The sequence below is a fragment of the Schistocerca nitens genome, chromosome 1, assembly GCF_023898315.1.
Source record: "Schistocerca nitens isolate TAMUIC-IGC-003100 chromosome 1, iqSchNite1.1, whole genome shotgun sequence".
NCBI lineage: Eukaryota > Metazoa > Arthropoda > Insecta > Orthoptera > Acrididae > Schistocerca > Schistocerca nitens.
Genome location: NC_064614.1, coordinates 381,371,590 through 381,659,947, shown reverse-complemented (window position 1 = coordinate 381,659,947; position 288,358 = coordinate 381,371,590). Strand labels below are relative to the sequence as shown.

Here is a 288,358-nt window from a genome sequence, read left to right as displayed (position 1 = left end):
CAGTCTCGTATTGTTCGTGGAAAGAAAGATTGTCGGTATGCCTCTGTGTGGGCTTTAATCTCTTTCATTTTATCCTCATGGTCTCTTCGCAAGATATACGTAGGAGGGAGCAAGATACTGCTTGGCTCCTCGGTGAGGGTATGTTCTCGAAACTTCAACAAAAGCCCGTACCGACCTATTGAGCGTCTCTCTTGCAGAGTCTTCCCCTGGAGTTTATCTGTCATCTGCGTAACGCTTTCGCGATTACTAAACGATCTTGTAATGAAGGGCGCTGCTCTCCGTTGGATCTTCTCTGTCTCTTCTATCAACCCTATCTGTTACGGATCCTGAGTAGTATTTAAGCTGTTGGCGAACAAGTGTATTGTAACCTACCTCCTTTGTTTTCGGACTGCATTTGCATACGATTCTTCCAATGAATCTCAGTCTGGCACCTGCTTTACCGATGATTAATTTTTGTATGCTCATTCCATTTTAAATCACTCCTAATGCCTACTCCCAGATTATTTATGGGATTAGCTGCTTCCGGTTGCTGACCTGTTATATTGTAGCTAAATGATAAAGGATCTTTATTTCTATGTATTCGCAGCACATTACACTTATCTACATTGAGATTCAATTGCCATTCCCTGCACCATGCGTCAATTCGTTGCGATCCTCCTGCATTTCAATACAATTTTCCATTGTTACGACCTCTCGATATACTACAGAATCATCCGCAAAAAGCCTCTGTGAACTTCCGATGTTATTCACAAGGTCATTTTTATATATTCTGAATAGCAACGGTCCTACGACACTCTCCTGCTGCACACCTGAAATTACTCTTACTTCGGAAGACTTCTCTCCATTTAGAATGACATGTTGCGTTCTGTTATGTAGAAACTCTTCAATCCAACCACACAATTGGTCTGATAGTCCATTTGCTCTTACTTTGTTCATTAAACGATTGTGGGGAACTGTATCGAACGCCTTGCGGAAGTCAAGAAACACGGCATCTACTTGGGAACCCGTGTCTATGGCCCTCTACGTCTCGTGGACGAATAGAGCGAGCTGGGTTTCACACGATCGTCTTTTTCGAAACCCATGCTGATTCCTACAGAGTAGATTTCTAGTCTCCAGAAAAGTCATTATACTCGAACATAATACGTGTTCCAAAACTGTACAACTGACCGACGTTAGAGATATAGGTCTATAGTTCTGCAGATCTGTTCGACGTCCCTTCTTGCCTTCTTGAAAACGGGGATTACCTGTGCCCTTTTCCAATCTTTTGGAACGCTGCGCTCTTCTAGAGACCTACGGTACACCGCTACAGGGCGGAGGGTGGAGGGGGGGGGGGGGGGGCAAGTTCCTTCGCGTACCCTGTGTAAAATCGAACTGGTATCCCATCAGGTCCAGCGGCCTTTCCTCTTCTGAGCGATTTTAATTGTTTTTTTATCCCTCTGTCATCTATTTCGATATCTACAATTTGTCATATGTGCGACAATCTAGAGTAGGAACTACAGTGCAGTCTTCCTCTGTGAAACAGCTTTGTAGAAAGACATGTAGTATTTCGGCCTTTAGTCTGTCATCCTCTGTTTCAGTACCATTTTCGTCACAGAGTGTCTGGAGATTTTGTGCCACCTACTGCTTTGACGTAAGACCAAAATTGCTTAAGATTTTCTACCAAGTCAGTGCATAGAACTTTACTTTCGATTTCATTGAACGCCTCTTGCATAGCCCTCCTCACACTACATTTCGCTTCGTGTAATTTTTGTTTGTCTTCAAGGCTTTGGCTACGTTTATGTCTGCTGTGAAGTTCCCTTTGCTTCCACAGCAGTCTTCTGACTCGGTTGTTGCAGCACGTTGGCTCTTTTCCAACTCTTACGATCTTGTTTGGCACATACCCATCTAATGCATATTGTACGACGGTTTGAACTTTGTCCACTGTTCCTCAACACTATCTGTACTTGAGATAAAACTTTTTGTTGAGCAGTCAAGTACTCTGATATCTGCTTTTTGTCACTTTTGCTAAACAGAAAAATCTTATTACCTTTTTTAATATTTCTATTTACGGCTGAAATCACCGATGCTGTAACCGCTTTATGATCGCTGATTGCCTGTTCTGCGTTAACTACTTCAAATAGCTCGGGTCTGTTTGTCACCAGAAGGTTTAATATGTTATCGCCTCGAGTCGGTACTCTGTTTAAATGCTCAAGGTAGATAACGCACTTTAAAAAATTTATAAACATTTGAGTCTCCCAGTCTATATCTGGTAAATTAAAATCTCCATCCGAAACTACAACATGGTCGGGAAATTTACTCGGATCGTATTGAAAGTGCAGAAAATGTGGGAAAATGTGACATTGGAAGCAAGACTGCATAAGTAAGGGATATAATGGGAAAATACGGAGCACAAACAATAAGTCAATAAAAAGCAATGGGAACTACAAACTTGCTGAACGGTATTCCAAGTAGGTTCTGATGCTACAAAAACGTATGCAGGGGCAGTGTGCTGTTTTATTGTAACACACGATGGTAGTACATGGCGGGAAACATAGATTTTTTTTTTTTTTTAGACACAGTGACTCACGGGACTTTGGCGGGTCTGGATCTCTTGGCTTACCGGTAGGCAGTTAAACCCTTCTTATTATGAGTTATGTGGAACTCAGGAGCCATAGGTTCAGTGGGGTTTTCAGGTTGGAATAAAGTGATTTCTAAAAAATATGGAAGTCTTGCCCCTTATAGGTGAGAGGTACTGCATGGTCCTTGGGTTATATTTCCTCTTTATTAAACGTTTATCAACATTGCAAAGTATGTATTTGTAAACAACACAGGCACTGCAATATCAAACTTATCCATTGACACCAGGCAAGCAACTTTCAATTAAAATGTCTCCTCTGTACAGGAATACCCACAATGGATGGTATGAGAGCAGGTTGTAGACACATGATTGATTATGTTTGAAAGTTTGGGTCTAGTGATGAAGCGTGCTCGGATAGCCTAATGATAAGGCAACCACTCAGGTTAAGCAGCAAATCTTGGTTCGAGTCAAAATCTGGCACAAATTTTCATTGTTGTCATTCCATTATACAGCTGATTGTTGTCCATATTCACAACTGTGAAGTCATTTCATACATTTATTATAATGAGCCCCGTTTTTCTTTACTCCTTCTTATTACTTGTACAATATATAACAGTGAAGCTTAATGTCTGTAGCCACCTTCCAGTTTGTGGAAAAGATATAAGGCATGTTCAAAAATTTGTGTTCAAAGGCCATACAGTCCAGGATCAGTATGCCAGTCATCCAAAATTACCTTGAGCATTGAGACAATCATACCACTAATGTACCGTGTTGAAGATCCCGTTTGATAAAACACCATGCCTTGCTGCATGAAGAAGCCCATAACTGCCTGCTGCAACTCCTCGTCTGACAGGAATCAATGAAGCTTCAAGGCCTTCTTTTATGGGAATAAAGGCATGATACTCACATCTGTACATATCAGGATTGCAGGGCAGCTGCTCAAGTATTCCCACTTAAGATGGCATAACTTCTGCATTATAACATTTGTGTATGAGGATTTATCACGAAGTAGCAGCACCCCTTGGCACACCAGCATGTTGGTGCTGTTTGGAGCATTAGGCAATAAAGTCGTCATAGAAAATATTCTCACATTTACTGCATCCACATTGGAAACACGTGAATGCCTCAGTAATCCCTTGCCTACATGTTTGTGCTTATGTAGCTGTATCAGAGTTGCACTGAATTGCATGTGAACTGCAGCAGTGTGGTGTCTGTCTGTTGTGTGCATGTGCACATATGGAGGTCCATGTGAGGCTACAAAGAATGAGACCACTGTCTCTTCCTCAGTACAAATTCTGGCAGTCTTGTGGAAAATGGTTTGTGTGTGTGTTTTTGTGCTTACAAACCACGTAACATATTCTTGAATGTGGTAGTGTAGAATAAGATTATTATCCTCCTGAATTTCAGCTGTTTAATTTGATTCATTTTTGTTATTCTTTTATTGTATGCAAAACTTTAACAGTGGTCTTGCATCCCTAAAAAATAAGTTCTGTAGGTCTCATTGTAAGTGAACTGAAACAGCTTAAGCTTTCATCATTCCATGAGAAAGTTACAGTTAAGAAAATGTCAATCAAGACCAGGTACTCTAACACCTTTGCCATGCATAAGCAGCAACAATAAACATATTCGTAGCTTTCATTCTGAAAGGTACCTTGCACTGTTATGCTTTTGATTTCCATGTTATCTCTTGCGAGCTGATTATATAGTTTTACTGTCACTTTTAGGAACAGTAAGTATGAAAGTGCAACATAGCAAGGCAAACAGACTTTCAGTCAATAGGCGTTTAATAGACTGCATTTTTTATGGAAACTTTGGAACTCCCTTACATATGTATTGACTCCAATGGGCAAACACACACAGAATTAAGCAGAATGATTGTAAATGCAGTTGACACACACTTTATTATTGACAACAGACATACTTCTACAACAGAAATGCACGCACACACTAAAATTGTTCATAGTGAACCGAACAGGCCAGGGTGTAGATATTCCTCCCTGCAGGAGAGCTAAACTTATATCACTGAGAGTCTCATTTATATAACATTTTATGTCATCAATGATGAGGTCCCCATAAATGGACATAATGTAAAAGATTATTCAGAAAGTGTAGGGATATTTAGAGGATTAGAAAATTTTGTATGTAAGTTAGATTCAAATTTGAAGAAATTAATGCAGTTTTCAAAGGTCTTTAAAAGACCATTCAGAATGAGACTGCTTGCTATGGATGTGTCAGGAGGAGATAAGGGCGGAAATTATAAAAGCTTCCTTTGTAACTGTTATGGGTGAAATTTCGTAACACTCAAATGGTCCTTGTTCTGTACTATGTATTGGATGGACAAATATGTGAGCACTTTTGGGGATTTTTTATTCTAGAATATCAAACTGCAGATCACTGTCCACAGTCCACTGAAGCATATCCAATGATTGATGCAGAAAAACTTGAAACTGAACTACAAGTACTCTACTGTAGGTCTGATAGTGATGAATATATCACATTAATGAGTTCTGAAATTGATCTCAGAAAACAAGTTAGATGATGTTCTCAATGACCAACAATTCCCATAGATGCAACAGAGGCAGAATGCTGCTTGTTGACACTGGAAATAATAAGAACTTTTCTAAGAAGCCTTATGAATTCAGGAAGACTAAATCACTTGCAGTGCTTTCTATGGAGGAAAAAAATTCTTCACTTGTCATCTAGAGATTAAGGAGAAAGTTACTGCTCTTTTTGCATGAGCTAAAATAAGGTGAATGGGTAGTATTTGTAAATGAATAGATCAAGTTAGAACTACAACAGTTTGGGTTAAAATGAATAGAAATGCTTGATATGATTCTTTTATGATTTCACCAAGTTTCTGAATAACTCTTCATTTTATACAAATTTTTCTTCCTTCACACAATTTTAAAATGAAAGCTAAAAAATTTCTGGAGCACTACTGCCACCACCAAAAGTTTTAGCTATGATATGCCACTGATCTCTTGATGACATTTTCGTGATTTGAGATAATGATTATCTCTGTTCTTGGTTGCATAAGAAGCCAGAAGTATCATGTGTGCATAATTTGTATCTTTGTCACCCTGTTCGTTTTATCACTGCACTGGCACCATCAGAAGAACAATTTCTGTCAGTGCAGCTTAATGGCAACTTTGAAATTTTACTTATTCGTACACTGTCTCGCCTGCTACCAAGTTTCTATCTTAGATTTGTTCAAGTTTCAATCTAGTAATTATAGGCAATTTTTATTGTACAACAGTAATTATTGTAATTAGTAATTTTTATATCCATGGAGAGAGAGGCTGCCAAACTGTTTCTCAAATTTTTTTTTTTTTTTTTTTTTTTTTTTTTTTTTTTTCAGGGATTATTGTGATGGGACTGTCATTATTTCATTTGAACATAGTAATAGGTTTTCTTATTTATTGTTCTGGTAGTGAGGAAATGTTTTTTTTGACATTTCTATTTAATTTCAAGTTTTGATAAAATTTTTGAATCAATGCGCATCCCTCTGAGACAAATAATCTAGAATCATACCCTGAAGTAGAAAACTGCACCAATCGGGGAGGTCAACTGAATGATCAGTTGATCTAACTCTTCTGCAAAATGGAGGTAATGGCTAGGAAAATGACCAGCGTTAAATCGCATAGGTGAAATTTCAGAAACTCTAGTGGCTACATGCTCAACATAGAAATTTTAGAAAGACAAGGCTGTATGGTGTCAAAAAATTCAGAAAAGCTAGAGGCTCTCGTGTTAGAAATTTCATTGAATGAGATGCTATACTGATGGAAATCTCAACTGAAAATTCAGCATTAAAGTTAGCACAGGCAGGCTTACCAGAGGCCATATAGAAATTAACCAATGAAGTACCTGAAATAAAACAAGCACAAGCCAAGTACACTATTAGACACTGTTTTGTCAGCTCTCAGACAAAGTAAATAATTTTTCTGCCAATGATGCATGAACAGTTCAAAATGCAAAGGAAAAAGTTTTCAAACAAATTAGTAGCTCATATGTCTGAAAAGGACACACTAATAATTAAACAGTAGATGTGAAGATCCAAGCAGCAGTCTCCAAAATAATAAATGAGATTGCACCTGAATCAGATTGCTTAGTCAGGTAAAAATCGAAATATAAAATGTCACAAAAGACAGACAAAGATTTATCACTATGGCAAAATGTAAGTGAGCAGACAGAAAATTTAGAGGAGGAATTAATCAAATTAAAGGACACAGTGCATGATAATCAATCAGTTGCACATGGCCTGGAAGATATTTGCTTCCAAACCAATATCAAATAGGCCACAACGAGCATCATGCAGCTGCTGGCTCAGTTATTGCATGAATTGCCATATAAAATGGTGGCTGTGCCAATATTTACTTCCACATTACTTGAAGAGAATCTGATACAATATCACCAAAAGAACATTTTGCAGAGCATTGCCAGGTTTGTGGGCTGATGTTCAGAAAATAGGTTTTGTAAATGATTACACTTAAGGTTTTCTTGGCCAGATATTGATCTACAGGGATGCAGGAAAGACACTGCAAAGTGGTTTTCAACCCAGAACCATTTAATAACCATCTGAGTAGTCCAAGAAGATACAGAAAAAATTCATCAACAGAACTAGATATTGGAATGACCATATACCTCACTTTTTTGTTCTACAAATAGTTTAGGTAAAATTTTCATAACATATATGAAAGAGGTTAAAGTTCCTGAATCAAATATAGAGGAGAATTAAAACAATGCCCGATGACATTTGGATATGAAAACCAGTTGTGACCTTATGGAGTGCTGAGATGATGGTTGCAGAGTGGAATATTAACTAACTTGCTGTTTTATTGTCACAGGAATGACATTAGAAGTTAAATGTAAATTTCGTGTGACTTGGGCCTCCCGTCGGGTAGATCACTCACCGGGTGCAAGTCTTGTGATTTGATGCCACTTCGGTGACTTGCACATCAATGGGGATTAAATGATGATGATTAGGACAATGCAACACCCAGTCCCTGAGCGGAGAAAATCTCCAATCCAGCCGGGCATCGAACCCAGGCCCTTAGGATTGACATTCTGTCACGTTGACCACTGAGCTACTGGGGACGGACACATTAGAGGTGACCTTTGCTCTGATGTACGATGGTTGGAACTTTAATAGTGGCAACTATTTATTTACAGCTTGTACAAAATAGTACATGCTTCAAAGTTTTACTGACCTTCAAAGTAGTCACCAGCATTGTGTATAAATCATTGCCAGTAATGTGGAAGTCGTAGGATACTCTTAGCAGTGCCAGTTGTGTTGACAGTTTGAGTGGTGCGATCTATTGTCCGAAGAATTTGTAGCAGCTCTGAAATGAATGCCGTGAAGTGTTTCCTTTGGTTTAGAAATAGAGTTGAACTCACAAGGGTTAAGTCAGGGGAGTGCAGTAGGTGGTATAGCACTTAGCAGCCCCATCAGTCAAAAAAATCAGTAACAGCTTGCACTGTATGTGCTTGAGCATTGTCCTGCAAAATGATGGTCAGGTCCTGCAGAAAGTGTCTTCACTTCTGTCTCTAAGATGGTTGTAGGCTGTGTTCCAAAAATGAACAGCATATAACAGAAGTGATGACACTTTCTGCAGGACCTGACCATCATTTTGCAGGACAATGTCAGGCATGTACAGAGCAAGCTGTTACTGATTTGTTTGACAGATGGGGCTGCTAAGTGCTACACCACCTACTGCACTAACCTAAGCCCTCATGAGTTCAACTCAATTTCTAAACCAAAGGAAACACTTGATATCATTCGCTTCAGAACTGCTACAAATCCATTGGGCAATAGACTGTGCTGCTCGAACTGTCAACAAAATTGGCACTGCTAAGAGTATCCTACGACTTCCACATTACTGGCAATGGGCTATACACAATGCTGGTGACTATTTTGGAGACCAGTAAAACTTTGGAACATGTATCTATTCTGTATGAGCTGTAAATAAATAGTTGCTACTATTAAAGTTGCAACCCTCATACATCACTGTGAGAGGTGGCATGAGCCCCCTCTCATATTTCTATCTTACGATTTTCATCTCTAATTGCACGCGGTGAAAAGTTGCTATTCCTTCACACGCGGACTTCCCACGCAGCGTTTCTCGTCACCCAGGTGGTCCGGTGACAGGCGGGCTCTGCCGATCTAGAAAGGGTAAGCTGACGGGTGTGAGGGAGTCGAGTGAATGCTTTCCAGACGCCAACATTGTCAAAAGACACGCTCGGAGGGGCCTGAAGTAGTGGCTGGGCTAGAGGTTCCGTTACTTCGAAGAAACTTAGCGAAAACACTTTCTGGCGGGCTACCAGCGAGGTGTGGGAATGACTTGTGTTCCCAAGCAGCCTTGGCGCGCAAATTCCCGCGTTTTCTGCCGTATAGTAACTGTGATTGGCTTGCTCAGGGCATAGCTCCGTGACTAGCAAAAATCGGTGCAGAAATTGGCGCCAAGAATCTCCATTGGTGGAATGGTAGTGCTCCGGCAATAGAGTGGAATTTTCCGCCGGTTTTCGAGTTGCTGATTGGAACGTTTAACCACGGCCACTGTCGTGGGGCGGGAATGTTCTGTGTTCGGCCTGTACGGGTGCTCTAGGGCAGTCGGCTCTCGCCTTTCGGTCGAAGTAGGTTACAAGACTGAGCTCTCGCTGCGCGGGTCAGCCTGCCTTCCGTTGGCTGTCTAATATACTTTTATTTAATTGTAACTGTTTGACAAAGTTGCCGAAGTTTCGACTTCAACGTATCTTTCCGAGTACAGTTGGCAATTGAGCATTTTGTGTACAAGAGGCCTATGTTGTCTGTCTTGAGCAGTTTTGGCTAATGTTGACTGTATCGGAGTTACTGGGTGACTTCGCTTGTTAAAATCAATCACTGTATTGTCAGTGATTGTGTGGCGAACCTTCTTCATCTCCCTCAGAGGCACATTTGTATTGCTAGGAAGTCTTTAGTCTGGAACAACCAGGCCAGGATAATTTGTTTCGGGCTATACTCGCGACATTATCATCACCACGACGGGACGTCGAAGCAACCAGCCATCGCTTCCAGTACGCCAGATCATGTCCTTGCAGCTAAGAAGACAGCTTGGTAATGTACCTCCGCAGCACTGGCAAAGCAGGCATTTTTGCTAGGCGATAATCAGAGCTCAGCAGGGCGCCTGTTCGTCTTTTCTAACTTTGTTCTATCTTGGGTGTTCATTGTCTGAGTTCTCACTAATGTAGCAGCAATTAATGTTGGGTTAGCGGTGTGTCTCTGTTAAGATTTGAGTGGCAAGGAATTGGCTCCACATACCACTTCATCATAAACGTCACAATCTAGTTCAGGGACAACTTCACCTTCACAGCATTTGTTTGAGTATCCAATTTGAGCCAATTTGACGTATTGTAAATGTTTCATGTGTTTTTGTTTATTATTTTGTGTTTAGTCTTAATAAATCATATTGTTATTTTGGACAGAACTTTCATTCTGTTAATCGGTAGAGCAACCCTATCATTTCTCACTACGTTAATGAAACCTTCCTTTATTTAACTTATTTATCAAATTAAATTATTGCAGGTGCCAAACTCTTTTCTACTCCACTTGCAGGGTTGATTACAGTCAGTTCGCGTATCTTTTTAATCCATGTGCAGCAGCAAAAGTCGGAGTTAGAATGGGGGGGGGGGGGGGGGGGGGCTTAGAGCATCATTTACTTATGTAGATTCTAGAAGAATTTAGTGTTAAATACACTGCTAGCCCCGGCACCTCGCAACTGCAAAGGGAAACATTCTACTGCATCACAAGCAGTGGTTACTGCCTATGTAGGTAATCTTCTGGCCATAACAATGTGACATATGATCTGCTGTTAATGTAGTCTCCACTGACTTATTCAACAGATTATGTGAGAGTGTAAAACCAGTCAGTAACTGCAAGATTCTAGGAGCTGTAAGACTGACGCTTGTAATACAAAGTTACAGGCCCACCTGCCTATTAAGCTGAGAAATGTAGCTATTAGTTGTAGATTCCTAGTTTTTGATTCCTTGGTGGTGGAATGTGTATTAAGAATGAAGTGTCTCCAGGAAAAGGATGTGAGGATCAGGTTTTGTTCTTGGAAATGCTTTCTTTTAATTGACAGTGCTGAAGAATCTGTACATCTGCTAAAAACTGATGTTGGTCTAAGTACAATTTTACAAGATACAAAACTGAAGTTAATCAGCATGAGACTAAATATGCAAACACGCAGTAACCTGAGTTGACTGCAGTTCCTTTTATTAAAGAGCAGGTGGTAAATACAGAAGCTGAATCTACATACTTAAGAAATAGTCAGCAGTCTGATTTAACCAGTATTTTGTTAAAGAATTCCAATGTTTATGAATAGAGACCTGGTATAATCCAATGTTATGAATGTCACCCTAATTTCATTCCACACAAAACTTTGTCACAATCCCTACTCTGTTCTGTGGGCAAAAAGACCAGCCACCACCAAAGAGATTAAAAAATGCTAGAATGGAACATGTGCCGAAGGCGTATTGCATTAATAGCAATAGCAAAACTGGGAGTTAATGTTAAACTGGTTATGTACTCCAGACCCATTAATAAAATCGTTGTACCTGTCTGTATCTGACCAGAAAACATAAAGGAACAAATTCCAATGTTTCAAGGGGTCAAATTTCTAACAAGCACAGATCTTTGTGCTCCTGTTGGTAGATCCCTCTACCTGAGTAGCCATGGAAAATCCTGCTTTTATGTATGAGGTAGAAGCTATCAGTTTAAAATGCTGCCATTTGGCTTGCATGTTCAGAGGCGTTTATTACAGCATTCAACTCCATTCTAGGACCAGAGTTGCTTGGCTGTGAAATCCTCTTCTAATAAATAGATTACATGGCTAAATTAAATTACCCTATTTGATGTAATAGTTAACAACCTACAACATACTTCAACAAAATTAATTGCTGCTTGACAAATCAGAGAACTGTGAGTGGGTGCGTCCACTTCCAAACATCCCTAGGAATGAAATTTCTTGGGAAGAGAAATTAAAACAAGCAATGGTAGTGGTAACAGAAAAAAAAAACATTTTGACTGAAATTTATCAAGTATGCAATATTTTATTGTGGGAAATAGAGCACTAATCAGGAACAATCCTAAGTCCCCAGTAAAAGGAATAAGAAATGGCATTTCTTATACTTCGGTCCATTCAATATTGCCAGGATGCCACATACTGGAGTTTATTTACTTGTCTGTCCTGGAACTAAGAGAATTAAGGGACTGTATCTTCATACGATCTGAAAAGATGCTTCCATTAATGTTTTGTAGCTGCCTGTGTCTGTATATGTGTGGATGGATGTGTGTGTGTGGCTCAAATGGTTCAAATGGCTCTGAGCACTATGGGACTCAACTGCTGTGGTCATCAGTCCCCTAGAACTTAGAACTACTTAAACCTAACTAACCTAAGGACATCACACACATCCATGCCTGAGGCAGGATTCGAACCTGCGACCGTAGCAGTTGCACGGTTCCGGACTGCGCACCTAGAACCGCGAGACCACTGCGGCCGGCCGTGTGTGTGTGTGTGTGTGTGTGTGTGTGTGTGTGTGTGTGTGTGTGTGTGTATACCTGTCCCTTTTTCCCCTAAGGTAAGTCTTTCCGCTTCCGGGATTGGAATGACTCCTTACCCTCTCCCTGAAAACCCACATCCTTTCGTCTTTCCCTCTCCTTCCCTCTTTCCTGATGAAGCAACCATGGGTTGCAAAAGCTTGAAATTTGTGTGTGTGTTTGTGTGTTTTTTGTCTCTATCAACATACCAACGGTTTCATTTGGTAAGTTACAGCATCTTTGTTTTTAGAAATATGTCTGTATACAGTTAGACATACAGGGTGTTACAAAAAGGTACCGCCAAACTTTCAGGAAACATTCCTCACACACAAATAAAGAAAAGATGTTATGTGGACATGTGTCCAGAAACGCTTAATTTCCATGATAGAGCTCATTTTAGTTTCGTCAGTATGTACTGTACTTCCTCGATTCACCACCAGTTGGCCCAATTGAAGGAAGGTAATGTTGACTTCGGTGCTTGTGTTGACATGCGACTCATTGCTCTACAGTACTAGCATCAAGCACATCAGTACGTAGCATCGACAGGTTAGTGTTCATCACGAACGTGGTTTTGCAGTCAGTGCAATGTTAACAAATACGGAGTTGGCAGATGCCCATTTGATGTATGGATTAGCACGGGGCAATAGCCGTGGCGCGGTACATTTGTATCAAGACAGATTTCCAGAACGAAGGTGTCTCGACAGGAAGACGTTCGAAGCAATTGATCGGCGTCTTAGGGAGCACAGAACATTCCAGCTAGTGACTCGCGACTCGGGAAGACCTAGAACGATGAGGACACCTGCAATGGACGAGGCAATTCTTCGTGCAGTTGACGATAACCCTAATGTCAGCGTCAGATGAGTTGCTGCTGTACAAGGTAACGTTGACCACGTCACTGTATGGAGAGTGCTACGGGAGAACCAGTTGTTTCCGTACCATGTACAGCGTGTGCATGCACTATCAGCAGCTGATTGGCCTCCACGGGTACACTTCTGCGAATGGTTCATCCAACAATGTGTCAATCCTCATTTCAGTGCAAATGTTCTCTTTACGGATGAGGCTTCATTCCAACATGATCAAATTGTAAATTTTCACAATCAACACGTGTGGGCTGACGAGAATCCGCACGCAATTGTGCAATCACATCATCAACACAGATTTTCTGTGAACGTTTAGGCAGGCATTGTTCGTGATGTCTTGATTGGGACCCATGTTCTTCCACCTACACTCAACGGAGCACGTTATCATGATTTCATACGGGATACTCTATCTGTGCTGCTAGAACATGTGCCTTTACAAGTACGACACAACATGTGGTTCATGCACGATGGAGCTCCTGCACATTTCAGTCGAAGTGTTCGTACGCTTCTCAACAACAGATTCGGTGACCGATGGATTGTTAGAGGCGGGCCAATTCCATGGCCTCCATGCTCTCCTGACTTCAACCCTCTTGACTTTCATTTATGGGGGCATTTGAAAGCTCTTGTCTACGCAACCCCGGTACCAAATGTAGAGACTCTTCATGCTCGTATTGTGGATGGCTGTGATACAATACGCCATTCTCCAGGGCTCCATCAGCGCATCAGGGATTCCATGCGACGGAGGGTGGATGCATGTATCCTCATTAACAGAGGACATTTTGAACATTTCCTGTAACAAAGTGTTTGAAGTCATGCTGGTACATTCTGTTGCTGTGTGTTTCCATTCCATGATTAATGTGATTTGAAGAGAAGTAATAAAATAAGCTCTAACATGGAAAGTAAGCGTTTCTGGACACATGTCCATATAACACATTTTCTTTCTTTGTGTGTGTGAGGAATGTTTCCTGAAAGTTTGGCCGTACCTTTTTGTAACACCCTGTATACCTGGATTATGCTTATTGATTACCAAAGTGTGAATCTATGTAACTGAACATTTTACATGCAGTAGAAAGATATACCTATACATAAACTATTAGTAAACTACTTTCACTGATGTATGTTCACTGTACAAATTGTGTATACATGTAGACACAGAATGAAGAGAGAGAGAGAGTTTTAAAATTACCACTTTATTAATTACTACTTTTTACACAGTGTAGGGAGCCCAAGATGATTTATAGTGACTTGCAGTTAGTAAAGGCAGTCATGCTTTATAGTTATTTAGGGGATTTTTTTTATCTTCATATAATAATGACCATTGGTAATGAAGGGCATTTTTTGTACTGCACAACATCTTAAAGTAAGATGATAGTGTGAAAACAAGTATGACAATTTTAACTACAGTAGAAGAAGAGCCATTAGTATGCACTTGTGACTAGAGAATTATCTTTTGCATTTAATATGTTACAGCATTTTGAGCGCTACAAAAGATAGAGTTATTTTCTGTGTTATTAGCACATGAGTTGGTTGATATTATTTTTTTTGATTAAAAAGAAATTATCGGTATGATTATTTACATGTAAAGTAATGTAACATGTAACAGATGTTGCTCACGAACTAATGAAACAATGGAAAATACAGGATGGAATGTAACAATATTATGAAAAGGAAAGTTGCTACTCACCATATAGCAGAGATGCTGAGTCACAGATAGGCATCAACAAATGAATTATAGATAAGTCACAATTTTTTCTGAGTTATGAAAAGGAGGTTAATATAAGTTATGTGCATTCTTTGATTCACAGTTAGTCCAATGTTGAAGATAACACTGTCTCACTCAGTTTTAGATTTATTTGCAAGTTTTACTGAACCATTGTGAAAGTAGTTATTGTATGGGATTGGATGAGTAAAGGTAAAATTAGAGAACCAGATAGTTTGGTAATATGAGTAAATTAACTCTTTTAATAGTATGTATAGTCTGAGGTTGGACATGAATAGGGATGGTAGTCCTGAATGTTATATTGTGAGGATGGGATATAAATCTGTTTGATTTGTATCCAGAGACTGGCAATATAACATACAACCCATAGCTGGGTGTGTCACTTGTGATTGGAATGACTGTAGAGTGCAGTGGCTGAAAAATGAATTGTAGCTATGCATGATTAAAGCTATGAATAACACTTCCTCACAACAGATTTGATATTATAGATGACAGCTGCTATTATGTATGATGAGAGCAGAGCTGTTCATGGATATGAATCCCAATGTGTTGATGTGTCATGAAGAACCCACTTCAGCATCACATACACAAACACTAATAAATACCAGTTACTACTGGGCAGCTGCCACTGCGATGACAATCAAATTTCATAGGTAGTATCATTGGTGATGAACTGTGTGCATAATGCAACTTCATAATAAGCAATGTAAGTTTTTCATCACTGCAATTAACTGCAAAGACACTTTGTGAATACATTTGTAGTTGTTATGAGCAGTACTGAACTGATAGTAAATATTATGTGTGCTGCAAGTCATGAAATAAGTTAGTGAACTGCTTCAGCTGGCAGACAAAATCTGCTTGCCTTTGTTAAACAAGTTCAACTGCAGACCATTTTACATGAATCCTCAAGATTCTATGTTTTGTTAAGTTAAGATGGTTTACAGAAGGACAAGTACCTCTGCTTCAAGTTAAAAGAAAATGTGTATGGACAGCACACCACTCTCCTGTCCTCTGTTGATTTTTGCGAGCAGAGCTGCTTAGTCAAGTAGCTGCTCCATTGGCCTCACAAGGGCTGAGTGCAGCCCATTTGCCAACAGTGTTTCAGTGTTAAGCAAACCCAGACAGTCACCCTAGCCAAGCCAAACAGCACTGGCAGCAAGGCTGCCGGCCTCAGAAATATATTGCTGTTGTATATTTGTTGACATTTGTTATACAATAGTTAATATGTTCCTGCCATCTATGTTTGATGCCAATTATGTGAGCAGTACCTGTTACCATCCCAAAGATGCTAGACAAACCAAGCACGTTACATCTTTGGCTGGAGCTTCAATGCTACCTACTATCCGCGTTGCTACATGTTGTATAATCAAAGATTATTGAAATTTTTTTCAATAATATTTGATTATTCAACATTTAGCATGTTAGCACATCTAAATGCAACTATCTTTCAGCCTTCCACTTGAGACACATCAAAAGTAGTCAAAACAATTCAGAACAAGTGCTGTGTTCAGCTCACTATCATATGTATCACCTATCAAGAATATTATAATAAAAGATAAATCATACAAAAAGATGAATTATCTCATGAGGCTGAAGACTGCTCCTGTGGTTTTCCCTGGTCTCCTGCAAGAATTGACCAAAAGTTGGAGCAGCATAAAGAAAATTTTATTCCAGCGTAAAAGATATAATGCAACCTCACAAGGAGACTGACAATGAATGTATGCTGTAAATGAAGTGAAACGTAATGGAATTTTTCTAATTTAAACTTCACTTGTTTTGTGTCACTTTATCATGACTTATATTGATATTTTAATGCATAATTGCAAAATAACCACCTTGAATCCCAATATATTCCTATCTGTACCTTCTCATGTTAATCCTAAAGCAAAGAGATTGAAAGAAAAAAAGACATGAAGCTGTGAAAATAATGAGCCTTCTATAAAATTAAACTGTTGGTAAATAGAGAAGCAAACTGAGTCATAATTGCAGCAGTCACATTTAAATAGTAAATAGTGCCTGCCACCATTAGGGTCATTGTAATAACTAGTGAGTAAATTTTTGTGATTTGTGATATTACTCTCAGCTCTGTCATGTAAGAATTCAGAGGTATAATGTGCATGTAATTTGAATCTTTCTTGCCCTTCTTTCACTCACTGTGTTACAGGAGTATAGAAAAAGTTATGTCAAACAACTGAAAACCCAGGATGGAATGTAACAATTATCAGAAGGAAAGTTGCTACTCACCATATAGTGGAGATGCTGAGTCGCAGATAGGCAAAACAAAAAGACTCTCACAATTAAAACTTAACTTTCAGCCATTAAGGCCTTTGTCAACACTAGACTTACAAACGCATGTCCGTGCACACACACACATACACACACACACACACACACACACACACACACACACACTAACGTAAATGTAACTCACACTCATGACAGCAGTCTCAGGCAACTGAAACCACACTGTGAGCAGCAGCACCAGTGCATGATGGGAGTGGCGATTGGCTGGGGGCAACAAGGAGGCTGGGGTGCAGAGGGAGAGGGATATTAAGGGGTGGCGAAGAGTGAAGTGCTGCAGGTCAGATGGTGGGCAGGGGAGAAGTGGGGGGGGGGGGGGGGAGTAGTCAAAAAGGACAGTGACTAACAAGGGCTGAGGCCAGGAGGGTTACGGAAACATGGGATGTATTGCAGGGAAAGTTTCCACCTGCACAATTCAGAAAAGTTGATGTTGGTGGGGAGGATCTATATGGCACAGGCTCTGGAGCAGTCATTGAAATGAAGGACATCATGTTTGGCAGTGTGTTCAGCAACAGGGTGGTCCACTTGTTTCTTGGCCACAGTTTGTTGGTGGCTATTCATGTGGGCAGACAGCTTGTTGGTTGTTGGTTGACATGCCTACACAGAATAAAGCATAGTGGTTGCAGCTTAGATTGTAGACCACATGACTGGTTTCACAGGTAGCCCTTCCTTTGATGGGATAGATGATGTTAGTGACCAGACTGGAGTAGGTGTTGGATGGAGAATGAATGGGACAGGTCTTGCATCTAGGTCTATCACAGGGGTATGAGCCATGAGGTAAGGGATTGAGGTTGTGTAAGGATGGATGAGTGTAGGTTCAGTGGACAGTGGAATACCACTGTGGGAGGGGTGGGAAGTATAGTGGCCAGGACATACCTCATTACAGGGTATGAGAGATAATTAAAAGCCTGGCAGAGAATGTAATTCAGTTGCTCCAGCCCTGGGTGGTACTGCATTATGTGGCCGGATGGTGAGACTGGGAGGTGGTGGGTGACTGGAAAGATAAGGCATGGGAGATTTGTTTTTGTACAAGGTGTGGAGGATAACTGTGTACCAGCCACATTTTAATACTTGTGAGATGGAATTCTGAAGGGGCTGAAGCTGAAACAATATGTGATGTATCTTGATGATATTATTGTTTGGAAAATATATGAAGCAATATGTACAATGGTGACAGAACTTTTTAAAATGTTGCATTCAGCAAACCTGACCTAGAGCATAGAAAAATGTCTTTCACATTTAAGTGTACATACATTAGCCACAAGCCACTGCATGGTGGAGGGTACCTCGTATTGCTATTTGTCATTTCCTTTTCTGTTCCTATCTTATCTTCATGGATCTTATGTGAAATGTATGTTGGCAGCAGTAGAATTGTTCTGCAGTCAGCTTCAAATGTTGATTCTCTAAATTTTCTCAGTAGTGTTTTTCAGAAGGAACATCTCCTTCCCTCCAAGGATTCCCATTTCAGTTCACAAAGCATTTCTGTAATACTCGCATGCTGATCAAAACTACCAGCAACAAATCTAGCATCTCGCCTCTGAGTAGCTTTGATGGAAGTGAATTATTTGGGACATGTAATTAGTCAGAATGAAGTAAAAACAGATTGGAGATTAGAGTATACTGTACAAAGTTTCTCAACACCATAGATGAGCAAGGAATTACATTTGTTCTTGAGGCTAGTGAATTATTATAGGAAGCATGTAATGGGGTTTGCAGTTACAGCATGACCCCACACACACTTATTAAAAGAAGATGTAAAGTTTCAGTGGATTCCAGAGCATGTAACCATGTTTAATGTACTGCAAAAAAAAAAAAAAAAAAAAAAAAACTAGTAGTTTCAAAATACAAACTACATTTGATAGGTTCAAAGTTTTATCCCCATTGTCAATAATGGTTGTTCACAGTTCATACTAAATTTGAAAACATGAATTAAAGGAACACAAATTTTGCTTTTATCTTTAGTTAGTAAGTTACAGAACAGTGACACATCTTATTTAATCATCATTATTTATCCAAGTATAATTTCACAATGTTCTTGGAATTATCTTGGAAATACAATGCAAATCAGTAGCTCAAAATATACAACACACAGAATACATAAAATACTTAAGAGTATCTTGATACATGATTTTTTGTGAATGTAGTAAATCGGGATCATGCATTGAAATGTGACAGGGTGTTGTAGTTATCTCTTTTCATTACTAACCACTTCTCTGAACATTCTAAGGAACTTTTAACTGTGTAGAATGCATTATTTATGAAGAACATTTTAGCTGCCTTTTTAAAAAGGCATATTGTAGTAACTTTTGTCATTTCCTTGTTCTTTTTATTATACAGTGTTATTGCCAGATACAACATGTTTCAAGTTTTTTTATTTGTTTTCCCTGGGAAAATCTAAGTCCAAAACTGGCTCTTGTTCCATAATTACAGCTGAACCTCTCACTAAAATATTTGGAATGTTTTCCCTGATATGCGCAACAAATTGAAAGATGTACTCACTTGGTGCAGTAAGGATGCCCAGTTTTTTAAATTGCTCTTACAGTGATCCCAAATAATACTAATACTTCTTAATTATTATTCTTATGGCCCATTTCTATAGTTTAAAAGCTCTGTCCATGTCTTGTGCCTTTAATACCAAGAAAAGAATCCCATTGCTAAGAAATGAATGTATGTAAGCATAGTATGTCACCATAAGACATAGGCTGTTACAAACTGATTCCTAAAAGCATAACATGCTGATAACACTCTTTTTCCCCAACATCTTTGTGTGTTCATTCCACATTAGCTGACAATGAATGTGTATCCCTAAGAATTCTGTCCTATATAAATCTATAGATTTGTCATCTATGTTTAAAGTGACACAGTTGATTCCTCTCTTTAAGCTTAACTGCATACTGTTTGTTTTCTTTATGTTTAACATTTAGCTTATTACATATTGCCTGGTCATAAGCAGCATTGAAAGTTTCGTTTGCTTTCTCTAATAAGACTCCTGGTTTCTTTTTATCAGTAACTATTACACTGCTGCCACCAGTAAAGAGAACTTTTTCTCCATATCTTATAGTGTCTGGAAAATCATTGGTATAGTATATTAAGAACAGAATTGGACCCAATACACTATCCTGGGGAATACCTACATTTACATGTTTCTTGTATGAGTATTGTCTTACTAAAATTGTATTATCAGAGATGTGTGAACTATCTCCATCTTTTACACCCTGTTGCCAGGTAAGACTTGAACCACTCATTAACTATTCCTCTATTACCTAGTGCTTCTAGCTTGTCTAGTAGTATTTCATGCCCAACAGCATGAAAAGCCTTGGACAAGTCTAATAATATGTCTGTACCAAAATCATTCTTGTCAAGAGATTCAAGAACTGCTCTCTTGAATTCTGTAATTGCTGATATTATACTTTCCACTTAAGAAACCAAACTAGGCTTCATTAAAAAGGTTGTATTTATTCATATAACTTATTATTCTTTCTTTCATGATTGTTTCAGTTAGTTTTGAAAATGACAACAGTAGAGATGGTAGGCTATCTATGTATGCCTTCAGAACAGAGACACTAACCTCATCTATGCCTGCCGACTTCTAATTTTTCAGTTGTTGTATTGTCTTTCTGACTACAAGCTCTGCTGTGGGAAACATCATTATTTCACTTGTGTAAGTCATCATAGGTGCTATAAGTGTTTCAGGAAAATTTTGCTGCAGATTTTCTCACAATACCAGAGAAATAATTATTTACAAAATTTGCTAATTCCTGATCACTTTCTATTGTTTTACCTCATATTTGATTTGTTATTATTATACTCATGTTTCACTTTTCAAATTTCTTGTTTTATAACACTCCACACTATTATACTTTTATTTTTTGCATTATATATTATTTTGTCATTAAATAAAAGGGCTCAATATGTTTAGGAAGTTATTATTAATTTCACCCTCAATTTCTATGTTAATATTCATATCTCCACATATTATTATGTTACTTTTGGGAGATGAGATTCTTTCCAGGACTTCAGTTGATTTGTTAAGAAAGTGTCCACATTACCACTAGGTAAGTGGCATGTACAAACACACACAGAATGATTAAGTTCTTATAGATGTCTAGCCTTGTTAGCTCAACAGCTGCCAATTCAAAATGTTTTTCTACATTAATTGTGGTCAGATCTTCTCTAGCTTTAAAATATGTGACATCTCTGATATAAGTACACAATTCTCCAACCTTAGAGGTAGTTCTATAGAAGCAACTTTCACATTCTCTATACCAGTGCTCTGTAATGTATACTGTCATGCTTTTCATAGACTGTAATTCAACTTAAATTTGGTACTTTATTATCAATGAATTGCACATTTTGATGAATAATAGATAATTTTGAGCAAATTTTCATGGTGTTTCTACACATTCTATTTTCTACACACATGATGAAGAAATGTCTAAGCTGGTTGAGATACTTGAGAGGGAGCCTATTGTCATTGTTTATCCAAAGAACAAAAGGTCTCATCATTCTGGACATTAAAACAGCTACTTGACCAAGTGTGGCACCACACCCACCCCCTATAGTCTCAATAATCAACTCCACCAACCTCCCTTTCCTAGCCCTGTTGAGGTGCAGACCATGCGTAGGGTAACTCCATCTCACCCACACCCACGCCAGGGCAATGTGTACTCCATCAGCAGTTGTCAGCACCATCTCCACCTTGTTACACAGCAAGCTAGAACTATTCCATCTATTATGACTTCTTCCCCTCTTAATAAGCAATTCTCTTTTTATCTTTCCTTTTTTCTCGAATTTTGCAATATTTCCTAAGTATTATAGGTATGGGAGGCGTTCAAATATTTCAAAACATAAACTAAACTGTTTCCCAATTAGATTTATTATTGAAGGTAGTATTTTTGATGTGGTGATTCTAATGCAGCACTTTGTTTTACTGGTAAATCAGTTAATTAAGTTGTACCTAATTGAAAATTACGCCCCATTATGTGACAAGAAAAACCATGGGAGGTGAGACATATTTCTGAGCATAGTGATGGCAGTAATTACAAATTCTGCAATTCAACTTTCAAATGATGTATTTCAAAATCAGCGACAGTAATTAATTTTTGAGATAATTAATATGAAGTTCCAAAAATAGCTACAACTTCCATTCCAGATTTTGCCTATTTGCTTGATAAGTTCTCACTTTTGCCATTACATTTTTACAGAGCAGACTTTCAAGGACAAGATCACATACCTCATCAATTTATTATGTTATTAATTAAGATTTTTGCATAATCTACCATAATTTTCAATATGTCATTTGCATTCATAAGTTAGTTATTTCTAATATGGATACATAAAATGATTCCATAATTTTTTCTGAGTTCATAAACCTCTACTTTGCTCTCAAAATGACTTTTTATGAATACTTATAGGTTTATAGTCCATACAAAATCTAGCCTAGCCATTTTTGAAATGAATGCCTAATTGCCAAAAGAACAATTTGTTCATATGCAAGTCTTCAGATAGCTGAACATCATTCAAAGTTGTCAGTCTGCACCCAAACATGGCCAAGCTAATGAATATATAACACCAATGTTGACTCTGTTCTTGGTGTTTGCTCACACAATGGCTATGTGCACTTTGTCAATGAAAATACATATTAATTTTGAAGCCAAAAGGTCTATAGGTATTTTCTCAATTCACATTTCTTAATGTTTTAACTGAATTGTGTGATGGTTGTATGAAGGCCTGGACTATCATTAGAATGACCTATTCTTGAGAGTTATGATTTGAATTAAAAAGTGGACTTAGTGAATTATGACAGTGTACATTTACCTGATGGATTACTGAAAACAGCATTTACATTGTGATGTATATTGTAAATGAGTACAGCGTTTTATGCCTCACGCAAATATCTTGTTTAGTGACTTATTAGAACTGCCACTGATTATTGGACAGTACTCCATTAATTTGTATTCAGTAACTTTACAATTTATCTAAGTATTTTAGTCAGATTTGTTTGAGTGCCAGTTTCATGCATTAGTAACCTCATTAAGTTGAAAAACTGGTCATCTTAAAAACAATAAGCCCTTGTGGACAATAAATGCTTGAAAAAATGCAACCAAAATTGTGGTATTATGTATGTATTTGAGTAAACACTATTCCATAATCAAGATTTTCATCTTTACTACTGCATACTGATATGCTACCAAAGAGGCAATGGAGAACAGACTGTAAAAATCAGGTTGGTGTGTTTACTGTGGTGTCACAGCCAGACACCACACATCCTAGGTGGTAGCTTAAATCGGCCGCGGTCCTGTAGTACATGTCGGACCCGCGTGTCGCCACTGTGTGATCGCAAACCTAGCGCCACCACAAGGCAGGTCTCGAGAGACTGACTCGAACTCAGCCCAGTTGTACGGACGACAGAGCTAGCGACTAGACGTACGAAGCCTTTCTCTCTCATTAGCCGAGAGACAGAATAGCCTTCAGCTAAGTTAATGGCTACGAACTAGCAAGGCGCCATTAGCCTTACAGTGATTGTAATTAAAGTCTCCTTTGTGCGATGTACCACAATGAGTTATTAAAGATAAGTATTATACCAGCTACGTACTTTTCTTCATAGCATTAATTACGTATCCTGTTCCAGTACTTCACGCCCGTCTGCGTTAGTCTCGCGTGCCCTTTAAGCCACCTCTATCTACAAGGTGTTGGCCCAGCTGCCGACACATCACATGGCGACGAGGATGGGATGGCCGAAAGCCACTTCCCCTTGGCAACGCTTGCACATCGATTTTGCTGGTCCATTCTGGAATGCTCGTTGGTTGGTTGTGGTCGATGCTTTCAGTAATTTTCCTTTTGTTGTCCGGATGTCTTCCACGACGTCTTCTGCCACAATCCAAGCCTTGTCTGCTATCTTTTGCATTGAAGGTCTTCCGCAGACTATTGTTTCCGACAATGGCCCACAATTCATGTCCGCAGAATTTCAGTCCTTCTGCAAGGCCAATGGTATTCAACATCTGACGTCCGCGCCGTTTTCGCCTCAGTCAAACGGTGCCGCGGAACGATTGGTCCGGACTTTCAAGTCACAGATGTTGAAATTGAAAGAGTCGCATTCTTGGGAGGCCACATTATTGCTCTTTTTGTCCTCATATCGCTCTCAGCCCCGCGATGGTCGCTCGCCGGCTGAGTTGCTCCATGGTCGTTCTCATCGAACCTTGATGTCTTTGCTGCATCCGCCGCATCAGGTTCCTGTGCAGCGGCAGACTCCTGCTTTTGTTCCTGGCAACGTTGTCTTCTATCGCACCTATCGCGGTTCACGGCGTTGGCTCGCAGGGCGCATTCTTCGCTGCCTCGGCCGTGCGATGTATTTGGTTTTGGGGGCCTCTGGTGAGGTGCGTCGCCATCTCAATCAGCTGCGCCAGGTTGTACAGAAGCAAATAACCAGAGCCACTTCCTCATCCTCTCAAACCCAGAACCTCCCACAGAAGAACCACAAAAGTGCCCCACTTGTGACAGGATACTTTCCGGGACTGGATCAGATTCTGAATGTGGCTCTCCAGCAGGGATACGACTTCCTCAAATCCTGCCCTGAAATGAGATCCATCCTTCATGAAATCCTCCCCACTCCACCAAGAGTGTCTTTCCGCCATCCACCTAACCTTCGTAACCTCTTAGTTCATCCCTATGAAATCCCCAAACCACCTTCCCTACCCTCTGGCTCCTACCCTTGTAACCGCCCCCGGTGTAAAACCTGTCCCATGCACCCTCCCACCACCACCTACTCCAGTCCTGTAACCCGGAAGGTGTACACGATCAAAGGCAGAGCCACGTGTGAAAGCACCCACGTGATCTACCAACTGACCTGCCTATACTGTGATGCATTCTATGTGGGAATGACCAGCAACAAACTGTCCATTCGCATGAATGGACACAGGCAGACAGTGTTTGTTGGTAATGAGGATCACCCTGTGGCTAAACATGCCTTGGTGCACGGCCAGCACATCTTGGCACAGTGTTACACCGTCCGGGTTATCTGGATACTTCCCACCAACACCAACCTATCCGAACTCCGGAGATGGGAACTTGCTCTTCAATATATCCTCTCTTCCCGTTACCCACCAGGCCTCAATCTCCGCTAATTTCAAGTTGCCGCCACTCATACCTCGCATTCAACATCATCTTTGCCTCTTCACTTCTGCCTCGACTGACTTCTCTGCCCAAACTCTTTGTCTTTAAATATGTCTGCTTGTGAGATGTCTGCTTGTGTCTGTATATGTGTGGATGGATATGTGTGTGTGTGAGAGTGTATACCTGTCCTTTTTTCCCCCTAAGGTAAGTCTTTCCGCTCCCGGGATTGGAATGACTCCTTACCCTCCCCCTTAAAACCCACATCCTTTCGTCTTTCCCTCTCCTTCCCTCTTTCCTGATGAGGCAACAGTTTGTTGCGAAAGCTTGAATTTTGTGTGTATGTTTGTGTTCGTTTGTGTGTCTGTCGACCTGCCAGCACTTTCATTTGGTAAGTCACATCATCTTTGTTTTTAGATATATTTTTCCTACGTGGAATGTTTCCCTCTATTAAAATCATATATAAACATATACATGAGGTTCAAGTGTTTCAACAACACAGATTATATTATTCCCAATGACTGATTTAATGTGAAACTGAAGTTTATTGTATACTTTTATGCTTCAATAATGTACTCCTTTCTGGACCATGCTGAGATTTTTTATATCATTGTGAAGATCATGTTTATTCCTTGTATCATGATCATGATACTCACTGTTTGTTTTGTAAATTGTATCTTTATTGTGCACAAAGTGCATTAGTGAATAAATGTACTGAGATGGCATAGTGAGGATCCAAGCTGTTTGAGTAAATCTCTGCAAGAGCGTCTGGGGTGCACTCTAGCCTTAATTCTGATGACTCTTATCTGTAAAACAAAGACATTGTTTGCTAGTGACTGCTTACCCCAAAATATGACACCATATGTCAGAAGTGAATGGAAATATCCTAGGTATGCAGCTTTAATTGTTTCCAAGTCATAAACAGATGAAATTGAGTAAATGACAAATGCTGCTGAATTCAGTCTTTTACATAGGACGTTGATGTGAACTGATCAGTACAGATTGTTGCTTATGTGTAATATCAGGAATTTGGAAGACTCAACTCTCACTATTTCTTTATCTCCACCTTTTATTTCAACATTTTCCTGGTTTTTATTTGCAGTTTGAAACCAAACAAATTGAGTCTTGTTAAAATTGGGTGAACCAATCTCGAGCTTCTTTGAATAAGTGGCCGCAGTGTTACCTAGACTGCAATTGCGTGTTTTGTCAACCACAATGGTTGTGTCATCAGCAAACAGGGTGAAGTGTGCTTTTTGTGTCATACAGCATGGCAGATCATTGAAAAAGATGAGGAAGAGTAAGGAACAAAGCACCAAGCCCTGTGGCACTGCACATTTTACTGTGCCCCAGTCAGAGCAGGCAGGTGCCATTGCGGAATTGTTCAGTGCTACCTTTTGCCCTGTCATCTAGATATGACTGAAGCCACATCCTTACTTTACCATTTACTCCACAGTGTTCAGCCTTTGTAAGTAGAATTTTGTTATCTACACAGTCAAATGCTTTAGACAGATCACAGAAGAATCCGAATGATGACATTTTACTGTTCATGGATTCATGGAGTTGGGCTACAAATGAGAAAATGGTGTGTTCAGTTGAACTACCCTTTAGGAATCCAAAATAATTATTATGAAGGATTTTATTTTTATTAAGGTGATCCATGATTCTCTTGAACATTAGTTTCTCTAGGGTTTTAGAGAGACTTGTTAACAATGAAATTGGCTGGTAGCTGGAAACATCAACTTTATCAAAAAGCAGATTTCAGAGTACTTGACAGCTCAACACAAAAGTTTTATCTCAAGTACAGATAGTGTGGAGGGTCAGTGGACAACGTTCAAAACCATATACAATATGCATTAGATGAGTATGTGCAAAGCAAGATCATAATAGATGGAAAAGAGCCACCATGGTACAACAGAGTTATAAAACTGCTACGGAAGCAAAGGGAACTTCACAGAAAACATAAATATAGCCAAAGCCTTGCAGTCAAACAAAACTTACATGAAGAGAAATGTAGTGTGAGGAGGGCTATGCAAGAGGTGTTCAACAAATTCAAAAGTAAAGTTCTACGTACTGACTTGGCAGAAAATCCTAAGAAATTTTGGTCTTATGTCAAAGTGGTAGGTGGATCAAAACAAACTGTCCAGACACTCTGTGATAAAAGTGGTACTGAAACAAAGGATGACAGACTAAAGACCAAAATACTACATGTCTTTCTCCAAAGCTGTTTCACAGAGGAAGACTACACTGTAGTTCCTCCTCTAGATTGTCGCATGGATGACAAAATGGTAGATATTGAAATAGATGACAGAGGGATAGAAAAACAATTAAAATCACTCAAGAGAGGAAAGGTTAATGGGTCTGATGGGATACCAGTTCGATTTTACACAGAGTACACAAAGGAACTTGTTCCCCTTCTTGCAGCAGTGTACTGTAGGTCTCTAGAAGAGTGTAGCATACCAAAAGATTGGAAAGGCACAGGTCATCCACATTTTCAAGAAGGGACATCAAACAGATGTGCAGAACTAGAATCAGCATGGGTTTTGAAAAAGACGATTGTGTGAAACCCAGCTCGCACTATTCATCCACGAGACTCAGAGGGCCGCAGACTTGGGTTCCCAGGTAGATGCCGTGTTTCTTGACTTCTGCAAGGCATTTTATACAGTTCCCCACAATCGTTTAATGAACAAAGTAAGAGCATATGGACTATCAGACCAATTGTGTGATTGGATTGAAGAGTTTCTAGACAACAGAACATAGCATGTCATTCTCAATTGAGAGAAGTCTTCCGAAGTAAGAGTGATTCAGGTATGCTGCAGGGGAGTATCGTAGGACTGTTGCTATTCACAATATATATAAATGACCTTGTGGATAACATTGGAAGTTCACTGAGGCTTTTTGCAGATGATGCTGCAGTATATCAAGAAGTTGTAACAATGGAAAATTGTACTGAAATGCAGCAGGATCTGCAACAAATTGACGCATGGTGCAGGGAATGGCAATTGAATCTCAATGTAGACAAGTGTAATGTGCTGCGAATACACAGAAAGAAAGATCCTTTATCATTTAGCCACAATATATCAGGTCAGCAACTGGAAGCAGTTAATTCCATAAATTATCTGGGAGTAGGCATTAGGAGTGATTTGTAATGGAATGACCATATAAAATTAATCATCGGTAAAGCAGGTGCCAGACTGAGATTCATTGCAAGAATCCTAAGGAAATGCAGTCCGAAAACAAAGGAAGTAGGTTACAGTACACTTGTTCACCCACTGCTTGAATACTGCTCACCAGTGTGGGATCCGTACCAGATAGGGTTGATAGAAGAAATAGAGAAGATCCAATGGAGAGCAGTGTGCTTTGTTACAGGATCATTTAGTAATCGCAAGAGCATTACAGAGATGATAGATAGATTCCAGTGGAAGACTCTGCAAGAGAGATGCTCAGTAGCTCAGTACGGGCTTTTGTTGAAGTTTCGAAAACATGCCTTCACCGAGGAGTCAAGCAATATATTTCTCCCTCCTATGTATATCTCACGAAGAGACCATGAGGATAAAATCAGAGAGATTGGAGTCCACACAGAGGTATACTGACAATCTTTGTTTCCACGAACAATACGAGACTGGAATAAAAGAAAGAACCAATAAAGGTACTCAAGGTACCCTCTGCCACACACCGTCAGGTGGCTTTCGGAGTATGGATGTAGATGTAGATGTAGATCTGTGCTTTCCTATTCTTCCGAGTCAAGAAAAAGTCTGTTGTGAATTTCCTACTATTTCCTCATCTTGAGACTCCTCAGCCCCTCATCCTGACAGCTGGGACCTGCTGCTGGTAGAGAAAACAAAACTGTCAGACTGCATCCTCTTTCTGCTAGCCCTACTACCAACTGCCAATTTCCAACCATCTCCTTCTGCAGTGCCTTCCCTCATCACTACCAGCTCTGTCTTGCCTTGATTCATCTTTACTTGAAGGGTACACACTTTCCTTTCCTGCTCCTCTGTTAACTTACTGCTGCTGCATGTTTTGCAGTTCTGAGAGAGGGTCACATTGACCTTCCATGGGTCCTCCCCACTATATCCTCCCATCCCCAGTGACACCATTTAGTACAGCTCCTGTAATTTATTCCACTATTTACTTTCCTGCAACTCCCCCTTTTTGCAATCATGATCAAATATCTACAGAAAAGAAAAACACTTTAATATTTAAAACTTTAGCATACGCTAGTGGAGTGTTATAGGTCCATCACTTTTCACAGTATATATAAATATCATAGTAGATAAAATCAGTAGTTGCATGAGTCTGTTTGCATTGTACACAGAGAAATCACAACACTAGAAAATTGTAGTGAAATGCAGGAAGATCTGCTGGGAATAGATGCTTGGTGTAGGGGGTGCCAGTTGACTATCATCTTAAACAAATGCAACATTTGCATGTACATAGACAGATAGACCCATTATTATATGATTATACAATTTCAGAGAAATCTCTAGAAGCAGTTACTTCCTTAAAATATATAGTAGTATGTATGCATACAGAGCAATTTAAAGGGGAACAACCACATAAAACTAATTGCTGAAAAGGGAGCATGGACACGTTCAGAGTACCAGGTAGAAGGACTGGTGGCGTGCCTAAACATGTTTAGAGCACACAGGGACCGGTACAAAGGCATGCGCATTAACAGGTGCAGAGCAGTTACAGGGTTACTGTTCTGAGAGCCTATGTCCATGGGAGAGTCAACAAATGTATTGCTTCTTCCTGCAGATATCTCATGAAAATACAAAGAAGTTAAAATTTGAAAGAGCCAACCCCACATGGACATGGATTTGATTTGATCTGATGTGATTTGATTTGGGCAGGAAGACAAAACAGTGGTCTATGCCCACTATTACCCACATCAAAACTAAGTTCATTGTTGTGTTTCTCTCCCTGTGAATCTAGTACAACCAACCAATACTCCATGCCACAAAGTCTTCATTTAGGGGCTACTTCCTCTATAACCAACATGTGCAGGTGTTTCTTGAAGTTTCCGTGACCAGTCATTAGTTCTACCATGAATTTAATCTGTCTCTTGTTCAACCAATACTCCATACCACAAAGTCTTCACTTAGGGGCTACTTGCTCTATACCCAACATGTGCAGGTGTTCCTTGAAGTTTCCATGGCCAGTCATTAGTTCTACCATGAATTTAATCTTTCTTTTGTTCAAGTCCAGGATTACGGAACTTACTCAAAACATGGCTTTAGCACCATTAACTTGCCAGGTTTTTGTATCATAATCCAATATCCTACATGCTCCTCTTCCAGTTACATAGATTTGATTTTACTATCACCTCAGTGATAGATAGGACTGATTCTGGTCCAATAAATAAAGTCAGCACACTTGTCCTGGCCAACCTGTCAGCTTGTTCTTCTCCATTAATTCCTGAGTGAATGGTGACCCACAGTTGGTTTACCCTGTTGCTTTTCCCTGGTCTCACAAGGGCATCATTCTGCTAAAGTCTTTGAACTCATTGCAGTGCTGCTTGGCTGTCTTAATAAATGTAGATGCTACAATCCTTTTAGCAAGTTTGCAGATTCTCCTCTGCATATATATCTTCCCGGTGTACAGTGGCCAGCTTCTCTCAAGAGATTTCTCTCTCTAGTCTCCCTGCATACCCCAGTGCTAGCACCTATGTATGTTTGTGACCTGTCAGTAAACCATACTGTCTGCTGAATGGTGGCTTGGAGGCTTACCAGCAATCAGTCTTCCCTGTGAACCATTCACAACTAGAACAGGAAATGGGGAAAGTGACGGTGGCATACAAAGTATCCTCTGCCAAACACTGTGTTGGCTTGCAAGGTATTAGCTATTGATTTAGATGTAGAGCTAAAGAAATGTTATGAAATTCATTATGTTTATTTTACCATAAAAAGAATGTAACCTCTGACAACGTGTTAAATTCATTATTAGCATGACTTTAGTAACATCAGATATATGCAAGCAAAACTTAGACATAATTTGATGCAAGAGAAATCTGAAACAATGCAAGATATTTCCTAAATTAGGTCTGAAAATTATATACTGTGCATGTCCATGAAATATACTGGATTATTATATACTGTGCATGTCTGTGAAATACGCTGGACTACTTTACTATTACATTTGTATTGGCTACAATTTTACCATACAACATTTGTATTTACTGTTTTGTTAAAGATAGCGAACTTCCTCATTACAAAATAATGTAAAATCAATTTATTAAAAATTACTTGCAAATATGTTCTCTTGACCTGTCTAATATCGTATGTACAACCTTACAATTCTGTGATTTGTATTGACCGTTTTGTTTAAGGTAGATAATTTCCTTTCTACAAAATAATGTAAAAATCAATTTGTAAAAATTACTTGTAAATAGCTCTCTTGAGCTGTCCAATATCATATGTACAGCTGTACAATACTATGATTGCCTGGATCAATAAAAATACAATACAATACAAATCTAATGACAGATTCCAAATGACAAGAAAAAAGTCATGTCCCAGCTACCCCAAAAAGTTACTTACAAAAATATGCGCACATGTACACAGTTCTTATGAGTGTTGAGTTCAGTATGTAAACAAAAGTGAGAACTAGGAAATTACAGTATGAATTCAATGCACAGGCAAACCTACAGTTTAATAAGCACTAAATATAATTTGAAAGGTATTGAAATTATGAAACAGACAGAAAAGAACAAAAGTACAATAAAAATTTGACCAAAACTTATGTTTTCACAAGTGCTATAACAATGCTTGTCACTTGGCATCTTTAAACCTGTCAAATGTCCTCCTACAAGGCATTTCAATTGGATGAAAGACAGCAACACCCATCAGCTGTGTTGATTTTGCTGGCACACACACTAAAATACCACCATTTTGGCAATAAAACTAAGAAAGGCAGATAATAACCATGACCTCCACAAAAAAGTAGCTGGCTGCTGGATCTGTTGTTCTTTTAACCATAGTATGAAGATATTTGGAATGAATTCAAAAAATATAGGCATACACAGCCATACAGACTCAAATTTATCTACTCCATATTCATCCAGTAAAAGATTTGATATAAAAGCAGAGAGTCTCATTTTAAAAATGTCATGTAGGAACGGATCTGTCCAGCAACAGTGGTAGTCATTACTGCTGCTGTCATTCCCAAATTTGTGAATATATCTGTCACCTGCTGATAGCAACTTTATCACCTTTAGCAGAAGGCAAAAGCAGTTTAATCTGTGTTAAATACACATTGTCAATTAGAAAAAAATAAATCTTTCAGATTTTTCACTTCCAAATATTTCTTAGTTTTGGCAATCCATGAAACAATTTCCTCTTCAGTAACATTGCGTATTGATGGAGTCTTTGTTTCAGGAGTTCTTTGTGTAATCTCTGAGTGTCTTTCTTGTGGGCACTTCCTATTAGTTGACTTCTATTAATGAGGAATCCATTCTTTTAACTCTCCAAGATGTCTTACCTATGTGAGTTTCACATTATTCACTCAGTATACAGGTCTTTGAACTGGGTATTTTCCAGAACTTTTATACACCAGAGCTGATCTGGGAAGTGTTTCCATAGGTTTCATAAGGTCCGATGACCCTAGTAAATTTGGCCCACCCAAAGATAACAGTGATGCTATTGTGGAAGATACATTTGCATGATCCATTATGTCATTTACAGTTATGAATGAAATGGATGTGTTCTCTATTACTTCCTGCATTTTTGAGAAAGAGGAAGGCGAACTTTCCATGTTTTGTGTTTTGTGTGAATTTTCTATAAAAATTTTTAATGATTTTATAATAGCTTTTATAATGCTTTTGCCAGAAGATGTGTCCAATTCCTTTGGAATTTGAACATATTGCAGAAATTAACTAAATATTATGGTCTTTGGAATGCTTCCATTTGTACTGAATACAATTCACTATTTTGAATAGTGATGCTCATATATTTTTTGATAACGTGGTTATATAACCATATAAGAAATCTATACATTCCTGTTACGATTTATATAACTTAACAATTTTAATTAATAGAGTTATAATTTCTAGGTATGGTACTGAATCAGTTCTGCCAGTACCTTCAAGTTTTCTTTTCCTACCCCTTTTCTTTGGTGTTGAATTTGCACTGGTGTCTTCTTCTTCTTCTGCTTCAGTAACTTACAGACCTTACCTGGAGTTTTAGGAGGTTCTTGATCAATAACATCTTCTGTATCTGAATAATATGAAGATGAAACAGTATCTCTAATTTTATTGTTGGACATGGCTTTCGATCCAAATAATTGATTAATTTCTTTTTGATTTGGACGAAAATAATATATGTCTCCATTTCCTTCTTTTATTAACCAAAAACATATCAAAATTACACTTTGATATGCATCCTTTCTCCAAATGTTGCTTTTAAACATACATTACAAAAAGAGAATTCATCTCATTTGCAATATTGTTTCAGACATATTACTAACATCTGTACACCTGTACTAAATCTTTTGTAGATGATTTTAGAGGTATTTGTTTTGACTCTAATGCAATTTATAGCACTAATATATTGCCTGGCTCCTCTAAATATATTGCTAGTAATTTAAATGTACCCAAGCCAAAAATAAAGAGAAGAAAGGTACGAACCGTGATCATAGTAGATCATCTAGATCACCTACTTCAAGTGTAAAGGATGTTGAGGAATTAAGATAAAACAAGATATATTTGCACATTCTTTGAACAGTGCTGACGTCAGATACCATGCGGGGGGAGGGAGGGGGGTTGGGTTGCGGTTGAGGGTTGCTGTTGGGAAGTGTTGACCAGATAAATTTGTGTACTGGTTATCAAATTCTGGACTGCTTGAGTCACTTGCAAATTGGGATTATCCAGGTGTTTTCCAATATTACGTACATGATATATACAATTAAACAAAATCATTTATGTTATGGGAAACTTATACTGATTTGGTCATGACCATTTTATACAACATATATCAGGTATTATAGCCAAATACCACATAAAATGATCCTATCTTCTAAATTCTTTTAATTTCCAGTCAAGGGACCGTAGACAATTATTATCATTAGCATATGTATCATAAGTTGTTTGCCCTACAACTTGACAAATGCATGAATTAAAAATACATTTAGGCCATGTTAATTCAAAAGAAAATACATCAGGTCGACTTGTAGTTGTGTAGTACAATGGATTTATACTTCTTATGTCTTTTGTGCATTGAAAAGAAATATGTTTCAAACATTCTCTTATTTGTGTATCAGAAATAGTTCTTTGTAGTTCTTTGTCTGAATATGTAGTAATATCGTCAGATTCGTCTGAATCCCATTCTAACATTGCATGTGCATCTGATAGAGAGCGAAGTGAATCACTAGAATTGGTGTCTAAAGTTTCTACAGCTTCAATAGACAAGTCATGTGACATTTCTAAAAGTAAAATACAAAAATAAGTTAATCATATTAATAAATACCTGCTAGTACTTTTACATAACATATAGATTACTTGCTAGAAGACAGGGAGAGCAACTTACTCCATGATAGTGGTAAGAGATACTACACTTGTCTCATATTACCTTCCTTTTATACCCATATTTGTTTGGATATCCTTGACTGATCACTTGCCAACAGCAACCCACGAGACTCCCCCCCACCCCCCCACCCCACCCCCCCTCCCCCTGCAGTCTCTGCACATTTCTCACACATCGCTTCAATTCGAGACTTTTCAATATTCACTGGCAACTTCTCCTACTTACTTGTGCTTGTTGGGCCAATTTACATGGAGACTTCATTGGGCTCTAAATAATTCCTCAGTAAATATCTGCAGTAACTTCTGGTATGTGAACTGATGAAATTCTTTGTCATTGTATGTTTTTCACAGATCCATACATGTGCAAATTTTTGTACAGGCTCTGTATTGCTCTCTTTGCTGGTGGTCTGCTATCTGATACTTGCCCCCAAAAATTTTGTGGGTTTCATTCAGTGAACCCATTTTCACATATGCTTTCGATTCTTTCTTCATCAAGGAAGTCATTTTGCAGATTGTAAAGAGAAACATCCAACTTCACTGAAGAAATACACTGAAATACTGAGAGAAGAATGCTGACAATCAATTATTGCATAACACTGTCCATTGCTGTAACTCTGTTTCAGAAGTCAAAATACTTCATTCACATTCAAAGGGGGGGTGAACTACTTTTAGCTGCATCACCCTGTAGAATATTCCTAGAGTCACCATTTGAAACTGGTTCTTGAAACTCTGTTAGCAGACTCTCTTGGAATAGTGTCAGTCTATCTTCAGGAATCTCACAGTTCAGTTCTTTCAACATCTTCGTGTCACTCTCCCATGGGCCAAGCAAATCTGTGACTGTTCAAACAAATTTCTGGCTTGCAGCTGGTCGTCGTTCAATACTTCGCACGATATTTCAACTGGGCGCCTGCCAGTCATCTTCAGGTGAGCCATCGCAGACTGGCGATAAAGTTCTCCGCTCCGCAATATATAGTGTACTGTAACTATTCTGCGCATGCATCGAAAACTTGATAGTTGAACCAACACTGCCCGCCAGCAGCGCCCTCGCTGGTGGAATAGCGGAACTCAGTTGCCCTCTGCGTTGCTGTTTGCCACGGCCATCAACGCACTCTGTCGTCTTCGAATAATGGAGTCCCAGAAAGACGTTGCTGTAGACAAAATCATTGTTTTCTCATACTCCATTGAATGTCCAGTAGAAATACAATGTTCAGCAATAGCGGACTTGCTTGGCTGCAAAAGGCGGGTGTAACGTTGATGTTCAGTGCAGCGTTCTTTCACGGTGCGAGTGGTTTGACCTATGTAAGCCATACCACATTGGCACAGTATCTTGTAGATTCCAGCCTTTCGTAGTAACAGATTGTCCTTAACTGATCCCACAAGATGACTGGCAGGTGCCCAGTTGAAATATTGTGCGAAGTATTGAACGACGACCGGCTGCAAGCCCGAAATTTGTTTGAACAGTCAATTCGCCGGGAAAATTTTAAAATTCAAATCTGTGACTATTTGTGGTGCCCTTCTCTGTATACATTCAGTATTCCTTGTTAGTCCTGTATGGTATGGATTCCACACACTAAGGGAAATATTCTAAGATGAGTTACACAGGTTCTTTGTAAACCATCTCCTCTGTAGACTGGTGGAATTTGGTACACCTACATTGACAGTATTGTATTGAGATGTCACCACCAACAAACCAAGACCTTTTGTGACTATTGACTTTTGCCAACAGCCTCTTTACATAACTTGTCGCACCCTGGAATACAAGCCACTGCCAACATGGTGAAGTGAGCTTTTGTCTGTCCACACATAGACAAATATTGAAAGCAATATGTGAAATAATGTGTGGCCTGTCAATGGAATAAAGTTATCCAGCACGTTAGGTCACCTCTTGGCATATTTCTTCCTCCAAATCAGAGATTTGATCATATCCACCTAGACCTAGTTGGACCTCTTCCGCCATCGGAAGGCTACACCTACTGCCTTACAGCCGTCAATCATTTTACACACTGGCCTGAGGTGTTCTCGATTGCTGACATCACCACCGAAACTGTCGTGACTGTTTTCTTCAGGGGATGGATCACCCATTTTGGAGTGCCGTTACGAATCACAACAGACCAAGGAAGAAAGTTTGAGTCATATTTGTTCAAAACACTCTCTGTCTACTGGGTACAAAGCACATTAGAACTGCAGCTTACCACCTGTCAGCAAATGGTTTAATTGAATGCATGCAATGCCAACTGAAAGTGTCACTCCGATGCCACGATTCACAGCAGTGGACAGAGACGTTGCCCATTGTCCTCCCGGGTCTCCATGTGTCACTGAAAGAAGATCTGAAAGCCATGACTGCAGAACTTGTTTATGACCAGCCAATACAACTTCCTGGCTAGTTCTTTCCTAATGTGCCAGACAATGGCATTGACACTTGAGATTTAGTACAAAAGCTGCATGCACAAATCTGGCAACTACACCCTGTTGCTCCAAGGGATCAGCAGACCTGTCACCCATTTGTGTTTGGCGAACTACAGGAATGCCAATATGTCTTCTTACGGTATGACGCAGTACACAAGCTGCTGCAGCCACCCTACAATGGACCTTATCATGTCATCAGTAGGGAAGGCAAGACAGTGAATGTCGATGTGACGGGTACACTAGCCACCGTCTCCGTCGACAGGCTCAAACCAGCTTTCTGTGCTCCCTACACTGATACAGACACATCTACACATACTAAGGATATGACCGAATCTCCAGCCACTCCACTGCATGTCACAGGTCAGCCTCAACAGATGTCTGAGGCTACCTCTAATGCACCATCAGCAGTCTGTGCATGACCCTTTTAACCCGGTCTGGACAACATATATATTTCAACAGAAAGTACCGTTGACACTAAGGGGAGAGTAGTGAAGTGCAGTGTTACATGCAGTGTAATTCTGTGTGCGAGTGATTGCCATTTGTAATTATTAGCTCTGGTGCAGTCTCTGACTTATATTTCCTCATTTGTTTTTATACTGTTCTGTTGTTTAATTTTCTAGTGAAGGAGTTGTATGAGTTATGGTGTGTTTTTATGTTGAAATTAAGTAAATACAACTAGTTCCACAACAGTATTGACATTGTGAATAGGGATATTAACAATGAGTTTTATATTTTTGCTGCACAAAGTTAGTCAGTTAGTCCCACTGTATCTGCACTATGTAAAAACAAATGATTTGTATTTATATATTTTAAATAAAGTTTCTTAACATGGTTGCAGTCCATGGCTGTAAACTAAAAAAAATCATTAAAAAAAGTAGAACTAAGAAGAAAATTGTTATTCAAAAAATGTGCTTTGTGGAATTGTACACAACAGTCACTAAGATACCAGTGTTTGTTGGAGAACACTATGGGAACTGGAAATGGAGAATGGAAATGTCTCTGAAAATGAAGAACAGTTATACAGTGGTTTCAAGAGTGAAAATGAGAACAAACAAGGGGAATAGGATGAAAACAATCTGACTGCCACAAGTACATTGATGGAGCAGTCTCAAATAAGCAACTAGACCTCATGAGTGATACAGAAACCCCGTTTGAGATAGTGAAAAAGTTGGATGAATTATACTCCAAAGAACGAACAGCACTACAAATTTTGTGTGGAAACAAAAGGGACAAACTGAGGTTAAAACACTGTAGTGACATGGTAATTTTTTCAGTATTTTTGAACAACCAGTGAATGAATTAAAGTTAGCATGTGTGAAAGCAACAGGAAAGGAGAAGCTAAACTACATTTTGAGAACCTTTGAGCTATATCAAGGACTTGATCAGTGTCTTGAAAGAAGATCAGGCAATCAAATATGTTACAAGTAAACTTGAGATGATGAACTTAAAAGACAAGGATGGAAGTGAAAGTATAAAATCCAATGCATTTCATGCACAGAAGAAGACCAATATGACCTACCGGGAGCAGTTATGTTCAATGTGAGCGAACCACAACATTTCAAGAGGGACTATTGCTGATCAGAAACAAGTGAAGGTTCATGGCTGAGTGGCAGATATAATTGAGGAGGTGGTTGGAGCAGTTGGCAACATGGGCAAAGTGATCAGCACAGCAGGGACAGCAATAACTGGTCACATGGTTGGAGCAAATATTATGGCTCAAGAGGCAGTTATCACCCAGAATACCAAGAATGTCAACAGAATGGAACCAGCATGAGCAGTTTTGTAATGGAGGTACAACCTATAGTGGTGCATAATAATGTTGATTAGTCACTAAATAGTAGTTGCACACATCCTATTAATAATGAAATTTATTTTTCTGAATGCATAACCTTAAACAAGCCTGTGAATGTAAAAATTGTGGATGGTGAAGTTTTGCAAACTACAAGAGTAGGAAATACAATTCATAATTTTACAGTTTATGGTGACATGATTGCAACTGAAATAAAAAATATATTTTATGTGAAAGTCATGGACAAGAATTTGATTAGCTATTCTAAAATAATAGAAAAACATAAAATTGTTTCTGTAGGCAGTATTTCAAAGGATTTTGATAAATACTGTAACTTACTTGCAGCTGCTTTGAAAGATGGTAGACTGTATAAAATGACAAGTAAAATTTCCAAGAAAGAGATCATTATATATAGCATCAGTAGTAAGGATAGCATGTCAGTAAAGGAGAAATGACATTGTTTACTTGGACATGTAAATTTTAATGATTTCAACACAGTGCATAAATTTCAGTTAGCTGGTGGATTACCAACAAATTTAGAATCAGAATTTGTGAAGTATATAGTTTGTAATGAAAACAAAATGCATAATTTACCGCTTGAAAATAATAGAAGTAAAACAAAAGAAATATTAGAGATTATTCATACTGATTTGAATGGACCTCAGTCTACTCATGGTTTGCATGGGGAAAGATATTTTCTCACTTTTATTCGTGATTTAGTAAAGCAAGTAGTCTACACTATCAAATCTAAAAACCAAGTTTGATTGGTTTGTGAAATATGTTAATGAAATTGAAAATTTAACTAGTATATCTGTTAAGAAATTGGGATGTGACAATGAGAGAGAATATTTAAATTCAGATATGTATCACTTTATAGAACAGAAAGGATCATTTTAAATGCATGTCCTCCATATATACATGAATTACAGTTGAACCTCATTTATACTTAACTGTGTCCTGTGTAATTCTTATTTATATGTAAAGTTTTGTTGGTCCTGCTAAAATATAATTTAAAAAGTGTTAATTAAACTTTATATATTTGTAATGACTTTTTATATAGTTTGCTGTTGTATGTAACAAATTCCAGAGCAATATCTTGACTTCTGCACAGGTGTATTGAGCATTGTTGCTTGAAAAGAAGCCCTGTGATATTTTCTTTAACTTCCTTGATGTATGCCAGTACAGGGGGAGGGCAACACCATGGAGACAAGGGACGAAGACAGGTTAACAAAAGAAGGTAGTGTGGAAATGAAGACACTCCTTTCACTTTTGTTTTCAATATGAGAATTTCTTTTGTGGTAGCAACTGAGAAGTTAAAAGTTGCCACCTGCTGTTTATTATTGAAAGTGGTTCTGTCCTTCAGTCACGTTTGATCTACCATGGAGAACGGATAAAGAAAAAGTTACATACTAGATCCTAAAGTAAAATTCATATGAGAGAAGGATGCTAATCCACAAAAAACAAATTCTGAAATTATTTCAGAATTGCCTATACCACAACATGAACAGTTATCAGCAAAAGAAACAGTATTTTTAATGAGTTTTTAAAACTGGGTCCAAAATCAAAAAAATTAAGCCATCAGCAAGAAGGGAGATATGAAGATTTGGAAAAGGCACTTTTTACATCCTTCTGGCAAAAACGGGCTGCAAATCTACCTATCAGTGGTGACATGCTGAAAGCAAAGATGATACATTTACCTAGAAGTATGAACACCAATGCTGATTTCAAAGCTTAATCAAGATGGTTACAAGGAGTCAAAGATGACAGAATTGCAGGGAGAGCAATTTCCAGCAAACTGAAATGTGTGGACGATGACACAATGCATGGTGGGGGAAACAGAAGAGTGCTGTGTGGCAGAGCTTGCAGAGGCTGGACAGCCAACAGGTGCAGTGTGAGGAGGCCAATATGACCTACCGGTAGCAGTTATGTGGTGCAGGAAGGTGGGGAGGGCAGTGGGTAGGAGAAGGTTGGAGGGGAACAGGGAACATAAAAGGAGAGGAACGAGGGAAGGAAAAGATGGACATATGTATTAGCAGAGGGTGGCATACAAAGATGGTGGAAGATGAGAGTAGGGAGGAGTTGATATGACAGAAAGGGTGGAAACTGTTGGGTGGACAGTTTGGGGACAGTATGTTACTGTAGGTTGTGGCTGGGATAATTTCAGGAGCAGTTCAGAAAAGCTGGTGGTAGAGAGTAAGATCCAGATGGCTTGGGTAGTGAATCATCCATTAAACAATGTCAAAAAAAATCCTGGCCTGATCATCCTGCTTGCAGACAGAGGTTCCACCACTGTTGTTATGAAACACAGTGACTGCCTGGTGGAAGGACTCTGCCATTTATCTTACTCCTCCACCTATAAACTCTGCCAGAGCGATACCATCCCAGAAGTCCAACATATCCTCCAATCTTTGCTTAAAGCCTAGGCCCTTCCCAGAAACTCTTCCCTGAATCCATTTCCCTCCTCACCCTTATGACACCCTGTGCACCCACCTTCTACATACTCCCCAAAATCCACAAACCCAACAATCTGGGACACCCCATTGTGGCTGGTTATTGGGCCCCACTGAAAAAATTTCATCCCTCATTGACCAACACCTCCAACCTATTGCCCATGACTTAGCCTCCCAGATCAAAGATACTAACCACTGCCTTCACTGACTTGTCACCATACCCACTCCTTTACATCCTGGATCCCCATTCATTACTGTTGATGCCACCTTCCTATACACCAGCATCCCTTGTCCCTTGGCCATATCACTCTTGAACACTACTTTTCCTATGTCTTCAGCCTCAAAACCCACTACCTCATTCTGCATACAACTTACCAACTTTATCCTAACTCACAAGTACTTGTCCTTTGAATGAAAGGTATACAAACAAATCTGCTGCACAGTCATGGCCATCTGCATTGCAGCCTTCTATACCAACCTGTTTATGGGCCATCTAGTGGAGACCTTTCCAGCCACCCAAAACACCAAACCCCTAGTCTGGTTCAGGTTCATAATCTGGAATCATTGTCAAGACATCCTATCTTCATTCCTTCAGAACATCAGCACCTTCTCTCCCATCAGCTTCACCTGGTCCTTCTCAACCCAGAATACCATCTTCCTTGACATTGACCTTCTCCTCTCTGATGTCTTCATTGATGCCTCTTTCCACATTAACCCCATCAACCACCATGAGTACGTGAATTTCGATAGCTGTCATTCCTTCCACACCAAAAAATCCCTCTTGTAAAATCTGGCCAATCGAGGACAGCGTATCTGGAGTGACAAGAATTCCCTTGTCCATGTTGCTGAGAGTCTCACCAGGGGTTTCACAAGCAGGCAATAGCCCGCAGACCTAGTTCACAAGCAGGTCTCCCGTGACATTTCTGTTCACACACTCCAATCCTCCCACCACTCTCAAGAACCAGCCACAAGAGAGTGCTCCTTGTGTCATACTCCCTTCATCGCCCAGTAACACCCCTGACTGGAGTAACAGTGTCACATCCTTTGTTAGAGCTTTGATTATCTATCATAATGCCCTAAAATGAGGGAAATTCTGCCCAAGATCCTTCCCATCCCTCCTAAAATTGTGTTATGTCCCCCATCCAACCTCCACAACATCCCAATCAATCCCTATCCCACTCTCAAACACAATCCCAGGTATCATATCCCTCTGGAAGACGCAGGTGCAAGAACTGCCTAGTCCACTTATCCATCACTTCCTATTCCAGTCCTGTCACAGGCTTATCCTACACCACCAGAGGCTGGTCCACCTGTGACTGCAGCATGTTGTATAACAGCTCTGCTGCAATCATTGCACAGCTTTTTTTATTGATATGCCTACCAACCAGCTGTCCACGAGGATAAATGGCCACAATCAAACTGTTGCCAAAATCAAAGTAGAGCACCCTGTGGCACAACATGCAGCTGAACATAACATGTTAGATTTCAATGGCTGCTTCACTACCCAAGCCATCTGGATCCTCCCCTCCACCACCAGATTTTCTAAACTGTATAGTTGGAAGTTATCCTTACAATACATTCTCTGCTCCCAAAATTATGTTGGCCTCAACCTACTGTAGCATATTGTCCCTGTACCTTCCACCCAACAGTTTGCACTCATTTTCTTGCATCATCTCTCACCCTCTTTGGGTGCCACTCTCTGCTAACATATATGCCCATTTTCTTCTTTCCTCACTCCTTTTTTTATCCCTGTTTAATGCCCCCTCCCTACCTCCCTGTGCCACAGCCTCCCAGTGCTGCATCTGTAGGCAGTCTAGTCCCTGTAATCTCTGCTACTCAGCACTCTTCTCTTGTATCCAATAGTACACTGCTATCCTATCCCCTTCCCTGCACTTTTCAGACTTTTGCTTCCATTCTATGTGAGAGTTTTATTCTGGTCTGAGCTGCCAGAGATGATGGTTGTGTATACTTGAGGTATGTGAATGTATGTGTGTGTGTTTCCTTTTCTGTCAAAGCCTGTGACTTGAAGCTTATGTGTGTCTTTTAATTGTGCCCATCTGCAACTTAATGTGTCACCTTTACAGTAGGTAGCAACCTATCTTTTCCTTATATTGTTTATAAACTTTGACCTCGGCACAGCTGCCAGTTAACACAATATATCCAATCTTGAGTCATGTAGGTTTCTCCTGACTATGCCTTCCCTCTCAACTGCAGAAATACTCACCTGATGAAAATTCAACAAATTCACTGGTGAGGTAAGCAAGCTTCCTATCATAAAATATTTCATAAGGACAAAAATCAGTTGTGGTGTGCTGTAAACTCTCAAAGCAACTAATATAATCCAAACCATTTCAGTGATCTTTGCTACAGTAATTTCAGCACATGCAGCCTATCTCCCTCATATACTGTATGTCTCAGTATGATTACAAGATGGTGAATAAACAAAACTAAGTACATGTTTCATGTTGCAATCATCAGTAGACTCCTTCCAGGCTTTCACTGTAAATTGATTCCCACTGTCATAAATATTGTGAATCTCAACAGAGTAAAAATAGTCTTGCATAATTTTGGTTATAATTTTTCTCCTGGTAGCTTTCTTCAAAGGATAAAGTTCCATGAATTTAGAAAATAAGTATTCCATGACAAATATGTTGCAATATCCTCCTTTTGCTTTAGGCAATTGGCAAAATAGATCAATATCAACAAGTTCCATTTGTTTGTCAGGAATTTCACTTATCAAATAACCTTTACATGTCTGGTTGTTAACTCCATAAGTTTGGCCTTCTGAAGTCTGTCACAAGTGGCAAGAGATTACCTGACTCTCCTAGAAATTTTTTGCACACATTTCAATAAATCACAGTGGCCACAGCTTTCATGAGTTTAATTAATGATTGTCTTAGTGCACTGCTCAGTCCAACAAACTTTCCATCTTTCATTATCTGGACCGTGTCTATAGAATAATATACCTTTTTAAAGCTGATAATATAGCTGTACTTTCTCATGACATTTCTTCCCAAAGAAACTTTTAATTAATTTTCTACGATCACCATGGTTTTGGTTGCAAATTCTCGTGATATCTTTCTCATGTTTCACTCCATACATATACAAAATTTTGAAATTTCTGTTTTTTTTCCATTTCCTTGATTCCTCCCCACTGGTAACCTAGACAGAGCACCAACAATAACATTATGTTTTCTTTAATGTATTCTACCGTGTAATCAAATTTTGGTAATAAACTACCACCTTATGATCCTCCCATGATACAATTTGCATTCCTTAATATAACAAAGGGCATTATGGTGTGAATGAACTTCAATTTTATGACCAAGTAAATAATTCCTGAATTTGTTGAACCTTCCTTTTCTGTGATATTGTAATCCTTCTCATTTCTGTGAAGTCGTGCTTGTGAATGCAACTGAATTTTGTTCTGTATTCCCATTTACTTTATTTTCCTGAAACAAGTGAACACCCAAACCTGAATTTCTGCTGTCAATCATTAAACAGAATGGTAAAGATAGATTTTTGTAACTTCAAAGTCATACCTCCCTGTCTCAATTTCTCCGAAAATTCCCTTAAAGTACCCATATAATCTATCCTGGTGTTAGTGGGTAATATAATGTCATCTGCATAAATAGTTATTTGGCTAAAAGTTCCTTCCCCAAAACAAAACTGAACCCTCTAATAAAGTCAGCTACAGAACCATTCAACCCAAATGCAACCACACAATATGGAAAACACTTACCATTATATAAAAATACTGTATACATTCTAGAGCTGAGGGAATTAGATTAGGAAATGAGACACTTTAAGTAGTAAAAGAGTTTTGCTATTTGGGGAGCAAAATAACTGATGATGATCAAAGTAGAGAGGATATAAAATGTAGACTGGCAACATGAGGCATTAAGGGATCACCAATTTAGCATTGTAGGGCAGCGTGGAGGGTAAAAATCGTAGAGGGAGACCAAGAGATGAATACACTAAGCATATTCAGAAGGATGTAGGTTGCAGTAGGTACTGCGAGATAAAGAAGCTTGCACAGGACAGAGTAGCATGGAGAGCTGCATCAAACCAGTCTCAGGACTGAAAACCACAATAACAACAACCTTCTAGAGCAATATTCTAATTCAATTTGATGAAAACTAGAGGTTAAGTTGAGACTAGTCATGTGTTTAATTTTCTCAAGTTTATTTAGTAATTCATCTGTTTTCTGGGTGATCAGTCTCTCTCTCCAAATACTTGTTTCATTTCATTTCATTTCATTTTATTATCTTCCGGTAAATCATTTACATGATGTAGGAATTGTCACAACAAAGTTATCATACTATTACAAGTACTACAGACATAATAGTGGAATATCACTTTCAAGGCATTTTTTAAAAGTACAAATTTAGACATATAAATTAAAATTTTTGGCAGTAAATTTACACACAATCAAAGTACTCATCTATGTCATAGAAAGTTTTGCTTAAAAGGTAATTTTAAGCTCAGTCTTAAGTTTTACTTCATCTATTATTTCCTTCATGTACACTGGCAGAGCATTATAAAGTTTTATTCCAAAATAACTTACATGCTTTTGGATTTGTGTTGTCCTTACCCTTTCTACATACAAATTCTTACGAGTTCTAGTATTATTATTATGGCAGTCCTCATTTGTACGTAGATTTTTCATATGTGCTCTTGTACACAGAATGCTTTTAAAAATATACAGTGATGGTATTGTGAGTATTTGCAGTTCTTTGAAAAGGGGCCTACAGTGAGTTCTTGGAGAGTTATGTGTTATGATTCGTATAGCTCTTTTCTGAAATTTGAAGATATCTGTTAAGCTTGATTTAGTTTTACCCCAGAACACTATGCCGTAAGACATGATGGACTGAAAGTAAGCAAAATACACTAGTCTAGTACAGTCTGTGCTGCATACTCTAGATAATATCCTCAATGCAAAACATGCCGTATTGAGCCTGTGGGATAAGTACTTGAGATGGTCTTTCCAGCTTAAGCTTTGATCAATGTGCATGCCCAATAACTTTGTGGATTGTACACTCTCTATCTTCTTATCCATTAGTTTTAACTGGAGGTCCATATCTTGAGTTGCTTTGCCATACAGTATGTAATTTGTTTTACTTAGATTAAGTGTTAACTCATTAGCATTAAACCAATGTTGAATATATTTCAGGACTATATCAGATGTGGTGGTTAATGATTTTTTATCATCACTTATAATTATGCTAGTGTCATCTGCAAACAACATTATTTTGGTAGAAATATTAGAATTTTTTACGTCATTTATATAAAGCAAGAATAATAAGGGACCAAGAACACTTCCCTGTGGGACACCTACTTCCAATTTCTTTGCATCTGAGACCCACTTGATTTTCTGATTTTTATGTTCTGCAATGATTAATACCACCTGAGTTCTACCTTGAAGGTAAGATTCAAACCACTGCTTCACAACTCCCCTTACACCTATTGCCTCCATCTTGTTTAACAGAATTTTGTGATTTACTGTATCAAAGGCTTTAGACAAATCTAAGTTGATTCCCACTACACATTTTTTAGTGTCGAGACTCCTGACAATCTCTTTGGTATAGGCATGGATAGCTGATTCTGTGCTGTGGACCAAGCGAAAGCCATGTTGATTGCAGTTTACAAGTTTGTGAGCATCTAAGTAATTTATGAGTCTGGTTTTCATTAATTTCTCTAGAATTTTTGAAAATGATTGGAGAAGGGATATTGGTCTATAATTTTCTACCTTGTATGGATCTCCTTTTTTAAACAGAGGTCTAACCTTAGAGATTTTCAACCTCTCAGGAAACACACCTTTGCTGAAAGACAAATTGGCAATATGTACCAGGGGCTTTATAATTTGTTGGGCAACTTTTTTTATTATTGACACAGGCGCTTCATCCACACCTGCAGACATTTTTTATTTTAGACTCTTTATCACCTTTAATATTTCATTATCATTTGTGGGAGTTAACAATATACTACTGTCTAATTTTGGGGCTGTTAATTTCTCATGTTTAGTAAAGTTTTTACTTAATGACACTGGTACACTTAAAAAGTAATTATTAATGTAATTTGCCAGAGTTTCATCTTTTAATTCAATATTTTCACTATTTTTGAGTACTATTTTCTGATCCTTGAGGCCCTTACCTGTTTCCCTTTTCACAATTTCCCAAATAGTTTTTGATTTATTGCCTGATTTTCTTATTAATTTATCATTACTTAGTTATTTTGCTTTTGTAATTACTTTTCCATATATATTTTTTTGTAATTTGTTACATGTTCTTTAAACTTGGGTCAGTCCAACTTTTCAGTATATAGTTAAGCATTTTCATTGTCCTGGGGGAATTTCTAACACCTGTTGTGATCCAGGAGTTAGCACGTGTATGCCCATATGTGTTTGTTTTGACAAGTTTCTTAGGAAAACACATTTCAAAATTCAACATAAACAGGGAAGAAAAAACATTATATGCAGTGTTTGTGCTAGTTTGTAACAGTACTTCTGTCCATGATTGGTTAGTCAGTGTATTTATGAAGTGACTACAACTATTTGTGGAGAAGGTTCTTTTGTACATTTGGTATGAACTATTTTTGGTCACAGGGGCTATGGGAAATTTAAGGATGAGTGCATTGTGATCAGATATTCCTAGGTCAACATTTATTACATCTGTATCTACGGCATCTATGTTTGTGAAGATATTATCTATGAGACTTTTTGAGGAGTTTGTTATTCTTGTAGGGTTAGTTATATGTGGATACAAATTGAAGCTCTGTAAAACATTCAGGAACCGATCTTTGGATGCACCTTCAGTCAATAAGTTGACATTAAAATCTCCACTTATAATTATTGTTGATTTTTTATGATGTAATATTTTGAGCAATGCCTCTAACTTATTTCTAAAAATTTCAGGATCACCCCATGGTGATTTGTACACTGACATTGTTATTAATTTACTCTTTTGCATATTCAACTGTATTGCTGCAGCCTCAAAATGTTTTTCTTCACTCAAGGATTTAGTTACAGTCATATTTTTAACCTTTACTCCAGGTTTTACATAAATGCAAACACCACCATGTCTTGTTTCCTTCCTGCAATAATGACTTACTAATTTGTATGAGGAAATGCAAATGTATACAGTCCAGAACTAACTTAATCCCACCATCTTGTTTAGAGACTACCACCAATTGGTAATTATGTTGGCTTCAACTTCTTTTCACTATCCTCCACTTTTGCATTTTCTGTAATTCCCTTTCAATTCCTTTTCTCTTATAGGTGGGTACATCTTTAAGCTTAATGGAAAATGGGTCATGAGGTCTCAATTTTGCATTGATAATTCTTCAATCTACCTCATCGGTCACCAAAAGTATCACTATACTACCATAAAAATGTATCTAATTCCTCTTTATCATCTGAACTCAACAACCTAACATTTTTGGTACAAGTTCACTGTAAGAATCATTTTTTATTTCACCATCACAAAAACCTGCATCTTCCTTGTAGCATTGTCTATCATTACATTCCTTTACCCTCGCTGATTTCATTGATCTTACAATTAGTTATCATCACAGTTTCTGTCTCCTCAGAGATTCCTCTCTTAGGGTCAGTAAATGACATTTTCATCTCATTCCAATTAAAATCAACTTGTTTCTTGACAATCCCACTCACTCCCAGTATTAAACTTTCATTCAAATCCTCAATCACTAAAAATCTCTGCACAAAAGAAACCTCATTTATTCTCAAAAACAATAGAATTTGTTGGGTAATCAATTTCCTATTTTTTCCCAACTGCATCTTTAATCACGATTCAGCAAAATTCTTGCCATCTTTTATTCGATATCTAACCTTTTTTACTTCCAGTGACAACCAGGCAATTATCACTCCAGTTATCAGCTAGAACACAAGTATATGGATTCCCTGTGAATCACAATTATCAATGTTTTCATTGCCACACAAGAAATCCTCTTCTATCTCTCTTAAGCCTTTCTCATTTTATACAGATTCTTTATTTTCCATGGGCTTTAAGCTTTCCAAAACTAAATTCTAATCTTCTGGCTCTTCATTAAACTCCTCGAAAATCACTACCCCCCCCCCCCTGTTCTTTATGTACATCTTGAGAAGTTCCTTTCAAAACATCATGCATTTCATTACCATTCCGACATTATCAATATAATCACAAGTAACCATCAAAATTTCATCACTCACTTTGCTTACTGACATCAGAACAAGTGGACACTGTTTCACTGATGTTAACTGGCATAAGCAGATCATCAGGTACTTTGCTATTCTCCAGTAAATCATCATGAAGATCTAAAATTGTACTTTAATCATCATCTTTCATAATCTTTCCTGTTTAATCTCAATGTAAATCATGCCCTAATTCTTTACAAAGCATAATGTGATTATCACTTTCAACATCAGAAACATCAGCAGCATCATCATTACCTATGACATCATTAATAACATAATTATTCACAGCACATGCATCATCAGTATCATGATCATCATAGCAATGGCCTATCCTATCTTCTCCCCCATTCAAGTACATTATTCTCAGTCTCAACACATTCAGCCTTAGCGCAAATACCTTCAACACTCTTCTCTGTATCTTTATCACTCAGTAACCTCAAAAGAGCCAATTCATGACAATTATCATCACTAATATCTTTAATCAAAATTCTATTATCGCTACAATATTCATCAAATAAGTTTGTCCAGACATCATCATCAAGATCAACTTCAGGCTTCTGCTTTCTATTTTCTTCCTCTTTCATTTCCCATACTATATCTTACCAAAATTTCCTGACAAACTCATATCCTATAAACCTGGTACAAACTACTGTAATCTCTATTGTCAAAATGCCTCTGAACATTAGCCCTTTGTCTCCTAAAATTAGTAGCCTGATTTTGGTATCTAGTTTCTCTTGCCCCAAACCAACAGGCACCCCATGAATCATAGTTTTTCCATTCCAGTCCTCCTACTTTCAAAAGTCCTGTTATCAAACCTTCTGTCAGTAACTTCCCATACCCTACTTCTTTGGGCATCTCCAGTTTCATCATCTGTGTCGGTCATTCCAGTGGTTGCTCATCCTATTACTATTATTGTGGTAATTGTTCCTGTTATCTCTTCTTCTGTCTCTGTCTCCATGAGGGTCATTGTGCCATCCTCCATTTTGATAACATCCATGTTCCCTTTCCGTATCCCTCTGTTTCTCATTGGTTTCACATGCCACATCTAGTTTATCAAAATATTTTAAAAATTGTTCAGTAGGGTCATTCAATGTGTATACTGACCCCCAATATACTTTATGTGGCAAATGCCTCTCAATGCATCTGGTTATATTCTCAACTAACAATTTATTTAAGAGTATAAGTGTTGTGAGCTGCTGTTCACAAAAATCTTTCATGTGAATGATACCTTCTTTAAAACATGGTCCATTCAAGAATTCTGACATTAAATGAAACAACAAGTTCACTGTTAATGTCAGTAACAGTCACGGTAAAGCCTAACCTAAAAATGTTCGCATTCAAGAATTCTGATTTACCCTAGATTGTTTGGTTTCAGACCGGAGTAGCCAAAGACTGCCTCCCCAACTAAAAATTTCTTTACATTTTCATTTTCATGTTGTCTGACATGCTGTTAATAAAATTATCCTACACTGACCAACAAAGTCAATGGAGTGGAGTTTGTTTTCCCCAGGAAAGTTTTTTATGTTAATTCTATTCCAAGTACTACTGATGCTGCTACAAAGATTTCTGGTTGTGACATTTTCCTCAGTTTCATTTAACTTTTCCTTATCATCTGAAATATTTGAAACACATGTACAACATCACCTTTTACATCTGGGAGTTCTTTATTAAATATTCTATTACACAACCTTGATTTCAAATTAATACTTTCATTTTTTTATTAGAGAATGTAATGTTTTAGGCTCCTGTCATTTCTATCTCACTGATCAGTTTGTTTTCTACCTTCTCCATTTTATTTTAAATAGAACTAATACAAGTTTCAAACTTACTATGCTCTGTGTTTACATGCATTTGAACCTCATTTAAATCCACTTCTAACCTTTGTCATCTCAATAGTTTTCTCTACCTGAAATCTGACATCATCTAAAACTTTTCTGATATATTTTAGTGCTTGACCTTGTCTCTCTAAGCATTTATAGAAACAATCTAATTTTTTGTCTAATTTCTCACTCCATTAGTCATGATGTTTTTCACAGTCTAGCTGTCTAGCTTCTTGTTTTATCTGATCTCTCCCCGGCGAATTTCACAAGCATATTTAAAAGGTTGCTACCATCACCAACTATTTCCTTATGACTGAAACCTTGAGTTGGTGAACATATACTGTATGAATTTCACATACTGCTTCCCCTTTTGACTATATTTCACTAGCATTATCTTGAACTGTCTCCTCATTATCTTGTATCAAATTTACCTCCTCTTCTACCTCTTGATTGTCAGCGCTACTGTCATTGCACATAATGAAAACATATGACAAACACACATACACAAAAACTTACTCCCTAAACAAAAAGTTCTTTGGACTGAATTAAGTCACTATCACGGCTGTTTCCACTGTACTACACTGTAACTGCCTTGTTGGGGATAATATTTGTCAAATAAAAGTAAATCAAGGTAAAAAAAGTCTTTACAAATACTAATCTTGAAAAACATGGATGAAATAAAAGTTCTTGAAATTTTGCAGGTCTAACTCAGATTGTTCAAAAAATGTTGCTGAGAAATTAATTCCTTTTCATTGCTCCACTGCAGTTAATTCTTCCTGTAAATTTATGAAATGATGATGTGTCAGAGAACATCATGATTCTCTAATGATGTGAAAAGTCAATGAAAATTTCAGATGCACATAAATTTATTTGAGATTATGTCACATAGTTCAGATCAAATTCTCACAATACATATTGCCTCTCCCTCACGTGATTTGTTGTAGGTCTTATATACTTTCACTAACAACGTAAACATTGTTGCATATAGTAATTTCATTAATTACAATCTCAGAAGTTGTTCAGGTTAACAGAAAATGCTATCATTTGGAGATTGCAATTGAAATACATGAAATAGGATGCAAGGTCAAATACATGTTTGTCATTTACATGGAAAAATAAATGTAGTGATTCAAATAAACAATGCTAATAGTTTTGTTAACTGTACTGAAACTACGTTATCACAAGTATTTCTATCACGCTTCTGCTTAAAATACATTACTTTTTAGAGTAGATGGAATTTCAATATATAATTCAGTAGCATAAATAAATACTTTGTTTGCATTTTCAATTAGTTCCATATCTTGAATTACATTCATTATAAAGAAATTAGATGCAATTATGTGAAACAATATTACAGCAAGTTGATAGTATGAAAGAATTGTTACTGGTTTCTAACGTTATAAAACAAAGTACGGTATATTTGATGCTTTCGTATCCAATTGTCTATAAATGAGGGGTCCTAAGAGTAACTAAATGAAACAACAATACATGTTCCTGCCAATGGAAGGCCGTAATATTAGCCAATAATTTGCAATGAAGTTGTTGGAAATCACATTGCCGGGCTCAAAAGGTGAAATTACCTATATGGGTTTGGCCTAATGACTGAACAATTAATCAGGCAATCCAAATTAGCTTTGAAAGTTATGAAAAAAGGGCTGTTGTTTTCCAAAGGAAAGTACTTACGAAGTCAGGAGTAGTATAAGAATAAGTAGGGTAGTCCCATCCTGCTCTGTTACGACTTTCTTTTGTTTTCATTAGAAGTGAAAGATATATTTGGAAACAAAAATTTTCTGGAACTAACATATTTATGTGTGCATTGGAGCACTTAGAAATACAGAGGAGGAGAAAATTGTCTAGAACCTACTGTGTGTAAATAAAATGTCCTAATATATTATAAAACGGAAGTCTGTATGCATGTTCCATATCTCATAAATCACTGAACTGATTTCAGCCAAACTTGATAGAAATACCAGTTATTGTTTGGAAAGAAACACAGAAGAACTACCTCCTCAGATTGGGGTGGAGCTGTTGGTGAAAACTGAATTGACATAGGAGATGGACAGAGAGAGGGGGAGGAGGACATGGACAAGGAAAAGGGAAATGAGGAGATGGACAGAGAGAGGGAACAGAAGGAGATGGACAGGGAGAAGGGGAGGTGGAGATGAATGAGGAAAATGTAGTGCATGAGGAGGCAGGTGGAAGAGAGCTGAAAGAAACAGAAGGGGGGGTGGAAAATTAGAGAAGAGCTTTAAATTTTTCTTGATCATTTTGTGAAAACCTTTTTAACTAAACCTGGTATACATGGAATTTTTTTTTGTTTAAAACTGGTGCGAGAGTAAGAAACCCCTGGTACTCTTAGAAATAGGGATGGGGCTGAGAAGAGGGTCATATGTAAAAAGGTTCTACAAGGATCTGTTAGTATCTCCTTCCGGTATTTAGTTGGCTTGGAATACTTTAAAAATGTGATGTGCAATTTCTCTCTTATTTATCCTGTTTTTGTATGTTTTATATGTCTATTTATTAGCTGTTTGGCATGTTTACCATGCAATTGGCTTTGTCAAAATACATTTTACATATTCATAAAAGTATTGTTACTAATTTTTACATAATACATTATGCATTATACATTATGCATAGATATGCATACATCTTTTTAGTAGTTAGTAACTTTAACATTTTACACATTATTATTTTACATATATACATAAATACATAAACTTCTTACTAATCAGAAGATTTCAGCAATAATCTATATATGGTTTTCATTCAAGAATTAATTATACAGTTTTACACATTTATTTAATGATAGTTACTCTATTTCTTTGTTTATTTCATTCAAGAATTAATTATATAGTTTTACACATTTAGTTAATAAGAGTTACTTTATTTCATTGTTTATGCTTCACTTCAAGATATTCTTCAGTTGAGTAGTATACTTTATTTTTAAACCATGTTTCTAATACCTCCTTTAATTTAAAGAGAGTGACTGTTTTGACTGATTGTGACAGTTTAATATATAACTTTAGACTTAGGTTGTAGCGTCGCAAGTTTGTTTTAGGATAGCTAGCTGCATATAACTTTGGGGACTGACATCTGCCAGCCTAACTGGGAGACACACACGTATCTGTCACTACCTGCAATGGGAAAGCTATCCAGTATCTCTTACTGGACACATACATTCACCAACTTTAAGAACCTAAATAAATAACATTAAATATTATTCAATCATTTTCAAAATTGGTACACAACCTTTTGACATTCAGGAAAAGATTGTATCCAAATTTCAGCTATATAACTATCATAGTTTCAGAGATAAAAAATTGCTAAAAAGTCAAAAACCAACACTTAGGAAACTATGAAACTATGTTCAGTTAGGAAATATAATAGTTTATCCTTTGGTATTATCTAAAAACATAAACAGAACTCGCAGGGTGCAGAATTAGTTTATTGAGATTTTCATATTAAAACTTTAATTACTTTTTGTTTTTGTAATATAAAAACCAGACAAAATTATTATTGGTGTCTAAGATTGTAGATGTAAGTGAATGATAGTGTGTACATGGTACATTTGTCAAATTTTAAGGTTGCATTATATACCGTCTTAAGTAACCTGCAAGAGTTACGCAAACCTGTTGTGGAAAAATGTTCATAGGGAATTTACCCACTTTGCTGATGACGTATGTCTAGGTGTGATTGCTATTGTAACAGAGCAGCCAGAAAGTCAGCTAGAGTATTATCTGCATCTAAAGGATATTGCCAGATTTATTGCCTTTTCATTTTCATTTATTAAACATTACTTTAATATTTGTATATCAGAATGACGTAGATGCGTCTGTATGTAAGGACTGGTGCAGGCCAGTTTTGGTGCAAGTATGATCATGAGTGAGCATTCTGACTGGCAGCGAGTATGGTTAGCCAATCAGAATTGATACGGTTCCTGCTCGTTACCTGATAGTTATGCTGGGAGTGAGGCCACAAGAATGAAGTCTCTCACTAGCTTTGAACGCGGGTGGTCATGTTACTAGTGCGAGTCAAAATAATGTGTAAAATGAAGGAATATTGAGTTCCTTGTGTTTGAAACGTGTCATGACTAATGCTGATGTCACTACAGACAGTTTTGTGAAGTTTGGAAGTTTTAGAACTGTATTGTTAGAATGATATTCACGTGTGAAAATTTGGCCTTTGTAGTATCCGCATGGAGAGTTTCAGTATTCAACCACTGAGCATTATTGGCGAGCAATTTCTTTTTTGAAGTCCACCAGAAGGACCAAATATAATAACTCATGTTAGTGTGGAATTAATGACTGTGGATACATTGTTTAACTCTGGTCAGATTTGGACAGATTTCTAGCTGCTGTGCATGCAAAATGAGTGTATGAAATGTGAACTTCACAAAAATAACCAATAGTTTAAATGTGGACTGAATACTACCGTTTCTTTGGTTATAAGAACAAATAAACATTTTTGTGTGGAAATTTCGGACATTATTTTCCAGAAGTGAATCCATATTCTTACTGCCCGATAAATTTTTTATTGACAGATTTTCTACAGAACTTTATTCCATTACTAGAGTTGCGTGGTCTCAGTAATTGTAGATAGTAGATGGCGTTTTTTCTCAACGCTGCTTTTACATCATCTTGTAAGTATCTACGTTGCCGAGTGAAGAGACATCGAGCAGACACTGTTCTGAGGTAGGTGAATTTCTAATTTGCAGCCTGCACAGCACACAAATTTCAAACCCGCCATGCTGCAAGTTGTATGTGATGGTTGAATATCTGTGACAGCCTAGAATATGGTATACCAAGCATGCGGTTGTTTCTAGTGCTGTGTAAGACTAAATTCATTCTCTGTGTAAACTGTTGTATTCATTTATGTATATTAAGCAGTTATACATATAGAGAATTGGGTGGGTCATTATGTTTAATAGGCTGAAGTGCTCCTTACAGGTTTCTGTTTTTTTTCCTATCTGAATACACAGTTTGTGCCTGTTGACTTACCCCATAACAGAATCCCATATTGTAGCTGTGAAAGAATGAATAGTGCCAAGGCATCAATAAACTTTTACTGACAGTATATCTTGGTTTATACAGCTGGAATATCACACGTGCGACTTTGCCTGTCATTGTATGAGAGACTTTGATCTATTTTTAGTCCCAATAGTTTGAAACTGTGATTCTCTTCTTTCCATACATTTAGATTAAAGTAAATTTCCTCCATTTTTGTGTTGTTTAAACATAACTGGTTACAACACACCATGTGCTACATTTTTCAAAAAGTTCAGTATATTTGTTTACCACCTCTTGTAGAGTCTCACCTGTTGAGATCTTGGTCATATCATCAGCATATAAGACATTTCTGCTGGCTATATAGTTTGAGAAATAATTAACATAAACAATAAAGAGGAAGGGTCCAAGAACGGAGCCCTGTGGAATTCTGATCTTAATTTTCATTAGTTCTGACCTTTCATTCTTCACATACACTAACTGTTTCCTGTTATTTAGGTATGATTTAATCAGATTAAGTGGTCTGTTTGCACTGTCATAATATTCTATTTTTTAACGATTATATATTGTGATACTGAGTCAAATGCTTTGCTTAAGTCTATGAGTGTTGCACAGATGGTCTCTCCTAGCTATAAGATGCAAGTCATGGCCCCTCTGGAGCATAGTTAATTTTCAAGTGTTTCATATTTCAAGTCAGGAGTTAGCAACACTCAGAGAAAGTTATTTTGCTAGTGCAGAAAGCTTATAATAATTCTCAGGTGTGTTGCTATGCATGGGTGGAGCACTCTGAATAATAATTTTCTGTTTTGTTTTACAGTCCACCGACAAGTGGAATAAATTTTTCAGCACTACAATTACCACATTTTCAGAACTGCTGTGATGTGAATGTAATATGAGTAATGTGGAAAGGTCTTGCAAGAAGTGTATATGACACCTTTTCATTGAGAGCAGAGATGTTCCAATTATCAAAAGGGTGTCAGTGACATGTGATACGTCTACAGGTGTTTATCTATTTAAGAAAACCCTAAGGCAACTATGTTTGATAGGTTGCATTAAAAAGCAAGACCCTAAAACCAAATTTCCCTCCAGTGCCAGAAGATGGTCCAGATAGATCAAAACCAGTACAGTATTTTAATAAAGTTTGTACAAAAGCTGATGGTAAATATTCTGATAACTCCTAAGAGCAGTTAATAAAGTATGCCTGTACATTTATTTTTAATATCTGGAGATTTTTAGTTCCTGCTTGATGTCTGCTAGTAGCCTTTTATAGAATTTTCCACCAGAATATAAAACTGCAGTCTCAGCCTTACATAGGAATGAATAATATACACACACCAAAAAAGTTTTGCAACACCTCAATTCTGAGATTTCCAGAACATGTACAGAAAACTGGAAGAGAGATCAACATCATTTCCGTCCTTTTTACTGCTCATGAAAACCACACACTGCATGTTGTACCACCATACAGCAAGACCTTCAAAGGTGGTGGTCCAGATTGCTGTACACACTGGTACCTCTAATACCCAGTAGCATGTCCTCTTGCATTGATGTATGCCTGTATTCGTTGGGCATACTATCCACAAGTTCATCAAGGCACTGATAGTCCAGATTGTCCCACTCCTCAATGGTGATTTGGCGTAGATCCCTCAGAGTGGTTGGTGGCTCACATCATCCATCTATCCCAGGCATGCTCGATAGGGTTCATGTCAGGAGAACATGCTGGCCACTCTAGTCGAGAGATGTTGTTATCCTGAAGGAAGTAATTCACAAGATGTGCATGATGGGGGCGAGAATTGTCATCCATGAAAATGAATACCTTGTTAATATGTTGCCAATATGGTGGTGCTATTGGTCAAGGGGTGGCATTCATGTATGGTACAGACGTTACGGCACCTTCTGTGACCACCAGCAGCATATGTCAGCCCCACATAATGCCACCCCAAAACAGCAGGTAATCTCCACCTTTCTGCACTCACTGGACAGTGTGCCTAAGGCGTTCAGCCTGACCGGGTTGCCTCCAAACACGTCTCTGATGATTATTTGATTAAGGGCATATGTGACACTCATCAGTGAGGAGAACGTGATGCCAATCCTGAGTGGTCCATCCTGTATGTTGTTGGGCCCATCTGTACCACGCTGCATGGTGTTGTGGTTGCAAAGATGGACTTCGCTGTGGACATCAGGAGTGAAGTTGCATATCATGTAGCCTACTGTGCACAGTTTGAGCCATAGCAACACATCCTGTCCCTGTGCGAAAAGCACTATTCAACATGGTGTCATTGCTGTCAGGTTTCCTCCAAGCCATAATCCGTAGGGCTACTATTTGGTAACTGAAGTCTGTCATCTTATTCTTTCACTTTTGGAATAAATAAACTAAAACAGGAATAAATATGTGACAACTACATTAGTTATCATTGGCTTTTCTCTTATACTTCCTATTACAATACAGACTGAAAAATTCAAAAACTACATTGAATTCTAGAATTTTCAGTTGATATTTTGAATTTTATTTAAACAATAATAGCTATTGTTTTACAGCCTTAAAATTGTCACTGCTTAAAATATGTAATTTTGCTGTTGCAGAGGCCTCAATTATAAAGCTATTGTAATTGAAAATTGTAATATTCAAGAAACTTCTGACACATAACCAGAGGCTATAAAAAGTGTACATTTAAACCAAATTCAGTTAAGTTGCTTCTTAGCTTTCTAGCACCAACTGCACTGCAATTTTTCTGACATACAAGGTGAACATCAGTTGTTCCAAACATGCTGTTTTTGTGAGCTCTATTGTTATGTACTGTTTGAGAAAGAAGTGTTTTTATTGTGTTCATCTTTTGAAAAAATGAGTATTATGTGAAGTGTTCATAGAAGATGCCACCACATGGAGAAATAATAAATGGGCTGTTCAGCCAACAGTGATTCAAATTATACATATAATGATGTGGAACCCCTTAACCAAAATAACATCACTGAGTTTACAAATTAACTTTCTGTCATCATCACTGTAGGTAAGTGCCAGAACTTAATACCATACAGCACTCTCCAGTGTGTCTATTCATGTCCTGAAATAACTGCAAATAACACTAAATACAAATGTTAAAGACAAACAGTTTTCTGTAAAGTTACCATGTTCGGATAGCTCACTAGTAATAATCGGTGTACTCAGCCAGGATTTCATAACTCAAATGCAAGCTGAAATCATAGAGTTGTTATAAGCTCACATCTTAACATTTAATCTTTCATAAATTTGTATTATGCAACTCCAGAAAATCAAAAATATGTAGAGCTACCAGGAATAGAGCTTAATGTGCCCACATTGGGTGTAGTTTCAAGTTTTTAGGGATCCAGATGGATGAGAAACTGAGATGGCAGAAGCATCTCGATAATCAACCAATAAAACCAATTATTCCTGCTTGGCACTTAGAAATGTCTCTAAGTGTGTTGATGTTCAGATGAGACTGCTAGCATACTTTTTAAACCTTCATTCAGTACAGTGCTGTAGCTTAATTTTCTGGGGCAGTGCAGTTAAGGTGAAAAAAGCATCTATTCTACCAGAGTGTTCAGTATGAACATTAAGTAGATTTGATAACAAGTTTTATCCAATAAAAATTATCTACTTAAATTCAGTATAGTTATAAACATACATGTTGCTAAAATCTCTTCTGGGACCTAGGGATTCTTATAATTAAAAGCCAATACATGTGATTAATAAGAACAGCGAATTTAAGATGTACCCTGCAATTCATAACCACAATACCAGAAATTAAAATAATTTTCATATACACACATCAAAAACAGTTTTGCATCACCCCAGTTCCCGGAACACCTGAAGATAGATGTTGACTGTGGATATTATATCACAGACACAGTCCCTTTGACTGTTCAGAGATGTCACTAAACCTGCCCAAAGATGTAAACAACCATGCATGAGCAGCGCCTATTAGACGGCAGTGGTCCGACATTCAATCAGTTTCAGTCACTCCACCAGGAAGGAGGCACACAGCTCGTGTTGTCTGTAGTTCAACCATGCCTAGATGGGCAATACCATAGTTCAATTGAGCCTGCATTGTTACTTTGTGCCAAGGAGGGCTCTCAACAAGGGAAGTGTCCAGGCATCTCAGAGCGAACAAAATCAATGTTGTTCGGACATGGAGGAGGTACAGAGAGACAGGAACTGTCGATTACATGCCTCGTTCAGGCCGTCCAAGGGCTCTACTGCAACGGATGACCACTGCCTTTGGATTATGGCTCGGAGGAACCCTGACAGCAATGCCACCATGTTGAATAATGGTTTTCGTGCAGCCACAGTACGTTGTGTTATGACTCAAACTGTGCGCAGTAGGCTAATGATGCGCAACATCACTCCCAATGTCCATGGTGAGGTCCACCTTTGCAACCACGACATCATGCAGAGTGGTACAGATGGGCCCAACAACATGCCAAATGGACCTCTCAGGATTGGCATGTACATCTACATATATACTCCGCTAGCCACCAAGCGGTGTCTGGCAGAGGGCGTGCCAAAGTCATATTTCCCCCTTCTGTTCCACTCGCAGATCACCCAAGGGAAAAATGACTATCTAAATGCCTCAGTATGAGCTCTAATTTCCCTTATCTTAGAATGGTGATCATTGTGTGATATGAAAGTTGGTGGCAATTACATTTGCTCTACATCCTCGGCAAAGATCAGATTATGGAATTTAGTGAGCTGCCCCTTCCGTTTAGCACGTCGTCTATCTGCAAGTGTGTCCCACTTCAATCTTTCTATGAGATTTGTAATGCTCCCGCAATGGCTAAATGTTCCAGTCACGAATCTTTCTGCTCTTCTTTGGAATTTCTCAATCTCTTGAATCATACCCAACTAGTAAGGGTCCCATACAGACAAACAATACTCTATGACTGGACGAACTAAAGTATTGTAAGCAATTTCCTTTGTTGAAGGACTACATCGCTTCAGGATTCTACCAATAAACCGCAATCTAGAGTTCGCCTTACCCGTTACTTGTGTAATCTGATCGATCCATTTGGGATCATTTCGAATAGTCACACGCAGATACTTGACGGATGTTACCGCTTCCAAAGACTAGGCATTTATTTTGTACTCGTACATTAATGGGGATTTTCGCCTTGTTATACGCAGTAGGTTACACTTACTGATATTGAGAGATAACTGCCAGTCATCACACCACGCATTTATTTTCTGCAAATCCTCACTTGTTCACATCTTCCTTGTGATACTACTTTCCTGTATAATACAGCATCATCGACAGACAGTCAAATGCCGCTGTCAATACCATCAACCAGATATTTTACGTGAATCGTAAAAAGCGGCGGACGTATTACACTGCCCTGGGGCACACCTGATGTTACCCTTGTTTCTGTTGAAGTCGCCCCATTCAGAATGACATACTGCTCTCTGTCTGTTAGAAAACTTTCTATCCAACCGTATATTCAGCAGATAGTCCGTAAGAGTGCACTTTTCGGAGCAAGCGACAATGCGGAACTGAGTCGAACGCCTTTCGATAGTCGAGGAATATGGCATCAACCTAGAAGCCGGTATCTAGAGCCTGTTGTATATCATGCACGAAGAGGGCCACCTGTGTCTCACATGACCGCTGGTTCCTAAAACCGCGCTGGTTTCTGCAAATGAGCTTCTCAGAGTCTAGAAAGGTTATGATGTCTGAACACAAAATATGTTCCATGATTCTACAACAAATCGATGTCAGTGAAGTTGGCCAGTAATTATGTGCCTCCAGTTTTCTACCCTTTTTATAGGTTGCTATGACCTGGGCCTTCTTCCAGTCCCATGGAACTTTCCGTTCTCTTCATCAATGAGGGTCACATTGCCTTCAACCAGACAATCATCAGAGAAGTGTTTGGAGGTAACCCAGTCAGGCTGAACGCCTTAGACACACTGTCCAGTAAGTGCATCAAGGTGGAGATTACCTGCTGTTTTGAGGTGGCATTATGTGGGGCTGACATATGCTGATTGGTGGTCACAGAAGGTGCCGTAACGGCTGTAGGATACATGAATGTCACCCTCCGACCGATAGCGCCACCATATTGGCAACATATTCACAAGGTATTCATTTTCATGAATGACAATTGTCGCCCCCATCGTGCACATCTTGTGAATTACTTCCTTCAGGACAACAACATTGCTCGACTAGGGTGGCCAGCAGGTTCTCCAGACATGACCATATCTAACATGCCTGCAGAACTTTGCATCGTAAATTAGAATAACACAAGCACTGACAGCACTACCTATATCTGCCGATACCACGCAAGTGACTTTCAAATAAAATGTCTCACCTGTGGGAATAGGCATAATGGTTGCACGCATACAGGTTGTAGACGCATGGTTAACGGCATATGGAAGTTTGAACCTGGCCGTGAGTCGTGCACGGACAGCAAAATGTTAAGGCGACCCCTTCCGATATGCGGGAAATCCAGGTTGGAGTCCCAGTCAGGCACAAAATTTCATTGTCGTCATTCCATTATACACCTGATGATTGTCCATATTCGCAATTGCGTACACATTTAATGTATTAAAACTGTTGTTGTTGTTGTCTTCAGTCCTGAGACTGGTTTGATGCAGCTCTCCATGCTACTCTATCCTGTGCAAGCTTCTTCATCTCCCAGTACCTACTGCAACCTACATCCTTCTGAATCTGCTTAGTGTATTCATCTCTTGGTCTCCCTCTACGATTTTTACCCTCCACGCTGCCCACAATGCTAAATTTGTGATCCCTTGATGCCTCAAAACATGTCCTACCAACCGATCCCTTCTTCTAGTCAAGTTGTGCCACAAACTTCTCTTCTCCCCAATCCTATTCAATACCTCCTCATTAGTTACGTGATCTACCCACCTTATCTTCAGCATTCTTCTGTAACACCACATTTCGAAAGCTTCTACTCTCTTCTTGTCCATACTAGTTATCGTCCATGTTTCACTTCCATACATGGCTACACTCCATACAAATACTTTCAGAAACGACTTCCTGACACTTAAATCTATACTCGATGTTAACAAATTTCTCTTCTTCAGAAACGATTTCCTTGCCATTGCCAGTCTACATTTTATATCCTCTCTACTTCGACCATCATCAGTTATTTTACTCCCTAAATAGCAAAACTCCTTTACTACTTTAAGTGTCTCATTTCCTAATCTAATTCCCTCAGCATCACCCGATTTAATTTGACTACATTCCATTATCCTCGTTTTGCTTTTGTTGATGTTCATCTTATATCCTCCTTTCAAGACACTGTCCATTCCGTTCAACTGCTCTTCCAAGTCCTTTGCTGTCTCTGACAGAATTACAATGTCATCGGCGAACCTCAAAGTTTTTACTTCTTCTCCATGAATTTTAATACCTACTCCGATTTTTTCTTTTGTTTCCTTTACTGCTTGCTCAATATACAGATTTAATAACATCGGGGAGAGGCTACAACTCTGTCTCACTCCTTTCCCAACCACTGCTTCCCTTTCATGCCCCTCGACTCTTATAACTGCCATCTGGTTTCTGTACAAATTGTAAATAGCCTTTCGCTCCCTGTATTTTACCCCTGCCACCTTTAGAATGTGAAAGAGAGTATTCCAGTCAACATTGTCAAAAGCTTTCTCTAAGTCTACAAATGCTAGAAACGTAGGTTTGCCTTTTCTTAATCTTTCTTCTAAGATAAGTCGCAAGGTTAGTATTGCCTCACGTGTTCCAACGTTTCTACGGAATCCAAACTGATCTTCCCCAAGGTGCGCTTCTACCAGTTTTTCCATTCGCCTGTAAAGAATTCGCATTAGTATGTTGCAGCTGTGACTTATTAAACTGATAGTTCGGTAATTTTCACATCTGTCAACACCTGCTTTCTTTGGGATTGGAATTATTATATTCTTCTTGAAGTCTGAGGGTATTTCACCTGTCTCATTCATCTTGCTCACCAGATGGTAGAGTTTTGTTAGGACTGGCTCTCCCAAGGCCGTCAGTAGTTCTAATGGAATGTTGTCTACTCCCGGGGCCTTGTTTCGACTCAGGTCTTTCAGTGCTCTGTCAAACTCTTCACGCAGTATCGTATCTCCCATTTCATCTTCATCTACATCCTCTTCCCTTTCCATAATATTGTCCTCAAGTACATTGCCCTTGTATAAACCCTCTATATACTCCTTCCACCTTTCTGCCTTCCCTTCTTTGCTTAGAACTGGGTTTCCATCTGAGCTCTTGATATTCATACAAGTGGTTCTCTTCTCTCCAAAGGTCTCTTTAATTTTCCTGTAGGCAGTATCTATCTTACCCCTAGTGATACAAGCCTCTACATCCTTACATTTGTCCTCTAGCCATCCCTGCTTAGCCATTTTGCACTTCCTGTCGATCTCATTTTTGAGATGTTTGTATTCCTTTTTGCCTGCTTCATTTACTGCATTTTTATATTTTCTCCTTTCATCAATTAAATTCAATATTTCTTCTGTTACCCAAGGATTTCTATTAGCCCTCGTCTTTTTACCTACTTGATCGTCTGCTGCTTTCACTACTTCATCCCTCAGAGCTACCCATTCTTCTTCTACTGTATTTCTTTCCCCCATTCCTGTCAATTGTTCCCTTATGCTCTCCCTGAAACTCTCTACAACCTCTCGTTCTTTCAGTTTCTACAGGTCCCTTCTCCTTAAATTCCCACCTTTTTGCAGTTTCTTCAGTTTCAATATGCAGTTCATAACCAAGAGATTGTGGTCAGAATCCATATCTGCCCCTGGAAATGTCTTACAATTTAAAACCTGGTTCCTAAATCTCTGTCTTACCATTATATAATCTATCTGATACCTTTTAGTATCTCCAGGATTCTTCCAGGTATACAACCTTCTTTTATGATTCTTGAACCAAGTGTTAGCTATGATTACGTTATGCTCTGTGCAAAATTCTACAAGGCGGCTTCCTCTTTCATTTCTTCCCCCCAATCCATATTCACCTACTATGTTTCCTTCTCTCCCTTTTCCTACTGACGAATTCCAGTCACCCATGACTATTAAATTTTCGTCTCCCTTCACTACCTGAATAATTTCTTTTATCTCGTCATACATTTCATCAATTTCTTCATCATCTGCAGAGCTAGTTGGCATATAAACTTGTACTACTGTAGTAGGCATGGGCTTTGTGTCTATCTTGGCCACAATAATGCGTTCACTATGCTGTTTGTAGTAGCTAACCCGCACTCCTATTTTTTTATTCATTATTAAACCTACTCCTGCATTACCTCTATTTGATTTTGTATTTATAACCCTGTAATCACCTGACCAAAAGTCTTGTTCCTCCCGCCACCGAACTTCACTAATTCCCACTATATCTAACTTTAACCTATCCATTTCCCTTTTTAAATTTTCTAACCTACCTGCCCGATTAAGGGATCTGACATTCCACGCTCCGATCCGTAGAACGCCAGTTTTCTTTCTCCTGATAACGACGTCCTCTTGAGTAGTCCCCGCCCGGAGATCCGAATGGGGGACTATTTTACCTCCAGAATATTTTACCCAAGAGGACGCCATCATCATTTAATCATACAGTAAAGCTGCATGTCCTCGGGAAAAATTACGGCTGTAGTTTCGCCTTGCTTTCAGCCGTTCGCAGTACCAGCACAGCAAGGCCGTTTTGGTTAATGTTACAAGGCCAGATCAGTCAATAATTCAGACTGTTGCCCCTGCAACTACTGAAAAGGCTGCTGCCCCTCTTCAGGAACCACATGTATGTCTGGCCTCTAAACAGATACCCCTCCGTTGTGGTTGCACCTACGGTACGGCCATCTGTATCGCTGAGGCACGCAAGCCTCCCCACCAACGGCAAGGTCCATGGTTCATGGGGGGGGGGGGGGGGGGGGTATTAAAACTATGGACGAATATTCATGCTACGGCGACTTACAGGACAAAAATGGTTCAAATGGCTCTGAGCGCTATGGGACTTCACTTCTGAGGTCATCAGTCCCCTAGAAGTTAGAACTACTTAAACCTAACTAACCTAAGGACATCACACACATCCATGCCCGAGGCAGGATTCGAACCTGCGACCGTAGCGGTCGCGCATTTCCAAAGTGAAGCGCCTATAACCGCTCGGCCACTTCGGCCGGCACTTACAGGACATCTGAAAAAAAGAAAAAAAGATGGGTTATGTGTACCTCCTCACAAACTACTAGAAATAGAAATGAAGGACATTGATGATGCGAAAAATACAAATTGGGTTTTGGCGTCCACGAAATTCCAAATTTGTCGAGGCTAAGGGTGTTAATCTACAAATAATCTTTCACGATTAAAACGGAATAAATAACTTTTTATAAAATAAAATACAAATGAAGCACTGAAAGTTAGTTGACCTTCACGTAACGACTAAGAACCGCCTTTTTTTTACAGTTTCAAGAATAATCACTGGAATGCTTTGTTTTGAAATGTGAAGCAATTGGTTCAAACTGGTATATAAGTCGGCTGTTAATAGCTAATAGAATGTTATTCCCAGCCTTATCGCAGCAGTTTCACAAGCAGAAAATCTAAAATATCTCTGTGACCTCCTGTAATTTCCAAACAAAATGTCGTCACTTCTTATTTCTCATACCTCTATTATTTATTTATTTCTTTACCTATAGGCCCATTTGCGTTTTCTTTTTCTGTCGCCTTTTCATCACAAAAAGAGCAGCACCAACTCCCAAGCAAAGAACGGGGTCATAGCAGACTGCTTGTGCAGCGAGGCAACGCGTGGCGGCGAGAACGCCCATACGTACATGCGGTCTTTTCAAAAACTTTTGTGCATGTTCTTTTATTTACGTATGTCTGCGATTGCACACGAGGAAGAGGCGCTATGTACCTTTAGGGCAAAACCTCCTAGAAAACAAGGTCAGCCAAGAGTTTTGCTACGTCTCAAGTGACTTCACGCCAAATGACCTTTAGGGCAAAATCTCCTAGAAAACAAGGTCAGCCAAGAGTTTCGCTACGTCTCAGTGACTTCACGCCAAATGACCCACAGATAGAGTGTGTACTGGCATTCATCTACATCTACATGTATTTGGTAATATGGTGACAGTATTTTAGTGTGAGTGGATTGCTGTCAAGCTCTAGTTGTTTTTGCTACACATCTCATTCACCATCAGACAGTATTTGCTTTCCGTCACACTATGGTGAACAAGTTCTGTGTACCAGGCCATACTAGGAAAAAGAGATCTGTGTTCATATCTGCAAAGGACGATGTACTGAGGATGAAATGGACTCATGCTATTCGACAGGAGAACTTCACTCCATCAAAATGTTGTCTGGTAAGCACTGTCAAGTTACATTTACAACAAGATATCGAAGTTAATTTCAATGCATATGTGCAGTACCATAAAGGCTCCTTTATCAGCGTGCAGTTTTATTGAAAGTGTAGTGCAAATGACTTTCATCGTTCAGATTTACACTATTGGCCATTAAAATTCGTACACCAAGAAGAAATGCAGATGATAAACGGGTATTCATTGGACAAATATATTATACTAGAACTGACATGTGATTACATTTACAAGCAATTTGGGTGCATAGATCCTGAGAAATCAGTACCCAGAACAACCACATCTGGCCGTAATAACGGCCTTAATACTCCTAGGCATTGAGTCAAACAGAGCTTGGATGCCGTGTAGAGGTACAGCTGCCCGTGCAGCTTCAACACGATACCACAGTTCAAAAGATAAGTGACTGGCGTATTGAGACAAGCCAGTTGCTCGGCCACCATTGACCAGACGTTTTCAATTGGCGAGAGATCTGGAGAATGTGCTGGCCAGGGCAGCAGTCGAACATTTTCTGTATCAAGAAAGGCCCGTACGGGACCTGCAACATGCGGTCGTGCATTTTCCTGCTTAAATGTAGGGTTTCGCAGGGATCGAATGAAGGGTAGAGCCACGGGTCGTAACATATCTGAAATTTAACGTCCACTGTTCAAAATGCCGTCAATCGAACAAGAGATGACCGAGACGTGTAACCAATGGCACCCCATACCATCACGCCGGGTGATACGCCAGTATGGCGATGATGAAGACACGCTTCCAATGTTTGTTCACCGCGATGTCACCAAACACGGATGCCACCATCATGATGCTATAAACAGAACCTGGATTCATCCGAAAAAATTACGTTTTGCCATTCGTGCACCCAGGTTCGTCGTTGAGTATACCATCGCAGGCGCTCCTGTCTTGATGCAGCGTCAAGGGTAACCGCAGCCATGGTCTCTGAGCTGATAGTCCATGCTGCTGCAACCGTCGTCGAACTGTTCGTGCAGATGGTTGTTGTCTTGCAAACGTCCCCATCTGTTGACTCAGAGATCGAGACGTGGCTGCACGATCCGTTACAGCCATGCGGATAAGATGCCTGTCGTCTCGACTGCTAGTGATAGGAGACCGTTGGGATCCAGTACGGCGTTCCGTATTACCCTTCTGAATCCACCGATTCCATATTCTGCTAACAGTCATTGGATCTCGACCAACGCGATCAGCAATGTCGCGATACGATAAACCGCAATCGCGATAGGCTACAATCCGACCTTTATCAAAGTCGGAAACGTGATGGTACGCATTTCTCCTCCTTACACGAGCCATCACAACAACTTTTCAGCAGGCAACGCCGGTCAACTGCTGTTTGTGTATGAGAAATCGGTTGGAAACTTTCCTCATGTCAGCACGTTGTAGGTGTCGCCACCTGTGCCAATCTTGTGTGAATGCTCTGAAAAGCTAATCATTTGCATATCACAGCATCTTCTTCCTGTCGGTTAAATTTCGCGTCTGTAGCACGTCATCTTCGTGGTGTAGCAATTTTAGTGGCCAGTAGTATAGATTGATTTAGTGCATGTTAACTAATAGTGTGTAAGTTACATGAAACTACACTGCCAGCAGAAAAAAATTAGTACGCCTGGAAAGAGGACGTCTATTTTGATCCAATGACAGCATATGCCGCGTGGGGGATACTATATGTACTGGTAATGGTTTCAACGTCGTCCAGCAACAGTTAACATAGTGGCGTAACTACGATAATGCCATATGTATCTATCCTTTAATGGGGAATGTTCACAGCCAGAAGGCTCAATGTGGTGCTAACGTGTGAAGCATGCAGGCAACCATGCCATAGAAACGCACTTGTGCTTCCTACAGCCAACTGAGTGAGTTTGAAAGGGATCAAATTGTGTCCCTCGAGTGGCAGGATGGTCTTTTGGAGGATCGCAACGTAAGCTGAAAGACCTGCGTCAGTAGTGCAATGATGCTGATATCACTAGTCATGTGAACATTCTCACACTGGTTGACGAACTTCTGGATGTCCACGCAGCACAGGCACCCACCAGGATCATGGTATTATAAGGGCAGCAGTGAAATATCCTAGAGCTATTGTAACACAGATAAGTGGGCTTGTGAGCCCAGATTTGTCAACAAGAACTGTTACAAAATGGTTATTAGCAGTGGGACTACAGGCCTGCACATCACCTCTAGCCTGAAACTTCCTGGCAGATTAAAATTGTGTGCCGGACCGGGACTCGAACTCTGGACCTATGGGCAGAAGTGAAGCTGTGAGAACGGGGCGTGAGTCGTGCTTGGGCAGCTCAGTTGGTAGAGCACTTGCCCCCGAAAGGCAAAGGTCCCGAGTTCGAGTCTCGGTCCGGCACACAGTTTTAATCTGCCAGGAAGTTTCATATCAGCGCACACTCCGCTGCAGAGTGAAAATCTCATTCAACCTCTCGCCTGTCTTCCACTCACGCTACACATCTTCATGCACGACTCGACTGGTGCCGTCGGAAGATCACTCAGAAGATGGAATTGCATGCCATGGTCTTCGGCGATGAAAGCAGATTCTGCCTGCGCAAAAGTGGTGGTCGTTTGCGCTTATAAAGTAGACCTAGTGAGTGCTGTCTTGTAGAGTACATACTAGGCCTTATGGCTTGGGTGCAATAAGCTACAACTCGTGTTCACCTTTGGTGTTCCTGAATGGGACGCCAACCAGTGTTCGGCACATTCAGAATGTTGTTAAACCTGTACTTTTGCCGTTCTGGCAACAGGAAGGTGATGTACTGTTCCAACAGGACAATGTACACCCACACACTGCTTGTGAAACTCAGCGTGCTCTACAAGATTGCAGCAACTTCCCTGGCCAGCACAATCTCTGGACTTGACTCCAGTGGAGTAGGTGTTAGGTATGATGGTATGAGAAGTGCATTGTGTGACTCGTCAACAGCTCTTGCAGAACTACACGATCAGGTCGAGCACACATGGCATAACGTTTCCCATGACAGCATTTGCTATCTGCGCGTTGAGTGAATGCCAGAGCCAGCACCAGCTTTGTCGCCTGTGGAGGCTACAACATGTAGTAACATAGGTGTTTCGGCATGGGTTAATACCTGGTACTATTAACTGTAAATATAATCATTTCATGTACTCCATATGCACTGTTGCAACAATAAATATTAAATGAAATGGGAACCTCTAAATGGATCTACTATTTTTGTGGCAGTATAAAAGTAACATCATGAACAGATTATTAATATAATCTCCCTGCTGTAATTACAAATGTAATTCTGGCTTCCCAGAAATTCTGCTCCTAATTTTTTTAGTCTGATGAGTAGCATTTTCTTCGTTATGAATAACAAAATATTTTTAAAGTAGTGGAAAGCACAGATCTCGTTTTGCTGTCGAAGATGTGCAGCATACTTTTGCTAATTTAAAATCTTTATAGTAAGATGATGAGTAAGTACAATAATTTTGTTTCAAAATTTTTTTGGAATAATTTTCTTTTCACTTTCTTTCCAGATTTGTCAAGAACGCTTTATTCTGGGCTGACCTTCTTCTCCAGATCACTGCAGTTGATTGGAAAACAGGGAGAACGTTAAAGCTTCCTTTGGGGAAACCCAGTTGAAAAGAAGTGTCATATTTTGAGCTCAAGGCAATATGTTCAATGGGAACCCCCAAGTCAAAGAAGACAGAGGCTGGAAGCAGATGCTTTGAGAACAGCTATATCTGAAAGCATAAAAACAGCTTCTGCATAAAAAGAAAAAAGACATTTTTCAAGATTATGTTGAGTTTGTGAGAAAAATTGAAAATGTGACAGTGAAAGAACTGTGGATTAAAGTTGTAAAAAACTGTATACTGTTTCTGTATTTTAGTTTGGAGAACACTCCAGATGACATTGTGCATATAACAGCCTGTAGGAAACTCAGTTTTAAATTGTATATGAAGGGTGTAGATATCGTTGCCAACACATTTCTGAAGACAGTTATCATTGTAACTGAAGTTGAAAACTATCTGAAGCTGTGTACAGACTTAATTGTTATCAGAGAGGCTGATTTATGCATGCCATTCATTCACTCCCTTCTTTAAATGTGCTAGTGAAAGAAGGTAAGAGGAACGTTCTCTCACTCGTGAAGTTACAAACTACATTGCCTCTTCAATTCAAGATTCGTCATAAATTTGATCCAGTGCTTTTGATACTTTGTTCTATATAATTTATTATTTCTCCACGTCCTTATAAGTTTTTGAGATCATCTGGTTTTGTTAATCTACCTCAACAAAGTCACTGAGGAAGCTTACCTGCAATAAAAATGTGAACTAAATGATTTCTAATTTCTTAAGTCAGTTGAAGGATGAAGTTTCATGTTTGGAAACACATGAATTGTTTGTGACTTTTATCCTAGATGAGATTTACATCAAGACATATGTAAATTTTAAGGTAGGAACTATTACTGAATTGACTTTGGATACTGCTGATATAGCAACCGATGCGCATGTATTCATGATTCCGAGTACTCTTTCCCTTTTCAAAAAGGTATTGTCTGTGAAGAAACTGAATGCAGAAAGCTTGTTTAATGTAGTAGAGACATTAGTAGTAAGTGTAGAAGCTGTTAGCTTTCAGATTATTTCACTTGATGCAGATAATAACGTCATTTTGCAAATTCATCGTAAGTCAGTTTTGTGTATCCATCTTCTGCAGGTAGTAAAAGACCTCTTTTTTTACACTGTTTACATTTTTAAATGCATAGACAATAGGATAAATCCAAAAAAACCATAGGCACACACTTTGTTGTCCTGATTTTGATGCTGTTAGCTATGCATTCTTTGCTGCAATCAGGGAAGTGTTTGATACAGGAAACCAGAATCTGTTCAAATGTCGCTGCACGGGGTAGCCGCGCGGTCTAGGGCGCCTTGTCATGGTCCATGCGGCTCCACCTGTCGGAGATTCGAGTCCTCCCTCGGGCATGGGTGTGTGTGTTGTCCATAGCGTAAGTTAGTTTAAGATAGATTAAGTAATGTATAGGCTTAGGGACCAATGACCTCAGCAGTTTGGTCCCCCACTGTACCACAAATTTCCAATATTTTTTTTTTTTTTTTTTTTTAATATAGTTATGGAATGTCAGTGGAAACTCTGTGACCTTAAGGTTTAGAAATACAAAATGTTAAACTCGTTAATAAAGTTATAGGTAACAGATCATACAGTCTTCATATTAATAACCTGAACACCACTTTATATGGACGGCCGAAGTGGTCGTGAGGTTAAAGGCGCTGCAGTCTGGAACCGCAAGACCGCTACGGTCGTAGGTTCGAATCCTGCCTCGGGCATGGTTGTTTGTGATGTCCTTAGGTTAGTTAGTTTTAAGTAGTTCTAAGTTCTAGGGGACTAATGACCTCAGCAGTTGAGTCCCATAGTGCTCAGAGCCATTTGAACCATTTGAACAACTTTATATGAAACTCGGCATTTATTATGAACACAGTAAACAACACATCAAATGCCAAGTGACGGAAAGGCTTGGGAAAAAACCGCAGTGGTGGAGCAAGTTTGAGAAGTCAAATAATTTTGTGAATTCAAAGATAGCACATTGTGTCGACACTCAATTCTGGTGGACGATGACCACCACAGAGGCCCCAACTCCCCAGTATAAGCGGCACCAAGTAGGGCGGGTGCAGTGCAGGGCGCACCATGTCATCACACAACACCACATAGTCACAAACTTGTAGATATTTGTGCATGAAGAGACCGTGTGGGCCCTTGGTGTCTGTGGGGTGTACATGCGCAGTAAAGTGTCGGATGCATTCTGCTAACATCGGAAGTTCGGACTGTATTGGAGGATTGGGGTCCTCAGTTAATTGTGTCAGAAGGATGAGAGGTTCCCTGTACATAGCGAGGCTTGTAAATCGTCTTTATAGGCCATACAGACGTCAAGCAAAACCCAAGGGAGAGCTTCTGACCAAGAGGCGTCATGTCACATCAGTGCTGCTTTTAAAGTGTGGTGCCAGCGCTCGACCCACGCTTTGCACTGCATGCAGTAGGCTGTTGTACATAATTTGTTTGCATCACATATGTCACACAGCTTGGAGAAATAACAGCTGCAAATTATCGTTCCTGGTCTGTCTGTCATGACTGAAGAAGGCAGATGAACTGCACGATCCAGGAGGTGATAAAAGCCCATACAACAGAATCGGCTGTTATAACTGTGATCAGAATGGCCCCGACCCACTGACTAAAGTGGTCGATGATAGACAGGATATATCGAAAACCATCTGAAGGAGTGAACAAGCTGACCAGGTCGAGATGTACATAACAGAACTTGCCTTAGGTATAGCAAACTCAACAGTGGGTATGCATGGCAGCCAACCTCAGAGCCTTTGATGGGTATGCATGCATCTGTCTAGTTTTTGCTTTCTGCCCTAACCCCTGCCCATACGAAGTGCTCCATTATTAAGCATATGGTGGCCTGAATAACAGGGTTTGTGAGGTCATGGATAGCAGCAGATATCTTATGGCTCAAGACAGCTAGAACTAGAGGCCGGGGGTGAGGTAGACACATTAAGGAGTAAATACTGTACGTCATCATTTCTTTGTTGCTGGACAGCTAGTTCACTGAAGTCCCAAGAGGACGAGAACGTAACAACTTGTGACATGTAGTTGACAACAACTTTGTCTGTGCCCTTGATGTAATGAACATATTAGGTCCATGTGTCGGAAGCGTCAGGAAGGGAGGTCGGCTGTAAGTTTAAACAATGCATCAGCCAGCGGCTTGTGGTCTGTATATCTAGTCACCCTCGATGTCCTCGCAGAAATATCGAACTGCTTCATAAATGGGGACAATTTACGCTGGAAGGTGAACAGCTTATGCGAGAAGAAACAAAGTGATTACACAGGACCCTTGACCTGCTGAAGAAGCACGGAGCTGATGGCTGTGTCAGCCGCATCCACCGTGATCAATATCAGTGTTGGAGACCAGGTGTGTGACAGTGACAGCGTTTGTGGGAACAGTTTTTAATGCATCGAAGGCGCATCGCACCATGGAACCTTGTGAAGTCACATAGTGGTCTTTCCTTAAAGTGCTCCACTCAATGGTGCTTGCAGGAATGCAGCATTCGCGATGTGTCCTCGAAAAAAATTTATCATGCCTAGGAAACGGAGTAGACTGCAGTAAGTCTCAGGCAGATGAAGGTCACGGATAAAGGCGACTCATTCCGACATGGGGCGGATCCCTTCCATAACCTAGGAATGCCACACTAGCAGCTCGCAATTGTGATTTATCATCATTGATTGCGACTCATTCTCAGTGAGTAAATTAAGGACTCTTGGCAGATATTGTTTGTGCTCCTTCGATGTAACTGACAAAACAGGAATATTGTCTAGATAAACATAACAGCACAGGAACAAGAATAGTACTGAATCGATAAAGCGTTGCCAGGTCTTTGTGACGTTTTTTAGACCATATGACATGTAGCAGTACTCGTAGAGTTCGAAAGGGGCGATTATTGCGGTCTTGGGGATGTCATCCCAATGCATTGAGATCTTGTGGTACACTTTTTGACAATCTTTGGCGTGGTCATGTTCCCGCAATGGGGCCACATCCTCTGCTGCTTTGAGTGCACTTCTCAATTTAGCTGATGTTGTGGTGATAATTTGTTGTAGTTGCACGTTCTCAGCACGTAGGCTGGTGGTCTCAGAGCGCTGAGTTGTTAGGTGGGCCATGGTGACGCTGAGCTCTGCCATGAGGTGGGCACATTTGGTTGTAGCAGCAGACAGAGCATCGCAGTGTGGCGCGAGAGGTGGTAGGGTGGTAGTGAAGACCTCTGATGTCTGGTTGCTGGCAGCGTGGTGCAGGAGGGTTAGATGTTCAAGGTCCAGTGAGAACTCGAAGTTGCATAAGAAATTCATGCCAATAATGGAGCATCTTCCCCCATGAACCATGGACCTTGCTGTTGGTGGGGAGGCTTGCGTGCCTCAGCGATACAGATGGCCGTACCGTAGGTGCTACCACAACGGAGGGGTATCTGTTGAGAGGCCAGACAAACATGTGGTTCCTGAAGAGGGGCAGCAGCCTTTTCAGTAGTTGCAGGGGCAACAGTCTGGATGATTGACTGATCTGGCCTTGTAACATTAATCAAAACGGCCTTGCTGTGCTGGTACTGCGAACGGCTGAAAGCAAGGCGAAACTACAGCCGTAATTTTTCCCGAGGACATGCAGCTTTACTGTATGATTAAATGATGATGGCGTCCTCTTGGGTAAAATATTCCGGAGGTAAAATAGTCCCCCATTCGGATCTCCGGGCGGGGACTACTCAAGAGGACGTCGTTATCAGGAGAAAGAAAACTGGCGTTCTACGGATCGGAGTGTGGAATGTCAGACCCTTAATCGGGCAGGTAGGTCAGAAAATTTAAAAAGGGAAATGGATAGGTTAAAGTTAGATATAGTGGGAATTAGTGAAGTTCGGTGGCAGGAGGAACAAGACTTTTGGTCAGGTGATTACAGGGTTATAAATACAAAATCAAATAGGGGTAATGCAGGAGTAGGTTTAATAATGAATAAAAAAATAGGAGTGCGGGTTAGCTACTACAAACAGCATAGTGAACGCATTATTGTGGCCAAGATAGACACAAAGCCCATGCCTACTACAGTAGTACAAGTTTATATGCCAACTAGCTCTGCAGATGATGAAGAAATTGATGAAATGTATGACGAGATAAAAGAAATTATTCAGGTAGTGAAGGGAGACGAAAATTTAATAGTCATGGGTGACTGGAATTCGTCAGTAGGAAAAGGGAGAGAAGGAAACATAGTAGGTGAATATGGATTGGGGGGAAGAAATGAAAGAGGAAGCCGCCTTGTAGAATTTTGCACAGAGCATAACTTAATCATAGCTAACACTTGGTTCAAGAATCATAAAAGAAGGTTGTATACCTGGAAGAATCCTGGAGATACTAATAGGTATCAGATAGATTATATAATGGTAAGACAGAGATTTAGGAACCAGGTTTTAAATTGTAAGACATTTCCAGGGGCAGATGTGGATTCTGACCACAATCTATTGGTTATGAACTGCAGATTGAAACTGAAGAAACTGCAAAAAGGTGGGAATTTAAGGAGATGGGACCTGGATAAACTGAAAGAACCAGAGGTTGTAGAGAGTTTCAGGGAGAGCATAAGGGAACAATTGACAGGAATGGGGGAAAGAAATACAGTAGAAGAAGAATGGGTAGCTCTGAGGGATGAAGTAGTGAAGGCAGCGGAGGATCAAGTAGGTAAAAAGACGAGGGCTAATAGAAATCCTTGGGTAACAGAAGAAATATTGAATTTAATTGATGAAAGGAGAAAATATAAAAATGCAGTAAATGAAGCAGGCAAAAGGGAATACAAACGTCTCAAAAATGAGATCGACAGAAAGTGCAAAATGGCTAAGCAGGGATGGCTAGAGAACAAATGTAAGGATGTAGAGGCTTGTCTCACTAGGGGTAAGATAGATACTGCCTACAGGAAAATTAAAGAGACCTTTGGAGAGAAGAGAACCACTTGTATGAATATCAAGAGCTCAGATGGCAACCCAGTTCTAAGCAAAGAAGGGAAGGCAGAAAGGTGGAAGGAGTATATAGAGGGTTTATACAAGGGCGATATACTTGAGGACAATATTATGGAAATGGAAGAGGATGTAGATGAAGATGAAATGGGAGATACGATACTGCGTGAAGAGTTTGACAGAGCACTGAAAGACCTGAGTCGAAACAAGGCCCCGGGAGTAGACAACATTCCATTAGAACTACTGATGGCCTTGGGAGAGCCAGTCATGACAAAACTGTACCATCTGGTGAGCAAGATGTATGAGACAGGCGAAATACCCACAGACTTCAAGAAGAATATAATAATCCCAATACCAAAGAAAGCAGGTGTTGACAGATGTGAAAATTACCTAACTATCAGTTTAATAAGTCACAGCTGCAAAATACTAACGCGAATTCTTTACAGACGAATGGAAAAACTGGTAGAAGCGGACCTCGGGGAAGATCAGTTTGGATTCCGTAGAAATGTTGGAACACGTGAGGCAATACTAACCTTACGACTTATCTTAGAAGAAAGATTAAGAAAAGGCAAACCTACGTTTCTAGCATTTGTAGACTTAGAAAAAGCTTTTGACAACGTTAACTGGAATACTCTCTTTCAAATTCTGAAGGTGGCAGGGGTAAAATACAGGGAGCGAAAGGCTATTTACAATTTGTACAGAAACCAGATGGCAGTTATAAGAGTCGAGGGACATGAAAGGGAAGCAGTGGTTGGGAAATGAGTGAGACAGGGTTGTAGCCTCTCCCCGATGTTATTCAATCTGTATATTGAGCAAGCAGTAAAGGAAACAAAAGAAAAATTCGGAGTAGGTATTAAAATTCATGGAGAAGAAGTAAAAACTTTGAGGTTCACCGATGACATTGTAATTCTGTCAGAGACAGCAAAGGACTTGGAAGAGCAGTTGAACGGAATGGACAGTGTCTTGAAAGGAGGATATAAGATGAACATCAACAAAAGCAAAACGAGGATAATGGAATGTAGTCAAATTAAATCGGGTGACGCTGAGGGGATTAGATTAGGAAGTGAGACACTTAAAGTAGTAAAGGAGTTTTGCTATTTAGGGAGTAAAATAACTGATGATGGTCGAAGTAGAGAGGATATAAAATGTAGACTGGCAATGGCAAGGAAATCGTTTCTGAAGAAGAGAAATTTATTAACATCGAGTATAGATTTAAGTGTCAGGAAGTCATTTCTGAAAGTATTTGTATGGAGTGTAGCCATGTATGGAAGTGAAACATGGACGATAAATAGTTTGGACAAGAAGAGAATAGAAGCTTTGGAAATGTGGTGCTACAGAAGAATGCTGAAGATAAGGTGGGTAGATCACGTAACTAATGAGGAGGTACTGAATAGGATTGGGGAGAAGAGAAGTTTGTGGCACAACTTGACTAGAAGAAGGGATCGGTTGATAGGACATGTTCTGAGGCATCAAGGGATCACAAATTTAGCATTGGAGGGCAGCGTGGAGGGTAAAAATCGTAGAGGGAGACCAAGAGATGAATACACTAAGCAGATTCAGAAGGATGTAGGTTGCAGTAGGTACTGGGAGATGAAGAAGCTTGCACAGGATAGAGTAGCATGGAGAGCTGCATCAAACCAGTCTCAGGACTGAAGACGACAACAACAATGGAGCATTTGACATTGGCGACGAAAAATGTCCAGGGACAGTGAAAGGAGAAAGACAGATGGAGTTGAAGTTCGGCTGAGCCAGGGACTTGAATCGCGGAATTTTTGGATCCCTGGAGTGGAGTAGAAGATGGCAAGAGTGTAGGCAGGGCACTCGACTTGAAAATGACGATAACGTCGGCGCCTGTGTCTACGAGGTAATAGAACACACTGATCCTGTTGTAGATGCATAGTCTGCCAGTGTGATGAGCGGCGGGAGTGGTTGACTGAGAATGTGATCAGCACCCTGAAGTGTCGATGAGAGCTGTGGCTCCTATTGGGACACACGCCTAAGGTTTGGGTAGTTGCAAGGCACAAGACAAGAATGTGTAGCATCCCCAGTGATAATGTGGTACCAACGTAATCAGTATGCTGTGTGCTGCGCCTGGGCCAGCAAGCTGGCAGCGTAGGGTAGGGTTTTCCGCTGTGGCATGGAGGTGGGTGGTCAGCCGGGCAAGGAGTGGCCCAGCTGATGAAATGCAGTATGCTGTGTGCTGCGCCTGGGCCAGCAAGCTGGCAGCGTAGGGTAGGGTTTTCCGCTGTGGCATGGAGGTGGGTGGTCAGCCGGGCAAGGAGTGGCCCAGCTGATGAAATGCAGTATGCTGTGTGCTGCGCCTGGGCCAGCAAGCTGGCAGCGTAGGGTAGGGTTTTCTGCTGTGGCATGGAGGTGGGTGGTCAGCCGGGCAAGGAGTGGCCCAGCTGATGAAATGCAGTATGCTGTGTGCTGCGCCTGGGCCAGCAAGCTGGCAGCGTAGGGTAGGGTTTTCCGCTGTGGCATGGAGGTGGGTGGTCAGCCGGGCAAGGAGTGGCCCAGCTGATGAAATGCAGTATGCTGTGTGCTGCGCCTGGGCCAGCAAGCTGGCAGCGTAGGGTAGGGTTTTCTGCTGTGGCATGGAGGTGGGTGGTCAGCCGGGCAAGGAGTGGCCCAGCTGATGAAATGCAGTATGCTGTGTGCTGCGCCTGGGCCAGCAAGCTGGCAGCGTAGGGTAGGGTTTTCCGCTGTGGCATGGAGGTGGGTGGTCAGCCGGGCAAGGAGTGGCCCAGCTGATGAAATGCAGTATGCTGTGTGCTGCGCCTGGGCAAGCAAGCTGGCAGCGTAGGGTAGGGTTTTCCGCTGTGGCATGGAGGTGGGTGGTCAGCCGGGCAAGGAGTGGCCCAGCTGATGAAATGCAGTATGCTGTGTGCTGCGCCTGGGCCAGCAAGCTGGCAGCGTAGGGTAGGGTTTTCCGCTGTGGCATGGAGGTGGGTGGTCAGTCGGGCAAGGAGTGGCAGCAGGTACTGTGGTCTGGCCACCGGACGGTGTTGAGTGCTGCGCTTTCGACCTCTACCGCCCAGCTGATGAAATGCAGGTGTTGCGGAGAGCGCAGTGCTACCAACTTCTGGTGTACCAGAAAAACAGGAGGACATGAACTGGCGGTGTTTGATGATGTTGTATGCCTGATCCGCCAGATGCAGCTTTTCTTCCAGAGAGGCGTTTTTGTGAGTCAACAGATGTACCAGAAAATCTCGCGAGCCACAACGATCAAAATACGAGGTTGGGGAGTTCATTCATGTTGATCTAAGCTCGTAAGTGGTACCAAAGTTGAGAAGGCATACAGTTTCCTAAAGACACTTCATGATCAATGGAGTGGATGGCTCCTTGAGGAGGACATGTTAAGCACTTGACGATGTGAGCTATAACGACTGTTTATTTGTGCTGGCTCAGTGGCATGAGCAATAGATCACTGGCCAGGTCTAGCTTCTTGTACTCACCAAACAGAAGAGGTGTGTGTTGTCCCCAACTCACCATGGATATCCAGGATATTATCCACCAGCATGAACGATGTTGTGGAGTTGTTCTTCTGCAGTTGTAGAAGCTTTGGAAACTGCCTGACAGGTGGCTGCTGTAGCGTCGTTGGAAAATGGTGGTGGTGGGCAGCACTTACCCAGAAACAGGTATACGATCTGATGACTTTACTGCAGCACAAGGAAGCATCTGCCCACATGACATACAAGGCATGGGAGGTGCAGGAGAACATGCAGTAGGTGCAGGTGTAGTGGTAGTTGTGAACGCAGATGCCAGTTGTTGATGCGAGAACGTAATGTCATGTGAGTTGGGCAGAAGTTTGTGCTCATGTGTCGGGCTGGCAGGAAATGTGGTCGCTTCAAATGCTGTGGAGCTCTGCGGCGAAGGTAGTTCTTATTTGAGCTGCCACACATGTGGACATGGTGCAGTCTGTGTGAGCCATGGCTCATGAAAGGTGCTGGTCATGTTATGTTGTGCCAACATGGGAACATACAGGCGTGAAAATGCACTTGTAACTGTCGATGTCCGTACTGCTGGCAGCTCGTCAGTGGAAGAGACTGTAGGAAAACTCATGGTGATAGTAGCTGCATCATTTCTTCGAATACAGCCCTGTATTGGTTTAACTTGAAGATAAACTAACTGGTTGTAACATTAGCTTTAAACACTGAGGCGCCAAAGAAACTGATATAGGCATGCATATTCAAATATAGAGATATGTAAACAGACAGCATACGGCGCTACGGTCGACAACGCCTGTATAAGACAACAAGTGTCTGGTGTAGTTGTTAGATCAGTTACTGCTGCTACAATGCAGGTTATCAAGATTTAAGTGAGTTTGAATGTGGTGTTGTAGTCGCCTCTTGAGTTATGGGACACAGCATCTGTAAGGTAGTGATGAAGTGGGGATTTTCCCGTACGACCATTTCACGAGTGTACAGTGAATATCAGGAATCTCGTAAAACACCAAATCTCCAACATCACTGCGACCAGAAAAAGATCCTGCAAGCATGGGTCCAATGACGACCAAACAGAATCCTTCAACGTGACAGAAGTGCAACCCTTTTGAATGTGGGAACCATTCAACGAAACGTCATCGATATGGGCTTTTGGAGCAAAGGTCCACTCCTGTACCCTCGATGACTACACAACACAAAGCTTTATGCCTCACCTGGGCCCTTCAACACTGACATTGGACTGTTGATGACTGGAAACATGTTGCCTGGTCGGACGAGTCTCCTTTCAAATTGTATCAAGCGGATGGATGTGTACAGGTATGGAGACAACCTCATGAATCCATGGACTCTGCATGTCAGCAGGGGACTGTCAAGCTGGGGGAGGCTCTGTAATGGTGTGGGGCATGTGTCTTTAGAGTGATATGGGACCCCTAATATGTCTAGATACGACTCTGACAGGTGGCATATGCGTAAACGTCCTGTTTGATCATCTGCATCCATTCATGTCCAGTGTGCACTCTGACGGATTTGGGCAATTCCAGCGGGACAATGCGACATCCCTAACGTCCAGAGTTGTTACAGGAACACGCTTCTGAGTTTCACTTTCCGCTAGTCACCAAACTCCTCAGACCACGAACATTATTAAACATATCTGGGATGCCTTGCAACATACTATTCAGAAAAGATGTCCAAATCCTCATACTCTTCCAGGTTTATGGACAACCCTGCAGGATTCATGGTGTCAGTTAGATACTAATCGAGTCCATGGCACGTCGTGCTGTGGCACTTCTCCATGCTCACAGGGGCACTATACGATGTTAGTTAGGCAGGTGTACCAGGTTCTTTGGCTCTTCAGTGTAGATTATGCAGATAACTGAATACTGGAGAAAGGGAGTAAATGTATCATATATCTTGCCAGGCAAGCTCCAGGCTGATTTGCTAGAATCAAGATTTGATCCTTAAAGACAATTATTGGGATGTTAGTATCATACCTCACTTAGGCAATTGTTGGAAACTGAAGAGAAGACAAGACTAATGAGTACCTTAGAAGTAAATGTGCACCCACAAAAGAAGCTGAGAATTATAGAGATACATAGTTGTGATGAAAACACTGAGAACCATATATGTGTTATATTTGGATTCATTTTCTAATTTCAATATCAGTAATGATGATTTCAAAAATTTTTAATCTGATCTCCCTGTTTTAACACACATTACTGGTTCCTGTTGTGACTCACTGATAAGGAAACTTCATTGTACAGAGCACACAGATTTTTTAACATTTGATAGGTCTATGACAACTGATAAGAAGTTTAATTGAATTAGACAATTGGACTGAGGCGGTCTGAATTCCCACATGAATTTCCCTTCCACATTCCGAAGCAAAATGTTTTTTTCCCATTTGATACAGTGCATAATGTTCCCGCTGATAAATGTGAAATCAAATCGTTGCGTAGTCCCTATATAAATAAATGTCGTATGACTAGGGCCTCCCGTCGTGTAGACCGTTCGCCTTGTGCAAGTCTTTCGATTTGACGCCACTTCGGCGACTTGCGCGTCGATGGGGATGAAATGATCATGATTAGGACAACACAACACCCAGTCCCTGAGCGGAGAAAATCTCCAAACCAGCCGGGAGTCGAACCCAGGCCCTTAGGATTGACATTCTGTCGCGCTGACGACTCAGCTACCGGGGGCGGACACGTAGTCCCTTGAAAACGGTAAGAGACAAAAAGTCTGAAGTTTTAGGGTACAGTCTGACATAAACTTCCCTTTGAAAAGTTAATAAACACTACTTACTACATAAAATTTGCTTGTACTTCCAGATTCACTCAGTACAAACGACAAATTCTCTAGAATTTCAGGCTATTTTCATGCTTTTAGTAATTGATTTACTTACGGTATCAGATTTAAATAAGTAATGCATGCTGATTCTCAGAGAAACTGGCTGTGCGAAGAAACAGAAAATTTTTCGGTGTTCATCTGTTATTCCCCTCTTTGACTGCATGGCTATTATGTGGTGTATAATCAGTATAATCAGTATTTTTCGTGTTAACAAGCAAAACTGCATCTCTGTGAAGTAATCCGCTACTAGGTTGGTTTTTCGTTAACAAGTTCAAACGGAAGGCGGCTCATTAAGTATAATTTTTCACTGCTAAATGAAGACTAATAGCAGAGTGATTACGAGCTCCAGTCGCGATTTCTTTACAGTATTTCACGGCTGAGGAACAAGCATCAGCAGGCCTAGCGATGTTGCAGTTCACATGGGATGGTAAGTCGGACCTCACAAAGATGTTGGCTTTCCTTATATTCTCGGTGGTGTCAGTTAAGCCATTGGCACACAGCCCGAGTTAGATGCAGTTGACTTTGCTCTCTACAAGTTTTGTGACGTCACTTCCTGCTATTTCTCATTGAGGACCCATTTTATCACTTGAAATACAGAATAAGTTCTATGATATTTCGGGCGACGTGTCACGTAAAGTAGAACCTATAGGAAGCAAAAATGTTTCCTACAACACAAGCAGGAAACTTGAGGACCACAGAAACGAAGACGCCATATTGTACTTGTCGTGTTCAGTAGAAGCCCGTATTCGATGGGTTTTACGTTATACCCTACACCACATGAATATATGTTGTTTCTAAGCACCAGCACATTGAATGTCTCGAGAAAGAATTATTGTTGGTACGATTTGTTGTAACATACATCATCTTGGTGGTTAAAGAAATACCGTATTTCGTTATTATCGCGTTATAACTCGCGTATTATCACAGTAACCTGTTTAAGGCAATGACACATTGAATATTAATGATAAACGTGTCGTTATTGTTAGGATTTGTTGCAATAAAATCTCAATGGCCTATAAACGAATGTAAGAGAAAATTCGAAGTCAGCTACAACGCAGCTGCAGCTTGACATAGTGAATCAAGGCATCATGTTATGAGACTCAGGTTATGTCTGTAAAAGGTTCGAATCTCAACAGTTTGCCTTTGAAAGTGCACTAGTGCGGATGTGTTGTTGTGTTTCCGTGTATGGAGCAACAGCTCACGCTGTTTACATTTGACATCCATTACTTACCGGTACATGCCGGCTTAGAGTCTAGAATACATGCTGAACCGTTACCATAAATCTGAACTCTGAATGTACTTTCTGCAACGACTACGTCTGACCCAAGGCGCATAAAATAAAGCGAAGATTCTGGCGACCGACATAATAGGAATACACTTGTCGACTGTCAACATCTTGTCTACGTTAAAATCGTCAATGATGTGGCATGTGAACACATACTACGTGAGATAAACAAGGGGGCCGGCCGAAATGGCCGTGCGGTTCTAGGCGCTGCAGTGTGGAACCACGAGACCGCTACGGTCACAGGTTCGAATCCTGTCTTGGGCATGAATCTGTGTGATGTCCTAAGGTTGGTTAGGTTTAACTAGTTCTAAGTCCTTGGGGACTAATGATCTCAGAAGTTGAGTCCCATAGTGCTCAGAGCCATTTGAACCATTTGAACAAACAGGGGCTCTGCTTCTGTCATGTTTAGGAAATGTTGGGACAGTGACCATTGATCATGCTGGGTAAGGCAGGCATATGATATGCGTTTTTGAACTGCCATTCGAGCTTCCAGTAGAGAAAGTGTTGCGGCACTCCAACCATATGACACAGTCCATGGCCATACTGTGGAGAAATGGACTCAGTTTCAGACATATCCTGTCCTAGACGGCGTCCTACAGATTTGCTCTCCAAAGCCACGTCCTATCCTACCTACAGATCGGCGGATGCCACGCAACAATCAGATACAATGGCCAACCTCAGACCTGTTCTGGGTGTGGCAAAGAAGGCCACTTTAGATCTGAACGCCTACAACTGCTCATTATGTAACTCCCTGCTGCCAATTGGCCATCCACATCGAAAACAACATTGCTATCATTGACCTGCCGCTTCGCACTGATGCACAGATACCACAACTTAGTCAGATGCCTGGGATGACCCACTGCTTCAGCCAGCCATCAAGCCTGTTCCCACAGTCCTGACACTGCTGACAATTGATCCCATCTTTGGCAGAAAGATGGAGATCGACTCGTTCATTGTCCCTATGGTAGCCATCTTGCTAGAGTGACGTGATTCTCTGCTGTCATCAGACATGGAAGGTCACATAAGGAAACAATGTTCTCCAAAAAGTCATAAGAGAAGGCGCTGAACCATCTCAGTGCAAGAGGAAATGTTGCAGGCTGAAGATGATGCCGCCATCTTTCAGAACGCCCAAAAGGCCGCCACTTATGTATCATAACTGTTCATTCATGCTTCATAACTTGTATATATTTTTGATATGTTTCTTGTATTTTTGGAAATTCCGTTGTGACTATCTGGATGATTTGAAATAGTCTCCCAGCCCAAAACTTTCATCAAGTAAGTAAACGTGTGAAATTTGCAACTTAAGATGGTTTTCTGTCACATTGACTTTTGGTGGAGACAATGTGGGTACATCAACATCTACTGGTGTGCCTGCACCCATCCCCCCACACCACTGTGAGGCCACAGAACTTTTTAATGGGCTTGACTCTGCTAATGCCACATCACAAACCACTACCTCATCTTCTGAGGTCCAATGTACGATACACTGGTGCCCATTTCGATGGAGTGGGACAAAGAGAGTCAAGGACCAGGACCCATTATGGGGCCCTGCATCATTGACACCATCCACTAGTCATACTCTCTTCTGAACCCCATGGGGGTGAGTGAAACGAGGTCCCACCTCAACATCCTTGTCCTTCCACTCACATCATGGTAGATTCACCTCCAGCGGTCATCCGCCACACCTACTGGATAGCAACGACCAACAGCAAAGACATGAGTGAAAATCACCTTATGCAGGAAATGTTCTGGGCTTCTGACATTGATTTCGCCATCCTGCAGGAAGTTCACAAATCCAGTCTCCCAAACATAAATGGTTATACTGTCCACACTCTGAGATTGATCCCATTGGCTGTGGAATGGCCATCTACGTCCATAAATGGATTCCTGCCACCAATGTCACCTTCCTCCCATCAGCTAGGGGCATGGCATTCACTGCCATGGGAACACACTTCACTAATGTCAATGCCCCATTGGACACCACCCAAAGGTATGACCACCCAAAGCTATGATAGGACCCAGCTTTATTCTGAAGACATCGTCCCTCTGTTAGGGTGATACCAACACTCCCTTCTAGGAAGTGATTTTAACTGCATTCTGCACCCATGACATCAGGCTCCCCACTATACTATGTGCCAAGAACTACGTTTAGTGGTGCGGGACTTCCTGCTCCATGACATCTGGAGAGTCTTTCATGGCAACTATTCTGTCCACATATATCTTACAAGCCATTCTGCAAGCCATCAACGTCTACTATGCAGTCCACTGAGATTTGGATATCCAGCCACGAAACCCAGACAACCAGATGGAATAACATACAGCTAAGGCAAGGAAAATTGCACTGGCATGCCCCAAATTACAGGAAGTGGTATATGAACACGACGCCATGACCATGTGGGACTGGAAACTCCATCCGTGCATCACATAGAGTCTGAAAAATAATGGCATTGTCGACAGCACATCGACACTCTGGTCATGCCACATGACCTGTGGGAGACCAATCAGATTGACATTGTTAATGCATTCTTTGAACGCTACTAATGCACTTAAAGAGGAGATGATGTCAGTGCCGGTATGAATGAGTCCACCTTACAACATGTTGTGTCACCCTCACCCACATGGGGGAGGACACTTAAACAGTGGATGTCACACGAATCGGAGTCAATAACACAATCGATAAGGGTGTAGTCAACAGATTGCCCAGCACCAACAGCTTACCAATGATGACATCTGACAAACCAGTCCCAAGAGCCTTTGTTGAGTGTGTCATCATTCCGAGTCACAGACCATCCCACAGTTCAACAGTCACAAACTATCATCTATTCTCTCTGTTATGTAGGCACCCCGGTGGTCCCGGTCGCCTATGGTGGACTGGAAGCCGAGCGGTGACATCTCCAGTTGTCAGGATGCTAGGAAATGACTGTGGACACATCAGAAACGCCAAAGAAACATTATTAATTCATGAAACGTTTATTCCTGCCGAGTACAATGTGGCCCACATAACACAGGCTGGCTGAGCTTGGTGATATCAACGACCTTCCCCGAGTCCTCGCTGACTCGGAGCAATGACACCAGCTCCGGGCCGCACCAGTCTTGCTAGCGCAGCGCCGCGTGCTGTGACATAGCGGTGGAATGCCCTTAAGCCGCGCATGGCTGGCGGCGCCCGGCTGGTCGACCGGCTCGGCGGCAGACAGCAGGCCGCTGCACGTAGGAGGCTCCGGCTTGGAGTCCCGGCACTGTCGGCACGATAGGCGTTCTCATTGTGCGGAGTGTACTCTACCCCACCCCATCTTCTTCCCTGCTCCTCCTGGTGGCTTGTCCGCGGTGGACGGGCGGAATGGGCTGTAGTCCCCCAGCGTCGTCGGCTCACCCGGTTGTGACAGCGGATGTACAGGGCCTAGGCCCTGCATGATCTCAACGATGGCTAACTGATGTGGTCAGCATTGGCGGAGAGTGAGTCTGCCGCGATGTCTGCTAATCCTGGGTTGATGATTGACAGCGGTAGCAGAGAGGACCAGAGCTGGTACTGTCCCCTCATGTCTGCTGCTGGATGGGCCGCCCTTACTGCAACATCTCCTTAATAAAGATTAACATGTCGATCACCGAGCTAAGCGCTATACAGCTACCCAGTACACATCTAACTGCAAGTCTAACTGCGAGTGCCTTGTTGCTATCAAAGCTGGCGTATTTAAAGGAAGCACGAGCGACGTCCTGACGTCATGCTCGTTTGTAATGAACGCATTCGTTCCACTTATACTGCTGATTTATCTGTCATACTCGCCCCTTAGGCGTTCTTGTGACAGAGTTACGTGTTGTTACGGCAGACTTACGCTAAGTTATGAAATGCAGTATAGCTGACACTATACCTCTGTCTTACACTCTACGAAAGTCTCCGTCTAACACAAACCCGCGTGCTAACCAATTCTCTCTCGCCTGTTGTGTGTAACCAGGCCACTGCCCCTGCGTGACGACACATTCCGATACATGTGCAATCCTCTTACCTCTTGGCTAACCTACTGCCTCTGGCTCTCGGCATAGGCAACGAAACTTTGACAATATTCCACATTTCCAACTCTTTACTATTCCGCGACACTACACATCCCCCTCCTTTAAGAAAATTCGTACCGAATTTTACAATTCTGGACTTACTGGTTGTGCATGCCATACTTCCTTATACTCTACAGGTGTCTTACAACTACTACTACAACACTGTCAAACTTTTCTTATCCGCTAATAATCCATTTACACTTAATATTGATTCCAATCTTATCATTGGTTATCTATTTATATTACGTTCCACTATTCCCGATCCATCCCACGGGTATTTGATGTATGGTTGTTATTTCAGAACGAGACATTTTTTTCCGTATACAAAAGTAAGTTGCATAAATAAACACTAGAGCTAAGATTATGCTAGTCATTGACACACCAAATATAATTGCGTTTTGCTTACGTTTCTCTTGATATTGCTGCACATGCTGCAGTAGTTGATTAACTGAGATCTGCTCTTTTTCTGAGATAATCAGGATATCTAAAGATTGTAGCAATGTGGGATCCAACGACTCGTTAATAAACGTTAGGTTCTGGCGAGGCAATATGTGTGGTGGTTCCTCTGGATAATACAAGATGGGCTGTGTCACATTAATCATTGTTGTACCCGTGAAAGTAGCTGGTAGGTGAAAATGCTTCCCCACTATTTCACATCCAGTGTCATTAATCAATAACCCACTGCCCTGCAATTCAAGCTTTGATATATCTGTCAATCTACCATTTCTGTAACAAGTGGAAACTATGGTCTCTAGTTCGAACACAGAGTGAATCCAATGTTCCCCCACTTTCTGAAATTTCGCTCCCGGAAGTGACACCTTCTTTTCGCATTCTAAGGTTCCCATATTCCCTAAGAACAACTGCATCTCACACGAATGATTGTGAGTTGCCACCTCCTTTGCTGGACAAATAAAAACACTTCCCCTGAAACAGTCTGTCAAATCTTCGGTGGACATTACCACATGAGCACTCCTCCGTCTTGACACTAACAACACTTCCCGAGTTTGCACTTGCACCCACTTCCCAAGTGCACCCCCTCTAATTGGATACGGGTGTACTGTATAACACTGGTACCGCGAATTGATACCCATCACTGGTATTTGCACTTCTACATGTATAGTCGCCTGATCCGTAATTACTCTCACTTTAGACATGCGATAGAATAACGGTAAACTCCGCTTCGCCGGAGGCACGAAATGACGCACTCCTTCCGAGAATTCTTTCTGCGCTTTCAGCAACGCCTTCAGCATCTGATCTGGACCTAACAAAGTGGAACTCAATTGCCCATGCACTGCGTGATGCATAGCTTCATATAACGCTTCAATTCAAAAAATGGTTCAAATGGCTCTGAGCACTATGGGACTTAACATCTTAGGTCGTCAGTCCCCTAGAACTTAGAACTACTTAAACCTAACTAACCTAAGGACATCACACACATCCATGCCCGAGGCAGGATTCGAACCTGCGACCGTAGCAGCCCTGCGGTTCCGGACTGCAGCGCTAGAACCGCACGGCCACCACAGCCGGCACTTCCAATTCGACACGTGCATCATCCACCCTGTCTGATAATGCCCTCAATAAAGCTGCTACTTGTATTTTCCCGTCTATTCGGCCCATCTCGCCTGTATAGCCTCTATATCCCCATTCAACACTTTCCTGGTATTTTCTGCATACCGTTCCAGGTCTGACGTCAACTCCCGCACTGTTCTAGTTACATTCAATATCCCCTGGCCCATGTTACCAATACGTGTCGTGTGACAATCCACTTCCGACTTTGTTCCTCCATCAACTCCTGCACCTCCCCCACAGTACTATTTAAGCTCCTTATATCTCCCTCGTCCGCGGCTCCAAACGCTGTTTTCAGCAGTTTTCCCCCTGCATCCAACCACCCTCGTTTCCTGCGAACGAGCGTTTGCGGGACCACTTCCGTTACTCAGATTTTCGTATGAGAGTTTCAATTCCTGATACTTGTTCCGTATGTCTTGAAACAACTCCTCCTTCTCCGTGGCCGCCTGTAGCGCCATAAACCTATCCTGTAGTGTCCGTACATCATTCCTCACTCCCCATATATTATACGTTAACACAATTGTCCACCTGCGGCTTGACAATGCCACATCTAATTGTCTTGCAAACAAAATTCCCTTATCTAGTGGTTGCACCTGCACCACCTCTCCTCTGCAACAGTGTAGCAGTACCAGACTGACGAAAAGTTTCCCGGGCCACATCTTGGCACGGCGCCTGAAGGAAAAGGAAGCCATATCAATCACTCCCTTCCTTACCACGTCTAAAACACACAAATGACAAGTAAAAACTACACATACCCTATTACCTAATAACAATAAATACATGTCCCCCCCCCCGCCAAGGACACTTAATCTACTTATCCCTAGACCTAAGTGCGTAAGGAACATTCCTCTGCTGTTATTTCAGCTTCGGTACCCTCACACCCTTTGTTACTGCTGGAGGAATCTGCGATAACGCATCCACTGCGCCCTTAAACGGCTTAATCCTACTCACATGAACTACTGACGACTTGGTTGGTAACTGCAACTTTACGTTCACTGGAGACACTATTTCATTTACAGGTAAAATATTTCCTTCGACAAAATGGGGTTCGGGTATTAGAGTGGCCTGGAAACAACCCTGATCTCAATCCTATGGAGAACTGTTGGAAAGTTATGGGAAATGCTATCACCAAAAAGAAGCCACGGAATAAACGGGAGCTGTTGGAGACCCTTGTGCGCGTGTGGTTTCATGACCTGAGTGAGGAGTACATTAAAAAGTCAATTATTTCAATGCCTTCACAATGCCAAGTGGTGATTAACGCGCATGATGGAGCAACAAGGTATTAAATGCAACAGTGTGTTCATATGAGGCAGTACAAACACTGAAATCCATCAGTGTTATGTTACAACATTAATATGCCCTGTTTCTTTCAACATTAGTATTCATATTTCAGAATAGCTGACATATATACTTACACTCATTTTTCACGAAAGTGTTAAATTATAAAAAACCAAACATTTTATAGAAACAAAAATTAAGAATAAAACCAAATTGACAACAATTATCGTGTATATTCATTTCTGATAGAAATCAAGAGAAATCAGGCAAATTTAGCTCAGTTATTCAATGATTTTAAGAAAAATTGTTAATTGTAAGAGGTGTTGCAATAAATATTTCCACCACTGTACATTGTTTGCTCTGCAAAAAAAATCTTAAACTCTTTCCTTTGCTAACTACATGCCTACAAGTGGTTAGAGGCTTCAGTAGTTAGAATCCTTTATTCAGCTAATAGTATTGGTGTTTGCTGTATTGCAGTAGTTTGTCTAATGAAGATTTTTGTGAGGTGAGTAACTTATAATATGTATAGGTTATTGTCAGGATTTCTTCTTATTCAGGGCCATTCTTTTGAGTTAATTTAAAAGCAGTCAGATTGCGTTACCGTTGAATATTGTGAGTAATTAATGAATAGGAGAAACATGAGTTTTGTTTATCAGGGCAAATTCTGTAGGTCAGTGTTCAAATGACAAAATAGCAAAGAGACAGTAGGTTCAATATAGTAAATTTCTCTCAGCAGTATAAGCAGAAAATTTTTAATTAAGAAGTTTCACCTGTCGACCCTTATCCAAGGATACAGCACTGCTATCTACTGATTTTTCTTGTAGTTTGAATAATTAGTGCTGGATTAGAAATTAGTTATTGTTTACTGCTAGCACGTAATTTTATAGAGAATTTCCTTTGTAGTTGTAGTTTTTTAGTGTTGTACATTATTGTAATAAGCAAAGCAGTTGTGGTATGCATGTGAATTTGCATTAAGTTTCTTGCAGTTGCACTGGCAACTAATTGGATATTTATTATTTTCAGTGTTATTGTAGTGTGTCTTCCAATTTATGTTTTTCAAATTGTGTTTTTTTGTGTGTTATCGTGTGAAACAATGTGACAACTATGGAATGTGACAAGTGTAACACTAGGCTGAATGCAAATTAAGGAATTTCAGTGAAGACGAGCGTAGCGTGTTAGCACTATCTAGTAATGAATTAACGACTGTTTAACATAATAATTTGGTAATAGTGCATGGGGACATGGCTCAGCTAATAAATAACGGTGTAGAAATGGAAACAATTAGTGATCACAGAAGTATTGTCGATCGATCGGTTGGTAACTGTTCGCCTCAGGAATGTGAAATGACAGAATGAAATCTTGCAAATACCGTAGATTCAGTTTTTGCGTCATTGCATTTTCCTCAGTTAAGTCAAAACATATTTTCTGCTTTTCAAAATATGAATGTTGCTGGTGCAAACGCACTGACGAAAGACACAATGGAACATGTTTCAGACATTAATACATTGTTATTGCAATTTATGTAACAAATGAAACAAAATCAGAAACTAATGGAACAAAATCAGAAACTAATTGACCAAAACCTTCAAAAGTTAATACACAATGGTACAATATCAGAAACAAACACTGCAATAGCTCCAAAAATTTCACACAATTTAACAACCACTTGAACTAACACATTAAGATTTAACCACTGAGACACCCGAAATTGAATCAAAATATCAAAAAGTTTCTGAAGATGTAAATACACAAATTTATGATCATTTCCAGCCTATCTTTTCGTGACATGAAGACACATTGCAGAATCACGAATCAGCCATAAAAGAGCTGCAGAACATTGTACATGAAAATCACGACACCTTGCAGCCAAATACTGACTCAGTTGCATCTACCGATAAGGTTACGAAACTTGCAAAAAATCAGGAAAACGTAAAAGACACGAGAGATACGATTACAACACAAATGGAAACACTAAAACGTGGTTCAGAAAACACACGGAGAATATCAGCACATTATTGGAAAAAGTAGCCAATCTTTCGGATCAGTTCTCAAATTTATCTACAAAGGGAGATGTTGATTTGAATGTTACAAAACCGGTAGCCCTTACTGACACAGGGGAGTACAAGGAAATTAGGAAACTCGAACAAAGTCAGAAACAAATCAACACGCAACACAAAAGAAAAATGCATGAAGCACAAGAACCGTTGGCTCGCGTGATACAAGAGCTACACATTTCAGAGGATACTCGCACTCCGACAAGGGAAGAGGTATTTAGAAATACGGAAAGGTTACAAAGCAATAATACTTGGTATTTCGGAGATCTTGAAAGGAGTCGGCGGGGTGCACCGAACTTTGAGATGAACTGCCAACATATAAGAATGACAGATTTGCAAATCGGCGTCATGATGACTTTCACTATAAGCTCTTCATCACAATGCGTAAATTCAGAACATTCAAGAATTCTAGAAATGATATACACCCACAGACTCTGCTTCATCAAATTTATTATTGCTTTCCTCCTGTTTGGCCATTAAAGTACAAAAAAAAATTACAAAAGGTTATACCACATTTCTCGTGTAAAACCGATTATTGAGAAACAATTTACTTTCTTAGTCTTTGCCATTAAATTTTTCTCTTAAGGTTACTATTACGCTTTGGCACGTTTCGCATGCAGCGGTGTTTTGAAATTAACTATTTAGTCCAACCTATGGAGTTTATTAAGATAGTAATTTTACGAGTTCACTTTCATAGGGAACAGACAACACAGTGCTACTGTGCGCATATTTTTGCTTGCTGATCACAGGATTATGCAACGACTATAAGGCTTACATTCTTGAATTATATACTGCTAATGAGGTTTTGCTATAACATTTTTGTTTATTTGGTATGTTCGACAGCTACACGATTATACTGCGATGCTACCAAGGTTACTATGCTACTAACAATAAGGAGCAATACAATTTTCATTATTGCTTTTGCTCTGTATCTGTTTTATGTCTGCTATCATGGTATATATATATATATATATATATATATATATGTGTGTGTGTGTGTGTGTGTGTGTGTGTGTGTGTGTGTGTGTGTGTGTGGCCACTTTATCACAGGATAATTACACATTTTTATTTTTATAATTATATTTTATGATTTTGGTTGGGGCTAGCATGAGACTTTTAATTAACTTATACCGTGGTAACACTCGTATGGACATCGGCTGCCCATTTAGTAACCTTGGGCTGCCCAGAAGTACGTACGATATAATATTTTTCAAACACAACGCGCGACTCACTGCCAACTAATAAATAGTTTGCGTGAGCGCTGCTATTTAGAAAAGAAAATATGCGTATTCTTACGCAGACTGTAATTATTAATATGGGTCTCAGGGGCTACTGGTTATTTATGTACTAAATTACACAAAGATTAATTGAGGTATTGCGGAATGTAATGATTTTCAATATTTATTGTTCATTATTTGCAAGGCAAAAATGGAGAGAATCTCATCTGCCGTTAGGCTGCCAAATTGAAACATACTGAACTCATTCGGTGCTGTGCATTTTAGTAACAGAAATTTATTACTGCGCTTTTTAACTTTGAAATTAATGAAAGATCAAAATTGAAAAGTCTCTCACATTTACATTTAATAACATGAATTGTCGGCCTAATGGCCGACTAAATCCTGCTAGGGGAGATGAGCTCCCTGCACTACGAAGTTCTGTAAAAATTTTGATAATTATAATTAATGGTTACGATCATGAGAGGTGACAACTAAGTCAATATATACACTTTCTAATAACAATTACTATTATATTTTTCAAAAATACAGGTAAGACTTACGTTAATTATGAGACAGCACTGCAAAGGCGGCCTACCGCTAGACGAGATTATACAAAAACTGTGTTTTGTTAATTACATCGATATTTGTGCTTTTATAATAATAATTTACAACTTTACTATTTGTTATACATCGCGCAGACGTACTTAGTCTTTAGATAATTTATGGTTCACACATCTCATAAAAAACTTCTTTTCCCTTTCTCCAAACGTCCATTTATGTGACGTACCGTCACATGGGCCCCTAGTGAGGGTGTACTTAATGTAGTTACTACTTTATGTGCAGTCTCACTACCGTCTTACATCCATATCTAAGTGTTCATGTTTGCATGATTGAGGTAGGTACATTTGTGTTCAAGTCACAGTTACATGTACGGTTACATGTATGGTTATATTCGTACTATATCGTTCGTATGTTTTAGACTTGTTTCGATCTCACTATTACAGGTGAGTTCATCTACTAGTTCCTACTCTGTTTTTCATCAGTAATGCGAACAATCAGGAATCCTACAGACCAAACGGGTCAAAAACCTCGCCTGGAGCCTTCGGATTGTTGACTTTCAGTCTCTCTCTATATTATTTATGCTGACAATATGTCCACTGAATTAATCAATATATATATATTACAACAAGAAATATATGTTAATTGAAATTACGTACACAGTACGTTTGTCATATATTATTAAAGTTCATCTTGGTGAATAACGTTCGTCTGTGCTTTCACGTACACATATACATCACAACAAGAAATATTTAAAATCACTGTTATTACATATACAGTACGGTTGATTTGACATATTTACTCAGTTTTTCAATTTCTGTGTCCTTTGCACATAATGTCTGTTACAGATTTACATTGTAGTCGGTGCTTATTAATTCGTCGTCAACCATAAATACATTTCGAAATTGCATCGAAGTAAGAGTCGTTGTTGGCGACGACAGAAGCGTGTGCGGCAGCATGCCACAGTTTGTGATAGTTCGTTGACCTGCCTTGTGACGTCCGCGCAGACAGCTGACGATCAGTCGACAGGCGCGGCGCATCAGCTGTGCAGTCATGAACAACTGCCGGCCGCTCGCCTCGCGGAACATGCAAATATTCGACCGCATATCAGTTCATCAGCAAAACAAGACAAATACACATATCGCAAGTGCTGAAAGAAATGTTATTAGTTTTCAAGCACTCCACAGTCATTCGTGTTTACTGTTTTTGTATGCACTGACATAATGTACGAACGTACAAGGTCCAGTTCTTTAAATAAGTTTCTGGCTCGAACTCACACGTTTCACTACTCGGATTTAATCATTGTTTTTTGCTAAGTGATCACTAATCAGCACTACACACTGTAACTGTGGTGAGTGTTCATGCGAGTACCTTGTTATGACACTTTTCACTTCACTATGTTTGGTCTGCGTCACTTCTAGCGTGCGTTTGTCGGCCCCGGAGTGCGTAGTTCGCTGTGCGCTACCGGTAGCGTCCATTCACAGTCCACTGGGAATATTCCGTTCATAGGAAGGTTCTCTTGTCCACAGAAACATTTTTTCACAGTATGAATGTCAGTATTATTTCGCATATTAAACTGTTTCTCGCGGAAGGCACCACCATGTATGCTGTTAATTTTATTTATCCTAGTTCACTGTACTTAAACAACAGTTTTTCACTGCTAAATACAATCAGCACTCGGTGTGTTACCACACAGTTTACTGTTCACTTTTTGCCTCACACTCCAATTATTCATTCAGTTTATCCGTATTGCACTAACTAAGCGTCTGGATAGTCTCACTTGTACATTGGAATATATTTTAACACCTATTACTTAAGCTACATAAGAAATATGTCTCTCACTTTACTCAATAATACTTTATACATTATACAAATCAGAGTTCCTTCTAGACACGTCTTATCACTCTGTACTAAGTGATTGATCTAGATGGCACCTCTCATTTAAGGTGTCGACCAATTGGTCTTTCTGGACTCGTGAGTTCAGTAGGTTTTTTTTACATATGTTCTTTATATTCATTTAACACTGATTCATTGCTTTAATTGTTGCTGCGTTTGCAGTTGCCTTGCTTGTACAGCTGCAACTGCAAGCGCTTCCAAGCTGGAATCTGTGCAGATGTTAATTATCTGTCATACCTTCAGGTATTATAATGTTTAAAGTATAAATCATTCTATTTGTTGCATTCGTTCAACGATTCGCTGCTAATATGCGTTTCCGACAATCATGCACAATGCTTCTCTCTCACTTCCACTTTTATGCCATTACGCGGATTCATTTACTAATGCTTTGTTTGATTGCACACATTTAAATGCATGACCTTCATTCACAAGCAACTCACTCACACACATACTTAAAAACTACCAAATATATAATAAGTATATACACAAAATTAAATATACATGAAATAAATCTTTACTAGCCATATATTTACACATTATACCTAATCTTTACGTACCACCCAAATAAGTCTTCTGTTGTTCAAACAAATTTCGGGCTTGCAGCCGGTCGTCGTTCAATACTTCGCACAATATTTCAACTGGGCACCTGCCAGTCATCTTCAGGTGAGCCGTCGCAGACTGGCGATAAAGTTTTCCGCTCCGCAATATATAGCGTACTGTAACTATTCTGCGCATGCGTCGAAAACTTGATAGTTGAACCGACACTGCCCGCCGGCAGCGCCCTCGCTGGTGGAATAGCGGAACTCAGTCGCCCTCTGCGTTGCTGTTTGCCACGGCCGTCGACGCACTCTGTCGTCTTCGGTTTGAGCAAATCGTGGAGATGATAGGATTCCATGCACTGTCCAGCTGGTAGCCGCTGTCACGGTTTAACAGATTTTCCGCCAGTCGTATTTCTACGGATTCTTTAATAATGGAGTCCCAGAAAGACGTTGCTGTAGACAAAATCATTGTTTTCTCATACTCCATTGAATGTCCAGTAGAAATACAATGTTCAGCAATAGCGGACTTGCTTGGCTGCAAAAGGCGGGTGTAACGTTGATGTTCAGTGCAGCGTTCTTTCACGGTGCGTGTGGTTTGACCTATGTAAGCCATACCACATTGGCACGGTATCTTGTAAATTCCGGCCTTTCGTAGTAACAGATTGTCCTTAACTGAACCGAGCGAGGTGGCGCAGTGGTTAGCACACTGGACTCGCATTCGGGAGGACGACGGTTCAATCCCGTCTCCGGCCATCCTGATTTAGGTTTTCCGTGATTTCCCTAAATCATTTCAGGCAAATGCCGGGATGGTTCCTTTGAAAGGGCACGGCCGATTTCCTTCCCAATCCTTCCCTAACCCGAGCTTGCGCTCCGTCTCTAATGACCTCGTTGTCGACGGGACGTTAAACACTAACCACCACCACCACCTTAACTGATCCCACAAGGTCCGCAATCTTCGATGGTGGGCGGAAAACCACTTTTACCTGAAATTTTCGAAGGATTCTTGCTATTTTAAACGAAGTGTTGCCAACGAAAGGAAGAAAAGCTAAAGATTGTTCCGGCATGTTCTCCTCTTTATTCACTTCCTGCTTCTTAGTTTTAACTGTTAGTGCCCTGTTAATCTGACGGATGGAATACCCATTTTCGCTGAATACTGTCTTTAGATGGGCGAGTTCTTTAGATAAGCTATCTAGATCTGAGACAGTATGAGCTCTATGAACAAGCGTTTTAAGCAAACTCATGGTTTTCGATGGGTGATGGCAACTCGATGCTTGCAGGTACAAATCAGTATGAGTGGGTTTCCGGTAAACTGAATGCCCTAGAGAACCATCATTCTTCCTTCGAACCAGGACATCCAAGAAAGGCAAAAACCATCTTTCTCTATTTCCATGGTGAACAGGATGTTGCTACGAATGGAGTTGAGGTGATGTAGAAACTCCATTAATTTATCTTCTCCATGAGGTCACACTATGAAAGTGTCATCCACATACCGCCAAAAAACTGTTGGCTTCAGGGCAGCTGATTCAAGCGCTCTCTCTTCAAAGTTCTCCATAAAAAGGTTGGCGACAAAAGGAGAGAGGGGGCTACCCATGGCGACACCGTCACTGTTCAAAATATTCTTGATTTAACATAAAATAAGTTGAGGAAAGTGCGTGCCTGAACAAAGCAGTGATATCAACAGGAAACATGTTACCAATCAGTGTCAAAGAATCTGCAAGAGGAACTTTTGTAAAAAGTGAGACCACATCAAAACTTACTAGAAGGTGTACACTGCTAAGACGAAGATCCCCCAGTCTATTGATAAAATCATCTGAGTTTCGTATGTGATGTGAGCACTTGCCTACGAAAGGTCTCAGTAAGGAAGCGAGATGTTTAGCTAAATCATATGTAGGAGCTCCAATGTTGCTCACTATTGGACGCAGAGGAAGACCCTCTTTATGAATCTTTGGAAGGCCATACAGTCTTGGAGGTACACAACCATGTGGTTTTAACCTCTTGATGGTCTCTTGCGGTAAGGAGGAGGAATTTAATAGTGCTGAAGTTTTTCGTTGCACACGTCCTGTAGGATCGTAATCAATCCTCCTATAGGTAGAGTCACCCTCTAGAACTCGCCCATCTAAAGACAGTATTCAGCGAAAATGGGTATTCCATCCGTCAGATTAACAGGGCACTAACAGTTAAAACTAAGAAGCAGGAAGTGAATAAAGAGGAGAATATGCCGGAACAATCTTTAGCTTTTCTTCCTACAATGATTTTGTCTACAGCAACGTCTTTCTGGGACTCCATTATTAAAGAATCCGTAGAAATACGACTGGCGGAAAATCTGTTAAACCGTGACAGCGGCTACCAGCTGGACAGTGCATGGAATCCCATCATCTCCACGATTTGCTCAAATCGAAGACGACAGAGTGCGTCGACGGCCGTGGCAAACAGCAACGCAGAGGGCGACTGAGTTCCGCTATTCCACCAGCGAGGGCGCTGCCGGCGGGCAGTGTTGGTTCAACTCAAGGTTACTAAGGTTCAACTATCAAGTTTTCGACGCATGCGCAGAATAGTTGCAGTACGCTATATATTGCGGAGCGGAGAACTTTATCGCCAGTAGAGATGGGCAAACTGAAACACGTAACTGTTTCGAAACAAATGAAACAGTACGATGTAATGTTTCGATACGCTGTTTCGAAACAGTGAAACAGTTTGTGTTTTGTAATCTAATAAATCCACACATTTTATCATCTTGAATGTCTACTGTATAAGTATGTCCACATAAACATAAAGGAGGTGCGAGAGCGCTAATCATATCGTAGAAAGTATGAAACTACCACTTAGGCGTCTTGGAAGTTTCGTATTTCCTTCAGCAAATGCGCTGCTTTCGTGTCGTGTGACTTTCATACTTTTCAATTGGCTGAGGACAGCCATAGCTGAACACAGAAGAACCACCACGAACGGAACTGGAGGTGGGAGCAAACTGCAGAAACAACGGATATGCTACTATGATTCCCACATTCCGTTAGTATGGGTAAATACCCATCTTGCTAATTTCCATGCACACAAAGGGAATCATTGTGGATAATAGGCAGTGACTATAGACTCACGAATAATGCCAAATAATTCGAATAAATAACAAAATATAACAAAAAAAATTGTCTTTCAAGGTGTTTCGAACCGTTACTATAAATTCACCATGCTTCCCAGCCCTTCCCGTTCACCATTACACTATCAGTGATATGTCAAACAGATTGCATGCAATTATACCTACATCAAATTTATGTATATGTCTAATAACTGTCACTCTACGCCCTTTTTTATTCAAAATGTTGTAGGATTACTTGCGTTTCTTAATATGATTACTGTGGATGACCAGAGAAACGTATGTTATGAAAAAAGTGTAATTTAACTGAATGATTTTCACATATTTATTATTTTGAATGTGAATAGTATACGTTGTTTTATTGTTTGGTTAGTGTTTATAAAGCAGATGTTACGCCATTTCGGAATAGGACAGTCAAATAGAAACGAAGCTTTATTTTCGGATATCTTAAGCTTCATGCTATTGCATGTCGAAAAGATTTCGACACTCTTGAAAGTTCTTCACGAAGTGGTATGTTGTGTTTCAGTACCTGTGCCAAGCCCGAATCTCGTCCGACACAGAGCGGAATGAAACATCACTGTTTCGATACAATTTGTCCGTTCCAAGCACAGGTGGACTGAAACAGCCTCATTTTGAAACAATGATACAGTTTCTGTGCCTGGCTCGAGATCGAATCTGGTCCGGTTGTCCGAGACAGGGGCGGAATGAAACACCACTGTTTCGAAACAGTGAACCACAGCCGTTCCGAAACACTGAAACAGTTCCACGTATCGATACACTGTATCGAAACAGAAACAGTGGCCAAGTCTAATCGCCAGTCTGCGACGGCTCACCTGAAGATGACTGGCAGGTGCCCAGTTGAAATATCGTGCGAAGTATTGAACGACGACCGGCTGCAAGCCCAAAATTTGTTTGAACAGTCAATTCGCCGGGAAAATATTAAAATTCACACAAGTCCTCTGTTCATTCAAGAACCTACTTGTGCATCCATGGGTATGAATGGCTTTAGGTCCTTGTGAGGATATAGTCCCCTTATTTTTCCTGCCTCAGGGTCACCTGTCATGAGCGCCGGCCGGAGTGGTCGAGCGGTTCTAGGCGCTTTAGTCTGCAACCGCGCGACCGCTACGGTCACAGGTTCGAATCCTGCCTCGGGTATGGATGTGTGTGATGTCCTTAGATTAGTTAGGTTTAAGTAGTTCTAAGTTCAAGGGGACTGATGACCTCAGATGTTCAGTCCCATAGTGCTCAGAGCCATTTGAACCTGTCATGAGGTATCTCCAAGATTCTTTGTGGCCCTGAGTATAGGAGTTGCCACTTTTTGTTGACCTTTTTAATACTCGAAGACTTGGGATGGTTCTTTAACATCACCAAGTCTCCTTTGTTGTAATTGTAGAGTCTATTTAGCGTCCTATCATATTTTTCCTTTCTGGTTGCTGCATTATGTTGCATAGCGACCCGAGCTTGTTGTAACTTCTGCTCTCTATTTATGACTTTTGGAATAAGTGGCAAAGGCACTAGCCTTCAGGTACATTTGGCATCATGATTTCACAGGGCGTGCACCCAGTAGATTCATGAGGCATATTGTTACGAATTTTCTCAAATTGTAGGACCAGCTCAACCCACTTAGTTTGTTGATTTGCCGCATATGTCCGGACAAATCGATTAAAATCGCGAAAACATCGTTCCACGGGGTTCGCGCTTGGGTTAAAAAATGATACAAGAATATGTTTAATGTCGTGTTCCCGTACAAACATGTTCCAGTCCTGACTTTTGAAATAGCTGGCGTTGTCTGTCAGCAAGTCATCGGTTTCCCGACGCTTGGTATATAGTCTGATACAATTTTTGGACTATGCTTTTGTAGTGGAAGCTCTTGTGGGGTACAATTTCAGATGTTTTGAGAAAATATCAAACACAGCTGCTACATACTTTACGCCGCCTCTTGCTATCGGCAAGGGTCCGGTATCATAACAGCAACGATCTGTGACGGAGCAGTCGGAACTATGGGGTGTAGTTCATTCTTCGCACTGCAAATACATGGTTTCGATTTTTGACAAGTGAGGCAAGATCTCACCAGTGTTTTGACCTTCCGGTTTAAGTTCGGAAAATAGCAGTACCTAATCAACAGATCGGCGCATTTCTTGCCACCGAAATGTCCCCAACAATCGTGAGTGTACCATATCAGATTGTTAACTGACTGTGTCGGTATACAAACACACCAGTTTTCCGAAGTTTCTGTCATTCTGTGATACAAAACGTCATTTTGTATCTTATATAACTTGCAAAATTCTCCATTTGGATTGGTGCTTAGTGAATCAATTATCCCGCACCATAACGGATCGTCACGCTGCATGCGTACGATTTCCCGGCACATACGTATATATTTGTTCCGTCTGGTAGGATCTTTAAGTAACAAGATTTTAAATTCCGTTGACTGTTCTGCAAAGTCCGCAAACTCGGCTAATCCTCTAGGTAATCTAGACAATGCGTCTGCAACCACATTGTCCGTTCCCTGATTTGGAAGTCGTAATCCTGTAAAGCCAAAATCCATCTTGTGAGACGCTTGTGGAGTAAACGGCACGTCAACACATAGCTGAGCGCCTGGTGGTCGCAAAATATTATTACCCTTTTTCCATATACGTAATAATGAAATTTCTTTAGAGCCCAAGTCACTGCGAGTGCCTCAATTTCTGTTGCGGAATAGGACCGCTCACAGGAATGTAGCACGCGGCTTGCAAATCCTATAATTCTAATTTCAGTTTGTTGCCTTTTGTTGTCGACTTGTAACAGACAACAACCCAACCCACAGAAAGATGCGTCCGTCGCAAGGTAAAAATCTTGCGACATGTCGGGATGGCGCAATATTTCCCCCTTTACTAGTGCTTCTTTAATTTGATCATATGCCCTCTTGCATTCCTCAGTAAAAATCCAAGGTCGATTTTTCCTGAGTAGACTTAATAAGTCTTCACTATTTAATAACTGTGCTGGTAAAAATCGTCTAAAAAAGAAGGCCATTCCTAGAAATGCTTTCAGTTGCTTTTTGGTCTTAGGGTATGGCATCTCCTCTATTGCCTTCAATTTCTTGGGATTAGGTTAAATTCCCACTGGAGAAATTATGTGTCCTAAAAATTTTATTTCCTCACGACCAGACTTAGATTTTGCCAGGTTGGCCGTAACTCCTACTGCTGCAAATCTTGTTAACGCACGGTACAAAATTTCCATGTGTTCAGACCAGGTTTCCGTTGCTATGAGGATATCATCCACATATACCGTTCCCATTTCTAAAAGGTCGGGCCCTAATACTGTATCCAGTGCCGCAATGAACACGCTCGCACTTACATTCAGCCCAAACGGTAGAACTCGAAACTCGTAACTCCTACCGGCCAATATAAACGCGGTATATTTCCTCGAAGCTTGTGTCAAGGGCACCTGCCAGTACGAACTTTTTAAATCAAGGCTTGTCAAATACTTGGCACCCTGGAATTTCCGTATTTGTTCTTCTATATTTTCGGGCCTGTTCCGAACGAGTATTATTATGTTGTTAATATCCCTTGCGTCCAATACTAATCGAACGCTGCCGTCTGTTTTCATTACTGCTAACAGCGGACTACTACTATACGGTGACATCGAAGGTTCTATTATCTGCCAACGCAACATCCTTTGGATCTCTTTTCCCACGGTTGGTCTTTTCGACCACGGTATAGAGTAGGTCGCACGACAGAATGTTTGATGGGGCTTAAACTACATGTCAAATTCATATCCCTTAATGATTCCTGGTTTCTCTGAGAACACTTTTACAAACTGATTTAATACTTAAGTCAAATTGTTGATGCAGGCTTAAGTAAGACGATTCGGCTACTTTTTCTTCAATTTGTTGTTTGATAGTGACAGCTTCCGACTCCCAATCGGGTTCCTGTTCATTACTGTTTTGATTAATGATACAGTCATCGATATTCAATGTATCTGGATCATTTATAGTTACTCGGACATTCCGGCAGTAATTTATATACGCGGCCAGAGTCCTTATCAGTGCCAGGTCAATTTGTCGGTTGCGATAGGATAAAATGCAGTTGGCCCGGGAGAGGTCAATTCTAGCTTTCATTTCCCGCAGCGCATCAAGTCCAAGTATGCAAGGCACTGTAAGGTTCTTAACAACAAGGAATGAACATAGTATGGCTTCTTTTTCCATGTCAATCTGGCTGCACCTGATAGCTTACCACTTGCACTCTGCCCCGTAGAGCACCTACGACCTTACAATTTTCCACTGGCAAACTGTGTAACTTCTTTACACGATCTATACATTTAAATAACTGCTCATCTATGCAAGAGGCAGTCGCCCCTGTAGCAAGTATTACTGTCACTTCTGTCCGCCCCCGGTAGCTGAGTGGTCAGCGCGACAGACTGTCAATCCTAAGGGTTCGATTCCCGGCTGGGTCGGAGATTTTCTTCGCTCAGAGTGTTGTGTTGTGTTGTCCTAATCATCATCATTTCATCCCCATCGACGCGCAAGTCGCCGAAGTGACGTCAAATCGAAAGACTTGCAGCAGGCGAGCGGTCTACCCGACGGGAGCCCTCGTCACACGCCATTATATTATACTGTCACTTCTATGCCATTTATTTTTGCTCTGAATACAGTCTGTACATGTTCTACCTCCTGTTGCTCCGCAGATCGCGGATCAACTGTTAATTCTTCCCTCATATCGCATCCGTCATTATAACGGAGTAAATGCACACCCACATTCTGCCTGCCCCCCTCTTTAACCTTGCCGACCGTCTGGGAAGGGCTTACAGAGTTCGGTAGGAGATTGACAGTCTGTCCCACCCTGCCAATACTTGGTCTGTCACGTCTGTGATTTTCACCGCGTCAGTCACAGTTTGCGATGTACCATGCGCGACATACACATGTGGCTGGCTATTCGATGGCTGAGGTGGGGGCGTTGGCATCGGAATAAGGTTAATATGATTGACAGGCACATGACCTGTTGGCATGGTTTGTTGTGCCTGCCAATTCGCTGCCCCTGTCCGTTTCCACTGTTCATTGTTTGTTCTCACATTTTTGTTAACAAAGTTGGAGTTTCCTCCACCTTCGCTCCGTCTCTTTCGGTTATAATCGCCTCCCCCCTTTTTGGTGGAGACTGGTTCATGCTGGCATACTGGTTCGCATTGCTACTCCAGTTGTTATTCGCAGGCGGCCCATTATTCATTGAGTTCGACTTCTTATGGAGGTTCTCTCCATGCGAATATTCGTTCTTTTTGCCATAACCATTTTTACGAGGGCTATCATTATCATGATTTCTTGCTTCATTATTACCTTGACCGTTATTTGAATTCCCTTGCTCATTCTGCCGAGCATACTCATGTATTAAGTCCAAAGAACCTATTGTTGCCACGAACAGTTCCAGGTTGGTATCACGTACGTGCACTAATTTTTCCCTAGTCGCTATTGGTAATTGCCTTGTAGTATTCGTAAAACATCTCTCGCAGGCACGGGTTCATCCTAATATCTCGTCTAGTTCAGATATCGTTCAAAGTATTTCCTTAGGTTGCAACAGCGAGGGTTAAGGGTTCAGGGTTGTACACCTGTTTACGTAGCCTCTCCTGTACAGATACAGACCAGTACCTGGCTAGGAATTTGGTTTCAAATTCCGAGATCGTCGGACACTGTTCCGTGATCTCCATCGCCCACAGCGCCGCGTCTCCCCTAATAAATGAAATCACGAACTGAATTTTTTGATGTTCGGTCCATGACACAGGTAACACGTTTCGAAATCTTTTTACGAAAATCACAGGATGTACGCTTTTCTTTTCATCGTTAAATGTTTGAAATTTCCGGTGTTCGATTAACGATTTTTCTTGTTTTATTTGTGCTATGGTTGGTAGCATTCCGGCCTAGTTTCTAGCGACAATACCGATATAATTCATCGGCGAGGGCGGTTGCATTCTCTCGCAGTCTGGTTTTTCTACCGCGCATATATTAAGTGGTACATTTCCGTACTGTATTTTGTTACCAGGTGGCGCGCACGTCGATGACTGGGCGTCGAGCTCCAGCCGAGCCACAGCTTGCGTGGAACAATCGTCACTCTGTAGATTTAATGCGCTAGAAATTTCGTCCACCGTTTTAACAATATTTTTCACTTGATTTTCCAAAAACGCTATGCGCCTTGTCTAATTAATCTATGTGTTGATCTAATTGTGTTACCTTTTGCGGAATGTCTTTGTATTGTTCAATCAATTCTGCGACTTGTTATTTACACATCGATCTCCTTGTCACGTTCTTCAAACATTTCATTCATTTTTGCCAGGAACTGAGCGTCACGCTCCTGTTCCCTGCGTTCGCGTTCAAGGCGTTCCTGTCTTTCCTTTTCCTCACGTTCCGCTCGATCTACCCTTAAAATTTCTTTGACTTGTGAAATTAACGCCTGCTCGCGAATCGCGCGCTCTTGTCTTTCTTTTTATTCACGTTGCTTGTCTCTTAGATCTAATTATGCCATAAGTACAGTCAACAAATCAGCTGTTGGTGGTGGTACGTGCGTAACAGTAGCTGTTGATGCAGTAGCATCATCTTTCCCTGTGTCAGCAGCTGAGTGAACTTCTCTGCTCATCTGAGCCTGATGCTCAGCATTGCCTGATACATTATCTGTCACAGGCTGCTCAGCTTCCCGTCCAGGGATTTGAGAGCCTGACATTTCGAGTGGATTCTTTACCGGAAATTCCTGTACATTATCATCTGTATCATACCTAGACATATTCTCGCTCTCTACTAGTTTTTCCTTCTGTGTCTTAAATATGTTTGAATAAATTTACACTCACTAACTGTACAGAAATATACACAGAAATCTGTTTCCCCCAAAATGTCACACAAACACAAGAAATACACAAAATATACAAAACACACACAAAAATACTGAAATAATCATGGAATCTTACTAATTACTACAAATGAAGCTATCATCTATCCAAAAACTCACTTTATGATGTAATCCTTTACAATACGTCTTGTGTACTGCAAAAAATACATCTCTACTGAAATATTGTTTTGGTGTCAATACACACACAAGTGAACATGTCATTAATTGCACTAGAGTTTATCTGAAATACACACAGCTGATTGTGTGACCTCTATTTCAAATACTATTCGCTGTCTAGCAAATTCTATCACTGATTCACTCACTAGTACTAAGTTGTAGTAAATAACTGTCACCAAATTTTCACTGTGGTAAAAGAACGTTATTCACATTATCTACAATATTATGACAAATTTGTGCCAAGAAAATCAGCACAGTGCATGGCATCCGAATTCCTTCCTCTTCTCGGTTCCAGCCCAGAAGCACATGCAGTTATACCCTTACCTTTGCACATTAGTATGGCTTGCTGTTGAGTATATCTCGGTTGAGACAATTGTATGTATTGATTCAGCTTCAGGTCCATAAACCTTCAGTGCCTCAGTCTTGCACAGGTGAAAGTTTTTATACTGGGTACATGGAACAATGTTATATATATATGGTATTAGTTCTTGCATCATACACATCATTACATACATATAAATATTTACTAATATTTTTGTAAAATTTTCTGATAAATACAACTCTAATTTTATGTACTCAGTGTTTCTGTATATAATGTTAGTACATAAAAATTCGAGCCCCGCGTTCTTAGGCGCCACTTATCACAGTATAATTGTATATGTGTGTGTGGCCACTTTATTACGGGATTATTACATATTTTTATAATTATATTTTATGATTTTGGATGGGGTGGCTTTAAATATTGTGGGCTAGCATGAGACTTTTAATTACGTTATACCGCAATACCACTCGTATGGACATCGGCTGCCCCGAAGTACGTCTGATATATTTTTCAAACACAATGCGCGACTCACCACCTTCTAATAAATAGTTCACGTGAGTGCTGCCATTTAGAATAGAAAATATGCATATTCATATGTAAACTGTAATTATTGATATTGGTATCAGGGGCTACTGGTTATTTATGTACCAAACTACAAAAAGATTAACTGAGGTATTGCGAAATGTAATGATTTTCAGTATTTCTTGTTCATTATTTGCAAGGCAAAACTGGAGAGAATCTCATCTACCGTTAGGTGGCCAAATTGAAACATACTGAACTCATTCAGTGCTGTGGATTTTAGTAACTGAAATTTATTACTACGCTTTTTAATTTTGAAATTAATGAAAGATCAAAATTGAGAAGTCTCTCACATTTACAACATGAATTGTCAGCGTAATGGCCGACTAAATCCTGCTAGGAGAGATGAGCTCCCTGCACTACAAAGTTCAGTAAAAATTTTGATAATTATATTAATGGTTGCGATCATGAGAGGTGACAACTATGTCAATAATACACACTTTCTAATAACAATTACTATTATATTTTTCAAAAATAGAGATAAAACTTATGTTAATTATCAGACAACACTACAATGGCGGCCTACCACTAGACGAAACGAAACAGGAGAGATGGTTCAATCAAAGCATTGTCTCTGATCTTCATGGCCTATGTTACAAAGAGATTGTACAAAAAAAATTTGTTTTGTTAATTACATCGATATTTGTGTTTTTATAATAATAATTTACAATCTTTACTATTTGTTATACATCGCTCAGATGTACTTAATCTTTAGATAATTCATGGTTCACACATCTCATAAAAAAACTTCTTCTACCTTTCTCCAAATGTCCATTTATGTGATGTACCATCACACTGCACAGTTTTTCTGTGTTCTTGTGGAAAGCAAAACATGTTTTAGTAGTGACTTTTGTGGCATAGCTACAATGAGACAGGTATTTTTTGTAACAACAATACGTTACAGTATAACACTTTTAAGGTCACAACAATGAATGTAATAACTACGAGATTTATATGCATAGCTCTTTACTTTTGTATACGACAAAGGTAAGTACATTGATTTTTGGAGAACTTTGCTTATGAACGACGATGACTACGACACTTGGCATCTTTTTACAGTTAGCCAATGATAGAAATTATCTTACAAGTAGCTGTTGTGGCTGAGCACCTGAAGGATAATTTGTAAAATATTTCGCGTAGATTTCCCCACCATGTTATAGTTCTGGATGGAGATTTTAGTTTGCCGGATATAGACTGGGAGACTCAAACGTTCATAACGGGTGGCAGGGACAAAGAATCCAGTGAATTTTTTTTAAGTGCTTTATCTGAAAACTACCTTGAGCAGTTAAACAGAGAACCGACTCGTGGCGATAACATATTAGACCTTCTGGTGACAAACAAACCCGAAATATTTGAAACAGTTAACGCAGAACAGGGAATCAGCGATCATAAAGCGGTTATTGCATCAATGATTTCAGCCGTAAATAGAAATATTAAAAAAAGTAGGAAGTTTTTTCTGTTTAGCAAAAGTGACAAAAAGCAGATTACAGAGTACCTGACGGCTCAACACAAAAGTTTTATCTCAAGTACAGATAGTGTTGAGGATCAGTGGACAAAGTTCAAAACCATCGTACAATATGCGTTAGATGAGTATGTGCCAAGCAAGATCGTAAAAGATGAAAAAGAGCCACCGTGGTACAACAACCGCGTTAGAAAACTGCTGCGGAAGCAAAGGGAACTTCACAGCAAACATAAACATAGCCAAAGTCTTGCAGACAAACAAAAATTATGCGAAGCGAAATGTAGTGTGAGGAGGGCTATGCGAGAGGCGTTCAATGAATTCGAAAGTAAAGTTCTATGTACTGACTTGGCAGAAAATCCTAAGAAATTTTGGTCTTATGTCAAAGCGGTAGGTGGATCAAAACAAAATGTCCAGACACTCTGTGACCAAAATGGTACTGAAACAGAGGATGACAGACTAAAGGCCGAAATACTAAATGTCTTTTTCCAAAGATGTTTCACAGAGGAAGACTGCACTGTAGTTCCTTCTCTAGATTGTCGCACAGATGACAAAATGGTAGATATCGAAACAGACGACAGAGGGATAGAGAAACAATTAAAATCGCTCAAAAGAGGAAAGGCTGTTGTACCTGATGGGATACCAGTTCGATTTTACAGAAAGTACGCGAAGGAACTTGCCCCCCTTCTTGCAGCGCTGTACCGTCGGTCTCTAGAAGAGCGTAGCGTTCCAAAGGATTGGAAAAGGGCACAGGTCATCCTCGTTTTCAAGAAGGGACGTCGAACAGATGTGCAGAACTATAGGCCTATATCTCTAACGTCGATCAGTTGTAGAATTTTGGAACACGTATTATGTTCGAGTATAATGACTTTTCTGGAGACTAGAAATCTACTCTGTAGGGTCCGCAGCTCGTGGTCGTGCGGTAGCGTTCTCGCTTCCCACGCCCGGGTTCCCGGGTTCGATTCCCGGCGGGGTCAGGGATTTGCTCTGCCTCGTGATGAATGGGTGTTGTGTGCTGTCCTTAGGTTAGTTAGGTTGAAGTAGTTCTAAGTTCTAGGGGACTGATGACCATAGACGTTAAGTCCCATAGTGCTCAGAGCCATTTCAACCATTTTACTCTGTAGGAATCAGCATGGGTTTCGAAAAAGACGGTCGAGAGAAACCCAGCTCGCGCTATTCGTCCACGAGACTGAGAGGGCCATAGACACGGGTTCACAAGTAGATGCCGTGTTTCTTGACTTCCGCAAGGCGTTCGATACAGTTCCCCACAGTCGTTTGATGAACAAAGTAAGAGCATATGGACTATCAGACCAGTTGTGTGATTGGATTGAAGAGTTCCTAGATAACAGAACACAGCATGTCATTCTCAATGGAGAGAAGTCTTCCGAAGTAAGAGTGATTTCAGGTGTGCCGCAGGGGAGTGTCAGAGGACTGTTTCTATTCACAATATACATAAATTACCTCGTGGATGACATCGGAAGTTCACTGAGGCTGTTTGCAGATGATGCTGTGGTGTATCGAGAGGTTGTAACAATGGAAAATTCTACTGAAATGCAGGAGAATCTGCAGCGAATTGACGCATGGTGCAGGGAATGGCAATTGAATCTCAATGTAGACAAGTGTAATGTGCTGTGCATACATAGAAAGATAGATCCCTTATCATTTAACTACAAAATAGCAGGTCAGCAACTGGAAGCAGTTAGTTCCATAAATTATCTGGGAGTACGCATTAGGAGTGATTTGAAATGGAATGATCATATAAAGTTGATCGTCGGTAAAGCAGATGGCAGACTGAGATTCGTTGGAAGAATCCTAAGGAAATGCAATGCGAAAACAAAGAAAGTAGGTTACATACAGTACGCTTGTTCGCCCACTGCTTGAATACTGCTCAGCAGTGTGGGATCTGTACCAGATAGGGTTGATAGAAGAGATAGAGAAGATCCAACGGAGAGCAGTGCGCTTCGTTACAGGATCATTTAGTAATCGCGAAAGCGTTACGGAGATGATAGATAAATTCCAGTGGAAGACTCTGCAGAAGAGACGCTCAGTAGCTCGGTACGGGCTTTTGTTAAAGTTTCGAGAACATACCTTCACCGAAGAGTCAAGCAGCATATTGCTCCCTCCTACGTATATCTCGCGAAGAGACCATGAGGATAAAATCAGAGAGATTAGAGCCCACACAGAAGCATACCGGCAATCCTTCTTTCCACGAACGATACGAGACTGGAATAGAAGGGAGAACCGATAGAGGTACTCAGGGTACCCTCCGCCACACACTGTCAGGTGGCTTGCGGAGTATGGATGTATATGTAGATGTAGAACACAACGAACGTGACAAAGATTCATCTTATTCTACATTCATGCTCATAAATTAAGGATAATGCTGATACACGATAAAACAACGCTCTGGTGGGCGGTTTGCGAGTTTAAATCACCTCGAGATATGACCATGCGGCGCATTTTACCTACGGTGGCACTGGCAGCAGTCCACATACGCAGAGGATTGTTGGTGCATGTCAGAGTACCGTGCAGTGAGTAAGTGTGCAGACGTTTTCAGACGTGCTAATGGTGACTGTGTGTTGAAAATGGCTCAAAGAACACATATGACGTTATGAGGGGTAGAATACTAGGACGACTGGAGGCTGGTGAAACACAACAGGTTGTACCACGGGCCCTCCGTGTGCCACAAAGTGTGATCTCAAGATTATGGCAACGATTCCAGCCGACAGGAAACGTGTCCAGGCGCGTGTAGAACACCACAAGAAGACCGATATCTCACCATCAGTGCCCGACAATCCTTCTTTCCACGAACAATACGAGACTGGAATAGAAGGGAGAACCGATAGAGGTAATCAAGGTACCCTCCGCGGAGCATGGATGTAGAATAAACATTTTTTTACGTCACTGACACAGGTCTACGTAATTACACAGTTTGATTACTTTACACTTATGAAATTGTACTTTGTCTGCATTATGGGAACTGTTAACATTTACTTTCAGAAACATTGTGATACTTTGAGAGACTTGAGTTATGTATTTTGTATAGGATCATGATTTTTGAAGTATGTTTGAGGTAGATGTCACTATTGAAACGAGCAGAGAATTTTTTTAGAGGTTTTGAGATTACTTAAGGAAGCTACAACGATTTTCAGATCTGATTGATCTGTTATGATGATATTATTAAGACAACGATGTTTATTATGATGTTGAGATATGTTTATGATCAATAAGATGATGCTATATGAGGAATTTGAATATTATACATATTTTTATGACGAAAAATTGTTGAAGTGTCAACAAATATGTATATCTGTAATAAGGTAATGAATAATGAGTAGTGGTTAGGGACTCTGGTTTGTGAAAAAAAAATGTTGGAAACCAAGAATTGTGCTTTAAGACTTATGAAAAGTGTGTATATATGTGAATGTGAGTACCACAATGCTGACAGACATTTTTGGACACTATTATTCATGAGATTCCGTTTCTATACACTTCCAATGCAAATTTTCAACCTGTGAAATTTTTTATTTGTATGAAAGTGTCACTGTACTGGAAACTGTTGTAAATATTATGGTAAATAATACATTTGACCTTGACATAACATTGTGCTGAGGAGTGTGCTAGCCACTTTGAAATATACCTGTTGTTGTGTTGACTTTAATTTTCCTCGTGCCACTTCAGCAACTTTGAAGATTGCCGCAATCCTGCAAACGCTTGCATAGCTGTAGAAGAAAGAGGCCATTGACCTCACTATTGATATTTCTTTGCAGAGCACACCAAAATCATGACACACTGTTACTTGGAAACATATGAGTACACTTTGGAGCTCGTACTTGCTGCTACTTACTGAAATGCTTATGAAGTGATGAGAAATATTTTTATGTCTACACACCTGATCGTGAAAAGTGTCTTTCTATGAGAGTTGAGAGAATTTTACTGAATTATGACATGCCATATGGCTTGTGAATGATGTTTTTATACTTTTCTTTGTACATATTTGTTTATTTTATTTTATATCTGGTTTCCAGCTGCTCTGCAGCGTTGGTATTATAAAATAAAATTTAATGCATATGCTAATGTGAACACTTTCTGTCTACAGATCCATTAAATAATAATATTATGATCCTCATTCTTAAAAAAGGAGCACTAGGAAAGGAAAGAATCAAAGGCAGGAGAAGGGACTAGTAACAGGAATTGCATACCAAATTTTCTTTTCAAGGACTTTTTTTTATAGAATAAGTTGTTGTGGTGCTCCACTGTAATGTTGAAATGTGGCATAGACATTAAGATGTGAATAGACATTTCCCTTATCTGCTGTACTGTCTTTACTGTATTATTTTTTCTGCTTGTGCTTTGTCACGTTTAGGTATAAGTTATTGTATTTGCTGCTGCTATTTGTCAGGCATTGTCTTACTGAATTTTACTTTGTATTACTCTGACAAGCCAGTTTCACCATCGATTTATTTTTCTTGTTTGCTGCATATTGCCTTATATTAGTTGCAATGTTACATTTTCTTTACTAATATAGATATACTGCTGCTTGCTTTGCCAATTTGGATTGTTTTGTCATTCTGGTTTGTGTTAATTATTTTGTGCTGCTGCATTGTCTCATTCTCTAGTTTATATATCTGAGCTCAGTAGATTTAAGTTAGTTTAAGGGGGGTATGCTATATAATGAGTCATGATGAGTTGGGAAGAAATGCATTGAGAAGCTATATGAAAAGGTCTGGCTAAGAGTATTGTATAATGGGAAACAATTATTTTTTTAGACAGGATTTTCTTGGAAACAAATGATGAGCTAAGAAAGATACAAAAGTATAAATATGATTGTGGGAATAAATGTTGAAGTAAGAGAAATAAATTAAGTTTTAGTTGGAAATGAAGTAGTTTTGGGTGGAAATTATAGAGATCAGTATGAAGGATATTATTGAAAAAATGAAAAAGAGGTATGAAATGCTCACCATAAGTACTGCAGTACTAAATGTTACATGTGAAAAGAGATCCTGTCCGTTCCTTTTGTGTTATTCTGCTATATATTTATGTAACCCTTGCGTGCCTGTGTTCTTCCTGTCTCTGTGTGGTTACTTGATAAGATAAATTTGGTACAATTTTTTTACTTCTAATACTAAACTGCATTCACTATGATGAGGAATACTGGTAACCTCAAGTCTAATTTTGTTTTGTAATATATTCTTTACTTTGGGAAGATGTTAAGACTTTATTTACTCTATTCTGTTTTCTTTTAATGCTCAAGTTATGGCACACATTTCTGTTGGTTATAGTATATATTTAAAATCTCAGAGGTTCCATGACTGTGTTAATACTTGCACATGTGTTGATAATTCAGCAAGGGACTGCTTAACAGCATTGCTGGTTCTAAGGATATTGCCAAAAAAAAAAAAATAGTGAGTGCACAAGTAGTTGTTCATGAACTTGCTAGATTTTCGTCAAGACTCTTCAGTTGTGATTGTGCACCAGCATAGTCGCAACAGATGGCTGCTGGCCATCTCTATGAGGTCTACATTGGGCCTGCACCTTTGGTTGCCCACTACTAGCATAATCTCTACAAGGACTGCAGTGGGTCTGCACCTTTGGTGGGCCATTACTGCCATAATCTCCACAAGGTATACATTGTGGGTCTGCTCTCTCGTGGCTTACTAATTCTACTAATTATTCTTCAAGACCTCGACTGACTCTGCTGTGAGTCTGCTCTATTGTGGCCCAGTACCAGTCTTCATGTCAAGAGTCAGCACTGTGCTTTCGTTGGGAGGATAACTCTACTTCTTCAAGACTGCATGGAGCTCCACTACTTGTGTGTGCATTTTCTTTTACTGCTCAGATGTTATGCATAAAACTGTCATAGACTACTCTTCTGGTGAATGAATAAGACTGTCTTTGGGGAATATGAGGTGAATTTTTTACTTTTGACCAATAGTGTATTATTAATTGCGTGCATTTGATTTATTTGATATTGTTAATATAAATTTTTTTAACAAATTAGTCTTGTCCACTGCCCAAAACAATTTGCATTTTTTTTTAAAAGGAGCAAGGGGCTATGTAAGTAGGCTGTTTGTGTGTTTCTATGTTGGTACCACTGTTAGCACTCTGTATTAAATCTCTGACTGCCCTATGGCAGTCTGTAAGAGACTCTCTGTGGCTGGTCGGACTTGCAGTTGAAGATGAACAGAGAGCAGTGATGGAAGTTGGGACTGAGTAGTCAGCAGTGATGGAGGTTAGAGGTTAATAATTAGCAGTGTTGGAGGTTTGCAGTATTAGTGCGAGTGGACGGTCTGAATGTGTATATCTCACTGAGATTTATTACTGATAATTATATAATTTTTTTGAACTGGTTGTCACTTGATTAAGGTAAAATTTCGTAAATACAATGTTTGCTCTGTAAAAAAAATCTTAAAATCTCTCTTTTGCTAACTACATGCCTATCAGTAGTTAGAGGCTTCAGTAGTTAGAATCTTTTATTCAGCTGGCAGTATTGGTGTTTGCTGTATTGCAGTAGTTCGTGTAATGAAGATTTTTGTGAGGTAAGTGATGTGTATAGGTTAATTTTTTGTCAGGATTTCTTCTTATTCAAGGCCATTCTTTTGAGGTAATTTGAAAGCAGTCAGATCATGTTACTATTGAATATTGTGAGTAATTAATGAATAGGGGAAGTTTGAGTTCTGTTTCTGAGGGCAAATTCTATAGGTCAGTGTTGATATGATACAGAATAGCAAATAGACAGTATAGTCTATTTCACTTAGCAGTATAAGTAAAAACTTAATAAAGAAGTTTCACACTTACGAATGAAATGTGATTCCTTTAAATTCTAGATTGTGGTCAGATTGATAAGTATACTGGTAAACTACGCAAGCTAGCAGTTTTGATGCAACAACTACATCTCCACACAATGAAAGCACCCAACACTGTCGAAACTGGGCCTGTGCACTTCAGAGTGATGTCGCAGGGAAGTATCACCGCGTTGAACTATGGAGGTATGAATACAATGAACCTAATGTTCAGGGCTATTTAAGATGGTGTACATCAGCTTCAAGTTTGTGATGTAATGACAGCTCCCTTCTTTTGTTACGTCCATGGTGCCACATACGTGTATGTCTGTGGACGGTGCACCCTGCTGCATTCTCTGGACATGGTTTGCTAATGCGCATTCGCTTCTATTTGCTTCGGTGTAAAGCAGGCTTTACAATTTCTGGATGGAGGGAAAGCCTAAGTGGCACAAATGAGAACATGTACTGATAAAGTAATTTTCATTAAATAAACTTTTTTAACAGCATAAAAGCCTTCTGTATTGAAGGAGTAAAATACTGTAATTTGTGAAGTAATTTAATACGTAGAATGAAAACACAATGGATAACAAGCCTTATAAATATTGTTTGATTTGTTTGAATGTAAATAATTTCTTTGGGAAATGAATATCGATGCTCTGAAATGTTTTGACGCTACCTTTTGTGTTGCTTTGGAAGTTTTGTCCACAACATGTCTCATAAAGTTTTTTTACCCAATAATAAATTTAAAATTGCTAGTTTCTTGTTTGTGGTATGATATTCCTGCCTTTCATTTCACTTATTGTATCCCATAACCTAACCACAACTATCCCATGGAGTGATGTGTTGACCTTTCATCTAAATTCGAAGTTGCATCATAAGCCACTCCGTTCCGCTGAAGTCTTTTTGAAATGACTTTTATTGGCCTAAGTAAAATTCATAATATGTGTTCGTGACAAAATTTGTATGTTAAACTGTTGATTAGTGAAGCTATAGAAGAAGTGTCGTCCAGTCAATGCTGATATGACATTTATTATTAAAGAAAAGCATAGTCGACTGTGGTATTTAGAAGGCAACACTTGGGGTTGTGTTTAATGATCATTTTTCTTTTTTCTAAGTACCTAATAATGCCAAAACCACAGGTCTTATCTACTGCGACAAAGCTGGTATTTCATTGTGATACGAAATAACTTTTAAGGAAAATTATTTCATACGGTTTTTTTCTTTAACTGTCAAACTATTGCGAATATATCCAGACATTCATGGAATCTTCGGGATGTTTACGCAAAAGAAGCAAACAATAAACTGTATACAAGGAATACACAAAAGCACAAGATCAAAAACTAAAATATGTGTGAGAATAGTTTAGTTTCTGACTTTAACAGATGAAGCTACCAGCCTTCCTGCCAAGGCCACTATCAAAATATTCTTCTCAGATTTGTTGACGTCTCGATCTGTCTCATTCTGTTCCGATGCCGGCGTTTGAAATGCATTTCGATGTTCTTTAACATACAGTCAAGGACTACATGACCACGAATAACACAACTGTAGCTATTTCTGAAATACTTGAAGGTGGAAAATATTATCGAAAGAATTGCGCAGCTATTTACACAAATAACATAGCTGCGTCAAAGTAATAATTATCGTGAATTCTTCATTAGAAATTCTCGAGATATTTATGTTTATAGAAGGCTTCGTCTTCAGTCTTTTGTTACTAATGTTTTTTTGTTGAATTTCAGCCATAGGTGGCGTTGGCTACGAAATTTATGTTGCTGCGTTTGCATATGGCGAACTCGTGAGAGAATGTGAGAAGTTTATTATTAATGTGTTATTGTTACCAGAAGAGGAGAATCGTGAAGTTGGACTGTGTTTCAATTAGCGACTCTTTTTCCTGCTTAAGCTCTGGTCCGTCAGTGATGGTATCGTGTGTCTGTTTCGTCAGATTGTTAAATAATCGCCGTCGGAATTTGCTTCAGAAATAATGCTTATTTTCTCTTGGCAGAAGTTGTAAATAGAGGAAGGACAGAACCAGTGGCATAATTATAAACATCACTATTTGCAACGTGATTGTATTGTGAACGTTTTAATTATTAATTTACATAAGCGAATAACGACGTGTTATTGAAATATTTTGTGGAAGTAATTTGTGTACATCACTATTTCATGTTAGTAGGAAGTGGAGTAAAAAATGGGGGGCACAAGATTTATGGTGCAGTGGGAAGAACATCCATCACATCTGGCTACACGCCTTGGACATCTTCTCGAGCATCAGACTCTAGTTGACGTTACGCTAATGTGTAATACTCATACACTGCGCGTTCATCGCGCAGTCCTTGCTGCCTGTAGTCCTTATTTTGAGGTGAGTTTATATGTGAACTATACGGAGTATTGTGGTAATACATAATGTTCGTATATGTGTGTTTTTGTAAAATTTTCATTTTTAGTTCATTTTATTATGGTACTTACTATGTGTAGATTACAGAAATTGTGTCAAATTAATACTGGATTATTTCAGTTGCACCCCATTGGTATGATCTATACCGTTTCCAGATGTTGCATGATCAGTAATAATGGATCCTTACAGTACTGTTGCGTGCCATTGGGATTTGACCTTACAGCTCCCATTACTAGATTTGGTGCAAGTTCAAATAGTCAACATAGTGTCACAATGTTCTAATAAAATGTATGTTAATGTTGTGCAAATGACATGATGGATATGAGAGGCTAATTGTAAATATGATCTGTGTATTCTGTAAGAAACAGATTGACAGATGCTGTACATATCATTTGTCTATGGGTGAAAAGCTAATTCTGCGTGTACCCAGCCAATTACAAATTATTTTAATAGTTCCAGTTACCTAGTTGGACAATTTCTTGGATAGGAGAAAACTGGGGCATGCAGCTCGTGCGGCATGCTTAATAAAATGCTTCAGTGGTTGAATTAATCTTTGAGTTGAATGCCTAAGTCATTTCTTAATGTTGTGTGTTTGTGTATAGCTTGATTGACACATTTTTAATGTGACTGTGATATTTGTTTTAATGCCTCCCAATGTTAAAATTTATCTCATTATTACATATACTGTTTGTCAGAGCATTGTGGAGGCAGATGATATAAGCATTCATTTCTACAAGGGAATTCTGACAAACAGTTCATGTGGTTGCCTACATGTGGCTCTACAGAACAGTGGAGTAACTTACTTGTGTTCTTTTTCACAGCTAGACCATTTTCTTTGTAGTTGCTTATTTACTTGCCAGTTCATTTGTGATCATCCTCCCAGTGCCTGTGCAAGATATTGTTTGATATCCATCTTGAAGATTTGTATGCATTTGAAAGTAGCTACTTGAAATTTAGGAAAAACATTTTATCTTCGAATAAATTGTAAAGAAATAGGGTGAAGTGGGGTAAGTGTAACCACGTTTTGGCATAGTTCAACTTTGACACCAAATTGCCAACTTGTTATTGAAGATATGATTTTGAAATTTCTTATGCTTAAAGTTTGACTTATTGACTTTTAAACAATATACATTTTGTTTTTGAAAGAAAAAATTATATGGTAAAATAATTGTTTTCAAAATTTTGTCTTGTGAGGCTACACTTGCCCCATGGTTCGGGGCAAGTGTAACCCCGCATTGTTGCACCCATACAGAGCATTGTAAAACGGACTTGGGGTAAGTGACCTGATTACCCAATTTTTACTGAATTTGTGGATTTTTAAATTATTAAAATATCTTAAATTTTACTCAAGATATGAACTTTTTTGCACACGCCTCTTTGTATATTATGAAATACACAGAAAATGTTAGGTAAACTAAAAAATAAGTGTTAGCCTAAACCATAAAACACTGAAACAGAACGCATCATAGATGATTTACTTTTGTTTTAGGCCAGTAATTTATTAGTTTAAATTCTACAAAAGTAATATTTTTTTCTTTATTAGGCAATTTAACAAAAATAATAAAATATTTAGTCTCAAGAGAAAAGAAAAAAATCACTTTATAAGTTCACTTTCTATTATTTTTCATGGTAATTGAACTAAAGTTGTTGGCAATTTGTGTTTAATGCCAAACTGCCCTAATTCAACTTATTATATTCACACTTAGGCCCTAACTATTATTTAGTCACTGAATGTTGTATGAATCAAATGTAACACCAAATGTCAGGTCTCCCTTGTGACCCAAAGTAGGCTCAGGCAGCACTGAAATGACATCAGAGGAAGGAACTTGTGTCTCATCTCTTCTATCAGGCCAATAGAATGTGGTGCCATGCTTTGTCTTATTTTTGCATCTGAGGAAAATCACTTCTGGATCTCCTAAATCAATAATTTTGGTAACTTGGCCAATAAAATGAACTTTCTTACATTCTGTTGCAAAAGCGACTAGAACATAGTTTCCAACTGCACTTTTATCTTTGGCTTCAAAAAAGTTTTCTTCTTCTTCTTCTTCTTCTTCTTCTTCTTCTTCTTCACAGCTTATCATTTCTTTCCTGACACCATCCAGTGTTATCATCTTCGTCACTACTTATTAAAGATAGGCCGCCTTCAGTTTCACTTTCTTCACATGTTGATTCAACTTCGTCTCTTTTTCTTGTTACCCACATGAGCAATGGTGTTTTTTTTTTTTTTTTTTGCCCCCACAACATTCTGAAATGCCATTTCGCATAAAGTAACAGCACTTCCAAAGATGATTTACTTTTCATTACCAAGCCCTTTTTTATGCCGATAATGCTTTTTTGTCTTGCTTTCTCCATATTATTCTTGTTTCCTTTAAAATATTTTTCTTTATAGATGGCATCGTGAAAAGTGATAACTTCAGCTCCTGGTGCAATCCTTTTCTTTGTTTTGCCAGTGGGACTACACTGTTGGACTGTTTCCAATAATAACCTTTCAAATGACAAATCAGAAGTTCCAGAACATAATAAAACATTGGTTAGCTTGGGAATGGTTGAGAAAGAACTCTGATACTGGGAGAACTACAGGGCTCAGTAGATGTAGGCCTATAAAATTCTGGAGGTTGAAAGCTGGAAGCTTCCCAAAAATCTGAGTACTTTCTGTTAGAGATGTAGCTTCCACACAGTCTATGGCTGCATTATCGTGAGTTGGCAATGGATTTGTTTCTGCCAAAGATTTAGTATGAGCTACCTATCTTTTATATGCCTCTGGATCATATTTAGTTTTATCAATTACTTCGCTACTGTAAGGGAATATTCCTGCTTTTTGAAAACCACTTTTCAACAATTCAGGTGGTGTTTCATTCCATACAGCAGTGAGGAGATTGGAAAAGTCACGTTTGCTAATTTTTACCCCTTGATGATGTCTCTGGTGATGAGTTAACTTTTGGTCCCAAGTAGATTTCACACACAGGAAGGCCAGTTTAGTTGATCTAGCGTGACGGCTTAAATAAATAAATATGTTCCGGTAAGTTTGTTTGGGGCAAGTGTATCCCCCCCTCTGGTTATACTTGCCCCAGCCAATTGGTTACACTTGCCCCACATGGGAAAAAGTTGGGGTAAGTGTAACCATGCCTGGCATATCAAGAGCTTTATCAGTAGAGTAAAACCAATCTCATATTTGAAATTATCATGCAAAAGTTAGTTTGTAACCAAAAAATTGTGCAGTTACCTTTAAAACTGCAAAAATGACAGACCACCAAATTCTGAGCATGTCACTCTCTCGCAGAGTGAAAATGTAGACGTCAATTCAAGTCCAAAAATTAATTACCAGTTTATGTCAGATTTGACAACTTATGGTTAAATATAACAAAGAAAGGAGTAAATTAACATGTGTGATAGGTCTGAGGTAAAAATACAGCTTCTTTAAGGCACCATAAGCCGTGGTTACACTAACCCCATGGTTACACTTACCCCACTTCACCCTAGGCCTAATTTAGAGAAATGTATGGTGAACCATTATTTACCACAAAGATAGATGGATGGAGCTCATGATCTCTAAATTTATCTGATAATTGATTTGGAGGAAATGAATAATGTAATGCTGTGGTAAAGATTTTGAGAGGACATAGAAAACTCTGGAATCAAACAAGGCATAATAAAGAGTTTAGAAATAGGGCAGTGCAATTACTTCCATTTTCAACAGAACAATGTTTGCACCCCTTGCCATGAGGTGTTATGGGAATAGAATGTGTTAAGCCTATGTCAAATTCGGATGTGAATTAACTATGGAATGCTCAAATGTATTTGACAAAACAGCAGCTGTAACCTCAAAATTTCACAAGGTCAACTCCTTGACAAAAAAGAAAATTTACCTTTAGCACATGACATGTCAAAACCACAATGTGGTGTAATCTGAGAAATTTGTTAGCTGAAATCATAGGTTGTTTGGTTGTGCCTTGTTAGAAAGGTACTTGTAGGTATAACTGGAAACAGTCTGAAACAGTGGTTGTCTGGGTAAGTGTGCTCTTTGATACTATTCGAAGTATTTGTAGGATCCTCTCTCCATTCTTCTATACATTCGTCTCCCTGTCTTTTTGTAGTGTGTGAAAAATACCACTAACCAAGCTGAGACATCACAATTTCCATTTGAATTCAGTTTCCACTGATTTTCTTTGCCCGAGATAACCTCAACACAAATATGTCTGCAGACATTCTCAAATTGTCAGTGGTTATCTAGATTGACCCTATCTTATTACACATAACTCCATTTTGGTATTTATTTGGTATTTATTTGTGTAAATTCCAAAAAGCTCCCAAATTCATTTTGCTATCACCAAATAGTGACCCTTTCATGCAGATCAGTAGAAAAAAATAACCACTCTTACCACATATCCACACCATGGGCATCTACAGACATTTTAATAGAAAGGGGGGAGGGGCATAAAGGTTTAAAATTGTGCTTTTTATATGAATGAATTGTCCAGTGTCTAGACTTGCATGTCATAAGAATTAAATTTTATTATATCCTAGTGAATTGATGGTTATCCACTCAGTAAGACATATATGAAAAAAAGCTTTTCTGCTCCAGATCCATGGTGATGGGTGGAGGGGTGAGTGGCTTGAGGCAAACACTATGATGATTCCTTTGAAAGGGACATGGCCAATTTCCTTTCTCATGCTTCCTCAGTCCCAGCTTGAGCTCCATATCCATTGACCTTGTCATAAATGGGACGGTAAACCCTAACACCCCCCCCCCCACACACACACACCCTTTTTTCATACAGAAGAGTGTGGAACTACACAAAGTTTTTAGCAGGAAGAATGACAGTTTGATGGGAAATTTATTACTCTAATAATGAGCAGTTAATTTGAGAGGGAGCTGAGAAAAAGTGGAGTTGATATGAGGGTGTAGAAAGGAATGACATAGCCAAAATATGACAACGAAAGACATTGTGTGTGCACGTGCGTGCGCGTGAAGATGCTGCTGCATAGGATTTGGTGTGGTGTTTTTTTACCTGGTTAACCTGTATGAAACTGAAGTCTTGTCATTTTTATGTAGCTTTCATATGATATCATTTGTTTGAAGTAGGACAATGCATGTTTTAAATAGGTTTATGGGTGATGCTTTTACCTAGTTTCCATGCCAGAAACAATTTTCAGTACATGGGAAGGATTATGCTGTAGACATAGCTTTGTTTTGACTTCAGCATAAAGATCTCATCAAGGAATTTTCTGATGTTTCCCAATCAATTAGCTCTGTAGCCTGTATCATTGATTTTTGCTGTGAAGCAGGACATATTGTAGCAATGGCTTTATGGATCTTTTGCGTGAAAGGAATGCAGGGTATTTGAGAAAGGGTTGGGGTTTTTGGTTTTCACGTGATTGTTGCTGACCTTAGTTTCACCATGAATGTAAGATATTTTTCATTAGAAACATTCTGGGTATATTACAATATCTCCTTGTAAAATATTTAAAGTACTAAAATGTGTCAAAGAATTTGCCCTGAGACAGGCCACTCTACCTTGGCCAGAACATTGATACATTTTAATATTTTATAAGATGATGCAACAATAAAACCAGAATGCTTTCAAATAATGGGTGCTAGCCACCAAAGCGTATGCATTCACATCAAGCACATTTGTATTCATATTTGTGCCAGCATTTGTCGTACTTCATGTGACTTTTTGTCGTTATATGAATACTCACTTGCCAACAGTAATGAGTCACTTAACCATTATAATATCATAGTGGAAATGATTAATATAAGAAGCAGTCTTGGTAGACATGCTCACTTTCCTGAAGTGCATTTTTAACAAGATAGCTACTAATCACCAACAAAATTTGCATGGACAGTTTGAATCATTAAATAATGAGTGGAAAAGTTGACATAGTTAGGGCTTCAGTCTAATAGATTCTATAAGAAAACATTCAATTGCTCATAAGATCTCCGTTGGAAGTGTCAGGAATAGATTTTGCACTTGAGACTCTTCAACAACAAAATATTGCCTCAAGAACTAACCAATGATGATTTGAAAATCTGTTAACCTTTTTACCAGGAAGTTTAGTAACACTTTTCTTAAGTAGTTCTCAATTAGTGATGAGGCACATTGGGGCTCTGTTTCAGTCAACAAGCAGTAGTTTTAACATGCAAGCTAAAAAGTGGCTTCATGATATGAGGCTGGCACAAGACTAATAGTTGTGTTGCTGCAAACAGTTGTTTTAATTTTTTTATTCTAGTCAGAATGTAACGGACATCAGAATTTGTTGCATATGCTGTGTGTGTGTGCCATATCTGGAATGGGTATATAGAGGTGGTGTAGCTTGACTGTAACTGGGAACTGAGATGTGCCATGCATCAAAAATGGTATGAACTTGAAGATACATGCTATCAACAGGGTAAGGTTACTGCACTTGGCATTGTTCGCTCTTGAATTTGAGTTTTAATAATATGTGATAAGATGTGATGTCATTTAAATACAAGAGGCATAGTCATGGACCTACTTCCTTCAGTGGCATTGACGTTGTCTTGTAAAGAAGGGCCACAACTTACCTTTAACTGTGATTTTTCCTCATTGTTTAGCCCTGTAGTGTGGCAGGGTCTGCTCTTTTGGTTCCCTGTCTCCATTTGACGTCATTTTGAGTTTGGTCAGGGTCTAACTTGTTGTCTTCAATGAGCCATCAACTTTCAGTCATACTTAAACATGACTGAAAGTAAGAAAAGTATTGCATGCTGTTTAGTAAACAAAGAATTGTTGTGTTCCTTACTGTATTTCATTTTTATTACCCTTCAAAATGGGGAGTTACTTCTGCCAAATGAGGACTTAATAAGTTAGGTAATATTGCCACCAAATGCAAGATTGGCTGAGAAGGCCAGCTTGATGCAGTTACCAATTGGTCTTTCTTTCTTAACTGTTCCTGGATGTTACCAAATAATGCAAGGCAAATGTGGAAAGATTCTAGCAAGGTAGTGCCACAAGACTTTTCATATCCTTGTGAGAACTTGTCTGATGTAAACTGTTGAGTGAATAATAATAACAATGAAGTTCTCACAGGTATTTGGCTAGAATCCCTAAAGAATAGTAGTGTGCCATAATCCACCCACTACACAGGAAAGAGATGAAACTGATGTTTAACTATAAACAGATTTTAGTGAACACTGCCAGTTACCTTTTTTTTTCCCCTCAAAAATCTCACTTGAAAAGCTTGAAGCACAAATGGACCATTTAACAGGCAAATATCAAGCATGTTTTAGGAAAGGTAGATCCTGTGTGGAGCAAATTCTGTCTTACTAATCTGCAAAGGCAGACGAATGGGGACTTAAAAAAATTACAATTCATTATTTGTATGTTGTTTAATATATTAGGAGAGTTGAAAGTGGTTAGAAAGACAAGACAGTTGACTTAACAAACATGTAATACGGAAATGTGGTTCAGCCTTCAGCAGACACATTTTTTCTGGTTTTACCATTCACGCGCATTTTGGAGGAGTTTCTCCATCTTCTGTGAGTTTGTTTATTACCTTGTTATTACTTGTCAGTGTTCACAAGTCTGTCTGGGATTTGTAACAAAGCTCTAATTATTGCCTTCCTGTACCAGTGTCATATTTTGTCTTCTCCTTCTTTTCATTCAGCATTTGTCCCGCGTGCCTTTAGGGTCTGCTACATGGGTACGTTATCTCCATTTCACTCCATCACGGCTGTGTCTGAGTGGATGTTCATGCATTTAAGGGATTTATGAATCGTATCAGCCCAAAGTTGCTTAGGTCGGCTTTTGGGTCTTCTGCCGACGACTTCAAGTGTGTAATAGAGTCATCACCGGCCCGTAAAGGATGCCCAAACCATCGAAGATGACTCTCACACCTATCGTCTTGGATCGGTGCAACGCCAACCCGTTCCCTAATGCTGTCATTGGAAACATGATCTAACTTGGTCATTTTTTGTATATCTTGCATTTTCGTGCTTCCACGTGGTGTTTGAGTGCAGCTTCCTAACACAAACTGTTTCATTGTTTGTGTGATGTTCACTTGTTTAACAGACATTAACTGATACTATCTCAAAAGTTAAGTTCCAAAGTGAAACCTCTGAACATTTTGCTATAAAAATGGGGAGGTCTGACAGGAAGGTGAACTATCACTCTTACTGTTCAATCTTGTACTAGGAAAAGTAATTAGGACGTGGAAAAAGAAGTAAAAGGAGTAACCGTTGGTAGACTATATTAAAATAAAATCCTTTTTAATGTTTAGTGTACGCTGTAGATCTAGTGATCTTTTCAAGCAACAGAGAAGCAGCAGTCAATTCTCTTGAAAAATTCCATGAAATAGCATATAAAAGTGGACTGAAAATTTCTTAGGCTATGGAAAATACCCAATACATGGAAGGTTCTGCTTGATACATAGATGGACAACCCACATGTTGGCAAAATATCTCAAGGGTCCAAATTTAAAGACCTAGGAGAAACAATCCAATGCTCTAGATTGTATCCGGAAGCAAACAAAGATAGAATCTTAATATAGTTCATCATATTAGATGTTTCAGGGAAGTCTGCAACTGTCTCATTCAAGATTTAAATAATAAAACTGCACCAGTTTCTTATGTTTTGATGCTTAGCACAACATGTTTTGAGAATTTATTCTCATTTTTAAGTGCATTTGTGCATTTGTTTGTGTGAATATGTTTGGTGATGTTTGCTTGCATGATTTTCTGCATTTCTAGCGTCTCTTTTAGGTTAGACTGCAATTGGAAAATCAGACGAAATGAATCTTTAAGTGTTATTAAATGTTAATGTTAGTAGAAATGGTAGTTTTGTTTTTCTACATACAAATATTGTGCCATCACACAGAATCATTAAATTACATAAAGCTTCTACAATTACATAGAATAGGTGCAACAAAAAATCAGAATTGTGTAATGCAAAACTAAAACGGGAAAACTAAAACGTAGTCAGACCTGAAGTGTTATACATGTCAGAGACTGTAATCATTGGTGGTAGATCATTAACTAAAGGCAAAGAAATACACAAAGGAAAATTTTTGGTCCAGTTTGTATTTATAGAATCCGGATGAGACGGAAGTCTAACAAGTTGTTTCAAAGTTTTGAGAAAATCGTGGACGCTTTCAGGAAACGAAGATTGAAATAATATGGACAAATTCTCAGAAGGAATGATGATATACTTTGGAAAGCATTAGTTTAAAGCTAAACCAAGTGTTACATCTGAGAAAAAGTGGACAGAAGAATGTAAGAAAAACCACAGTGAGAAGATGAAGAGATTTTACAGAGAAAAAGAAAGCAGCACATAAGCAAAATAAGTTCAGTCACACTCGACGTTGGGGCATTATGATGTAAAAGAAATAACAGTAGTTACGAAATTTTAAATTTGGTTTATAAATTCATAACTGTGCATTAAAACATAGATGTGTGCTGTACGGTTGTAAAAAATGAATTTCTAGAGTTGTTTTACCAAAATTAGGGTAAACATATTCCCCCCCGCAGTCAGTAGAGAAATGAAGACTAAAGTTTGCTAAGAATCGTCCAGATGCTATGCTTTACACATGGGCAGTGTGCGGTAGCAAGTTTCACACTTTTAAACCATATAATCTCAGAATGTTGGAAAATATGCATTGCTTGCACTCTGTGGAAGACGTCACTCTGCATTTGGCTTGTATTCAAGTTGTGCATCTTATTTGTCATATTGAAATAGTAGCCTGAGTGGTTTAATCTGAAATACAAAATCTTGGACATAATGATGCTTTTCAGAATGTATCTTTCATGCTGCAGTGTAGTGTGTGCCACTATTCTTTCATGATGTAGTGAGTGTGTTCCACAATGAAACTTCCTCAGGTAGACTAACTTATGTCATTATGGTGAATAGAACAGTGGATGAGGATGAGGAATGGGGTGGGGGTAAGTAGTATGCAGTATCCCATCTGCACACACTGTAGGGTGGCTTGAGGAGTATAAATACCAATGTAAATGCAGCATGTGGAGTACTTACAGAACATATTAGGTAGGTCTTGGCAAATATTGCTCCGTAGTAAATTCCACTGCTGAGATATTACATAGGCCAATCTAGACAATAACAATTTCATCTGCGCTACACACACAATATGCAGCAACACACAGTATTGGGCAGCAACAGCATTAAGTGTGTTATGGAAGTAGCTTGAGAATGGCTATGGAGCCGAAATAAGCCTGTAGCAAAAGAAATTGATGTCTAAATAAAAGATCTTTGAATACACCAGCATTTTGCCTTACTGTACATATAATGTCATTACAAGACATCTGCAATGCTACAGGCACAGAGGAATTTAAAATTTACAATAATACGTCCAGTGACACCTGTGGGCTGAGGATGACATGGCTGCCGGTTGGTTCCATTTAGCCTTTGTGGCTATTCGGGCAGAATTTAGTTAGTTTAACAGTAACAGGCACAAATCAATACATACATTTTGTGCAGCAGTTGAGTTGTTCTTAAAATTTTTAACATCTGCTAAACCGGCTCAACTTATTTGGTTACTTCAACGGCATTTTACTTCATAAGGACCTTATGTAGTAGTGTCCAGTGAAACATTTAAATAATTATCTTTGCCTACTCTTTTTGCATAAATAATTGCAATGCAGAAGCCTTGTTATGTGATATGCTCTCAGATGTTATATTCCTGAAAAGACAACCTTCATTGAACTCGTAATTGGAAAATAGCCGTTTGTAAAATATATGTATAACCTCCCTGTAATGCCAAAAAATATTTGAAAGTTGCTCTGTGAATTAAAACTGACTCATTGGTTGTATACATCAAGAGTGTTAAAAAGAGTTCTGGCAGTTAAGTTGATTTTTGTACTGGCATTTCTTCCTTCTGTTTACAAATAGCCTTCTTACCAACAAACATGAATAAATTTTTGTGCTTGTGCTCAGACGCTTAACTGTGCAGTCACCAAACCACATTCTTCTCTCTGTAGCATCTTAAATTATTTAGATGGCATTTGAAATAATGGAAGGATATAATTAACTATAACATCTTTTGGTTCCACTCAATGTAGTGATAATCACATTCTTTGCTGCTATGATCATCCACACTCTTCTCTGCTCCCCCTTTCTTATTTTATACTTACATATTCACAGCAGTGCCCCATATCTGAATATAGTGAGAGTAATGCTCTGTGAAATATTATTGTAGAAAATGTTTTCCACCTTATTTTCTTTTATTATTGTTACACTCCACGTGAAGCTTTCCTTTGTCCATTGGCACCCTGGCCCTTAAATCAGTAGACATTCGGTAACCTCAGCCAAACAGTATGGCTGTATCAACAGCTGACAACTTTTACAATCAAATGGTCAGTCTACTTTCAGTCATTCCTTCAGAAATATTTTATTATCTTCTGTCAGTACCACAGCAAGAAATAATATTCATTGTAAACAGATTTCCATTTTTACTACATCGAGATAAGTGTCATTTTTTCTACAGTCATCAGTTAAATCATCTGACAGCAGATAAACAGCAGCCACTTAACACTACTTAGGAAACAATCTTTTTAACTGTAGTTACTTGTAATTGTATTATTTTCATATATAATATTTATAAGCACAAATTAAATATGGCAGTTTATTGTTGATTGTCAGCGCAGCATACTTGACAATCTCTTGAAATTCGCTATTATTAATCTGTAGGCTACCTTGACTGAATTCACATACATGAAGGTTATCTTTCATATCGGAAGCCACCTGACAGAAAGAGTTAATCAGATTAAGACAGATCTTATATTCTCCTTTCTTTGCCACTATTCGTGGGAGTCCCAGTGTGACTTTGATATTCCTGGCTGCTGCCCACTGCTCCCACTGAAAATTGGAAAGCAAAATGTGTGAAACCGCATTAATCCCACATTCTGTGCAATTTCCTTTATTAGTTGAGCAACCTTTTCTGAAATTGTGCTTCACCTTTCGCAGTTTTTTTCTCTGTTCTTTCTCATGCTACCATTTCCAGTGATTTGCATGAGACCTTTTGTAACTATAAATAATTTCAAGTGTGCCTGTTTTGTTTACTATATCTGGTAATATATTGGGACTACTTCCTTTTCTTCCATTTGGTATCTTTCTTTACATTACTATAGTTTAAATATGTTGGTAACATCTCTTCTCTCTCTCTTTTTTTTTTTTTTTTTTTTTTTTTTTAAATGTTGGCTGCCTTACCACTTGAAGGATCAAGATTTATTTATCTGCCTTTGCTTTTGGATTTGTTCATTATTATTATTTTCATTTGAATCGCGCAGTGTAACAGTAAAATGGGTTAACATTATTCTACAACTGATTGAAATGAGCATTATTGGCCCTATACGTACCTATGTTGTTGGAATGGGAATGATCTGCAACTTTTTCCAGTCACTTAGAAAGTTGATTGCTCCAGTGACCCATGTTACACTGCTGCTAGAAGGTAAGAAATTTCTTTTGCATAGCCTAGCTAATACAAAATCAGGTAGGTTTAATGTTATGTTCCACAGTCCTGACTCGGTTGGATGATGCTGTTTTTCAATTATGTGAACATACATTTTTCTACATTTACAGTAGATCTCCTGAATCCAGTATTAGACTAATGTTATGGGAGAAACAAGAGCTACTACAGCAGGGTATGTAGGGGGATTATGTGGAAATACTGAAGGATATACAGTGGAAATACTGAAGTTTATGAGTTTTGTCTGGGTAGCTTAGTAAGTGAAAGCAATTTCTTCAAAAACGAGGGTTCATTAAAATCTTGTAAGGCAGTTTTGCCATAGCTTACTCTCCACTCCAGAATGAAAGACTCCTTCTGGAATCTGTTTCTTGTTGCACATGACAAACAGAAATATTTTGCTACTTTATTTTTACTTTCATGATCACAGTGTTTAATGCTGTACCAGCCATATTGTTATTGATTTTCTTCTGTACGTAAACTGGAACAAGAATTTTGAATGTGCTAGACACAGGGCGTTGTCAGTGGTACACATTCTGATTGCACTAGTCTTCCAATATTCCCCATTTCTAGAGCATGCTCAGAAAATTTACCCATAAAGTTTTCTCTGAAGCATTCTGCCACTATGGTACCTGAAACAGATGGGCTACAAAAGTTACTGTCAACAATGTTTGACCCACTGACAATTATCTTCATCCAAAATGTGTCACATTTGAAATTGGCAGTAGCCACTCCAGTTATGGTTTAGTTGTGATAAAATACACTGCCATTATTGGTGTGCAGACATTCACTTCTGTTTCAACCAGCTTTCTTTTCCTACACCTGGATCAGAAAAACAAATTTATTGGCAGCTATTTGTTTACAGGATAGCTGCTGTAGCAAAACCAGTCGGAAAATGAGCTGTCACACCTTCCGTTCTATATACTGTTGTCATATTACTCTGGAACTTGAGGTGCCACTTGCCAATTCTTGCTGTCATCATAACTGTTGAAAAAAAAAATTTGTTTTAAACTTTTTGGCAATGAGACATATTTTAGGCAATAGTATGAGTCAAGTTAGCAGCAAAGTGTTGATAAAGGCGATCAAGTTATTATAATTTAGCAAAATAAATGCTGCCACCAAAATTTTTTATCACTTGCCCAATGATATAAAGTATGTGACAGGTAGCAGAATTAAATTTGGAAACAAGATGAAAAAGTTTGCTCTTGACAACTCCTTCTATTCCACACAAGAATTTCTACTTTTGTAATATGTAAAATTGTCATGGGTAGGAACTTCTCACTCACTTGCAGACATATTTATTATTATTTTACTATTATTGAAACCACTTTGTCCATGGTTAGTATGTAGCCATCTTTTGGTTGTTTAATATGAATGTAAAATGACTCATTTCACATCATTATGATTAATCGCATGAATGACTCCAGGAAAGGGAAACTAACTCAGTATTGCAGGTCAACAGTGAACGTGTGAATTTGTTCAGTCCAGAATTATGCAACTGTTGAGTGGTGTAATGTTAGGGTACATGACTGTAATGGAAAGCAACAACATTGTTCCGTCCGTCTGTTCTGCCATGCTTCAACTATACTTGACTGTTAATCACTTTGTCTTGTGATCCAGATATAGGAATTAATGATACACAGGTATAGTTATCATTAATGAGTGACAGAAATATGCATGCTGATCTTGCCCTGTTTGCCCATCCAGTTAACTAATACCATATTAAAAATGTTCTCTTTCTGACTACAAAGACAAATGCTCTTGTATTCATTTAATTAAGTGATCTAATCATCTCCCCAATTGTGTTGTGCAATTAGTTAGTTACGTGTTCCATTGATCAACAGCATGGAAAAATGTTATGATGTGGAACGTGTCAAATGCACAAGAAATGCGCACAGGAAACAAGGATTTTTACATTATAGTGTTATACCTAAATATTTCTATTATCTATCCCATTCCCTTAAATGGCACAAAATGCATATATCATATCTCCAGATTTATTTACTCATATTCAAGAATTCATCTATGGTATAGAAGGAGTTGTCAAGGAGGTATGATTTCAATTTGTTTTTGAAATTATCACTGCTGTCTGTCAGACATTTTATTTCACCTGGTAATTTATCAAAAAGTTTTATAGCCGCATATTTTACCCATTTCCGTGCCAAAGATAGGTTAAGTAAAGGATACTGTAGGTCTTTCTTTTTTCTGCTATTGTAATCATGAATGTCACTGTCGATTTTAAATTGGTCCATGTTGTTGAGAAAACATTTCATTACTGATTAAATATACTGTGAAGCAGTTGTAAGAATTCCTAACCTTTTTAACAGATGCCTGCAAGATGTGCAACTATGAACCCCACACATTATTCTAACTATTTTCTTTTGAGCAGTGAATACCTTTTGCCTAAGTGTTGAGTTGCTCCGGAATATTATTCCGTATGACATCAGATAGTGGAAGTATGCAAAGTATGTTGGCTTAATAATTTCCACATCCTCAAAATTGGCAATTATTCCGATTTGCAAAAGTTGCTGAACCTAGTGACTTTAGGAGATTGGTGATGGAGTTCATGGAGACATTTTCATAAGCTGAGAAAACAATACACAAACATCATATGGACTGTGCTTGTTGAGTAGCCTTTACTTAAATGTGTATTGTGGGCTCAGGTTGTAGCCTGGGTCTTACATTTCTTAGCTTGATAATGCAAGAACAATAAATAATCTGCGTATGAGATTTGCACAGAATTGTTTGAACCTCTGGATTTAGCCTTCCATCTGGTTTCAGATCGGAGGAATGTTTGGTTTTGGAAACAACTCTGATATTAGTGATTACAGCCCATGAGTAAGATTAGTAGTCTTAAATACTTCAGCCAAACATTTAAAGGAACTGAGGACAGCTTCTGAACGCAGGTGGCATTTTGGTGTTAATGTAAACCACAGTATGCAGCTGCTAGTTGCTGGCAGAGTCAATTTCACAACTAGGATATTGTCCTGTGCTAGAATTACTGGTGAGAGGACACTTGAGATAAAACTGCCCTACCTGGCAGCTATTTTCTGGAATGATTGAGTTAGCCATTAACCATCTAATATTGGAGGTCACAGTAACCAGCATACAAATACTTTGACCTTATCAGGAGTTCCAGGACAACTGACCACTCTCCCGACAAGAAAGGTGCCTTACACTGGGGCGAAGGTGTACTTTCAACTGTTTCTGCAATGTTAAGACCATTGGGGTCTGTAGTTAGCTAATACCTTTCTGCCCAGAAACCCATGAGGGCACCACTAGCCTATTCACCCACGGTTGAAGACAAAATAACAAGGTCATGTGCATTGGAAGGTGCACCACCATCAAAGATACCAGCTGGTGCCACAAGCACATGCCAGAACCATTGTTCTAGACACCCTGTCACCACTGTTGCTGAGGGCTGCAGCAAGAAACCTTTTGACTTTGGTATATAGATGGTGACCTGGAAAAGATAGCCACTCAGACTGGCAACACGAATGTGCATTTCGTGGGAATGTTTCAGCATCACGATCGGCCTCATCTTAATACAGCCGCCAGGCGTAATAACATGAGATGTGGGGGTGCGCTGATGACAGAAGGCATGGGTCACATTTCAGTGGTGTCGGAGTCTATCAGCAGGACGGGTTTCACTAGACATGGCCTGCACCTCAACAGGTACAGGAAGGAGAGGTTGGCAAAGCTTATAGGTGACAGTATAGGTGGGGGTGGTGGGATCACTCATGGGAAAATTCCTGTAGTAGTGGGTGTTAGAGCTGCAACTTTTTTAGATTTAAGTTAGTGATAGGTATTCCTACTTTAGGGAAGTCTCTCTAACAAAGGAACCACTTTCGACAAAGCTTAGGTAACCGAGTAATGAGGGAATTACTATATTTCATCAAAATATACACGGTATTAGAGATAAAGTCAGTGAACTGCTTATAGATGTTGACTCTGAAATTATTGGTATATCTGAGCACTTCTTAAATAAGGAGATAATTCAGAGGCTTCCTTTACCAGGATACAGGTTGGCTGGCAGCTTTTCTAGGAGCTCTTTGCGGTGTGGGGGAGTAGCCATGTATGTGTAAAACGTCATCCCATTTGAGTCAGTTGATGTTTCAAAGTACTGCACTGAAAAGGTGTTCGAATGTTGTGCAGGTGTGGTTAAATTTAGTGAAGCTAAACTTCTTACTGTTGTTATTTATAGATCCCCAGACTCCAATTTCACAACATTTTTGCTAAAGCTAGAGGAGGTTCTTGGTTCACTTTATAGGAAGTACAAAAAGTTAGTTATATTTGGTGACTTCAATATTAATTGTATAAGTGATTGTGCAAAGAAAAGGATGCTGTTAGACCTCCTTAATTCATATAATCTTATGCAAACTGTATTCTTTCCAACGAGAGTGCAAGGGAACAGTAGAACAACCATAGACAACATTTTTGTTCATTCCTCATTACTAGAAGGGCATTCTGTTAGCAAAAAGGTGAATGGCCTTTCAGATCATGATGCGCAAATTTTAACTCTAAAAGTTTTTTTGTGCTGCAACATATGTTAAATATAGTTATCAACTTCTTAGGAAAGCTAATCCAGTTGCTGTAGAACCTTTGTAAACCTTATCAAGGAACAAGAATGGCAAGATGTTTATAGTGCTGATACAGTAGACGATAAATATAATGCTTTCCTCAAGACTTTTCTCGTGCTCTTTGAAAGTTGCTTTCCGTTAAAATGTTCAAAACAGGGTACTAGCACAAACAGGCAGCCTGGGTGGCTGACTAGAGGGATAAGAATATCTTGTAGAACAAAGTGGCAATTATATCAAAACATTAGAAACAGTCAAAATCTAAATGCAGCAGTTCATTACAAACAGTATTGTAAGGTGCTTAAACATTTTATTAGGAAGGCAAAAAGTGTGTGGTATGCAGATAGAATAGCTAAGTCTCAGGATAAAATTAAAACCATATGGTCAGCCGTAAAGGAAGTGGCTGGTCTGCAGAGACAGGTCGAGGGTATAGAATCAGTGCGTAGTGGGAATGTCCATGTTACTGATAAGTTGCATATATGTACAGTTTTTAATAATCACTTTCTGAATATAGCAGGTGAACTAAATAGAAACCTAGTCCCAACAGGGAATCATATAGTGCTCTTAGAAAAAAGTGTTCAAAGACTGTTACCTGAAATGCTCCTCCATGATACTGACAAGAGGGAGATTGAGTTAATAATTAAATCACTAAAGACCAAGAACTCTCATGGATATGACGGGGTATCTAGCAGAATACTGAAGTATTGTTGTACGTATGTTAGCCTAGTACTTAGCCATATCTGTAACTTTTCCTTTAGGAGTGGTCGGTTTCCTGACCAATTAAAGTACTCGGTAGTGAAGCCACTTTATAAAAAGGGAGACAGGGGTAATGTTGACAATTTTAGACCTATTTCTATGCCATCGGTGTTTGCTAAAGTTATCGAGGAGGTTGTATATGCAAGGTTACTGGAGCATTTAGATTCACATAATTTGCTGTCAAATGTACAGTTTGGTTTTAGAAATAGTTTAACAACTGAAAATTCTATATTCTCTTTTCTCTGTGAGGTTTTGGACGGATTAAATAAAAGGTTGAGAACGCTAGGTGTTTTCTTTGATAACGAAGGCTTTTGACTGTGTTGACCACAAAATATTACTGCAAAAGTTGGACTATTATGGAGTAAGGGCAGTATCTTACAGCTGGTTCGCCTCTTACTTTAAGAACAGAATGTAGAAGGTAATTCCAGAATGAGATTTTCACTCTTCAGCGGAGTGTGCACTGATATGAAACTTCCTGGCAGATTAAAACTGTGTGCCCGACCGAGACTCGAACTCGGGACCTTTGCCTTTCGCGGGCAAGTGCTCTACCATCTGAGCTACCGAAGCACGACTCATGCCCGGTCCTCACAGCTTTACTTCTGCCAGTATCTCGTCTCCTACCTTTTTTCAGAAGGTAATTCTCCACAATATTGAGAGTGGTAGTGATGTTCATTCCCAGTGGAGCACTGTTAAGTGGGGCGTTCCCCAAGGGTCGGTGCTGAGGCCACTGCTGTTTCTTATTTATATAAATGATATGCCTTCTAGTATTACAGGTGATTCAAAATTATTTCTGTTTGCTGATGATACCAGGTTAGTAGTGAAGGATCTTGTGTGTAATATCGAAACAGTATCAAATAGTGTAGTTCATGAAATAAGTTCGTGGCTTGTGGAAAATAATTTGATGCTAAATCACAGTAAGACTCAGTTTTTACAGTTTCTAACTCACAATAAAATAAGAACCGATATTTTGATCAGACAGAATGTGCATATTATAAGCGAGACGGAACAGTTCAAGTTCCTAGGTGTTCGGATAGTTAGTAAGCTGTTGTGGAAAGCCCATGTTCAGGATCTTGTTCAGAAACTAAATGCTGCTTTATTTACCATTAGAACAGTATCTGAAATAAGTGACAGTTCAACACGGAAAGTAGTCTACTTCGCATATTTTCATACGCTTATGTCATACGGTATTATTATTATTATTATTATTATTATTATTATTTTGGTAATTCCTCTGATTCGAAAATAGTATTTTTGGCTCAAAAACGGGCTGTTCGAGCTATATGTGGTGTAAGTTCGAAAACCTCTTGTCGACCCATATTCAATAGTCTGGGAATTCTGACATTGCCCTCACAGTATATATTTTCTTTAATGTCGTTTGTTGTTAGCAGTATTAGCTTATTCCCAAGAGTTAGCAGCTTTCACTTAGTTAATACTAGGCAGAAATCAAATCTGCATGTGGACTGCACTTCCTTGACTCTTATACAGAAAGGAGTGCAGTATTCTGCTGCATCCATTTTCAATAAGCTACCACAAGAACTCAAAAATCTTAGCAGTAGCCCAAACGCTTTTAAGTCTAAACTGAAGAGTTTCCTCATGGCTCACTCCTTCTATTCTGTCGAGGCGCTCCTGGAAGAGCTGAAAAATTAAGCAAATTCCAGTGTTACATTGTTGATTTTCTTTATTTAAACTTACGACTTGTCGCCTGAATATGTTTCTTATATTTCATTTTATCTGTTTCTACTATCGTGTTATAATTTCATATATTGACTCGTACCATGACCATGGAGACTTCTCCTTAATTTGGTCCCACAGAACAATAAATAAATAAATAAATAAATAAATAAGAATAAAACTGCTTCAAGTTATTTGAAGGCAATGGCCATTTCTTTTTGATTCTCTTTCAGTATCAGTCTGTGATTAGTTAGTTCTAGTATGTGTGTCTCAGTTTTTAATAGTATCTTACACTGTCTTATGATCCATTCATACTCCTTTGAAAAAAGCTTTGTGTTCTGCCTTACGGCAGGTCTTGTCATGGGGGAAGCCTCATCAGAGAGGTCCACCACATGAGCATCGAGGGAAGTGATTCCAGTGGTGGTTTCCCGTTGCCTTCCACTGATGATGATTAAATGATAATGAGGAGAGCACAACACCCAGTTCCTGAGCGGAGAAAATCTCCGACCCAGTGGGGAATCAAACCCAGGCCCCTTGGCATGACAGACCACCACTTTGACCACTCAGCTATCAGGGCGGACCTTTGAAGCTCATAATTATGGATTTTGTGTTTATATGATGTGTTAGATACCTTTTTAGAAGCCATGTATATTTCAGAGTTCTAAAATTTTAGTTGAGGCTTTCCATTATTGCCTGGTGAAGCAGTCTGTGATTAAAATTCTACTGATAAATATGGATGGCATATAAATATTTATATAGAATAAACAACAAGGCAATACATTCAGGAGGAGCAAGATCCAAATTCCTGTTCAACCTATGGTCAGATTTTTTTATTGTTTTACCTTAAACAGATTGAGGCAAACATAAGTTGTTTCCTATGCCAAGAGAGTGCTGATTTTCTTCTGCATCCAGTTCCCACCTGATGTTGCACAGATAACCAGAAAACATTGGTAACCCAAACTAACTCAGTTACAAAATTACACTTAAAACACATTGTATTTTGTATAACTTGCTTTCAGTTTAATTTAGAGAAATAACAATTTCTTCTGTTTCTGTTTTTCGTACACTTTTATGACATTCTCTCTCTGTTACTGGAGAGTCAAAACAAGGGTAAAGTCGAACAGATATTATCCTCCTTACTTTGATAACTGATCAGTGGAATTCTGTACCTCAGTATGCTTGATAATGGGTTCCTCAATTGTGTCACTACAGAAGGGTCCCCACATGTATCTGAAAATTTAACGGAAAACAATGGAAAAAATACTTCCGAGATGCCCAACAGTGGGTTGGGGGGTCTGCATTGTCATCCATTGGTAAAGTGAGTCACATTCATAATAGAGAATTATAAACAAAAATGTTCTCTCTTCTCATGATAGAATATTTCGGAACTTGTTTCTATTTTTCCAAAAATTGTGGAATTGTGCTTGGACAATCTGCAAGTGGGATGGTCTGCATTCATATAATTGGGCACATGCTGTGTTTATGAAAATAGTGTATTGGTTTTGTAATTTTACCTCAATAGCAGCTGGGTTTATATGACTGCTACTGAAGCAGTGGGAAGTCCTTCTGTGGCTGAATATGGTATGATTGCCCCCACTCATGCACTTCTGGTTCATCATTAGTCACAGAAGTCTTCATTCAGTTAGCGAGGTGCAGCAGCTGTATCAGACTCATTTGTTAAAATATATTCAATACATTACCGGAGATGGGTAGGCTCTCAGGTGTCCACATCCTGCGAGTGCAGTTAGTCACCAGTTGCCAGTCGACACGCACGGTGTGGTGATAATGGTGCATTGGATATGAGAAGTGCAATGGCACAGTCAAAGCAGCAGTACCAGGCTGGTGGCATCGTAAAGTGCTGTGCCAGACTTCAGCTGAGAACTGTTGCAGTGAGAACTGTTGCAGTGGTGGTTAGCTACTGCATGGACACAGAGGCCTGTTTGCTTGGTGTTGTGATGGCTAGCTGGGCACGTATAAATATCACCTTAGCAACTTTTGCTGCTGTTGTTGTAATACTGTCACAATATATGCAGCAGCTAGGGTGCCGGCAGTGTTGTCAGCTGTGAGGAAAGTTAATTTACTAGTGGTTGTACTTTTGCACTTTAACACCTGCCGCCAGTTGATGTGCGTAAAAAATCTGATTTAAATTTGAAAGGCTCCTGTAGTGAAATTAGTGTTCAAAAGGACTATTGGCACAAGCTCATTATAAAGTCTGAAATGTCAGACTGTAAAGTGTGTTAAGTTTTACTTAATATAAATTACGAAAAATAAATGAAATTGAGCATTGTCTGTAAAATGTAGTGCTTAATACAGTTGACAAGCCGTTGCACCACCAGAGCTCTTTTCTTTATTTCTGGTGTTAGTAAAAAGGAAACTATTGATATAAAATTTTTAAATGTTTTAAGAACTAAAGGATGGTGAAAAATATTGTGGAAAAAAGGAAAATAGCTTAAATTTATAAGTGTAAGGAAGTAATGTGCAAACATGCGCACTTGTGTCCTTCTTTCAGATTTGAAGTGAGCATTTAAATGTAATGTTGCCTTTCATACTTAGAAAATTAAATAATTTGTTCTTGCACATTGTCATCTCTGTTCTCCTGACCAGTTAATATAGTTAGAGTAATAATTACTGTATCATTCCAAATGGAATCACTGTATCCTCATCTGATTAAATAATTGTTAAAGCAGTTGTGTATGCTTCTCGTAGAGATATCGTGTTCATGCTGATATGTTTAGAACAGTAAGACTGTAGTACACTTTTATTTTTCAGACAATATTACAGCGACAGCTGGGTATGCATCCATTGATTGTACTGAAGGATATGCAGTTTTCTGTTCTGAAGTCCCTCATAGAATTTATGTATTGTGGAGAGACAAGTGTCACTGAAGATAACCTTGGCCCACTTCTTCAGGCAGCAAAATTTTTCCAGGTATCTGGCATTTGGAAGAAGTGATATTTATTTATATTGATCTTACATTTCACAGAATTGTTAGCTTTAGCATTTAAGAATGCTTCCTCATTTTTGAATATGCTGCACATGTGTACAGTGCTAAATCGTATATCTTCGCCATAAACAAAAAGATTTACATTAAAATTGTCAATTACATCACAGATGATCGTCAGCTTTTGCTGCACTTTCTACATTTCCAGGCCATATCTCCACCAAAGTAAAATTGGTAACGTCAACACTTCAGTAAACAATTAAACTTTTTGCACTTTTTAAACTCTGTGATTGTGAAATCATATCACATGATCTAAGTCACATGGAAATCTATTTCCAGTTGTATCAACACATTTATGAATATCGCTCCAAGGGAAGTAGAGTTATTAACTGATCTAGGTATGTTTCGACCAGTTGAATCAATTGCCATTTATTGCATCACGTGATAAAAAATACAACCTTTGTAGAATAGAAGGGAATCACAAAATCACTTGGAAATGTTAGGAATTACGTAAATACTGGGTTCCAATTTGCAAAATGTTTAAATTTTTATTCCTTAAAAATGGCTTTCTCTTAAGATTGGGATTCATTAAAGCAGGGAGAAATAACTTTAGTGGTGGTACCATCTTCAACTCTCCACATTAGTCCATCATGGGATCTTCATTTGTACATAACTATTACAACCTTCATTAGTTTGTTCCTACATATTGTAGCTATGTCATGGTCTTTCTGTAAGTGTTAAACTGTCACCCTCTCTTCCTTCAGTTACCAAATTGGTGATTTGCTGATGCCTCATCCTATGAACCAGTTGTTTCCTTTAAGGGGCTCCGGAACGCCCTATACTTGCAATGTTAAAATAACGCTTATAAATTACATCTTTCCTCACAAAGTATTTGAGGTAGGAAGTTGAACTTTTTACAGATTATTTATTGGAATATGGGCTACAACTTAACACAGGGATTTTACAAAATTTTAGTTCAGTTATTAAAGATGATTTTTTTTCAATTGTAATGAAAATTCACAACATTTTTTTGCAATTTTTTATTTATATATTCAAAAATATACAGTTTTTTGGAAAAAGGCTGTGTTAAATTATGCAGAAGGTACTGTGTAACATTTACTGGAAGTTTGAAACAAATATGTTTGGAAGATCCTTAGAAAACATGTAATTAGTATGAGAAAATAAAAGTTTTGGGAATCGAGCGACGAAGATTGGATTAACTTTTTAGTGCATTCCAGGTCCATAGGATGGATTATCTTCATCCTCTGCAAACTCCTCCTCCAGCTTCCTCTTGTTCCTCCTCCTGTTTACTCTTGCTTGTATTTCTAGACTCTTTACAGCCCTGTCTGCAGCCCGAAGGCGTTCCTTGTCTAAAGCAAGCATCGCTCGTACCATGTTAGAACCTATCTTCATTCCCATATTTCTAAATACCTTGCACCTTACAATGTTGCCATCATTGAAAGTCGCAACAGCATCATACACACCAAAGTGAAGTGTTTCTATTCCAACAAATACAGTCTTGGGGATTCTCGACCATATAACACTATTTACACGTTCATTGGGGTTTTGAGTTTTTCCGTGAATACACTTTTTCAACAGTTCATGTGCTGCTAAGTCTCTGAAAATAGGTTTTATCACCTCCATTATTGCATGAGGCAGACTATGCTTATGAGTGTACACTTCACCAGTTAGCAATCCTTTGTTATATTTACACCAACTGCCTTCTTCTTTGGGACACAAGCTATGTTGGGGATTTTCATCACCTTTATTGTTTACAGTAATTACACATACCTTTGGCTTTCCAACATTTCTCCTTTTCTTAAAAGCCTTCAGAGGATTTCTAATAACTTTACTTTTACTCATTGTTATACTTCAACAAAACAGAGACTCAAGAAACAGAATTAATTACGAATATTTTCGAGATAACGACAGAGTAAATAAACATGAAACAATCGACAATCACACCAGCGATATATATTGAACCATCACAGGTTAGCCACAACACATGCTTTATCTCACATCACCAAAATGTACCTGATGAACACGGACGTTAATAATAACACCATTTGACAGCAGTTTAACAGCGCCACAGTGGGTCACGCCCATGTAGAACACATTTCAAAAAAAATTTAAAAATAGTTGTAGTCTTCGGAATTGAATAAATTATATATCTATTAAAAGGTAATAGTCTGCAGATTCAGAAAACGCAAAAAAGTAAAAATTGAACTTTTCATGATTTTGAGCCTTTCCGGAGCCCCTTAATCAAGATGTGTCATACATTTCATTTTTCTGCAGTTTGTTTCAGTAACGTCTCAGAAGTTATTCAACTTACAACCTATCATGCAAACCATGAAGTTTTAATTTATTTCCTCTGAACTTTCAAAAATTCTCCATGATTTCCTGTTCTGATCACCCATTGTACAGATTGAATAACATCTGGGATAGGCTATAAACCAGCCTCACTCCCATCTCAACTTTTGCTTCCCTTTCATGTCCATTCACATTTATTTACTACAGTAAGGTTTCTGTAAAAGTTGCAGTCCATGCACTTTATTTGCTACCTTCAAAATTCAAAGAGTGTATTTTAGTCAGTATTGACAAAAGTTGTTCTACATCTACCTATTCTCCCTTTTTTTCAGTTTTATTTTCTAAGATAAGTCGTAGGATAAGTACTTTCTCGCATTTTCATACATTTCTCTGGAACCCAAACTTCTATTTCATGTGATGGATCCTCTCGTTGTAAACATCTTTCTGTAAATACCTTGTGTCAGTATTTTGCAACCATGGCTTCCTAAACTTCTGGTTCAGTAATATTCATACCAGCCCTCTTTGGAAGTTGGAATATTACCTTATCCTTTATGTTTGAGGGTATATAATCTGTAAAGGTTCTTTTAATTACTGCTACCAGTCACAAAATTTGTTAAGTTATGTATTACTTATATATTGTGCGACATGTTTCAAGGGAATACCTCATCATCAGGCTAAATGGCATTACAAAAACAATTTCATAATAAGATCCTACAGATGTTACACAGTCTTTTCATAAATGTTGTGGTTATCCTGTGGAAGAAAAGAAAACCTAGTAAGAGGCAATGTCACTGTGTAAACTGGATTGATGTTTGCATGAAAATGTTTTTTAACACTCACTCACTTTGTTCTTATGGTGTGGCAGCCTCGTAATGAGCTGAGGTGTTTCCATTTCTGTGGCTCTCATGGCTTTCTTGATCACTGTTCACAAATTTTCACAAACGTACCAGTAACTTGGAAAACACGATCACAAAAACAAATCTGTAGTGTAGTGTACAAGATGGTGGTCCAAATACAGCTGGTTTCGATTTGATTATCAATCTGTTGATCTACGTGGTGTCAGATGTTTACATGTCTTCTGCACATCTTGTTATTGTATTACAGGTGTAGGTTGACGAAATACATTACAAATTGAGCACCTGTTACAATATTATTGTACAAATGATGATATAAACTATTTATTTTACATATTTTTAAGCTATTGTTGGGGCTAGAGTGAAACGACTGTGATGTTATGTATATTTTAGTCTAAGGGTACTGTAGTGAAATTGGAAAAGAAATTTGAAGTTTTGAAGTCTGTCATTTCATTCAGGATCTCGTTATCCCCCATGTGGCCATGGATGAATATTTCCATTTCTTCCAAGATGTCCATTTTCCAGCTGTTTTCTAAATTATTTAGTACTTTGAGATCGTTGTCTCTTGGAACATTGTGTCCTGTTTCATTGATATGTTTCAATATAGCTGCTTTATTCGGTTTGCCAAGTCTGAAACAGTCAATGTGTTCTTTAAAGCGGGTTTTAAAATTTCGTCCCGTTTGGCCAATGTAATATTTGGTGCAAAGACTGCATGTAATTCTGTAAATTCCTGATTTGTTCAGTTTCTCTGTGGGATGTGAGATGTCATGTATCAGTTTCCTTTTTAAGTTGTTGTTGGCAAAGGTGAGCCTGATGTCTGTCTGTCTGTCTGTCTTTTTTTTTTTTTTTTTTTTTTTTTTTTTTTTACAGCTTGGCTATTTTGTCTGATATGACACCTAAATATGGTAACATTATATACTTGGGTTTTTGAATGTTGTGTGAGGAAGCTGTGTACCATTGTTTGTTGTTATTTTTAGATGTGTGTTGTAATAGTGTGTGTGTATTTCATGTTCATGATAGCCATTATTGTGTGCAATGTATTTGCATTTCTGTCTCATAGTTGACAACATTAAGTGGGAATTTCTGTGCTCTGTTTAAGAAGGATCTGAATGCAGCTTGTTTATGTGAATTGGGATGTGTGGAAGATTTATTAATGACTGTGTCTGTGTATGTTGGTTTTCTGTGTACATTGATATTTAGGGTTTGGTCTGTTAGTTATTGTCATGTCTTAGAAAATTAATTTTGTTATCTTTCTCATGTTCTATGGTGAACTGGATGTTGTTGTTTAAATTATTATTATAGTCAGAATGGCTTCAAATTCTTATATAATCTGCCTTACATGTCTTGCATGGTTTTGTCATGATTGGTTCTCCCAAGGATGTTAATAATTTCAAAGTAATATTGTCTACTCCAGGTGTTCTTGTATTGATTTATGTCTTTCAGTGCTGTGTGAAATTCCTCTCACAGTATCATATCTCGTGCCTACTTCCTCTTCACTTTCCATAATACTGTTTCCTTTGCCCAGCCTTGCAATATATAACTTCCTTTTTTCAGCTTTCTCTTATTTGCTTAGTGCTGGCGAATTCTAAATATTCCCCACGTTCTCAAATTTGTCCTCCTCATCTTTTTCCTACCATTGAATTCCAGTCACTCAGCATACCTAAATTTTTGTCTCCCGTAAGGCACTGAATAATTTATTTTATCTCATCATACATTCTTTCTGTCCCTGCATCATCTTCTGATTCAGCAAGTACATGCACTAGAACTATTGTAGTGGGTGTTGGTTTTGTGTCTATCTTGGCTACCTATAATGCATCCACTGTACTGTTCATAATCATTAACGCACATTCGTGTTTTTTATTCAGTATTAGACCTACATATGGGTCACACTTGTTCAGTTTTGTGTTGATAACCCTGTACTAACCTAATCAGAAATCCCGTTCCTGCCACTACAGACTCATCATTCCTGAAAAGGGGAAGCATCATTTTCAGCATGTGCTGTGGCAATAGTCTAGATATGGGACAGTCAACCTTTTTTCCCACCACCCACTTTTGCATCTCTTTTAGTAATAAAATGATCTAACACCCACTGCTTTCATAATAATGGCGATCTGTAAGCAGCAAATTAGCTTTACTTGCTTCAATTTATAAAGCAAATTTACAGCAATTAAAGCATATAATAATAAACACTTAACAAATACTTTGTCAAAATTTTACGAAAACCTGTTGCAAATATTTTAAAAACTGCTACCACCTACCATGAAACCTGGAATGTCCACCAGTGGGTGGTAGGGACAAGGTTGAATATCTGTGGTCTAGATGATGTGGGCTTGTAATATTACCAAGTATGGCCTTGTAGTGATGGTTCTGTGAACACTTGAAAGCAAGGGGAAACTGAAATTGTTTTATTTCCAAAGGTCATGGAGTATTTACTACATAGTTTGATAATGAAGATGATGATATCCTTTATGGGAAAATATTAGTGAGGTAAAATAGTCTCCTATTCTGTACTCCTGGTGGATACTGCACAGGAGGATATTGTCATCAGAAAAAAAAACAAATCTGACATTCTACAGGCCAGAGCGTGAAGTAGTAGATCCCATAATGAAATAGGTAGGGTAGAAAATGTGAAGAGGGAAATCAGTATTGTGGGGTGGGGGGGGGGGAGGGATTGAGACGGGGGTTTTGAAGGTTTTCCCTACCAGCGATACAATTGGCACAACAGATATATCAAATATTGCTATCATTGACTCACCAGAGATGGATAGGAGATGAATAGTTCCGTACATTCATGGAGAAGACACAAGGTACATTGTCTTTTTCCTTTGTTTCTTTTTATCAGTGAAGTTCGTCTATCTATCTATATCCGGATCCCACTCCAGCTACTGCCTGGTCTGGGTGCTGTGAAGTTTGTAACCTTTGATAATAGTCAATAATCAAAAGTTTTGAAGGACAGAAGAGCGATCTCTGCTGGTACATCTGTACGTGATCAAGCACCGATTATTATTTCATATTGTACTCTGTCAATTCCTTATTCTGTGGTTAGTCACTCAAGAGGAGAATGTATTCCCATGTAACCTCTATGTTTTAAAATAAAATTCGATGAATAATAAAAGATTTAAAATGGAAAAACTAAAACTCAGTTTCAATGGTTCTCAGGCAGGTGTACTGTCGAATTATTTATTGGATCTTCGGCAGAAATTAAATATCCTTACATTCATATCTGGATACTGGTTCTCTAGCATTCCGCTTTTAGCAAAGAAAACGTTCTCGCGAGCTGATTGTGTTGTGTAATGCCTTGCTCACCCGTTCTCTTTCTTATCTGGAAAGACTTGTGTGATGCCTGTTAGTGACATGTTGCCAGTTTCCTTATGTCCTTTATTGGAAACATTACTTTGTGTTCAGGACCTTGTCAGCATCTGAAGATATAAAATTTTGTATATTTTTACCACCATATATCTCAAAACTGACACCTGTGATTTTTATAATTGTTAACACTACTGAATAAAGTACATCAAAGGCTATTGATAACAAACGTTTTCATTGTGGTTAAGGTATAAAAATTTGCCGTAAATGTTGAGTTTTTCATTGCATTTAAATATAGTTGTGTAGTTCAGTGGTGAATAAAATTAGCATTGCCTAATTCTTTCTCAAAATGTGCTTTAACCAGCATTGCCTCACAGTTGTGTTGCTGGATTGAATTCTACTAAAGAAAGAGTTCCGAATTCCAAGACAGTTGCTCTGCTTTTTTAGTGACTTGAAACTAATTGTTACAGAAGTAGTGAATTTGTGAAATGGAGATACAAGCCTGTCAATTAAATCCGTGCAATATTGAAATTGTTAGCAATTCTATATGTCATTTACCATGTACAAATTCTGTAAAGGTCCCAAAGCTATTAAAGAATTTGGTTTCAAAGGTAATCAGTTGGTAAACTGACAAATGGTGAGGATGCTTAGATATACTTGCAGCAGAAAGTGCTGTTCTCACAAACATGAATGATTGTGTTGTAATCTGTTTGGAAAAAATCATAATGTGAAAATGTCTTAAAATTCCTTAATGGCTGATTTGCTAAAATTTTGATAAAATATGATATAAAACCATGTAAAAAATGTGTGCCTATTCCCGGTATACAAAAATGACTTTGGTTGGAGGGACTTGACTTTTCCACAAAGAAAGGTGTTTATGCCATCTTGATCGAATGAAACTGATAAGACTAGTATTTATGGAGATCTAAATACAAGTGCATCAGCTGCTGTAATATTATCACAGAAATTTTGAAGAATTGGTTCGTAGAAAGCTATGTGAAGCAGAAGATGCATCAAGTTGAAAATGCAATTATTAAGAAAATTGCAACAGTTTGGTAGACTTTGCCCTAATGTATTGGACCAACCTGGTGCGTGCAAAAGTAATGGCCTAATTATTTAGTTTATAAAAGCTGATAAAATAAATAAATCAAAAGTAAAATACATCCAGTCACCCAGGAAATATTCACATACACCTTAATTCCTCAGAGTTAGTCCACTAATATAAGACTGTGGAAGAATTTTGAACTTGACAAAGAATGACGAAAGCAGCAAGAAATTCAAAGATGGAAAAAATGAAACTATCACATCCTAAACCAAGCTAGGTTAAGAAGTGTCCAGGAAACGTAAGGCAAAACATTACTGAGTTCTTTGGAATCAAGAATTCAGTCAAATTTGTGTGCAAAAGAAGCTTTTGTTTCCATTTGCTTAGATGGAGGAAAGGTTCATAAGCAAGAGTAGATGCTACTGAGTAATTTGGGGGAAATGTTGGTTGCTTACTGAAACAAACATGGGCTTTAAGTCATATTTTCAAAATTTTGTAAATTATTTCTCAAATGGTGCCTCTCTGTAAGTGCAGTTTAACACTCAATTTGGGTGTGCCCAGTGCAGGCTTTGTGGCTGGTAGCCAGTTGTTAATTGAAACAATACTGAAATGAAATTAGGTGTTTCTGAAGGACTTACACGCACTCTTTTCAGTGGTGTTCAATTATAAAATTGCACTGTCTGAACAGGCCTTAAAGGCCCAACAGTACCGACTGGCAGCTGCGACATCCTCAGCCTTTAATGTCACCGTATGCGAATATGGAGGTGCATGTGGCCAGCACATCACTCTACCATCCATTGTCAGTTTTTGTGACTGGTGTCACTATTTCTCAATCAAGTAGCTCCTCAGTTGGCCTAACAAGGGCTGAGTGCACCCTGTTTGCCAACAGCACGCAGCAGATCTGGACTGTGACCCATCCTGACAGCCCTTAACTTCAGTGATCTTACAGGAACTGGCATTCCCACTGTGGCAAAGCCATTGGCAATTAAAAAATAGATGTGATAATTGTAAGATACATATTTTAGAGCTTATAATGTAGAGAATACACTTGTTGGACAGTTCATAATTCTCTTAACTTACTGACAGGCGCACACAAAGTAGTGACAAATTCAGTTTCTTGCACCTTTTAATGATTATCTATTCATTGAAAGTATGGGGAAAGTTTTTTGCAACAAATTGTATTCTGGAAGAGGGACTGTGCAGTTGGCATATCTTTCTGATCTTCACTTACATTATATCTATATTCTGTGCAAAGCATATTGTCAGTATAGCAGTTATAGGATGGCAGTTAAAAAAAAGTGGATCTTATGAAACTTGCTATAGTACCTATGCCCAGTTACAGTAGAGCTGAAACTTGGCAGAAGTTCATTCAAGTTTGTTAGGTACATTCTGTACGAATTTTTACAAAAATTAAAGATAATTGAGTTGGAAACATCTTCCGTATTGAACTACTTGACATGGAATGACCCTGTGGCTATTTCCCATTATATAATTAGCCTTGCATTTTGGCTTTCAGGATTGCCCTTGTAGATGATAGTAGCTAGGCAGCCATATAGTGTGTATCCATAAAATACCATCTCTTTTGAAATTTGATTAATTAAGTGGATCAGTGTGTTAATTTTATAGATTATCATCCAAAGTCTTGTTTATTAAGTACAGCTCTCTGTAACCTGTAAGCACAAAGTCTGTTTGGAATCACTCATATATAAACGTGTTTGTTGCTTTTTGTTCACACTTTGTGTCTGTGTATAAAGCATGTCTTACACTGTTTCAGTTATATAACTATGTTTGAATTGTTGTGAAACATTCTTGGTAATTGATGTGAAGATACTACCTTCTGAATGAAAAACTGTTGTTCTTATTTATTTTTATTTTTAACAGTATTAGATTCTCCTCTTTTTCTGATATTGAGCAGAAATATGATGCAAAAAGTCTGAATAAGTTTTGTGCATCAGCATAGTATTTTTTATACAGGAGGACCAGTATTTATTTTGGTTACTGAGTGAATTTAAAAATGAATGTTGTGGTTAGTCAAGCCACTTTGTACAGCACCCTTGTTTCACCTGGGTTGATTATCATAATTTTTTTTATGAAAAGGATTACTGTGAGGCAAAGACAAACTGTTAGGAAAGATTAAAATATTGTTGACATAGTAGACGAGCACTAGTATTGTTTTTGAATTTGTGACAAGAATGAAGGCAAAACCCAGGTACAAGGTGACATTTACAGAAATGTAATGATACTACAGCAGTATGATATTCCCAAGTGCAGAAAGTCTGATATCATCCAGTTTCTGTATAGCAACAAATTAACAGCCATCAGAGTGGAATTCATAGGAAATACACAAGTATAGTAGGTGGTGAAGGGCCTAAAGCTGTGGCTTCAAATGTTGGCATTGGAAGTGTGTGGACTTGTCTGTAGAGATTTTATCAGGGAGAACAGTTCTGTTAATTTTGAGTACTGATGTAGTTCAAAGAAAAGACTGAATGAATCTATCAAAATGGCAATAATAACAGTTCCCCACATCATTATCTAAGTGTAAGCTAGTGAATAGTATGTGGCATCATTCCAATTTTGATAAATAAAAAGTAAATGTTAGAAGTGTTTTATTTGTCCAGGTAGAAACACCTCGGATTTAAGGAGTGTATCATAACCCATAAAGGGGCAACACAATAATGCACATGTTAATTTTTTTGTGTTAGCCTCCTAAATGGGTGGTCATCATTATTATTTTCTTTGTAGAAGGTGGCCTCGCTTGTTCATGATAAAAGTATGATATCACTTGATTGTTAGTGTTTGACACAGCCTTTTGACATGTCTGTCGATTTCAGGAACTGATACTTCATGGTGCAACCATTATTTTTATATTTAATTTGTGGTATTTGTAATTGTATGTTGCTCCAAGCTGTGGTGACAGCATTGTGGTGTAGTGGTTAGCATTCTGTCTGGCATGCTGCGGGTCACCAGGCCAAAACTAGTCACCAACAATTAATTGTAATTCACTGTTTACCATTTCTAGTAGGTTCTCCAAATACACATATTTAATGTTTGTATACATAGCAGCACTCTCCATCCAGTGTTGAGTGTACGTTGGACCTGTAGATTAGCATGAGGAATAAATATGCTTTCAGTTCTAAGTGTTGAACTTCACTGATGACCCTACTTTCAAATTTTAACTTGATGGCGGTTTAGACATGCCATTGTTTGGTGGTGACACCAAATACTTTGAAACATCTACACCACTATGGCTTCAATTAGGCAACATAAAAGCTGTCTCCTACACAGCCAGGAAAGCAGTACACCATTCCTAATTTGTGTATATTTGAGTTAAATGTGGATTTCAAAACAGCAACAAATCAGCTGCACATCAGGCATCCCATCAGTGTTTACCCGAGACCTGACCAGAACCAAATGAAATGACTGAAAGGATTCAACCAAGTCGCCACAACAGCTGGAATGAAATGATTCATTTGGTAAATGTGTACTTTTACTTGGATGGCACAGCCTAACAGTAGTTTTAGGACAATTAAGAAATTCTCAAAAACTCAGACAAATTCCGTGCCGAATTGAAGAAAGCGTTTGGTGACAGTCAGCAGCCAGTTCACTTAGCAGAGGAACAATTGAAGATCAGACCCAATTTTATGGGGAAATGACACAGCTACACATAAAAAGCTGAGAAAATCTCTCCTTTTATGAAGGGAATTGCAGAGGACATCTACCAAGTTTTTCTGGTGAAAGGTGTTACAGCAACAGAGGAATTCATCAAGTGGTGCAAGGAATCAAGGATATTTGACAGAAGGATCGGACAAAATAGGTGTGACAAACTGCCGTCCCTATGCTGTGGAAGACCACTTTAAGCTTGCATCTCTTATGTGTCAGATAGCAAGAGAAGAGATACTGCCATGTATGACAGCCATAGTGTTGTACTGGGTACACAAGAGTAGCAGCCTTCAATGTTGACGTGATATATGAGGATGTAATAGAGAATGTTGAAGAAGAGGTCTAACAGTCTGTAGCACTAATGTCTGTCACCAGCCGAATGCACCAGGAAGAATGGTCTTAGCCAACTCGGACATGTGTTGTGATCACCAATCAATCACCCAGCACCCCCCAGGGGGTCCACAACTCTTTTGTGGATACGTGCGTAGCGAGCACGGGACCCCGAGCTAATGTGTCCCTCCTTCCTTTCCGGACTGCATACCTTCCTTTTCCGCATCCTTCCCTATCCCCCATCTTCGCCTCCACCCTCCACTCACCTCTGGCTCTTTCCTTCCCTTTCTCCCCCTCTTGGAGTATGGTTTGTGCCTACGTCCGGAGACGGACGCTCGTAAATGTAACACATTCGTCGCCTTCTCTGCTTGTATGTCTTCATCCTTCCTTTGTCCTTCTCTTTTCCTTACCTCTTCTCTTTACCCTTTTCTCCGCTGCGGCGTTTGGGACCTCTCTTCTTTCCTTTCCCTTTCTTTGTTTTTCTCTTTCTTCCTCCCTGTGCGTGTCTGAAGGCCGACCCACGCATTTTCGAGCGTAGCCGGTGACGGGGTAACGCGTAATTCCCCGCCCCGGGTAGACAGGTAGGACACGTACGTACCCCCTCGTAATGGCCAGGCCCAGGGAGGGGTGATTACCCAAGCTGATACCTTCCGAAAGTGCCGATTGGTCCCTCCGTCCGTTTGTCAGGAGGTGTGACCTGAGGTGTGAACAATCACCTAAGGCGGGAGTGTCCTCAGAGAGGGCCCCCACAAGGGAGGAGCACGCCATCGGAGACGCCGGTAATCATGGGGGATTCTTCCGCAATGGTTTCCTCATCTTCCACTATGTCTGCTCACAAGCGTAAGTTCACTGAGTCTCAGCCACAGACAGTTCTTCCATCGTTGCCACAGTTCCTTGTTGTTTCTTGGTCTGATGAAGGTCACGACTTCTCCACGGTCAACCCTTTCATTATTCAGAAAGGTGTCGATGCAATTGCAGGTCCTGTAAAGTCTTGTTCCAGATTACGGAATGGCAACTTGTTGTGAGAAACAGTCAGTGCTCTCCAGGCACAAAAATTGCTGCGTACTTCACTGCTCCACACCTTCCCTGTCCAGGTTGAAGTGCACTGCACTTTAAATTCCTCACGTGGAGTCGTTTATATACGCTCCCTCCACGGATTGTCTGACGAAGAAATTCAGCACTACCTGTCTGACCAGGGCGTAACGGCTGTTCATAGAGTTATGAAAAGGGTTGACACGAACATCATTCCAACCCGCACTGTCTTCTTGACATTTGACAAATTTCAATTCCCATCGAAAATCAAAGCCGGCTATGAGATAATTTCCGTTCGCCCTTAAGTCCCAAACCCTACGCGTTGCTATCGGTGTCAGCGGTTCAATCACACCATCCAGTCCTGTTCCAATCCGGCCAAATGTGTTACATGTGGCAAGGATGCCCATGAGGGTGCTTATCCACCTCCATCCCCTCGTTGCATCAACTGTATGGGTGACCACGCTTAATACAGCACTGTCCTTACTTCTCCTCGGCCAACAAAGGAGGCGGCCACGCAGACTTGCGACCTCACCTTTAGTGCCACGGTCGTCAGATCGGCCAGTGCAAAGATCTCCCGTTCTACCTCACCACTTTCGCCTGCCCACTCTATGGTTCACCCTTCATCGGTTTCTGCTAAATCTTGAGCCCAAAAGTCAGACACCAAGACTTCGAAAAAAGAGCATACTCGTGAAGATTTTTTACGTATCCCAACTTCCCAACCATCGGTTCCTCCTTCATCTAAACATCATGTTTCCAAGAAGGCTAATAAGAAACTCAGTTCATCTCCTCCGCCAAGGCGTGTCTCATCTACAGCACCACCTGGCGGAAATCGCCCTCGGCCGTCTTCTGTGTCGCCGAGGCACACTGCTGGCGGCCGATCGCTGGTGGCAGAAGCTGCTCCTGAACAACCTATGGATCAGGATCTTCTGCCTTCGGCTGAATGCCACTCCATGCTGTCGGTCGCAAGCTCTGAGCAGTCGTTGAGTTGACAGCAACCTTGGTCACATTCCTCCATTTTCTGTCCACCCTATGTCCATTATCCCCTGGAATATCCGCGGCATTCGAGCCAATCAGGATGAATTGTCGATCCTCTTACGATCCTACTTGCCGGTCATCTTCTGTCTTCAGGAAACAAAGCTGCGTCCCCATGACCGCTTTGTTCTCCCCCATTTTCAGTCCGTCCGATTTGATCTCCCCTCTGTTGAAGGCACTCCATCCCATGGAGGACTCATGATTCTTCTCCATGATACTCTCCATTATCACCCAATCCCCTTAAACACTTCCTTCCAAGCTGTCGCTGTCCGTCTTTCCCTTTCTGGATATACCTTTTCTCTTTGTACTGTATACATTCCATCGTCCACACCAATGGCACGAGCTGATCTCCTTCATCTTCTTGGTCAGCTTCCACCCCCCTATTTGCTGATTGGGGACTTCAATGCCCACCACCCGCTTTGGGGTTCTCCACATCCTTGTCCACGTGGCTCACTATTGCTAGATGTCTTCCACCAAGCGGATCTAGCTTGCCTCAACACTGGGGTCCCTACATTTTTGTCTGCCTCCACGACAAATTTCTCTCATTTGGACCTTTTGGTCGGTACTGTTCCGCTAGCTCGGCACTTCGAATGGTTCGCCATTGATGATACACACTCGAGTGACCACTTTCCGTGTGTCCTTAGACTTCAGCCTCAACTGCCATTTATGCGCCCACAACGCTGGAAGTTTGCCCAAGCTGATTGGACACTTTTTTCGTCTCTAACGACATTCGATGACCATCACTTTCCTAACCTCGACGATGAGGTCACACATATTACAGACGTTATTCTTACAGCTGCGGAACGTTCAATACCACGCACCTCCAAATTGCCCCGGCGCTCCCCAGTTCCTTAGTGGAACGAGGCATGCCGCGACGCAATACGTGAGCGGCGACGTGCTCTTCGCATTTTCCGCCACCATCCTACTTTGGCCAACTGTATCCGCTATAAGCAGTTCCGTGCGCGCTGCCGTCGCATCATCTGCGATAGCAAGAAGGCAAGCTGGAAATTCTTTATTAGCTCATTTAACACCTTCACTCCCTCCTCGGAAGTTTGAAGTTGGATTCGACGGTTATCAGGTGCGCCTAGTTTCTCTCCGGTCTCCGGGCTCACTGTCGCGCGTGATACGTTAGTGGACCCCGTTGCAATTTCTAACTCATTGGGTCAACACTTTGCTGGGATTTCGAGCTCTTCAAATTACCCGTCAGCGATTTCTAACTCATTGGGTCAACACTTTGCTGGGATTTCGAGCTCTTCAAATTACCCGTCAGCGTTTCTCCTGAAGAAACGTGCAGCGGAAGTGCAACCTCTTGCTTTCTCCTCTCAAAATCGCGAAAGCTATAATACTGTTTTCTCCATGCGGGAACTCCAACATGCACTCTCTTCTTCTCGCTCCTCCGCCCCAGGACCGGATGGTATCCACATCCAGATGTTGCTGCATTTATCAACCCATAGTCTGCATTACCTCCTTCGCCTTTATAATCGAATTTGGACCGACAGTACTTTTCCCAGACGATGGCGGAAAGCTATCATCGTTCCTGTTCCGAAACCTAGAAAGGATTAATATCTCCCCTCTAGCTATCGCCCCATTTCTCTCACGAGTAGTGTATGTAAGGTTTTGTAGCGTATGCTGAATTGCCGTTTAGCTTGGTGGCTGGAGTCCCGCAGTCTTTAACACCTGCCCAATGCGGTTTCCGAAAGCATCGTTCTGCAGTTGACCATCTTGTTGCTCTCTCCGCTTACATCATGAACAATTTTCTCCGGAAACGCCAAACAGTAGCAATATTTTTTGATCTGGAGAGAGCATACTATACCTGTTGGAGGACAGGCATCCTCCGCACACTGTTCTCTTGGGGCTTTCGAGGTCGGCTGCCCCTTTTTCTTCGCGAATTTATGGCAGAGCGCACATTTAGAGTGCGGGTGAACACTACTCTCTCCCGTACTTTCTCCCAAGAAAACGGGGTACCCCAGGGCTCCGTGCTAAGTGTTGTACTGTTTGCCATTGCCATAAATCCGATTATGGATTGTCTCCTTCCTGATGTCTCGGGCTCCCTCTTTGTGGACGATTTTGCGATCTGCTACAGCTCTCAACGGACCAGCCTTCTTGAACGACGTCTTCAAGGATGTCTCGATCGCCTCCACTCTTGGAGCATCGAAACCGGCTTCCGTTTTTCTCCCAGTAAGACCGTTTGTGTTAATTTTTGGCGACGTAAGGAGTTTCTTCCACCCTCCTTACATCTAGGACCTGTCAACCTTCCGTTTTCGGATGTCGCTAAATTCTTGGGTCTTATGTTTGACAGAAAATTGTGCTGGTCCTCCCGCGTTTGCTATCTTTCGGCTCGCTGTCTGTGATCCCTCAACACCCTCCGTGTCCTGAATGGTACCTCCTGGGAAGCGGACCGAGTGGTCCTTCTCCGCCTCTGTCGTGCCTTAATGCGCTTGAAATTGGACTATGGAAGCATAGTTTACTCCTCTGCTCGGCCGTCTATTCTTCGTCGTCTCGACTCTATCCACCACCGTGGATTACGTTTAGTGTCTGGAGCTTTTTACACCTGCCTTGTGGAAAGCCTTTATGCTGAGATTCCTGAACCTCTTCTGTCCAATCGGCGAGCAGTCCTTCTGAGTCGTTATGCTAGCCATCTGTCTTCCATGCCTGCTAATCCAGCCCATGACATTTTTTTCGACGCCTCCTTTGATGTAGGGTATGTAGGCCGCCCCCTCCTCCCTACTACCACCAGGAGTCCGTTTCCGTCAACTGCTCCATTCTCTTTCCTTCCGCTTTCCTAAAACCTCCTTGACAACTTGGGGTACAGCACCGCCTTGGCTCCGTCCCTGGATATGCCTGCTCCGTGACCTTTGTCAATTTCCCAAGGATGGTACCCCTTCACTTGTTTAACGTCGGGCATTTGCTGCTCTATGTGCACAAATGAAGGAAGCCACATTTATTTACACTGATGGCTCGAAAACATCGTTAGGTGTAGGGAGTGCCTATATTGTTGGCGACACCCCAAATCAATTTCGCCTTCCCGACCAGTGTTCGGTTTATACTGCGGAGCTTTACGCTGTTCTCCAGGCTGTCCACTACATCCGCCACCATCAGCGGATACAGTATGTTATCTGTTCAGATTTTCTCAGCTCTCTCCTCAGTCTCCAAGCTCTTTACCCTGTCCACCCTCTGGTCCACTGGATTTAGGACTGCCTGCACTTGCTCCACCTGGGGGGCGTCTCTGTGGCGTTCCTCTGGCTCCCGGGACACGTTGGTATCTGTGGAAATGAGGCGGCCAATATAGCGGCCAAGGCTGCAGTCTCTCTTCTTAGGCCAGCTATTGAATCGATTCCCTTCGCCGATCTGCGGAGAGTTTTATGTCGTCGTGTTGTTCTTTTATGGCACACACGTTGGTCGACACTTTCCCATAATAAATTTCGGGACGTGAAAGTTCTTCCTTGTGCTTGGACCTCTTCCTCCCGAACACGTTGTCGGGAGGAGGTAATTTTAACTAGACTCCGGATAGGGCACTGTCTTTTTAGCCATCAACATCTTTTAAGCGGCGATCCTCCCCCACTCTGTCCCCACTGCTCTCAGCTGTGGACGGTAAGACACCTTTTAATTGAGTGCCCCTATTTTACTCTGTTACGCGCCCGTCTACAGTTGTCGCCTGACATATCGTCAATTTTAGCAGATGACACACGCTCGGCCGATCGAGTTCTCGAGTTTATTAGTGCCAGTGAAATGACGTCAGTCATTTGAAGCTTTTTTTGGGGACAACCAACCCCTTTCTGTAGTGGATTTTTAAGCCTTACTTCTGCTTTTAGTTTCTCCAATTTTTTGAGTTTCGTTCCCATTGCTGCTGGTTTCCATTTTCGGTTTTTACTGTTTCCTAAGTCATGGACCGGGCACTAATGACCATAGCAGTTTTGCGCCCAAAAAATTAATAAATAAATAAAAAAAAAAAAAATAGCACCCAGCACCAGACCAACTCGGGCACAACCAACTCCTATGCCAAGTACCATGTCATGTAGAACAACAGTATTTGGAGGATGGGACAACACGTGTGTAAGTTTCCACTGTGGACACCCTGGACACACATGCTACTGCAGAAAAAGAAGATTAATTTTTGAGACTACTGCTCGACCAGATGTAAATTATCACAGCATTTCTGTTTATACCAGTCAGATGCAGACGATTATAGCTGACCTGTGGGATGAAGCCCCTTGCTGTAAGATGGACGAGATTGCTCCACAATATGTCCTAGCATTTCCCCATTGCCCTACAGAAGTACCAACCACTCACCTACCTGTCTAGTGACGTGATCTTCTGTGGAGATGAGGCAACCACAGATCAGAATCCTCCATGGATGATAGTCATTAAGATGTCAGAAACTATCATTGATGGCCAACCTGTTTGGGCACTAGTTGATTCAGGAGCCTGATTCAGGGACCTATTTTTTTGTAATGCTGGATGCTTACTGTCGACAGCTAAAAATGACAGTTCTGTGATACAAAAGCAGTTGTGCTGGAAGTTCCAAATGAGAAATACGTCTAGCTGACAGGAACATGTGTTGCAAGAAGAATTTTCAGTGAGAGGACATGGCCCTTCAGATTTGTCATTTTATCAGTATATAATCATATCATTACTCTCAGATGGTACTTCTTGCAGTAATGACAAGCAGTTATAGACTATGGAAGATCAGATTCCAGATTATTGAAGCTTTTACAGTGTGTACACATAACAAAGGTTGCTCTGTGCAGTTGTTTGCTGTTGAAGGCATTGTTGTACCGCCATCATCAGTGAGACAAATTGTAGTCACTAGTTACGAAACCCAGTTAAACTGTGAAGGTTTTGTTGATAGCAAAAAGCTACTCTTGCTCACAAAACAAATCTGCATGCTGGTGATGATTGTAAGCATGGTAGGTAATCAAGGAGAACTTTCGATTGCTGTAACAAGCAATCACAACTCACCCCTAAAGGTAAATGGGTAGGGACAGCCAAACCAGTCCTGGAAGAGCAACTTGGTGTCATCGAACAAGACTCGGGCTCCACTGCCACTGCGTGCAATGCAGGAGAGGAACTACTATCGAACTGCCAGTAGAACTGGCATTACCAAGGAACAACATAGGCGATTGATAGACATACTGCATCAATTTTTGGTTGCATTTAAATCTGGAGTGGAGAGATGGTGACCAAGCGGTCCATGGTGGAACACTGTCTCAGAGCTGGGATCCTCCACCAATTAGCCATGCACTCTTACAGGTTGTACTGGCTGCATGACGGATAATAAGGGAGGAAGTGGAGAATTTGTTGCAAAATTAAATCATTGAACTGTTAGAGAATATTTGGTCATCTCCTGCAAGTTCTTGTGAAGGTAAAGGATAGCATATGATGTTTCTGTGTTTACTGCCTATGACTGAACAGAATCACGAACAAAAGTGTGTGTTCATTGCCACACATTGATAACACCCTAAACTGCACGGAAAGAACAAAGTATTTTTCAGATGTGGACATGCTAACAGGCTACGGACAAATCGACATTGACAAGGCTGACTGGGAAAAGAATATTTTTGTAACTCCTTGAAGGCCTCCGAGTTTCAAGTTATGCTGTTTGGGTGGTGTAAGCCTCCAGTCACATTCGAACATATGGCAGATGACCTGCTTTGCCATCTTAAATGGACAACATGTCTTTGGTATCTGGATGACTTTATTTACATTTGAAATTTGAAGAACACCTAAGCTGCCTGACAAGTGTTCAAATGTGTTCAGACTGCAGGCTTCCACCTCAATCCAAAAAAATTCATCTACGAGGGCAGTTCAATAAGTAATGCAACACATTTTTTTTCTGAAACAGGGGTTGTTTTATTCAGCATTGAAATACACCAGGTTATTCCCCAATCTTTTAGCTACACAACACTATTTTTCAACGTAATCTCCATTCAATGCTACGGCCTTACGCCACCTTGAAATGAGGGCCTGTATGCCTGCACGGTACCATTCCACTGGTCGATGTCGGAGCCAACGTTGTACTGCATCAATAACTTCTTCATCATCCGCGTAGTGCCTCCCACGGATTGCGTCCTTCATTGGGCCAAACATATGGAAATCCGACGGTGCGAGATCGGGGCTGTAGGGTGCATGAGGAAGAACAGTCCACTGAAGTTTTGTGAGCTCCTCTCGGGTGCGAAGATTTGTGTGAGGTCTTGCGTTGTCATGAAGAAGGAGAAATTTGTTCAGATTTTTGTGCCTACGAACACGCTGAAGTCGTTTCTTCAATTTCTGAAGAGTAGCACAATACACTTCAGAGTTGATCGTTTGACCATGGGGAAGGACATAGAACAGAATAACCCCTTCATCGTCCCAGAAGACTGTAACCATGACTTTACCGGCTGAGGGTATGGCTTTAAACTTTTTCTTGGTAGGGGAGTGGGTGTGGCGCCACTTCATTGATTGCCATTTTGTTTCAGGTTCGAACTGATGAACCCATGTTTCATCGCCTGTAACAATCTTTGACAAGAAATTGTCACCCTCAGCCACATGACGAGCAAGCAATTCCGCACAGATGGTTCTCCTTTGCTCTTTATGGTGTTTGGTTAGACAACGAGGGACCCAGCGGGAACAAACCTTTGGAAATCCCAACTGGTGAACAATTGTGACAGCACTACCAACAGAGATGTCAAGTTGAGCACTGAGTTGTTTGATTGTGATCCGTCGATCATCTCGAACGAGTGTGTTCGCACGCTCCACCATTGCAGGAGTCACAGCTGTGCACTGCCGGCCCGCACGCGGGATATCAGACAGTCTTGCTTGACCTTGCGGCGATGATGACACACGCTTTGCCAGAACGACTCACCGTGCTTTTGTCCACTGCCAGATCACCGTAGACATTCTGCAAGCGCCTGTGAATATCTGAGATGCCCTGGTTTTCCGCCAAAAGAAACTCGATCACTGCCCGTTGTTTGCAATGCACATCCGTTACAGACGCCATTTTAACAGCTCCCTACAGCGCTGCCACCTGTCGGAAGTCAATGAAACTATACGAGACGAAGCGGGAATGTTTGAAAATATTCCACAAGAAATTTCCGGTTTTTTCAACCAAAATTGGCCGAGAAAAAAAATGTGTTGCATTAGTTATTGAACTGCCCTCATATATTGCCCAAGAAATAAAAATTTTGGGACGTCAGTTAATGACAAAGGAGTCTGTCCTGATCCCGAGAAAATAAGAGCACTCAGATTTTCATACTCCTCAGCACATTTGTAATGTGAGAAGTTTTCTTGACTGCTCATGCTACCAGTGATTTATAAAGAACTTCTGTACCAAGGCATGTTCCTAGCAGGAACTACTGCAGGGGGATGCCAAATTTTCCTGGAGGTTGGACGTAGTAGTTAGCATCTCTGGCTGACTTGTTGCAGGTCAATAGACAAAACCCAATCATCAGCAATTATTTGTTATATTTTATGTATCATTTCTGGGAGATCCTCGAAATATCTTGTTTGTAATGTTAATACATTCTGGAATATTTGATGTTCATATAAATAGCGACACTCTCTCTCCTAGAGTTAAGTTCTCTTTGGGCAGTACCTTGGTATCAGTAATAAATGTGCTTTCAGTACTGAGTGTTGAACTTCATTGTCTTCGAATTTGGACTTGATAATGGTTGAGACATGACAGTATGAATGGCTTACATTTGTAATAGTGGTTTTATTGCTTCAGTTTTAAAATATAGTCTCCTCCACATGAGTAAAATGCACAGAACGTTCATACAACCATATGAAGCTGTTATAAAAGTCCTTCTTTGGTATGTTGTTCAGCTTGTGTGCTACATTCACACCTTCTAGTCTCTGTGAACCATAAGTCTTTTCACCTGTGGTGATATTGTCCAGAAAAGAATTGTCGATATTTTTCGTTTCAGTCAAGTCGCAGCAGGCATCCACATGTCGTTTTTGTTCAGCAGTCAAGGTGCGTGTGACAAACTCTGCGCAGATTTTTCACTTCTTCAAAATATGCTGGTGATTCCATCCTCTTTTGGGGCATGCATCGGGTATAATATTAATTTTTGATCCAGTATTTTTGCTGATAGCCTTAGTCATTTTCAAGCTGAGTTGCTTGCAAGATTTTTAAATCAATTTACCCAATACTGTTAAGTGAACATGTTTGTGTCTGTGATAACACATTGCCAACAAGAGTGTCAGTCATAAATAAAACCAGTTGTATGTAAGAGTGAAACAAAACATGTCCATAGTCAGCAAATCCATGGTACTCACAAAGAACATGGCCAATTAGTATGGATGGTATATGCTGGAATGACATGCAGTGAAGACTTAAAGCAATATTTCCTTTGAGAATGCAGGTTTGAATGAAGGGTTTCTATGATTTGGCGAGCTGGAAATCCTCGTCTCTGTTGATCAGGTTGTCTACTAATTGTATTTCTAAAATTTCTTCACCACTTAATTCCAATATGATGAGCCTGTGGCTGGTATCTTAACTTTCTTGTAATACATTGAATGGTCACTCGAAATAGTGTTCAGGTGCTGCAAATTTATTGAGACTGTAGAAAGCTGGGTGTATCATTGGTGTTCAATACAGTGTTTTTGTACTGTGTGTATTGTTTGTTCTATGTACCCTTTGCCACACATTTAAGGAACTTCATATATCCCCCGTCCTTTGTAAAAGTACATTATCTTTCACAGATCCCAGATGAGCTGCCTTGATGGAAGGAAGGTCATATCTGCTTTATGCTGCTTCATTGTTCTTTCAATTTTGAAGAAATATTTCTGACATATGGTAGAAAGGCTGTAGACTTCACATCTCTTTCTTGTTGCTCATCTTCTGGGTGATCTGGTGTCTTCACTTGTAGCAGAGGGACTTTCTAGAGATTGTCTTGAGCACTTAATTTATAGATGTTCAGTTCATTGCTCCATTGTGATTCGTGGCATAATCACATTTACATGCTATAACTGCATGTTCACTGCTTAACATTATCTACTCACAACTGACTGGTCAAAAGTGCATCTGTTGCTTACATTTGCTAGCTCAAGCTGCTACTGTAATTAATGCTTTGATGTCGGATATACACCAGGAATAAAATCAGTCTCTGAACTGCCCCCCCCCCCCCCACACACACACACAAAAATTCCCAACATCAAGAACTTATTAATGCAGAGTAATGAAATTTCGGGAATAGATTTTTCTAGGTAATGTTTTTAAGCAATTGACATCATAATATCGCAGGTAAACGTAAATGCAAAAAAGCCATTCGGCATAACCGCCAGACTGTTGAATGCAAGTATGCAAACATGCATGTATTTTGTCTACAGATGCTGAACGTCAGTATTTATGGGGTGGAATTCCATACCTGTTGTACTTGATCGATTACCTGTTGGAAAACACTCCCTGGAGTGCTGTTTATGAATGGTAGGACAACAGGTTGAAGCGCCAGGCTGACATACAAATTTGCAGTCAGGGTGCATGAGAGTGCTCCTGCTATCATACGAAGTCGCACCCCAGACCTTAACTCCAGTTGTATGTCCAGTCTATCTACACTGCAGACAGGTTGGTTGCAAGCATTCACTTGGCCTCTTCCAAACAGATACTCAGCCAACACTAGCACTGAGGCAGAACTGGCTTTCATCAGAAGACACAACAGACGTCCACTCCACCCTTCAGTGAACTCTCGCTTGACACTACTGAAGTTGCAAATGGCGGAGGTTTCGACTTAGTGGAATGCATGCTAGAGGGCATCTGGCTTGGAGCTGCCCTTGAAGTATCTGATTTGCAACAGTACGTTGTATCACTGTGGTGCCAACTGCTGCTCAAATTGCTGCTGCAGACACAGTACGATGTGCCCCAGCCATGTTCCGAACATGACAGTCTTACTTGTCGGTAGTGCCACATGGCCGCCTGGAGCTCGGGCTTCTTCAGATTGTCCTTCCCTTGACCACTGCTGCCAACAATAATATATAGTCGATACATTCCTGACAAGCATTTGTTCTGTATCACAGAAGGAACATGCAGTTTCTTGTAACCCTATTACAAGACCTTGTTCGAGCTTGGAGAGCTGCTGCTGATGGCATCTTTGTTGTCTTGAAGACATCCTTGGCTAACATCAACTCACTACATTCAATTTCAAGGATAACTAATGTTCTCAACAATTACAGCATGTACTCAAAGCAAACCCAGTTTGCATCCTCAAAGGTGTGCCATGATTGCCACTCTTATGCGACTGGTATAAAATTTGAATAGCTGTCATCTTTCAGATGTAGAAACACACGTACTAACTTCTATGTATCATGCACAACTCCTTCTTGGTGTCAGTCTATAGGTCCATTCCGTGTCAAGTGGTCTAAACGTTCCTGCATGACTGTAATAGATTTTGATGAAATTTTGTACTAACAATCGCACATCTTCCCAATGAACATTGGTGAAGTTTCATGATCATTAACTTAATACTTCTGCAGATACAGTCATTTGTTTGACTCCGTAGTGCAGCTATCAACAGTGCTCCCGCGAGTTTTCTGCTAGTTTGAGACACAATATCTTCATTAATATTTTGTTGAAAAAAGCCAAACTAGGTCATCTTGTACAACTTTGTGCACTCTTTGAAACAAATAATAATAAAAAAGATTTCCTGAGTATTTCCACATTGATAAGTAGCAGTAAAGTCAACTGACAAATAGTTGCTTGAAAAACAATGTGAAATTTATTTTTTTATAACTCTGGAAGTAATTGCATGGTACACCTCAAACCTTACATGTAGTTACTCACCAATACAAGGTCTTAGAATATAAAGTTTCATTCGCCTACTGCTTTCCAATAGTTCACAAATTGAGGGTAAAGCTTACAATTTTTCTGAAAATTCCAAAAATGGCTATTTTTGGCCCACTTTTTACCAAGAAAGCCATTTTTGGCATTTTTAGAAAAATTGTCAACTTCGCCCTCAATTTGTAAACGACTGGAAAACGGTAGGAGGATGAAATTTTATATTCAGTGACTATATATTGGTAAGTTATTATGTGCAAAGTTTCAGGTTTATCCTACAGTTACTTCTGCTTATGTAAACTAAACTTCCCATTTTTTCAAGCGTCTTTTTTTTTGCTAACTTTCCTTCATATTATTTATATGTAAATCGCTCAGGAAATATTTTTTATTATTATTATTATTTCACTTGAGAGAGAGCAATAAATTGTACAGGATGACCTAGTGTTGCTTTTTTGAAGATATTACTGGAGATATTACGCCTCAAAATTGCGGGAAACTCACAGGTGCACTATTGATAGCTGTGCTATGGAGTCAAACAAATGATTGTATCCCAGAATTTTTGAATTAACAATCATGAAACCTTATCAATGCTCATTAGGAACATGTGTGAATGTTCTCACAAAATTTTAGCAAAATCTGTGATGGTCATGTGGGAACTTTTTCTGAAATTAGACCACTTGGCATGGACTGACATATATATAAAACAGACGCGCGCTCACACACACACACACACACACACACACACACACACACTGAGATGACAAAGTCATGGGTTAGCAATATGCACATATAACAAGTAGCAGTAGTATCACATACACAAGGTATAAAAGGGCAGTGCATTGGTGGAGCTTCATTGTGCTCAGGTGATTCATGTGAAAAAATTTCCGACATGGTTATGCCCGCACAATGGGAATTAACAGACTTTGAACGCAGATTGGTAGTTGATGCTAGACACATGGGACATTTCATTTCAGAAATCTTAAGAGATTTCAATATTATGAGATCCACAACACAGTGTCCGATGGCCTTCACTTAATGACTGAGAGCAGCAGAATTTTCGTAGAGTTGTCAGTGCTAACAGACACACAACACTGTGTAAAATAACAGCATAAATCAATGTGACATGTACAATGAATGTATCCATTTGGACAGTGTGGCATTAATGGGTCGATGGTAACAGACAACTGACGCGAGTGCCTTTACTGACAGCATGACATCGCTTACAGCACCTCTCCTGGGTTCGTGGCCGGCCGAAGTGGCCGTGCGGTTAAAGGCGCTGCAGTCTGGAACCGCAAGACCGCTACGGTCGCAGGTTCGAATCCTGCCTCGGGCATGGATGTTTGTGACGTCCTTCGGTTAGTTAGGTTTAACTAGTTCTAAGTTCTAGGGGACTAATGACCTCAGCAGTTGAGTCCCATAGTGCTCAGAGCCATTTGAACCTGGGTTCGTGACCATAGTATTTGGAATGTAGGTAACTGGAAAACTATTACCTGGTCAGATGAGTCACAATGTAAGTTGATAAGAGTTGATGGAGGGATTAGAAAGTGGAGTAGTCCCCATGAAGCCACAGACCCCAGCTGTCAACAAGGCACTGTGCAAGCTGGTGGTGGCTCCGTAATGTTCCGGGCTGTGTTTACATGGAATGGACTGGGTGCTTTGGTCCAACTGAACCGATCATTGAGTGGAAATGGTTATGTTTGGCTACTTGGAGACCATTTGCAGCCATTCTGAGGCATCATGTTCCCACACAACAATGGAACTTCCATGGGTGACAATGTGCATTATTGCCAGGCCACAATTGTTCACGATTAGTGTGAAGAACATTCCTGACCGTTTGTGTGATTGATTTCACCACTCAGATTGCCTGACATGAATCCCATAGAACGTTTGTAAGACATAATTGGGAAGTCAGTTCATGAACTGGCAACACTTCTGCAATTATGGGCAGCTATAGAGGCAGTGTGGCTCAATATTTCTGCAGGGGACTTCCAGTGACTTGTTGAGTCCATGTCACATTGAGTTGCCGCCTTATGTCAGTCAAGAGAATGCCCGACACAATATTAGGATGTATCCCTTGACTTACCAGCTCAGTGCAACAATAATTTTAATAGCAAACATTTTCTTTTTTTTTGTGATTTCTTCTCTGCCTTCCCTTGGACACCCAAAGATATCTTAATACCTGGTTGCTAGATTGTGTAGCTGTGCAGAATGGACATGTTTGTATTCTTTATTTCTGAAGGTCTATCCATATAGTAAAATTTATTTTATGATTATTTCATTTTCATGAAATTAGTGTGGTTGAAATTTATGGAGGTGATGTGGATCATATTCAAAAAGAAATTCCTGAAATTTCAGGTAAAGAATATTGAAAAACTTTTTAAATTTTTGTTTGTATTTGTTATATTCGAATTTTGAATTATTAATTTATAAGTTTTTTTTTCCAAATTGGTATTTTCCCATGAGTCAGAAGAAGAAAGCTTTACACTGGATGTGAAAAATGGGTTCTGAGGACAGGTGATAAAGAGTAACTGTATGCCAGGTCTTACTTTGGAGGTAACAAAGCATTATTGTCTTTGGCGATGTTCATTTTGTGAGCATTAGGCCATGACCCAAGACATATTTCTCAACCTAATGTTGTACCTTGCAGTGCTCGATACGTGAAAAATAGTTACAGTCTCAGACAAGCTCAGCAACCTAGAGACCACTCCCTAAGATTGTGGAGTCACACTGATGTGTTACGGAGCTTTCCTTAATGCTAAAGCCCAGGCTTTTCTAATTTCAGTTTTTCTTTTTTTGTTATAAATGTTCTGATGCTTTTGAATTTTTATGACAACTCTTTACAGCCTAGCATAGTACTGACTTGATCTTGATAAAACCATAGTATCTGAAAAAAGAATTTTGTGGTTCGTTGGTCTCAATGCTTGTTCTGCTACTGCCGATTTATCCGTGTTTCCCAGATGACAATTAGTGTTGTGTTTCTGCATTGTATTTCTTTTTTTCAGTAATTTTTTGAGTGGTCCCATTGTGAAGGAACAACCATCATGCACTTACATGTTTCCTTAAACATTATTGTGTTGTGCTCATTGTATTCATTTTAGAATAGCTATTTCTGTGATCAGCAACTTCCTGGACTTATCTGATCGCTAGAGAAATGAATAGAAATGTCCAGCCAGTTATGGTTTAGTGTCTGTGATGATGGGGTGTTGGATTATAATGAATGTAACTTAGGTGTTAATCTGTTACATCAGCAGCTAGTTCATTGCAGCCTTGAGCACTGTGTACTTAGGTACTTTCATGAAACTTGCTTTCCATGTAATTCTTCAGCACTTGTAAACTCATGAGTACCATGCAACAATGTATAAGGCACACTAAACCTCATTTTAATTTATAGCAACTGTTGGTGAGGTTTACACACAAAACATAAAAACACAATCTCAAGGGACAATCTGGAGTGCACAAAGGACAATCTAGTGTGTGACAACAGTCTACTATCTCAATGGGAAATCATTTTGCAAAAGAAAACGAAAAGAAAGGAAACAAAAAGCAGTGTTACACAATGCTCCCAGATACAAAAAGCATACTACCACTGTTCTGAATTAGTAGTACTGTGCAAATTGTTGTTTAAAATTTTGTAATATGAAAAAAGTCATGAAAATTACAGAATATTTTTCAGAATGAATCTTTCACCGTGCTGCAGTGTGTGCGCAGTTTTGAAACTTATGGGAGAATTAAAACTTTTTGGCAGATCAGATAGGCCTTGAACCTGGAACCTAACCTTGCCTTTGCAGGTAGTGCTGTTACCATCAGAGTTATCCTGGTTCTGAGGTTGTGTACTAATCCATCACACAGTTTTAATCTGCCAGCAATTACAGAATAGTCATAAATGGTACTATAATTTGCATTTGCATATGGTACTAAAATTTTTCATTTGCATACTAAGCAGTTTTAATCATGTCTTACTTGTCTGTCATTAGTCACACACAGAAATATTAATTATGGCATATAATAACTGTAAAGCAGTATACAGATGCAATATTTGTGATGTATTCCATAGTGGTGATGTGCAGAGTTGCAAAGCACTGAAGGACCACAGCAGTGGAGCTTGACGTGTGTGTGTGTGTGTGTGTGTGTGTGTGTGTGTGTGTAAAAAATACAAATCACATGGGGTGCAAAAAGATACATTGTTTTAGTTCAAAGAAATGTGATTTTTTTGTGGTATAGTTTTTAATTGTGGAAAATTTTTGACTTCATGATCGGTAGGATTTATTAGGGAAAAAAATCACTCAATTGTTGCTTCATGTGTAATTTAATGTGAACTGTTTTACACACCACAATTGATAAACTGTCATGTGTTAGCTTCCATTGTGTGTTTTTAAGCACACCTGTGACCATCTGTGGCCTACAACAGGCTGTTGCAGCTTGTGCACTTGCCCGGGAGTTGGGGAGTGCTCACTTGCTTGCCTCTTGGCGGCGGGCTGACGTGGCGTCACAAAGCTGTTTGTGAAATCACTCTAATTCTAATTTAATCTACTTAAAATTAGTCGTAATTGCCAATTGAGGGCCATAAAAGTGTAACATATGGTAATGGATGAGCTGCTCATGTGAAAGTGGTGAGAATAACAAATAAGTAAGTAACTGTAGCATAACTAACAAAATATTTATTGACAGAGTGGCGCCAGAACACACACATAAAAGATGGTTGTAATTAGGCAAGTTTTTGTAGCCAGTAGCTCCTTCAGGCAGAAGGGTTGAAGGGGAAGGAAGAGGGGTAAAGGACTGGAGATGCTAGAAAAATGAGTAGGTTTCAGGAAAATCACGCAGAACCACAGGTCAGGGGCGGCTTACCGCACAGGATGAGAAGAGAAGACTGATTGTTGGGAACTGCATTGGACGAGATTTGAAACCTTGAGAGTGTAAAGGTGGAAGACAGGGTAATATGCAAAACAGAGATTACTGCTTAAACATCATGCATCAATCAATAATAGTAGAAAGCTAAATCCATTGTACTTAACAGAGGTGGGAGGGGGACACTGAAAAGTAGACGGGTGAGACAATGAAAGATGTACAAAACTAAAACAAAGTGAAGAAAGGAGTAGTTACTGTGAAGAAATGCTGAGATGGAAGAAATTAACATAAATTAAGGCCAAGTGGTTGGCAAGAACCAAGGACATGTTGTAGCACTAGTTTTCACCTGCAGAGTTCTGAAAACTGGTGCCTGGGGGAAGAATACAGATTGCACATGACGCGAAACAGGTGCTGAGGTTGTGATTGTGATGTTGTAGAGCATGCTCTGCAACAGGATATTGCGTATTGCCAGTATACACCCTCTGCCTATGCCCATTCATCCTAATTGATAATTTGGTGGTAGTCACGCTGGTGTGATAGGCCTAACAGGCTTTACGTAACAGCTGGTATATGATGTGTCGTTTCACAGGTGGCTCTCCCTTTTCATAGTATATGTTTTGCCAGTTACACGGCTGCTCCAGATGGCGGTAGGAGGGTGCATAGAGCAAGTCTTGCAGTGGGGACGGTCACAAGGGTAGGAGCCATAGGGTAGGGAGATGGGTGCAGAAAGAGCATAGGGTGTTATATTTTGACTAAAGTTCAGTCTTGATCACGTCATGTATGTTTTAATGATACAGGTAACCAGTTTCGGTTCTTTCTACAAAACCATCATCAGACCTGTGGATAAATTTTAAGAAATACTAGATACCAATCTTTAAATAAAATGAAAGTGTCTAATAATGTCAAAATTTAACAAGATAACATAAAATTAATTATACCTATGGCTCCTTAGGATGGTAGGCGGAGCTCTCCTCGCTGCTACGCAGTCAACTGATGGTTATGAGTGCTGAGCATGAGCTTAAATATGCAGAGGCTCCGCCTACTTCCTGTCACACTACTTCACAACTGCCAATCAGCGTTCATAATATGACGCCATCGTCAAAGTATAAAAGTAGGAAATACACTAATAACATAAAATTGATTCATTTAAATGTCTGATTAACAGATAGTTAGTATGTCTACAGCTTATTTATATTTTGGATAAAAACAGTGAACTACGATTTGTAACAGTTGTGCCCTCTATGGGCAACCTTAATACTATTACAGTGCCAGTTACATCAAAGATGTGAAAGTCCTTGACGTTATGGTATATATCGATTATACCGAGTCGCCTACATCACAATTGCATCTTTGTTGGATGCTGCAGAATCGTCTTATTTTAACTGTAGTTTTTATAGCAATATTCTTTATTGCAGTAGGGTAGCAGCCAAGAGTACGTTCCACATTATGTATATCTGGATAACTGATGAGACTACTGATTAAAAATTTTTTTTTGGTGCAGCATATTTTACATACATTGCTTTTGCCATAGGTGTAACTAGTCTTATATTTTTAAAAAACATAAGAGTAGATGCTTTTATTATAAAATTTCGTCAAAAAGGTCGTAATAATATTTTTCGCGAAAATCTAATTGTTCATTGAGCAGCATTGATGATTTGGTTTTCAAATGAGCATATATCTCGATTTCTTCTAGGATATTCATAAGTAAGCCTTTATTTGCATAATGAAGAACTTGTAAATTCTGTTGTACTGTCCCCTCAGCATGATTATTGAATGCTATATGATGACCAAATATGGACTTTATTCGTGAGGTACCCGATGTATGTTCTTTGTACCTTACTGCAAAATTTCGACCTGTTTGGCCGATATATATTTTCTCACAGTCTCTACATTGGATCTTGTACACTCCTGATGTGGTAGATTTTCCATTATCTTTACTTACGGTATGTCTTAATTTTTGTTGTAAAGTATTGTCAGTTGTAAATGCTATTGTTATTCCAGAATTTTTGAATAAATTAGTAATTCTATCTGATGTGTTTCCCATATATGTCATCTTCATATATTTTGGATTACCTATTAGTGGAGTACTTTGTGATTGTTGTACTTTATTAAAAATGATATCTACCTGTCGTGTGTCGAAAGAGTTGGTTTTTGCAATTTGTTTTAAGATGGCCATTTCCTTTTTGATCTCATTAGCTTCTAGCGGTAATTTTAGTATTCGGTGTATCATAGACTTAAAAAATGCTTTTTTATACTTGTCAGGATGACATGATGTGGCATTAATAATATCAGTGGTTGTAGGTTTCCTGTATATGGTGAATAAATGTTTCCCATTGTTATTAGTTATAGTGAGATCTAAGTAGTTAATAGATTTTCGATTTTCATGCTCAACTGTAAATTGTAACTTCGGATGCATAGAGTTTAATTTTATAGCAAGTTTCTCAATTTCATCTTTTGAACCATTATAAAGCAATAATGTATCGTCTACATATTGCTTGTAATATATGATTTTATTTGCGATATCAGGGTTATTTTTCAGGAATTGCGTCTCAATGTGGTTCACGAAAATGTCTGCAACTGTCCCAGCTAAAGAATTTCCCATTGCTAAGCCATCTTTCTGACAATAGATTTTAGTATTAAAAGAGAAATAATTGTAATGTAAAGTGCATTCAAGCAGTTCTATAAATTCGGTTATTTCGTCTTTAGTCATATTTTTGTATTGTATTAAGTTATCCCTAATTATATTAATCGTCTCATTAATGGGTATATTTGTATATAAATTTTTAATATCTAATGAGGCGAAACTTGCATTAGTTGGAATGTCTATATTGTGGATTTGTTGTGCTAGTTCATAACTGTTTTTGATACTGAAATTGCTGTCATATGTATAGAATGCTTTCAAAATTTTATTAAGTTTCATATTTAGTTTATATGAAGGACTACTTTTGTAGTTGACAAAAGGTCGTATAGATTTCTCTTTTTTATGCAGTTTAATCTGTGATCTTAATTTAGGTATTTGGGGATTCATATTTTTCATCATATTCTTTTCTTCAGGGGTCAAGAGATGATTATTTTCATCGACTAATTTCTTGATCTTTAACTGGAACTTTGGAGTGGGGTCTTTAGTTACTTCAACGATCCCATTTTCATTAAAAAATGAGAGTGTTTTAAATATATAATCGTCTTCTTTAATAATAACAAGGGTATTTCCTTTATCGGCCTTTACCACAATTGCTTTCTCTGCTAGTAGTTTATTATTGATATTTTTAAGTGTTTTATCTTCAGTTTTTCTATGCAGTTTATTTTTCTCTTTTAAAATTAAATCCTTCGTTTTTAGGGCAATCTTGCATGCTTCGGGTTTATTTATTTTCGATATTTTGCTTGTTGCTATAACATCAGCAATTATGTGTTTAACATTCGTATTATTTAGTGGGGGAGTTAAGTTATATTTTAAGCCTTTGTCAAGTAGTGACGTTTCGGACTTTGTGAACTGAATATCTGTAAGATTCATTGTCCTTGGATAAAATTGATGTATATTGTTGACCTTTTCTAAATGCTTATTTTGTTGTTTAGCTACGAGTAAATCAATTTTTCTCTTATGTCTTTGGGTAATCGCTTTACGTAAAAAGTCTATTTTCTCATCAATGCTGCTTAGTAAAATAGAAAAAATCAAAGGTGAGAGTTTATTACTTAGCAATAAATGCAGACTATACATTTCGACATTTAAAAGATCTTTTATCTTAAAAGCTTCTCTAATTTCAGATTTAATCCATAAAATACTACTCTTTTGTTGTACATATGTTACATTACTAGATTTGGATTGGATATTGATTCTAGCATATTTTGGTATGATATGTTCCATAAGGCAAGTTTTATTAAATTTAATTTTCGTACCAAGTTTCATAATTTTGGTTCTAATATTTCTAAACCTTTTGTAATTTCCAATTGCCTGACTAGACAAATTTTGTACAATTTTGGTAAACATTTTTGGAAAACAGTGATCAATTAATTGTTGTATTTTGACTCAAGTTCAGTCTTGATCACGTCATGTATGTTTTAATGATACAAGTAACCAGTTTCGGTTCTTTCTACAAAACCATCATCAGACCTGTGGATAAATTTTAAGAAATACTAGATACCAATCTTTAAATAAGATGAAAGTGTCTAATAATGTCAAAATTTAACAAGATAAAATAAAATTAATTGTACCTATGGCTCCTTTACCGTAAGTAAAGATAATGGAAAATCTACCAGATCAGGAGTGTACAAGATCCAATGTAGAGACTGTGAGAAAATATATATCGGCCAAACAGGTCGAAATTTTGCAGTAAGGTACAAAGAACATACATCGGGTACCTCACGAATAAAGTCCATATTTGGTCATCATATAGCATTCAATAATCATGCTGAGGGGACAGTACAACAGAATTTACAAGTTCTTCATTATGCAAATAAAGGCTTACTTATGAATATCCTAGAAGAAATCGAGATATATGCTCATTTGAAAACCAAATCATCAATGCTGCTCAATGAACAATTAGATTTTCGCGAAAAATATTATTACGACCTTTTTGACGAAATTTTATAATAAAAGCATCTACTCTTATGTTTTTTAAAAATATAAGACTAGTTACACCTATGGCAAAAGCAATGTATGTAAAATATGCTGCACCAAAAAAAAAATTTTAATCAGTAGTCTCATCAGTTATCCAGATATACATAACGTGGAACGTACTCTTGGCTGCTACCCTACTGCAATAAAGAATATTGCTATAAAAACTACAGTTAAAATAAGACGATTCTGCAGCATCCAACAAAGATGCAATTGTGATGTAGGCGACTCGGTATAATCGATATATACCATAACGCCAAGGACTTTCACATCTTTGATGTAACTGGCACTGTAATAGTATTAAGGTTGCCCATAGAGGGCACAACTGTTACAAATCGTAGTTCACTGTTTTTATCCAAAATATAAATAAGCTGTAGACATACTAACTATCTGTTAATCAGACATTTAAATGAATCAATTCTATGTTATTAGTGTATTTCCTACTTTTATACTTTGACGATGGCGTCATATTATGAACGCTGATTGGCAGTTGTGAAGTAGTGTGACAGGAAGTAGGCGGAGCCTCTGCATATTTAAGCTCATGCTCAGCACTCATAACCATCAATTGACTGCGTAGCAGCGAGGAGAGCTCCGCCTACCATCCTAAGGAGCCATAGGTATAATTAATTTTATTTTATCTTGTTAAATTTTGACATTATTAGACACTTTCATCTTATTTAAAGATTGGTATCTAGTATTTCTTAAAATTTATCCACAGGTCTGATGATGGTTTTGTAGAAAGAACCGAAACTGGTTACCTGTATCATTAAAACATACATGACGTGATCAAGACTGAACTTTAGTCAAAATATAACAATTAATTGATCACTGTTTTCCAAAAATGTTTACCAAAAAAGCATAGGGTGTGACAAGAATATTGTGGAGATTGAGAGGGCGCTGAAAAGCTATTTAGGTGTGGTGAGCAAAATTGCAGACAGAATAGAGCTCATTTCAGGGCATGATTTTAGGAAGTCATGGTCCTGTTGAAGTAGCTGATTTATACATTCGAGACCAGGATAATTCTGTGTCACCAGTGGTGTGTTCCAAAGCTGTTTTTTGGGGGGATCAGCAGTGCGCAAGATTGAATGTGATGGCCCAGGAAATCTGCTTTTGAACTAAGCTGGTGGGCTAATTTAGTGCATTGAATGCTGAGGTGAGAATGGTGGTATATAGCTGTAAAGAGTCTGCATCTGAACAGATAAGTTTGCCTCAGATGCCAAGGCTGCATGGGAGGGAACTTTTGACATGGAAAGGATGGCAACTGTTGTTTGTCGGTAGGTTTAATGTTAACTGAAGTGTGTAGCTGGCCTTCACCAAGGACGAGATCAACATGAAGGAAAGTGGCATGGGATTTGGAAGAGGACCATTTGAAATCTAATTGGGAGAAGGTATTCAGAGATTCCATGAGTTTTAACAGGTCAGCCTCCCCATGAGTCCTTAAGCTAAAGATGTCATCAGTGTATCTAAACCAAACCAGGGGCTGAAAACCTATGGATCCCATGAAAGCCCCCTGCAAGTGACCCATGAAAAGATTGGCATAGGAAGGAGCCATCCTGGTTCCCATGATTGTTCCCTTGATCTGTATGTATGTCTGCCGATCAAAGGTGGACTAGTTGTTGGTAAGTATAAAATTAAGATGATTAGGAAGGATGCCATAGGTTTGGAATAGTGAGGAAATGTTCAGCAGCAGACCTACCATGTACGTGGGGGATGTTGATATAGGTGGCATCAATAGTGACAAGCAAGGTGTGTGGTGGGATTAGGCTGAGCATGGATTTCAGACGATCTAGGAAATGGTTGGTATCTTTGATATAGGGGAGAGTCTTTGTACTATAGGTTGTGGGTGCTGATTGACTAAGTCAGATACACATTCAGTGGGTGCTTTGAAGCCAGCAACTGTGGGATGACCAGGATGATTGAGTTTCTGGCTCTGAAGAAGGTAAAAGGTGGGGTTGCATGGTTTGGATGGGGTGAGAAGTTCTATGGGTTGAGATGTTAGATCTTGTGAGGAGCCTGAGGTTTTAAGGAGGGACTGCACGTCAGTTTGAGTCACCTTCGTTACATACAGTGCACTTAGTTTTTCACACTTATTGACTTATGAGTTATGTTTAAACACTAATCTCTGTCTTGAATATAACCTGTCTTCCACCTAAGCTCTGAGGTTTTCGAATCTCGTCTGATGTAGTCCCCAACAGTCAGTCTATTCTTCTCATCCTGTGTGGTAAGTCTCCCCTGATCTGAAGTTCTGGGTGATTTTCCTGAAATCTACCCCTTTTCCTAGACCTCTCCAGTCCTTTTCCTTCACCCGTCTTTCTTCCCCTTCAACCCTTCTGCCTCGAGGAGGAGCCACTGGTTTTGAAAGCATGCCTAATTACAACCACCTTTTACGTGTGTGCTCTGCCACCACTTAGTGAGTAGGTTTTTTATCCATAGAATTAAATTATTTTACCAAAAACTGATTGCTTTTGTTAAAATATTTATTGATTTTTTGTTATGTTTTTACAGATTTTGTGTTGTGTTTTTTACAGATTTTTTTGTGACTCAAGTGCGCTTTACATTGTAGGGTCCTGACTCAGTGACCTTTCTTTGTTTTTACCCTCTTGAAGAGAATGGCTGCTCAAAACAGTATGTTTGCCTGAACATGGACATAATCTCAGCCTGCATTCCTGTGTAGCCTAAGGAATTTTGAGACCATTGAGAAAAATTCAAAGGATTGTAGTGCTTGTCCTTTAAAAATGTTAAATTTTGTAAAACAGTTAGTTCTAATTGCATTGTTGGTGACACAACATCAGGTACAACTGTAAAAGAATGGAAAGTATAGACTTCTACTTATCATATAGTGGAAATGTTGAGCTGCAGACAGGCACAACAAAAAGATTGCTAAACAAGTAATCTTACAGCCAAAAAGCCTTCTGAATTAGACAATACACATACATACATTCACGCAAAAGCAACTCTCTCACACACACATTGTCTAATTCAGAAGGCAGATTTTTGGCCTTAAGCTTGTCTTTAGTAGTCTTTTTGTTGTGCCTGTTTGTGACTCAACATTTCAACTGTATGATGAGTAGCAAGCTATTGTTTTCATAATATTGCCATTGTTCCATCTTGGATTTCCTCTTGTTTGATTTTGTGAAAGGAGTAGTGAACAGTTACAATTCTTCTGTAAAAAGTTAAGATCTTGGAACTGCAACTAGAAACTGTTTGTTAGATGACCAAGCGTAATTTACAGTGAAGACGTCAGCAGCTAATTTTAGACACTCGAGCCTCTCAAATAAACACAGCTTATCTCTGAACTTCATGTGTTTATCTTGCATGTGTGCTTTCAACAAATCTTCCCCTGTAGTAACACATTCATTGTATTTAGATGCATCACTATATTAGCCAAAACGGGAAGGTCCGATAAATATTTTGGTTCTGTGAGGCAAGGAATTTCTTCCCCTTTGTGTCTAGAAACAAAGCAATTGCCTCCTGGTTGAGGACACCCATGAGCAGTGGAGGGGTGAAGTATATTTCCATGCTCAGCTTCAGTATCTCAGAGAACCCTTGGAACTGAAGTGGTTAACACTGTGCCTTCATACAAAATTCGCACACTTCACGCTGTGCATTACATGATGAAGTTCCACAGCACACAATGTCTGGTGATGAATGAAACAATACATATCACAGATATCTTATCCAAATTCACTCTTCAGTTTGTTTTTTAAGTGAGAGACAAAACATTTGTCAACTATTTGTGGCCACAAAATGAAGGTTTTCCCATGGTAAGTTCATGCTGTCCACAGACTCACTTGTGGCTTCAGAACTATCGAGCCCCGTTGTCATGTAATCCAGTGGTTCCATATGTAACAACTCCTCCGGAACTTGCAGTTGCATGTCCTCACCACATACAAAAGTGGCAAGTTGAGCACAGTACGATATATCTGTGCTCTCATAGAGTGAAAAAGAAAAGTATCTAAAAATCTGGAATTTATTTCTAAATTATGCCTCCAGATCAGCCCCATGTTGGGGATTTGATGAGAGACCATTTACTTTGAGTGTTAATGCCGTCAAAATTTGCTAATGCACTTGAAACTATGCATTCTGTCACTGCTGCCAGACACCATTTAATGAGAGATTCCAAGGAGAATGGTTTGCCAGATAGTGCTATGATGTGAGCTACTTTGTATCTTGCACAAATTACAGCTTCATTTAGGTTCTCTTCAGCAGCATCAGCTGAAATGACAAAATGTGTTGCAGTAGTACAAGTAGTTTTTACCATTCTAAAAAATTATTGCTCACAATATTTGTTTGGTTACACATTCCTTTATGTTGCTATTCAAATTGGAAACCAGTTCCTTGCGAGCATCTCCTTCTATTTGATCATAATCTATTTCGTGAACATGATGGTAATGGTGCTCTAAATTGTATTTCATTACAGGAACAAGCATTTTGTGACACCCCAGGCACATGCTGTCACAACTATACATCCATGAGAGGTATATAAACTGGCATAGGCACATCTATGTACTTGTTCCCTCTGTGTACTAGCGTTTTTAATGACAGCTCCCCTCACCACCGCATTTCTGAACAGACGCCTTCAGCTCTATTGTCTGCAATGTACTTGCTGAAACAGCCAGACACAGATGGACTACAAAGATAAACGTCAAATGACGGAAAGATCAATTCGTGCACATGTTTGTTGTTAGCATGGCATTAAAATGCTATCCTGCAGTGAATATAACAACAGTTTAAGCTGAAATATAATTTGGAAAACATGTAATGTCACTATAGAAACAATGATTACAAACAAATCAAACATGGCTGTAAGTAAAAAGGACGTAACAGAATGTATGATAAAACTGAAATACCAAAATACATTGCTATAGACCTGCTTTTACAATGTATATTCACAAATTCTGTTATTATTTACATTATCTATGTGTAGGCACACAGTGAAAACTGATAGCCACATCCTGAGAAACTTCAGTAATTGTTCATGTATCTGCATGCCAGCCACCATATGAGGAATATCATGATAATTAAAGACATACCAGTTACATATGTGATTCAGTTACAGTTTTCGGAATGTTCTATTATGCCTTCATCTGTGTAATAAGTGCTGTAAGAAAGTGTAAGATTTGTGAGCAGATGTTATTTACATCTACATCTGTACTGTGTGAACCATTGCAAAGGGCTTGACAGATGTTACTTCCCATTAGGCCAGTTACCAGGGTTTCTTCCCATTTCATTCATGTATGGCACACAGGAAGAAAGATTGTTGAAATGCTTTTGTGCATGCTGTAATTATTCTAATCTTGTCCTCAAGATACCTGTGTGAGCGATACATACAGGGTTGTAGTACATTCCTAGAGCATCATTTAATGCCAGTTCTTGAAACCTTGTTTGTAGACTTTCGTGGTATAGTTTACATCTGTCTTCAAGAGTCTGCCAATTCAGCCACTTTATCATCACTGTAACACTCTCGCACAGGTCAAACAAACCTGTGGCCATTCGTGATGCCCTTCTCTGTATACGTTCTATATTCCTTGTTATTTCTGTTTGGTATGTGTCTCACACACAGTATTCTAGAATGGGTTGCACAAGTGATTCCTCAGTAATCTCCTTTGTAGACTGATTGCACTTGCCAATCTCTGCACCATGTTGAAATCTAATCAAAATCTCACTGAATATTTATGCAACTGCATCTTCTTGGTTGCCTTGATCCAAAACTTTCAGTATGTCATGTGAGAAAAGTGCAAATTGGGTTTCAAATGATCATTGTTCTTCGAATCCATGCTGGTTGGTGTCGGGTAGGTCATTCTGTTCAGGATATCTCATTAATTTGAGCTCAGAATATGTTCTAAGATTCTACAACAAATCGATGTAAATGATATTGGATGGTAATTTTGTGGATCTTTCCACTACTCGTCTTGTAGATGAGTGTCACCTGTGCTTTCTTCCAGCTACTAGGCACGTTTTTTTTTTTTGTTCTAGGGATCTATGATGATGATAGTTAGAACAGGAGGTAACACAACTGCATATTCAAAATAGAATCTGATAGAGCTTCCATTGGGGCCTGGAGCTTTGTTAAATTTTAATGATTTCAGCTACTTCTCAACACCACTGACACTGATTAAATTGGGGCAATACTCCTGGTATTTTCTTCGGAAAGGAATGCCATGAAGGAAAGATAGGCAATAGAAAAGTTAAGAAGTTTTGATCTTATGGGAACAGATTAATGCCATCACTCTAGGTACTCGGTGACTGTAGCAGAATCGAAACAGAGTGTTACAGAGAGAAGACTGAAATATTGTATTCCTTTCCCAAAATCGTTATGCTGAGGAACGTTGTTTTGAGATACTTTATTTAAATCATTGCGCATACACTAAAATGACACACATTGAAATAAGTGACCACAGGAAATAATAATAGCTAAAATCGCTCAAGGTGACTGGACGTGATTGGATACCTATATTATTCTGCATGGAGTATGCAAAAGAACTATCACTTCTTTCAGCAGCTACACTATGTGATCAAAAGTATCAGGACACCTGGCTGAAAATGACACAAGTTTGTGGTGGCCTCCATCGGTAATGTTGGAATTCAATATGGTGTTGGCCCACCCTTCCACTCTCGCAGGCATACGTTCAGTCAGATGCTGGAAGGTTCCTTGGGGAGTGCTGCACAGAGGAGAGGTATCGATGTCAGTTGGTGAGGCCTGGCACAAAGTCGGCATTCCAAAACGATTCAGGTGAGGACTATATGCCTCCTGCCAGTCCATTACAGGGATGTTATTGTCATGTAACCACTCTGCCAGAGGCCATGCATATGAACAGGTGCTCGATCATGTTGAAAGATGCAATCGCCATCCCCAAATATCTCTCCAACAGTAGGAAGCAAGAAGGTGCTTAAAACATCAATGTAGGCCTGTGCTGTGATAGTGCCACGCAAAACAACAAGGGGTGCAAGCCCCCTTGCACCCTTCATGAAAAACATGACCACACCATAACACAACCACCTCCGAATTTTACTGTTAGCACTACACATGCTGGCAGATTACGTTCACTGGGCATTCGCCATACCCACACCCAACCATTGGATCGCCACACTGTGTACTGTCATTCGTGACTCCACACAACGTTCTTCCACTGTTCAGTTGTCCAATGTTTATGCTCCTTACACCAAGCGAGGCGTCATTTGGCATTTACTGGCGTGATGTATGGCTTATGAGCAGCCGCTCGACCGTGAAATCCAAGTTTTCTCACCACCCGCCCAACTGTCATAGTACTTGCAGTGGATTCTGATGCAGTCTGGAATTCCTGTGTGATGGTCTGGATAGATGCCTGCGTATTACACGTTACGACCCTCAACTGTCAGCAGTCTCTGTCAGTCAACAGATGAGGCCAGCCTGTACTCTATTGTGCTGTACGTGTCCCTTCACATTTCCACTTCAGTATCACATGGGAAACAGTGAACCTGGGGATGTTTAGGAGAGTGGAAATCTCACGTACAGACTTATGAAAAGTGACACCCAATCTCCAGACCACATTGGAAGTCCGTGAGTTCCATGGAACGCTCCGTTCTGCTCTCTCACAATGTCTAATGACTACTGAGGTGTCGCAGATATGGAGTACCTGACAAAAGGAGGCAGCACAATGCATCTAATATGAAAAACATATGTTTTTTGGGGGTGTCCGGATACTTCTGATCACATAGTGTATCTACCTTTAGTCACTTGAGTAATGACACGCTCCAAATGATTGGAAAATTGTGAGAGTCATTCCTGTTCTCAAGAAGGTTTGTTGAGCAGATGCACACAAGTATAGGTGGAAATTGCTGATGTCAGTCTGTTGTAAAATTTTGGTATACCGTTTATGGTTGCTCAGTATCTTTGTAACAGTCAAGAGGGATTCTACCAACAGCAGCCATGGGAAACTTACTTTGCTCTGTTCATTCACAAGAACCAGAAGGCATTTAGATACCTGTACTTAGATTGATGTAAAGTTTGTTGATTGTGGAATACATTAGACACTGTTCCACATTATTGGCTATTGAACAAAATACATGCATATGGAATATCTGTCTAAATTGGTGATTGGTTTGCGGATGATGCTATTATATATAGAGGAGTTGCAGTGCTAGAAAATTGTAGCTGAATGCAGCGGGACAAGCAAAGGATCAATGCTTGGCGCTGATAGTGGCAGTTGATGTTCAATATAAACAAATGTAATATATTGTGCATAAATAAGTGGAAAGGCCTAGTATTGCATTGGAAGCATGTGTGCAGAGCAGTTTAAAATGGATCAGCTGCATTAAACTAGTCTAAGGAAAGGCAGATGGAAGACAGAAATTCATTGGAAAAATTCTAAAGCAGTGTAGTCCACCCACAAAAGAGGTTGCTTTGTTCGATCGATACTTGAGTATAGCTTGTGACTCCGGGATCCTTACCAAACAAGATTTCTAGATGAAATAGAGAAGATGCACTTCAGCACTTGTTTGTACGTTAGTGCAAAAGCATCATTGAGATGCCTAATGAACTCTAGTGACACACACCATTAGATATGTCTCCATACATCCCTCAGTGTTGTATCTTACATGGAATTGATCAATTTAATATAGTTACTATATGATCATTTTAAAAGTAAATGTAAATGTTATTGTGTTGTATTTTATATAGTATTATAAATGATATGTTTGCTGTATCCGGGTGCTTTGAAGACGGTGTAGTGTAACAGTGATCCTGCTGCATACGAATAAAACCAGTAAATACAGCTGATTGTGTTGGCCTTACTATTAGATACATCCTGTGCATCACAATGTTGTTTACTGTTAAAATTCTAGATTAGAGTTACAAACATAGGCTTGCCAGCAGTCATTCTTCCTGTCTTCCTTCACGCAGTTTACGATTGGAACAGAAAATGGTAGAACTGACAGTTGTTCACAAAGTACTCGAATATATATATATATATATATATATCATTACACGAAAAAAAGTACACAAAGAAACATTGAAGAGGAACATTGGACTAACAACCAGGACTGGCTTTAGAAAGGATTACTCGTATGAAATTTGGCTTCCCCTTTTCTCACACAATATCCTGCAAACCGTGGCAACAGGTTGAGTCTATATTACTAGATTTCAGGAAAGCATTTTATATATTACCACAGATGTCCGAGCATACAGAATAGTTTCTCAGATATATGACTGTCTCAAGATATTTTTTTTAAGTACTAGAACATAACCCTGGACAGTGAGTGTTCATCAGAGAGAATGGTATTGTCCCAGGTAAATGTGACAGGACTGCTCTCATTTTCTGTGACGACACAGTAGTGGACAGGAAAACAAAATTGTTAAGTGACTGTAGGAGGATACAGGATGACTTGGATAGATTTTCTGTTTGATGTTATGAATGGTAGCTTGCTTAATGTGTGGAAAAATGTAAGTTACTGTAGATGAGTGGGAAAAACAATCCTCCTACGTTCAAATACAGTTTTAGTTGTATGCTGCTTGAAGGTCACACTGAGTAAATATAAAGGTGCTACATGGCAAAGCGGCTAAAATATGCGCTAATAATCGCCAGTGTTGCTACCTAGGCAATTAATTCTGAGTAAAGGTACTGGGTCAGGTTATCAACACACATGGCTAGCTCAAAAATATACATGGTTTGTTTAAAACATAGTTCATGCCCAATAAATAAATATTGTTGCAGAGAAAGACACAATATAATCACCTAAGTAGCCGCACTGTTATTCTCAATGTTACATAAATTCTTTGTTAAACACTGACCTTTTATACTGTTAATTATGATCTGAATAATATACACAGCAGAGAAAACAAGATTTTTACCAATTATCGGTTTATTCCTATGTGAGCCTGAGCCTCAAATTATCTTTACATTCATTGTGTATATTTAATGAAAACTTTTCTGCAAAAAATATTTTCTTTTAATGATAGCAAAAGTATTTAAAGTATTTTTTTCTTTTATCTTATGGGTGAATCCCAAAATTCAAGTGATTAATTATATTTCATCCACATATACACTCTGCAAACCACCGTGAGGTGCATGTCAGAGGGTATGTCCCATTGTACCAGCTATTAGGGTTTCTTCGTGTTCCAGTCACATATGGAGTAAGGTAAGAATGATAGTCATAGGATACCACATTTTTTTTGTTTTGTGAAGTGCAAAATTTTACATTTCTTAACATTTAGAGCAAGCTGCCAATCTCTGTACCATGTTGAAATTTTGTCAAGATCTGACTGAACATTTATGGAGCTCCTCTCAAGATAGTACTTCATTATAGATAATGGCATCATCTGCAAAAAGCCTGAGTTTGCTATTGATATTGTTCGCAAGGTCGTTAATATACAACATGGACAGCAAGGGTCCCAACACACTTCCCTGGGGCACATCTTAAATTTTCTACATCTAACAATGACTCTCCATCCATGCTGTAGCCTCTGTACCAGAAAGTCCTCAGTCCAATCACAAATTTCACTTGATACCCCGTATGATTGATTGTACTTTAGACAATATGTGCAGGTGTGGTTATAAGTAAAATGCTTTTTGGAAATCAGGAAACATGGCGTCTACCTGGTTGCCTTGATCCAAAACTTCCATTATGTCTTGTGAGAAAAGTGCAAGTTCGGTTTCCGGAATCCATGTTGGTTGGCATAGGACAGGGCATTCTGTTAAAGACGTCATTAATTTGAGCTCAGAATATGTTCTAAGAGTCTACAACAAATTGATGTCAAAGATATTGGGTGGTAATTTTGTAGATCACTTCCACTACTCTTCTTTTAACCATGTGTGATCTGTGCCTTTTTTCCAAGAACTGGGCACAATTTTATGTTCGAGGGATCTATGATAGATTATAGTTAGAAGAGAGGCTAACTCAGCCGCAAGTTCAGTATAGAATCTGACAGGGAATCCATCAGGGCCTGGTGCTTTGCTAAATTTTAACGATTTTAGCTGTTTGTCAACACCACTGATACTAATACTTACTTCATTCATCTTTTCAGTGGTATGAGGATTAAATTGGGGCAATCCTCCTGGGTCTTCCTTTGTAAAGCAGCTTGTGAAAATGGAGCTAAGCATTTCAGCTTTTGCTTTGCTATCCTCAGTTTCAGATCCTGTTTAATTCGCTAGGGCATGGACACTAACTTAGGTGCCACTAACAGATTTACATAAGACCGAAATTTCTTTTGATTTTGTGAAATATCAGTTGACAATATTCTGCTATGGTAGTCATTGAAGGCATCATGCATTGCACTCTTGAGAGCAAAATGCGTTTCATTCAGCATCTATCTATCTATAGCCCTACCCTTTGTTTTACACCTGTTATGCAGTAACCTCTGTTTCTTTACAGCGACTGTATACCATGGAGGTTCCCTCCCATTATGAACTGTTTTACTGGGTACATATCTATCCAGTGCGTGGTCACCTATTCTTGAGCCAGAGTTCCTCTACATGCTCCTGACCTGTGCTGAAAGTTTCAAGTTCCTCATTGAGATATGACATTACTGATTTTTTATCTAGTTTACTTGTTTTAGTTGTCCTCTGTTCTTTGTTAATCATTGTTGCCACAACTGCGTCATGGTCACTGATATTGTGACTTATCACCCCCCCCCCCCCACTAACAAAACTGTCCAATTAATTGTTGGATAATTAAAGTCTCGACTCATTACATGCAAGTGAACGGAGGTTTCCTGTGAAGTTTCTGGTTACATCAGGAGATGAGTCTGGTGGGTGATAGAAGGATCCAATTATCATTTTTTTCCCGCCCCTGATACTGAGCGTTGCCGAAACACTCACATGCAGCTTGAATTTCGATCTCGTTGGATTTGAGTTTGTCTAGTGCGACAAACACACCACCTCCATTTCCCATTTTGTTTAGTGGCTGACAGTGCAACATCACAAGAAAAGAATGGCAGATGACCAATGATGAAACATAAAATTCTAGTGGTAATTCATTATTTCCACGTAATTATATTCACTTGGAGGGAGAGGTATGAAATGAGATTGCAGGGACAGATACTTTTTACATGTGTATTCTGAAAAAATCTTACATGCAATTAATGAAATCGTGCATTCAGAAGCACCATGTACAGAAGCATCTAGTATTTTCCAGAGCTGACACCAGAGTGATCATTTTATTCATACACGTCATTATCACACAATTGTATAGAAATCCCTTGACATATTACTTGCAGTCTGTTATTCTTAGTATTTGGTACACAGAAATATAATAATTATCAATCTTTTTATGTTCAGAAACGTTGAAGATCGGGAGTTTTGTGTTCAAAAACAATATTCCATCATTGATAGTACATTTACATACATAAAAACGCATAGCTTTGCTCGTCATTGACACGCTTTACTATGGCTAGTAGTAGGCTTTCAAGGAGATGGTACAGTATTAGCAAATTGCGAATACAGTTGTACACTGGTGAGTCAATTTACTAGTAACACATGAAAATTTTTGCCGGGCTGGAACTCGAACCTGGATTTCCTACTTAATGCAAGCAGTTGCCTCAACCACTTTGGTTACCTGTGAAGTACACACGGTCAGATCCAAACTTCCACATGTCCTAGTATCTATGCCCCATAGTGCTAGCATACAAATCGTGTGGTTTCCACACAGGGACGGACATTGCTTTTGCTCATCAGATTGCCATGCTTTGGAATGAAATACGGTAGGGCAATGTCTGTATCTTACAGTATCTATATTGTTCTTACAGTATCTATATTGTTTAGCGCAGTCTTGCTTCGGATGTGCAAGCATGTCTTCGTTGCATCGAACTATATAGATGCTGTAAAATACTGGCACTACCTTGTAATGTCAGTTGCAGAGAAGGCAAATATCCAACTTCAATTTATTGGATGAGTTCTAGGAAAGTGTAGCTCACCTATAAAGAAGACCATGTGTATTGAACACTAGAGTGACACATTTTGAATACGACTAGGTCAGATTAAAGGAAGACATTGAAATGATTCTGGGGTTTATGATAGACTGCAGAAAAATTCTAGTGCAGCCCATGTACATCTACTTAAAGACCACAAAGAAATGCCAAGAGAATCAGGGCTTGACTGACATTAATGCCATTTTCACAATTTTCTGTGTCACTAGCCAGGCTGGTGACAGTTTCATCATAATTTTGCTTTTGTGTAGTATCTGGATAAATACGTAACTAAAGCAATGTCAGGTAACCAGTTGATATGTTATGTTTATCGCTTTGTGATGCTGTACTTAATTTTTATACTGGTTCCACCAAATAATGTAGAAAGGTGAAAGGATTATATAGGGGCTCTATACAAGGGAGGTGAACTTGAAAGTAATATCATAGAATGGAATGTGGACGTAGATGGAGACGAGATGAGAGATATGATACTGTGAGAAGAATGAGACGAAGCTCTGAAAGCTCTGAAGAAGAAGTCGAAACAAGGCCCCAGGATAGACGATATTCCATCAGAACTACTGAAAGCCTTGGGAGAGCAAGCTGTGACAAAACTCATCCATTTGGTTTGCAAGATATATGAGACAGGTGAAATAACCTTATACTTCAAGAAGAATGTAATCATTCCAATTCCAAAGAAAGCAGTTGCTGACTGGTGTGAAAATTATCGAAATTCTGTTTAATAAGTCACGGTTGCCAGATACCAGCACAAATTCTTTACAGAAGAATGGAAAAAATTGGTAGAAGCAGACCACAGGGAAGATCAGTTTGGATTCCAGAGAAATGTAGGAGGAACACATGAGGGAATGTAGGCCCTACAACTTATCTTAGAAGATATGTTAAGGAAAGGCAAACCTACATTTATAGCACTTGTGGACTTAGAGAAAGTTTTTGACGATATTGACTGGAATGCCCTCTTTGAAATTCTGAAGGTAGCTGGAGTAAAATACATATTTACAACTTGCATAGAAACCAGATGGCAGTTATAAGAGTTCGAGGGGCATGGAAGGGGAGCAGTGTTTGCGAGGGGACTGATGGGACTGTAGCCTATCCCTGATGTTATTCAGTTCGTTCCTTGAACCAGAAGTAAAGGAAACCAAAGAAATATTTGGAGTAGGAATTCAAGTTCAGGCACAAAAAATAAAAACACTGAGATTTTCCAATGACATTGTAATCCTGTCAGGGGCAGCAAAGAACTTGGAAGAGCAGGGGAATGGAATGGACAGTGTCTTGGAAGGAGGGAATAACATGAACATCAACAAAAGCAAAACAAGGAGTTCTAGGAAAGTGTAGCTCACCTATAAAGAAGACCATGTGTATCGAACACTAGAGTGACACATTTTGAATACTACTAGGTCAGATTAAAGGAAGACATTGAAATGATTCTGGGGTTTATGATAGACTGCAGTTCCTTCTCTAAATCCTCGCACAAACGAAAAAATGGCTGACATAAGTGTCCCAGGAATCTTGGACCTACTGATAACAAACAGACCCGAACTTTTCGACTGTGTATGTGCAGAACAGGGAATCAGTGATCATAAGGCCATTACAGCATCCCTGAATATGGAAGTTAATAGGAATATAAAAAAAGGGAGGAAGGTTTATCTGTTTAGCAAGAGTAATAGAAGGCAGATTTCAGACTACCTAACAGATCAATACGCAAATTTCTGTTCCGACACTGACAATGTTGATTGTTTATGGAAAAAGTTCAAGGTAATCGTAAAATGCGTTTTAGACAGGTACGTGCCGAGTAAAACTGTGAGGGACGGGAAAAACCCACCGTGGTTCAACAACAAAGTTAGGAAACTACTGTGAAAGCAAAGAGAGCTTCACTCCAAGTTTAAACGCAGCCAAAACCTCTCAGACCAACAGAAGCTAAACGATGTCAAAGTTAGCGTAAGGAGGGCTATGCGTGAAGCGTTCAGTGAATTCGAAAGTACAATTCTATGTACCGACTTGACAGAAAATCCTAGGAAGTTCTGGTCTTACGTTAAATCAGTAAGTGGCTCGAAACAGCATATCCAGACACTCCGGGATGATGATGGCATTGAAACAGAGGATGACACGTGTAAAGCTGAAATACTAAACACCTGCTGGACTGACATTAATGCCTCTGTTTCACAGAGGAAGACCGCACTGCAGTTCCTTCTCTAAATCCTCTCACAAACTAAAAAATGGCTGACATCGATAAGTGTCCAAGGAATAGAAAAGCAACTGGAATCACTCAACAGAGGAAAGTCCACTGGACCTGACGGGATGCCAATTCGATTCTACACAGAGTACGCGAAAGAACTTGCCCCCCTTCTAACAGCCGTGTACCATAAATCTCTAGAGGAATGGAAGGTTCCAAATGATCGGAGAAGAGCACAGGTAGTCCCAGCCTTCAAGAAGGGTCGTTGAGCAGATGCGTGAAACTATAGACCTATATCTCTGACGTCGATCTGTTGTAGAATTTTAGAACATGTTTTTTGCTCGAATATCATGTCGTTTTTGGAAACCTAGAATCTACTCTGTAGGAATCAACATGGATTCCGGAAACAGCGATCGTGTGAGACCCAACTCGCTTTATTTGTTCATGAGACCCAGAAAATATTAGATACTGGCTCCCAGGTAGATGCTATTTTTCTTGACTTCCGGAAGTCGTTCGATACAGTTCCGCACTGTCGCCTGATAAACAAAGTAAGAGCCTACAGAATATCAGACCAGCTGTGTGGCTGGATTGAAGAGTTTTTAGCAAACAGAACACAGCATGTTGTTATCAATGGGGAGACGTCTACAGACGTTAAAGTAACCTCTGGCGTGCCACAGGGTAGTGTTATGGGACCATTGCTTTTCACAATATATATAAATGACCTAGTAGATAGTGTCGGAAGTTCCATGTGGCTTTTCGCGGATCATGCTGTAGTATACAGAGAAATTGCAGCGTTAGAAAATTGTAGCGAAATGCAGGAAGATCTGCAGCGGATAGGCACTTGGTGCAGGGAGTGGCAACTGACCCATAACATAGACAAATGTAATGTATTGCGGATACATAGAAAGAAGGATCCTTTATTGTATGATTATATGATAGCGGAACAAACACTGGTAGCAGTTACTTCTGTAAAATATCTGGGAGTATGCGTGCGGAACGATTTGAAGTGGAATGATCATATAAAATTAATTGTTGCTAAGGCGGGTGCCAGGTTGAGATTCATTGGGAGAGTCCTTAGAAAATGTAGTCCATCAACAAAGGAGGTGGCCTACAAAACACTCATTGAGTATTGCTCATCAGTGTGGGATCCGTACTAGATCGGGTTGACGGAGGAGATAGAGAAGATCCAAAGAAGAGCGGCGCGCTTCGTCACAGGGTTATTTGGTAACCGTGATAGCGTTACGGAGATGTTTAGCAAACTCAAGTGGCAGACTCTGCAAGAGAGGCGCTCTGCATTGCAGTGTAGCTTGCTCGCCAGGTTTCGAGAGGGTGCGTTTCTGGATGAGGTATCGAATATATTGCTTCCCCCTACTTATACCTCCCGAGGAGATCACGAATGTAAAATTAGAGAGATTCGAGCGTGCACAGAGGCTTTCAGACAGTTGTTCTTCCCGCGAACCATACGCGATTGGAACAGAAAAGGGAGGTAATGACAGTGGCACATAAAGTGCCCTCCGCCACACACCATTGGGTGGCTTGCGGAGTAGAAATGTAGATGTAGTAGATGTAGATGAACAACAAAAACAATGACAAAAAAAAAATTGTTTCATTTATCTCACTTGACACCAGTATATGTCATTTTTACATTTGGAATGCATAATCAGTCTTTGTTTTAAGACATTAATTATTTAATCTGGTGTCCATTGGAAAATTTTCTGTGAAGTGTTTTTAATGCTTTCTATTTTGTTCTGATGCTCTATTTTTACTACTCTTACAACAGTGATTTGCATTTTGCATTCATACGTGTTCTAGGGTGTATGGAGAAATTTAAAGCTATGTTTTATGTAGTTATAGTTGACCTGTGAATGTTAAAGTGCAGTTTTTGTTAGGGTACCACAGTGATTAAGGAAGTTATGATATTGTGTTTTGAGCTCTTTAAAAAAGAAATTTTGGCTGTCAGATTATATTTCACAGCCAACAGAAATATTCTTCAATGAATACTGAAGCAGAACTAGATAGCAGCAGCCTTAGTGTTGCATTAATGAAGAGCAAATATTAGGACAGTGATCTTGAGCTCTGAAAACTTGTTTCTTATATTTGTCACGGCAACATTACCCATTTTTCCTTGCAGTTTTTTTCAATGAATAAATGTAATGTGTCACGGGCGTCTGCTGAAACACTGGTAGTAGCTTGTAGAAACAGTTTGTTGCCAAATCAGTAAGCCTGTTGAAATTGAGCACCAGTGCTATGATCTTTTGCTTTTAAATACAGATTATCTGATAAGATTATGTACTAATCTCTAAAATAATTATATTCATGTGCATATGAGGTATTACTTATTTGCTATTTTCTTTCTTTGTGTTTGCTTTGCTATTGTCAGAAGGGTTGTACACACAAAATTCTGTTAAGGGCTTGTAAATACTTGTGTCCTTCAGCAGAATTTGCTGATACATGCAGCTGGCTTATTGTGGGAGTTAATTCATAAGCTTCTGATTTAGCATAGTTTTTTATTTTGACCAAATAGTTGGAGTAGTTTTAAGTGCTACAATGATCCAGTAATATAGGTGCATCACATGTTGTATTGTATGTGTCATTTCATTTTAATTCTTGAAATACGGACACTACCAATTATTTATACACAGCTGATCAAAAAGGGTCAGGTAAAATGAGAGAAATCAATAATTAAAAAATATATATATATTTAAGTTGCTGCAGTGCTGTTGTCTGGTAATAGCAATCCAAAGAAAGAAATAAGATTAATTTCCTGTGTCATAAAAGAATATATTTGCATCATGCTTATGTTCTTTGTTCCATTTGGGTGCGGGGAGGGGGGGGGGGGCGCGACTTCCATTAGTCAGTAATTTTTCTAATGGCATAGTACATATCATAGTTTTGTACATTTGTCTTACCTTCATTCTGAACCACCCAGAAAAAAATATTTATGTAATAACAGGTAACAGCTTTGAAACTACTGCTGTGTTCAAAACTAATCTTTCTGGAAACTTCTATTTTGCTGTTTCATGCTTTCCTAGTATAATAATTGTTAGTCAGGCATTGTATCAATTTATCATATAGTATTACTAAAAAGTGTGAGGTATTTTGGTGGAGCACTTCATTCATTATCGTTTTAAAAGCTTTCATGTCTTTCTTTGCATGTCATCAAAGCAGCATTGGGTTAACGACAATGTTTTTCAACAAAATGCCACGATTTATTGTCTGTGAATATATACCACGTCATCACCTAACAACTTAAAAGTGTAAACATCTTTTGATCAGTGGGTAAGAAAGTATTGCAGCTTGACTGATGCCTGTCAGTTGTGCTGAGATACTATTCATTTTGGACCTGTTGTTTATATGTAGTAGAAAGTATTGTTTTTGAAATGTTCCATCAGAAAAAAATTGTCAATGAGTGCATTTGAATGTTATATTATCTGAAATGAGTTAAATTGTCTTCTTTGAAGTTATTTGTGTGATAGGTTTCATAAAATCTATCATTTATGGTACCTCACATTAACTGAATTGCATGAAGCTTATGTTGTTTCAGACTTATTAGTGACTACCTGCTGCTAACTGGAATTCCATGTTGTGATGAGTTCATACTTTTCTTAAATTACTGCAACCTTCAGGTTATACGATCTCTGACACAGATAGAAAATACTTTTGATTAAATACACCGTCTTCAACTGGTCACCTTCGATGATGTGTGAGTGAGAATATGAGGCCGGTAGGCTGAGATTGAGTCTGTTTTAGAATGAAGTTTGTGCAGTTCAAAAGCAGGGAAGCTTGACTTAAATACATAATTTCAATAGAATTTAAATATTTCAAAAGACTTTGTGTGCTATCATTGCAGTTATTTATTGTTACAGTATTTGATTACCGACCTGTAACATAAAACAGATGTAAATGTATTCTGATTAAACTTGCTTATTGCACAGGTCTGAACTTTTTCAAAGTTTTGACATTTTAAAAACTAAAATCTGTAATGCAACCTTTAAAAACATACATTTTTGTATTGGCAACTGATGATGACAACCAGAATGGAGAAAACACACACACACACACACATACACACAGTATGTAGATTTACAGATACTGTATCCTGTAATGGTAAATATAGCAGCAGATAGCTCCAAAATGCTAACATCAAACAGTAAGAAATGCTCCTTGCTGATAATAATCTTAAGTTATTTCTACTTGACTGTAGAATTATCTGCAGAAATATCTCACATTTTCAAGCAGTGAAGCTTACATAATCTAGGTACCAATAACTGGCTAAAGGCAGCAGTTGATAGTAGTGGTATGAGATAAGTATATACAATAAGTCAGAGTACATAAGAATAGGTGACATTTTGTAGTGATAGATAAAATATATAGGGTGCTCAGAAAGTTAGAAAAGCTGAGAGCACGAGCTGCTCAGCCTTTGGATTGGATTCAGTTCTTACTACTGTCCCATGTCCAATTTTGGTACCACTCTCTCATTTGGATTTAGGGAACCAAACAAAGAACGTGTTTGGTGACACCATCTGTGGTGGATAATTTGAAGTTGCACATGCAATCACATCATTAGTGTAACTTCATTGCTAATTAACTCGGAAATGTCGCAACATATTGAACTGTTTTCTTAACAATTATTTCTTAGCACAATGTTCCCTGCGACTCCCTTAAAAGTTCTTCAGGCTGTTTCTGACCATCCAGTGTAAATCAAGTGATGTTGAACTTACTGTAAAGACGCGATAGAATCAGTACACACTCTGCCGCAAAGTGAAAATTTTTTCTGCATGCTTTAAAAAAATCTGACTTTCAGAAGTTAAATCAGCCTTTCCAGCAGATGTGTACCTCAGAGGACACTGGTGCCAGAGATATTTTATGCAAGCTAACTACAAAAAGTGCAGCCTCATACAGTAAAGGGCATGATAAAGACTAGCCCGTGATAAGGACTGAAAATGTTGGAGAAAACTCAAGTTCTCTAGTCTGTATGTTCTGCAGTGACTGCCGTAGAAGTTGGTTGGTTGGGAGGAGGGGACCAAACATTGAGGTCATCAGGCCTATCGGATTAGGGAAGGATTGGGAAGGAAGTCGACCATGCCCTTTCAAAGGAAACATCCTGGCATTTGCCTGAAGCGATTCAGGGAAATTGCGGGAAACCTAAATCAAAATTGTGGGATGCAGGTTTGAACCGTCATCCTCCCAAATTCGAGTCCTGTGTGCTAACCATTGCACCACTTCATTTGGTGTAGAAATTGGAATAGACTTACTAACCATCTCATAGGAAATTGCAAAAATTTTGATTTGGAAACGTTTCCTAAAACACTTCTAAAGAATTCCTCACAAAATTATCTAGAACAAATAATGTCAAAGCCTTTCCACGATTGAAATATATTCGTACCTACAAACAGATTGGACTTCATCGAGAATGTTATGATGTCATTGCAATACCACTGATCATCAAGGTGCAGATAGCGAAGAAAACTCTTAGAGATCTAAAGTGTTTTAGGTAAGGAAGAGGTTGTCTTGTGTATTAGGACAGAGTTAGAATCTTATAATTAAGGTGATCAATGGGGAAGTGTGGCTCTTGTTCTAAAGAATAGTTGATAAAACCATAAAAATTTAAGAGCTATTGGATAAATTGGAATCTTAGTGATTATGTTGGCATAATTAGAACCTCTGAAAACCAATTACAGACCAGCACTTGTGCACACTGTATGCAAAGCAATGAATGAAATCATTGTTAGTCAAATGTTAATTCATCTACATTTTTTTACCAGAATGACAAAACAAGAAGCCTGCAATAACTTCTATAAAGTATCTCAAGAAAATTTAAAGTAATTTCATGTTGTATTAAATTTATCAAAGTCTGAGAAATAGTGTCCAGTGTTATATGGGATCAGATAGATAGCAGCAAAATTACAGATTACTCCTGACAATAAGAAGAAAGATTGATCTTTCGAACAAAGCCTTCAGAAAAGAAAAACACACACTTTCACACAAGCAAGCACACTTCATGCACACAACAGCTATCTCTGGCCAGAATGTTAATGAAACACGTTGGTCAGAAGCAGCAATCCGGAGTTCGATGGGGATGGAGAGGAATAGTGCAGGGTATAGGTGGGGGAAGAGGAGTCATTGTGCCTGGCAACAAGGCTGCCAAGCTGGGTGCATTGGCAGAGAGCGGCACACAACGAAGGTGAGGGAATGTGAATTGCAAGGAGGTTCTAGGACACAGGGGTATGGAAACTGTTGTTTGGACGGTGTGGGGTTAGGTTACTGTAGATTGAGGCCAGGATGATTTCTGAAGTAGAGAATGTGTTGTAAGGATAACTCCCATCTGCTGCAGTTCAGAAAAGCTGATGGTTGAGGTGAGGATTCAGATGGTCCAGGGTGTGAAGCAGCCATTGAAATTAAAGCATGATGTGTTCAGCTTCATTTTTTGCCACAGGGTGGTCCACTTTGCTCTTGGGCACAGTTGATCAGTGGCCATTCATCCTGGTGGATAGATGACTTGTAGTCATACCAGTATAAAACAGAGCTGCTTCACAGGTGGCCCTGCCTCTGATTGTGTAGGATAAGTCTGTACAGGACTGGAATAGGAAGTACTGGGTGCGTGGATTGCACCTGTGTCTTCCACAGGGATATGATCCTTGTTGTGAGGGGTTGTTATTGGGAGTTTCATAGGAATGGACCAGGATGTTGTGAGAATTGGGTGGGTGATGGAACACCACTTCAGGAGGGTTAGGAAGGATCTTGGGTAGGATGTCCCTTATTTTAGAGCATGATGACGGAGATGGTAAAAGCCCTGACAAAGGATGTCATTCAGTTCAGTTGTTACAGTAAGAGGTGATGAAGGGGGCACTCTTTTGTTGCTGGTTCTTGGGGATCGTTGGAGTTTTGGGAATGTATTGGCATATGACATGGGAAATCTGGGATAGTGCTTGTCTGTGGAGGCATTTGTGAGCCCTTCAACATACTGGGCAAGGGAGTTCTTTTTACTTACTCTGTCCTCGGTTGGCCAGGCTGTATGGGAGGGTGTTCTGGAGTGGAAAGGATGGCAGCTGCCAAAATGCAAGTTCTGTTGGTAGTTATTGGGTTTAAGGTGGACAGAGGTGTCGCAATGCAAGTACTGTTGGTGGTTGTAGGGGTTAAGGTGGACAGAGGTGTGGATTGAGACATCGGAGAGAAGAGGTCGTCATTCAGGAAGGTGGCATGCTGCGTAAAGGGAGGACTAAGTGAAATGAATGGAAGAGATGATATTGAGGTTGTGAAGGAATGAGGGTAGACTCCCTTGTCCCTGAGTTGAGATCATGAAGATATCATCAGTGAACATGAACAAGACCAGGGGTTGTGGTTTTGGGAGACTGGGAAGGTTTCCTCTAGATGGCCCATAAACACTTTGTCATAGGAGGGTGTCATGTGGGTGCCCATGGCTGTGCCACATATTTATTTGTATACCTTCCCTTCAAAGGAGAATTAGTTGTGTGTTAGGATAAAGTTAGTAAGGTGTATGAGGATTGAGGTAGTCGGTTTAGAGTCTGAAGGATGTTGGGAGAGGTAGTATTCAATAGAGGCAAGACCATGGGTGTGAGAGACGTTAGTGTACGGGGAAGTGGCGTCAGCAGTAATGAATAGGAATCCAGGAGTTAAAGGGATGGGAATGGTGGAAAGTCAGTGAAGGAAGTGGTTGATATTTTTGATTGCAGTGCTATATTGTAGGCATTTGATTGGCGTTGTTGGTTAAAGCGGGCTGAAATTTATCAGTAGGAGGGCAGTAACCAGCTTAATGGGGTGTCCAGGGTTGTTGTGTTTGTGGATTTTGGGGAGTGCATAAAAGATGAGTGGGTATCACAGAAGAGAGGAGGAAACTGAATTCAGGGGAGAGGGGTCAGGAAAGGGCCTAAGGCTTTAAGCAGAGATTGGAGATTATTTTGGTGTAGGAGCACTCTGGCAGAGTTTATAGGTGGAAGAGTTGGACAGTTGGCAGAGGCCTTCTGCCATGTAGTCACTGTGATTCGTTATAACAGTAGTGGAATCCTTGTCTGCAGGTAGGATGATTAGGTCAGGATCTGTTTTGAGGCTGTGAATGTTGAATGTCACATTCAATATTTCCAGATTTTAAATCTGGTTAAAAAGTATATTGTGAGCAAAAGTCACCAATAGTAAATGAAATTTGTATATTTTTAAATTTTTTGGTGGTGGTAACAATGTATCACTCTCCCCTTCAGACTTGCAACCCCCTCAGTAGTACACACTTGCTGAAAGTGCATAGGTATTACTAAATGTATGCTAAAAGATATTTTCAAGTTCTGAACTCTTCTTACACATTAGTACTTCTCTAAAGAGTATATTGTTAATATAATTCAACAACAATTTACAATTTTTTAATTTTTTTTAGGATGGACATTAGTACCCCCCCCCCAAAAAAAAAATGATCATTTTTTTTGTATTTTATTACATGTACCTTGTTTGTTGCATTGGAAAAGAAGCATTTCAAGTGAAAAACAAAATTTTTGTCGTACTACTGTAATTTTAATATAACAGACCATACCATATACATTTGTAATGCTAAGCACTCTTTAGGGCGAAAAATACTGTAGTAAGAAATAGTAACACATTGTTGTATTGAAAGAAACAAATTAAACATGAGTACAAAGTACAAATCAGGAAAAAAACAACAAATTAATTTTTATGATAAGCAACAAATCAATCAGTACACAGTTCCACATTACATCTCATGCACTGGTATGTGGTGATGTTTAGCAGTTTATTCGAACACATTGTTGACTTTTTAGTTCCTGTATTTCCGCAATCAGGTTGTTCAGTCCACAAAACCATAGTTCATGTGCTACAATGGTGGATTGTAGGGGGCGTCCAAACCTTTTGATGGCATTGCATACTTCTTGTTGTGTCGTTGACACAGAAACAAGGCCATTTTTATTTTGTATGGCAGAAGCAATAGTACTTCTTTTATCTTCGTCATGGTTCCTTCTTCTTTCCTTCTGAAGAATACAGTTTACTTTCACAGTCCCATTGGTCCCAAAACTTTGTTCTCTTAGAAAAATTACAGCAGCAATAGACACAATAGAATGATGCATAAAAATTATTAAAGTACTGTCATTACTGCATTGCATTATTTCTACCTAACAATGAAAAATTAGCATGTGTCCCTGTGATACAAGTAATGTTGCATAAATTTAAATAAATGACCTGTAATTGTTAGTTTATTAATCAACTATTTTTCAGTTTTTGAATGTGAATGAAAATTATTTTAGTAGTTACACTTACTCTGAATCCATGGTGTGATTCAGTTGCCAATTGTTCTCCGTAGTGGACTGCTTCCCACAATTACCGATGCAGGAAGGAAAGAGCAGATGTTCAACAACCCTTAAACAAGCATAACAAGATTATAGAAGTTAATTGTTCTCTAGTCCTGTCATGTGTACCGTTAATGTAACACTGGGTGCTAATAGGTTAAATGTTGAATTCTAAGTTCCAGTGTTTCTTTCCAGAAGAACATTGAGTGGTGTTACCGCAGTGAGTCAAATCACAGCAAACGTTAATGATGTAACGAAACCAATACTTAGTGGTATTGAAGGAGGAGAAGCAAATGCTAAATCTCAACAAGGCCCTATGGCCAGTTGAGAACACTTATTACATTTTACACAGAATATGTGAGGGAATTAACTCCACTCTTAACAAAGATTTACTGCAGATCCCTTAAAAAAAGAAATCTTGCCAGCGGTAGGAAAAATTAAAAGAAGTCACTTATCTATAAAAGCAGCAGCACAATTTATTCTCAGAACTACCATTCTGTGTCTCCTCCATTTGTACCAGAAGTCTAGAACATATGTAGAGTTCAAACATAAAGACCAATTTCCTACTACATTGCAACAAGAATGGATCCTGAAAAACACCTTGATACAAAACGTAACTCTAATATATTTTGTCCGAAGAGCCATATAGAAAGATAAAAATGTAGTTTCATTTGATTCAGTGTCGCACCAATGTTACTTCCATATTTAGCCATAAGTAAGACTTGATTAAAAATTCCTAGAAAAAGGGTGGAATGCCTTCTACATACGCAGAAATATCATAGGGTCATTGCTGTTCAGATAGTATTAATTTTAATCTCAGACATCTTGCAGATGCAGTTCTCTCTGAAGAAGTATTAGCCAATAAAAATTGTAGTATCTAACCAGATGGGAGAAAGCTAAATAGTGGCAGCTAAGATTAAGATGTTAATGTAGAGTAATGTGGAATTCTGCAACCCAAAATTTAATATCCTTTAACTACATAATTCAGTCATTGTTGGGGTCATGCTTACAAACATCTGGGAATAACAGAACAGTGAAATTAAGTGGAATTGTACGAGGAATGTTAAGTAAGTAACGCATCACCCTTTTTTTTCTGAAAACGGGTTGGTTTTATTCAGGATTCCTGTACACCATATTATTCCCAACTCATTTGGCTACAAAACCCTATTTTTAAACATAATCTCCATTCAATGTGCTCTTCCATCACCTTCCTGGGAGGGCCTGTATGCGTAAATGGTACTGTTGTACTGGTTGGTATTGAAGACATTAGCTTGCTGCATCAGTAATGTCCCCATCATCCATGTACTGCTTCCTGTAGAATACATCCTCCGTTGGACCAAACAGATAGAAGTTGGAAAGCATGAGACCTGGCTGTAGGGTGGATGGGAAAAAACACACCGACAAAGTTTTGTGAGCTCTTCTCTGGTGTGCAGACATGTGAGGCCTTGCATTGTCATGGAAAAGGAGACTTTTGTTTGGATTTTTGTCAAGGCGAATGTGCTGAAGTTGTTTCTTCGGTTTCTTGAGGGTCGCGCAATACACTTCAGAGTTGATAGTTGCACTGTGAGGGAGGACATCAAGCAGAATAACCCCTTCAGAGTCTCAGAAGACTGTCACCATGACTTTAATGTCTGACGTTGCAGCTGTGCACTTTTTCTTCAGAGAGGAGGTGGTGTGGTGTTAACACTCCATATATTGCCGTTTTGTCTCTGGTTTTGAGTGATGAACCCATGTTTCATTGCCTCTGACAATATTTGACAAAGAATTGTCACAATCAGCCTCATAATGTGCAAGCAATTCCACACAGATGGTCCTTCTTTGCTCTTTATGGTCTTCTGTTAAGCAGCGAGGAACCCAGCGGGCACATACCTCTAAGTACCCTAACTGGTGGACAAGTATGTCCGCACTACAAATAGAGATGTAAGTTGAGCAGTGATGTATTTGATTGTGGTCAGTTAATCAACTCAAATGAGTGCCCACATGTTCCGACATTGCAGGACTCTCAGCTGCATATAGCTGGGCGGCATTTAGAGTGTTAGACAGGTTTGCGCGACCTTGTTGCTATGATGACAGATGGCTCGGCCAATTACTCTCCATGTTTTTCTTCATGGCAGGGTCTCCGTAGACATTCTGCAAGCACCTATGAGTATCTGCAGTGCTCTGGTTTTCTGCCAAAAGAAAATAAGTTCCAGCTCTGCTTGAAATGCAACTCCGCTGCAGACGTAATTTTGAAGGGTACATTTAGGCTGTCAGCCATTGGAACTTCATGAAACTGTAGGGGCTGAAGCAAGAATATTCCGTGATGTCCCACTATGAATTCCACATTTTTTTTCAATCGAACTTGGTCGATAATAAAAAAGTGTTGCGTCATTTAGTGAACACCCCTCATAAATGTAAGTAAAATTGCAGCTTCTGTGTATTGGTAGGAAATTGAGATTTTGGGAAAACTGCAGGAGTTCTTCTAAGAGGAATTATACTGTTTTTCTTACAAAATATTTCATCTTTACTGGAATAATTAAAAACACTTAAAAGTGCAATACTGTTACGGATATCAGATAACAAAGTTTCACGTACTGTGTGGACACAATGTCGTAGGAAGAGTATATGATTTAATTTGTGGCTGATTTGGGAGTATACAGAGTGTGAAATTTTGTACACAGAGCTACCATCTCTTTGCACCATCATTGGCTCTAACATGGATGGACATGGGTTCGAACAGTACTTTGGGGAGTGATAAAGATACGTCATTCCTTGCTGCTTCAGCTCTATGCCAGAGTTCAGCAACTGTAGTGGCTCACAAGTGGTGGTGTGACAGCCTCTTGGTAATCTATATTTCCAATAGGTGACATATTTGGAGAATGTACTGACCAGGACAACAGACAGATATCCTCGTTATTGAGATTTGTCTGGAGAGCATTGCTAACATGCGGTCTTTTGTTATTTTGTTGAAATATAGATCACAGGTGCCTTGAATAAAGAGCACAAGCTCCAGCCTTAAAACACCAGAAATGTAATAACTGCTGCCTAAATTATCACCTGTACGAACTGGAGATGATCGTATTGTGTACCCATTGGCCACCACATGCTGTGCCTGTGTGGCAGTGCTGAATGCAATCTGCTAGTTTGCTAAACAGAATGTGGCTCATCAGAAAGATGACTTGGTGTCACTCCTGTGTCCAGTGTTGTCAAGGGACACTGCTGTCATTACCCATTTCGGTTGCCACCTGAATGGAAGCTGTGATAATTGTCCCCATGGTGGCAGTTTGTGGTTAAAACTGTTCGTGTAGATATTCATCTTGCTGCAAACAAGCACAATAAGTCTGTACTGTCCTTCAAAGCAGCATGAGCCCATTGACTATCGCTCTCCCGAGTCTATTGATTACCTGTTTCCATAACAGCCTTGGGATCCTACAAAATGTGTCAATATCTTGGATCAATAAACTGCAACCTCAGTAGGCCACGACCCTAATACTATTGAATTCCGGCACATGCTGGTTTATATTTCTGCTTAATATATTGTCTTCTCACAAAGAAACAACAACCAAATGTGATTTGTGAAAAAGAAATCCAGTGTGTTATCTTTCTGTGTATAAAGAATGTAGCTTGTGCTTACTCCCACCTAGTTTGCAGTGAAAAGCTAATCATTTGCGTAGCCAAGTAAATGTATACTTTGTGTCAATTTGATATTTGTTACATTCAGGTCTCCTTTGCATTGCAGTGTTAAGCTCAGCAGTGTTTATCATGTTTGGCTCACAAGGAAGATGACCATATACAGACAAAGACAAAGTGAATTGTTGCATTGTGTTCACAGTGTGGAGTGCATAATAGAAATAATGAAAATTTTTACTGGCTGGCACTGGAAAGGGTTCTTCTAACGTATTGGGAAGAACCTGTGTAGAAATGTCCCAAAAATAGTTTTCAGGATGAAATTTGAGGATATTCTTACGCCACTTGTACACACTTAAATACAAAATTACAGTAGTGACAATACACACAGAAGCAAGTAAGCTATTCTCATTGTTCCATGGAGAATTAAATGAAACCAAACTTATTTGTTACAGTAAAAAAATCCAGCAATGTTCCCTTAGCACTAGAAATTGCACAGTATGAATGTAGAAGTAGATGTCGAAGCAAGATGAGTGTTCTGGTGGTAGTTCTTGTGAAAAATTTGTCACCAAAGTATTTATCATTAATCATCATCATCATTATTATTATGATTATCGTCACATATAAACTTCTTGTTAGACTGTCTTCTCTCACCTTTATACCTCTACAAGTGTCTGGAAGAAATTGTTACTGCTTCAAAATCTGTTAATCTTAAGAAATTAGTCCATGTTTGTGCTGGTAGCTGTTTGTTAGCAGACTGAGAGACTCCAAAATGTAAAATCAATATCAAAACATAACTTTACAGCAGTAAATTTAGTAAGGATGCTGTTTGCTGCAATGCTATGATGGACTTCAGTTCTAGTGTGAACTGAATGCTGAGGGGGGGGGACCTGCAAGTTAGTTGAAACAGCAACTACCATTCTGGCTTTTCACATGCTAAGACAATGAAAATTCCCAGTTGGAATATCAACACTAGGAGGAGTAGGATAAATAGCTACTCACCGTAAAGATGACTCACCGAGTTGCAGACAGGTACAATGCAAATAGTGTGTACATATGACAGCTTTTGCCCAAAGCCTTTTTCAGCAAAGAAAACATGAACACACATTCACACAAAGCAAGCACGCCTCATATGCCCATGTCTGCCACCACTGGCATTCTGTTCAGAGTTGCCGATGGTAGTGGTTTGTGTGTGTGTGTGTGTGTGTGTGTGTGTGTGTGTGTGTGTGTGTGTGTGTGTGTTTTCCCTTGCTGAAGAAGGCTTTGGCCAAAAGCTTTGATGTGCAAACAGTCTTTTCATTGTGCCTGTCTGCAACTCAGTGGGTCACCTTTATGACGAGTAGCAGTCTATTCTTTTCCTAATATTTTTGAGATACTAATATTGCCAACATAGTAAATGTGATTCATCCAGTTCAACCTGAGGACATTCAAACCAAATGCATCCTATTTTTCAAAAGTCAGCAGTTTTGCTGCACGACAGTAATGAGAAATAGAAAAAGTCAGTTTGCAGGAAATGTAACAAATACTGCATGTGAGAATGACAAATTAATCAGCACAAGTGTGTGTCAGTTACTTGGAATTGTCTTGTCTGGAGAAGGCGTGTCCTGTGAACCCCCATGAAAATAAAATATTGTAGCTGATAGTGAAGTGGTATCACTACACACTGAAGTGAAAATGACTTACACAGTGCACAGCGCATCAGTCTCTTGAGCTTGCAAAATTTTTAATAATATTTCTCAAATAACTCTTTCAAAATGGATATCAGTGCACAAACTTTGTTAATTTATCAGGGCTAGGATTTAGGTGGAATAATTCAAACATTTATCTCAGTGAAGGCCTCGTGTGTATCGCCAACTGGGACCCGACGTCAGTGGCAAGATGTGGATTATGCAACTTTTAAGTAAGACTGTGGATTCATATTTGGGGGAGGTGGGGGGGGGGGGGATGAGTGAATGACAATGGGTGAAATCCATGTGTAGCCATCCCAATTTAGGTTTTCCATGATTTCCCTATATTGGTTAAGGTGAATGATGGGATGGTGCTTTTGATAAGGCACAGCCAATTTCCTTTCACAATCTTGAGTTTGTTCTCCATATCTAAACATCCTCATCATCCTTGAGACATTGTACAGTTATCAAATCATTCTATCACCACCAAGTTAGAACAATTATGTAGATGATGTAATTTTTCCTTTATTAGGTTGTAATTATTAGGCAAAAGTCAGACAACTGATTTAAGCCTCTGAAGAGATCTGTAGGGATGCATATGTAATTTGAAGTTTACGTGCATTTTGTACATATGTTAGGGTCCCACACATTATTGGCACATGCAGTGTTCACAACATCTTGTGCAATGCTCCTGTTTCAGCCATGCAGTATCTTATCATGCATGTGGTACAGCTGAACAGCTCCTGCTGGAGGGGTGGCATAGGTATGCAGCCATCTGTTAGGCAACTGGCCATGTTCTGTTCGAAGTGACTATGGTGCAAATGGTTTCATTACAATTAAATCTGACAATACCCAAATGAGTTACGGCACATATAAACTCCAGAAACAATTGCTTGAAGTGAACAGTTTAAGCTGTATTGAGTAAAATTAGAGTGATATGTTTTTTTTTTTTTTTTTTTTTTTTTTTTTTTTTTTTTTTTTTTTTTTTTTTTAAGATAGTACATTTTGTTCCTCCGGCAATGCTTCAAGGTCCATCTCTCTTTGACTACCCTGTTGGTAAGGCTCACAACTGGAGACCAGTCTTGTGGTGCAACATTCACAATAGCTTATTATGTCAACATTTCCAGCCTAAAATTAATTTTTTATTGTCTCCTACCACATAGCTTTCCACATGGGTCACATGAGTTCAATAAGATGGAAAGAGCATGGTATGGAGGAAGACTGATTACTTTATCTTCTTCACTGTGGCCAGTTTGTTGAGATGGAAATATGCCCCGCACCCTGCCTCCCCCCCTCATATGGTCTTAGAAGTTCCGCCGTTAATTCTATCTTATTCATGTGAGGTTCAGTTTGTTTTTATGGCATATTTCTCTGATGCAGGTTACCTCCAGGCTTTTGTCAGTGTATGATGTGTCTTGTCCTGCCGAACCACTTGATCGTGTTGAATGAAATTTTCCTCATGGCACACAGATAATGTAATCTCCAGGCCATTGAGTCACTTATCTCTATGATAAACTGCTGGGATGAAAACTTTTCATGAAACCAAACTCAAGATAGTTCCGAAAGGGCGACTTACTCTCATTAAATAATTCCATTTCTTTGAGGTTGAAAAGAAACTAGTTGAACATTGCAACTCCTTTTGTTGATGATGACAATATGAATGTTTGGATATTACATGGTGCTAGAATGTGTCTATCATTGTTATCTATTTGTCATAGCTTCTGTTCTTGTCTGTAGTTTCCAAGAAAGAATGACCTATGATGCTTGATCATGCTCATCTGCTTTCCTTTCTATTAACTTCCCAGCAAGCAACACCATAAACTTATGAATGTGCATTGGTGCCTACCTGTCTTGGTTGGTTGGTTTGGAGAGGAGGCGATCAAACTACAGGGTCATCTGTCCCTAACCTGTCTTGAAATACCTAAAACTGGCCCCCCGCTATTGCACCCTGGTCCAAAATACTCACATGCAGACTACGCCCATTCACATCCTTAACCATGGATATAGACCTACTCTGAAGCCAGTGATCATGAACTCGTTACTGCAAACCTTGAGACTTACCGTACTACTACTGAAACAAAGCTAATGTAAAACCCCAAGTTCACAGTAACATCTGACAAATGAAGAACACTTAAATGCTATTGAAAAAAAAATTGTACACTTCCCAGTAAGAGCAGAGTAAAGCGGAAGTAATGAATGCTGACCAACTCATGCTACTGTTTACTGATGCCACAACAATGAGTTAATTTATACGACCATGGTCTGGTGCACCATGTACATAATGGTTCTCTGTATATGTTGCTTAAGATTTTGTATATCAGTATGATTTCACTTTGGATGCAAGTTTTTGTCAGTAATATTTTATAATTAGTATTGAGAGTGCTTTTGTATTCCCCCCCACAGTTTCCAATTTGAAATTAAATTTTCATTTACTAAACACTCATTAAATAGTTTCTATAACTTGACAGTTAACCAAACTTTTAAAATTTTGAAATTAGTAATTCTTGTTATAGGCCCAATATATTCATATAATTATGGATTAGTAAACAGTATTATTGTTTCCAGCTTCATTTTTATTAATTATGCTAAATATTTCTTTTCACTAAACCTTCTTTAAAGCTTCCAGTAACACAGGATAATGGTTTGTCATATAAACTTTTCAGACAGTGTAGTATGATTATAACACTCCACTTTCCATGGTAATCACAATCATCAAACATTGCAATTAACAGAAGTTTTTCATAATCACAATTACAGTACATAGTATTTCCAACAGTTGTCCTTTCATTGTGAGGTGCAACATACAGACTAAACATTTCCAGATATTTTCATGTTTTTTCCCTTTTCTAATTAAAAAAAATTGGTGCAGGGTCCCTGAACAAAATGGCGAGATCCTCTACAAGTCATTGGCCATCAGCTAATGTTGTCATTCTGGCCGACAGCAATTTTCCACTCACAATGAAGTGTATGATGTGTTGCTCTGACCCTCAATCGCTCAACATAAAATTTAAAAAAATACACTCTTGTGATTATTTCCTAAAATCATACTGTGTAAAAGCTCTTTAATGAGATTTTAAAATAAGTACATATTCTTACGTCACTCAGGGATGACAAAGGCAGCAGTGTGCTGGAAAAGTCTGTAACATTACAAACACCCTGTGACATTTTCTTTTACTGCAAATCTTGAGACTTATCACACTGCTACTAAAACAGCACTGATACAGGACACTAGTACACAGTAACAGCAGACAAGCACAGAACACTTCAACTACAGGGAGGGGGGGGGGGGGGGGACCTTACTTCTCAACAAGAGCAGAGGAACACAAAAGCAGTGAATGCTCACCAGTTCATGCTAGTGTTTAACGATGCTACAGCAACAGACTGTACTGTACATGCTGAGCTGTTGGGGCACATGAGGGGAAAGAGGCTCGCTGTTGATGTTACCTGTGCAACATCATCATGTTCTCGCCACTGGGCCAAACTGTCAAAAGTCTCAAGCTATTTTAGTCACACAATTCTTAGTCACACAGTTCGTGTTCTTTAATCAACCTTCAGAGATCTCAGGTTCCTGATACCTAAAGTACTCAAAATCTTTGAAAAACTTCTGAAATTATGTCAGTGGTGTTTAGCTTCATCCTGCATAAGGAATGATTATCGGCAGTTTCTCATTCATAAAACACATTTTGATGTTGGTTTCCAGTGAGACAATCATGTTACACCTCGTGTAAGGAGGAGAAACATCTACCAGAATGTATCAGGATTCGATAGTGGCAGGATTGTGCCTTATGGAGACTGTGGTTTACTGTGCCTCGACATTGTCTTGTGTTGGTTGGTATTACATGACTATCATGTGAGTATGGAATCAGTGATTCAGGAGGTGTGTATTAAATACCATGTGGGATCTTAACCGTCCCTTGTGACTAAAGCTTGAGAGCACAGAGGTATTGTTCACTCAGATCTGCAGGATCATAAAACCACATTGTGTACTTTTAAGTCAGGAAATGGGCTCATTTGTCACATGTCAGTTTCCTGTTTGGGCAGTGCAAAGACATTTGGAGTGCCACGGACCATCAGCGCTACCGTAGGTGCAGCAGCAGAGAGGCACGCTGACTTTGGTGTACCCAGTGACAACATTAGACACAGGGTAGCACCAAGTTATCTTTTCATATGATTTCTGGTTTTGCACATGAATGCTTATGAATTGTGTTTGTCATTATCATATTAACCCAGCACCTAGCACAATCATGCGAGTGTGCCATTGGGTGCACGATACAGTAACTGCTGGCTCACAGAGCTAGTAATTAGGAGTGCACCTGTTATATTTTTGATATGCTAACTTCTCAGGTGTGCTCTATATTCTCAGTCTCTGTTATGTTATCCTTCAACATTTAGTGACCGAGTGAGGTGGCGCAGTGGTTAGACACTGGACTCGCATTCGGGAGGACGACGGTTCAATCCCGCGTCCGGCCATCCTGATTTAGGTTTTCCGTGATTTCCCTAAATCACTCCAGGCAAATGCCGGGATGGTTCCTCTGAAAGGGCACAGCCGACTTCCTTCCCAATCCTTCCCTAATCCGATGAGACCGATGACCACGCTGTCTGGTCTCCTTCCCCAAAACCAACCAACCAACATTTAGTGCATGACTGCATGTAAGCTGAGAACTAATTTAGTACAGAAGGTGTTCGAGTATTGCTTTGGACGGTATGTTCTGATCTCTCAACTATTGAAGACATCTAATTGTTGGTTATGAAGAGATTGGTGCATTACCACTCGCCAGCGAATACAATTCATGAAGTGTGTCATAGAGTTGAAGTAGCGTGGATGATATTTCTGTATATGTCATCCACATTCGACTTGATGCTCAGCTGTGTTAGAGACATTGTTGCTGCTAGAGAAGGCAGCTCTATTTAGTAAACTTAGCATCCTGTACCCACCTGAATCATCAACAAATTCAATTTAAGTGTATTCTTCCTGCTATACTTTACATGCACAATAAGTAAAATTTTGTTAGGTCTGACTCCATAAGGAAACAAGTGTGTCCAGTGAATGTGGTAAAGAATACAGCAATCAGTCACAAATAATATTTATTGCCAGTCTAGATTTCAGTCACTGGGTGGCCTTCTTAAAGTGCTAAAAGGCTTATAAAAACCATTTACTATATGATATGTGATTCTTACTATATGTACTGTTACATAAGTGTTACATTTGAGTCAGTGATAAAGTACATATCAGCAAATGTAAGTTCAAACATCACAACAACTTATATACTGTATACACACAGTCTGACCTGGACTATTCATGTCAAAGGTTGAGTTCACCCTGAGGCTGCTGTTCACAATTATTATACAACTGGCTTCAGCGTACATCATGTCAGTCTACAGCATCATCTACATGTGTGATGCATAGACAAAGTATATTAAGCTTATTTTAAAATTTGTATGTTATATCATTTTCTTTATTATTTTGTACTTTTACAAAACTTGTGACTTGTGCAAGTAAAACAAAAAACGTAGTTGTAACTAAAAACACTGTCAAATGTTTTATAGTTCTACAATGGTGAATCAAATACAAATAGGATTTTAATTTAAGAAAAAAATCGTTTATTGAAAAACAAAAGACAGTTGGTTTATTTTTCCACATAGTTTCGTGCTTTAGAAATACAGTTTTCCCATTGAGAAGCTGGTTGCACCAGGAACCAGTTGCACATGAATTCCTCCATCCCCTCGTCATATTGAAGTTGGTGCCCTCCTAAAGTTACTTTAAGCACTCCAAACAATTGGAAATCACAGAGCAATAGGTCCAGTGCATTTCCTGTATAAAATTTGATTGATAGGACATCTGCAATGGAGTATCGTGGAATCAGATAATTAATCACCTCAGCTGTAAAAGATTTATTTGTTAATCATAACCAATTTCGGGTGACTACCAAGTCCACCTTCAGGTGAACAAGAACGATGAAGTGCGTGGCCGCCCCACACTGGACACAAGGCTGCTGGCTGGTCGCAGCCGCATGTGAAAGTGAGATCCAGTATCAACTGAAGTTGTCTTTTATCTAATTCCATTTCCTGTAGTTTGGAGACTGTTGGAGCTGCATCATGGGCCCTGCCATTGTTGTGGTGGAGGATGGCCTATCGAATTGGTTGGTCTTGTATTCTGTGGTGATATGCATCCCTAACCTTGTTGAGCAGTTCACAGGTATTGATTGTGCATTGATCAAGCAAAAAATCAGTGAGCAAAATGAGTCATTTGTTGAAAAAAAGACTGTTGAAAGATCATTGCCAGTTGATGGTCGAAGGTCGTTGCCAGCTGACAGTTGACTTTTATCTTTAACTAGAGCCCCATACTCTTTCCTCTGCCACTCCTTACTAGGTTGTTTGGATTTGGGACTGTAATGGTGGACCTATGTCTCATCGCAGGTGACGATCCGACTCAAAAATGCATCACTTTCTTAGGCAAACCTTGCTGTAGGCCTCTGACATACTTCCAAAAGTCTCATTCTGATTGTTGGTCAAGAGCAGGGAGAGCCATCTGGAACACACTTTACGGAAATGTAGGTCATTTGTAATGATTGCTCCCGTAACTTATTCTGACGTGCTCTGCAATTTCTGATGATGATCTCGCCCGTCAATTTCCTTCAAGAATGTCTCGAACCGCACCAGTGTCGTAGTCTGTAACGCTGGTCTGAGGAAGGCAATAACATTGCTGATTTTCTTCACATTCTCATCCTTCCTTGAATTTTTTAAGCCAGGAAAACAAACTGGCCAGTGACAGTGTTTGGTCACTGAACTATGCGTTGTGCAGTGGAGGGTTCATCTGTTGCCCCGACATGGTGAGCATTACTGACAAAGCATCTGGAAGAAGTATGTAACGTCTGGCTCTCCTAACTCTCAGTGGGCCCTACCAACAATACTGGAATCAAGAGTATGGTCCTGTCGACTGTTTATATTTTATTCATCCTTGTACGTATGTGGCTGTAACTGTGTGAACTAACCAGTGGCATCAGTTATTGCTGCACACTTTACATACAGGTTAAAAACAGAGTAACTCTTATCCATATGACCCAAGTGGTTAGCACACTGGACTCGCATTCGGGAGGACGACGGTTCAATCCCGCCTCCAGCTATCCTGATTTAGGTTTTCTGTGATTTCCCTAAATCGCTTCAGGCCAATGCCGGGATGGTTCCTCTGACAGGGCAAGGCCGATTTCCTTCCCCATCCTTCCCTCACCCGAGCTTGCGCTCCGTCTCTAATGACCTCGTTGTCGACAGGACGTTAAACACTAATCTCCTCCTCCTCCTCCTCCATATGACCCACACTTATAAATTTATTAAAGCAATGTTAAATTCTAAGTACAGTTCATGGAATTAGGACAGACAAAAATGGTGTTATGTTTTAACAGCAGCGGGATATCAAATGGCCCCAAAATCTTCCTGATTGTAAAACATTTCAGACTCCTCCAATAGATCCATAAGCCTATCCTTCTCACATGGACTGAGCATCTTCACGTGTGAGGACATAACTGGTACGCTATGCCCATTTTCGTTGAGGTGGGCCATGAAATTACATTTTTCTGCACATTGTTTTGATCTAAAGTGACTTTTTGCTGAACCTGGCTTCCGGTTTGGCTATCAGTTTGTCCCACATAGCAGGCAAGCAGCAGTGATCGAAACAACCTTGAGAGCTTTTGGACGGCTCTATGACTATGTTGCAGAAGTTCTGTTGGGAAGACCTGACATGCCCTCAATACAGTCCCAGTTTGTCCCCATGTGGTTTCCATATTTTTGGAGTTCAGAAGAAAGACATTCATCGTTGTTGATTTGTTTGGACAAATCATGGTTCCATAGGCAACCAAAAACATTTTCCCCATGAGAGCAGTGACGTTCTTGTTTCACAGTAGCATAAATGTATAAACAGTTGTGATGGTAACTTTTGAAACAATAAACAGTTCACTTACTTTTTGTCTACCTGTCTGCTTGTCATTTGACAACCCTGTACAGTAACATTTTCATTGTTCTAGAATTTATTGAAGTAACAACAAATGAAACGATTTTGAATGATGTATACATAGAGAAACAGGCACAATTGAGACAATTCAAACACATTTCAATGGCAGTGAAGCGATGAATTTTGATTGTAGTAATTATAACTGATAAACATTAAATGGTGTTTAGAATACACACTGTTGTAATCTATTGTGTGAAGACTCTGATGAGTCTTTACTGACTTCAAATAACTATACCTGGAGAATGATTTTAACAGAGGTTGGAAGAGAAGTAAAGGGCAGAAGTGAAGAAAAGAAGTTGTAGAAAAGAAATAAGCATTCTGCACAAAAGAGAGCTGATCACAGGAATAATTTTGATGGGGGATGAGATCAAAATGTAAGTTATAAGAAAACAGGAGGAAAGGAAATGAAAAGTGAAGTGAAATTTATATATAAAATGATTGTTTAATAAAAACAATGATAACAGTAAAAATTCGCTTTAAACAGTTAGGTAATGAAAAGTTGTAGGTAAAGCTGTTCATCAAAAGGCATGCTTTTGCTTTAGTATTTAACTGGCTTGTGCAATTGCCATGATATAAATGTCCCATGAATATATATGAGATTTTCTTTACGTTACACAGCACTTAACTCCCAAACAATTTTACTATCGTGTATACTGGGAACTAATTGTTGCCTTATGTTTCAAAGACACCAGACAAACCTGAAAATTATCATACAACATAGATATAAATGTTACTAATCTTTTTCTTTGTAACCTCATACATCTTATTTTCTCTACAAAATAATGATGATGATTGATTTTTTTGTTTGGTAGGTGAAGGGGCTGTCTGCAATGACCAAGGAGGCACTCGGTTTGTCATCTACAGGGAACAAAGCTGTTACCGGTAATATATCATGTGTTAAGCTTTTGGATTCTCTAAAATAGTCACGTATCATGCAAGAGTGTGAAACCTCTTTTAGTGGAATTTAAATTAATTTTTACTTTAATTGAGCAAAACAGACTGCCACCTGTTAACAAGAGTTATGATGTTCGTTTGTTCATGCAAAAGTTGTTATTCTATGAAGTGCCAGTCCACAAAAACACTACTATTTCATATGTGATGATTATAACCACTCAGAACCATTTTCAGCGCATATGTGTGTGTGTGTGTGTGTGTGTGTGTGTGTGTAGGGGGGGGGGTGTAGTGTAAACAATGAAAGTTACATATAAAATGAGTATGCATTTTAATTGCATTCAAGGATCTTTATAGGTGTCTGGACTTCTGAGAGTAATGTATACAATTTTCGTTCCATAGATCAAAAATGAGGAGATCCTCAAGAATGTGGAACATGTCACATTAAAAACAGTCATCACAGTTAATAAACATATTTTATAGGGTCACTAACAGTCACAATTCTTTATCAACTTGCTTTGATTATTTTAATACTACAATCTGTTTTGAAGTGCAGCTTTATTGTCAGGCAAAAATAACAGCACAAAGATATTTAATGTAAATACACACAAACCTTTTGTTGTAATTGTACATATGCCAAGACTACATTTATTTGTGTTAAATGTTTTTGTGTTACAGTATTGCAATAATTAAAGAAAGATAACAGAGGATTATGACTGATATTGGTCTCTATGAAACCTGTTCAAGCAGTCATTCTAGAGTAACAAGGAATATGGCTTTGAATTAGTAGTGCCAGTGTCAGTGAAAAGCTTTGAGAACATACTGGCTTTTTGATGACTGGCTTAAGAAATTTGGGCAGTGAATTTTTAATGATTGTTATCATCACATACCTTTGTTATGATGTCATACTGAAAAGTAATGCCTCTGAATATTTTATTCTGTTCTCAATATTGGTTGAGGTATTACACATCATGCATATTACTCTGTTGACATTTCCCGTTTCTCTGACGCGAGTTACAACCCTGTGCCATTGCAGGGTTCTGAATTGTTGCATGTAACATGGCAGAATGTAACATAACTATCAGTGCATGAGAAACTGCATGCTGTAATAACCATCCACATATGGAGCAGTCTCTCCCTCAGCATGACAATGCCAGACCACACACAAGTGCTGTGACATCTGCAAAATTCGATGCCTTGGGTTCACTGTCTTCCATCATCCTCCACACAGTCTAATTTTCATCTGTTTCTAAAACTTAAAGAACACCTTTGAGGATTTCACTTTGATAGTGGTGAAGTGATGTAGGCAGAGACGAGGTTGTGGGTCTGTCAGCAAAGTCAAACATTCTGCAATGAGAGTATCAGCAGACTGGTCTCTCATTGGGAGAAATGTGTCCATTGTCTGGGTGACTATGTGGATAAATAAAAATGTAGGCATAAGAATAAAGGTGTAGAACATTAATGTAATAAAATAAAATATGTTTTATTTTTAAAAAACTTGAAGAATTTTCATATAAAAATTCAGAGGCATTGCTTTTCAGCATGATCTTGTTTTTTTTTGTTAGAACATATTCGGGACAACTCTGTGTGAATACTACAGATACTTGTGTAGTTGGAGCTGGACATCTTTCATGAGGGTTAGGAACTGCTTCATATAATACTCAGCTGTACTTATTTTCTTTTTTGACTATCAATTTTGCTAAGTTTCTGACCACCTGTGGACCATAACACACATTGATGTTTACATTGCCAGACAGAAAACATATCTGTTACATCATATGTTATACCTCGATTGAAAATTTCAAGAATTATTAATTATTGTAATAAAATATTATATAGAGTAGTCTTGATCATGTACAAAACATTAATAACTAGTGACTGATTTTGACCCAATGTGGATCTTATTCAGATTACTCTCTGTAATTTAAGAGTACAACTGTATAGAGGGAAACACATAATATAACAAACATTAAGTTAAAAATAAATTATACAGTGTTATACTGAGTGCTGACATATGGAGAAAATGGCACAGAGCAGGGATTGTGGATACCACTGACTATCGATTGCAGACTGTGTGGTAGTGTCATATTGTTAAATAGCAGATGCCCCGTCACTTGCCTGTCACCCTGTGATGATGTACATCATGTCAAAACAGGTCACTGCTTAGGAATTAAAGTATTTTTTATGCAATCAAGACCATTCTGTATAATAATTTGTTACTGTTTTTTGTGATTCCTGCTATGACCAATGTATTTACAGAGATTAATTATTGCATTTGTGGAAAGCACAGTTGAATACTTTGTTTGTGGGCCAAAGATGGTCAGAATGTGACCAAAATCAGTAGTTAAAAAAATTGCAGTTGTTTCTTGAATGAAGCAGTTATATTACAAATAGTTCATTGGAAACACTTACAGGGAAATAGACTTGTCCAGTGCTGAGTTAACTTTTTAAATCCTCAGAGGGGGTAAAAACCTACAATTTATTTATATTAAAAGGCAGAAAAATGATACATTAGTGACTTCATTAGTAAAAGCAGGTAATGATATTAGATTTGGTCTATATCTGGGTTATTTGTAAAAGGTATGTTGGTGTTCCTTTTAGGTGTAATGGCAGCCAATCTCTCAGTCTTTTCAGAATGTCTTTAGATTGTTAATGTGTACAATATTATTGAAATAGTCCCACACATGAATGTTAAGAGCCACAGAAACAAGTAATAGTCTTATGTGGTCAGATTTTAAAATAAATTTCAAGAAGGCATGACTTCCATTGTTATGCAATGAATTCGTAATCTCACATGTTCACTTCCATATTCGGTGTTGAAGAGGTTAAGGCAAAATGTGGAATTCTATTGGAGTTTCAGAGTTGAAATGATCTTGAGATTACATAGTATTTATCATCTCCAGCAAATATAATCTATGTTTGCCAGTGAGGGTGAAAATGGCAGAGGTGATCAAAGCAAGGGAGAGTGGAAATGAAATCACTTGTATTGAAAATGTGCCATGTATTTGTGAATCTGCTTCTGTAACTAGTGTTCATTATAAACTTCCTGATTGTTTGCAAATGTGATGGAAAGAAGATTTCTGTAAGAAAAATGAGTGATTGATAGTAAAAAAACAAACTGGGATGCAAAAGTTGTAAGAAAGTTGGGATGTTGGGGCCACAAAGAAGTAAACAGGGAATGAATATTTTGCAACAGTGATTAACAGTTTCCTTATCATGCTTAGGAGAAAGTAAAACAGACCAGATGACATCTGTGAAAGAAAATATGTAAACGCAAAGAAATGTTTTCAGAACTGCCTACAAAGTTGCCAGAAGGAATCAACCATTAAATGATTTTGAGTCTGAAACTGATGTTCACAAATTGAAAGTGGTGGATGTAGGGTGTATCCTTCATTCCAGGTTTGCATGTGTCAGCATACAAAGTCACATTGCTGCAAAAATGAAAGCCAGAGCCATCAAAAATATAATTGGGTCACATAGCAAAATTTCCTTGATACCTGATGAAAGTTCAAAAATCAGCCAATTGTCTTAATTGATTATGTATATTTGAACAATGTTACCTGATGTGACAAAACCAACTAATATTTTTCTTGATTTGTTTGAAATAGAACGCACATGCACAACAGGTGAAGGTATGTTCAGTGCAGCAAGAATAATTTGTAGGCAAGAGGCAACACTGAAAGGAAAATGTGTGAAGTTCTTCTGAAGAAAATCACCAGTATTGACTTTATTGATTTGGTTCTAATGTCATATTGATAACAAAATAAAATAAAAATAAAAAACACTACTCAGAGTGCTTGAAGAGAGAAAGGTAAATAGAGGTCCATATTATAATGAACCCCTAAAGCAAAGGATTAATTATGGTTCAGAGGGATTTCTCTTCAGAAAGGATATGAAATGAGATGTACTGCTGGGCCTAGTTCCATCGACCTAACACCCTACTTCATTTTGTGAAAGGTTATGCAAGTGAATGGAAGACAGACTTTCTTTCAGGAGTGCTAGTTCTGCAAGGTTCGCAGGAGAGCTTCTGTTAAGTTTGGAAGGTAGGAGACGAGGTACTGGCAGAAGTAAAGCTGTGAGTACCGGGCGTGAGTCGTGCTTCGGTAGCTCAGTTGGTAGAGCACTTGCCCGCGAAAGGCAAAGGTCCCGAGTTCGAGTCTCGGTCGGGCACACAGTTTTAATCTGCCAGGAAGTTTCATATCAGCGCACACTCCGCTGCAGAGTGAAAATCTCATTCTGGAAACATCCCCCAGGCTGTGGCTAAGCCATGTCTCCGCAATATCCTTTCTTTCAGGAGTGCTAGTTCTGCAAGGTTCGCAGGAGAGCTTCTGTAAAGTTTGGAAGGTAGGAGACGAGGTACTGGCAGAAGTAAAGCTGTGAGTACCGGGCGTGAGTCGTGCTTCGGTAGCTCAGTTGGTAGAGCACTTGCCCGCGAAAGGCAAAGGTCCCGAGTTCGAGTCTCGGTCGGGCACACAGTTTTAATCTGCCAGGAAGTTTCATATCAGCGCACACTCCGCTGCAGAGTGAAAATCTCATTCTGAAAGATGAAATAGTTTATGCACCGAAGTTACGTTATACAACAGTTATTAGTGTCAAGTGTTCCTCTGCCTCTGCTTCCATTTTCGCTCCAAATTTTATCTTGCTGTAGTGCTAAATTGCTGCTCTGATACTCTGTTTAATTTTTAAAATAAACTTTTCGAGATGGAAAATGCAGTGTCTGTAGTAACTGGCTTGAAGAGACAGATGGTTAGAAAAGTAAAGTCTCTGCACAGGGAAAAAAGTTAGTGAAAGTGAAGTATCTTGCAGTTTGTGATCTTGCTGTATTAATTGTGACACTAATGGTATTCAGGCAATTTTTAACCAGTGATTGTAACTTTGGAATTAAATGTGCACCACATCAGTTAAATTTATAACTTACAGATCAGAGACAATCTTGTTAAATGTGCCAACAACATGTGTGTGACGTACCAAGGATATTTCCACCATCACTGCTTTGATTTGGGCAATGAAATAAATGATTTCTAATTACTCTTTGAAATTGCCAAATGATTTTGGTAATGTTTTCGAGATGATGTGCCCTGATAGTGTTCCTGAGCATTTTTCACTTTTGTCTAAGAAAACGGGATAATTAATAACTGATGGACTGGGGACATATGTTAGAAGAAGTATGTTCATCATATTACACATTGAGTTTTGATGAAACTACTAGATTTAAGGATAAAGAAGAATTGCAGGCAACCATTACATTTTGGTCAGAGTGTAACATAAAAATGTGTCACCTAAGAACTTTCTTCATAGGCAGAGCAGATAGTGAAACATTACATCAGAAATTATTTGAAGCACTTTTTGAACCCAATTTGTTTCTAAATAAATGCCTTATGCTGATATCAGACACACCTGACGTCAAGAAGAAAAGTGTTTAAGCTTTTAGATAGTGATGTCCAGGAGATTCGAGGCAGTAAAAACATTAGAACTTACAACATTCATTCCATGCATAATACCTATGTAAAAGCTTTGGAATGTTTAGGTGAAGAAGTATGCAAATATGTATTCTTATTGTGATGGTTCACATGTTTACAGGGAAGAATTTGAAGTGTAACATTCCGCATCACAGGTGTTTGAAGCATATAGCCACAAGGTGACCTATTTTAAGACCTTCAGCCAACAGGCTTTTGGAACTGTGGGGTGATATTCAGTATTACATTATTAGACACACATCTCAAAAACCGAATTCTGCTACTGTTCAGCCCAAATCCTATAATGCCATTGTGAATGCTTTTAAAAACGTGCAATAAAAGCAGAATTTCATTCCATAATTTCATCTGCAGAACTATTCAGTAAGTCCATGCAACTTTTTCAGAATCAGACACCTTTGATTCATAACTTACCTACAGAAATAAAAAACAAACTTCTTGGATTGTGTTTTAAGCTTTCTGCTTTGAGAACAACTGAGGTAATAAATAATGAACTCTTTGCATTGGATAATCTGCTGCCTCTTGAACAGCTAATTGCTAATGAGCATGTAACAAAAGAGCTTAATAAGCTAGAAGAATGGAATAAGTTGTGGTTCCTAAAGCATGCCCAAAAACATTCCATTGCAACTTGCAAACGTGAAGGAAAAGATGTATTGTCTGGTGCACCACAAAAATATCTAGGTTTTTAGACCCCAAGAAAAAATAAAGAGCAGAAGCTGCAGTGACACATTAAAGTTTGCAAAAATTGTGCTGTTATATGTTTAGCAAGATTACTTATTAGACAGGTGGAAGATCTACTGTTTGAAAAAAATATTCAGATTTAGATAACAGAGGTATTTAAAATTACTGGCAGCAGGATGTCTGAAAAAGAGACTCATCGTCCATTGAGTTTATGTATCCACATTTTTCAAAACTTGTTGTTAAGCCTTCTGTCCCATGGAAATGTGGACATAGAGATCAGATAATCTATTTTGAAGCTTGCGCTAGAAGAAAATAAGGTAGTAACAGTTGAAAGATTTTTAAACAGCGTTTGGACTGTGAGAGGTGACATTTTCTCTCTGTTTCTGTTGACTCACAGCTCATTAGACATGTACAGCAAGCATGTGCAAATTATACTGCTTATAAGGAAGACTATGAAAGAAAATTTAGATTACAAGAAAAGCAAAAAAAGCAGAACAAAACCAAAGACATCTTGAAGATGAGATTAAAAAGATGAATAACGTGAAAAAATCAGCTGAGTAAGAGGCAGCTGCTCTGTAATAATTCTCTGGAAGGAGGCACAAGAAGACCTTCTGTCGCAAGCTGTAGATGAATTAAAGAAAGCACTGGAGGAAAAAAGAATTAAAGGGAGAAAACTTAGCTCGGGGTATGCTTGGTATGCACAAATCAGGAAAGGAAAGGCAGGTGAACACTATTGAGAAAAATATTGAGAAACGAAAGTCTAGTAAGATTACTTCATTGCTTGCTTAGATTTTTATGAAACAGCAACCCAGAACTATTTTGTTTGTATTTTTCCAATATGGATTGTCATTAACTGTAAAAACGTGATGTGGATTTGGTTTGTGAATTACGATTATCAGTAATGAATTACCAATGCAGTTGCATGTATTAATAAATTTCTGTGAAAGAAAAAAAATGGACATACCCCATCTGGAACCATAATAAGGAAATTTATTGTGGTCTTAACTGGTCTTTAGGAAGGGGACTAAAAAAATTAAAAGTCCAGTTTTTGTCACCTTCTTTAAGTGCCACCGTTGTGTCTCAGCGTGTCACACCACATGTCAAACTTAAGTATCCAGTAAACAGTAGAAGGTAGTCTACCCAAAAAATCATAGAAGTGGGTGTGTGTTGGCTTAGCACGAGCATCTGATGAGTACCCCTGGATCCTGTTTTTTACTGTCCTGGTACAGCTTATTGTACAGAATACAGAAATAACATAAATGAAGATCAGAAAGCAATCAGTACTTTGCATGTCTGCCTGTCAGAAAAGTAATGAATTATTAATTTCTTTACAGATGTGTTCACTATATTATCAGCCTCTCAGGTTACCAAGCATATAAAATGTATTACAGTGATTTAGAAAAGATAACAGAATTGTGACTGATAGGGCTGGCTATAAAATATGTTTGTAAATTATTTACGTTGCATGTACTTGACACAACAGGTGTTAAAGGGGTAGTCCTCAATGAATGCATGAAAAATATGCGATAAATCTTTCCAAGAAAAATAAAAAGTTATACAAAATCTGATAAAATTAGTTTTCTTCCTTACAATTTTGTCTGTATAAAATCATTTTTGTATCCACGTCAGATGCTTCCTGTAACTGCTGCGCCATGTGGGAAGACCCCCTTGCAACCAGAATATGTCATCAATGGGAATTCCCAAAGACCTCCTAGTGGACCTGTAACAAAATAATTTTTATAAGTCATTTTCAGTTTTTTTTCTACCAGCGTTCATAGAATAATTGAAAAATATTAAGTTATAACAAAATAGTGTCATGTTAAAACAAATGTCATTTTCTTCACACACAAAATGGAGACAAAAGCATGCACCGTAAACAGACTTTTGAAAATGTCACAATATATACGCTATGTACACTGATAGAGAATTCAATTTAGGGTGGTGGTGTCAAATTCCGATCAAAATCATATGTTCTATTCTCAAGTTATGTTCCCTGCCATACGATTTTGAGAAAAATGCAATAAAATTTTGGGTTACATTTTTTGTAGTTTAACAGATCTCTAGTCAGCAGCCTCTGGACCATACAGTAATCCTTCGAGATCCAAAAGGAGGTCCACCTCCATCTTCATCATGGCCATGGTGATCCTGCAGGCCTCTTTTGGTAGTTCTGTTATCTGTTGCTCTGCCCACTCGATAAAGTTTTTGTGTGTTTTTGTGGAAAAGTTGCAAGGGCTTGTCCGAAGACACTTCTTCGCAACTGCTAGCAGATTTTCTGGCGAACTGGAGATGAACCCTACAATAAAGTGGACAACCAAGAGAACATTCTAAGGAAAAATAAATTTTTGGAAATTTTCAAAGAGGACTAGTCCCTTAATAGTGACATCACTGATTTTATAATAGTGTTATTGTGGCATCATTTTAGTTGAAGTGCAATATATGGCTTACATTTCTGAGCTTTATCAGTACATTTAAATATAGTAGTGTCTGTTAATTCAGTAACCACTGAAATTTGTTTCCTGTTTCTTTTACAATTTGAAGCATTGCAGCCTTGTAGAATCCGTATTGTGTTGCATTGATTTATGTTATGGAATGCGTTTAGATTTTCAAGGCAGATTACTGCCTGCATTGAGTGACTCTTCATGGTTACAGCAGCAATGAATTAAATCCTTACAGCTTTGAAGATGATAACTATTCTGAATGCCATTTAACAGTTTAAATATTCTGTAAAGGTCTAAAAAGGTGAAAGAATTTTTTTAAAAAAGTACAAAAGCTGCCTTAACGAAAAAGTATTTTATGCTGGAATGAAGATGCCCAGACATGCTTTCATGAACAAGCATTACTTGTGCCACTAGTATGAAGCTTTGCAAAATATTGTGTTGTAACCCTTTTGGAAATAATACAACAAGAAATGCAAGTGCTCAGTTTATTTGGAAATGGCTACGCATCTAAAACTTATAATTGTGGTGACTGATAAAAAATCAGCTAAAAACTGTGCTAATCACATTGAAAAGATTTTCCCACAAAGGAAATCCCACATGTGTTAATTCCATATCAATCACATGAAGCTGAGGAGACCAATATTCCTGAAGATATGAATACAGTTTTATCATCTGTTGTAATATCACCATTAAAATTTCAGTGCATTGGTTGAAGAGAGGGAAAAGGCTATGCAAATTGAAAGATGTCACATCGAAGAGGCAGTTCATAAGAAAATAGCAAGAGCTAGCGGCTTTCATCCTAGTGAATCGGACAATCTGATGCAGGCAGACAGTGTCTTAATTATTTAGGTTACAACAAGCTGGTCAAAGAAATCGAGGAAAAGTGGGATATATCCTGCTGTAGAGAAAAATTCACGTTTTGATCTTAATCCCTCAAGCTGCTCCAGTAACAAATATAAAAGTTTTGTGTTTCAGATTGAATAGCAAAAGCAGTCAGGATACTGAAGATTGGAAAAGAAATACTGGCAAATCTAGAAATGCAAGCATAGGTAGTAGAAGCTTCCGAAAACATAAGGCATTTTTGTTACGGAATTTGTCCATTTGAAAAACGCAGTACTCCAGTTTGTAGAGCTGGAGAAAAAGTTCATAAGCAACAAACCTTGCTACTGAACAATATGAAAAAATGTTTGGTATGTATCAAAAGAGAAATTTATCTGAAATCATATTTTCAAATGAAACGAAGATTTGTGGAAAAATGGGAAAGAGGTAGAGTTGAAGTACACACCATGTAATCAAAAGTATCCGGACACTTGGCTGAAATTTACATATTTGTGGTGCCCTCCATCAGTAATGCTGGAATCCAATATGGTGTTGGCCCACACTTACCCTTGATGGCAGCTTTCAGTCTCATAGACATACGTTCAGTGAGGTGCTGGAAGGTTTTCTTGGGGGATGGCTGCCCATTCTTCACAGAGTGCTGCACAGAGGAGAGGTATCGATGTCGGTTGGTGAGGCCTGGCACGAAGTCGGCGTTCCAAAACATCCCAGAGGTGTTCTGTAGGATTCAGGTCAGGACTCTCTGCAGGCCAGTCCATTACAGGGATGATCTTGTCATGTAACCACTCTGCAACAGGCTGCGCATTATGAACAGGTGCTCGATTGTGTTGAAAGATGGAATCGCCATGCCCAAATTGCTCATCAATAGTGGAAGCACAAAGGTGCTTAAAATGTCAATGTGGCCTTTGGTGTGATAGTGCCATACAAAACAACAAAGGGTGCAAGCGCCCTCCATGAAAAACACGACCACACCATAACACCACTGCCTCCAAATTTTACTGTTGGCACTACACATGCTGGTACATTTCATTCACTGGGCATTCGCCATACCCATACGCATACCCATACCCGTACACATACCCATATCCACACATTACCGTCGAATCGCCACATTGTGTACCATGATTCATCACTCCATACAGTGTTTTTCCACTGTTCAATTATCCAGTGTGTACGCTCCTTACACCAAGCAAGGCGTCATTTAGCGTTTACCGGTGTGCTGTGTGGCTTGTGAGCAGCCGCTCAACCATGAAATCCAAGTTTTCTCACCTCCTGCCTAACTGTCTTAGTAATTACAGTGGATCCTGATGGGTAGATGTCTGCTCATTCCTCATTACGACCCTTTTCAACTGTCGGCGGTCTCTGTCAATCAACAGACGAGGGCGGCTTGTACGCTTTTTTGCTGTTTGTGTCCCTTCACATATCCACTTCACTATCACATCAGGAACAGTGGAGCTAGGGATGTTTAGGAGTGTGGAAATCTCGCATACACACGTATGACACAAGTGACACCCAATCACCTGACCACGTTCGAAGTCCGCGAGTTCCGCATAGTGCCCCATTCTGCTCTCTCATGATGTCTAATGACTACTGAGGTGGCTGTTATGGAGTACCTGGCAGTAGGTGGCAGCACAATGCGCCTAATATGAAAATCCTATGTTTTTGGGGGTGTCTGGATACTTTTGATCACATAGTGTATGTGTAAATGACAAATGGATAGACATGAGGGAAGGGTCAGTCCAAAAGTATCAGGAAAGACTGGATAATGGAAAGAAAAAAAAAAAAGTGTAGAAGAAATGGAAAAACGTGGAAGAAGGAGGAGGCAAAAAGAGGTACAAGAAGCTAAACAATGAATTAAGAAGAAAAGCTGAAAATGCAAGATAGAGAGATGGATGAAAGAGAAGTGCAAGGAAACAGAAAAAAATGGAGAGAGGGGAAAGTATGAAATGATGCACAAACTGTCTAGAGAGAGAGAGAGTTTTTAGGGTTCTGTACCTCAGTTGGTAAAAACGGAACCCTTTTAGTGTTGTTTACCTCCCCGTGCATCAGTCCGTCTGTTAACAACCCTTTTTCTCAGGAGCTGATAGACATATCAAATTGAAATTTATCGCTTACTGGGGTGTATCATTCCTTGATGATGTAAAAAAGTTAAGCTTATGAGTTATTGCAGTTAAAAGATACATACATTTATGTTGGATACACTGAAGAGCCAAAGAAAATGGTACACGTGCCTAATATCCTGTAGGGCCCCCATGAGCACGCAGAAGTGCCACAACACAACGTGGCATGGACTCAACTAATGTCCGAAGTAGTGCTGGCAGAGATAGACACCATGGATCCTGCAGAGGTGTCCATAAATCTGTAAGAGTGCGAGGGGATAGAGATCTCTTCTGAACAATATGTAGCAAGGCATCCCAGATATGCTTAATAATGTTAGTCTTGGGAGTTACGTGGCCAGCGAAAGTGTTTAAACTCAGAAGAGTGTTTCTGGAGCCACACTTTAGCAATTCTGGATGTGTGGCATGTTGCATTGTCCTGCTGGAATTGCCCAACCGTCGCTGCTGGAATTTCCCAACTGTCGGAACGCACAATGGACATGAATGGATGCAGGTGATGTGATGATGTGTCACCTATCAGTCATATCTAGGAGTATCAGGGGTCCCATCTCACTCCAACTGCATATTATCCACATCATTACACAGCCTCCACTGGCTTGAACAATCCCCTGCTGACATGCGGGATCCATGGATTCATGAGGATGTCTCCATACCCATACACATCCATCCGGTCAATACAGTTTGAAATGAGATCAGGCAACGTGTTTAAAATCATCAACAGTCCAATTTCAGCATTGGCGGGCCTAGGCGAGGCGTAAAGCTTTGTGTCGTGCAGAGAACAAGTCTACGCGAGTGGGCCTTCAGCTTCGAAAGCCCTTATCGATGATGTTTTGTTGAATGGTTTGTATGCTGATACTTGATGATGACCGAGCATTGAAATCTGCAGGAATTTGTGGAAGGTTTGCAGTTGTGTCATTTTGAATGATTCTCTTCAGTTGTCGTTGGTCCCTTTCTTTCAGGATCTTTTTCCGGCTGCAGTTATGTCGAAGATTTGATGTTTTACCAGATTCCTGATATTCACATTACACTCATGAAATCGTGGTACATGAAATTCCCCATTTCATTATTACCTCGGGATGCTGTATCCCATCTCTCATCTGCCGACTATAACACCATGTTCAAACTCACTTAAAGCTTGATAACGTGACATTGTAGCAGCAGCAACTCATCTAATTACTGTGCCAGGCGCTACTTGTCTTATATAGGCGCTGCCAACTGTAGCGTCATATTCTGCGTGTTTACATATCTCTGTATTTGAATATGCCTACACCAGTTTCTTTAGCACTTCGGTGTATATTGATACATGAAAGCTCACTCGTCAAAACATATGGGGTACTTCCCATTGACCTATAGTCATGAAATTAGGCAAGAAGCAAGATTCAGCAGTATAAGTAAAGAAAAAAAAATCCAAGAATTGTTGATTCGTGATTATATCACACGACATATATATTTTTAACATTAGAACTGACATTGCATTCATCATCCATCAAAACATATCATATTTATCCAAGTATAAGACGAGCCCTCTCTTTCTTTTTTTAAAAAGACTCCTCGAGAAAAATTTATTTTTAACATATGTGGACTAATCAAAATTCGAAACTGCTTCATTGACGCAAAGTGTCTGCCAAAAAGTTAACATTACACCTATTGTAAACTCATGCCATTTATTGATTGTCTACATTTTGATAATACTAGGAAAAATAAAAAGAAATAGTTTACATTAATTTCCAGACCATTTTCTTTCCTGCCTTTTTGCCTTACTAACTCTGTAGTCTGTGGTATTACTGTTTTTAATACTAATAATAATTATTATTATAATCACTCATATAAATACATCGGCTACACCACTGCAATTTCATAACCACTTCTACAACCCTTTAGATCACATAACATCAACAGATACGAAGAAAGTAAATTGGAAAAAGAAAACACTACATGGCAAGCACCCGTATCATCTAACACAGCCACACAACAATCAAGACGCATCCAACACATGGCTAAGAAAAGGCAATATATACAGTGAGACGGAAGGATTCATGATTGCAATACAGGATCAAACAATAAACACCAGATATTACAGCAAGCATATTATTAAAGATCCCAATACCACAACAGATAAATGCAGACTTTGCAAACAACAAATAGAAACAGTAGATCACATCACAAGCGGATGTACAATACTAGCAAATACAGAATACCCCAGAAGACATGACAATGTAGCAAAAATAATACATCAACAGCTTGCCTTACAACATAAACTTATAAAACAACACGTTCCCACATACAAGTATGCCCAAAAAATGTACTGGAGGATGATGAATACAAATTATACTGGAACAGAACCATTACAACAGATAAAACAACACCACATAACAAACCTGACATCATACTCACCAATAAAAAGAAGAAATTAACACAAGTAATCGAAATATCCATACCCAATACAACAAATATACAAAAGAAAACAGGAGAAAAAATTGAAAAATACATCCAACTGGCTGAGGAAGTGAAGGACATGTGGCATCAGGATAAAGTTGACATTATACCAATTATACTATCAACTACAGGAGTCATACCACACAATATCCACCAGTACATCAATGCAATACAGCTACATCCAAACTTATATATTCAATTACAGAAATCCGTAATTATTGATACATGTTCAATTACCCGAAAGTTCCTAAATGCAATATAACATATACGGTACAATTAAAGGAAGTCACGCTTGATCAAGGTCCGCGTCACTTTCCATTTTTGACCAGACATAACGTCTGAGAAAAGAAAGAAATAATAGTTTGTGGTGGCTAATTTGAAGTTTCTCACATATCTCTTGCACTAGTGCTGTGTGAGTCAATGTCACACGATTGTTGGAGCAACGTCAATGCTGTATCAAGCACTTCAGCTTTTTGGGAAATCTGGAGCCTGTTGGAACATGAGTATCGTTGGCGAGCACTGACTTTACAAATTCTTCATAGTAAATCTGCACTTGATCTCAGTAGCCAAAGCTTCATCTCTGAATGTAAGAAGACCCCTATAAATGTAAGACTATCCCTATATTAGTCCACTAAACAATGTAAAAATGTTGATCTCAGCAGTAATAGTCTAATTGTGAGTAAAAGCCCTTTTTCGAATGTTAAATATGGGAAAAACCTCGTTTTATAATCAAGTAAATACAGTAATAGAAAAATATTACTGCTTGCAATCACAAAATGTAAATTATTGGTTATATTTATGTCTCAGTAAGTATATAAAAATATTGTGTTAAATCTTCTCACTGTATGTACATAAGCTGAAGTTCCGTGCTTGCTTCTTTCTGTATGTCTGGGCTAGTCTCAGGAAATTCTCTAGAGATTTTGTTGTGGTGTTGGAAGTATTGGGACCAATATCTTGCCAGCATCAGTATTGATATCAGGCAAAAATCATCAAGATTCTTGATTCCCAGGATGGATGAATTGTCTATATACATAATTTAGTTTGTACAGGACCTTCAGTGTGCAAGTCCTACTCGCACTTGACCAACTTTTGAAAGAAAAAGATTTAAGACTAATGTGGAAATAGACAGAGCAGATGGCACACAAGCCGAAAAACCAAAGGAAGAGTGGAGCAGATGGCAAGAATATATAGAATGTCTGTATAAGACATAAAATACCAATTAAAATCAAGGTTGGAGAGGAGGAATATTTACCAGAAGATATAAAGCTGTGCAGTAGCCAGGAAGCAGAAATAAGATGAGTTGTTGAAGGAGATGAAGAATCAGAAGACATGAGGAGTTGATAACTTGCCACCAGACGTTTTGAAGAATTTGGGAAACACTGGAAGAAAGTAATTAATCTACCTCTGTAATGAGATAGACAACAAAAGCGAATGGCCTGATCACTTACTTGCAACAATAATGATACAAATTGAGAAAAAAGAGAGATATAAAAAATATGTGTAGAGCACTCAGCAAAAAGTCCCGTGCAGCTAAAGTATCTATGGTTCAACATCTAGGACATGGTCGAGACACATGGCGTCCCAGTTTGGAAGGAAAACAAGGTATTCTGATTCAGTCTGTTCCGTTTAGTCTGCACTGGAGAAGCCACCATGGATAATCAGTGTGACAATCTACTATGGCAGCACCACTACTTTGCGGCTCACTCTGAATCTAAAATTCACAGTAAATCTATAAGGACAAAACATTAAATAAAAGTGCTGTCTGTTGATGGCTTGGGGCTTTCTGATAGAGCGATTGCAGCATGCGTGACAAGCTGCAAGTAGCCGTTCGGAAGGCAGCATCATGGGCTCTGACTCATGGTTTTCAGTTCTCTGCAGCCAAGACTCGATTTATGCACTTCTGCAGGCGTCGGACAGTCCACCCTCATCCTGAACTTTACCTCGACGGCCAGCTGCTTGAAGTGGTGGACACATGCCGCTTCTTAGGACTCGTCTTTGATGCCCGGCTCACATGGGTTCCTCATATTACTCAGCTGAAGCAAAAGTGCTGGCGGCACCTCAACGCCCTCCGCTGCCTGAGCCACACATCTTGGGGTGCGGATCGCTGCACGCTGTTGCGATTATACAGAGCCCTTGTGCAGTCCAGGCTTGATTATGGGAGCCTGGCCTATGGGTCTGCATCATCCTCAGTGTTGAAGTTGTTAGACCCCATACACCACTGTGGGGTTCGTCTTGCAACTGGCGCTTTTCGTATGAGCCCCGTGGATAGTCTACTGGTGGAGGCCGGGGTTCCCCCGCTGCGGATTCGCCGCCATCGACTGCTCGCCGACTATGCTGTCCACGTGCATTGCTCGCCGGGCCATCCCAATCGTCGCCTGCTTTTCCCTGCCATGGTCCTCCCCCCTTTGGTTTTTACCTGCTCCGCAAACTTTTCAGCTCGCCTGTTTTTGGAATGGGGGACTGATGACCTTCGCTGTTTAGTCCCCCTTAAACATCCCAACAACCACCACCGCATCATGCGTGAGCTGCCACATAAGGGTTGCTGCCGAATGTATAGAATGAACAGATATCCAGCAATAGACGGCTGGTGCACCCAGTGTAACATGCAGCCAGTTCAGGAGCACTATTGCATTCCTGGGTTGTGATATGCTTTCACTCTTAATGTATTCCACATAAATTTAGTTTTTGCCAAGTGGAATTGGTTGCTTAACTGATACTATTGGTTAGCACTTAGTTCCTGTGTTTATCGTTTTGTGTCTTCTGGTGAGCAAATTTTTCTTTGTAGTATCAGTAGTGCTGACTGTAATGGCATAAAGGAGAACAAAAAGAAAAATTAAATAGCTACAGTTATGTTTCACAAATACTAAAAAGACTAGACAATAATTCACATCTTGTTCATGAAAGGAATAAAAAAGAAAAATCATTATGCTTTCATAGCTCTTATAAACCTAAGGTATTGCTAAGATTGTTGAATAAAAGGCTATATGGCAAGTTGGGTATATGGACTGGGGAAGAACAGTTTGGAAGTAGAAAAAGAAAAGGAACAAGAGATGCTATTAGCCTGTTAAGAATCATAGTGGGTAGATTTATGGAGAAAGGTAGAGAAATTTATGCTCTGTTTATTGATACATAAAAGTCTTTCAGCAGAGTTCTGTGGAACAAGTTGATGGATAATTTGAAGAGGGAAGCACTAAATGGAACATGAGAATAAGGATTGGAAGTGAAACATTGGAAAGGGCTTTAAGCAAGGTTGTTGCCTCCCCCCTTTGTTGTTCAACTTAAACTTGGAAGAGACTATTGTGAAAGGCTTACGTAGAAAAAGAGGAGTATATATTGTATTGGTAGGAAGAGAACGGAATGCGTAAGATTTGCTGCTAACGTGGTGTTAGTGGTAAAATGTCGATAAACTGTAAAAAAAAAAAAAAAAAAAAAAAAATGCTAATTGATATGAATAAAGCTGTTGTGGAATATGGGATGAGCATCAAACCAGCAAAAACAACGAGTACAGTGATCAAAACAGGAAGGGGACTGGCAAATGTTGAGATAAGATAAATTATTGTTAGTCAAGTAAGAACATTTAAAAATCTTGGAAGTATGATCACAGAAGACTTCAGAAGTCATCAGTAGGTGAAAATCTTATTGCTATACTGAAAGAGGCATTCAGTAGGAGGAGGAGATTATTATGTGGCAAACTAGATAAAGGTCTGAGGAAAAGACTAGACAAAGGTTTTGTCTGTTGTTTGGCACTCTGTGGAACAAAAACATGCACACTGAGAAAAGAGGATGAAAAAAGGCTAGAAGTATATGAGATGAGGATGCAGAAGAAAATGGAGATGATAAGTTCGTTGGAAAGAGCTAGTAACAAAAGAGTTGTGGAAAGGGTAGGGAGAGGATATTTTCAAATGTTGTGAATTACATCCAAATTGGTGTATGATTATAGGTGCAGCTGCTTCACACTCAGTTAGTGCGTGCATGATGGATCAGAATGTAATATGATAGGTGATTTTTTTATGATAATGTGAGCCAAATTGTTACACCTTTTCTGAAATGGTTAAAGAGTGAAAATTAGAGTTTCAGATAGGCTTCTTAAATACTGTCTTTTCAATGGTCTTAACAGTTATCAAATCATAGATGGTAATTCTAAGATACAAGGTATCAAACATAGTCAAAATGTAGTATATTTGGTAACTTTAACAGGCTGATAAGAAAGCAGATAATTTTGTAGTAGGTTTCATTATTCACTAATTTCAGGCAAACAATGCACTGACAAATGATCATGTATTCAATTTTATTTTTATTTTTTTTGATCCTGATTTATGTTATTTCTGTATCCAGCACAAAAAGTTGTGTCATGTGGCAAATAGCAGGATTAAGTCGAGAACAGTGATTTGCTAGATGAGGATTTTTTTGACTGTTTTCATTTCCAAAGTAAGTGACCTTTGCGAAAGTGGCTCTAGTGTCTACACCAATGTAGGGATGGAGCTGAAAATTAGCAGAATTTCATGTACATTCTGTACTACACATTTCAACAAAATTGTAGATGGCTGAGCATAATTGAGATAGGGTCATTTGATATGTAATGACCTTGAATGTTTGTCCTGAGTGCCAAGAATCAGACCACTGGTTTTAGTGGCTCTTACATGTGCATTGAAGATCAGGTCAGTTTTGAAAAGGAAATGTAAACAACTGTATTCTTTCATTCAAAGGTGCAAAAGGCACAGGGATACCTACACAGACCATGTCTGCAGTTATATATTCATACACTATAATGTCATGATCAGTCTGATCATTGTTACCAGCATTACAAGTTTATCTTCAAGAGGCGACTGTAAATGTTAGCTTATACATGAAAAGATCATTGTTCAGCACAGAAAATCATGTGTTAGACTCATCAAACTGTGGAAAAATGGGAAAGGCAAACATTACAGTTTTCAGATGTTGTGCTTTTGTTTTGTTTTGTGGGAAATCCTTTCTGTTTCTAAATTCTTGGTCAGATTAAAAGAACTCTGAGTCATTATCGTCCACATTCCAGATTCACCATCTCAAAGTAATACAGATGCTTCAGATAACAATCCGTGTGATGTATGTAGTTCTACATCAAAATGAAAACTTTTCTTCAGCGAAAGGAATTTACTAATCATTAACAGAGAATGTTGTTATTTACAGATCACTGCAATTTTCAGTCTACATCCTGATAGTATTCTTAAACTGAAGTCACTAGTACAACTAGCTTTCTTGTATATTCAATCTTGGAAACTGGCAAAATATTCATAGAACTCTGAGACACTAGAGAGGCATTCTTGACATTACGTTTCGTAAGCATGGCTGAAGAGAAACGTTCGTACAATTTGTTGATTTGGAAATAGCATTTGACAATGTAAAAATAGTGCAAGATCTTTGAAATTCTGATAAAAATAGGATTAAGCTACAGAGAAAGGCATGTAATACACAATATGTACGAGAATCAAGGGGGAACAGATGTAAGGCAGGGATGCAGTCTTTTGCCTCCACTGTTTAATCTATAATCAGAGAAGCAGTGGCAGAAATAAAAGAAAATTTCAAGAGTCGGATTAGTATTCTGAGTGGAAGCATATCTATGATAAGATTTTCTGGTGACATTGCTATCCTCAGTGAAGGTGAAGAAAAATTACAGTATCCATTGAATGGAATGAATGGTGCAATGTGTACAAAGTAGGAACTGATAAGGAAACCACATGGATAAATGGGATGTTGAGTTCAGAACTCAAATACCAATCCGCGAAAAGAAATCAGTGCAACTATAAAAATTTCGAACTTTGAATTTTTCCAAGCAACTTTATTACCGTAAAGCAAGGTTGTTTTTTTGATAAGCTGTGTGGCTTTGTGGTGGAATACACACCTGTCACATTTGTAGCCCTGGTTCAGTTCCCATCCATGGTAAATTTTTAAACAAAGGTGTATGTATGTTCTAGGAGCATTTCTGTGAAGCAAAAAATACATAAAGATGGAAAAAATCTGTTGAGCGAGACTGTTAATTGCTAGATCAACTTTTATTTTGTTTTTACAGTTAGAATACTTACATCATTTAAATCTAAAATTCATAAAATTTATGCTAATTAATACACATCTAATTGTCATTTTTATGAAACATGCACATCTTCTTGTTTCTAGTTACATACCACACAAAAAATCACTTTCATTAACATCTCTTATACAAGATTAATAATGAAGACTATTTAAATTTAAAAAAATGGAAATGAATCGAAGCAATTTCTTTTCATGTTTATATATTTTACACACACATAGAGCACACACACCTTTGTTTAAAAATATACCATGCCTCAGTATGGTACCTGGGCTGCACATGTAGCACAGAGTTATGTGGCCCATCAGAAAAGACACTGGTGTTGAAGACATTCAGAAAACTTCGTAAAGTTGATTTTCTTGAGAATTTTTGAGAGTTGCATTTAACTACTTTGGACGATGGTTATTTGAGTTCTGAACACACACACACACACACACACACACACACACACACACACACAATCCAGTTAATGAAAGGTGAAAGTAATGCGAACAGCAAGAAGCTTAATATCAAAATTGATGATGAGGAAGTAGTTGAAGTGAAGGAATTCTGTTGCCTTGGAAGCAAAATAAGCTGTGACGGATGAGGCAAGGAACGCACAAAAATCAGACTAGCACAGGCAAACAGGGCATTCCTGGTCAGAAGTTGACTGGTATCAAACAGGTCTCAATTTGAGAAAGAAATTTCTTAGAATGGGTGTTTTGTTCACAAAATTGTAAGGTAGTGAATCATAAACTGCGAGAAAACTGGAAAAGAAGAGAATTGAAGTGTTTGAGATGCAGTGCTATGGAAGGACATTGGAAATTAACTGGACTGATAAGGTAAGGAATAAGGAGAATCTCCTCACAAGGGAACCTCCCCATTGCACCCCCCTCAGATTTAGTTATAAGTTGGCACAGTGGATAGGCCCTGAAAAACTGAACACAGATCAATCGAGAAAACAGGAAGAAGTTGTGTGGAACTATGAAAAAAATAAGCAAAATGTCCAAACTGAGTAGTCCATTGCAAGATAGGCAACATCAAGGATAGTGGAAGCTCAGGAGCGCCGTGGTCCCGTGGTTAGCGTGAGCAGCTGCGGAACGTGAGGTCCTTGGGAGCTATCAAGTGAATTAAAATACATTCACATAATTACGGAGGGCAAAAAATATTAATAGTTTCAGCTTTCTGATTTTTTTTTCCATGTTATTAGCAGTCAAGCGTTAATCGCCTTGCAGAACAATGAAGTTATGTCAGTTTGCTAAAGAAATTTCGCTTTATTAATCTTTCCGCTGAGGCAATCAATTTATTTGAAACGAATTGTTTCATTCCACAGTATTGGCTAGTTCCAACTGTTCGCAGAATTTCAAGTGCACGTTTCATCTTCTAACATATATGGCATTATGCCACAATAAAGAATCAAATACGAGGTAGTACAGTACTGGTACTCCAAGACAATTTACATCCCAAAAACCAAGAGAAAAGTTTAATATCAGATGGGACCTACTTCATTGTGAATCTGGAAAAAACCAATGTGCACTTCAAGCCTAATTATGCTTTTTAGTAGTGTTTACGAAATTCCGATGCTCCTGGAGTATCCTCTGACGTCCTGTTTCTTTTATGGCGTAATGTAAGCTGTCTTAGTGCTGTATGCATACAAACATACGGGTTTCCTACACCACTGCAGCTGCGCAATGATGCCTGTTTTCTGGCGCTCTCTGGCAACTGCTAAATCGAACCTATTTCTAACAGTTTCTTGATAGTATTGCGAACGGTGGTTCGAAAAGCGGTACTTAAAAAAGTAATTTTTTACGCAGGATGAATTATACTACGTGTCAGAAAATGGGATGAATTTCTAAATCACAGAACGTTTAAAATTAAACACTTTGAGGACCAGCCATTTACAAGAATTTTGAGCCCAGAAGACCAGACATTTATGTCATTATTTTAAACTTACTGGCACATTTGTGTGATATATCTTGAAGTACAACACATACAAAAAGAGATCAATACTACATGTGAAAGCGTAGTTTCTCTTGTAGCTTATTAAACTTAGAGGCCAATATTATATGTAAAAGCTTAGCACTTTTTGTAGCTACTCAACGTATATTAATGTAAACCATTAACTTTTTCTCTTTGTGTGTTCGCGCTACGTAACAGTGATCTTGCTATTGGCTGACTATAACACGTGTCCTATGCTCTTAAATCTGCTGTCATCGGCGGGCAAGATGACGTGGCACGAGATATGACTGCTTACAAAAAGGACATCGCAATCTCGATTTCAACGCTCCGGAAACTGACGTGCTGTGTTTTGTGCAATTCGAATTTATATTTTCGTAATGCGAAAATATGCAGCGTATATGTTGCTTCACAAAAACGTTAACCATTCGAAGGATTGATAAGTTTTACAGTTCCGAGGACAAAATCAACGGAAATCCTACTGTTGTTTAGCGCGGAAAAAGTGTATTTTATACACCCTGTTAAGACTGTACTCAATGCAAGCTTTTAAACCACTAACAAGTGTTGCAGCTGGGTCATTCCACATCAAATCAACAAATGAAACCATCGTTTTCAACCTTACCCTCTTGGATTTAAATGAAATTAAGTATGCCTATAGTACTCATAAATAGTACCACAAATTACTTTTTTCACATTTTTCTGATAAAAAGTTACCGAGTAATGGACTTTAAAAAATTGAAAAAATGACAAATTTTTGACCTGCGGAGCAATGTTGTTTTCTTTATAACTCGTGGTTGTAATTAAGCTAGAACAATAAAATTTACTTCATTGAAAAGTTCTTATAAAGAGCTTTTATATGATACCCAATATCATTAGTTTAATATTTATATATACACACATTGTTTATAAAAACAACATTGTTGAATTTATCGAATTTTGAAAAACTGTATTTTTAAAATTATCAAGAAAATATATGTGAAAGATACACTTTACATCTACATATTCATCAACTTGGGATGAGCATGGGATCACTATCAAAAGCAATTTTATGTTTACCACAATTCTCCAAAATCACAGTCAAATAGGTGAATTTCTATTATTTTGCTACACATGAAAATATTACAGTGTTAGATTTTGTTACATAGTCCACAAATTGTACTTTTGAAATGAATAACTGCTTATTAAACTTTAGTGCTAACTATTCATTAATAGCTGTAAAACCACAGGGGGGGAAAAAGGAAGCTATCTCTCATTTTAAAGATTATGTATAAAATGATTCTTTGGTGTTACTATCTGCAATCTATTCAGTATTTTATCTCTGGTTAATATTGCCAGCAATTTTGACCTATTGTTGAAAGTGACCCACACGTTCTTTTGTTGTGAGGCAGCTGTAGTGAAATTATGTGATTAACCCTGAAATGTGTTTTGAATCTAGCTTAAAGGTACTTTTGTACAAACCTCACAAGAGTCTGTGAGTTTGTGTGCCTACAACCAGTTAATGTTTGCATACTATTAACATAATGAAATATTTTCTACAGGAAGTGAAAGAATAGAGAAGTAATATTGTGTAGTATTGAATATAGGAAGCTGGGGCATGCAACTTCAGAAACATTGTTTTAAATTAGTTTGTTCACTTGAGAAATATAAAATGCCTAAAATTTCAGCTTTGTGCTGTAATCCATTTAATGAAAAGGGCCACAATAACCACAAGAAAAAGTTACGGCCTGTTTCACTATGGATAATAGCAAGAAAACCTTTCTTAACGTTAAATCAAAAAGTGTGTGACAACTGCCGTAATAAAATTGCACGAGTAGAAATTTGTGGTACGTCTAGCACAGAAAATGATGATGATCTACTGTATTCTGTGATGAAACAAGAAAGTGAAAAGGTTTTATGTGATAGTGACGTATAAGACATTGCAGCAAGTGAGGCCTTAGAAAAGTTGAATTCTTCTTTGCAGTCCATTGGTGAATCGCCAATTAAGAAGAAACGACTGTGTGAAGCAAAATATCCTAAGGAAAAACTAATTAAATTAACTTCAACAATTCAAACAAAAGTATTATTGCTTCCTTCCAAAAAAGAAGAGGTACATGATCATGCAGAATCTGAGATGATCCGTCAGCTAAGAGATGAATTTCGTACATGTACATCTCGAAGTAAACAGATGGAAATTCTTACCAGTTTACCTAAAAGCTGGAGTGTTAAGAAGCTTCAAGATGAATTTAATGTAATAAATTACATGGCTCGAAGAGTAAAAGATTTGGTGAAGGCCAAGGGATTTTTGTCTTCACCAAACCCAAAACATGGCAAGACTCTTCATCAAACAACTGCTGATTTTGTTAGAAAGTTTTGTTGTTCTGATGTGATAAGCAGGGCAATGCCTGGGAAAAACTTTTTTGTGCCTCTGAGAGATAACGGAGAAAAACTGCAAGTACAAAAACGGCTAGTTTTAAGTAATTTGAAAGAAATTTACGTGAACTTTAAAGACAACCATCCAGAGCTCCACATTGGATTTTTCAAAGTTTGCAGACCTACATCCCAAAAATTGTGTTTTAGCTGGAAGTAGTGGTACACATAGTGTCTGTGTGTGTACTACCCATCAAAACTTCAAATTCATGCTGACTGGATGTAACATTCCTCAGCTGACAAAGGATGAAGATAATCCAATAAAAACTTACAAAGACTGCATTGCAAGAGTTGTATGTAATCCATCATTACCTGCTTGTCATTTTGGTGAATGTAAATTCTGCCCTGGCCCAGAAACATTTAAGACATATTTACAAGATTTGTTGAATACTAATGATATTGATAATATAACTTATCAGCAATGGGTTTCCGTTGGCCACACATCTCTAAAAACAATCATAAAATCATCTGACAACTTGATTGATTGTTTTTTTTATATATAAATTAAAATCGTTTACACGACATTCATTTGTTGCTAGTCAACAATCAACCTTCCAAAAGGACGAAGTTCAAGACTATCACTGGACAAACATGCAAGCAATGATTCATCCCATTGTTGCTTATTACAAGGATGGGAACAAACTCGAGCACACAAGTCTTGTAATCATATCAGAATGCCTAACACATGACACTGTTGCTGTGAATTTGTTCCAGTCATACTTGATGAACTTCCTGATTCGGTAGAAAACCAAGAAAAATATATTATTTCTCTGATGGAGCAGCAGCTCATTATAAAAATAGGAAGAACTTTATCAACCTGTGCCCTCATGAAGAAGATTTCCAGCCACCTTGCATGGGAAGGGAGCTAGTGATGGTGTTGGTGGAACAGTTAAAACGACTTGTAGCTCGAGCAAGTCTGCAATGGCCATACAGTGATCAAATAATGACACCAAAACAACTTTATATGTTTTCCAAGGATAACATAGAAGGAATTAACTTCAAGTATGCTACTAAAGAAGATCACAAAAATGAAGAAATGAAACTTATGGAGAGATTTGAGAAATGCTGCAAAATTGTAGGGACAAAAAACTTCACACTTTTATTCCTTTTAGCAAGGACAAAATAATAACAAAAGTGTATTCAAACTCTGATGATAGTAAAATTGAACTGGCGACAGTTTCTGAAAGTGATACAATACCGTTCAAAGACATAAAAGGATGTGTTGCTTGTGATTATAATGGACACTGGTGGTTAACCTGTGTACTTGAAAAAAGTCAGGAGAAGGATGAAATCACAGTTAGTTTCTTACATCCACATGGACCGTCACCATCTTTTACATTTCCGAGTCATCCAGACATTCTTTCCATAAGCAGTAGGGAAGTAGTGGCAATCATGAACCCTCAAACTACTACAGGGGGAACATATAAGTTATCCAGTGCAGAAATGTTGATGTGCAACAGACTGATTAGTTCGAAGTATGAAGATGTGCACTAATAGGATGCCTATTTGTAAATAATAGTAATTACTAACTGAATTTAGGTCTGATCTCAGGTATTCTTCTTTCTGTGTTATTTATTTATTTATTTAAAGTTTTCATTTTGTATTTATTAATTACAGAAGCATAAAACATATGTTCTTTTGTCAATTATAAGTTATTTTTAATTTCCACATTTTACAACAACATACAGCTGGTGAGAAGTAGGCCTAATATCTAAAATAAATTAGTTTTTACGAATTTTTAAAGCACCACCCTTAACGTAAAATTGCTTTTGATAGTGATACCATGCTCATCCCAAGTTGAAACTTTCAGAATATGTAGATGTAAAGTGTATCTTTCACATATATTTTTTTGAGAATTTTAAAAATACAGTTCTTCAAAATTAGGTAAATTCAACAATGGTTTATATATATATATTAATCTAATGATGTTTGGTATCATATAAAAGCTCTTTAAAACAGCTTTCCAATGAAGTAAATTTTATTGTTTTAGCTTAGTTAGAACATGAGTTGTAAAGAAAGCAACATTGTTGCGCGAGTCAAAAATTTGTCATCTGTTCAATTTTTGAAGGTCCATTACTTGGTAACGTTTCGTCAGAAAAAATGTGAAAAAATTAATTTGTGTCATGATTTATGAGTAATATATGCGTACTTAATTTCAAAAAAATCTGAGAGGGTCAGGTTGTAGCATTTGTTGATTTGACATGGAATTGCCTAGCTGTATCACAATTATTCATTGGTATACAGCACTTCAAAATTAGTCAGGTTTTTGAAATGTGCCACAGCAGTTTGTTACCTTTCAATTATGAGGTTCCTAGTTACAAAGTGTGAAATTTTGTGGGATAGAAATCTTACTTTCCTCATCTATCAACTTGCACACACAACTCGGACAATATCTGAGATCAGATGATCAAGTGGGGACCACTACACCAGTTGACATGGAAACGCCATGTTTTTAATTTTCTTCTTGAGAAGAAAGCCTACACCTTAGTTTCCTCCTTTTTGTATTCCTTTTTCATGAAAAATCTTTGATAAAATGAAGCATTGTTAGAAAACTGAAGAAAGTAGAGCAAAGAGCGTGTTACTAGGCAGCGAAGTGACAGAAACTGAGAGCTAGCTGATATGCTGAAGTGAATGCTTTACTTCAGTGGATACAACAACTAAGGTGGCATAATTTGCTCTAAATGTACCAGTAATCAAAATAGGGGCTGTCAAAATTGTGAGGAGGATGAAAATAGAAAGTTTGACTGTGTCTGTTGTGTGGCTTGGTAAGTTTAAGAGGCACTGTGGAATTGTTTATTTAAAAATCTTTAGTAATGAAGACTCAATGAACGAAGACGATGATACTACCTGGAAAGAAAAGTGTATTTAAAGGGCTTTACGGCACAGTGTAAAAACCATGACATATTTAATGCAGATAAGTTGCAAAGTACTATTGTTTCAAAATATTCTTAAACTCACAAGCTAGTATTTGAACTAGCAAGAAACCTGGATGATAATACAGTTCGTCACATGGCTAAAAGTGTTTGATCACTAAATTATGAAAGAAAATAACAATATTGTGCTTCTTGTTGGAAACTGTGCTACTCAACCAAAAGATGTTTTGCCGCAAGAGGTTGAACTTGCTTTCCTTTCTCCCCATATGACCATTAAACGTCAGCCCCTGGGTTAAGGAATTATATGACAAAACAGTTTTATTGCAGGTGTCATGTTGAACTATATCTGCAACACATGAATGTCCTGGAATCTGTGAAGCTGCTGAATTTGTTGGATACAAATAGTTTTATTTCACCTGCGTGGGTTGGCTGTGAAACCTTAGTCATGGAAAATTATTCCAAGAAGGCTGGATTTTTGGAGCTAATTTTGTATCTCGTGGGAATGTTTTGTATTGTACATGACTGATCAAATGAATTTTTGCTGTAGGCATGTGGAAGGGAAATGTCAGTGCTAATGTTCCTGTTAATGAAGACAGGAAATCTAAAAAAAAAAAAAAAAAAAAAAAAAAAAAAAAAAAAAAAAAAAAAAACTTGATACTTTACAGTTTCAAGACTGTTTTGGTTAATAATAATGTTACCTCATCTCAAATACAGGACATAGATGACTTAGTTAAAGATGATGTGGAAAATAATGGTGAGTTAAGTGAAACAGAGATGGAATACAAATAAGAGCCTGTTCCTTTGAAACTGCAAGCTAGATTAGTCTGATGCATGGATGTGTTCTTTGTTGGAAACTTTGAATTGCCTGATGACCTTAACTGCAGTGTGAATAATGTAGAAAAACTCTCTGCAGACAAAGCAACAGATATGCCACTAGGTTTTTTAAAATCCTGTACTTCCAAAAATGAAGTTGGCATTTTACTGCATGTATTAATTAAATTTTAATTACAGTAGTCATATAATTATTTGACATATCCAGAATTCCTTCCTTTAGAATGATATTCACATTATTTCTTGTGTAAGCAGCTACTATGACACCTCCATCTTTAAGACATTACTCTGCTTAATGAGTGTTTTACTCACAGACCCCCCCCCCCCCCCCCAAAAAAAAAGCATCTTACCGAGATTGTACTGTGCATGTGAATAGTGTTAAATTCCGGCAGAGCACTTGAGGCAAGCTATTAGTCAAACTTTGTACGATGTATAAGGCATTTCAATCCGAAGAGTTGCATATCAAGATGACAGCAGTGTGAACCAATGATCGGTCAGGGCAGATTTGTTTCCAACAAAGTGTTCCTCATAATGGTGCCTTATGGTTTTTAACAGCTATATGGTGTGAATGTCTGGATTGAGCATTGGAATCTACCCAAGTCTTCCCCCATAATTCTTATTGAGATGTGATTAGATGTTCTATTCCCTGTTCTTAGTAAAGTTGCCATTTACTGCCTATTATCCTGTATCAGTAAATCAACAGTTTAATGATTATAGTACCCTCTTCATTGATTTGTAGAATGCACTTATATGATTTCACAGATCTGTTATAGTTTCCCTCTGCACATTTCAATGAATTTGCACTACTAAGAGGTGTTAAACTATCCTCATAATGCTGGACATTTTGGAGGATTTGAATGAAAATCTGAGCTCAACGATCCCGATACAGGTTTTCCTTGGAACATGTGGGTCATCATCCTGATCAATCCAAGCTAGTCTTTGATGACCTTGATATCAGTTGGCTGTTAAGTCCCAGCCTTCCTTCGTGAACTCGACCTACTACATTTCCATATTACAGTGCCCAGGCTTAGTGATGCTGTGTTTACTTTTTACTTTGTTTATATCTGCCTCAGTCAAACATCAGCTACATTCAGTTGTCTGAAACTGTCTATTGACCTGCATTAGAACTCGAACAACAGTGGCGTTAGAAGTGTAGTGCCAGATATAATTTAATTAAACATTCTTGTTCTTTTACCACCACCTTTTATCTAGAACAGCTATTTTGGGTTTTAGACTTCCAAATATGCTAAAGAAATGAATATTTAAGTGACACTTTTTGTGCAGTAAGTGTACTGTTTATGAACAACTAATGTACATCATAGATAATTAGTTTTAACAAAAGTCCTTTATCCTCACAGGTGATGCAGCAAGGAAAGCTTTTGTTGGGAGATCAAAACGTGTCCCAATACAACAAAATTTTGTAACAAAGAGTCTTCCGTCATCAAGTGCAAGCTCGTCACAATTGACAGTTGATGCCAAACAAATCATTCAACCTTCAGGCAATAAGTCAGTTATTATGCAACAGCCAGATAATCAGCAGCAGACAGACACTGCTCAGCTTCTGTTATCATTGTCTGGTAGTGAATTTACTAAGCAGACTCAGTCCCTTCAAACCGTGAGCAAAACAATAAGATTTCAGAATTCAGTTGGAACAAGTTCAATAAAAAGTGAACCTGTGAAGACTGAGCCAAATATCAAACCAAGGACAATAAAGTCTGAAGCTGTTGAGCAGCCTACTGCTGTGGTGCCTGTAAGTAATAGAACATTATCAGCACAAGTACCACATCAGGTCACAGACACTGTAAGTGTAAAAGATACAGCTGGAGCCCAAGCTCAAACTACATTTCTTGCTGAGACCATACCTGCTAGAAAGCGTGGAAGGCCAGTAAAAAGGCAAATGAATATTGTATTCCAGGAGAAGGTACTTACAGATGCAGATATGGCTCTTCATAAGGAAGCAGAAGCAAGTAGGAAAGCCTTGGAAGTTCTTCGCCAAGAAATGGCTGTAGATCCACTGGAGAAAGCATCAGGGGTAATTTCCCAACAGCCAGATCCACTTCGGAAAATAACTTCACATACTGGAACAGCAACAACAATGAAAATGCAAATGCCTGTAACTCCTGTTGGTGTTACATCATCTCGTGCACCTTCCCGCATTCAGACATCATCTGTAAAAAAACCTGTTTCACACACAACTTACATAACAAAATCAATACAGAAACCAGCAGCAGATCCTCCTAGAAAGGTTCTGGTTCAGGAAGAACAACCAAATGATGCACCAAAAAGGGTAGTTAATTCACCAGAACAACCACCAGTTCAAGTTGTTGCACCTAATACTGTTTCACCTGCTACAGAACAAGTTCCTAGCGACTGTTCAAATGCCAATACTAATGTTATCTATCAAGTTGCTAATACTGTAGTGTCAAACCAAGAAATGTTCCAGATTGTTGATAACACCAACTCTCAAGATAAATCACAAAATATTGTGTATCAAGTGGCTGATGGAGTGACGGGATCTGAAGCTGACAATGATAATACAGGTTCAAATATTATATACCAAATGGCAGATTCTGGTAATTCCACTTCTGTTATGGGTCAGTATATGGAAGTCTTGAAGGAAGCTGGAATTCCAACTGATGTCCCAATTCTGTTAGATAGTGGAGATGGATCTTATGTTACAGTAAATGAAGAAATGTTAATGAATATTGTTAATGGAGGTGTTTTTCAGTGCCATGTTGCAGAAGGTAACATAGTGACAGGAGACAGATTAGAATTTATTGTCCAGGAGGTGGATGGTGAAGGGCAGCAAACGGCTGAGCAACCAGTACAAAATACTGCAGAACAGACAGCAACAGAGACAACAGAAACATCATCATTAGGAGTTGTGTCTCAAGTATCTGAAGCAACACACGCATCTGTTGGCCGTGACATGCCTACAATTGAAGAAGATCAGTCTGAAAATATTTTGATAGAAAATTTATCTTCAGATAGCAATGTAGGTGGAATTGAGACATTTGATAGTAAAACAACAGTGCAAGAAGATACTGCATCTGCAGCTAATCATGAAGTTGCTGAGCAGAAAACTGTAACAGTAGACAGTGTTGCTCTTACTGAAAATTCTGTACAGCCTAATAGCAATAGTGCACTAGATGAAGCAGGTGGTTCAGAGACAGTTTCTTTTGAAAATGAAGTTGTGGATGCAACACAAACTTGTGGATCCACAGAAAATGAAACAGTTTTTAAAAGCAGTCAGTCTATTATTCAGACAGAAAACTTGTCATTTGAGACTGGAGAAGTACTACATGCAGAAAATTCAGGTCCTGAATCCCTAGATTTTAATGTGCAACAAGACTCCACTGAAATAAAATCTGAATCTTTGTCAGCCCAAAATTATGAAGCCGGACAATTAGTGGAACCTCTGTTAAAAAATGTAGCAATTTTTTCAGAAGAGAAAACTGTCAAGACACAGAATGATGAGACCACAGATCATAGTGAAGTCACAACAAATGAAAGCGATTGTGTGCAAGAGAATGAAGTTACTTTTACTTACACAGATGCAGCTGGTTTGCCTTCACTAGATGACTACCCTGAAAGCCAGGAATCTACTGTAGTTAGCTTCAAAGAAAAGGAAATTACAAATAAAAATGAAAATTCAAATCAAAGTGTTGTTCCTACACATTCAAATGTCAGTGTTAGTGATACCTTAGTGAGTTCAGTACAGGTTGAAAATATTGTTTATAGAGAAGTTAGTGACGAAGTTATAACTGGTGATCCTTATGGAGAAGATCCATCAGATGGTTGTTTAGTACAAACTTCTACTAATATTAAAACTGATGAAACACCAGAAGAATTTCAGAACCATAATGATATCAAGGACTGCCAAAGATTTCAAAATGTTACTGACATGGAAGCAAGTGAACAGGTAACTGGTCAAGATCAACTTCACTCATCAGAAAATAGTGGAATGTCTGTTGAACAAGCACTAGAAGCCATGATGGGTGATGAAAATTCTGATATACAACAGGACACAGGTGATAGTGAAGTTGCTCATAGGACTTCAGAAACAACAGACGTAAGTGGTGATACTGAAGTGTGTAATGAAAAGTCAAATAGAGAAGAACTGTGTTTAATGCTCAGTAGAGATGAAGATGCACCAAAACTGGATGATCAGAAATGTGCAGCAGAAACAAGAAAAGTGACGGGTTCTTTTACTCTTGTTGTAAACTCAGAACAACAGAAAGATGATCCAGACAATACTGCTGATACATTTATATCAGCCCCATCTACAGAAGTAACTGAAAATGAGGGTCTTAACTGTACACTTAGTGAAAGTGAGAATGTTAACCAAGAAGAGTGTGATCTAACTGTTGAGGACACAGTGGCAAACACCAGTCAGTGTTTTGGTCAGGAAAGAAGTGTTATTGTACAGAATGATAACCAAAATGATATGAAAGATGATGAAACTGAGATTGTAAGTACTGTGGAGAGTATTTGTGATAATGGTAAAGAGGTGGTAGTGCATGATGTATATGCCCAAGAAGCAGTTGAGACAAGTGAAGTTCAAAAGATCACTGTTTCAGATATCACCGAATTACCTGAAAATTATATATTACTTACAGATGCCAAGACTGAGGGTCAAGTCATATCACCCAATAAAGACATTCCTTACGCTGTAGGACTTCTACCTTTAAAGACTGCTTTGGAAAAGTTCCAGTCAATGCCAGACCACCAGCCCCGAAAAACACGATCTTCATCGACAAGCAAGGAAGGCTCAGCTGATCCTCCTGCAGCTAGAGTAAAAAGGAAAGCTTCGTCAACTGAAGGTGGCCCTGACAGAAAAATAAGGGCAGTGAGCACTAGTGCTGAAGAAACGTATGAAGAAGTGATAAGTTCAAGTGGACTACAAGTGCAAGATAACCCAAGTAGTTGGCCTTCGGTTGATTTAAATGTTGAGGAACATAGAGAAGGTCTTCATGCAATGTCAGAAATGGTCACTGAACCTACAGAGGTATGATCATAGATAATTTCAGTGGCTTAGTCAGGTAAAACTTCATTTGTTTGTTGGTTTAATTATTCTCTGTAAGTTCATTAATTCTTACTTTAGAGGTATATATCAGACGCACATTATCCGTGAAAGCTGCTGAAAAGGCATTGGGCATTCGAAATACTGTTAGTCATTTAAACATTTCACAGTGTGTGTGTGTGTGTGTGTGTGTGTGTGTGTGTGTGTGTGCGTGCGTGCGTGCGTGCGTGCGTGCACGTGCGCGCGCGCACACGAAAGCACGCACACACCCTTGCATGCACAGGTGTGTGCGCAGGTAGGTGTGTGTGTGTGTGTGTGTGTGTGTGTGTGTGTGTGTGTGTTGTGTGCTTGCACGCTCATAGTTTTTGTAACAATGCTGTCATTGTGAATTCAAATCCCAACTATAATTCATACATTTCAATTATTTTTGTATAATGAACTGCCGCAGTTTTGTGGGTATGACATGTAAATAAACTTTTATTACCTATGTTATGATAAACATAGGAAAATGCCTCTCTCTTCATAAGACATGTAAGTAGAATGTCATTAGAATGTAAGCTAGAAGTTTGACAGGGGAGTATGTAAGTTGCAAAATATGTTCATAAATTTTTTTCGATGCCTCTAGTAGTTGTCTGAAATAGCTGTGCTGAGATAGCTACTAATTATAAGATTGTATAGTGTAAAAATTGCATTTAAAGTGCAGTACGATGGTTTTTAAAGCTAGCATGTATGATGTTTTATACAAAGACTTTCATAAATAGTATAAGTCCCCAATGAAGTAAATGTATTTGTTGAATTCAGAGAAATTCATTGTATATTTTCAAAGAAGACTGTACCATAACATTTTGTCATAATAATAGTAAGTGTAGGGCTATACAGTACAACAGTACAAGTGTTTTCTCTCCTTTGGAGTCATAAATGGTGTAGATCTGCTACAGGTTCTCCATAAGGTAAAGGGTGCCTAATTTTGTTTTATTATACTTCCCAGTGGCACAAATACAAATTTATGTAAATTGTGAGATAATATTGTCATGGGAATATTACTCATTGTGATTATTTGTCTCTGTGAAAAGTGTGTCTCTCCTTCCTGCTAATGATTTTCTGTTTATTATACATGAAATTAAATTTCTTAATTTCACATTTGGAAGTAGTACCATTCAGAAAGTAGCTTTATTTTAACACTATATTTTCATAATGTAATGAGCTGAAGACAGGACCTGGTGTGATTTTGTTACTTTGTGTGTTGCTGAGTGAAGTACTTTGATGCGTGTAGTAGATATTGCATATCTTGATCTTAAGAAAAGTAAATTCTGTGAAATGCAGTAACCTCAGTGAAATCTGTTTCCTATGTCTCACCAGAAGAGGCATTTACTGTCAGGACACAGATGTATTTTTATTTACAAATAAGTCCTATATCTGTATATATAAAACAAAACTCAATATAATGACTTTATATGTATTCAGTTGATAAGCACCATAAGATTGATCTGTGTGTACAGGTGTTTTGTTTTATTTTATTTGCTTACTATGCTTGTTCAGATTAATTATTTGAGCAGGGGATGTATTTTTTTTTATTCTGGTAGCTTCTACATTATATCAAAAACTGCGTATTTGATTTTAAATTAATACAGAAGGTGAATAAAAACTTAAGTGCCTATTATGCAAAGGAAGCACCCAGTTCCCAGATGACAAACCATGCTTATCAACAATTCTCACTCATTACGTAATTCGATTTTCATCATGTTGTTGAGCTGAAAAGACAGGTGACAGTCATTTTGTCTTGAAAACTTACGTCTCTTGCAGATCTCATAAAAATCTCAATGTCTTCTTCTATATCTGTTGGATGATTAATTCCGTAATAGGAAATTTAGTTAGAAAGCTGTCTGTAATCCAATTGTTATTCTTCATTTTTACACAGAATAAAATTTTTGTGTAAACCCTAAACTAGCAGTTCATAAGGATGGGGACCATTGTAATCATTTCATTCTGTTAGTGTGTTTGAGTGTATGGCTTTATTCCTCCTCAGTGCTCTTGTGCTTGTACTTGTACTTGTACTTGTGTTACAACAGTTTCATTGATACATATAAAACCATGATATTTTTGTATGAAAAATTAGCTTATTTCTTACCATAAAACTTTTTTCCTTTTTTGTAGTGTTTATAGAAAAAATATATATATATATACTTTACTAAGGTGCTTATGTTCCATCAACAAGTCAGCCAAATAGCATATTGTCATCATGCATCAATTACAGATGCACACAGATTCATTTTGTGGAATTCGTGGGTTTGAATGAGTGCATTTGATTGAATCCTAGTTTTGTGTTGTATTTTACAGTTTTGTTATTGTATTAGAAGTCCATCAGTTTTATAAAAATTTTAATGTTTCAGGGCTCAGAATTGCAGCATAGCTTTGCACTATTTTCAAGGGAGTGTTCAGAGTAGTAATGTTTCCCTCAAACGTTTCACTTGAAAAATATTATTTTTAAATGTTAATTAATATGGTTATTTAACTTAACAGTAATGCCCATACATGTTCCCTGCACAGTGTGTAGTTTAGATCTCATAACATCTCATCCATAAGTAATTATTAAGATGAATTCTGTATTTGTGTATAAAAGTTATTTGACTTTATAAATTGGTGTAATTAGTTTTGAGTATTCAATCCATAGTTGTTTGTTGTGTTTATGGCAAATTATATCTAACTTCTTGTTATGTTTTGCATTGTTTACAAGTCTTATGGAAGTACAGTGAACATTTCGTTGTTACACTGTTGTTCCATTTTTCAGCCTAGTCAGTCAGAGGTGTATTAAAATTAATAACAGTGCACATGGAACCATGATTCTTCTGTTAGAGCATATTAAATAAATACTTTCAGAGCTGAAATTGTTAGATTTTATTTTATTATTGGAGTTAAAAGTACTAAATTTCATGCATTATTTTTATAAACTTGAATGCTGAAATGTTACTGCATAGCAGAATGATTTAATGTTTGGAACGTATTACAATTCTTTAATTTCCATTGTAACATATGAACACAAAATATAATATTTGTACATCACACATATGTCAAGTAGGATCATGTGGAATACAAATGTGAGACTGCAGTTCTAAAAGCAAAGTTGTCCTAGCTATCCCATGAGTGTACTTGTAGGGAAGACACAAAAACAATTACAGGTTTGTGTTGATCATCAATGTCATTTCTTTCAAAAGCTCTTTGTATTTCCTAAGAAACTGACATTCTTTAGCTTGATCTAACCCAATCATTTAGAAGACACTAATTTATCAGTCAATTACAAATTGTATTTCATGTACGAAGTTTTCTGAAGCTGTTTTGATTGGGCTTTCTTGTGGTATTCAGAAACAAACACCATTATTTCCATTACAAAGTGCCTTACACAGGACACTAATACATTATTCCCCTTAAAAGAAAGGTAATGAACCCTGTTGAGAGAACATGTAACAAGAAGTAGAAAAGTATAAGCACATAATGTAAGTAGTGAAGGTAACAAGTCATTGTGTAAAAAAAAAAGAGAGAGAGAGAGAGAGAGAGGAAATTATCTCTCCCTCTCACCCTCCCACCCACTTGCACTCTCTCCCTTTCTTTCCCTTCCTCCCTCTCCACCTCTCATTTGCACACATGTCCACTTACAGCTATATTGTCCTGGTTGAGGAGAAAGGAGATGAGGAGGGGATGATGGAGGGAAGGTTAGATTGCTGGGTCGAAGAGGCCCCAAGTGCAAGGAAACAAAGGTATGTGACACTGTGAAGCTTGCCATGGTGCAGGCAGGTGTGGTTACATTGTGAAGTAAAGGAAGGTGTAATGTTGGAAGGGGTGGAACAGAGAAATGAAAGTGAGATTGTACATGGATAGGATTGAGTAGGAGGCAAGGGAAAGTTGAGGTGGAGGCAGATATGAGACAGTGGCTACTGGAGATTAGGCCAAGGGGAGTAAGGAATCACAAGCCAAGGAGAGGAAGGAATCAAAATATGAGCTACAAGGACAATTCCTGTCTACATGTCCATATACGGAGGGGGGGGGGGGGGGGGGAAGCAGAGGGGAATCCAGATGGAAAGGCTTGTAAGTTGTGGTTAAACCATTGAAGTGAAGCCTATGCTCAGCTGCTTGTTCTACCACTGGGAGATTAATCTTACTCTTGGGCACAGTTTGGTGGTGACCATTTATTTGGGTTAACGGCTGGTTACTAGTGATTTTCACATAAACTGATGTGTGTAAGTTACAGGACAGTCGGTATGTGACATGAATGCCTTCACTAGGGGCCCAGCCTCTGACGGGGTAGCATATGCTTGTGATGGGACTACACTGCACAAAAATGATCACTTTTCTAATTGGCTGCCATTGTGATGCGTGAGTTTTAAATTTGGTTCAAAGGTGCCTACAACCCTTCTCTGCAATGGTGCAAAAAGTATGATGCTCTGCGGTGTCACCCTCAGGCTCAGTGAGGCTTCAAACAGCAAGATGTTGATACATGCGAAAAAACAACCATGACTCAGAAGTTAATGCAAAGTGTATGGTGAGTTAATAATGTCACATTGCCACCAAATTCCACCAGAGTTCTGCCCATGCCATCAAGGATGTATCACGATGGGTAGGTCATCATAACTACCGCTTACTCACACTTCACCACTTCTTTAGACGCCTCTGTGGTGGAGGTCAGAAACACAACACCCAGCATTGAAATTACATTGCAGTTTTCTTATTGGTGGCCGAGGAAAACATTTCAAACTCACTGACGCTTAGAATTGGTATGAAAAGCCCTGAGGAGGTGGCATAAAGGGCATCTACGAAACCACCCCTTTCCTTGTGGGGCACTAATTCCCACATATTCCATAGATGAAAACAACAGTTTCCTGATCAGCAGGACAAAATTCGTGACAGCATTCTACACTGCTGACACCCCCGAAGGTTCTGCCCTACTGTGAGGACATTGTGGGGCTGCAACCCCATTGAACATGATCTAGTCCCTTTGGAGTGTAGTGTGACCACAGCTTATGCACTGCTATTCGAGTAGAACCATTAGGACCATTCAAAAACATTCAACAAAATTGGAATGTGATATAAAGCAGCAAAGGATGTTTATGGTTTTTTAGTCGTCCTGTTCCACACACTTCTGTGGGGTGATCACAGAGGAGTGCAGCATTTAAAATGTTTGAATAAAGTGGCAAAGGGTCCCTCTAAGATCGACCAGTTCAGTCGCCTCTTTGTTGAGCATATTAAAAATGTACGTGTCAGGGACTCCAACACATATTCAACTGAATGGTGCTTCGCAGCTGCTGTAGTGCTTCATAGCAGGCCAACCCACCTAAGCAACTCCTGTGATGTCCCCTAGGTTGGGTTTGCTTGCTGTCAGGTGCTAAAGCAGCTGTGAGGCATCATTCAGCTGAATGAGTGTTGAAGTCTCTGACAGATACATTTTTAACATGCTCAACAAAGATGCTGGGTGGCACTAATGGTGTTGCCTAACTGGGAGATTGGGGGGGGGGGGGGGGGTTGAGAGACCGTTTGTCAGTTTATTCACATGTGTGGCTGACGACCTTTGCATCATGTGGCATATCCACAATGGCATTGGACAGAAATGTGAAATTTGGTGTGTATGTGACGTCATTAACTCGCCTCACAAGTCACTTGAGCTTCTGAGCCCTGTTTTTGCACGTGTCGTCATCTTACTGTTTAAACTGTCACTGAGCTTTTGCACCATTACAGGTGTAGGTTGTAGGCACCTTTGAGCCAAATTTCAAACTTAAGCATCAGAATGAGAGACAATCACAGGATTTCAAAAAAGTGATACTTTGCTGGGTCAATGAGGGCTTAGTACAGGTCTTCGACAGGGCAAACCATATGGCAAGAGGTTGGCAGTGTGTGTGGCATAATGATTGGCGAGGATATTTTGTAAATTGGATGTAGGATGTACAATGGAACACCATTTTGTGGGAGGGGGAGAGAATTATGAGAAGGATGTCGGGACCCTCACCCTCCCAGCGATCAGCCACCATTCCCTCCACTACTCCTTCCACCTGTTTTTTCCTCTCACCCCCAGGACAATGTAGCCTCGCTTATATGTGTGTTTTGTGTCAGTTAGCTCCAAAGAAGGATATTGTCTGAAAGTTCAACTTCATCTCGTTTACATGTTTATCGACTGCTCAATGCTTCAACTATATAACGGATTTTTAGCTCAACTTTTTTTGAGTTCTGTGTTCCAACCAGAATTTTCCATTGTAAGTGTTGTCCATTCAGAATGGGTGGCACCAAGAGAATATATGATGTTAAAAAAAATCAGTATGCTTTCAGTTGAGTAATGTTAGAAGCTTTTCCCAGTACATAATTTTATCACATCCTGTAACAGTGATTAATTGTGACATGATGATCTGTGCTGTTCTTAAATTATTGTCTGTGATTAACAGGTGGGGTTGCTAAATCGAAGCCAATGACCTTGCTACAGTGTAACTCTGGTTCCTGTCAAAACACCATAGTTAAGTGCTGTCAGGCTGGGCTAGTACTTGGGTGGGTGGCTGTCAGAGTCTGCCGAGCACTGTTGGCAATTGGATTGCACTCAGCCCTTGTAAAGTCAATTGAGGGGCTATATGATTCAGAAGTTGGGACTGCAGTCACAAAAAAATGTGCTGGCCACACACCCCTCCATATCCGCATCCAGTGATGCATATTGGCTGAGGATGACATGGTGGCTCGTCAATACCATTGGGCTTTCTGTGGACCGTTCAGACAGAGAGAGAAGGGGGGTTGCAAAACTGAACTGAAAAATTGTAAATTAACTGGAAGTGGGAGTCATATTATCCATTTGGTTCCACAACAATCCTTGTCGATAGCTGCTGTTTCCTGAATGACCTGAGCCCCACATCCTGCAGACCTTAAATTGAAATCTTCACATTTGTTACAATACAGTTATCTTTCCAGTCTTTTTAGCTATCTGTCCTCCTCCTATCAGTGCAATGTTATTGGGTCTGTAGTAGTAAGCCAGATTAAGAGTGATGAATCTTTAGAGAGACGTAACTGTTTTAAATTGACATTTGCTCAGTAAGACCTAGGAATTATTCATTTGTGTTCATATTTGATTAAATTGAAGGAAAAAATCCAGATAGAGGCTGTTGCTAATAGCCAGTCCATAAAATGTTGTCAGATAGCTCAATTGGAAGAGTACCGCTTATGAAATGCAAATGTCCAGGTTTAATCAAAATATTCACGGGTGTACTGCCGGTCTACAGTATCCAACGGGCACAATATTTTGGCGATCATACATGTCGCCATCATCAGGTGAACTGACAGGCTGAGCTCCTGTGAACGTGCCGGCATGGAGATCCGTACACTATGGCTGCTCGGGGGGCGGCCGATTTAAATACCCTCGGCCCGCGGCGCGCTCACTCCGCCGTCCGCGCCCCGTGCCATGGTCGCGCGGTGGAACAGATTGCGACGGCGTCTGAGATGACGTCGGTGTGATGGCTCTGTCCGCCGTAGTCGTCACAACTATACATTTGCTCGATTTACTCTTGATTAACCCAATCGCTGGTTCCCAAGCCTTGCTAAGATTATAGCCACAGTCACGGTTTATGAGGTCGTCATTGGTGCGAATTTCGATGGCCTCTCTAACAACGCTGTCCCGGTATCTCGACGTCTGTACCAGAATCCTCGTGCGTTCACGATCTATGTCCAGACTAGGGCTCAAGCCTAACCACCTTCTGTTCATGAGCATTGCTTCCAGTTGAGCTACTTACATGTACACCATGGACTAACGTGTTGCCAACTCCTGTCTAGTCTTTACAAATACCACAACAATCAGTATACCATGTGACAAGTACTGTGGAGAAAATGTTTAAAGTGGAAAGTTTGGCTCCGTGTAAGCCTCAGGATGGTTATTAAGATGCAATTATTTTACCTTTGCAGCATATTTATGCAAGTAGTCTGTTTAAAGTTAACACTGTTTTAATCCCATCTGAAATATCTCTTGTACTGAACCTTGTGTAATTGTGGAAGGCATGGTTTTAATAAATTTAGAGAGAAAATGTTTTCTATGAGTGTGTGTTGCTGTTGTGTTAGTGGAGTTGTTTATTGTTGGACTGAAACCCTTGCTCTGGATTTATTATTTGGTACAACATTGTCTTCACCTAGTTATCAAGCTCATGTATGTAAATTGAAAAAGAATAGGTTGCTACTCGACTTAAAAATGACATGTCAAGTTGCAGATAGGCACGCGAAAAGATTGCTACGAGCTTATCTTTTGGCCAATGTCTTCTTCAGCCAATATCGCTGGCCAGAGTGGCCATAGATAACAGTCATGTATGTGTGTGGTTGCCTGCTTGTGTGTGTGTGTGTGTGTGTTGGGGGGAGGGGAGGCCTTCACATTCTTTTCTGAAGAAGTCTTTGGCTGAAGCTCAGTGTGTGACAGTCTTTCTCTTGTGACTGTCTGCAACTCAGTGGGTCATCTTTATAGTGAGCAGCAGTCAATTCTTTTCAAAAATGATATTCCAACTTGGACTTTTCATTGTTTAAATTGAAATGCCATTGTGAATTAATGTGTAGTCCTGCACGATTAGGGTAACATTTTTCTATCAGTGTTGGTATTTCAGAGCCAACACTCTGGAATCTTTGAATGTGTAAAAATTGTTATTTGCTTTACTCTTGCTTGAGAAGATGTGTTTTCTGTGTGCAGATATGCATTCATTTTGAATATTTCGTGTGTTCAACATTTTATTTTTACTTGTGCTTGTGGCACTGTCAATGAAATTAGCAGATTCTTTGTGTCCTTTCTGCTGATGATGGTAGAAATAGGACTATGAACTATAACTATAATGGAATTGGTGCACACTCTTGGAATTTTATCAGTAAACCACATCGTGATGCAGAACAACTGTCTTGTAGTGTCTGCTACTAGAGTTGTCTGAGCATCTACATGGTGATTTATCAAATGAACCTATAATGAAAAGCACTGCTTTTCTGGGATTCTATCTGTTTTGTCTGTCAACTCCATCTTGTACAGATCCCAGATGGACAACAGTATTCAAGTATTCATTGAACAAGGACTTTATAACATACCTACTTTGGGGGTGAACTAGACTTAATGTGTCTGTGATTAGTTTTATGTGGGCGTTCCACTTTAAAATACTTCATACACATACTTGTGAATGTTTAATGGATAAGACTGCTTCCAGTGATTGTTCTGCAGCCATGGAATCATACAAAAATGGTTCTTTCTGCCTATTTATGTGCAGTGTGTTACATTTGTTTATGTTGTGGTTCAACTGCCAATCTCTACACCAAGTGTAGATTCTCTGTAGGTCTTTGGGCATTTCATTGCAGTTTTCTGGAATTTCAATTTCCCTGTATACAATAGCATTGTTAGTGAAAATGACATACTGTGTTCTGTTTGGTAGGAACTCTTGAGTCCAGTCACATGGCTGGTTGTATTTTCTGTACACTGGTACCTTGTTCATTTTAAATGGTAGTGCAGAGTTGTGTTGAATGCCTTCTGGAGGTGAAGGAACATGGCATATATTTGGGCACTGCTTTGACTTATTTCTGTGCTAGTGGATGAACAGAGAAAGCTGAGTTTCATGTGATTGTTGTTTATGGAATCCATGTTGATTCCTACAGAGGAGATTTTCTGTCTCCAGAAATATAACACACAACCATAAAAAACACTCCAAAATTATGTGGCAGATGAACATCAGTCAAACAGGCCAATAGTTTTGTATGTCTGTTCAGTGCCCCTTTCTATAAACAGGAATAACATACACTTCTTCTAATCTCTAGGAACTCTGCCAGTGGCCTACAGTACACTGCTGCTAAAGGAGGAACAAGTTCACATAATCTATGTAAAATTATATTGGTATCCCACCAGGTCCAGTGATCTTTCATTTGTTAAACGATTTTAGTTGATTTTGTATCCCGTGGCCATTTATTTTAATATCTGTCATTTTGACTTTTGTGCAATGATTTAAAGGGGGAGTGACAGTATGATCTTCCTCAGTGAAACACTTTTGAAAAAAAGAGTTCAGTATTTTGGCCTTCTCTCTGTCACATTTCACTTTGATGGCATTGCAGCCACCAATGGTCTGGACAGATGGCTCTGATCCATTTACGTACTTAACCTAAGGCCAACATCTAGAAATTTCTGTCTGATCTGTAGTTGGTATTTTACTTGGAAATTTCTTGAATACTTCACTATGGCTCTCATTGCATGAAGTTTGGCTTGTTAATTTTTGTTTCTGCATGAGGTTTTTGTAACGTTTAAATCTGCAATGAAGTTCTCATGGATTTCAGAGCATCTTTCTAGCACAGCTGTTTCTGTTTTTCTGCTCAGTGCCTACCTGTACAAGGTGTATTCTTCAATATTCTTGAAACTGTCCATTTATTCTTAACACTTTCAATGTGGTGGTCACCAGCCAAAGAGAATACTGAAGTGCTAGAGGAGTAAAGTTTTCATTTAAATCATCTGTGATGTCAATAGAAGATTTTGAAAGTGGTAAGCCATAGTGTGGGTTCCAAGCAAGATGCATGCACTTGACACAAAATAAGAGCTGCTGCAGAATTTGAAAATGGACAGTATGATCAGCTGCGTGTTAGTGATGGTCGATTTGCTCTCTTGAAACATCTTAAGACTCCTGTGTTGCAACCTCACACAGGGGCCAAAGGGCACTACAGTAGAACCTATATTGCTATCAGATGTGTAATAGAGTGTACATTTGGTGTTTGGAAGACATATTTCTAAATTCTCACTAAAGCAATGTGATATAAACAAAAGAAGTGTGTGAATATTATTGTGGCTGCTGCAGTTCTTTACAACTTTGAAATAGAAGCTGGAGATGCATTTCAGTCAGAAGTAGATGCTGCAGAGCAAGCTGTCAGAAGGGCTGTTATATTTAATTAAAATGATACCTAGTTTGCTAGTAAAGTGACAAGGTGCTGTAAAAACTTTTCTTTGTTAAATAAGTAAATAGGGCAGTGGATCATCTCTACTGCAGTGAAATGTGACCCATTTCATTTATGCACAATTTTATTGATCCCCCCCCCCCCCCCCCCCCTCTCTCTCTCTCTCTCTCTCTCTCTCTCTCTCTCTCTCTCTCTCTCTCTCTCTCTCTCTCCCCCCTCCGTTGGTGGAGTAAAATTTTCGTCTTATTCCTTACTTCAGCACACAAAGTTATTCAACAAAAAAGAAGTTTTGATTATTTCTAAGAAAAAGATGATGTCTACTTTTATAATTTTACAAATACAAATAAATATTACAATGTGGTAATTTAAAAAGGTAGATGTGCTGTTGAAATAAAAAGCACAAATAATATGTCATGTGAAATGCAAGAATCTTTTAACAGTGGGAAAAATATCAAGCAAATAAGTGTTTTTACATGTAAAACATATTCAAATGCATTTAAAAATATCTAATTTCACAAGAGCATTGACAGAAGAACAGCAACTCGAAGTTTGCTCCATTTCATTCTTGAAGGTATTCATAACTTAAACACATTTTTAATGAATGAAGCTTGTCTGCTTTTTCCAACAACTACCTGTTCTTCACTACGACCACATGTCTTCTGCCTTTTTTCATGGGCACATCTTCTGATAAGCTCCCAGCAGCGAGTCCAAGCCGAGGTCCATGATTATGAAATGAAGTTTCACCTTCAGCAGTTTAATTGCCAACTTCAGAGTTATCATTATGACCAGTGTTGCTTGAAAGGATGACATTATCTTCAATTGTGTCAGTGTTGTTAACTTCAGTTATCCCTCCGAAAATTTCTGGGATTGTATCAACAACCATTTTGGTTGTGTCATGTATCTTCATCTCAACCACTCCACTGCCAGTTTGGAATTGTTCTCGGTTACATTTAGCTTCTATTTTCTTTGCTTTCACTTTCCTTCTGAATTACTTTAAGTTACTTTTGTGGACTCTCTGCGAGAGCTTCTGTGTTGTGCTCAATGTGTATTTTTTTCCAAAGCAGCCATTTTCCTTTTCAGCATGTTTACATCATGCTTTTTAGGTTCAATAGTAGTTATGCACTTTTTCATGTTTCAGCAAACCACTCTTTATCACTTTCTGGTATGTTTTTTTTAATGTTTCGTAACACTAAGATTGTCCTTGGCTACCTCCATGTTGCTGTTAACTCATATCTCAACTTGCAGAAGATGTCACGTACCAAGAATGGATGGTGATAGCTGTAGATGGTAGTGTTAAGGATTGAAGAATAGATTCATCCATTAATATCATGTATCTTTTTCGTGACATACCAGTTTTATCATTAGCATAAAGCATTTAACTACTTTGAATTTTAATAATCCTTCTAGCATAAATTATGCTAACATGTTATTATTGTCAAAATGTTATGTAATAATATCTGATGACAATCAATATTTTACAAGAGGAAACGAAATGCATGTGCCAGCAGTCAGCAGAAATGATTTTCTTCGTTAGTAAAATGTCATTACTAAAGAAGTGAATAGAAATTGCACTCTCCAATAGTTACTAAAAGAATGTGTTACTATGGAACTAGTTGACTAAAGTAGACCAGACTGAAGAATTAAGAGTTACTACAAGAGTAATTCGTAGTTGTTCAGTGCTCGCCCTCCTCAGTTTAAAGACGGATGTTTCACATTCGTCACTCATGTGACCTGAAGATTGCTTTTTGTCACAATTGATAAGGATAAATATGATCGTACCTTTCTTTATATTCCTATTTACAGCCACATTCACTGATGCTGTAATGGCCTTATGATCACTGCTTCCCTGTTTTACACTAACTGAGTCAGAAAGTTCAGACCAGTTGGTGACCAGATCTAAATTGTTACCTTCAGCAGTTGTTCTTTGATTAACAGTACAAGGTAATTTTTTATGAGGCACTTCGAACCATTAGACACAGTTCCTGGAATCTACTATCTGCCCTATTCATTTGAGTCTCAGTCGATGGCTGATGAATTGCAATCTTCCTGTAATACTGTAATGACCAGAAATCTACCTGAAATCTCAAAGTTTTCCCTCAAGCATTCCATCACTATAGCTCATGAGGTGGAGGATCTACACTGGTGACCAAAATTAAAGCAACAAACTGCTGTTTCCCCGTCCTACGTCTAATTCATGATATAACCATACAAACTATCAGTCAGATGTCTGTATGATGGTGTTCTGCACAAAGATGGCATTCCAGTCAACAGACAACTGTGCCAACAATGACATCAGGGCTCCTTTGAATCGAGGTAGTGTTTGATGGGTAGCCCCACATCCACAATCGCTGTGTACACAGTCACAGACAGTGCAGTGTGGCACAGAGAAGATGCCTCTGCGGTGGAGGGTCATAGAAAGAAATGAAGCAGGACAGTCGCAAAGTGATTTATCCCAATGGCTTAATGTGAACTGTTCTGTTGTTTGTCAGATGTGGTGACAGTTTATAGATACTGACGATCGTATCCTGAAGACCAGGGCAGGGCCAATCATGTGTGACTTCAGAAGAGAGGACTATTATTTGGCTGTAAGGTCACGACGGTATGACCTTAGTAGTGCATGGTAACTGGATGTGTTGTATTGAGGCAAACGGTGTGCAGAAAACTTTGGCTGAGTGGCCCTTATTGTCGGAGAGGTGCTGTATGTCTACCCCCAACATGTCTTCACAGAAGGGAATGTCTAAAGTGGAGTCACCAACATGCCACCTGGACGGTTGAACAGTGGGCCAATGTTCTTTTCACAGATGAGTCCCAATTAAGTCTGGAGAGTGATTCTCGATGGATTCACATCTTGAAGGAACTTGAAACATGATTTTGGGACCCAATCATTGCGGAAAGAGATAGATATTGAGGAGGGTCCCTAATGGTTTGGGCAAGGATTATGTTTACCACTTGAACCCCTATTCATGAAATCGTACAGGTGAATTGACAAGTTTTAGCTGCTGTCAGGTATTGTGACAAGATCTTGAGAGCTCATTTGTGGTTGTTGCGAGGTGCTGTTGGCTTAGACTTTGTATTGATGGACGATAATACTTGACCTCATAGAGCACGGGTGGTTGATGTTTTCTTGGAAACGGAAGATATTGCATGCATGATGTGGCCTGCTTGATTTGAATATCATACAGGAAATCTGGGATGCACTAGGTAGACAGCTTGCATCGCGCCAGCACCCACCAAGACTGCAAGCAGTTGTGCAGGAAGAATGGCCGTTATTGCCTCAACATGAGACTGATGATGTCATTCACAGCGTGCTCTGTCATTGTCAGGTGTGTGATGCTGCGAGAGTTGAACACATCCTATATTGAGCATTTTAAACAGTTATTGGAATGTACATGCAGATCCATTAAGTTGGAAAAAACGGTGAATGTTTTTGTCTATCATTATGCATGTGGCAGTTGTTTACATTCTGCGTTCGTTACATTGTTTCTACTTTACTATCCCCTGTTTATACTGTTTTGTGGCAAGATAAATGCAACCTTGCAAAATTTGTGGGTTGTTGCTTTCAGTATCTAACTGGTACTAACCTCACTAGATTTTATCGATTATTTATAGCTATGAACACACCTCCACTACCAGCATTCAGTCTATCTTTGGAACTTAGAATTTCATTGCTGTTAACATCTGATCTCAGTCAGCTTTCTAGTTCTTCAGTTAGCTTATACTACAAATGTTACTCTCTTTTATAGAATGGGCATGATATTCATCCCTGTCTGAAAACAGAATGTAACTTATTGACTCAGTGGAGATTTCTCTATTCTAAAAAACCCACATGTGTTTGCAGCACTTACTCCACTGCTATAATTACCTGCTTCCTGTATATAGTGTACTCCTGGCCTTTTGGGGATGGAGTCCTACAATTCTCCAACCAGGAGATCAAGAAATCTGTGTGGATTCAAGATTTGTTACAGAATCATCTGAACCTCTGGTTTAAGTCTTCCATTTGGATCCTAACCAGAGGACTATGATTGTTTTTGGGAACGGTACTGCAGAAAGCAACCTCTGCTTCCACCCTGCGCGAGGCTTGCTGACTTTAACAAAGCATTGATCCTCCTGTATGAACTGTTGATGGCCTCTGAACCCAGGCAGCAGGAGATGTTTGTGCTGGCATGAGGTAAGATTTGCAGTGGGGTGCATCCAGTGTGCTCAGTTGCTGCCAGCAGAGCGTCTTCTACATCTCGAACTTGACCCCTCCACAAGGATTTATCTTTTTCTTAATGTTAGAGCTCCACCCTCTGCATTTGCCCAAACCTTTCAGGAAAATTGGCCCCTGCTGACTCAACAGAAAGGTGCGATGCTGCGATAGTTGAACACATCCCATATTGAGCACATTAACCAGTTGTTGGAATGTACGTGCAGATCTATTTGGTTGGAAAAAACGGTGAATGTTTTTATCTGCCGTTATGCACGAGGCTGTTGTTTACATTCTGCATTCGTTACATTGTTTCTACTTTACTATCCCCTGTTTATACTGTTTTGTGGCAAGATAAATGCAATCTTGCAAAGTTTCTGGGTTGTTGCTTTGATTCTGGACACCAGTGTATAAAAGCCACTGATATGATTACCGTCTTTGATCCATCTTTAACACTTATTTTCATTCAAATTATTTTCAGTATCAAATTGGTACTAACCTCACTAGATTTTATCGATTATTCATAGCTATAAACACACCTAAGAGAGTAAGGGGACAGCCATGCAGCCAGTACCCACTTTTATGTCTGCCCTGAGATTCGTACCTGCTGCACTATTCCCCATTCATCATCAGGCAAGTGTTGAACACACACAGGACGAGTGAATTGGGGGCCTCTGCAGCGTCTGAGATCGCAAGTGAAACATTCATCTCAGGTGCTTCAATGCGACCACAGCCAGGGCAGTAGCGTGCATCACACAGTTGGTGCAGTCATTGTCTACCTCTAATCAATGTTTATCTATATCACAATGAATATAACACTAAGCCAAGCATTTACTAAATGCAATTGAAGTACTGCTGCTGTGCAGTTCTAGGTATCCATGCACTACAGTCAAGCCACATTACATCAGTACACAAAAAATACACAGTAACTTAACAAGTCACACAGTTGGGTACAGAGATATTGTACACTATTTCAGAGAAGCATGTAGGAGCAAATAATAAACTAAATACTGTGTACAGTATAGCTAGCTGCTGCTGCCAGTGTGTGTGTGTGTGTGTGTGCTCATATGTGGCTGCACTTGGAGAAAACAACATGCCACGGATAACAATGTGTTGATTACAGAGGTTGTAAAAACGAATATACGGGCCACATTGCAGCAGTCATTTGCCAGTACATTATCAGACAATGACCGTATCAGGTACAGAAGCCACCTTCCCCCCTGTATAACCTTCTTCACTGCAGATTAGTGTGAGCATAGTAATGTCGCCATTGAATGTTGAAAACATGCAGAAAGTTAGCTCAACTGGTGAGTTGTGCTACATATAGATACTGTCATATGGTTGGTACAATATATTGAAAACTGCAGTAGACAAATCAATCCACTTCCAAACATGGTGCAGTTCCGGCTCGTTCTTGTTGTGGTCTCGATGGGGCTTGTTTCATGAAATGGGTGCAAGATGTTTTTGATACGTCTGTCATTGCTGAATAATAAAGAAACCTACTGCCCGAACAGTTGTATTCGTGTCTTTGTTTGCAATACCTCCAGGCTCGCCTTTCCTTCACCAGTACACTGCCTCATCCCGTTGCTCCAGAATTTTGTCAGAGTGATTTGATAACACTTTGTAGACTTGAAGCTGATTACATGCCCCATAGTGTCTATTTACCTTAATCTTGTTGTTCACATCTGGGATGTCATGAATTGAGTTGTGCGCAATTTGAGTACAGCTTTTGCTTATCCCTCTGAGTTGTCAGTAGTGACTGAGCAGTCAAGATCTAACTATCTTTCCAATGACTTTGGCGTCTCCTGCCATACATTCCAGAACCTGTCTACTCCACAGCATGTGACCACAGGTTTCAAGATATAAGGGAGCTCTACACAGTACTAAATAGCTGTGCATAATTAAGTTACAGAGAATGCTTGCATCACCAAGAAACAGCTCTGTGGCATATCAGATGTACTGCTTTACAAGCTTGGGTTTTGTCAAGCATCATTTAAATTGGTCAGCCCAGTTCCAGAGGGTAAACAGTTTGCTACATGTGTGTTTTGTTTTCTGATAGAAAATGTCGTGTACAAAATCTGAAAGAAAAGGGATGTGACTGACGCTGCAAATTTCAGGTTTTACGGAATATATTGAATTAGTGATGGTCATCTGTAGACAAGAAGTGATAGGAGCCTCCACGCATCTGCATTTGGTTATTTCACTGCTTAAAAAATTTGTGTGTGTCATTTACCATAAAGAAAAGGAAGAGCTTTAGAGAGAGAGCATGGGCTTCGATTGAGGTAGGCAATCACCAGTGCCCTTTCAAAGAAACCAAACCATCATTCACTTTTAATGATTCAGGGAATCATGGAAACCAAAATCTTGATGGCTGGAAAAGAATTTGATTTGATTGATTTTTATGAAACTTGAACAAATAAGAACTGTTCAAGGTTGAAAGAACAACTGTGCACTAATGTACCCTAGCAAAGAGTTACTAAGTGTTGTGAACAGTTTCACTTCTTTGCATTAGGGTGGGATCAGCCTATTTTTGCTTTAGACGTTGCTCAGACAGAGCTAAGCCCAATTTCTTGATTCTTAAACTAACTGCAAGAAAAATCCAGATTATAGTTGTTACGCAACTTCTTACTGTGTGTGTGTGTGTGTGTGTGTGTGTGTGTGTGTGTGTGTGTGTGTGTTTTTCATTGTAGTTTCTGCAGTGAACTCACAAAGTGACTACTGTAGTTTCTACAGTGACTTCTCAAAATGATCATAGCCATAAAAATATTCTCATGGCAACCAGAGCAAAGTATTCAGAATGTGTTAAGCATTGTCCGCTGGCAGCATGACGCCATACTGCCCTCCCCCTTTTAAGAAAGATAAACAATTGGAAGTTTTAATGCGAGTGCAGGCTTTCTCGGCGAATTTTATATATGAAATCTTCACGGGTTGTCAGCTGAGTAGCATCGTTGTCTCGTGGCAACGTTTCGATGGAATGCGTCTCCATCATCTTCGCCTGAAGATGATGGAGACGCATTCCATCGAAACGCTACGAGACAACAATGCTACTCGGCTGACAACTGGTGAAGACTTCATATATAATTGGAAGTTTGCTTTAAAAGTGGAAACAATTCCACTTGTGAGGTGAGTTGTTAGATATGATTTCTAAATGATAGAGTGTGACTTTCATTATCACATCCAAGGGGTTTATGGTAACAATATTATTGATGAAAACTGTTTGCAATCAGGAATTTACAACTTTCTGTATTTTGTTGTAACATTTTCATGTTCCATGAGAAGAGAGCTATGTGGGTTTTCAGTGTGTAAAAGTATGGGAACAGTTAAAACAGTAATCTGTAGATGTACCTCAAATGTTTTTGAATAAAAACTAATATGGTCCTCTTATTGGTAATCACAGACAGATGTCATAAATATCATTTTTTCTGCATGTTTCGTCTCACGATCAAGCTGTGGAAAAATTGTTTGATGAAACTGAAATTCAGTATAACATTTTCAGAGTAAACAAGTGTGCTATAAGAATTGCATTTGCCAAGCCCTTTTTAAACATCATTGTGTTTTTCCAGCTGTTTCGTGATACATGCAATTATTAACGTTATTTCTCTATGTAAATTTTTGGGAGACTTAGGATGCAGATCACTACCTTACCACCCGCATCTAAGTTTTCTGTAATTTACTTATGGCAAATGCTGGAAGGGTTCCATTAAAGAGGAAACTGTCAATTTCCAGCTCTCTTCTTGTCTTCAGTTCCAAAACCTTCAAAGGATGCAGTTGTGCTTTTTCAGTATCTCGCAGGATTCCTTGTGATGCACAAGTTATTAAGTATTGTTCTTCCTACACTGAAGTGCCTAAGAAACTAGTTAGGCATGCATATTTAAACACAGAGACATGTAAACAGGTAGAATACAGTGCTGTGGTTGACAACACCTACATAAGTAAACAAGTGTCTGGCACAGTTGTTAGATAGGTACTGCTCGTGTAATGACAGGTTATCAAGATTTGAGCAATTTTGAACATGGTGTTATAGTCGGCACATGAGCAGTGGGACACAACATCTCCGAGGCAGTGATGAAGTGGGATTTTCCCATACGATTAGTTCATGAGTGTACTGTGAAATACAGGAATCTGGCAAAATATCAAATCTCTGCCATTGCTGTGGCCGGAAAAAGATCCTGTGAGAATGGGACTGATGACGACTGAAGAGAATTGTTCAGCGTGACAAAAGAGCAACCCTTCTGCAAATTGCTGTAGATTCCAGTGCTGTGCCATCAAAAAGTGTCAGCATGTGAACCATTCAATGAAATATCATTGATATGGGCTTTAGGAGCCGAAAGCCCACTCATGTACCCTTGATGACTGCATGACAAAAAGCTGTACTCCTCGCTGACATTGGACTGTTGATGACTAGAAACATGTTGCCTGGTCGGATGAGTCTCATTTCAAATTGTTTTGGGCAGATGGACATGTATGGGTACAGAGACAACTCCATGAATCCATGAACCCTGCATGTCAGCAGGGGACTGTTAAAGCTGGTGGAGGGTCTGTAATAGTGTGGGGTGTGTAGTTGAAGTGATTGGGACCCCTGATATGTGTAGATATGATTCTGACAGGTGAAATGTATGTAAGCATCCTGTCTGATTACATGCTTCCATTCACGTCCATTGGTTATTCCGATGGACTTTAGCAATTCCAACAGGATAATACGACACGCCAGACATCCAAAATTGCTACAGAGTGGTGCAGGAACACTCTTCTGAGTTTAAACACTTCCACTGGCCACCACTCTCTCCAGACATGAACATTATTGAGCATGTCTGGGATGCCTTGCAATGTGCTGTTCAGAAGAGATCTCAGCACCCGCGTACTCCTGTGGATTTATGGACAGCCCTGCAGGATTCCTGGTATTAGTTCCCTCCAGCACTACTTCAGATATTAGTTGAGTCCATGCCATGTCTTGTTGTGGCACTTCTGCGTGCTTGCAGGGGCCCTACACGATATTAGGCAGGTGTATCGGTTTCTTTGGCTCTTCAGTGTACTTCCACAGTAAATATCTTCTGGTGCAACATATCAATTTATGTCAGTAGTAGTCCACTTAAGAAATAAATCTTTAAAAACAAGCTTGTTTATATCAAGTTGAATTCCAGACTTTAGTATCTTGTGACTGTGCATGTAAAACAAGTAGTTACTAAGTCTGATTATAAGTTAAACTGTGAGTGAGTCAAATCACCAAGACACATCAGTTACTTTAGGTACTGCAGAGAAAACACAGTTCATTCAGATTAATCCATTCTTGCCATACGCTACTCCAGCTAGTTAGTACTTCCTCTTGGAGTTATGTCTCACAACTGTAACCACCCTAGGCTTGATAGATTATCTCCACATCTCTCCTCCACATTAGCTGCCTAGGAGAGTATTGTAACTGCAACTTCTGTTGCCTCGCAAACACTTGAATTTTGAGTACATCAATTCCTCTGAGCCTGACCATAACTTTCAAAAACCAAAGAAATCCAGAAACATTGCTATCCCTGCTAAACATGCCACAGGACTTCCATTAACTTACAGCTTCACTCTTACAAAAACTGTGAGGTGAATGGTGGAATGGTTCCTCTGAAAGAATATGTATGATTTCTTTCCTGAATCAATGATTATTCTCTATCTGTAATGATGAGATGTTCAACCATAATATTATTCCTTCATTTATGTAAGACATTTCCAGGGGCAGATGTGGACTCTGAGCACATCAATCTATTGGTTATGAACTGTAGATTAAAACTGAAGAAACTGCAAAAAGGTGGGAATTTAAGGAGATGGGACCTGGATAAACTGACTAAACCAGAGGTTGTACAGAGTTTCAGGGAGAGCATAAGGGAGCAATTGACAAGAATGGGGGAAAGAAATACAGTAGAAGAAGAATGGGTAGCTTTGGGGGATGAAGTAGAGGATCAAGTAGGTAAAAAGATGAGGGCTAGTAGAAATCCTTGGGTAACAGAAGAAATACTGCATTTAATTGATGAAAGGAGAAAATATAAAATTGAGTAAATGAAGCAGGCAAAAAGGAATACAAACGTCTCAAAAATGAGATCGACAGGAAGTGCAAAATGGCTAAGCAGGGATGGCTAGAGGATAAATGTAAGGATGTAGAGGCTTATCTCACTAGGGGTAAGATAGATACTGCCTACAGGAAAATTAAAGAGACCTTTGGAGAAAAGAGAACCACTTGTATGAATATCAAGAGCTCAGATGGAAACCCAGTTCTAAGCAAAGAAAGGTGGAAGGAGTGTGCAGGGTGTTACAAAAAGGTACGGCCAAACTTTCAGGAAACATTCCTCACACAAAAAGAAAGAAAATATGTTACGTGGACGTGTGTTTGGAAACGCTTACTTTCCATGTTAGAGTTCATGTTATTACTTCTTTTCAAATCACATTAATCATGGAATGGAAACACACAGCAACAGAACGTACCAGCGTGACTTCAAACACTTTGTTGCAGGAAATGTTCAAAATGTCCTCCGTTAGCGGGGATACATGCATCCACCCTCCGTCGCATGGAATCCCTGATGCGCTGTTGCAGCCCTGGAGAATGGCGTATTGTACCACAGCCGTCCACAATACGAGCATGAAGAGTCTCTACATTTGGTACCGGGGTTGCATAGACAAGAGCTTTCAAATGCCCCCATACACGAAAGTCAAGAGGGTTGAGGTCAGGGGAGTATGGAGGCCATGGAATTGGTCCGCCTCTACCAGTCGATTGGTCACCGAATCTGTTGTTGGAAGTGTACGAACACTTCGACTGAAATGTGCAGGAGCTCCATCGTGCATGAACCACATGTTGTGTCGTACTTGTAAAGGCACATGTTCTAGCAGCACAGGTAGAATATTCCGTATGAAATCATGATAACGTGCTCCATTGAACGTAGGTGGAAGAACATGGGGCCCAATCAAGACATCACCAACAGTGCCTGCCCAAATGTTCACAGAAAATCTGTGTTGATGACGTGGGTGCACAACTGCGTGCGGATTCTCGTCAGCACACACATGTTGTTGTGAAAATTTACAATTTGATCACATTGGAATGAAGCCTCATCCGTAAAGAGAACATTTGCACTGAAATGAGGATTGACACATTGTTGGATGAACCATTCGCAGAAGTGTACCCGTGGAGGCCAGCCAGCTGCTGATAGTGCCTGCACACGCTGTACATGGTACGGAAACAACTGGTTCTCCCTTAGCACTCTCCATACAGTGACGTGGTCAACATTACCTTGTACAGCAGCAACTTATCTGACGCTGTCATTAGGGTTATCGTCAACTGCATGAAGAATTGCCTCGTCCATTGCAGGTGTCCTCGTCATTCTAGGTCTTCCCCAGTCGCGAGTCATAGGCTGGAATGTTCTGTGCTCCCTAAGACACCGATCAATTGCTTGGAACGTCTTCCTGTCGGGACACCTTCATTCTGGAAATCTGTCTCGATACAAATGTACCGCGCCACGGCTATTGCCCTGTGCTAATCCATACATCAAATGGGCATCTGCCAACTCCGCATATGTAAACAGTGCACTGACTGCAAAACCACGTTCGTGATGAACACTAACCTGTTGATGCTACGTACTGATGTGCTTGATGCTAGTACTGTAGAGCAATGAGTCGCATGTCAACACAAGCACCAAAGTCAACATTACCTTCCTTCAATTGGGCCAACTGGCGGTGAATCGAGGAAGTACAGTACATACTGACGAAACTAAAATGAGCTCTAACATGGAAATTAAGCGTTTCCGGACACGTGTCCACATAACATCTTCTCTTTTTTTGTGTGTGAGGAATGTTTCTGGAAAGTTTGGCCGTACCTTTTTGTAGCACCCTGTATAGATGGTCTATACAGGGGCGAAGTACTTGAGGACAATATTATGGAAATGGGAGAGGATGTAGATGAAGATGAAATAGGAGATATGATACTGCGTGAAGAGTTTGACATAGCATTGAAAGACCAAAGTCGGAACAAGGCCCTGAGAGTACACAACATTCCAGTAGAACTACTGACAGCCTTGGGAGAGCCAGCTGTGACAGAACTCTACCATCTGTGAGCAAAATGTGTGAGACAGGCGAAATACCCTCAGACTTCAAGAAGAATATAATAATTCCAATCCCAAAGAAAGCAGGTGTTGACAGATGTGAAAATTACTGAACTATCAGTTTAATAAGTCACGGCTGCAAAATACTAACATGAATTCTTTACAGACGAATGGAAAAACTGGTAGGAGCCAACCTCGGGGAAGATCAGTTTGGATTCCGTAGAAATATTTGAACACGTGAGGCAATACTGATCCTACGACTTATCTTAGGAGATAGATTAAGGAAAGGCAAACCTATGTTTCTAGTATTTATAGACTTACAGAAAGATTTTGACAATATTGAGTAGAACACTCTCTTTCAAATTCTGAAGGTGGTTGGGGTGCAATACAGAGAGCAAAAGGCTATTTACAATTTGTAGAGAAACCAGATGACGGTTATAAGAGTCGAGGGGTATGAAAGGGAAGCAGTGGTTGAGAAGGGAGTGAGACAGGGTTATAACCTGTCCCTGATGTTGTGCAATCTGTATAGTGAGCAAGCAGTAAAGGAAACAAAACAAAAATTTGGAGTATGAATTAAAATCCACGGAGAAGAAATAAAAACATTGAGGTTTGGCGACATCATTCTAATTGTGTCAGAGACAGCAAAGGCCTGGAAGATCAGTTGAAGGGAATGGACAGTGTCTTGAAAGGAGGATATAAGATGAACACCAACAAAAGCAAAATGTGGATAATGGAATGTAGTCGAATTAAATCAGGTGATGCTGAGGGAACTGGATTAGGAAATGAGACAATTAAAGTAGTAGGTGAGGTTTCCTATTTGGGGAGCAGAATAACTGATTGTGGTCAAAGTAGAGAGGATTTAAAATGTAGACTAGCAGTGGCAAGGAAAGTGTTTGTGAAAAAGAGAAATTTGTTAACATCAAGTATAGATTTAAGTGTCAGGAGGCTGGACAGCCGTCATTTTGGTACCACAGGTTCCTGCTAGTTTGTAGAGGAATGTCTTCTAGCATCCGTGGAAGATGATCTATTAGGAGGCTGGAATTCCACTTGACGAAGCCAATGGGGATTGTCAGTAGTTGTGCATGTTTTGGTGGTTTACCTGCCCTTGATTGGTAAATGTGGCTTTATCATTAAACAAAATGCGTGATACATCTGTCAGTTCTCATAATGTTTTTCATGCAGCTCTTGATGGAGAGAGATGTGATAGGGATGGAATCTTTGTCAATGGAGAACGCGTAGGACACTTGCCTGATTCATATCACTTCCTCATGCGATTGCGTGAGAGCCAACATGCAGATCAACTGGAACAGCAGCAAGGACATTAATTTCCCTCTCTTCTCTCATCATTGGTTTCTTTTTCTTACATTGTCTAGGTGCTACGCCGCCACTTTCACGTAACTGGTTGAAGAGGTTAATAAATAACTGCTGAGATGGTTGTCTGTTGGGATATCTTGCGGCATACACTGTACAAGAATGCACTACATTCTTCCTACACTTTCCAGTCAACATGAGCATGTAGGCTTTTTTGCACCTGTAAATCCCACTGTTCACTCATGACATAGTGCTTGGACTGTCACACACTTACTGACTAGGTATTTGCAATGCACTAGGAAACACACAAGCACTCTGTGAGCAAGCATAAAAACATCTTACCTAGCAGGTATGCAGGTTGAATGGCACATACAGGATCTCATAAATGACTTGGACTAGACTTCTGCAACAAACACCACTTACATTCTAATTTATTCTGCTTTTAGTTTGTTAATGTCGATAGGCATTTTTCCATTTAAAACAGATACCACACTGTAAAATGGGGCATAAGAAAGATGTTACACAAATAGGATGATTATAATGAAATTAGGAGCTGTGGAGTTCAACAAGGAAGGAGTAACTGTCAGAAAAAGGAATGTACCGGGTTTTTAAGTGAATATGTAGTTCAGAAGAAACAAAAATTCAATTCAAACATTTCCCTAACATCCATGTGTTGCAGATGACATGCAGCCATGGAACACACCCATGTAAAAAGGTAAAATACGTACTAGTATGTAATCCAAACAACAATAAGATCTTTTGTCTACATGCTTATGACTCATATAAAATTTATGTGTATGTAGTTAAGAAGCAATAAAAGAACCCGCCCCCTCCCGACTGTAGATTCCTAACTGTTGTAACATCTTTGGGGATCAAACAAAACAAAAAGTTATATTATTGCAAGAAGACATCCTCTTCATTTCATTATTGTTTTCTGCAAGCACAGGAACAGTGCTTAAAAATTCTTTTGTGATACGGAAAGGGCCTTTTGCCAGACCTCTACATCATAATGGTTGGAATTTTAAAACCAGTCAAAAGAAATGGCTCATTTGTAATTATTTGGATTTAGATAAAAGTAGAGGTACAAACCAAACTAGAGCATTATCATAAACAATTCACCAAAATGGGTCTTAAAATCAGCAAAGGAAAGACAGTTGATTTGTTGTTAAGTAGGAATTACCTGACTGGAAGTGATGAGAGAGCTTCTAGTATTAGGGAGCATTATTTCCTCAGGCGACACTGTATGTGAAGAGACTGGATATGCAACAAAAAGCTTCGAAATTCTACAATGTGCTAAATCAGGTACTGTAGGATGGAACATTTTCACAAGCTGTTTTGTCCGTTATTGACATGTTGAGGCCAGTGGTGTGACACTATAAGATTTATAATTGAAACAGCAACCAGCTATAAGTATGTTTGAACAAGATTTATTTGAAACTTACTGGCAGATTAAAAGTGTGTGCCGGACTGAGACTCGAACGCAGGACCTTTGCCTTTCGCGGGCAACTGCTCTGCAAACTGAGCTACCCAAGCACGACCTGAAAGTTTCACAGGAAAACTTCTGTGAAGTTTGGAAGGTAGGAGACGAGGTACTGACGGAAGTGAAATTGTGAGGCTAAAATTGTTGTTCATCTAATAGCTATGATAGTGACATATTATGAAATCATAATTTGAAAGAAACTTTTATGCCAGAACCCAATATTTAATTACAATTTATCACCCCAAAATCTCATACTGAATACTTTGACTTTAAGGATTTTATATTCTGACCAAGTGATAGGTTCCATCAATGCTTTCAAAGATAAAACATGTTGCCGATGGAGTCAAACCTTTTAAACATATGTGGTGGCATCAAATAATCACACAAATTCTTTGAATCACAGTGCAAGAATGTAATATGAACAGAAAACTGTTCATCTGATTAAAACCAATGGCTAATTTGAAGTTTGGCAAAACTGCTTTTAAGTGTAAAGTGCTGTCAGTCTTATAATTAAATAAAGCCAAACTGAAATTTTACATTTTCATTAGGTGTTACAATATGTGAAAATTCAGTAACCTTTTCAGTGAATTAGGTGACACTTTGGTCCTTTCATGTAAAGTACTAACAAATTTTAAGCTGTGAGAAAACACCCTGTATGTATAAAATGTGCAGTCAAAGGATTCAGGCATTATATTTAGCTAAATAAACACTGTTTTTAGCCTTGTTTCACAATTTGTTATTAATGTTATTGCACAACCCAGGTTTTGGCTTATAAGCCCATTTTCAAGTACATTACTGATTCCCAAAGATGGTAATACATCGATGAACATGATGATGAGGCAAAGATAATCTCAACTTCTTAGGTGTCAATACCTAAGAAATTGAGTTTATCTTTGCCTCGTCATCATGTTTATCGATGTACTATCATGTTTGGGAATCAGTAATGTATTTGAAAATGGGCTTGAAATCTAGGTTGTGCAATAACATTAATAATCAATTTGAAACAAGACTTAAACAGTGATTGTTTAGTTAAGTTACAATGTTTCACCAAGGACCCACTGTAGATTCAATTAAAATGATCATTATATTTAGTGTTAAATGATATCATACACAGTGTATCTGAGAAGTTGTTAAGGAAGAAAATAAGAATTTTTAACAATTCAAGTCATAACTGTAGTACGCATCCTTGTAACATTGCTGGAAATGGCAATTCACCTGTGCATTGACAATGTTGATTTACTATTCTCTCATTTCTAAGTTTTCCCTCAAACCACATAAGACATTTTTCAAATGATGGGTTGAGGACAAATATTGCAGCAGAGATAACACCAAAAACTATTCTTCAGGATATATCTTTCTTTCCACAGAGGATTATTAGTTACCACATACCCTCCTGACATATTAGAAATGCCTGTTGGGTTAGGACACAAACCTACACTCTTGCATGCAAGAGACAGTACTGACAGACTGAAACAGTGATCGTGGATAGTGAAGGATGCCTGAAAAGACAGTGGAGTAAGAGATTCATCCACAACATGGTTGTGAGGCTCCTTCAAAGCTGATGGAAGTGGTGTAACAAATGTTCTAAGATATATGGCTTGAAATACTTTTTGGCATCAGTTTCACACATTTTGTAACTAATTTCTTTGTGAGTTTTCTATTCTCCGTGCACAGTCTACATGTGGCACGTAAGCTGTATGTCCATTATTTCCCTAAATTAGCACGGATTGTTATGGGCTCTCTGCTACAGTCACAATTCTGCCACTAAATATTATAATAAGGGGGTGTGGAAAAAATGGACAAAATTAGTGTGTATAGAACAAGTATTCATAGTGTGGCAAAGTGAACATCAAAATGCAGACAAAGGTCTTTTCAGTCATCTTTTCCATTAGGTTTCTTACTTTGGTAACTCCTTCATCCTACCATGCAGGATTTATGAACTTTCCAGGCAACATAACGCATCATACCAGAAAAACATAAAAGAAATATGTTTTATAATACAATATTAAAGTTTAAAAAATAAGAACAGCACTGGGGTAAGTTTAGTGACTTTTCACTGCCAAAAAATAACGCTCTTTATTTTGTCAAACAAAAAATTCAAATCAATTTATGAAAACCAGTCAAAACTCTTTGTAAGAGAAATGATCTCTTCTTCAATTCCACTCAGTTCAGTGCCCCTTTGGCTAGTATCCACGACTTATTGGCTTCCTGTTCTTTAACTTGCTGGACAAGCACTTCTTCTGTGTAGCTGTCTTGGCTTCTTCATCTTCTTGATGTTGCTTCTGCTCTGAAACATCACCATATTGACCTTGAGCACTACGATAGTTCAAAATCACTCTCTTTGTTGACATCAATCTTGAAGACACCACCAACTGATTTCACGCCATCAAATACTTGATGTATGACTACCAATGACTTGGGTTCTTGGTACACTATCATACATTCTTTATTAATGGAAAAACCATGCGCTACAAAGGCTTGACAATTACGCAGAATGAGAACCTTTTGAAGAAATTTATACAAATACTGACAGATGGTATCACCATCCAATAAGTCTCTCCATAAGTGATTGACTGTCTCAGTCCTCCTGTAGTTTGCACAGAGATCCAAAAATACCTCCTTGCCAAGAAGTTGCATGAATTCTTTCTCAACTTTATCATAGTCCAATTCTGTGAAGAGAATTTCTGCAAGGCATTCAAAATTCCAACCTTGCTAGTTCTTGGGCTGCGGTTTATCACAACTGCATCACAAAAGCTTATGTACCTACAAATATACTACTTGAAAGGTGACTTTAGAAGGAAGTTTGAGCACATTTCGATCAGAAAGTTCCTAAACTCAGTTGTGAAAGTTAAAATATCTTTGGTGGGCACTGTTACTTGTCTGAGCTCAGACCATACAGCATGACCTAAGTTCATGTCTATTGCAGTAATAAAACCAGCGTTATTATCAAGTTTTATATTTCTCACTGATTATGTGGCAGAAACTTAAGTCTTAACAACTAAGGATATCACATCAGGAAGAAGAGATGACAAAGCATTGTACAGGAAAGATGCCATGTGGGCCACACATTGGAATTCCTCGAAAAGGGTGTGACCTGCCTCGAAACAAAACTAATGAAAGAAATATTAGCTGGCAGCAGAAGGTCTTCGAGGTACTTCATCATCGTTTGCCAGATGTAAGTATCTATTTTATTCTTGTGCTCCTTTACTTTGTCTGCATACGTTTTTAGAAAGGGGGTGATTTTTACATACTGGTTGGCAACATCCTTGTTTTCCAGTCAGTGCATGGAGCAAAACTTTTTAGGGAAGGGCAGATTTTTGCGTTTATTAAATCTTTTACAATCAGCTCTTCTTGTGGTCACAGTCTTCAGCATATTACAAATCGAATTCAGAAATGGTACAACGTCTCAATTAGCCTTTAAGGCTAAGGATGAATTGTATGAAGACCCCATATCAGTAAAAGTTGATGCACTGTCCCCATGAATACTTTTAAGATAAAGATGCAAAGCCTTCAAAAATGCCCAAATGACATACCTGAAGCACGTTGGTAAGATTCAGATCAGAAATTTCCATCACAAAACCATCCAACATAACAGCAGTGGTACAGCCTAAAAATGCAGATGAAAAATACTGCATTTCAACTTCTTTGTTAACTTTGTACCAGTATCTGAGAGGAATATCCATTTGCTGCAACTAGCCACTTAGGAATATTTTTTTCTAAAGTGCGAAGCTAATCCATGAATAATAATGTAGGATGGCTTGGTCCGCCCAAGCCGCATCTTACTAGCTACGTTTTCGTTAAGGAACATGATGGAAACAGAGCAGTGTGCTTTCCTGTAGTAGAAAAGCACACATGATTTTCGACGTCCCGCAAAGTCATCGTGAATCAGGTTCTTGAAATACGACTGTTAACCGATGCAGAGTTAGTGGCAGTCGTGGAGGTGATAGCGGGCTGCACTATCTGGGAGGTCTACAAGCTGATCGTCAATGCGAGCTTCCCGATTCAACAGTCACTCCAACCTTATCGTGCGTCAAAGGAGCAGCTTCCCTGTGCCCAGTTATCGCGCCAGACGGCAGGGAGCACGATGCGGAAGTACCAGCGCCCTGAAAACAATCAAGTATCCAAATAAGACAATGACATGACCCTGTTGATACTACACACCTGCCAACCTTTAAAAACCAAAAATAGGGATGCAGAAAAAAAACAAAATCAGGAGGTACGAATGGTCAAAAATGCGGCTCATTTACGGTATAGTCCCGAGACAACTGATGTGAATCTTTTCCCGTGATATCAAAAAGCTATATAATGGGTACAAAAATACAAATAGAAACACTGGAACTAACCAAAGCGTCAGTTCTATACCCGTATTCTGTAGCGTAGTTCAACTGCGGTACTAGATTGTGATGTTATTTAACCATTTTTCCTATGATTGCAACAGTTTTTATTCTTGCAGAGTTGTATTTTTTTCGCTATATTGCCATCTGGTAACTTCTTCCTGAACAGGTCACTCGCATGTTCAATACAGTTAATTGGCAAATTGTAAATAATTCAAACACCGAGTTCTAATCTCTTTTATTTTTTATTAGTCACGAACTTAATGTTTTCTCGGTGGTTTGAAACATCGTTTTCTCCAACATGTGATATATAGATGTCACAACAATAAAAAAAAAGATATCTGTATGGTGCGAAAAGTGGCAACTGACCCTAATAAAGAAAGGTGTGAGGGGTCATCCACATGAGTACTAAAAGAAATCGGTCAAATTTCATTTAGGAGATATATCGCACGAATCTCAAGGCTGTCAATTCAACTAAATACCTGGAAATTAAAATTATGAACAACTTTATTTGGAAAGGCCATATGAATAATGTGTGGGGAAGGCGAACCAAAGACTGCGATTTGCTGGCAGAACACTTAGAAGTTGAAGCAAATCCACTAAAGAGAATGCCTACACTGCACTTGTCCGTCCCCTGCCATAGTACTCTGCACGGTATGGGATCCTTGCCAGATAGGATTAACGGAGATCATCGAAAAAGTCCAAAGAAGGGCAGCTCGTTTTGTATTTTCGCGATATAGAGGGAGAGAGTGTTACGGAAATGATACACGAGCTGGCGTGGCAATCATTAAAGCAAAGCAAAGGCGTCTTTTGTTGCGATGAGTGCTATTTGCGAAGTATCAATCATCAACTTTCTCCTCCGGACGCGGAAACGTTTTGTTGACACACACCTACATAAGGAGAAAGTTACATCATAATAAAATAAATCAGAGCGCGAACGGAAAGATTTAGGTGTTCGTTTTTCCTGCACGCTATTCGAGGCGGAAGGGTAAAGTAATAATATGAAGATAATACGATGAACCCTCTGCCAGGCACGTAAAGTGTTAATTGCAGGCTAGTCACACAGATAAAGATTATAAAATGCAAACGACGGTTCTTTCCTTGACATAACAATACACGGGGATTGTTGCAATATTGCTCCAAAAAAAGAGAATGCAAATGTTTGATTATGGCTGATTTCAAAAATTATGAAATTATTGCATTGGTTGCAGCACTGTAAAATATTGTTGTTACTAAACATTTGGTCGTGATAATGCCTGTTGATTCAGCAGTTACAAAGTTATACATGCTGTCACTGATATCTTGCCGCAAGTTTTCCACAAAGTAGGGCCTTAGTACATGTTTTATAACTGTACTATGCTTTGCTCTATGTACGAGGGTTGTCCACAAAGTAAGATCCGTTTCTATTTCAATCCGCGGCAGCGCTGTGATCGCAATCCCGAGCATGCGCTGCAGTAACTCTTGACTCAAGAAGACATGTACGCCATTTTCAGATCGCTGCCGACATTTGTTTTGTAGTGCTTCTTTGTAATGTGAGCGGTAATTGAAAATGCCGCCGCATGTGAAATCAGATCTGTGATTCGTTTTCTAAATGCAAAGAAAGTTAAACCAAAGGAAATTCATCGGAAAATCTGTGAGGTTTACGGGCAAAAAAAAAAAAAAGTCATTAGTCCCTAAGCTTACACACTACTTAACCTAAATTATCCTATGGACAAACACACACACCCATGCCCGAGGGAGGACTCGAACCTCCGCCGGGACCAGCCACACAGTCCATGACTGCAGCGCCCATAGACCGCTCGGCTAATCCCGTGCGGCGTTTACGGACAAAATCCTATGAGTGATTCAATGGTTAGAAGATGGGTCAGACTGTTCAGTGAAGGACGTGATTAAGAGCACGATAAAGAACGAAGTGGACGCGTAAGTTTACACTTAGTGACCTTGCTATGGAAGTTCTGCAAAACTCACTATCACTGATTCATGAAATTGTTACTGAAAAACTGAAATTTCGAAAACTTTGGTCACGTCTGGTATCCAAAATTCTTATTGAACAACACAAAAAACAATGGATGGGCAGTTTTTGACATGCTACAATGAAGAAGGCGATGGTTTTCTTTCTCGGATAGTCACGGGGGATGAAACTTGGGTATCGTACGACACTCCTGAAACAAAACGGGAATCAATGGAATGGAGGCACACTTCATTCCCAACGGAGGTTAAGCGTAAGCAAATCTTGACACTTTGAAAAGTCATGTGCACCGTTTTCTGGGACAGAAAAGGCATTTTGCTGATAGTTTTCTTACCACGAGGCCAAACATCAATGCACATGGTTACTGCGAGACCATTAAGAAATTGCGCCGTGCAATACAGAACAAGTGCCGAGGATTACTGTCAATTTTTTTTTTCACGATAATGCCCCACCTCACACGGCGAATGTGACGAAACAGCTCTTATGAGAATTTCGCTGGGACTCGTTTGATCATCCTCCGTACAGCCCAGACTTCGGTCCCAGCGACTTTCATCTCTTCTTACACCTAAAATCTGTCCTTGGTGGTCAACACTTCAACGATGCAGACGAGGTAAAAGAACATGTTTCCACATGGTTGAATACACAGGCGGCAACCTTCTATGAAGAAGGCATACAAAAACTTGTGCCACGTTATGACAAGTCCCTACAAAACTTCGGAAGCTATGTAGAAAAGTAGTTTAACAGTTATAGATTTTTGTACAATAAATATTTTTTCTGTGTCTGTACACATTTGTTTCATATAACAAAATGGAACTTACTTTGTATATGACCCTCGTATTTGAAGTTTTCTGGCAACATCAGGCGTCTGAATTTACTCACATACAACTCACTTAAGTGACTATATGATATGATCGTACAACGGCAAAAAATGCAAAGGAACCCTCAGCTAGATTCACTTCCAAACATTATTAGATGGTTTTGAAATGTATTTTTGTTTAGCGTGCTACAGCTGTCTTCTATTTTTAAGTATATGACAAAATATGCAAGACGTTCCTGTATGTCATCGCCAAAAATTCTTTCTAACCAGTTTGCAAATTTACTGTCGCATTTCTGGGCATACTGTGCCTTTACTTTATCCATGTTTAGTGCTAAAACAATGTCCAGTGATGTTAAAAACACTGAATTAACACTGGCGCTAGAGGTCTGCACAAAGCATGCAGCTGCAGATTTATTAATACTAGAACGCATAACAATACATGAACGAAGACAGAATACCATGTATTATAAATGGTTAGGTGATATAAATTCAAGAGCTAGTAGACGTTAATAAATTAAATAGTGCTATTTTCTTTATGTTGAATGGATTAAATGATTTTTAAAAGAAATTTTACCGTAAAACCACCCTATATGTTTGAAATCAACCATAATTCCCACTAGCCACTAGACAGGTGCTCGAAACCACCAGATTTAGCGGGAAAACCACCAACTTGGCAGCAGTGGCACGGTGACAACACACAAAGTCCGAACAGAGCACAAATCTGAGCAATACGAGTATACATTGTACAAAACGCACAGGAAAGACGATAAAGTACAATGTATAACATGTGGCGCGTAACTTCCTGATTTCTACGAACTCCGAGAAGTAAATCGATTAAAGAGACTAATAAGCTTTCTCGGATCGCTAGACAGCAATTCAAGCAAATCGTATTAATGGAGGTTATTATAAAAGGGAATGATTACAATACTTAACTTTGTGAGATATAGACGTGTCGAAACAAAGGGCGACAGACAAACATAAGTAAGCTCTTCAGTATACACAGTTCGTAATACAAGTGAAACAATATAATTTCTAGGTCACTGCTGTAGAGTTCATACGTCGGCTCGACTTCAACTCGGGCTGCGGCCAGGCGGAGCGGTGCTTATATTCTCCTAGAGACCGCTCCTGTCTAGGTGTCGTCCTAGAGAGGGGTCTGTCAGCGTACTATTGGCCGACGTCAGGTCACAGCCCTCTCTGCTCTCCCGTTCTTGATCGTCGTGTCGGCGCTTCACGTTACAAAAATGGTTCAAGTGGCTCTGAGCACTATGGGACTTAACATCTGTGGTCATCAGTCCTCTAGAACTTACAACTACTTAAGCCTAACTAACCTAAGGACATCACACACATCCGTGCCCGCGGCAGGATTCGAACCTGCGATCGTAGCGGTCACGCTGTTCCAGACTGAAGCGCCTAGAACCGGCCGGCGCTTGACGTTACGCCGGGACAATAAGTTAAGAAATTACACGTTTGTTTCTGTACCGAAAATGTAATTTTCCATAACGTTTTTAACTGAATTGACCACCTTTCCTCGTTTAATAAACCACTGTTTCAGGATTCTGTCACAACTGAAAGTGCATTAGGGTGTCAGCGAGGTGACATTGTGGAAACTCCGCTTTGTTTAGCCAAAGTGAGCAAATTTTAACAAGGAAACAAGAGAAACGTAGCTGTTACTCGAAATTGCACACTTCCGAGTAAATGGTTTTCAAGAGACAGCAAGTTTTAGCCGCTACAAATGTAATGAAGGGGCTGGACCAATGACCATATCGAAATAAATAAAATTGTACCGTAAAATGCCTTGTTTGTGAAAGCTGACACATGAACACTACACAAAAAAGAACGTAAAAAATAGGGCAGACAAAGAGATGGTTGAAAAATTTCTAGACACTATTGCAATTGTGGACCACAGTGCTGTTATAAAAAACTAAGCTACAAAATGTGAAATAGAGTTTCAGAAAAAAAAAATCTTCGTTTGGGTGACCATATTGTCCATAGCTGCTAGTATTAGGGATTTGGGGTTATGAGCACAATTTTGATATCAAATGGATATGCAAATTAATAAATTGATCAATTAATTACCCCCGAGCACGCCCACCCCCGCCCCCGGTTGATGTCACGTGTTTTTCTCGGCTTGCATGCGGGCCCTAGCCCCCTCCGCCCTCCAGACCCTCCCCTCTCCCCCTCCCCCCTTCCCCAACCTACTCTATTGGCAGGAATTTCGAATTTTGGCGGGAATTTTGAATTTTGGTAGGAATTACTTTGTCCCAGGGCTGTCTGACGGGCCGGCCGCGGTGGTCTCGCGGTTCTAGGCGCGCAGTCCGGAACCGTGCGACTGCTACGGTCGCAGGTTCGAATCCTGCCTCGAGCATGGATGTGTGTGATGTTCTTAGGTTAGTTAGGTTTAAGTAGTTCTAAGTTCTAGGGGACTGATGACCACAGCAGTTGAGTCCCATAGTGCTCAGAGCCAAGAGCTGTCTGACGTCCCACTCTACCCCCCCCCCCCCCCCCCCAATCCGGGAATTGGCGGGAAGTTAAAAGTGGCGGTGCCCTTTCCGGGACTGGAACCCTGGTCATTCTGGATGGAAAGCCCAGTAGCACTCGCCTGACACAATATACCACCAGAGGCGCTTGAAATTGGCAGTACCCAATAGGAACGCTCCATCCGGTCACAACGGGGATATAAGGCGGGCCCAGCAATACCGCAGCCTCAGTTGCAGCCAGTCACTCAGAATGAAGCGCCAGTCGAGATCGTCCAGCGCCGTCCAGCCACAGCAGCAACAGAATACGAAGATGCGGCGGAAGAGTAAGTACCCCCTGCTTAATGTCTGTGTTTACTGTCGTGTGAGGGTCTTTGTGGTTCTATCATCACTTGTAAATGTTTTTCGTCTTTGCTCATCAGCGATGCGACGTCCTCCAGCTTGTCGGTGTCTGCAACAGCGACGTGTCCCAGCCGGAAGGGACCCGCAGCACCGGCAGCATCCTGGGAGTCTATCGTGCACCTGGTCAGCTTGATGAAGCAGGACAATAAGCTGTTATTGTCGGTTGAAGACACCCAGCCAGCCTCTGACTCGCTGAAGTGCACGGGAGGTCCTAATCAGAATTACACAGGTCGGTACTGGCGTCCATCATACGCGCCATCGCAAATTTCAGTGATACTGCATGGACAAAGTGAGGGTGTAGTGGATGAGAAGATACCAGTTAAGCGCCGTGCACCACTACTCTTCTGTTCAGTGTATAATTTAACCGCTAGTGGTTCGAAACGTTTACACATTGGTACAGAAGCAACCACAGACACAGAGTGGCGTATTGTGAGATCGAGAATACAGCTAAAAGTATTAAAGTGCGGTATACGGAGGTGGAATGGGACGAACTGTGTCGCGAAAAAGTGTATATTAAGCAGCAGTTGACCGCCGAGTATCATCCTAGCCGTCCTCCTCCGGACATTTACTGTGCTGCTCTAACTCTGTCCATTACAACAGTGTACAATGACTCTGCATTCCGTGTGAAATGAGGTAACACATCCTTTTATCTACAACATTCCACCGTTCAAAACTTTTTCGATCTACAGATGGTGCTATCCATTGTGTTGGAAAGCCCGAACAGATGGCTGTCTTGTGTTAAAGCTGTGTATAGAGACATTGCACAGTAAGTATGAGCAGTGTGCATGTAGACAGCTTCGAACAGTGGATCAGTATGGTGCCAGCGAAAACTAATGTACTGCCAATAAGCTTGAGAGAAATACATCCTGAATTCTGTGCTTACAAGAAGACTTTAATGTCTATATTCTGTACTGGCATTAAGATAAAGAAAGAACCAGTTGATGTACTGCATCCCGTGTATGATAACCGAATTAAAAAATGTATATAACCATGTACACTATGTGATCAAAAGTATCCGGACATTGGCCGAAAATGAGTTACAAGTTCGTGGCGCCCTCGGTCGGTAATGCTGGAATTCAGTATGGTGTTGACCCACTCTTAGCCTTGATGACAGCTTCCACTCTCACGGGTATACGTTCAATCAAGTGCTGAAAGGTTTCTTGGGGAATGGCAGCGCATTCTTCACTGAGTGCTGCGCTGAGGAGAAGTATCGTTGTCGGTCGGTGAGGCCTGGCACGATGTCGTCGTTCCAAAACATCCCAAAGGTATTCTATAGGATTCAGGTCAGACTCTGTGCAGGCCAGTCCATTACAGGGATGTTACTGTCGTGTAACCACTCCGCCAAAAGCCGTGCATTATGAACAGGTGCTCGATCATGTTGAAAGATGCAATTGCCATCCCCGAACTGCTCTTCAACAGCGGGAAGCAAGAAGGCGCTTAAAGCATCAGTGTAGGCCTGTGCTCTGATAGTGCCACACAGAACAACAAGTGGTGCAAACCCCCTCCATGAAAAACACAACCACACCATAACACCACTGCCTCCGAATTTTACTGTTGGCACTACACACGTTGGCAGATGACGTTCATCGGGCATTCGCCATATCCAAACCATTCTTTCGGATCGCCACATTGTGTACCGTGATTCGTCACTCCACACAACGTTTTCACACTGTTCAGTCGTCCAATGTTTACGCTCCTTACACCAAGCGAGGCGTCGTTTGGCACGTACTGGCGTGATGTGTGGCTTATGAGTATCTGCTCGACCATGAAATCCAAGCATTCTCACACCCCTCCCAAGTGGCATAGTACTTGCAGTGGATCCTGATGCAGCTTGAAATTCCTGTGTGACGGTCTATTACACATTACGACCCTCTTCAACTGTCGGCGGTCTCTGTCAACCAACAGACGAGATCGGCCTGTACGCTTTTGTGCTCTACGTGTCCCTTCACGTTTCCACTTCACTATCACATCGGAAACAGTGAACCTAGGGATGTTTATGAGTGTGGAAATCTCGCATACAGATGTATGACACAAGTGACACCCAATCACCTGACCACATTCGAAGTTCGTGAGTTCCACGGAGCGCCCCATTCTGCTCTCTCACGATGTCTAATAACTACTAAGGTCGCTAATATGGAGTACCTGGCGGTAGGTGGCAGCACAATGCACCTAATATGAAAAACGTATGTTTTTGGGGGTGTCCGGAAACCTTTGATCACGTAGTGTATGTGTTTTCTATTTCTTACTTCTTATTATATTGCAAGTACAAAAGCTATTGCCCCAGTACTTTCACAGGAAACAACAGCAGAAAATTGTCATTTAACTAAATTCTCCGTAAAAGCCCACTGCAGGCCTTTCCCTGAAACAGTCGGTATCATGGAAAGGGCATTGTGTTCATTATTTTCTATAAAAACCCATTATATGCCAGTACCTGACGTAATAGGTATCTTTCGGGGTGGGTGAAGCAAAAAAAAAAAAATGGCTCTGAGCACTATGGGACTTAACATCTATGGTCATCAGTCCCCTAGAACTTAGAACTACTTAAACCTAACTAACCTAAGGACATCACACACATCCATGCCCGGGGGTGAAGCATCAAGAGTTTGTTATAAGTGACTGGAGCAAGAAGACTGGAAGAAGAAGACTGTTTCATCCCAAATACCAACTATTACAGGAGATTCTGCAGAGTGTAGATGGTGTGACATACTAGTCATTCAGTGAGAACAGTGATATCCCTCAAATGGAAAAAGTAAAGCCAAACACAGTTTTGATATTTGACGATGTTGCTGTGGAAAACCGAGATCATATTAGGCGATATTTCTGTTTCGGTCGCCATATGGCTGTTGATGTGTTTTATCTGATTCAGACATATTCCAGAATCCAAAAACAGCTGGTGAGGGAAAATGCAAACCTAATGATAGCATTGAAACAGGACAATCTGAATTTAAAACAGGTTTACCAGGCTCATTTAGGAACCGACATGTCATTCAATGATTTTGTAAAGATATGTGCAAATTGCTGGAATCAATCCAAGTATGGATTTCTCGTTATTGGTAAGATAAGGAAATTGAATGATGGCAGGTACATACGGAACTTCCAGGAGTATATATATATATATATATATATATATATATATATATATATATATATATATATATATATATATAGGGTGTTACAAAAAGGTACGGCCAAACTTTCAGGAAACATTCCTCACACACAAAGAAAGAAAATATGTCATGTGGACATGTGTCCGGAAACGCTTACTTTCAATGTTAGAGCGCATTTTATTACTTCTCTTCAAATCACATTAATCATGGAGTGGAAACACACAGCAACAGAACGTACCAGCGTGACTTCAAACACTTTGTTACAGGAAATGTTCAAAATGTCCTCCGTTAGCGAGGATACATGCATCCACCCTCCGTCGCATGGAATCCCTGATGCGCTGATGCAGCCCTGGAGAATGGCGTATTGTACCACAGCCACCCACAATACGAGCACGAAGAGTCTCTACATTTGGTACCGGGGTTGCGTAGACAAGAGCTTTCAAATGCCCCCATACACGAAAGTCAAGAGGGTTGAGGTCAGGGGAGTATGGAGGCCATGGAATTGGTCCGCCTCTACCAGTCGATTGGTCACCGAATCTGTTGTTGGAAGCGTACGAACACTTCGACTGAAATGTGCAGGAGCTCCATCGTGCGTGAACCACATGTTGTGTCGTACTTGTAAAGGCACATGTTCTAGCAGCACAGGTAGAGTATTCCGTATGAAATCATGATAACGTGCTCCATTGAACGTAGGTGGAAGAACATGGGGCCCAATCAAGACATCACCAACAGTGCCTGCCCAAATGTTCACAGAAAATCTGTGTTGATGACGTGGTTGCCCAACTGCGTGCGGATTCTCGTCAGCCCACACATGTTGTTGTGAAAATTTACAATTTGATCACGTTGGAATGAAGCCTCATCCGTAAAGAGAACGTTTGCACTGAAATGAGGACTGACACATTGTTGGATGAACCATTCGCAGAAGTGTACCCTTGGAGGCCAATCAGCTGCTGATAGTGCCTACACACGCTGTACATGGTACGGAAACAACTGGTTCTCCCGTAGCACTCTCCATACAGCGACGTGGTCAACGTTACCTTGTACAGCAGCAACTTATCTGACGCTGACATTAGGGGTATCGTCAACTGCAAGAAGAATTGCCTCGTCCATTGCAGGTGGCCTCGTCGTTCTAGGTCTTCCCCAGTCACGAGTCATAGGCTGGAATGTTCTGTGCTCCCTAAGACGCCGATCAATTGCTTCGAACGCCTTCCTGTTGGGACACCTTCGTTCTGGAAATCTGTCTCGATACAAACGTACCGCTTCACGGCTATTGCCCCGTGCTAACCCATACATCAAATGGGCATCTGCCAACTCCGCATTTGTAAACATTGCACTGACTGCAAAACCACGTTCGTGATGAACACTAACCTGTTGATGCTACGTACTGATGTGCTTGGTGCTAGTACTGTAGAGCAGTGAGTCGCATGTCAACACAAGCACCGAAGTCAACATTACCTTCCTTCAATTGGGCCAACTGGCTGTGAATCGAGGAAGTACAGTACATACTGACGAAACTAAAATGAGCTGTAACGTAGAAATTAAGCGTTTCCGGACACATGTCCACATAAAATCTTTTCTTTTTTTGTGTGTGAGGAATGTTCCCTAAAAGTTTGGCCGTACCTTTTTGTAACACCACACACATATATATATATATATATATATATATATATATATATATATATATATATATATATATATAGTTGTGGTCTTCAGTCCTGAGACTGGTTTGATGCAGCTCTCCATGCTACTCTATCCTGTGCAAGCTTCTTCATCTCCCAGTACCTACTGCAACCTACATCCTTCTGAATCTGCTTAGTGTGTTGATCTCTTGGTCTCCCTCTACGATTTTTACCCTCCACGCTGCCCTCCAATGCTAAATTTGTGGTATATACACTCCTGGAAATTGAAATAAGAACACCGTGAATTCATTGTCCCAGGAAGGGGAAACTTTATTGACACATTCCTGGGGTCAGATACATCACATGATCACACTGACAGAACCACAGGCACATAGACACAGGCAACAGAGCATGCACAATGTCGGCACTAGT

General features: G+C 39.3%; 1 protein-coding gene across 1 annotated transcript; it reads left to right on the top strand.

The window, feature by feature from the left end:
- The first annotated feature begins 118,831 nt into the window (after window positions 1-118,831).
- LOC126249046 (uncharacterized) lies at window positions 118,832-250,453 on the top strand. Its single transcript, XM_049950676.1, has 4 exons — window positions 118,832-119,425; window positions 141,664-141,822; window positions 214,066-214,135; window positions 243,595-250,453. The coding sequence occupies exons 1-4, from the start codon at window positions 119,255-119,257 to the stop codon at window positions 247,248-247,250; spliced, it is 4,056 nt and encodes a 1,351-aa protein (XP_049806633.1). The 5' UTR covers window positions 118,832-119,254; the 3' UTR covers window positions 247,251-250,453.
- Window positions 250,454-288,358: the final 37,905 nt, after the last annotated feature.

Coding starts and splice junctions, on each gene's coding strand:
- LOC126249046 (XM_049950676.1), top strand. CDS start 119,255: ATGGGGGGCACAAGATTTATGGTGCAGTGGGAAGAACATCCATCACAT. Junction 119,426..141,663: donor CCTGTAGTCCTTATTTTGAG/GTGAGTTTATAT, acceptor TTTATTTTTCAG/ACAATATTACAGCGACAGCT. Junction 214,136..243,594: donor AGGGAACAAAGCTGTTACCG/GTAATATATCAT, acceptor TTATCCTCACAG/GTGATGCAGCAAGGAAAGCT.